At 38.7% G+C, this 237,584-nt stretch overlaps 24 protein-coding genes and 3 long non-coding RNA genes across 37 annotated transcripts; 13 read left to right on the top strand and 14 right to left on the bottom strand.

Moving 5' to 3' along the window:
* Window positions 1-2,180: 2,180 nt before the first annotated feature.
* LOC131308230 (wax ester synthase/diacylglycerol acyltransferase 11-like) lies at window positions 2,181-14,020 on the bottom strand. The gene is made up of 7 exons (XM_058335099.1): window positions 12,856-14,020; window positions 8,395-8,781; window positions 3,865-3,937; window positions 3,707-3,774; window positions 3,371-3,583; window positions 3,004-3,141; window positions 2,181-2,550 (listed from the first exon to the last, which is right to left on the bottom strand). The coding sequence occupies exons 1-7, from the start codon at window positions 13,321-13,323 to the stop codon at window positions 2,404-2,406; spliced, it is 1,494 nt and encodes a 497-aa protein (XP_058191082.1). The 5' UTR covers window positions 13,324-14,020; the 3' UTR covers window positions 2,181-2,403.
* LOC131308236 (uncharacterized) lies at window positions 13,146-41,662 on the top strand. Its single transcript, XR_009194389.1, has 2 exons — window positions 13,146-13,280; window positions 41,626-41,662. It is a non-coding gene; the product is annotated as an uncharacterized LOC131308236 (long non-coding RNA).
* Window positions 18,335-23,206, bottom strand: LOC131308235 (wax ester synthase/diacylglycerol acyltransferase 11-like). 2 transcript variants are annotated; one of them, XM_058335105.1, is made up of 7 exons: window positions 22,758-23,206; window positions 21,653-22,036; window positions 19,926-19,998; window positions 19,742-19,809; window positions 19,404-19,616; window positions 19,125-19,262; window positions 18,335-18,859 (listed from the first exon to the last, which is right to left on the bottom strand). In XM_058335105.1, exons 1-7 carry the CDS (start codon window positions 23,109-23,111, stop codon window positions 18,713-18,715), a joined length of 1,377 nt encoding a protein of 458 aa, XP_058191088.1. In that variant the 5' UTR covers window positions 23,112-23,206; the 3' UTR covers window positions 18,335-18,712. The 2 variants fall into 2 exon arrangements, with proteins under 2 accessions (XP_058191088.1, XP_058191087.1); XM_058335104.1 differs by having other exon boundaries at window positions 18,335-19,262; window positions 22,758-23,164.
* Window positions 33,775-41,639, bottom strand: LOC131308229 (wax ester synthase/diacylglycerol acyltransferase 4-like). The gene is made up of 7 exons (XM_058335098.1): window positions 41,231-41,639; window positions 38,693-39,079; window positions 35,608-35,680; window positions 35,450-35,517; window positions 35,118-35,330; window positions 34,754-34,891; window positions 33,775-34,315 (listed from the first exon to the last, which is right to left on the bottom strand). The coding sequence occupies exons 1-7, from the start codon at window positions 41,591-41,593 to the stop codon at window positions 34,169-34,171; spliced, it is 1,389 nt and encodes a 462-aa protein (XP_058191081.1). The 5' UTR covers window positions 41,594-41,639; the 3' UTR covers window positions 33,775-34,168.
* Window positions 41,663-48,587: 6,925 nt separating the features above from the next.
* On the top strand, window positions 48,588-49,895 carry LOC131308237 (uncharacterized). Its single transcript, XR_009194390.1, has 2 exons — window positions 48,588-49,147; window positions 49,300-49,895. It is a non-coding gene; the product is annotated as an uncharacterized LOC131308237 (long non-coding RNA).
* Window positions 49,896-50,900: 1,005 nt separating this feature from the next.
* LOC131308233 (wax ester synthase/diacylglycerol acyltransferase 11-like) lies at window positions 50,901-58,717 on the bottom strand. 2 transcript variants are annotated; one of them, XM_058335103.1, is made up of 7 exons: window positions 58,325-58,717; window positions 56,562-56,945; window positions 52,619-52,691; window positions 52,436-52,503; window positions 52,098-52,310; window positions 51,864-51,976; window positions 50,901-51,393 (listed from the first exon to the last, which is right to left on the bottom strand). In XM_058335103.1, exons 1-7 carry the CDS (start codon window positions 58,682-58,684, stop codon window positions 51,372-51,374), a joined length of 1,233 nt encoding a protein of 410 aa, XP_058191086.1. In that variant the 5' UTR covers window positions 58,685-58,717; the 3' UTR covers window positions 50,901-51,371. The 2 variants fall into 2 exon arrangements, with proteins under 2 accessions (XP_058191086.1, XP_058191085.1); XM_058335102.1 differs by having other exon boundaries at window positions 51,839-51,976.
* A 7,835-nt stretch (window positions 58,718-66,552) lies between these two features.
* LOC131307578 (small ribosomal subunit protein uS9-like) lies at window positions 66,553-67,285 on the bottom strand. The gene has a single exon (XM_058334171.1). It carries the CDS (start codon window positions 67,182-67,184, stop codon window positions 66,741-66,743), a length of 444 nt encoding a protein of 147 aa, XP_058190154.1. The 5' UTR covers window positions 67,185-67,285; the 3' UTR covers window positions 66,553-66,740.
* A 7,755-nt stretch (window positions 67,286-75,040) lies between these two features.
* On the top strand, window positions 75,041-78,355 carry LOC131308465 (transcription factor bHLH95-like). The gene is made up of 3 exons (XM_058335402.1): window positions 75,041-75,492; window positions 76,112-76,582; window positions 78,076-78,355. Exons 1-3 carry the CDS (start codon window positions 75,136-75,138, stop codon window positions 78,169-78,171), a joined length of 924 nt encoding a protein of 307 aa, XP_058191385.1. The 5' UTR covers window positions 75,041-75,135; the 3' UTR covers window positions 78,172-78,355.
* Window positions 78,356-83,100: 4,745 nt separating this feature from the next.
* Window positions 83,101-84,782, bottom strand: LOC131308433 (U-box domain-containing protein 26-like). The gene has a single exon (XM_058335361.1). It carries the CDS (start codon window positions 84,537-84,539, stop codon window positions 83,292-83,294), a length of 1,248 nt encoding a protein of 415 aa, XP_058191344.1. The 5' UTR covers window positions 84,540-84,782; the 3' UTR covers window positions 83,101-83,291.
* A 10,491-nt stretch (window positions 84,783-95,273) lies between these two features.
* On the bottom strand, window positions 95,274-100,763 carry LOC131307689 (PI-PLC X domain-containing protein At5g67130-like). 2 transcript variants are annotated; one of them, XM_058334331.1, is made up of 10 exons: window positions 100,540-100,763; window positions 100,342-100,422; window positions 100,084-100,206; window positions 99,587-99,724; window positions 97,894-97,992; window positions 96,743-97,046; window positions 96,424-96,647; window positions 96,244-96,330; window positions 95,879-96,024; window positions 95,274-95,687 (listed from the first exon to the last, which is right to left on the bottom strand). In XM_058334331.1, exons 1-9 carry the CDS (start codon window positions 100,543-100,545, stop codon window positions 95,884-95,886), a joined length of 1,203 nt encoding a protein of 400 aa, XP_058190314.1. In that variant the 5' UTR covers window positions 100,546-100,763; the 3' UTR covers window positions 95,274-95,687; window positions 95,879-95,883. The 2 variants fall into 2 exon arrangements, with proteins under 2 accessions (XP_058190314.1, XP_058190315.1); XM_058334332.1 differs by lacking the exon at window positions 99,587-99,724 and having other exon boundaries at window positions 100,540-100,726.
* Window positions 100,764-106,342: 5,579 nt separating this feature from the next.
* On the top strand, window positions 106,343-114,288 carry LOC131308399 (probable receptor-like protein kinase At1g49730). 2 transcript variants are annotated; one of them, XR_009194425.1, is made up of 11 exons: window positions 106,365-106,549; window positions 108,455-109,006; window positions 110,327-110,608; window positions 110,972-111,233; window positions 111,332-111,384; window positions 111,697-111,764; window positions 111,887-111,976; window positions 112,247-112,331; window positions 112,556-113,182; window positions 113,494-113,624; window positions 113,798-114,288. XR_009194425.1 is itself a non-coding variant. In XM_058335325.1 (9 exons), exons 1-9 carry the CDS (start codon window positions 106,468-106,470, stop codon window positions 113,098-113,100), a joined length of 2,019 nt encoding a protein of 672 aa, XP_058191308.1. In that variant the 5' UTR covers window positions 106,343-106,467; the 3' UTR covers window positions 113,101-113,451. The 2 variants fall into 2 exon arrangements, 1 of the variants encoding a protein (XP_058191308.1); XM_058335325.1 differs by lacking the exons at window positions 113,494-113,624; window positions 113,798-114,288 and having other exon boundaries at window positions 106,343-106,549; window positions 112,556-113,451.
* Window positions 114,289-114,982: 694 nt separating this feature from the next.
* LOC131307626 (protein DJ-1 homolog C) lies at window positions 114,983-120,485 on the top strand. Its single transcript, XM_058334244.1, has 8 exons — window positions 114,983-115,420; window positions 116,105-116,305; window positions 117,102-117,251; window positions 117,332-117,511; window positions 118,725-118,802; window positions 118,919-119,119; window positions 119,644-119,781; window positions 119,863-120,485. The coding sequence occupies exons 1-8, from the start codon at window positions 115,109-115,111 to the stop codon at window positions 120,040-120,042; spliced, it is 1,440 nt and encodes a 479-aa protein (XP_058190227.1). The 5' UTR covers window positions 114,983-115,108; the 3' UTR covers window positions 120,043-120,485.
* A 76-nt stretch (window positions 120,486-120,561) lies between these two features.
* LOC131307627 (ABSCISIC ACID-INSENSITIVE 5-like protein 5) lies at window positions 120,562-124,302 on the bottom strand. Of its 2 annotated transcripts, XM_058334246.1 has the most exons (6): window positions 124,093-124,265; window positions 124,040-124,053; window positions 121,754-122,798; window positions 121,537-121,608; window positions 121,416-121,445; window positions 120,562-121,045 (listed from the first exon to the last, which is right to left on the bottom strand). In XM_058334246.1, exons 3-6 carry the CDS (start codon window positions 122,756-122,758, stop codon window positions 120,971-120,973), a joined length of 1,182 nt encoding a protein of 393 aa, XP_058190229.1. In that variant the 5' UTR covers window positions 122,759-122,798; window positions 124,040-124,053; window positions 124,093-124,265; the 3' UTR covers window positions 120,562-120,970. The 2 variants fall into 2 exon arrangements, with proteins under 2 accessions (XP_058190229.1, XP_058190228.1); XM_058334245.1 differs by having other exon boundaries at window positions 124,040-124,302.
* Window positions 124,303-130,393: 6,091 nt separating this feature from the next.
* LOC131307791 (uncharacterized) lies at window positions 130,394-131,263 on the top strand. The gene is made up of 2 exons (XM_058334479.1): window positions 130,394-130,845; window positions 130,953-131,263. The coding sequence occupies exons 1-2, from the start codon at window positions 130,464-130,466 to the stop codon at window positions 131,036-131,038; spliced, it is 468 nt and encodes a 155-aa protein (XP_058190462.1). The 5' UTR covers window positions 130,394-130,463; the 3' UTR covers window positions 131,039-131,263.
* A 5,464-nt stretch (window positions 131,264-136,727) lies between these two features.
* LOC131308452 (cold-regulated protein 28-like) lies at window positions 136,728-140,875 on the top strand. Its single transcript, XM_058335386.1, has 5 exons — window positions 136,728-137,028; window positions 139,038-139,157; window positions 139,301-139,589; window positions 140,192-140,301; window positions 140,385-140,875. Exons 1-5 carry the CDS (start codon window positions 136,882-136,884, stop codon window positions 140,517-140,519), a joined length of 801 nt encoding a protein of 266 aa, XP_058191369.1. The 5' UTR covers window positions 136,728-136,881; the 3' UTR covers window positions 140,520-140,875.
* A 1,699-nt stretch (window positions 140,876-142,574) lies between these two features.
* On the top strand, window positions 142,575-146,199 carry LOC131307784 (ferredoxin--nitrite reductase, chloroplastic). The gene is made up of 5 exons (XM_058334470.1): window positions 142,575-143,139; window positions 144,510-144,655; window positions 144,735-144,943; window positions 145,032-145,320; window positions 145,434-146,199. The coding sequence occupies exons 1-5, from the start codon at window positions 142,761-142,763 to the stop codon at window positions 146,172-146,174; spliced, it is 1,764 nt and encodes a 587-aa protein (XP_058190453.1). The 5' UTR covers window positions 142,575-142,760; the 3' UTR covers window positions 146,175-146,199.
* A 12,183-nt stretch (window positions 146,200-158,382) lies between these two features.
* LOC131308450 (uncharacterized) lies at window positions 158,383-165,315 on the bottom strand. 2 transcript variants are annotated; one of them, XR_009194436.1, is made up of 4 exons: window positions 164,609-165,315; window positions 160,029-160,092; window positions 159,375-159,538; window positions 158,383-158,989 (listed from the first exon to the last, which is right to left on the bottom strand). It is a non-coding gene; the product is annotated as an uncharacterized LOC131308450 (long non-coding RNA). The 2 variants fall into 2 exon arrangements; XR_009194435.1 differs by lacking the exon at window positions 164,609-165,315 and having other exon boundaries at window positions 160,029-160,501.
* Window positions 160,535-163,594, top strand: LOC131308449 (abscisic acid 8'-hydroxylase 4-like). The gene is made up of 9 exons (XM_058335385.1): window positions 160,535-160,837; window positions 160,938-161,259; window positions 161,369-161,518; window positions 161,622-161,870; window positions 161,950-162,039; window positions 162,130-162,208; window positions 162,536-162,642; window positions 162,740-162,858; window positions 163,267-163,594. Exons 1-9 carry the CDS (start codon window positions 160,647-160,649, stop codon window positions 163,388-163,390), a joined length of 1,431 nt encoding a protein of 476 aa, XP_058191368.1. The 5' UTR covers window positions 160,535-160,646; the 3' UTR covers window positions 163,391-163,594.
* Window positions 165,316-167,667: 2,352 nt separating the features above from the next.
* Window positions 167,668-168,462, bottom strand: LOC131307774 (uncharacterized). The gene is made up of 3 exons (XM_058334456.1): window positions 168,295-168,462; window positions 167,942-168,078; window positions 167,668-167,793 (listed from the first exon to the last, which is right to left on the bottom strand). Exons 1-3 carry the CDS (start codon window positions 168,458-168,460, stop codon window positions 167,713-167,715), a joined length of 384 nt encoding a protein of 127 aa, XP_058190439.1. The 5' UTR covers window positions 168,461-168,462; the 3' UTR covers window positions 167,668-167,712.
* Window positions 168,463-168,647: 185 nt separating this feature from the next.
* On the top strand, window positions 168,648-172,202 carry LOC131307773 (uncharacterized). The gene is made up of 5 exons (XM_058334455.1): window positions 168,648-168,749; window positions 168,966-169,102; window positions 169,251-169,327; window positions 171,713-171,782; window positions 171,928-172,202. The coding sequence occupies exons 1-5, from the start codon at window positions 168,692-168,694 to the stop codon at window positions 172,036-172,038; spliced, it is 453 nt and encodes a 150-aa protein (XP_058190438.1). The 5' UTR covers window positions 168,648-168,691; the 3' UTR covers window positions 172,039-172,202.
* A 3,397-nt stretch (window positions 172,203-175,599) lies between these two features.
* LOC131308185 (coatomer subunit gamma-1-like) lies at window positions 175,600-177,379 on the bottom strand. Its single transcript, XM_058335020.1, has 2 exons — window positions 176,773-177,379; window positions 175,600-176,664 (listed from the first exon to the last, which is right to left on the bottom strand). Exons 1-2 carry the CDS (start codon window positions 177,011-177,013, stop codon window positions 176,606-176,608), a joined length of 300 nt encoding a protein of 99 aa, XP_058191003.1. The 5' UTR covers window positions 177,014-177,379; the 3' UTR covers window positions 175,600-176,605.
* Window positions 177,380-184,952: 7,573 nt separating this feature from the next.
* LOC131308475 (ethylene-responsive transcription factor ERF109-like) lies at window positions 184,953-186,017 on the top strand. Its single transcript, XM_058335418.1, has one exon. The coding sequence runs from the start codon at window positions 185,066-185,068 to the stop codon at window positions 185,771-185,773; it is 708 nt and encodes a 235-aa protein (XP_058191401.1). The 5' UTR covers window positions 184,953-185,065; the 3' UTR covers window positions 185,774-186,017.
* Window positions 186,018-191,016: 4,999 nt separating this feature from the next.
* LOC131307634 (protein CYPRO4) lies at window positions 191,017-195,199 on the top strand. The gene is made up of 2 exons (XM_058334253.1): window positions 191,017-192,875; window positions 194,667-195,199. The coding sequence occupies exons 1-2, from the start codon at window positions 191,238-191,240 to the stop codon at window positions 194,949-194,951; spliced, it is 1,923 nt and encodes a 640-aa protein (XP_058190236.1). The 5' UTR covers window positions 191,017-191,237; the 3' UTR covers window positions 194,952-195,199.
* A 4,814-nt stretch (window positions 195,200-200,013) lies between these two features.
* On the top strand, window positions 200,014-202,128 carry LOC131307769 (F-box/kelch-repeat protein At1g57790-like). The gene is made up of 2 exons (XM_058334449.1): window positions 200,014-200,169; window positions 200,942-202,128. Exons 1-2 carry the CDS (start codon window positions 200,045-200,047, stop codon window positions 202,098-202,100), a joined length of 1,284 nt encoding a protein of 427 aa, XP_058190432.1. The 5' UTR covers window positions 200,014-200,044; the 3' UTR covers window positions 202,101-202,128.
* A 3,892-nt stretch (window positions 202,129-206,020) lies between these two features.
* LOC131308436 (F-box/kelch-repeat protein At1g57790-like) lies at window positions 206,021-213,546 on the bottom strand. Of its 4 annotated transcripts, none has more exons than XM_058335365.1 (2): window positions 213,300-213,546; window positions 206,021-207,587 (listed from the first exon to the last, which is right to left on the bottom strand). In XM_058335365.1, the coding sequence occupies exons 1-2, from the start codon at window positions 213,374-213,376 to the stop codon at window positions 206,411-206,413; spliced, it is 1,254 nt and encodes a 417-aa protein (XP_058191348.1). In that variant the 5' UTR covers window positions 213,377-213,546; the 3' UTR covers window positions 206,021-206,410. The 4 variants fall into 4 exon arrangements, with proteins under 4 accessions (XP_058191348.1, XP_058191350.1, XP_058191351.1 ...); XM_058335367.1 differs by having other exon boundaries at window positions 213,047-213,541; XM_058335368.1 differs by lacking the exon at window positions 213,300-213,546 and adding an exon at window positions 213,036-213,184.
* Window positions 213,547-214,663: 1,117 nt separating this feature from the next.
* LOC131308423 (protein disulfide-isomerase SCO2) lies at window positions 214,664-218,683 on the bottom strand. Its single transcript, XM_058335345.1, has 3 exons — window positions 218,169-218,683; window positions 216,990-217,116; window positions 214,664-214,920 (listed from the first exon to the last, which is right to left on the bottom strand). Exons 1-3 carry the CDS (start codon window positions 218,601-218,603, stop codon window positions 214,847-214,849), a joined length of 636 nt encoding a protein of 211 aa, XP_058191328.1. The 5' UTR covers window positions 218,604-218,683; the 3' UTR covers window positions 214,664-214,846.
* A 1,106-nt stretch (window positions 218,684-219,789) lies between these two features.
* On the bottom strand, window positions 219,790-232,752 carry LOC131308669 (autophagy-related protein 2). 2 transcript variants are annotated; one of them, XM_058335639.1, is made up of 15 exons: window positions 232,235-232,752; window positions 229,442-230,526; window positions 228,827-228,975; window positions 228,262-228,437; window positions 224,911-228,141; window positions 224,702-224,814; window positions 224,318-224,525; window positions 223,971-224,084; window positions 223,469-223,576; window positions 223,241-223,373; window positions 221,476-221,672; window positions 220,934-221,130; window positions 220,766-220,845; window positions 220,358-220,501; window positions 219,790-220,129 (listed from the first exon to the last, which is right to left on the bottom strand). In XM_058335639.1, the coding sequence occupies exons 1-14, from the start codon at window positions 232,436-232,438 to the stop codon at window positions 220,494-220,496; spliced, it is 6,003 nt and encodes a 2,000-aa protein (XP_058191622.1). In that variant the 5' UTR covers window positions 232,439-232,752; the 3' UTR covers window positions 219,790-220,129; window positions 220,358-220,493. The 2 variants fall into 2 exon arrangements, with proteins under 2 accessions (XP_058191622.1, XP_058191623.1); XM_058335640.1 differs by having other exon boundaries at window positions 220,772-220,845; window positions 232,235-232,750.
* Window positions 232,753-237,584: the final 4,832 nt, after the last annotated feature.

The following is a 237,584-nucleotide window of genomic DNA, read 5'->3' on the forward strand; positions in this document are numbered from 1 at the left end:
TTGATTAGCTGTGAGCATGGCTTGTGAACAGTTTGGTAAATTGGAGCCTCTGGCTCTTGTATTTGACTTTCGTATCTCAGTGTGAGTGAGATCTTCGAGAGGCTGGCAATGTAGAGATTATAGAGAGAGTGTAGTGAGTTGAGAGAACTCCCTTGTAAACCATGTCTCCATATCAGAGTGTTGCTCCAATTCCTCCGTGGATATACCCGATTTTGGGAAACCACGTAAAACTCTGCGTTGTGTGTGTTTGGTTTTTTTGATCCTTGTGGTAGCACACAGGGTACACCTCATCTCCAACTTGAGAACCGAGATACCAGTGGAGTGCTAAAGCATGGTTTCAATAAACATTTCCGCGGTGTAAACAGCAGGGTTCCTCCATCCAACTCCAGTTACCGCAACAACTACCTGACTATCTATTACTCACGACCCAATGGCGAATCCTCAACCGCTTTCCTGGCAGGGGTACTAAATTTCTAGTAGAAAGCACAACAATATATCTACTTCTTGCACCCGACAAACATACTCGTGTCCAGGTAACAGAGATTCTAAAACGGACAACTTGTAGGGGAGGAGAATGGAGGACATTTGCTTAAAACTCAAGCATACCAGGAATATATAGTTGTTTCACAAACAGTACAGTATTATTACTACTGGTTCAGAACTCCAACTTCACAACAGCCAGCAATCGCAGTAAATTTACCCAAGGGGAAGAGACCATGGTTGTCCCTCGACATCCACTACTCGGGAAAATTACTAGCCCAAAGAATACAATCATGATCCCAGTACCTCTACACAAAATTTACTCAACAAAATAAGAACATACAACCCTGAAACACCAGACACTCCATGCGATCAAAATAACATGAAAAGGGGCTGCCGGGCTATTAAGTTCAGGCTCTTTGGCAGAATTCTAACTATAACAGAACGCTAAACAACCCTGTCAATCTTTGATCTACCTTCTTCCCATTAGAAAAAGCACTACTATGGTAAACGGAAACCAATTTCCTAGATTTCACCTAGTAAGCTTTACAGAATGGCTGTGGCTTTTGCATTAAGCATACTATTTCAACAAGAAAATACAAAACAAATGCCAATTAAGAAACACAAGGCATATTTAGAGAAGCCCTTTAAAAGACATCTTCAAAACATAAAAGTGAACCAATTCAACGCTCTCAATTCCAAGATTCGTAACAGCCCGAATTCCATTATCAAGCTGCAATGTTTGAAATCTATATGTAAACTATTAGAAGACAGGTTTTTCAAGTATGACACAATGCAATAACTAGGGCTGCCAACCATAAGAAGACAGGCTTTTCAAGTATGCCACAATGCAATAACTAGGGCCGCTAAAGATCCAAGCCGAAGTCTTCAAGCTCGGCTTGTTCAAAACTAGTCTACCTCTAGTTCACAACAAAAAATCGAACTCGAGCTGAGCTTGAGTAGTACTGACTACTGAGGTGTTCAAATTCAGTTTGATAACTAAACGAGCAGAGTCACAACTAACTCGAGCTCAGCTCGATAACTAAATGATCTCAAAACTTGAGCTTGAGCATGATATGTTTACAAACGAGGCCAGCAGAGCCCATGACTAGAGCTGCAAACAACTCAATTCGTTTGCAGCCCTAGCAAAAACCATACAAGGCCATTTCCAAAAGTTGATCAATGGCAAAAAATCAGCAAAACACGGAATTCTATAATCAGTCGTTGATCTGTATAACACAATTATTGAACACATAATCGAGATAGAATAATATTGTGGCATCGACACAAATTAGCCGAAGCAATTCACATCCAAAATTAACAACCATAACATCAAAGTCTCAATTCACCAAAACGACATAATCATCCTCCAGAAATAACTCAATTCCACACAAAAAAATAAAATAAAAAACTCCACTAAAATAATAGACTAATATGAAGCATATGGGAAAATGAAGTTTAACGGTACGATTTCTGTAACCTCGCATGTGCACCACGCCCACTGAACTTCTTCGGCTCACACTACCTCTGATCAGCCACGAGCAGCATCCTATCATACACCAAACGAGGATATCCTTAATCTCCTTCTTCGACTGCTTGTAATCTTTTTCCCGCCTTTGTTACATGTATGTAAATCTTGTTACAACAGTGTATTTCTAAAGGTGGTATTCCACATATTCTAATAAATGAGAGTCAAAGGATAGTAAAACCAAAACTTACTTTATGATATTCATGGGAGGAATATATATGCACCAGGAGGTCCATACTTGGATGGATAAGATCTTAACCGAATGGAAAAAGAAAGGGAAAAGAAGATAAAAATAAACTACACTACAAGATAAACTACAACAACACAACAAATTAAACTAATCCAAAAGATAATTATTAAGAGATCAGATTAGGAAATATTGGCTAAGATATTCCTCATTCTTTAGTTGCAGCCTCCTTCATTTGGTGTAGGGCATCTTCAAAGCACTTTGCTAGAACTTGTGGGTCAGGTATGATATCTTTTGCCACTAGTATTTGCATATCAACTCTTCCTGCATAGCTCAACATGTGCATTGTGATTGCCTGCACCATCACCATCAGCAACAAAAACATATAAAAGGCCATATTATTTTGTCTATTCCACCATTGCATGGTTGCGAAATATAGCATTGACAGCAAAACATTCGTTCTTTTTTCTGTAGACTTTATACTCCGTGTCCTGTATGGGTAGACTTAGGCTCCATTTAGACTAGTTTGACGAAAACCACTTGCTGTGGCATAGCTTTGTTTCCACAAAAAAGGGTTTTCTGGTTTGGTTGCAACCCTGAAGCGATGGTGCTGAGGTAGTGGGGTTGATCCAGAAAACGTTTTCCCCACCTTTAAAAACAGAAAACCATTTTTCACCAAAATCGGTTCACTTTTCCATTGGCCCGTTTCAATTCTGTTTTCCTGTTGCACTTTCAACAAAGCAAATGGAGGATTCCTGGCTTCAAGAATGATCGAAAGGAAAATCAGAGTGAGTTTAAGAAGTTTTACATGGGGTAAGCTAGTGTTATTCAACCTCAGATACTTTACAGGATTCCCGGCAATTGTAATCTCCTCTTTTGGGCCTATCACATTTGAGATTAAAAAGGTTGTGTTGCATACAATCCTGTAGTTCAACCAGGTTGCAACCTATATGAAACAAACAACAAAAGCATCAGTGAATGAATCTCTCTCTCTCTCTCTCTCTCTCTCTAACACACGCGCACACACAAATACACATCCAATTGGAAATGCACCTTTGGTCCAAAACAGGACATGACAAGATAACCCCCCCCCCCCCCCCCCCCCCCCTCTTCTCTCTCTCTCTCTCTCTCTCACACACACACACACACACACACACATCTAATTGGAAATGCACCTGTGGTCCAAAATAGATCATGAGAAGCTTTTGCATGTTGTAAGAGAAGTGAGCCTCCAAAGACTTTTTCTTCTGGTCCATCATTTGTTTGGCAATCTTCACATACTGTAGAGGATTAGCTCCGCCTTGACGATAATAAAAAGGTACGAGAAGCATACCAAATTTGTTACCCCACCGATTTCCTGAATTGCCTCTCAACATATCCGAAAGTTCCTGATCATATATAGCCATTCATTTCCAATTCAAGTTGAAATATGGAATGCCCATTATGCATTTATTTCTTCTTTCATGAAAGAAAGAGCTTCAAAAGAAATTAGGAAAGAGAAATGAATAGACCTGTAATCCTGATTGTTTCCTCAAATTAACCATGGCTAGTCCCGTAATTTGGACACCGTCTTGAAGAGCTAGACAAGATCAATGAACTCAAGTTTCTTAAGATGTGATGGAATTTGTTTGGGTTGAAAAGGTTATGAAGATCGTGTACTACAATTTACCTTTTGGGGTTTGCAAATCCAAATATCTCGATAGACCAGATGAAATTACGCCAAAAAGTACGTCGTTAATTGTCTGCATTTGCACAAGATTAGAATTAGAAAGATAAATGATTATGAGTTTTTAAAGCTTTAATTAGAATTCTTGTAACAATGAAGTCTCCACACAGTCCACAGTCTACACACCCATGATATAGAAGTGAGAAAGTTCATAACATCATGCTAGCTACCGGTACTTGAATCACTTGTATATTCCTTGCAAGGATGGAGCCAAGGGAAAGTACTAGCGCCGGTTGCCACTGTCGCGTCCCGATATTTACCGGCGATCGCCTAACCCACTTTTTAGGGCAAAGAGGCAACGCTTCCAAAATCTTGAATTTTAAATGCGATGATTGTGAATTTGAGTTTGATAGCTGTGATTCGGGCTGTTGTTTGAAAAATGGAGTCGCCACCTAACATTGAGTTCGAGTGTGTCAGGTCACCCGTTAAAACTATTATGTGATGAAAAAGGTTTTAAATCTTTTTTTATATTCCCACTTGAGCAAATTCTTCTTTCAAACGTGGCTTGTAATTGACTCACATTCAAGAGTTTGCGAAAATAGAGATGAGTTCGGAGATTTACTGTTACGTGTGTGGAAGGTGTTAGGCACCCCACATCGACCTCTCGATACTTAATTTTCAAAGTTGGCCTTTTCGAGTAATTATCCTTGGAAAGCAAATAAAACATAAAATGGGTGCAATTGAGCTGTTGATTGATTAGAAGACCGTCCGGTCCTCTTTTCATGTTTAAGACATGTGGAATACTGGAATCGCCAGGACCCAAATGTCGATTACGTGATTTCACCGACAATGGACCAGCTACTTTAATTTCAACGCCATCTTTATTGACACGAAAAGAGTACCTCACTTATTATAACAGACTCAATGATTTTCTTTTCATTTATATAGAAATAAGGGTGCAAAATGGTAATTTGAACAATGCAACCTTACTTCCGGTTTTAAGTGAAAAGGACATCGTTGTGATATTAATCTAAGTAAAAAAACATTTGAGTTGAATTGAAAATTGGAATTGATAGGGGGAAATACCCCAGCTTAGGATTACATCAAACTCACCTTGTGCGGTTGATTTTTATAGAGGTGTGCTGAGAAATTAAACTAGACAAAAATATAACTAAAAATAGCACAGAATTCGATCCGTATTTCTTTTTAGTTATATAATCGTTGTTGTGTAATCCTGACTTACAATGAGCTGTGGGATCGAGAATTTTTCCTCGAACCTAGACTAAGAGGGCTTTGGCCTCAAAATTTCAGAGATGTGTGTTTGGTTTTTTGCAGAGGGAAAGGTTTTTATTTTTTTTTTGGGGGAGGCCAAGGTTTTTTCCTTCTTCGATTATTGAATTAGAGATTTGGTTTTTGGTTTTTCTGTGGGAGGAGAGTTGTTCTCGGCCTTTTGGCCTGGGAAGGATAGAGAGGGGAGTTTTATTCAGTGGGCTGAGAGAGAGAGAGAGCGCGCGCTTCGGTCTCTTTTTTTTGGTTTTTTCTCCCCTCCCCTTAGATGCAGCAAATGGGCATGCATTTTATAGGCCAAGAAACAGTCGCATGTGTTGCAATAAAATGGATGTCTCTCCTCATCCGTTTCCCAGCTGAAGGTGGCCACACTGATTGCTCTTGAACGGAGACTTACCAGTAAATGCACCAAAATTCCTGGTAGGAAGCAATTCCACCGTCTGACATGGTAGTCTAATGTTATTCGAAATTTTGCTTGGAAAGGGGGCGTCGGGGATTCAGAGATTTGCGCGTGGCTGTTTAACCAAGCTTTATTAGCTAAGATGGCTTGGAGGATTGTTCAAAATCCTGAGTCGGTTTCAGGCAAGGTTATGCTTTCAAAATACAGTAACAAGTCTCAGTTCCTCAGTGTAAAACCAAAATCAAATTCTTCATGAGGGGGGGAAGAGTATTTTGTGGGGGTAGGGACCTCTTAATTGAGGATTCGAAATAGGAGTCGGGGGATGGGAAGTCGATTGACCCATTTCAGGATCAATGGATTCCGACGGTTGCAAATCCTTCTGTGTCTGTTTCGGCTGCGTATCATATGGGCTCTTAAACAGAGTAATCAAAGGCTTTTTACTCAGAGGGAGCGTTTTGAAACTTTCTTGAAAAAGCTTCGGTCTTTTATTATTCCTGCTTTGTTTATTTAGAAATTGGTGCATCGATCCCGGTGTGCCTTAATTTAAAAAAGAGAGGAATGGATTACCCCCCGCCTCTGTCTCTCTCTCTCTCTCTCTCTCTCCCTCTTTTCTTTCTTTTTTTTTTTACCGTTTCGTTCTTTTTTTTTTTCTCTTCAGTTTCATTTTTTTTTTCTTTCCTTTCTTTCCATTTTGAATTTTTTTTCTCTTTAATAATAGGTTCAAGTCTAATTCTAAGCTTTGTAAAGTAATTGAAAGAAAAAAAAGTGTTTCAATTAATCATGTTTATCCGACTGTTTTATTTTTATTTTTTTGTCCTTTATAGATTAAAAAATATAGTTACTAAAATAAGTGTTTCAATTTTCAATCCGTTTGAACCGGTGCAAAGTTGTTATTTTTCTGATCATTTCATCCTAAATGGTCCTAATAAATTTTTGGCTCCAAGGTCTTTCAATGGACACCCTAAGAGAGTTTTGAAACTAAATAATGAGTCTTAGGGTATTTGTTGAAAGGCCTTAAACCAAAAAATTCATTATGACCATTTAAAATAAAATAATAAAAAAACGATCTTTGCTCTGATTTAACTGAATTGAAAATTAAAGCACTTAATTCTTGAATTATATTTTTAAATATACAAAGGGTGTATTTATAGAAATTAAATAAATAAAGTATAAGTAATTAAATAAAAAAATAAATTAAAAAATAGGGGGACCCGGGGGCTCTGCTGCCCTTATTGGCACAGTAGCCCCTACGAAGCCCCTAAAACGTTTCCGTTTTAGTTAAAAAAAAAATAAAAACCAACCATTTGCAATCCTATGGAGTAGAGACTTGATTTGAAACAACATACTACTGAATCAGTTAAGAGGATTTATGCTAAATAATAGTTAACAAATTTATTAAATTGTACTATAGTTAAAAAAAAGTAATCCTAAATATAACATTTGTATTTTGGATTAGTATGTCTTTTGCAAAATACATTTCGTAATTAGTTCCCGAACACTAATTGTAATCTTAATGAATTTTTTGCTTTACGGCCTTTCAACGAGCACCCTAAGACTCATTATTTAGTTTCAGGACTCTCTTAGGATTTTTATTGAAAGGCCTTTGAGCCAAAAATTTATTATGACCATTTAGGATGAAATGGTCAGAAAAATAACATCTTTGCACTGGTTCAAATGGATTGAAAATTGAAACATTTATTTTCGTAACTATATTTTTTAATCTATAAAGGACAAAAAAAGAAAAATAAAACAGTTGGATAAATATGATCAATTGAAACACTTTTTTTTCTCTCAATTACTTTACGAAGCCTAAAATTAGACTTGATTCAAACTGAAAAGAAAGAAAATAAAATAAAATGAAAAAAAAAAAAACCAAACTGAAAAGAAAATGGAGGAAAAAAAGAGAGAGAACCAAACGGTACGGAAAGAAAGAAAGAAAAGGGAGAGAGAGAGAGAGAGAGAGGCGGGGTAGTATGGAAAAAGAAAGACGGGGGTGTGTGTGTGCGTGTCAGGGGGAATAGCAGGTCTCGAATGGATGTTGCGACCTCTTGTCCGAGGTCTAGTCAAGCTAGCGGAAGAGTCAGTTGAGCAATTTATACGTATTTGACTGTCCTCTCTCTAAACTTGTTTGGAGAGGGTCAAATCTGGGTTTCAACTTCGACATGAGCGTTGTTCCGGTTGGCATGTGGCCGAATGGTTGATTGGGTGGGTTAATCAAGCTCCTTCTGAGGAGCTTATTTTGGAATCTTTTTTGTGTCATATGGGCATATTATGGATCCATAGGATTAAGGCTCAGTTTGATAATGAAATTGCTCACCCTTTAGATGTAATAAATACTTATTTGCTATGGTGCTTCAAAATTTTGTGTAAAAATGACTTCTGGGTAGGGATAGCAACAGCGGAAGCTAAGGCCCGTTTAGATGATAAACAAAGGGAGATTGGCCGCAAAAGGAGGAGAGATGTTATCAGCAACAATGGCGGAAGCTAAGGCCCGTTTAGATGCCATCCAATCCAATGGTGTTTGGAGCCGGGGCTTTCACCGACAATTTGTTGCTTTTAAAATTTCTGCGCGAGGATATCGACCTGTGATGTGTGGATTACTTCTCTAATTTAAGATATTTTGTGTACGGCTGGTAGGTTTGTTTCTTTGTCTGTTGTAAAAATTAAACGATTGGTGGTCCACGTCGCCCATAAGTTGGCGAAAGTCACCCTAATATGGGATGGCTATGTTTGTAATTCGGTTATTACATAAAGGCAATATTCCAGTTTCTCAAAAAAACAAAAACAAAAAGTTTCTGCCTTTAAAATAATGCTACTAGATCACAAGATTTGGTTGTTGAACTTACCGCATTAGTAACGATTTTTTTCACCGCTTTCATGTCATCCAACCAGAACTTCGCTGTGGCAAGCTTCCTCGGCCACAGCTCCACCCCAGCGCCGCCGCTCACGGCAGTCGTCTTGTCTTTCACCCACAAAACCCTCAACACAAACTCCATAATAAATCCCAACCCCATCAGCATTCCCACCACTACCTTCCACAACTGCGTCCATCGCTTCTCTTGGTTTGACGACAAATTAGAATAAGTACCCATTGAATCCATACTCGACCTCCGATCCGGTTCATGATCGGCCCTCCGGCACCACTCCTGAAGCATCGACATCAGCGAAATCCCGTCCCCCAATGCATGGTGGATCCGAAAAACAATATAATTATGAGCCCTCAACAGGTGTACCTGAAGTTTTAAGTTTCAAATGCATTATAGTATTATTCGATCGAAGAAAAGTAATTCCAGAGAAGTAATTTTTGCACTCTACTTTACACAAATATATCTTTGTCAACGATAATGAAAAAAAAAAAAGGGTGAATACCAATACCTATTATTGGTGAAAGAAGACTAAAATTTCATTTTTATCCCTTAAACTATTCATGTTTTGTTTACTCCACCCCTCAACTTCTAATTGCACCAATTTAGTTCTTGAACTTTTTGATTTTCTCCAATTAAATCCAATTGGTAACATCCGCTTAATCAATGGCAGAAAACACTTGTTTTTTTTTTTTTCAGTGTTGGGTCTGGCAATTTTGAAGGCAAGAGGTAAGCCAGGCCATGAATATAGGGCAACCACCAGGACCACATCAACAAATTAAGCTAAACATGCACACACACTCTCTCTCAAGGCCCATGACTCCCACTTGGATAGGGGATCGAGTACAATAATGTTTGACGGGAGTCCCCTACTATTTATTGTAGTTTGTTAAATTATGAAGAGAGTTTAAACATAAAATTAGGTTTTTTTTATTGGACTTTTAAATGAAAGTTCAATTAAAAAAATAAGATGGCTTACTTCAACTCGCTTGTGGTCTTTAAGTCAAAGATATTAGTTTTAGGATATTTTTTGATAAATTTCACTCTCCTCCACTACAACACGAAAGGGCTATAGCGAGGATTTAGTTTCCTCACAAAAGCACCTGATTTCCTTGCAAAATGTATTAGCGAGGAAAAATTTTGTCGCCAGTTTTCCTCGCTAAAACACTGTCGCAAAAAGTATTAGCGAGGAAAATAAATTCCTCGCCTAATTTGATGTGTTGAGAGGAATTTTTTCCTCACTAAATGTTTTCCTCGCAAATTCTATTTGTCGTCAAATAGGCTACGAATTTATCAATAGGCGAGGAAATTTTTTCCTCGCTAAACAAAAAGAATCCCAAAACAAAAGTTCTCTCCGCGCTTTTTGCAACTGCTGGTACTCGAACCTTGGACCTCCCATAAGACGTGAAGCAACTACCAACCACACTACACTATACTTTTTGTGAAGTAGGTGAAACTTTATTTATATATTATCTCTTTCACCACTCCAAATTAATTTTTTCAACATTAATTTTGGCCTTTCTACTTTTTGTAGTTTTATAGTGTCTGAACTTTATTTGAACAAGTTAATTTTTTACTAGCACAACAATTTTATCTAACAACTTTTGAAGAACTAATAATATGTGTTATTATTCTCATTTTTTATGGGATAATCCTAACTTTTATGGAATGAGATTAATTTTGTCGTCATAAGCTTGAGATATATTTCAACGAAAAGTTAGGGACAAAGAAAATTTACCTCAGAGTGCCCCGAAAAGAGCAACTAGTAGTTGAGATTCAATTTGATGTGTGAGACCCTATATATCAAAGTGAATCTCAACCACTAATTGTTATTTTCAGGGTAAATTTTTTTTGTACTTAGTACTAATATTTTAATATCAGATTATGAATAACAAGAAGCATCACCCTCATTTTCTAATTTTAAAAGTGAGTTTGACCTTCTTTTTTGCCAAATACAAAGGGTATTATAGACTTGTAATTTTTTTCATCATCGCTATAATAATATGAACAAAATTTATAAATATTCATATAAGATCATCCTAAAAGCACTAAAGAACATACTTTTTTAATTTTTTAATCTTTAATAAATTTTTTAAAATTTTAAATTGCCCATCTCTCTCTCTCTCTCTCTCTCTCTCTCTCTCTCTCTCTCTCTCTCTCTCTCTCTCTCTCTCTCTCTCTCTCTCTCTCACACACACACACACACACACACACACAATATGTATATGTATAAATAAAATTATCCATGATACTTACAAAATTGCATTTGAAATTAATACTTAACATATTTATCTGGTTATAAAGGAATGCCATTACAATCACCTAAGTTGGTTTAAATAAAAATCAACAAACTATTTACAGGGGAAAAAAAAATTACAGCATGAATGCACAATACATATGAAATAGTGTATTTTTTGTGAAATAGTGCATTTTTATGTAGATGTTCTGAAAATAGAATTTGTGATGATCCAACTTTGAGATATTTTAAATACAACATCAGTAACTTAAGATATTTTTAACTTTATCTTTTGTTGAGTTTTTCACTATTATGAAAAAAATCATCGATACCTACACTTCAAGATATCTTTCATTGCTAATTAGAATAAGAAAAGTGACACATACGAGGTTTCATCACCAATTCAATGCGATTGGTGATGAAAACTATTTGTTCCCTTTTAACACTTTTTTATTTTAATAAATTTCATAATGGTATAGTTTATTATGTCATACCGTCGTGATATTACAATATACATAGGATATAATTAATAATAACTTATATATAAAAAAAATGAATTCTAAAAAAGGTGACGAAATATTTTCTCATCGAAAAGTTACATTTGGCGAGGAAAATCTGTTTTCCTCGCCAAATGTAACCTTTTTGCGAGGAAATTTGTTTCCTCGCTAGAAAAGGCGACGAAATTGAATTTCCTCGCAAATAATATACTTTTAGCAAGGAAATTCATTTTCCTCGCCATATTTCCTCGCTATAGCCCATTCGTGTTGTAGTGCTCCCTTGAGATTTTTGTCAATTGCAAGGAACTTCCCTGTTTTTTTCTAAAATATCATTGACCTCTCTTGTCTTTGAAACTATTATCAAGATTCCTCATTCCGTTAACTTTTTATGCACCCAAAAACCGTTAATTTGACTATGAAAAGACATAAATGCCCTCTCTTTTACCACAATTCTAACCAAGTTTATCACCCTTCCGCATTTTGGTCATTTATTATCTTATGTGATATGTTTTCTGCCCATTAATTTAAATTGTTGTTACAAAATTGGATTTAATGGGAGCAAAATTAAATAGTTGAAGGACTACATGGGTAGAATCAATAGTTGAGGTACGGAGTAAACAAACTTGTATAGTTTACGGGATAAAACTGAAATAAACTTGTGAAAAAATAGAGATCAAACCAAACAATTATCAGAGTCCATAATTAAAAAGTAACATTATAAAAAAGAAGAGTTTGGGACATTAAATAACTTTTATCCATAGAAAATCCGGCTTAACAATAGATAGTAACTAAACAGGAGTTAACATATCATTCCAATTGCCATTACGAAAGTTATTGTAGTTTTTTTTGGCATCATCTTCCAAATCAACAATATACTTCAAAATTTATTTTTTAGTACTTAAAATTGTACACACCACAATTCTCAAAGAACACAAATTTTAAAGTACATTTATAAAATAGTGAATAGCAAAAATCATTTGGAAAATGATTTTAAAACTCTCCTTTTATTGATTGGCACTCTCTTTTTCATCTTTGTTTACTTGAAAGGATAAAAAATGACTCAAGATGTATGGGTGATTTAGTAATTTTATATTGTATGAATATATGACAATTTCATACAAATAAAAGACAAAAATATAAATGCCATTGGATAAAAGAGAAGTATGAAAATCATATTCTTAATCCATATGAATAATAATGCTTTGTTCAAAACACGTGGAAAGGAAGAGAAATGAAAAGAAAGTTTAAAAAATTTCCCTTCCTTGGTTTGGTCTGAGGGGAAAGATGAGAGAAAATGGTAAAATAGTGTTCTAAGAGCATCCACAATGTGGATTCCACACTAATTAATAAATGTGACTTATTATTATTATTATTGTCATTCTCTTTTTTGGCCAATGAATAGCAAAGGTGCCATACTCATTTATGCCAATTTGCATTTATCATTCTCGTACTCTCTCTTTCAAATTTGAGAAAGTAAATGACATTTGCCAAATTTGAAATTTTTTTGAGTTTGTGGGTGTGGGTCCTGTGGGATGCTGTTTGCCATTTTTGGGAAATGGCCACATGTGTTGTTTTGTCAGATTTGTCAACCGGTATGGTTTCCCCCTACTTAATTATTTTCCCTTTTCCTTCCTTGCTTTCCACAAATTTCAAGCAGAGAATAAATAAGTGATTAAGATACGAATGAAACCCCAAAATTAGGAACACGACCTCCCACAGCGGCTTGTCGTAGCTGAGCGGCAACGAGACGGCGAGGTCGGCGACGTAGTCGTTCACCGCTTCTTCGTCGTCGCCGGCATCGGAGACTGGTTCTTCGACGACAACGACGTGGCGGCCGACGTCAACTTGGGTCTGGCGCCAGTGCTCGCGGCCGTGAGAGTCTCGGACCAGGAGGCTGGAGAATCGGGGGAGTCGGACCATGAGGGAGTTGGCGATTTCGGACGTGACGGCCGCGACGTCGATCGGGTTCTCGCAGCCCATGATGCAGTGGACTATCTGGTGCATTTCGGGCGTGAGGAACAGCCGGCCCAGTGGGCTCAGTGGCTCGTCTCTCTCTACTTCTGGTTTGCCCATTGTGTGTGTGTGCGCGTGAGAGAGAGAGAGAGAGAGAGAGAGAGAAAGAGAGAGAGAAGGGGGTGAATAGCGCAATATTGATTTTCCTACACATAGGGAATTCATGGCAAGAGTCAGGCCTTTTTATAGAGTTTTTACTAGCAACATGAAAATCCTGCAGTACTAGAGCTGCAACCAGTCCTTGAATCATGAAAACTGGGGATTTTGGTTGGTCAAATGCATTAAAGCCTAAAAGGCCATTCATTCAATCAGCAAAATTCACCTGCAGGAAACATTGTCCAGTTTTCCTGGATAGCCAAAGGTACTCTTGTTGTTTGGTTTACATCTTAGAAAGTTATTTTTGATGTAATGAGCGGTAATGAGTGAAGAGAGATAGAGAGAAACTTATTGAAAACTGTACAGATAGTAAAAAGTTAATTTAAAAAATGGGGACCAAGCGGAGTGACTGTCTTTCTCAATGGAGTACATTTTTCTCCAACATTAATTATTTACTAGCACCTGTCATTTTCCCTTCTAGTATTTTCTTGTTTCCTGCAACTTTCGAGCTTAGTGCCTACTAGTGTTGTAATGGGAGGTCGGGTGATGTGGAAGTACTGTTTGAAGATTATCAACAAAATCAGCCGCATGATTTGAGGAGAGATCACCAAGATGACCCATGTGACCCCAAGTTTACTCCTAACATCATGCCTTAATTAGTTTCCTATATTATTTTCCTAAGCCGTAATTACGTTTTTGGTTTTGGTTTTGGTTTTGTCTTGTGTATAGATTTGCAGTAACTTGTAAACCAAAGTGTTTTAGTGTTTTCAATACAAAACAAAAAGCATTCATCTCTTACTCAAGTCCCCTAAAAAAGAGTATATTATGATTAACGAATGACAAAAAAAAAAAAAAATACAAAGTCTATGTTACTTGTTTAACTTATTTGTCACAAAAAAAGTGTGCGCTTGAAATTCTTGAAGACACTGGATTCGTTTGAGCAAGACCAATAGAGTTTCCTATGGGACAAAACCTTAAGCCTAATGAGCATGATGGAGAACTCCTGAAAAATCCTTCTACATATCGTAAACTTGTGGGACGACTAATTTATTTGACCATTACAAGACCAGATTTTGTGTATGCAGTGTATATATTGAGTCAATTCATGGACAAGCCACGTATACCTCACGCAGCATACCGAGCATTGAGGTTTATTAAGCAAGCACAGGGCCAAGGGATCTTGTTATTAGCCGATAGTCTGATTCGGTAAGAGGCATTTTGTGCTGCAAATTGGGCGCGTTGTAGAGACATGCGGCGGTCAGTAACTAGATATTGCATTTCACTTGGCTAATTACTTATTTCTTGGAAAACAGAGAAGCAAACAACTGTGTCGCGATCCTCTGCCGAAACAGAATAGAATATAGATCTATGGCTGCAACTTGTTGTGAGGTTACTTGGTTAAAGCAAGTATTGGAAGATTTAAAGATAAACCACTCCTAGCCAGTCCGATTATATTGTGACGATAAAGCTGCCCTCCAAATCCAGTTTTTCATAAACGCACGAAACACATTAAAATTGATTGTCATGTAGTTAGTGAGAGGATCTTAGCATAAATCATCCAAACAGCTCATGTGTCTAGAACTCAACAACCTACTGATCTTTTCACTAAAGCTCTAGATTTAAATCAGTTTCATTTTACATTGGGCAAGTTGGGTGTTAGAAACATACACAGGAACTTGAAGGGGAGTGTTGAAGATCATCAAGCCAATCAGCCGCATGATTTGAGTAGACCAAGTTGACGTACCCATGTGACCCTAAGTTTACTCCTGATCATATATCATGCCTTAGTTTCCTATATTTTCCTAACTGTAATTACGTTTTTGGTTTTGTCTTGTATACTCCTTATTTGCTGTAACTTGTAAAACAAAGTTACTAGTGTTCAATACAAAGTCTATTTTATTAACAGGAAGGAAGAAAAATCAGTGTCAAATCATGAGCCTATTTGGTCGTGTTGGTAGTGTCTGTGTGGAAATACAGAATACCACCATTACAATACTCATTCAATCTCCAAATTTAACACTTTTAACAAATAAATTGTGTCTCACGTTTTACACTTTTTGTCATATACCACAATTTTTTTAGAGAGCCTGGGCCACCAAGGATGCTCTAACGTCTATCATTCCATGTCCACAGGAATAACCTACCAGGCAAAAAGAAAGAAAGAAAGAAAAAACATAGAAATTTCTCATTAAAGATCGATGGAAGTTGAAACCTAAATTGGCACACACATGATTGTCATCTACCAAATATTAGGCAGCTTTCATTCTCATCCAAGGTCGAGATAAACACACAAAGTTTTTGGGCCAGAATTGGCGCACATGATTGTTTGACTCCCAAATATATGGTCCCTTATCTATTGCGTAATGCAAATAAATGTTACTCTCTTCATCTCATTTTTATTGTCAATTATTTTATTTGTCTCTTTTATGTCTTTTGTCTATATCTTTTAGTGTGAATTTTAAAAAATATGCAATATTAATCTTGTTTGATAGATCTCGATTAGTTCTATAATACAAAGTTTTTAAAATTATGAAAAATATTAAAAATTAAAAGATATAACTAATTAACATTAATCCTGTCGGGAGAGGCTAACATCTGACATAGACAATAGGAAGGAGTGCCTGCCATAGGGACAGTGAGGATAGCAATAGCTAGCTTAATTAGGTGGGGTTGGGCTAACTTTCTATGTTTTTTTTGCGATGTCTTTTTGGGTTTTTTTTTGTTTTTTTTAAACTAATCTTTACAACAATCGGATTAAACTTTTACATTATATTTTTCACTTCCCACGAGAAGAATCGAAAATAAAATAAAAAATAGACTCAAGTTGAAAAAAAATCATACAAGACAACGAAAAAGACCTTTTGAGAACTGAGGTATCAAAGGAGTACTAAAAGCATTGTAATTAAACACTTCAAAGGCAAACACTCAAAACTGCATATTGTTGGAAAAATGGGTTTTGTAAACAACATCTTTTGGGCATTTTCGAGCCAAAAATTAAGTGGGACCTGGACACCCCGAGAGGTGGGTCCAAGTGGATTTATAATCTCCTATGCGTAGGGATTAATCCACAAAAGAAATGAGCAAAATTCATTACAGATTGAATGAGAGATTATCAATCAGAACTGGACCACAGACCCGTGGGACGGTGCTCGTGGGCTGCTTGCAGTAGCAAAAACCAAAATGGTTTTGTTGCAAGAGCTGGATCATCTGATATCCAAATTTTCAAACTTCATTCAATGTGCTTTGAATTTGTCGGACCTGTTGAAGAAAAAAAGGAGGTCATGCATGACCATTACTTTTTGTTTCTTTCTATCCCATTTGCCTATAAAAGTAGAGGTGAGCAAAAAATTCGTCAAACCATAAATTCAGTCCAAACCAATCCAAACCGAATGATTTGGTTAGGTTTTTCAATAGCGTGGTTTGGTTCTGGTTTAAAAAATTTAGAAACCGTGTTAAATGGTTTGGTCTGTGGATTTATATTAATAGTTTCAGTTCCAAACCAATCCGATCCATATATAGATATAATATATATATTTATATCTATACTTATAACTCATTTAATTTAGATACACCTAGTATACATGAAAGTTATAATCAACTAATTTTTTAAATTAATAATTTATTCAATCCACCGTCTTATTCATTATTCATTTACTACCAAAATTATTTAGTATAAATTTCTATATATCACAAGATTCACAACCCATTCCTATAATCTCAATAGCACATAGTATAGATATATAATGCTCCATTTAGTGAATATTGATTCAACGGCTCAATTAATTCCTAAATTTTTCTATAAATAAAAACCAATTCTTAGTTTATCTCTGCAATTTTGAATACTTTAAATAGTTTCCGAAGATGATATCTCAATTTCAAGTAAACCGTGGTTTGACACCGAAACCGAACCGTAGTCTAATGGTTTGGATTGGTTTAGTTCTACACTTTTTTTGGGTTGATTTGGTTCTCCAAATACATAATCTTTACTCGAGCTCGGCCCCTATAGTATCGAGGTGTTCAAATTTGGTTTGTTAACTAAACAAAGCAGGAGCCTTGATAGATGAGTCGATTCCACTTACTCAACTGCGGCTACGATTACTAAACTAGCTTTGAGACGTATGTTAACTAACGTGCAGAGCAGAGCCATGACTCCAACAGCAAACAACTTTGCACGCAAGTTTGCAGCCCCAGCAAAAACCACACGAGAGCAAAACACGCAATTCTAGAATCAGTCGCTGCTCCGTATAACAGAATAAGAGAACACATGATCGAGATAGTATAATATTGTGGCATCGACACAAATTAACCGAAGCAGTTCACATCCAAAATTAAAAACCATGACAACAAAGTCTCAATTAAGAAACACAAGGCATGTTTAGAGATGCCCTTTAAAAGACATCTCCAAAACAAACAAGCGAACCAACTCAGTGCCCTCAATTCCCAGATTCATAACAGCCCGAAATACCTTCCATTATCAAGCTGCAATGTATGAAATCTAGATCAAAACTACCAGAAGACAGGTTTTTCAAGTATGCCACAATGCAATAACTTGGGTTGCCAACTATAAGAAGACAGGCTTTTCAGGTATGCCACAATGCAATGCTAACGATCCAAGCCGAGCTGACCCCCTTTGAAGTGTTCAAGCTCAGCTCATTCAAAACTAGTCTACCTCAAGTTGAGCACAAAAAATCAAACTCAAGCTCAGCTCGAGTATATACTGACTAGTGAGGTGTTCAAATTCAGTTTGATAACTAAACAAGCATGCTAGGAGCCTCGATAGATGAGTCAAAGCCTTTTCAAATGACTCGAGCTTTATTAAACGAGCAGAGTCACAACTAACTCGAGCTCAGCTTGATAACTAAACGATCTCAAAACTCGAGCTTGAGTGCGACATGTTTACAAACAAGCTGAGCAGAGCCCATGACTAGAGCTGCGAACAACTCGGTACGTTTGTAGCCCTAGCAAAAACCATACAAGACCATTTCCGAAAGTTGATCAATGGCAAAAAAATCAGCAAAACACGCAATTCTATAATCAGTCACAGATCTGTATAACACAATTATCGAACATATAATCGAGATAGAGTAATATTGTGGCATCGAAACAAATCAACCGAAGCAGTTCACATTCAAAATTAAAAACAATAACATCAAAGTCTCTCAATTCACCAAAACGACATAATCATCCTCTAGGATTAATAACATAATTCCACAAAAAAAAAAAAACTAAAATAACAGAATAATAGGAAGCATATGGGAAAATGAAGTTTAACGGTACAATTTATGGAACTTCTTCGGCGCACTGCCTCGGATCAGCCACAAGCAGCATCCTATCATACCTAACGAGGATATCCTTAAATCTCCTTCTTCGACTACTCATAATCTTTTTCCCGCTTTTGTTACATGAATGTAAATCTTGTTACAACAGTGTATTTCTAAGGTGCTATTCCACGTATTCCTCATTCTTTAGTTGCAGCCTCCTTCATTTGGTGTAGGGCATCTTCAAAGCACTTTGCTAGAACTTGTGGGTCAGGTATGATATCTTTTGCCACTAGTATTTGCATATCAACTCTTCCTGCATAGCTCAACATGTGCATTGTGATTGCCTGCACCATCACCACCAACAACAAAAACATATAAATAGCCATATTATTCAGCCTATTCAGTAGACTTTATACTCCGTTTAGTTTGACAAAAAACACTTGCTGTGGCATAGCTTTAATTCCACCAAAAAGGGTTTTCTGGTTTGGTAGCAACCCTGAAAATAAAGCAAATGGAGGATTCCTGTGGCACTTTCAACAAAGCAAATGGAGGATTCCTGGCTTCAAGAATGATCGGATGGAAAATCAGGGCGAGTTTCAGAAGTTTTACATGGGGTAGGCTAGTGTTATTCAACCTCAGATACTTTACAGTATTGCCGGCAATTGTAATTTCCTCTTTTGGGCCTATCACATTTGAGATAGTAAAGGTTGTGTTGCAAACAATCCTGTAGTTAAGCCAGCTTGCAACCTATATGAAACCAACAACAAAAGCATCAGTAAATGAATCTCTCTCTCTCTCTCTCTCTCTCTCTCTCTCTCTCTCTCTCTCTCTCTCTCTCTCTCTCTCACACACACACACACATGCGTGCACATCTAATTGGAAATGCACCTGTGGTCCAAAATAGATCATGATACACTTTTCCCCGTTGTAAGAGAATTGAGCCTCCAAAGACTGTTTCTTCTGGTCCATCATTTGTTTGGCTATCTTCACATACTGTAGAGGATTAGCTCCACCTTGATGATAATAAACAGGTGCGAGAAGCATACCAAATTTGTTGCCCCACCGAATTCCTGAATCGCCTCTCATCATATCCGAAAGTTCCTGATCATATATAGCCATTCATTTCAAATTGAAGTTGAAATATGGAATGCCCATTATGCATCTATTTCTTCTTTTATGAAAGAGAAAAAGCTCCAAAAGAAATTAGGAAAGAGAAATGAATGGACCTGTAATCCTGATTGTTTCCTCAAATTAACCATGGCTAGTCCCGTAATTTGAACACCGTCTTGAAGAGCTAGAAAAGATCAATGAACTCAAGTTTCTTAAGATGTGATTATTGAACCAATGTGTTTCTTATTTTTGCGGTTTTGTTTGGGTTGAAAATGTTATGGAGATCATACTACAATTTACCTCTTGGGGATCGCAAATCCAAATATCTTGATAGACCAGATGAAATTACGCCAATAAGCACATCGTTAATAGTCTGCATTTGCACAAGAACAGAATTAGAAAGATAAATGAGAATGAGTTTCTAAAGCTTTAATTAGAATGTTTGTAACAATGAAGTCTCCGCACAGTCCACAGTCTGCACACCCATGATATAAAAACGAGAAAGTTCATAACATCATGATACATGTGCTTGAATCACTTGCATACTCCATGCAAGGATGGAGCCGGTGGAAAGTACTAGCGGCAGTCACCACCACAATAGTTTTAAAAAAATTATATTAAAATCAAAAATTTATCCCATAATTATACATGCCCGCCACCTGGGGCAGAGCTAGGATTTATAGGTAGTGGGGTCAAATATAAAGAGGTATACCTGATTTGTTTTTCTTTGGTTAATTTTTCCAATATATGAAGGGCGGTTCTAGCGCAACGGTAAAATTGCTCTATTGTGACCTAGAGGTCACGGGTTCGTGTTGTGGAAACAGTCTCTCTGTTTGCAAGGATAAGACTGCGTACATCAACTCTTTCCCAGACCCCGCAATAGCGGGAGTCTCGTGCGCAGGATTTGCACTTTAATTTTTTCAATATATGTGTAGTCAAATATGCAAAGCATCATGACAAATTAAGCCTGTCCTAGGAAACAAATTCACTCAGTGGGGTCCTGTGACGCCACTTCTCAGTATGCCCCAATTTATTTGCTATCCCTCTTTCGGGCTTCAACTTATCTTATCAATCAGATTCATAGTATTATTCGGAATTTTGTTTGGAAAGGGGGCATCGGGGAAGGGTGATCATTGGAAAAAAAAAATGGTCCTTTTATGTATTCCTAAAGGTTTGGGTGGGTTGGGTTTCAAAGATTTGCGACGGTTTAACTAAGCTAGCTTTATTAGCTAAGATGGCTTGGAGGTTTTGTTCAAAATCCTGAGTCGGTTTTCAGCAAGGTGATGCTTTGTAAAAATATTGTAACAAGTCTCAGTTCCTCGGTGTAAAACCAAAATCCAACTCTTCATGGAGGTGGAAGAGTATTTTTTGGGGTAGGGACCTCTTAATTAAGGGTTTGAAATAGGAGTTGGGGGATGGGAAGTCGGTTGACCCGTTTCAGGATCAATGGATTCCAACGATTGCAAATCCTTAAATGTGTCTGTTTCGGCTGCAAGATGGTTCAACAGTTTCAAAGTCTCAAAGTCTCAATTCAAGATGGTCTGAATTGCCAAACGGTTGAACGGTTTAGGTGTAGTCAAGCGGAAGAGTCTATCGGATGAGCATTTTATATATATTTGACTGTCCTTTCTCTGAACTTTGTTTGGAGAGGATCAAATCTGAGTTTCAACTTTGACATGGGCATTCCAGTTCGTGTGGCCGAATATGGTTGATTGGGTGTCAGCAACAATGGCGGAAGCTAAGGACTGTTTAAATGCTATCCAATGGTGTCTGCAGCAGGGGCTTTCTAATATTGTGGTGTTCATTGACAACTTGTTGCTCGTAAAATTTCTGAGCAAGGATATACCGTCCTTGATGTGTGGCTTACTTCTCTAATTTCAAATATTTTGTGCATGGCTAATAGGGGATGGCTCGATTTGTAATTCTGTTATTATATGAATGCAATATTCCAATTTTTGAAAAAAAAAATTCTGTCTTTAAAATAATGCTACTAGATTACACAAGATTTGTTAATTAGTTGAACTTACCGCTTCGGCAACAGCAATTTTCACCACCTTCATATCATCCAACCAAAACTTCGCTGTGGCAAGCTTCCTCGGCCACAACTCCACCCCAGCACCGCCACTCACAGCGGTCTTCTTGTCTTTAATCCACAAAGCCCTCAACACGAATTGCACAATAAAACACAACCCCATCAGCATTCCCACCACTACCTTCCACAACGCCCTCCTTCGTTTCACCCGGTTTGACGACGAATTAGAATAAGTACCCATTGAACCCATACTCAACCTCCGATCCGGTTCACCGGCCCTCTGACACCACTCCTGAAGGATCGACATTAGCGAAATCCCGTCCCCCAATGCGTGGTGGATCCGAAAAATAATGCAATTGTGAGCCTTCAATAGGTGTACCTGAAGTTTTAAATTGCAAATGCATTATAGTATTATTCAAAGGAAAGTAATTCTTTTTTCAGGGGAGATCTTTGCATATGTCAGAAATATCAGGGGAGGTGAGTGAAAGTTACCCAAATATCATTGACCTCTCTTGTCTTTGAAGCTATTATCAAGATTCCTCATTCCGCTAACTTTTCATACAAAAACAATAAATTGGACTGTGAAAACACAAAAATGCCCTAGCCTCTCTTTTACCACAACTCTAACCACCTTTATCACCCTTCTGCATTTTGGTCATTTATTATCTTATGTGCAGGGCAGCAGGGGTGGAGGCAAAAATAGATCTATTAATTTTTTATCGCAAAAACAACATAATCCTACGAAATGAGGGTATAGTTTTTTGGTATATGTTGATGAGTAATTAAGCAATGAAAATGTGTAATTGTTTTTGGGTATCAATAATTAACCTTAGAACATGTGTGTTTTCTTTAATATTAAGTATGTTGATGGATGATTTACATACAAAAATGTGTCTTTTCGGTTATTATGAATAATTAAACTTAATTAAAATACTTGTACATTTGTTATTCTATTAATTACTCCGTTCCCCCTATAAAGATAGTCCATTACTAAAAAAACGTGATATTTTTGGATAAAAAAATAATAAACTTCTGTGCATAATTTCTAATATTTCTTGAAGTAGTTCTTTAATTTGGAACACCAAAATTAAAAACAGGACCTCCCACAACGGCTTGTCGGAGCTGAGAGGCACCGAGACGGCGAGATCGGCGACGTAGTCGTTCACCGCTTCTTCATCGGCGGCGTCGGAGACGGGGTCTTCGACAACAATGACGTGGCGGGGGACGTCAACTTGGGTTTTGCGCCAGTGTTCGCGACCGTGGGAGTCTCGGACCAAGAGGCTGGAGAATCGGGGGAGCTGGATCATGACGGAGTTGGCGATTTCGAATGTGACGGCCGCGACGTCGATTGGGTTCTCGCAGCCCATGATGCAGTGGACTATTTGGTCGGTTGTGAGGAACAGCCGGCCCAGCGGGCTCAGTGGCTCGTCTCTCTCTACTTCTGAGTAGCCCATTGACAGAGAGAGAAGGGGGGTTTGATAGTCGTCCAATAGAGAGAGAGAGAGAGAGAGAGAGAGAGCGGGGGGGGGGGGGGGGGGTTGAAAAGTCGTCCAATAATAAAGAGAGTGAAGAGAACTGGCTAGTAGTAACATTCGTCGGTTGGTCCAAATGCATTAAATGCCGGTCCTTTCATCATCAAAACTCACTTTTTCTGTTGATTCAAATGCATTAAATAATGATTGAGTAACGAAAATTATAATTCCACATTTATTAACACATCTAATTACACACTTCCTCGTAATAGGGGTGAGTCTCATACACACTGAATGTGTAATGTGTGCGGGCTTCACTCCGATAAAGAGTGTACCTATACAAAAAATCAGCTTGGCCGGATATTAATAGGTATGTCAAAAGTTGAGTTTATACACGAAAAAATGGACCACTGTGATTTATCAACTGTTTTTAAAGTTAAACTATTCACGGTCGTCTATTTTTTTGTGTAAAAACTTAACTTTTGACATACCTATCGATGTCTGGAAAAGCCGATTTTTTTGTGTAGATACATTATTTTTCTGACCCTACAAGATGTAAGGTTCAAATTTTCAAAAAAACACGCGAAGGAGCCCCACACGGGGGCTGTCCGGACAGCCCCTTATCCGGATCAACCGGAAAGAACTTCTTCTCTAAATAAATACTCCATGCGTCCCCTTTTTAAATTTCAGTATTCTATTTTGGACTGTCTCTTAATAAGTGTCCATTTTATAAAATTAGTTGGTACATTTTTTATTTTGCCCCTAAAAATATATTTCATTTTAAAAAGTTAAGTGAGTAAAAGTATAATGATGATGTCTCTGTAGAGGGTAAGTAAAGAAAATAGTGGTAAAAGTTAATGTGAAAGATGTAATGATGATATTTTTTTAATAAGTTAGAGTTACAAAATGAGACACTTAAAAAGGGCCGAAGGGAGTACGAGTTAATATAAGTTCAAAATAAAAGTTACTAATTTGTACTCCCTCCGTCCCAAATTGGATGTCAATTTTTGATATCTGTGTCAATTTCAATTACTTATATCTTTCAATATGGATCTCAAAATATATGCAATATGGATCTTGTTTGATAGTTCTTGATTAGTTCTATTATACAAAGTTTTCAAACTCATGAAAAATATTATAGATTGAAAGATATAAGCGATGAAAAATGACACGAGTTTCAAAAATTGTCATCCATTTTGGGACGGAGTGAGTATTTTAATATTTTATGAAACACTAAAATTACGAACAGAACCTCCCATAGCGGCTTGTTAGAGCTGAGAGGCGAAGAGACGGAGAAATCAGCGACGTAGTCGTTCACAACTTCTTTGTCATTCACTTCATCGCCGTCGCGGGCGTCGGAAACGGGGTCTTCGACGACAATGACGTGGCAGTCGACGTCTACTTGGGTTTTGCGCCAGTGTTCGCAACCGCGAGAGTTTCGGACCACGAGGCTGGAGAATCGGGGGAGTTGGATCATGACGGAATTGGTGATCATTCCAGCTCTGAGGGCCGCATAGTCTATTGGGTTTTCGCAACCGATGATGCAGTGGATTATTTGGTGCATTTCGGGTGTGGGGAACATCCGGCCTGCTGGGGTTAGTGGCTCGTCTCTCTCTACTTCTAAGTTGCCCATTGTGTGTGTGAGTGTTTAATTTGTGTGCGTGTGAGAGAGAGACAGGGGGAGAAAAGGGGTTGAATAATCGAACCATGATTTTCCCTATAAATAGAGACTCTGACTATAGCTAGGGCTTGTTCGTTTGTAGTACTCAAAATTCTTGTGCATGATTTTAATAAATTTTTTCTATTTATTTTTCTCTATTCATTACATTTTAAAATTTCCTTCAAAATTCAAACCGAACAATGTCTGGAGTCTTAAAGTCAACTTTCCAAATTAATAAAGAAGTGATCAAAAGATAAGAAAAAGTTTACCAAAATGCGTACATGTGTATGTACATGAATGTTTCTAGAAGTTCTCGAAATATATCTCCTCCGCAGTTACATTTGCAGCTTTTTTTTTGAAGTACTAGTAACATGATAATTTTCTCGTAATAACAGTACATAGGGGGTTCTTGGAGGTTTTTGGCATTTTACATCTTGTGTTCGTGCATTAGGCAATTCATATTTGTTTTTCGATCAATAATGGAAAAGAGCATAAAGCATACGTCAGACTTTGTTCCAATTTTATCCGATGTTCCCGTTTAATATGCACCTTGATTGTTGTGCTCCCACTGGATAATAGCAAGAGAGTGAAGAATGAATGATCCTTCAAACAAAAAGAGTGATTGACGTCATTTCCTTTTTAGGTGGGACAGTTAATTAGATCCCATCGGCTCCTCCGCTCAACCACTACTTCCGTCCTTTTACTGTGGGACTGGTTTATCATAAAGGCCATTGAAAGCGATGAGTGATTTTTGTATCAAGTATGAATAATAATCTAAAGCGGATCAAAAATAATAATAATAATAATAATAATCTAAAGAACTGAGAAATTGCTCGTTAAGAAGGAAGTTGAAACTAAATTGGCGCCCATGTGATTGTCAACTCCCAAATATTTGGACGCTGTCATTCTCATCCAAGACTGAGATCAACAATGTCCTTGTGCCAGACTTGGCGCACATGATTGTCGGCTGCCAAATATTTGGACGCTTACATTCTCATCTTGGGCCAAGATAACACACCCTTCTTTCTTGGTACTTCGGAATATTAGAAAACTGAACAAACAAAGGGTTTTGCATCAGATGTGCGAGCATAAGTATTACATTATAGACCCAATAAATGAGAGCACTACCTTTATCAAGTAATTGCCTTATTTTAAGCCAATCCCAAATCATGATCTCCCTAATCGAGAGTGGTTAGCACATTGGTTTGCCTTTCTGTAGATAAGGGTTAGCATGGTTTCTGTCCGGCTCAGGATAACATACGCATCTTGATCATAACACTCTGGGGATGGTTCATCGAGTTTCTCTCATTGATCAGACTCACAACAGTGAGAATCAGATTCAATAGTGATGTAGGACACGCTTTTCTCCAGAATAATTGGTAATCCTGTGTATATTTCCCAAATTTCAACTTCCAAGCTAGACTCACCCACAGCCTTTCCATAATATCCAAACATCCATTATCCATTTGAATCTCTGAAAATTCCTCCAAATCGTGCATTCCGATTAGATTGGTACCAATATCCATCCGTATTGAGTTTGATTTTTCCTGCACAAGATGGTACCAAGTGAATTGGTGTGGGCCGTGAGAAGCCGTTAGTAAGAGGAGATTTGAAAGCCTGCACAATCTCATTAGCATAGGAAATTATTACCGTTGAACTAACCGATACCGCAGGACCAGTATTGTCAAAAAAAAAAAATTGTTACGGTCTTCCAAATTTGCCAAGGGGTGACATAAAACACAATGTTCCAAGGCAATTCTTCCCCACTAAACACATTCTTTTTGGATTTTAGAGGAAATGAAATCCAATCACTCTCAGTTGTCGGGCTTTCAACTCTTACTCTCCACCGACGGCTTTTATGAGTGTATCCCCAAAACTCTTTTGACTTGTCACATCATATAAGCCTTCAGAGCTCTTGTTGGCAATTTGTTTTGCAGAATCAACAGCAAAAATGTCTTGAACTTTGCCGGAAATTTTATTTTCCAGAATCAACTCCAGCCTTCCAAATCTGTTTCCTTTCTGTTGTTCAAGTCATACGCAGAAGCAGTGGAGAACATACCACAAGAAGATCCCATCCAGCAGGGATGATCAGGAGATTGAGAAAACATGGGAAGATTAATACCATGAATAATAGAAGTAACTCCATCATCAATAGTGTGAGCTATAGTATCCAAATTCTATCTCCCATTCTCAATAATTCGAGAAACTCTTCGGTTAGAATTCACATGATTTCCGGGGAAACTCTGAGCCAAGGGTTTGCTATCACACCACCAATCTTTCATATATCGGCCGATTTGCCATCCCCTTTAGTCCATTTAATACCAGCATCAAGAATAGGTTGGATATGAGAAGCAGGTCTGTTACTGGGCCAGGAGATTTTCCATCGATCCAAGCTTGGATATAGGAGAGCAAGGTTTTGAACCTGATTCCAATTGACAAGGTGTATTTTTCTTTTCTTTTTTTCGGGGTATTACCCAACAAAAAGTTTCTATTTAAACGATCGAGTTGATTACAAATGCTCATGTGGAGATGCATAGAGTAGCTGAGGATGGTGGGTGAAACAGATTGAACAAGGGTGGCTCTAGGGCCGGCCCAAGGTATTTGGATGCCCTAGGCCAAGTGGTGGAATAGTGCCTACATAAATTTTTTAATTTAAAAACAATAAACAAAAATACTTATCTATATATAATTTTCATTCATACTATTCAATATGGTAAATGTTAATGTAATTGGCAATTTCCGGATGCGACAAACCGTTAAAGTCTGTATTTATTCTTTTTCCATTTGGGTTTGGGAGATGATTTTATTTTGTCTAGATTAGATACTCCGCCCGTTGGTTCAAGAGTTGATAACAAAGGCCGTGCCGTGCATTTTGCTTGGAAAGGTATATGCATCTCATGTGCATTTAGCTTAATATTTTTCCATGCATCATTAAAGGTTTTCAATGTCTTAATCTTTTATGAAATATCATGTATGCACTAACCTTATATTATTGGCCTTGTTTTATTTGAAGGGAAATTTTGTCTAAGGCCTTTTAAGTGCTTGCGCCTTAGTAGCACCTTACCGGACTAAGGCCCTTGCACGCGTGTTAAGAGAGCCTTAGTAGTGCCTTAGCCGAGTAAGGCCCTTGTGCGCGTGCTAAGAGCGCCTTTGTAGGGCTCTCCAGAATTTTTCTTGCTTGGTCATATATAAGCTTGTTTTTCATTATTCTAGGGTATACAAAAGTGATATAGCCCACTTTAGAGAGAAAACATTATCTCTTTTGCTCTTGTGCTTTCATTTGCATTTGGATGATTTGAATCTAGCATTCAATCATCTTTGTTCAATCTAGAGAAATACTTTCTTGATTCATGTATTCTCTCTAGGTTGATTATTTTGCATAAAAATCTTCACTTTACAAAATCCATACTTTCATGCCTATGATACTACTTGGCCGGATGATACCGGAGCCGTGGTGAACGGAGATCGAGGCGTTGGACTCGTGGTGGCTATGGGATCAAGAAGGAGTTCGGGGAGCTACATCAAAGTGGTGGAGTTAGGATAAGCTTTTGGGGTAAAGTTGTTATTCCTCTCTAAGCACTTTGTAAACCTTTTGATCTATAGCAACTTTGGTAGTTAGGCCGTGGTTTTATGCTTAGGGTGTGATTGACCCTAAGTAGTTTCCACGTATATCTCGGTGTTTGAGTTCTTTAGATTAATTGCTCTTAACTTATATTATTAATTTGAATAGCATTGGCATGGAGTTTGGATAGTAGCTTGAATTGTTTAAGTTGGTGGTTGAGTTAATTTTAAATCGGTCATCCCATTCACCCCCCCCTCTGGGACTTTGTAGTGCATTAGATAATTTCAGTAAATATTTCGGCCTTAATGATTTGTGCGGTTGCAATAATATTCAGTGCACTCAGGTTTGAATCACAGCAGCCCTAATTTGTGTGATAAAAGAAATTTTTTTCTGCAAAAAGATACTTCAAAAAATTACCCTACCAAGATTTAAACCCAAGCATCTTATGTGAAAAAACAAACACTTTACCACTTAACCGCCAAAGAAGTTTATATTATAGTTGCACAAAAAAAAAAATATACTCATCTAGGAAGGGGTGCCCCATTTTTTACCCAAAATGTGGAGGCCCAAGGCGGCAGCCTCTTGGGCCTCCCCATTGGGCCGGCCCTGGGTGGCTCTCCCCGCAAGCATAAAAGTGTACGTATTAGACTTCCAACTCGTCGATTTGTTTTTCATTTTCTCTCAACAATATCTCTTTAAAATGTTGTTTACTCATGACTCTATTAGGCAATCGCTGGTGCACCACATAATATATGTACAGGGACCACATATCTAGACGTGGATGATTTCGCCACCTCACAATACGTAGATGGAAGTGAAAACGAACAGTATTTGATTAGAGAAAACACGCATTTTCTCAGCTCTCAAACAAAAGTGTATCCAGAAATTAGCCCATCATTATCGCAGAAATTAGCATATCATACGCATTCAATGGCGTACGTGTTCTCTATCATGAGCTTTAAGTGGTTCCTCATCTACCGGGCAACGTGAATAAATGTTACAGTCAGAGGAAATGTACGAGAACTTAACCAGCGTTCATCATGAGAAGCTAGCAATTGACATAGATTTATTGTTGCTACAAAGACATGTAACCGAACAAGGAGTGACATGGACGAGGGGGCTCTGCTGTGCCATGAAGCACAGTACCCCTACCCACGCCCCAAACGGTACCGTTTTGGAGGAAAAAACATCCTTAGGTTTTCTATTTGCAATCCTATGGAACAGAAACGTGATTATAAGAGCCCAAGATATAAAATTTAATAATGTCTTTTTAGAATAATATGTTCAGAATAATAAGATTTTCGCACTTGTTCAAACGGATTAAAAATTGGAGTACTTAATTTTTTTAAACTGTTTATATATTAAAAATACAGTTAACTTGAATTGTATGGTGGACTTTTTCCATGAAACAGAGCCCTCTGTATCTACCTATTTCAATTGTATTAACTTGAATTGCATAAATTTTCCATGGATCTTGTGTGACCCTTCAATGATCTTAAGATTCGTTCGTCTTGGTCTATTTGAGATTTTTCAATTTTAGTAGTACTCAAAGATGTTTTTATCATCTTTCGTTTCTTTTCTGAACAAATCGAAGAATCTGACGTATCAAACTCATCCTTGGCTGCACGTTTGTTCAAACATTGATATAAGTAGTAATCATCATATTGGAATTCGAGGTATGAATGGAAAACAGCCTTCAAGACATGGGATGGGACTTTTTGAGGCCTATCAAATGCTCCTAGTGCTTTTAAAAGGACAATGAATCTGGTGCTTCAGCTTGATTACGAAGAAGATGCAAATTGTGTTAAAGAGTATATTCATCAGAACATAGTTTTCATGAATGCATTAACAGATTACTGAAATTGAAGATTCTCCTTATTCAAATATCGCAAATTATAGGGTTTTTTTTTTTTAATTCTTTGTATCATGTCTTTTATTTTCTAGTCTATCCTCACTGTTTTCAGTGTCTTTTGGTCGTACTAAGAATTATTGAGTCGTCCAAGGAGCCTAACCATTTTTTCGTAGTCATTGTTTTCATTTGACGCTAGCTTTGAAAATCTAAGTTTATATTTCCTATGTTTGGAGGGATGTTCCAATAAATCCTATATAATCCTTTGATATGAATATATTCGGTAGTTTCTAGTGTTGAGTTTAATGGCTTTTGGCTTGCGAGAGGATGACTCTTGTTTACTCTTATCCTTCGGTGGATTCCGATAGGTTGCGAGTTTCTTTAAGCCCTGTATGGCTGTATCCCTTGTGCAGCTTTCCAAATAAAGACGTGATCAAAATGCTTTCGTGTACGTGTCTATGTACATGACTGTCTAGAAGAAGGCAATCGCTGGTGCACCATATAATATACGTACGTATAGGACCACATATCCAAGACGTGGATGATTTTGCCACTTCACAATATGTAGATGGAAGTGAAAACAGACAGTACTGATTAGAGATAAAAACACATTTTCTCAGCTCTCAAACAAAAAATGTATCCAGAAAATTAGCCTGTCATTATCGCAGAAATTAGCCTATCATACGCATTCAGTGGCGTACGTGTTCTCTCTAACACGAGCTTTAAGTGGTCCCTCGTCTACCGGGCGACACGAATAAATGTTACGGTGAGAGGAATATATGAGAACTTAGACAGTGTTCATCATGATAAGCTAGCAGTTGACATAGACATGTAACTGAACAAGGAGTGACATAGGTAGAGTGAGGATAGCAAGCTTAATTTAGTGTCCATGGTGTTGACTTCTGGGGCTACGGTGGCTCCCATCCTCTTGAATGAGGATTTGGCTTATAGGAAATAAGCAGCCCAAATCTGTTTCGAATCTCTCCTCAACCAAATTCCATCTTCTCAGTCCTCTTCAAAGTCATCTCAAAGCAGCCATGGAGTTGATTAGCTGTGAGCATGGCTTGTGAACAGTTTGGTAAATTGGAGCCTCTGGATCTTGTATTTGACTTACGTATCTCAGTGTGAGTGAGATCTTTGAGAGGCTGGCAATGTAGAGATTATAGAGAGAGTGTAGTGAGTTGAGAGAACTCCCTTGTAAACCTTGTCTCCATATCAGAATATTGGTCTGATTCCTCCATGGATGTACCCGATTTTGGGGAACCACGTAAAACTATGCGTTGTGTGTGTTTGGTTTTTTTATCCTTGGGGTAGCACACAAGGTACACCTCATCTCCAACTTGAGAACCGAGATACCAATGGAGTGCTAAAGCATGGTTTCAATAAACATTTCCGTGGTGTAAACAGCAGGGTTCCCCCATCCAACTCCTGTTACCGCAACAACTACCTGACTATCTATTACTCACGACCCAATGGTGAATCCTCAACCGATTTCCTGGCAGGAATACTAAATTTCTAGTAGAAAGCACAACAATATATCTACTTCTTGCACCCGATACCCATAATCGTGTCCAGGTAACAGAGATTCTAAAATGGACGACTTGTAGGGGAGGAGAATGGAGGACATTTGGTTAAAACGGATTAAAACTCAAGGATACCAGGAATATATAGCAGTTTCACAAACAGCACAGTATTAGTACTACTGGTTCAGAACTCCAATTTCACAATCGCAGTAACTTTACCCAAGGGGAAGTGACCATGGTTGTCCCTCGACATCCACTACTCGGGAAAATTACCAGCCCAAAGAATACAATCATGATCCCAGTACCTCTACACAAAATTTACTCAACAAAATAAGAACATACAACCCTGAAACACCCGACACTCCATGCGATCAAAATAACATGAAAAGGGGCTGCGGGGCTACTAACTGCAGGCTATTTGGCAGAATTCTAACTACAACAGAACGCTAAACAACCCTGTCAATCTTCGATCTACCTTCTTCCCATTAGAAAAAGCACTACTATGGTAAACGGAAACCAATTTCCTAGAGTTCACCGAGTAAGCTTTACAGAATGGCTGTGAATTTTGCATTAAGCATACTATTTCAACAAGAAAATACAAAACAAATGCCAATTAAGAAACACAAGGCATATTTAGAGAAGCCCTTTAAAAGACATCTTCGAAACATAAAAGCGAACCAATTCAAGGCTCTCAATTCCAAGATTCGTAACAGCCCGAATTCCATTATCAGGCTGCAATGTATGAAATCTGGATCAAAACTATCAGAAGACAGGTTTTTCAAGTATGCCACAATGCAATAACTAGAGCTGCTAATGATCCAAGCCGAGCCACCCCCTTCGAAGTGTTCAAGCTCGGGTCATTCAAAACTAGTCTACCTCAAGTTCACAATAAAAAATTGAACTCAAGCTCAGCTTGAGTAGTACTGACTACTGAGGTGTTCAAATTCAGTTTGACAACTAAACAAGCTAAGAGCCTCGAGAGATGATCAAGCCTTTTCAAATGACCCGAGCTTTATTACACGAGTAGAGTCACAACTAACTCGAGCTCAGCTCGATAACTAAACGATCTCAAAACTCAAGCTTGAGCACGACATGTTTACAAACAAGCCGAGCAGAGCCCATGACTAGAGCTGCGAATAACTTTGTACGTTTGCAGCCCTAGCAAAAACCATACAAGACCATTTCCAGAAGTTGATCAATGGCAAAAATCAGCAAAACATGCAATTCTATAATCAATCGCAGATCTGTATAACACAATTATCGAACACATAATCGAGATAGAATAATATTGTGGCATCGACACAAATTAGCCGAAGCAGTTCACATCCAAAATTAACAACCATATCATCAAAGTCTCAATTCACCAAAACGACATAATCATCCTCCGGAAATAATTCAATTCCACCAAAAAAAAAAAAAAAACCCCACTAAAATAACAGACTAATATGAAGCATATGGGAAAATGAAGTTTAACGGTACGATTTCTGTAACCTTGCATGTGCACCGCACTAACTGAGCTTCTTCGGCTCACACTGCCTCGGATCAGCCACGAGCAGCATCCTATCATACCTAACGAGGATGTCCTTAATCTCCTTCTTCGACTGCTCGTAATCTTTTTCCCGCCTTTGTTACATGTATGTAAATCTTGTTACAACAGTGTATTTTTAAAGGTGGTATTCCACATATTCTAATAAATGAGAGTCAAAGGATAGCAAAACCAAAACTTACTTTATGATATTCATGGGAGCAAAATATACACACCAGGAGGTCCTAACGGCGGATTTTTCAGATGGGACGGAAGTAAGGTAAAAAGGGATAAAGAGATAGTCGGATAAAGCTCACCACCAAAGTTAAGAACTAACGGGATAAGATATCACCACCCGAGGATGAACTAGGGATACAGGGCTAGGGAACCGCTCACCACTCAAAGGAATCTACCTAAGAGATACAGAAACGGGGAAACTCGCCACCTATCGGAATCCACCGAAGGATAAGAGTTACAAGAAGAATTATCTTCTCACAAGCCAAAGGCTATTTTAATTCAAACACACTCTCTACTACCATTTCATTCATAACAATAGAATTTATAGACTACTTGGAACAACCCTCCAAGAATAGGAAAAGACACTTGCATTTTCAAGACAAGTTAAAAAGGACTTGACCATAGACTAATAGAAAAATGTGTTTGACTCTTTGAAACTCAAAAACCACTTAGAAACTTAAAAAGACTCTTCGATCGACGCAATGACTTCTTGAATAATTTCAAGGACTTTGACCGGCATCAGGTCCATACTTGGATGGATAAGATCTTAACGGAATTAGAAAAGAAAGGGAAAAGAAGATAAAGATAAACTACACTACAAGATAAACTACAACAACACAACAAACTAATCCAAAAGATAATTATTAAGAGATCAGATGAGGAAATATTGGCTAAGATATTCCTCATTCTTTAGTTGCAGCCTCCTTCATTTGGTGTAGGGCATCTTCAAAGCACTTTGCTAGAACTTGTGGGTCAGGTATGATATCTTTTGCCACTAGTATTTGCATATCAACTCGTCCTGCATAGCTCAACATGTGCATTGTGATTGCCTGCACCATCACCACCAACAACAAAAACATATAAAAAGCCATATTATTCAGCCTATTCAGTATACTTTATACTCCGTTTAGTTTGACGAAAAACACTTGCTGTGGCATAGCTTTGTTTCCACCAAAAAGGTTTTCTGGTTTGGTACCAACCCTGAAAATAATGGTGCTGGTGACTATGGTAGTGGTATGCGAAGATTGCAACAGCGCTAGAGGTGATTGAGGGTGAGTAATAATGATGATGCTGGGTAGTAGTGTTGATCCAAGAAACGTTTTCTCCACCTTTTAAACAGAAAACCATTTTTCACCAAAATCGGCTCATTTTTCCGTTGAACTGTTTCAATTCTGTTTTCCTATGGCACTTTCAACAAAGCAAATGGAGGATTCCTAGCTTCAAGAATGATCGGAGGGAAAATAAGAGCGAGTTTCAGAAGTTTTTACATGGGGTAGGCTAGTGTTATTCAACCTCAGATACTTTACAGGATTTCCGGCAATTGTAATCTCCTCTTTTGGGCCCATCACATTTGAGATTAAAAAGGTTGTGTTGCATACAATCCTGTAGTTCAACCTGGTTGCAACCTATATGAAAAAAACAACAAAAGCATCAGTAAATGAATCTCTCTCATGCGCGGCGCGCGCACACACAGAGACACACAAACACACATCCAATTGGAAATGCACCTTTGGTCCAAAACAGGACATGACAAGATAACCTCTCTCTCTCTCTTCTCTCTCTCTCTCTCTCTCTCTCTCTCTCTCTCTCTCGAGCACGCGCGCACACACACACACGTAATTGGAAATGCACCTGTGGTCCAAAATAGGACATGAGAAGCTTTTCCATGTTGTAAGAGAAGTGAGCCTCCAAAGACTGTTTCTTGTGGTCCATCATTTGTTTGGCTATCTTCACATACTGTAGAGGATTAGCTCCACTTCGACGATAATAAAAAGGTACGAGAAGCATACCAAATTTGTTACCCCACCGATTTCCTGAATTGCCTTTCAACATATCCGAAAGTTCCTGATCATAGCCATTCATTTCCAATTCAAGTTGAAATATGGAATGCCCATTATGCATCTATTTCTTCTTTTATGAATGAAAGATCTTCAAAAGAAATTAGGAAAGGGAAATGAATGGACCTGTAATCCTGATTGTTTCCTCAAATTAACCATGGCTAGTCCCGTAATTTGAACACCGTCTTGAAGAGCTAGACAAGATCAATGAACTCAAGTTTGTTAAGATGTAATGGGAATTGTTTGGGTTGAAAAGGTTTTGGAGATCGTGTACTACAAATTACCTTTTGGGGTTCGCAAATCCAAATATCTCGATAGTCCAGATGAAATTACGCCAAAAAGTACGTCGTTAATTGTCTGCATTTGCACAAGATTAGAATTAGAAAGATAAAGGGATTACAGTAATGATTCCCACATATACTTTTGTGCACATATCATGCACATACGTTTTTGTGGGACCCATATCGGGGACCCACAAAATGATCCAAATCGCTCATCTTTTTTAAAATATTTTTTGGAGGGTTCCTGTAAAAAATCAGCTCCAACGGATATCGGTAAGAGCTTTCTCGGAAATCGTAAGGTGAATCATTCTGTTTTGCCCTACGATTTCTGAGAAAGCTCTTACCGATATCCGTTGGAGCTGATTTTTTACAGGAACCCTTCCAAAAATATTTTAAAAAAGATGAGCGGTTTAGATCATTTGTGAGACCCCAATATGGGTCCCACAAAAATGTATGTGCATTACATGTGCACAAAAGTATGTGCAAGTAGCATTGTTGGAATGATTATGAGTTTAAAGCTTTAATTAGAATTCTTGTAACAATGAAGTCTCCACACGGTCCACAGTCTACACATCCATGATATAGAAGCGAGAAAGTTCACAACATCATGCTAGCTACAGGTACTTGAATCATTTGTATATTCCTTGCAAGGATGGAGCAAGGGAAAGTACTAGCGACAGTTGCCACTGTCGCGTTCCGATTTTTACCGGCGGTCGCCTAACCCACTCTTTAGGGCAAAGAGGTAACGCTTTCAAAATCATGACTTTTAAATGCGACGATTGTGAATTTGAGTTTGATAGCTGTGATTCGGGCTATTGTTTGAAAAATGGAGTCGCTGCCTAACATTGAGTTCAGGTGTGTTAGGTCACCCGTTAAAACTATTTTGCGAAGAAAACGGTTTTAACTCTTTTTTTATTTTCCCGTCTAAGCAAATTCTTCTTTCAAACGTGGCTTGTAATTGACTCCCATTCGAGGGTTTGTGAAAATAGAGATGAGTTCAGAGATTTACTATTACGTGCGGGGAAGGTGTTAGGCACCCCACATCGTCCTCTCGGTATTTAATTTTCAAAGTCGGCCTTTTTCGAGTAATTATCCTTGGAAAATAAATAAAACATAAAATGGGTGCAATTGAGCTGTTGATTGATTAGAAGACAGTCGGTCCTATTTTCGTGTTTAAGGCATGTGGAATCCTAGAATCGTCGGGACCCGAATGTTGATTATGAGATTTCATCGACAACGAACCAACTACTTTAATTTCAACACCATCCTTATTGACACGAAAAGAGTACCTCACTTATTATAACAGACTCAATGATTTTCTTTTCATTTATGTTGAAATAAGGGTGCAAAATGGTAATCCGAACAATGCAACCTTACTTCCGGTTTTAAGTGAAAAGGACATCATTGTGATATTAATCTAAGTAAAAAAAACATTTGAGTTGAATTGAAAGGGGGGAAATACCCCCGCTTAGGATTACATCTTTCTCACCTTGTGCGGTTGATTTTTACAGAGGCGTGGTCAGAAATTAAACCAGACAAAAATATAACTAAAAATAGCACAGAATTCGATCCGTACTTATTTTTAGTTATATAATCGTTGTTGTGTACTCCTGACTTACAATGAGCTATAGGATCGAGAATTTTTGCTCGAACCTAGACTAAAAGGGCTTCGGCCTTAGAATTTCAGAGATGTGTTTTTGGTTTTTTGCAGAGGGAAAGGTTTTTTTTTTTGGAAGAGGCCAAAGTTTTTTCATTCTTCGATTTTTGAAGAGTAGAGATTTGGTTTTTGGTTTTTCTGTGGGAGGAGAGTTGTTCTCGGCCTTTTGGCCTGGGAAGGATAGAGAAGGGAGTTTTATTCTATGGGCTGAGAGAGAGAGAGCGCGCTTCGGTCTCTTTCTTTCTTCTTTCTCCCCTCCCCGTAGATGCAGCAAATGGGCATGCATTTTATAGGCCAAGAAACAGTTGCATGTGTTGCAATACAATGGATGTCTCTTCTCATCCGTTTCCCAGCAGAAGTTGGCCACACTGATTGCTCTTGAACGGAGACTTACCAGTTAATGCACCGAAATTCCTGGTAGGAAGCAATTGCACCGACTGACATGGTAGGCTAATGTTATTCGAAATTTGTTTGGAAAGGGGGCGTCCGGGATTCAGAGATTTGCGCGCTGCTGTTTAACCAAGCTTTATCAGCTAAGATGGCTTGGAGGATTGTTCAAAATCCTGAGTCGGTTTCAGGCAAGGTTATGCTTTCAAAATACTGTAACAAGTCTCAGTTCCTCAGTGTAAAACCAAAATCCAATTCTTCAAGAAGGGGGGAAGAGTATTTTGGGGTTGTAGGACCTCTTAATTGAGGATTCGAAATAGGAGTTGGGGGATGGGAAGTCGATTGACCCGTTTCAGGATCAATGGATTCCGACGGTTGCAAATCCTTCTGTGTTTGTTTCGGTTGCGTATCATATGGCTCTTAAACAGAGTAATCAAAGGCTTTTTACTCAGAGGGAGCGTTTTGAGACTTTCTAGAAAAAGCTTCGGTCTTTTATTATTCCTGCTTTGTTTATTTAGAAGTTGATGCTAATGAAGGATCAGTAAAAGCTTCGTACAGAAGGGGCGTGGCAGAAGGATTGATCCGTGGGGTGCTTTTGCTCGGGTAGCTGTTGATGATAAACAAAGGGAGATCGGCCGCAATGGGAGGAGAGATGTTATCAGCAACAATGGCGGAAGCTAAGGCCCGTTTAGATGCCATCCAATCCAACGGTGTCTGGAGCCGGGGCTTTCACCGACAATTTGTTGCTTTTAAAATTTCTGCGCAAGGATATCGACCCGTGATGTGTGGATTACTTCTCTAATTTAAGATATTAGGTGTACGGCTGATAGGTTTGTTTCTTTGTCTGTTGTAAAAATTAAACGATTAGTGGTCCACTTCGCCCATAAGTTGGTGAAAGTCACCCTAATATGGGATGGCTATATTTGTAATTCGGTTATTACATAAAGGCAATATTCCAGTTTCTCAAAAAAACAAAAAAAAAAAAAAAAGTTTCTGCCTTTAAAATAATGCTACTAGATCACAAGATTTGGTTGTTGAACTTACCGCATTAGTAACGACTTTTTTCACCGCTTTCATGTCATCCAACCAGAACTTCGCTGTGGCAAGCTTCCTCGGCCACAGCTCCACCCCAGCGCCGCCGCTCACGGCGGTTGTCTTGTCTTTCACCCACAAAGCCCTCAACACAAACTCCATAATAAAACCCAACCCCATCAGCATTCCCACCACTACCTTCCACAACTGCGTCCATTGCTTCTCCTGGTTTGACGACGAATTAGAATAAGTACCCATTGAACCCATACTCGACCTCCGATCCAGTTCATGATCGGCCCTCCGGCACCACTCTTGAAGCATCGACATCAGCGAAATCCCGTCCCCCAATGCATGGTGGATCCGAAAAACAATACAATTGTGAGCTCTCAACAGGTGTACCTAAAGTTTTAAGTTTCAAATGCATTATAGTATTATTCGATCGAAGAAAAGTAATTCCTTTTATTTATTAGCAAAGAGAAGTAATTTTTGCACTCTACTTCACATAAATATATCTTTATCAACGATAATGAAAAAAAAAAAAAAAAATAGGGTGAATGCCAATACCTATTATTGGTGAAAGAAGACTAAAATTTCATTTTTATCCCTTAAACTATTCATGTTTTGTTGACTCCGCCCCTCAACTTCTAATTGCACCAATTTAGTTCTTAAACTTTTTGATTTTCTCCAATTAAATCCAATTGGTAACATCCGCTTAATCAATGGCAGAAAACACTTGTTTTTTTGTTTTTTTCCAGTGTTGGGTCTGGCAATTTTGAGGGCAAGAGGTAAGCCATGCCATGAATATAGGACAACCACCAGGACCACATCAACAAATTAAGCCAAACATGCACACACTCTCTCTCTCACGGCCCACGACTCCCACTTGGATAGGGGATCGAGTACAATAATGTTTGACGGGAGTCCCCTACTATTTATTGTAGTTCGTTAAATTATGAAGATAGAGACTTTAAACATAAAATTAGGTTTTTTTATTGGACTTTTAAATGAAAGTTCAATTAAAAAAATAAGATGGCTTAGTTCAACTAGCTTGTGGTCTTTAAGTCAAAGATATTAGTTTTAGGATATTTTTTGATAAATTTCACTCACCTCCTTTGAGATTTCTGTCAATTACAAGGAACTTTCCTGTTTTTTTCTAAAATATCATTGACCTTCTTTGTCTTTGAAACTATTATCAAGATTCCTCATTCCGTTAACTTTTCAAGCACCCAAAAACCGTTAATTTGACTATGAAAAGACATAAATGCCCTCTCTTTTACCACAAATCTAACCACGTTTATTGCCCTTCCGCATTTTGGTCATTTATTACCTTATGTGATCTGTTTTCTGCCCATTAATTTAAATTGTTGTTACAAAATTTGATTTAATGGGAGAAAAATTAAATAGTTGAAGGACTACATAGGTGGAATCAATAGTTGAGGTACAGAGTAAACAAAACTTGTATAGTTTACGGGATAAAACTGAAAAAAACTTGTGAAAAAATAGAGATTAAAACAAACAATTATTAGAGTCTATAATTAAAAAGCAACATTATAAAAAAAAAAGAGTTTGGGACATTAAATAACTTGTATCCATAGAAAATCCGGCTTAACAATAGATAGTAACTAAACAGGAGTTAACATATCATTCCATTTGCCATTACGAAAGTTATTAGTTTTTTTGGCATCATCTTCCAAATCAACAATATACTTCAAAATTTATTTTTTAGTACTTAAAATTGTACACAACACAATTCTCAAAGAACACAAATTTTAAAGTACATTTATAAAATAGTGAATAGAAAAAATCATTTGGAAAAATGATTTTAAAACTCTCCTTTTATTGATTGGCACTCTCTTTTTCGTCTTTATTTACTTGAAAGGATAAAAAATGACTCAAGATGTATGGGTGATTTAGTAATTTTATACTGTATGAATATAAGACAATTTCATACGAATAAAAGGCAAAAATAGGGAATGCCAATGGATAAAAGAGGAGTGTAAAAATCATATTCTCAATCCATATGAATAATAATGCTTTGTTCAATACATATGGAAAGGAAGCAAAATGAAAAGAAAGTTTAAAAAATTTCCCTTCCTTGGTTTGGTTTGAGGGGGAAAGATGAGAGAAAATGGCAAAATAGTGTTCTAAGAGCATCCACACTTATAAATGCGACTTTATTTTATTTTATTTTATTTTATTGTCATTTTCTTTGTTGGCCAATGCATAGCAAGGGTGTCATACTCATGTATGCCAATTTGCATTTATCATTCTCGTTCTCTCTCTCCTTAAATGACATTTGCCCAATTTGAGAAAATTTTGAGTTTGTGGGTGTGGGTCCTGTGGGATGCTGTTTGCCATTTTTGGGAAATGGCCACATGTGTCAGATTTGTCAACCGGTATGGTTTGCTCTAAGGATAGTATGGACTGTGGAGGAAAATTTTCCCCGTCTTAATTATTTTCCCTTTTCCTTCCTTGCTTTCCACAAATTTCAAGCAGAGCATAAATAAGTGATTTAAGATACGAATGAAACACCAAAATTAGGAACAGGACCTCCCACAGCGGCTTGTCGTAGCTGAGCGGCAATGAGACGGCAAGGTCGGCGACATAGTCGTTCACCGCTTCTTCATCGTCGCCGGCGTCAGAGACGGGTTCTTCGACGACAATGACGTGACGGCGGACGTCAACTTGGGTCTGGCGCCAGTGCTCGCGGCCGTGAGAGTCTCGGACCAGGAGGCTGGAGAATCGGGGGAGTCGGACCATGACGGAGTTGGCGATTTCGGACGTGGCAGCCGCGACGTCGATCGGGTTCTCGCAGCCCATGATGCAGTGGACTATCTGGTGCATTTCGGGCGTGAGGAACAGCCGGCCCAGCGGGCTCAGTGGCTCATCTCTCTCTACTTCTTGGTTGCCCATTGTGTGTATGTGTTTGTGTGTGTGCGTGAGAGAGAGAGAGAAGGGGGTGAATAGCGCAATAATGATTTTCCTACACATAGGGAATTCATGGTAAGAGTCAGGCCTTTTTATAGAGTTTTTACTAGTAGTAACGTGAAAATCCTGCCGTACTAGAGCTGCAACCAGTCCTTGAATCATAAAAAGTGGGGGTGTTGGTTGGTCAAATGCGTTAAAGCCTAAAAGGCCATTCATTCAATCAGCAAAATTCACCTGCAAGAAACATTATCCAGTTTTCCTGGATTGCCAAAAGTACTCACTTTGTTTGGTATACATTTTAGAAAGTTATTTTTGATGTAATGAGCGGTAATGAGCAAAGAGAGATAGCGAGAAATTTATTGAAAACTATGTAAAAAGTAAAAAATTAATTTAAAAAATGGAGACCAAGCGGAGTGACTGTCTTTAATTCTCAATGGAGTACATTTTTCTCCAACATTAGGGGGTGTTTCTATTTTTCAAAAAAGTTCTTTTTTGAAAAAGAAGATAATTTCAAATTCAAATATAATGAAAATGAAAAATATTTTTTTAATTTTTTTTGCACCGTTTAAAATATCTTAATGAGATCTATCAAACAAGATCCATATTGGTAGGAAAATTATTTGCGTAAATACGTAATTTTTAAACTTGAAATTACCTTCTTTTTCAAAAAAAAAACTTTTTTGAAAAAAGGGAACACCTCCTAATTATTTACTAGCACCAGTCATTTTCCCTTCTACTATTTTCTTGTTTCCTGTCACTTTTGGTTTTGTCTTGTGAATAGATTTGCAGTAACTTGTAAACCAAAGTGTTTTAAAAGTGTTTTCAATATAAAACAAAAAGCATTGATCTTCCTTTCCAAGTCCGCTAAGATAGAGTACATTATGATTAACTATGTTACTTGTTTAACTTATTTGTGTGTGTGTGAGAGAGCGAGAGAGAAGGGGGTGAATAGCGCAATAATGATTTTCCTACACCCGGGGAATTCGTGTTACAATAATTCTAGTGACACACTCAAACACACACCCACACTCACATGAGTGGTGGGCCACATACACACACTAGAGTATGTAGTGTGTGTGGGACCTGCCACTCATGCGAGTGATGAATGTTTGTTTTGGTGTGAGTTTGGGTGTGGTACTAGCACCATTATTCATGTAGGGTCAGGCCTTTTTATAGAGTTTTTACCAGTAACATGAAAATCCTGCAGTACTAGAGCTGCAACCAGTCCTTGAATCATAAAAACTGGGGGTGCTGGTTGGTCAAGTACATTAAAGCCTAAAAGTGTTGGTGTGAAGGGTGTAGATATTATTCTTTTCCTTATTTAGCTATTTGAATTACTTGTATTCCTTATTTAGCTTTGTGTACTACAAGACGCCCTTCTCTGTCGAATGAATCTTCAAATCAGTTAGCTTGAACGGGGAGTTTGCCCTTCTCTCTCTTGATTCTCTTTCCCAAACAAGCATTTCCACCGGGTACTATTTTTTCACTGGAAGGGAAAACTTAAAGTAATAAAATTCACTCACATTATTTTACTCCAATTTTACAAAGTTATTTTTCTTTCTCAGGTCATGCCATTAATGCACTCTTTTATTCAAATTTGTACTTAAATTTGAGTTTATCCAATGAAGTAAAAAAAAGAGAGTAAACATTTGAGTAAAAACTTTTTTCTAATGAAACATTATAGGATTCAGGGAGCGTGCTGCACAGCTACGTGTTGTGCAGCGTGCTGCGCGGCCTTCAGAGCCGCCTTGCTGGCATCGGCCCGACGATCGAAGACGTCCACTGCGTAGAGCTCGTCGAGTACTACAGGTGTACCAAAAATCAACCCGATCAAATATCGTTAAATGCCTCATCGGAACACATATAATTCGAAAAGAATGGATTCAATAGTTTTGATCCAGTGTTTCGTATCCATTAGGATTCATTTTTTTCCAAATTATATGTATTCCGATGAAGTAGTTAACGATATTTGATCGGGTTGATTTTTGTTATGCTTGTAGTACTCGACGAGCTCTACGCAGTGGACGTCTCTGATCATCGGGCCGATGCCGGCAAGACGGCTCCAGAGGCCGCGCAGCACGCTCCCTGAATCCAACATTACAAGCTTTCTTTACTTTTCTGATTTCTCACGTTAAAATGGATGATTAATTTTGAAATATTATAACGAAAAAGCTAAACAAAAACTTACAAAAAGAAAAAAGTACCAAAAATATTCCAGATCACAAATTTAGGGAGAATGTGGCTCAACTTTATATTCTTATATTCTTATCAGAACACATGATTCAGTGCTTTGATACTATATTAGATTGTTAATCAACTCATCTAAAAATATTCACTTTTAAGCAAAAAAGTACCCTTTTTTTTTTTTTCATTTTTTAGCTTAAAAGTAAATCTTTCCAAAAATATTTGGGTAAAAGTAAAAAAAGAATACTTTAAAGTTTAACACAAAACTAATAAACACGAAATTTTTTTGAGTTTCAAAAAATTTTTGAAAAGTTAAGCTTAACTCAACCTATTACCCCTAAATTTAAGTTATGCGTGAGAATCATATAGATTCTGTTCGGTTTGAATTTTGAGGGAGATTTTTAAGAGTAATGAGTATAGAAAGATAGAAAGAATTACCGGACAGAGGTGTGGACCAGATCATATCCCCAATTCATGGTCTCCACTCTTGAAATCACTAATTCCATGACAAGAGGTAAAATATTCGTGAAGATATGGTGTGCCAAGTTGAAATGTCAATTATACCCTCCTTTATATATCACTTCCAAGCCTTAGCCCCAAATTTTCTCCCAAAATTAGCATTTTCTCCCTCTCTCACCAACCGCACCCACCCCTCTCTCTCTCTCTCTCTCTACGCCATTTCCAGTTCTGATGGAAACCCATCTTTTCCAATCATATATATCCAAAGGAGCAACCCATCTTTGTGTTCTTGAATCAGCCAAACTTTATGAGTTATATAATGGAAACAGTCGAAAACACATCTCCAAGAAGGCAAGAATTGATATTTGAAAATCGTGGGTATTGACTGTGGGTTTGATTTATATGAACTGAATCTTGGGTCTTGTAATTTCAATTAAAATATGTAAATTTGTGTTACCTCCACTGATTTAAGTTTTAGTTGGGAAAAAACGATACTAATTTGGGTTTGATTTGGGAAAAATCGGAACTAATTTGGGTTTGCCTTACAAAAAAATTTGGTGGTGGTTACTATGGGGGTTGAGGGGTGATGGTGCCGGAGATGGGGGATGGTGGTGACGGTAAAGAGATTAAGGGATTTTGTGGTTTGTGAATGACAAAGAATTTGGGGTTTTCAAATTGACGGGGGGGGGGGGGGGGGGGGGGGGGGGGGTTGGGTATGGCTGGGGGTGGTGATTGCTATGAAAGTTGAGGGGTGTCGGTCCTGTCGGAGATGGTGGAATGGTGTTGGGCCTTGTGGCGGTGAAGAGGAACAAGAAAAGGGGAGATGGCATATTTCAATAAAAATGACGTAGTCTTTGACAATAAAAATGATGGTCTATTTCAATATAATAAAACGTCTGTTTCATAAATTGACTTGCCCTTTTCTAGATGAATAAAGTTGGTTGAACTTCAATGGGAGATGTCATTCATTGAACAAGATATGACTTGGTCTTTATCAGTAAAATTGATGGTCTGTTTCAATATAATGAAAAGTTTGTTTCATATATTGACTTGTCCTTTTTTTGTCCAAATAAGGTTGGTTGAGCTTCAATGAGAGATAACATTCATTGAACATAATATGACTTGGTCTTTATCAATAAAAATTATAGTCTATTTCAATATAATAAAACGTCTGTTCCATATATTGACTTGCATTTTTTTGGCCCAAATATGGTTGGGGCTTCTAAGCACAAACGGTGCCGTTTTATATTCAGGGGCAAAATTGTCCCAACTGTTCCACCGGAGTTATGGTTATCATGTATTTGTCATTAAAAGGCTTCCTACCATCTCTGAGTCATTTCAAAAGTGTAGCCCATAAAAGTGGCAATTAAGTCTTTGGTACACCTCTCCCCGGTAATTCTCCCTTGATGGAAATGAGGTACTTTATGCGTTGTCGGGATCCCCAGTGGGCAGTCCCTAGCAAGACCCTTTCTTGTTTCCTGTCACTTTCGAGCTTAGTGCCTACTAGTGTGTTGTAATGGGAGGTTAATTAAGACAATCAGCTGCATGATTTGAGGAGACCAAGGTGACCCATGTTACCCCAAGTTTAGTCTCCCCATATCATGCCTTAGTTTCCTATATTTTCCTAAACCGTAATTACGTTTTTGGTTTTTGCTTTTGTCGATCTTGTGTATAGATTTGCTTGTAACTTGTAAACCAAAGTGTTTTAGTTTTTTCACTACAAAACAAAAAGCATCAACATCCATCCCCTTCCCCAAGTCTCTTAAGATAGAATAAATTAGGATTAACGAATGACAATATATATATATACACACACACACACTTTATATCCAATGAGGGATCCTGCACGGGCTTACCGTGCGGGACTCCCCTTTCCCGGTCGAATTGCAACGATCCGGGCCACTCAATGTGTTCAGAATGTAATTTTAAGGGTACCCGCGAGAAATCATTAAAAAAACAGAGCAGTTTTTTACTGAACCGTTCAATAAAAAACTGTTTGGATCAAGCCCTTCTCGATCATTTTTTTTGCTAATTTCTCTCTCTCTCTCTCTCTCTCTCTCTTAAAATCACGTTCTGATCACTTTGAGCGGCTCGGATCGTCGCAATTTGATCGGGAAAGGGGAGTCCCGCACGGTAAGCCCGTGCGGGATCCCTTAGGGGAACCGGACTCTCTCTCTCTCTCTCTCTCTCTCTCTCTCTCTCTCTCTCTCTCTCTCTCTATATATATATATATATATATATATATATATATACACACACACACACAAAGTCTATGTTACTTGTTTAACTCCTTGTTCGTCCGATCCAAAGGTTGTAGTTTTACTTTTGTTCTTGTTTACATGGATCGATGATGTGATCTTGGCGGGAAATGATCTGGAACAATTCAAGAAATCAAGAGATTTTTGAATTATCATTTCGAACTTAATTAAAGACCTTGGAAATCTCAAATATTTCTTAGGCATAGAGGTTGCACGTTGAATAAAAGGAATTTATTTGTCGCAAAGAAAGTATGCGCTTGAAATTCTTGAAGACACTGGATTCGTTTGAGCAAGACCCGTAGAGTTTCCTATGGAACAAAACCTTAAGCTTAATGAGCATGATGGAGAACTCATGAAAAATCCTTCTACATAGCGTAAACTTGTGGGACGACTAATTTATTTGACCATTATAAGACCAGATTTTGTGTGTGCAATGTATATATTGAGTAAGTTCATGGACAAGCCACGTATACCTCATGTGGATGCAGCAGCACCGAGCATTGAGGTATATTACGCAAGCACAGGGCCAAGGGATCTTGTTATTAGTCGATAGTCTGATTCAGTTAGAGGCATTTTGTGATGCAAATTGGGTGCGTTGTAGAGACATGCGGCGGTCAGTAACTAGATATTGCATTTCACTTGGCTAATTACTTATTTCTTGGAAAACAAAGAAGCAAACAACTATGTCGCGATCCTCTGCTGAAGCAAAATATAGATCTATGGCTGCAACTTGTTGTGAGGTTACTTGGTTAAAGCAAGTATCGGAAGATTTAAAGATAAACCACTCCTAGCCAGTCCGGTTATATTGCGAAGATAAAGCTGCCCTACAAATCCAGTTTTTCATGAACGCACAAAACACATTAAAATTGATTGTCATGTAGTTAGTGAAAGAATCTTAGCAGGAATCATCCAAACAGCTCATGTCTAGAACTCAACAACCAACTGATCTTTTCACTAAAACTCTACGTTTAAATCAGTTTCATTTTTCACTGGACAAGTTGGGTGTTAGGAACATATACCGGAACTTGAGGGGGAGTGTTGAAGATCATCAAGCCAATCAGCCGCTTGATTTGAGTAGACCAAGTTGACCCATGTGACCCTAAGTTTACTCCTGATCATATATCATGCCTTAGTTTCCTATATTTTCCTAACTGTAATTACGTTTTTGGTTTTGTCTTATTTGCTGTAACTTGTAAAACAAAGTTTAGTGTGTTCAATACAAAGTCTATTTTATTAACAGGAAGGAAGAAAAATCAGTGTCAAATCATGAGCCTATTTGATCGTGTTGGTGGTGTCTGTGGAAATACAGAATAGCACCATTACAATACTCATTCAATCTCCAAATAAATTTAACACTTTTAACAAACAAATTATGTCTAGCTTTTTAAACTTTTTGTCATATACCACAATTTTTTTTAGAGAATTCAGGGCACCAAGGATGCTCTAACGTCCATCGTTCCATGTACACAAGAATAACCTACCAGGCAAAAAACTAAAGAAAGGAAAACATAGAAATATTAGGACGCTTTCATTCTCATCCAACGTCGAGATCAACACACAAAGTTTTTGTGCCAGACTTGGTGCACATGATTGTCTGACTCCCAAATATATGGTCCTTCATCTACTGGGTGATGCAAATAAATGTTACTCCCTTCGTCTCATTTTCATTTTCATTGTCCATTATTCTGTTTGTTTCTTTTATGTCTTTTGCGTATATTTTTTAGTATAAATATTGAAAAATATGCAATATTGATATTGTTTGATAGATCTCGATTAGTTCTATAATACAAAGTTTTTAAAATTATGAAAAATATTATAAATTAAAAAATATAAGCAATTAAAAATTACACGCAATTCAAATATAAACCGTAAAAATAGGATGAATAGAGTATATAGTAAAGAGGAATACTCCAGAAGAGAGCATCTACCGTTGGTCCTGTCGGGAGAGAGACTACACGTCTTCATTGTGAGAAGCTAACATCTGACATAGATTTAATTACTTCTACAAAGGGGGAACGAAATCCCCCCAATTTCGGAGAGAGAGAGAGAGAGAGAGAGAGAAGAGAGAGAGAGGGGTGATCGCCACCATTTGAAGCGACTCCCCCTCCACCTCCTCTGGTGAACACCACCAACGGCGATTTTCGCCTCCGGGACCACCGACGGGACCACGCACCACCAAGGTGTTGGTTTTCCACTTAAATGAGAGAGGCCCAAATGAAGGTCCCCCAAGTTTGAGACCCAGCCACCGACAGCAATTTGGGCGCGTTAAATGAGAAGATCTTAAACGCATGATTTAGGAATTAATTAGGAGTAAATATTTCTGTGGTTCTTTCTCTCTTGTGGCTCTATATACTGGTGTTTATATGTATGTGTGTGAAGTGAGGGAAAACAGACAGAGATACAGAGAGTGGTGAGGAACCAGAGTGAGGTTTTGTACGATTGATTTTTTACTAGCTTGATGAATAATTATCTTAAATTTCCTCTCAATGTGGGTTGTGTGTATGTGTTTGTTTGGTTTGACGCATCTCGGCGGTGATTGTCACGCACCAGTTCCAAGGAAGAAGGCGACCTGATGCGGTGGTGGTGGTGTTCGCCAGCTTTCCGCTCAGTTTTTTTTAGAGGTGGTGCCCACTGCCAAGTAGGCAAGCTGTGGGTGGAGCAGTGAACAAGAGCGGCGGGCACTTTCTGATGTAACACAGCTTCTCAAAGTGATGACTTGTAGGGAAGGACAAACGGACAACGTTAAGTTGTACATTAAAACTAAGGACACCTGAAATAGTAGGTTCACAGACAGTATACAACAGCCAGCAATTAGATCTTAACTTTTGAAGAGAAACCATGGTTTTCCCTCCACCACTAGGCCAAATTACCAGCCCATCGAAAACAATCAATGCTCACAGTACCTCTTCGAGTTTCTGGTCCTGACCCCAAGGCAAGAAGGAGAAGTACACAAAATTAACTCAAATAACTGCAAACCATACGACAGAGACACGACTCTCCACCTACAGAATAAGATCATGCATATATAAGATCATACATATATGAGAAGCTTACTAAACAAAGGGACAGCATCCGTGAACCGTATCACTAATGTTATGTTGGGGTACACCCTAGTGTGGTGGGTGTGAGTGTAGGGGATCACTCCCCCTTGTATAAGAGTGCAGTGTGTGTGTGACAGAGAGAGGGTGAGGGAGAGTGTGAGCCAGTTGAGGCTCCCCCAACAGGGGGAGCGGGGCGCCTCGGATATGTCCGGAGAGACTGTCGGAGAGCCACCGGAGTGAGGGAGAGAGAGAGAGGAGTGATGGCAGCCGGGTTGTGGCATGCTAGAGAGGTTTTTTCATTTAAATTGTATTTGTTTTGTGAATAATACAATTACCGAGTTTTTCCTCGGATATCTCTCGTTTTGTGCTTGGTTTGGTTGCGTGCATGTGCTTGGGGTGCAGATTTGGGGGTCAGGGTCTCGACCCAACATGTTATAGATTATTACATACTCCTACTAATACTTATGCTAGAACAACCCTGAAACGCCTACAACTCCATGCGATCATAATAACATGGAAAGGGGCAGCCGGGCTACTAGCTTCAACCCACAAGGGAAAGCCACAAGGCTCTTTGGCAGAATTCTAACTACAACCGAACACTAAACAACTCTGTCAACAGAAACAGATTTGGTTGATTTCACCGAGTAAGCCTAATAGAATGTCTGCGGCTTTTGCTTTAAGCATACACTTTCAACAAATAAACATCTCCACAAAGTGAACCATTTCAATGCTATGATCAATTAATAACAGCCCGAAATACCTTCCAATATCAAGCTGCACTGTACGAAACCTATATCAAAACTATCAGAAGACAGGTTTTTCAAGTATATGCCACAATGCAATATCAGAAAGGTTTTTCAAGTATATATGCCACAGTGCAATAACTCTGGCTGCAAACTATCAGAAGAAAGGCTTTTCAAAATTTCAAGTATGCCATAATGCAATAGGTAGGGTTGAAGCTCGGCTCGTTCAAAACTACTCTACCTCAAGTCGAGCACAAAAAACCGAACTCGAGCTCGGCTCCTATAGTATCGAGGTGTTCAATTTCGGTTTGTTAACTAAACAAAGCAGGAGCCTTGATAGATAGTCGAACCGAGCTCTTATGAAGGAGCAGAATTTCCACTTACTCAACTGTGGCTGCGATTACTAAACGAGCTTTGAGACGTATGTTAACTAACGAGCCAGGTAGAGCCATGACTCGAGCGGCAAACAACATTGCATGCAAGTTTGCAGCCCAAGCAAAATCCACACAAGAGCAAAACATGCAATTCTAGAATCAGTCGCAGCTCCGTATAATAGAATTAGAGAACACATGATCGAGATAGTATAATATTGTGGCATCGACAAAAATTAACCGAAGCAGTTCACATCCAAAATTAAAAACCATAACATCAAAGTCTTTCAATTCACCAAAACAACATAATCATCCTCCAGGATTAATAACATAATTCCACAAAAAAACCACTAAAATAACAGACTAATAGGAAGCATGTGGGAAAATAAAGTTTAACGGGACAATTTATGGAACTTCTTCGGCGCACTGCCTCGGATCAGCCACAAGCAGCATCCTATCATACCTAATGAGGAAATCCTTAATCTCCTTCTTCGACTGCTCATAATCTTTTTCCCGCTTTTGTTACATGAATGTAAATCTTGTTACAACAGTGTATTTATAAGGTGCTATTCCACGTATTCCTCATTCTTTAATTGCAGCCTCCTTCATTTGGAGTAGGGCATCTTCAAAGCACTTTGCTAGAACTTGTGGGTCAGGTATGATATCTTTTGCCACTAGTATTTGCATATCAACTCTTCCTGCATAGCTCAACATGTGCATTGTGATTGCCTGCAACATCACCACCAACAACAAAAACATATAAATAGCCATATTATTCAGCCTATTCAGTAGACTTTATACTCCGTTTAGTTTGACGAAAAACACTTGCTGTGGCATAGCTTTGTTTCCACCAAAAAGGGTTTTCTAGTTTGGTTGCAACCCTGAAAATAATGGTGCTAGTGACTATGGTAGTGGTGGTGGTATGCGAAGATTGCAACAGCGCTAGAGGTGATTGTGGGTGAGTAATAGTGATGGTGCTGGGGTAGTAGTGTTGATCCAGGAAACGTTTTCTCCACCTTTAAAACAGAAAACCATTTTTCACCAAAATCGGCTCATTTTTCCGTTGAACTGTTTCAATTCTATTTTCTTGTGGCACTTTCAACAAAGCAAATGGAGGATTCCTGGCTTCAAGAATGATCGGATGGAAAATCAGAGTGAGTTTCAGAAGTTTTACATGGGGTAGGCTAGTGTTATTCAACCTCAGATACTTTACAGGATTGCCAGCAATTGTAATCTCGTCTTTTGGGCCTATCACATTTGAGATTAAAAAGGTTGTGTTGCATACAATCCTGTATTTCAACCAGCTTGCAACCTATATGAAACCAACAACAAAAGCATCAATAAATGAATCTCTCTCTCTCTCTCTCTCTCTCTCTCTCTCTCTCTCACTCACACACACACACACACACACACACATCTAATTGGAAATGCACCTGTGGTCCAAAATAGACCATGAGAAACTTTTCCAAGTTGTAAGAGAATTGAGCCTCGAAAGACTGTTTCTTCTGGTCCATCATTTGTTTGGCAATTTTCACATACTGTAGAGGATTAGCTCCACCTTGATGATAATAAACTGGTGCGAGAAACGCACCAAATTTGTTACCCCAGCGAATTCCTGAATTGCCCTTCATCATATCCGAAAGTTCCTGATCATAGCTAGCCATTCATTTCCAATTCAAGTTGAAATATGGAATGCCCATTATGCATCTATTTCTTCTTTTATGAAAGAGAAAAAGCTCCAAAAGAAATTAGGAAAGAGAAATGAATGGACCTGTAATCCTGATTGTTTCCTCAAATTAACCATGGCTAGTCCCGTAATTTGAACACCGTCTTGAAGAGCTAGACAAGATCAATGAACTCAAGTTTCTTAAGATGTGATTATTGAACCAATGTGTTTCTTATTTTGCGGTTTTGTTTGGGTTGAAAATGTTATGGAGATCGTACTACAATTTACCTCTTGGGGATCGCAAATCCAAATATCTAGATAGACCAGATGAAATTACGCCAATAAGCACATCGTTAATAGTCTGCATTTGCACAAGAATAGAATTAGAAAGATAAATGAGAATGAGTTTCTAAAGCTTTAATTAGAATGTTTGTAACAATGAAGTCTCCACAGGATCGACAATCTGCACACCCATGATATAAAAACAAGAAAGTTCATAACATCATGATACCTGTGCTTGAATCACTTGTATACTCCATGCAAGGATGGAGCCGGAGGAAAGTACTAGCGGCGGTCACCACCAAAATAATTTTAAAAAAATTATATTAAAATCGAAAAATTTATCCCATAATTATACATGCCCGCCACCTAGGGCGGAGTCAGGATTTATAGATAGTGGGGTCAAATAGAAAGAGGTATACCTGATTTGTCTTTCTTTGGTTAATTTTTCCAATGTATGAAAGGCGGGCCTGGCACAATAGTAAAATTGTTGTATTGTGACTTAGAGGTCATGGATTCGAGTCGCGAAAACAGTCTTTCTGTTTGCAGGAGTAAGGCTGCGTACATCAACCCTTTCCCAGACCCCGCAATGGTGGGAGTCTCGTGCGTTGGATTTGACCTATAATTTTTTCAATATATGTGTAGTCAAATAGGTAAAGCATCATGACAAATTAAGCCTATCCTATGAAACAATTTCACTCATCGGGGTCCTGTGACCCCACTTCTCAGTATGCCCCAATTTATTTGCTATCTTGCTTTCGGGCTTCAGCTTATCTTATCAACCAGATTCATCGTGTTATTCGGAATTTTGTTTGGAAAGGGGGCATCGGGGAAGGGTACGTGTTCATTGGGGAAAAAAAATGATCCTTTTATGTATTCCTAATGGTTTGGGTGGGTTTGGATTCAGAGATTTGTGGCTGTTTAACCAAGCTAGCTTTATTAGCTAAGATGGCTTGGAGGATTTGTTCAAAATACTGAGTTCGGTTTTCAGCAAGGTGATGCTCTCAAAAAATATTGTAACAAGTCTCAATTCCTCGGTGTAAAACCAAAATCCAATCTTTCAAAAAATATTGTAACAAGTCTCAGTTCCTCGGTGTAAAACCAAAATCCAATTCTTCATGGGGGTGGAAGAGTATTTTGTGGGGGCAGGGACCTCTTAATTAACAGCCCCTTTGGCTGCCCAGGTGAGAAAGGGAAAGAAAGGGGGGTGGTCTCCCTTATTAGTGAGGGAAGAAAAGAAAAGGATATGGTTTCTCACCAACCCATCCAAATACACGTGAGAAATCAAACTCTCACTCCCATCTCCGGCGACTGGTCTCTTCTCCGGCGACCTGAAACTCTCCTCTCTCTTCTCCGGCGACCTGAAACTCTCTTCTCTCTTCTCCGGCGACCGCACAGCCGCTAGTCCGATGATGAAAAGACGTCATCGTAGCCCGCACACGTTGCTGGAAGTTGAGCGAATGAGATCCACTCTCACCCACACTCTCCACTTGCCTCTCTCTTTTCCTTTCTCACTAAATTGCACCAAAAGTGGCAAAAAACAAAAACGGGCTTTGAGGGGGCTCTCGTCTCCTGCCCTTCCTCACCCTTTCTCGCCTTGTGGATCATCCAAACGGAGGAGAGATTGAATTCTCCCTCCTTCCCCTTTCTTTTCTCCCGAAATCGCTCAATCCAAATGAGCTGTAAGGGTTTGAAATAGGAGTTGGGGGATGGGAAGTCGATTGACCCGTTTCTGGATCAATGGATTCCAACGGTTGCAAATCCTTAAATGTGTCTGTTTCAGCTGCAAGATGGTTCAACAGTTTCAAAGTCTCATTTCAAGATGGTCCAAATTGCCAAACGGTTGGATGGTTGAGGTGTTGTCAAGCGGAAGAGTCGGTTGAGCATTTTATATTTGACTGTTCTTTCTCTAAACTTGTTTGGAGAGGATCAAATCTGGGTTTCAACTTTGACATATATGGACGTTCCAGTTCGTGTGGCCGAATATGGTTGATTGGGTGGCTGGGTTAAACAAGCTCCTTTTGAGGAGCCTATTTTGGAATCTTTTTGCGTCATATGGGCATTATGGATCCATAGGAATAAGGTTCTGTTTGATTATGAAATTGCTAATACTTTAAAATGTTGGAAAAATTAGCCATAAAGACCGTAAAATAGTTCTCATTTAAATGAAGGATGCCAGCAAAATAATTTTTAGTGGATGTCATTCAACTTTTTGAGTCTTTTAGCCATAAAACCAAAACATGTTTAGCCACTTTCATAGGATTTTAGGTTACACTTTCTTATTATAGGGTTTTAGCGATTTAGGCAATTTTATAAGGTATCCTAGGATTTTAGGCACTTTTATAGTTAACTAACTTTCCTTCCACACAAAATTATTCAACAACTATTTTTCGTTAAAAAAATAAAATTAATAAAATGACCGCCAAGCCAAACGAGAACTTTTTTAAAAAATTTGAAAGATTTTTTTATCTTCCGCCCCAAATTTTTTTTTTTTTTATGGAGTGTTTTTTTAACTTCCGTTTCCAACTTGACTCTCTCTCTCCCCTCCCTCCAGCAAGGTTGAAACTCTTGTCGCGATCCCTCTCTAGCTCGACTAGTTTTTTTGAATTTTTGATTTCCGATGGGTTCAAGTTTTCCGGCTATTTTTCGGCAACTTTCAGGTATATCCGGTCGTCCACTTTATGGTATAAGGAGTTGGTTTTGGTGAGCTGTCAATTACCCATCTTTGCAATATCTAAGGATGGATATATTCATTCCCATATCCATCATTCTCATTTTTCATCTCCTTTTCTATCCTCATTGGTAGGAATGGCAATGGGGCGGGGCGGGTTTTGGCATAACCCAATCCCGACTCGAAAATTATGGCCAGACCGCGACCCAATCTCGCCCGGGTTATTCGTGGGTGTTCCCGTTCCTGCCCCGTTCAGGGGTCGGGTTTACCCGCCCCACCCTGTGAAAAATAAGAAAAAATAAATAAAACTAAAGGCAAAAAAGAAGAAAATGGTTATATATATAAGGTGTTATCATATTATAATGATGAAATATAAAGGAAAAAATAGGGTTTTTTTTTTAAATAATGAGAAAAATAGTGGGGTATAAATATATATTTTTAAGTTTAATGATAAAAGTATTAGATTAAAAATATAATTTTGTATGGAAAAATATTTCGAGGCGGGTTCGGAGCGGGGTAACATCAACCGGAACCCTCCGGTACCCGAAAATTTGATGAAAACCTGCCCCGTTCTAGGCCGAGTAGGAGCGGGTTCGGGGTGGGGCAGGGTGAATTGCCATCCCTACAGTCATTTGGAGCCTTCACTTTTTGCATTTGGGGATAGAAAATGAGTATCCAAATTGGACTTGCTTTTAAATGTTTTGGAGAGTTATAAATCCTTATTTGCTCCCGTGCTTATCTGTCACAAAATTTTGTATAAAAATGGCCTCTCTTTTTTCTCCAGTGGAGAATTCAGATATGAGGGGCGGGGATAGCAATGGTTGTTTCGGCCATCGTTTTTGCTATTCTAATGGGTGTGTTGATGCAAAGATTAGTAAAGCTTTGTATAGATGGGGCGTGGCAGAAGGATGATCCGTAGGGCGCTTTTGCTTGGGTAGCTGTTGATGATAGAGAAAGGGAGGAGAGATGTCCTGTTGTCAGCAACAATGGCGGAAGCTAAGGCCTGTTTAGATGCTATCCAATGGTGTTTGGAGCAGGGGCTTTCTAATATTGCGGTGTTCATCGACAACTTGTTGCTCGTAAAATTTCTGAGCAAGGATACTGTCCTTGATGTGTGGCTTACTTCTCTAATTTCAGATATTTTGCGTATGGTTAATAGGGGATGGCTAGATTTGTAATTCAGTTATTATATGAATGCAATATTTCCAATTTTTGAAAGAAAAAAAATCTGTCTTTAAAATAATGCTACTAGATTACACAAGATTTGTTAGTTCAACTTACTGCTTCAGCAACAACATTTTTCACCACCTTCATGTCATCCAACCAAAACTTCGCTGTGGCAAGCTTCCTCGGCCACAACTCCACCCCAGCACCGCCACTCACAGCGGTCCTCTTGTCTTTCACCCACAAGGCCCTCAACACGAATTGCATAATAAAACGCAAGCCCATCACCATTCCCACCACTACCTTCCACAACGCCCTCGTTCGTTTCACCCGGTTTGATGACGAATTAGAATGAGTACCCATTGAACCCATACTCAACCTCCGATCCGGTTCACCGGCCCTCCGACACCACTCCTGAAGCATCGACATTAGCGAAATCCCATCCCCCAACGCGTGGTGGATCCGAAAAATAATGCAATTGTGAGCCCTCAACAGATGTACCTGAAGTTTTAAGTTTCAAATGCATTATATTATAATTCGAAGGAAAGTAATTCTTTTTTCAAGGGAGGTCTTTGCATTTATTAGAAACATCTGGGGAGGTCAGTGAAAGTTATCCTAATATTATTGACCTCTCTTGTATTTGAAGCTATTATATATTAAGATTCCTCATTCCGTTAACTTTTTATCCAAAAACAATAAATTGAAATGTGAAAAGACAAAAATGCCCTCTATTTTACCACAACTCTAACCACCTTTATCGCCCTTCTGCATTTTGGTCATTTATTATCTTATTATGTGCAAGGGCGGAGGCAATATGGGGGCGTGCCACCCTGGTCCAAAAATAGATCTATTAGACTTTGGTGTCTCCGGTCATTTTGGGGACACCGTAATTTTTGGTATAATAAAACTATTATGAATATAACCAAAACTCATTACAAGCATAATAAAACCATAACAAGGCATACTTTGTTTGTTATGTTTTGATTGGGTTTGGTTATGCTTTGGTTGATTTTTTTGATATTCTTTGGTTATGCATTGTTTGAGTTCTGTTATGTTTGTAATGAGTTTTAGTTATGCTTATAATGGTGAAGTTATGCCAAAAATTACGGTGTCCCCAAATGACCGGAGACACCATAGCATCATCCAAAAACTATACCCTCATTTCGTAGGATTATGTTGTTTTTGCAATACAAAAATAGATGATGCTATGGTGTCCCCGGTCATTTTGGAGACACCGTAATTTTTAGCATAACTTTACCATTAGGAGCATAATTAAAATCAATTACAAGCATAACAGAACACAAATAAGGCATAACCAAGGAATGTTCAAAAAACCAATCAAGGCGTAACTAAACCCAACCAAGGTATAACAAATAAGTTATACCTTGCTATGATTTTGGTTATGCTTTGCTATGATTCTGTTATGCTTGTAATGGGTTTTGGTTATACTCATGATAGTTTTGTTATGCCAAAAGTTACGGTATCCCCAAAATGACCGGGAACACCGAAGTCATTCCCATAGTTTTTTTGGTATATATATGTTGATGAGTAATTAAACGATGAAAATGTGTAATTGTTTTTGGGTATTATCAATAATTAGCCTTAGAACATGTGTGTTTTCTTTAACATTAAGTACGTTGATGGATGGATTACATACGAAAATGTGTCTATTCGGATATTACGAATAATTAAACTTAATTAAAATACTTGTACATTTGTTATACTATTAAGTACTCCCTTCCCCCTATAAAAAGATAGTCCATTACTAAAAAAAACATGTTACTTTTGGATTAAAAAAATACTAAAAAACTTCTGTGCATAATTTCTAACATTTCTTGAAGTAATTCTTTAATTTGGAACACCAAAATTAAAAACAGGACCTCCCACAGCGGCTTGTCGGAGCTCAGAGGCACCGAGACTGCGAGATCGGCGATGTAGTCGTTCACCGCTTCTTCGTCGGCGGCGTCGCCGACGGGGTCTTCGACAACAATGATGTGGCGGGGGACGTCGACTTGGGTTTTGCGCCAGTGTTCGAGACCGTGGGAGTCTCGGACCAAGAGGCTGGAGAATCGGGGGAGTTGTATCATGACGGAGTTGGCGATTTCGGATGTGACGGCGGCGACGTCGATTGGGTTCTCGCAGCCCATGATGCAGTGGACTATTTGGTGCAGGTCGGTTGTGAGGAACAGCCGGCCCAGCGGGCTCAGTGGCTCGTCTCTCTCTACTTCTGAGTAGCCCATTGAGAGAGAGAGAGAGAGAGCGGGGGGGGGGGGGGGGGGGTGGGGTTCGGTTTGAATAGTCGTCCAATAATGGATTTTCCTATACATGGGGAACTCATGCTATAAACTCCGTTCGGACAAATAAGTAACAGTGGCTTATTTTTTGTCTTTATTCAAATTTTTTCGTATTATTTGGCTTATTATCATTTTTTTGGGGATTATTGCATCCTCACGATAAGAAGAATCTAAAAAGTAAAAAAATTTGACCGAAATTTAATTTTTTTTGAATAAAGACGAAAAAATTGGCTTACTGATTTACTTTCGTCTTTATTCAAAAAAAATTGGATTTCGGTCAAATTTTTTTACTTTTTAGATTCCTCTTGTCATGAGAATGCAATAATCTCCAAAAAAAATGATAATAAGCCAAGTGATACGAAAAAAATTTGAATAAGGACAAAAAATAAGTCAAAATGGCTTATTTGTCCGAATACCCCCTAAGTAAGCTTTATTTATACAGAGAGAAGAGAACTAGTAAGAGCATCTCCAACCTATCTCTCACTCTTTCTCCATTTTGGAAACTCAAAAAAATATATTCTATTTAAAAATTAATTTTGGAGAATCAAAAACTCCAATCCAATTCTTCATTTTTCATCTCCAAAACTCCCTCCATTTCTTCCTCCATTTATTGTTCGATATTATTTTTTTTTCTCCTTTCATTAGATGCATGTTTTTTTTTCTCATTTCAACTCATTATTCAGACCAATACAATGATAGGATAATGTAAATGAGAAAAAAATAATATTACAAGTTCAAATGGTTTAAATTTACATTTGATTCTAAATGCATTTACATATACTTAATTTTAGACTCATTTTGAAGGTATTATTATTGTCTTTCCAATAATGCCAATTTTGTAGAAAAATGATGCATAGTGCAAAAATATATGTAATTGATGAAATTCTAGCAAAAAAGTAAATAGAATATTAATGAATGAGAGAAATGGAGATGAGTCTCCATTTGGGAGGTGATTCTCCAAATCTGGAGAATAAAAATTGAGTCTCCAAAATGGAGACTCCAAATAGAGATGTATTGAAGGACATGAATTCTCCAAAATAAAATTTTAGTGCCCAAATGAAGATGGATCGAAGATACTCTAACATTCGTCGGTTGGTCCAAATGCATTAAATGCCAGTGCTTCCATCATCAAAACTCACTTGCAGGACAGAATATTGCAGAAGTACTACTGCTATTTTTTAGTCCCATTGAACTAACAATTTTTTTCATTTTTTTTAATTTTTATTTAAATTTTTTTCGCGTTTGTTAATTTTGCGCCTCACTTTTTCGGTTTTTCGATCGTCTCATCAAGACGAATTGCAAAAGTAAAATTTTTTTTACTTTTACCCAAATATTTTGGGTAATAACTACTTTATAGCCAAAAAAAAGTCAATTTTTTTTTGAATTTTTTTACTTAAAAGTGGTTATTTCTCAAAATATTTGGATAAAAGTAAATTTTTTTAACTTTTCCTTGACATGGGACAACATGAGTATTATCCCCATCCGAGCTATCCATGCTCTGCAATAGACGACTCAAATTTCATCTGGGTGAACGGCTGAGATCTGTTTGGCAGAGATGAAGTCTAAACTGTCCATTACTAAACATGCAAAATAGTACTCCCTCCGTCCTGATTTGTTTGTTCCCTTTTTGACTTTTTGAGAGCGCTTGACCTCTCAAAGAATTTACTATAATTTTCAATTCGTAATGTTTTTAATATGCAATATAGATCTTGTTTGATAAATCTCAATTAGTTTTATTATACAAAATCTTCAAAAAAATATATATATAAAATGTAAGATATAAGTATATTTTTGAAAGACACGTGTTTCGACAATTGGACAAACAAATTGGGACGGAGGGAGTATTTATTTCACATTTTCAAACTAAAAAATATTGTAAATGAAAATAATTTTTCAATTTTTTTGCACTGTATTAAAGATCTCAATGAAATCTATCAAACAAAATCCATATTGATAGAAAAATTATTTACGTTAGCACATGTTTTTTAAACTTGAAATTGCCTTCTTAAAAAATAAGTACTCCCTCCGTCCCTTTTTAAGTGTCCTACTTCGTAACTCCAACTTATTAAAAAGACATCATCATTACACCTTTCACATCAATTTTTTTCTCTACTTTCCCTACTTACCCATCATCATTACACTTTTACTCATTAACTTTTCAAAATAAAATATACTTTTAGGGGCAAAATAGACAATACACCAACTTTTACTCCCCTAACTTTACAAAATGGACACTTATTAAGGGACAGCCCAAAATGGAATACTGGACACAAAAAAAGGGACGGAGGGAGTATTTATTTCTCTTTTGTGGAACATGCCTTATTATTAGACAAAAAAATAAGTACGTAAACCCGTTCTGGAACGGGGCCTAAGAGCATCTCCAACAACCTAAGCAAACCTTGAAAATTAGCTAAATTGGCTAGGTTACACCCTAAATAGCATACCGAGCAACCTCAGCACTTGCCTCACCATTTTCTCCCACGCTACATTACCTCGCCAAGGCTGGTGAGTTTTTTTAAGCCTCGACAGCCACTTCCCTTGTCGACGTCGTCTACAGTCATCGCGTCTAGCAGCATTGTTGTCTACAGCGCCTACCTTGTTCGTCATCATCTTCGATTGACATCGTCGTCTACCAAAGTCATCTACCTCGTCGACCGTCACCTACGATCGTCATCGGCGAACATATATCTACCTTGTCAGAGTCATCGTCGGCATCGTTGTCATGGTCGCCATCTTCTCATCGTCATGGTCCCAAAACCTAATGTCAGTCTCTCCTCTACCTTTACCCTCTCTATAATGTCTTATTCGTAAAGAATTGGGGATTTTTGATTGATTGCAAACCCTAATTTTACTAATGGCTAGACTGTTAGGGAATTACATTCATTTGGTGGCAAGCTATTGGAGGAAATGCACTTTCCTAAGCATTTTAGCTAGAATTTGCATAGGCTATTGAAGATGCTCTAAGTCTAGAAAAGGCATGTGTACGTAATTCCCATTAAGGACAGATCAGTTTTTTAATTACCGCTAAATCTAGGCAGAAGTACAATGACCGTTATGCCCTTAGACTTTAAATAACACATATTTTGCGCGCATTCTTTAGTCTTCATTTACTTTTATGCTCTTTGTGATTGCGTTCCAAAAATAAATGAGGATTGATTTTATTAGGTTTTTATTGATATCAATACGTTTTTACAAAACAGATCAAAACGGCACAATTTTAATGCCCTACACACCTATAGTGCGAGACTACACTACAGCACCGGCCCCCAAATCTGGGAAGGCACCTCATGTACTTTTAACAAAATTATATCTATCTTTTTTATCCTTGTCACGAATTCAATAGCACAATTACAATACTCTTTCAATCGTGTCTCACATATTACACTTTTTGCCATATATACCACAATTTTTTAAGAAAGCCAACCAAGGAAAGATGCTCTAATGTCCATCGGTCCATATCCACAGGTATGACCTACCATGCAAAAAAAAAGAAAAAAGAACATTGAAATCGCGCATTAAAGATGGAAGTTGAAAACTACATATTTGGACTCTGTCATTCTCATCCAAGGCCGATATATCAACAGAAAAAGTTTGCTGCCAAATACCCCTATTTATTTGCATCACCCAGTAGATGAGGGACCAAAGAGCACATCTACCATTGTCCTGTTGGGAGTAGAGCTGTAAATGAACTGAGCCATTCGCGAACTGTTCGAGGCTCGGTTCGGTAAGAGCTCGCTCGAGTTCGATTCGTCTGCTAAACGAACTGAACCTGAACCTCAATTTTAGGCTCGTTCCGTAAATGAGCCGTACCTGAGCCTAACGGTATTGGGCTTGGTTAAGTTCGCGAACCTATACTTAAATTTAATTAATAATTCAATAGGGATCTATTTGTAAATGTAAAAAATTTTAAGGTTGTATATATAATTCAATACTTATTTTTCTCCCAAATTCTATACGATCAATGAGAGAGTTTGGGTTCGCTTGAGTTTAATGAGCTGAACCGAATCAAACCTGAGTCTTGACGAGCTCAATTCGAGCTTAGATTCGGCTCAGCTCGATTCATTTGAGTTTAACGAGCCAAACTCAAGCCAAGATGTTCAAGTTCGAATCGAACCCGAGCCGAATCCGAGCCGAACTCGAGCCAGACTAGTATCTTAACGAACCCAACCGAGCCGAACTCGAGCCAAGTTGTTCAGGCTCGAATCGAACTCGAGCCGAACTCTAGCCGAACTCATACTTTAACGAACCCGAGCCGAACTTAACAGGGATCGGCTCGATTCGGTTCGTTTACAGCCCTAGTTGGGAGAGACTGACCGTCTCCGCATTGAGAAGCTAACATCTCACATAGATTTATTATATTACTTCACAAATTAAAGAGTGGCTGCCATAGGGACAGTGAAGATAGCAAGCTTAATTAGGGTGAGTTTAGCCCGCCTAACTTTCAAGGGCAAACGCCTCACATAGATTTATTACTTCTACAAAGGCGTGCCATAGGGACAAATTGAGCTTGAGTTTGGCCCGCCTAACTTTCAATGGCAAACGTCTCAACATAGATTTATTACTACTTTTACAAAGGAGTGCCATAGGGACAGCGAGAATAGCAAAGCTTAATTAGGGTGAGTTAATTTGGCCCGCCTAACTTTCCATGGTTTTTTCGCACTGTCTTTTTTAGTATTTGTTTGGAGCAAAATGGAGAAGTTGACTAGTGTAGCGCTTGGGTGGATGTGGGTTGTTGGATCTTTGGGGGTGAATCCCAGCCATTAACTGATCAATACCGGTTCATGAATTGCCTACTTCATGTTGGTCAAAAGGGCACCGAAAACAATCCCAGTTTTACAATTTTTCTAACACCACACCCAATCACACACTCATATTCACAATAAAGGTGGGGTTCACACACACTGGGTGTGTAGTGTGTGCAGGCTCCACCCCTATTATGAGTGTGGGTATGTATTTGGGTGTGGTTGTAGAATGACTCTTATGAATTGATTAGTTATTTGGAAGTACTCTCTCTCTCTCTCTCTCTCTCTCTCTCTCTCTCTCTCTCGATCGACCTGCACTATCTGCATTAAAATTTTGACTTGTCTGTAATCCAAGTGATCATAGCCGTTAGATGAAGTTTTTAAGGGTCTAAATTTGTTTTCAATTTATGACTGGTAATAAATTTAACAAATCTGAACCATTAATTTTCACGAAGAGAAGCCGAGTTCCTGCGTTTAATTTCAAACGAAAAATGGTTTCTTGAAGCAACCTGAATGGCTGGAATGGCACGAACGGATAACCAAGTCAGTTCGAGTCGGTGCAAAAACAATACCGGACGAAATCAACAGTTAAGCCATCTTGCACGAGATTGGCCGGAATCAACGGTACTTTCCGGTAACCGGCGGTATTAGAACCGTATTTGGAGTGCAAGTCGCTGGTTTCACACAAATCTGGGCCGTACGGAACGAGGTTCACAACCTTGATCCGTATTCACTAATGGAGTACTATCTTTTTGGAGTAATAGATTGAGATAAACTTGTTTGCCTCTTCTGTAAACAAAAGGGTTGCAGACAACTAATGAGAAGCTGCCACGACTGAGCCCACCTTAACCCCCCCCTCTTTCTCATCCACTAATCTTGACCTCTCAGTCTCTCACCAAGACCCTTTCACACCCAATAACTTTCCCTCTCCCCTATTCTTCTGTGTCTGCAGCAGTATGCCGGTACCTCCCCTTCCTCTCTCTCTACGGCTCTAGGACCTTCAGGTCAACCAGTGAACAGCGCCACCGTCACCTCCCAATCCTTCCCTCTCCTCCCATAACCCACCACCAATCACCACAGCATCTCTCTTCCGTCCGCCTGCACTTGCTTGGCCAAACCACTTCCACACAGACCCAAATAACAGGTTTTATTTGATCGGAGAGACCCAAATTACAGGTTGTAACTTTTCATACATCAATGATCAAAATTGGGTACAGGTGATGTTGATTTGGGGTGTTATGGTGGTGCTAGAATGAGAGTAAAAGTTGCCATAAATTAATTTTGTAATAGGTGCTCGATTTGTGAGTTTGCACAGTAATGGGGCTTAGATGGCTTGACGCTGGCAATGGCTGCAATTAGAGAGGGGGGAGATAGGACTCGTAGGAGTTGATAGTGAGTAGAGAGAGGGAAGAGAAACCGCAGTCGGAATGATACAGCATCAGCGGTGCTGCCGGTGAGAAGCGGTGGGGGTGGGCATTGCACGAAAATGGGTAGACTGGAGAGAGAGAGAGAGAGAGAGAGAGAGAGAGGTGTTAAGGTGGGTCAGTCTGGCAGCTTCTCATAGATTGTCTGCATGCAATCTTTTTGTTTACGGAAGCTCCATAAACAAGTTTATCTTTAATAGATAGATTATACTGCTCTTAGATATACAGAACCCTGAAACGCCTAAAACATGCAATCTCAATAACATGAAAAGGGGCAGCCGGGCTACTAACTTCAATCCACAAGGAAAAGCCACATAAGGCTCTTTGGCAGAATTCTAACTAGAACCAAACGCTAAACAACCCTGTCAATCTTTGATCTATCTTCCCCTCTCCCTCCCTTTAGACAAAGCACTACTATGGTCAAAAGAAACCAATTGGTCCAATTTGGTTGATTTCACCTAGTAAGCCTAAAAGAATGTCTGGGGCTTTTGCTTTAAGCATACTATTTCAACCAACCATACACAAACAAATGCCAAATAAGAAACACAAGGCATGTTCTGAGATGCTCTTTAAAAGACATCTCCGCAAAGTGAACCATTTCAATGCTATCTATCAATTCCAAGATTCATAAAAGCCCGAAATACGTTGCTGCAATGTACGAAACCTATATCAAACTATCAGAAGACAGGTTTTTCAAGTATATGCCACAATGCAATATCAGAATTCAGAAGACAAGTTTTGCAAATCTACATAATAAGGGAGAACGATTTTTGAATCTTATCTCTCTATAAATCGTAATCATTTATTTGCTCCATAAATCCTACGGCTCTCCCTCTCTCTATCAAACAATAGTAATTGTACGATTGCCACTAATTAAATCTCACGTTCAAAATTCATATCTCTCTCTCTCTCTCTCTCTCTCTCTCTCTCTCTCTCTCTCTCTCTCTCTCTCTCTCTCTCTCTCTCTCTCTCTCTCTCTCTCATTTCAATCACGAAGCAAGTCGATTTCAGGCACTCTCTCTTGACTCCATTTTTCTGATTATTCGATCTGCGTCTTCGGGCACGAGCATGCACTAAAGAACTCTTTTTGAACCTAATTTCCATATAAATCAGTTTCGTTGGCGGGGTTGGTCAATAGTTTCGTAATTCATTTTAATTGCGTTCAAAATGCATTGCGCCGTGCCTGAACCCTAGTATATAGTTATGCCACAATGCAATAACTAACTATCAGAAGAAAGGCTTTGGAAGTATGCCATAATGCAATAACTGGGGTTGAAGCTCAGCTCGTTCAAAACTAGTCTACCTCAAGTCGAGCACAAAAAACCTAACTCGAGCTCGGCTCCAATAGTATCGAGGTGTACAAATTGGGTTTGTTAACTAAACGAAGCAGGAGCCTTGATAGCTAAGTCGAGCCTTTCAAACGAGCCAAGCCCTTATAAACGAGCAGAATTTCCAGTTAATCAGGTGCGGCTTCGATTACTAAATGAGCTTAAAACTCGAGTTTGAGCCGGTATGTTAACTAACGAGCCGAGCAGGCCAAAACTCAGAGCTGCAAACAACTTTGCACGCAAGTTTGCAGCCCTAGCAAAAAACCACACGAGAGCAAAACAGGCAATTCTAGAATCAGTCGCAGCTCCGTATAACAGAATTATAGAACACATGATCGAGATAGTATAATATTGTGGCATCGACACAAATTAACCGAAGCAGTTCACATCCAAAATGAAAAACCATGACAACAAAAGTCTCAATTCCAATTCCTCCATAACAAACTTAATTCAACAAAAAGCACTAACCAAAACCAGACTAATACGAACCATACTGGCGAACGAAGTCTTAACGGTACGACTTCTGGAACCTCGCACGTGCACCGCGCCCACCGAACTTCTTCGGCTCGCATCGCCTCGGATCCGCCACGAGCAAGGTCCTATCATACCTCACAAGGATATCCTTAATCTCCTTCTTCGACTGCTCGTCGACGTACTTCTGGTAGAAGGCGACGAGAGCCTTGGCGATGCTCTGGCGTATGGCGTAGATCTGAGATGTGTGGCCCCCGCCCTTGACGCGTATGCGCATGTCGACGCCGGAGAAGCGCTGGCGGCCGAGGAGGAGGATGGGCTCGTAGGCCTTGTAGCGGAGGATCTCGGGCTCGATGAGCTCGATGGGGCAGCCGTTGATCTTGATCAAGCCGCGGCCGCGCTTGCAGTAGGTGACGGCAACGGCGGTCTTCTTGCGGCCGAAGCACTGGACGGACTCGACAGGGGGGGCGGCGGCTGCCATTGTCGTTTCCCTAACCCTAGAATGGTTTGCTTGGGGGAAATGTGTTGGAGGCGTTGGGAAGGAGGTGTAAGAAGAAGGTACTCCGTATTTATTTGGTTCAGGTTAGGGTTTTGAGGTGAAGTTGGAAGTGGTGTTCCCGTGAATTACAAAACTGCCATCTGTGCACGTAAGCCGGGCTTAAATTTTATTTTTCGTCAATAAAAAAAATATTCATTTGTTCGTTTTTGGTCAATTTTTTTATAATAAATTATTATTTCATCATGATGAGAGAAATTTAAAAAATTACAAAATTATACTTGAAATCCATTTTTTAAATGAAGTAAAAAATAAGTTATTAAATTAATTTTTTTCGTTATTATTCAAAAAAAGATTGAATCATAATAAAAGAATAAAGACAAAAAAATAAGTCAATTAACTTATTTAGCCAAAAAGGCTCAAAGTTTGCGTTTATGTGAAATAGTTTGCGTCCATTCATACAAAGTTTGTGGCCATGTACAAGAGTTTGCGGTTGAAAATATCCAGATAGTTCGGCTGAATAACAAAACTGCCATCTTGTTGCTGGAGGGTGGGACGGGCTTCGAAATTGAACCATACGTTTCTTGTGGGCCGTTATTTGGATGTGAGGAGCCCAATAAATATGAAGCCCAAAAGTCCGTTTGCCCAAGCTAAAAAACCAATTAATCAAAGCCCAAACCCAATCAGGATAAATAAATAACCCAATCTTTTGCCACCTTGCCCGAGTAAATGTGTGAGTTTTTTTTTTCATCGGCTAAATGTATAATTTTGTTGATCTATGTTGGAGTATTCTAAAAATTTAGGGAATTGATATTCACTCCCTTTTTTTTGGTTTTTTGAAGTGTTGAAAGTGTATGCATTTTTTTTTGCTAAAAGACAAAAAAGGAAGTGTGAATAATAAAAAAATAGAGTGTGAATATCAATTTACAAAATTTACCTTTTGTTTTCTTCTAAAACCTAGCACTCCGAATCACTCAACAAACTAATTCTAATACCTAACCAAAAACTCGAGTTTAAAGGGTCCTTAGGAATGAGTTAGAGGTGATCGTTGCTGGGATCAGGGGATCGTATGTACGCAATGCATGTGGATTCAAACTTAAAAACAGTAACCAAAAACTTGAGTTTAAAGAGTCCTTAATTAGGAATGAGTTAGAGGTGATCGTTGCTGGGATCAGAGGATCGTATGTACGGGATGCATGTGAATTCAAACTTAAAAACGGTAACCAAAAACTCGAGTTTATAGAGTCCTTAGGAATGAGTTAGAGGTGATCGTTGTTGGGATCAGAAGATCGTATGTACGCGATGCATGTGAATTCAAACTTTAAAACAGTAGTAAAAATCTATGTAGGGTCGATTATGACACAATAACTATTCCTTCCAAATTTTACTAACGACAAGATTGAAACTAAGATACATCACGGACGAATTGGGGATAGTGTTGTGCAGTAAATTGTGCAGCATCATGCTACGGACCTCTAAGTCGTCGGATCGTGCATTCGACGGCTTAGATCTCATCTCAGCAATGAACGACTCTCAATCGTTGGTTGTCGAAATGAGATCTGAGCAGTCGGATGCACGATCTGACAGCTCAGAGGTGCACAGTACGAACCTCACTGCACAACACCAACCCGAAGTCCCGTAAGGACTACTGCTGCTCAAATCATTCCAATTTGATCAATGCAAAAAGCTAAAGAAAACGACTCCGTCCTAGAATGCATATATGAAAATGTTAATCTCAACCCAGGTAGTAATTTCACGGCTCCCTTTGAGATTTAGGCTGTGTTCCACAACCCAAATAAGATCTTATTTTTTGTTGAATAAGAAGGCTTGTTCTCTAAAAAATAAGAAGGAGGTGCTTATTTTTCAAAATTTATATAGGAACCAATGGGCGCCGGAGAGGGAAATCGTATCAGCGGCCGCGCCGGGCCATCTCCGGCCACCGGACGGCCGATCCGAGCCGTCCAAAAATTCTATAAAAAAAAACCAAGGGGGCCGTCGCGGGAATCAACGGCATCCGAAGTGTGTAGGGTGCTTGATCCAAGCACCCCTTTTCCGTGTATATATGATCATCACATATACACGGAAAATGGGTGCTCGGATCAAGCACCCTACACACCTCGGATGCCGTTGATTCCCGCATTGGCCCCTTGGTTTTTTTTTTTAGAATTTTTGGACAGCTCGGATCGGCCGTCCGGTAGCCGGAGACGGCCCGACGCGGCTGCCGGTACGATTTCCCTCCGCCGGCGCCCATTATCATAGCAACAGTCTTATTTTTGTATAAGGCAACTTCAAGCTCAAAAATCATGTGTTTACACAAATAATTTTCCTATCACTATGGATCTTGTTTGATAGGTCTCATTGAAATCTTTAATACGGTGCAAAAAAAAATTGATTTTTTTTTTCATTTACATGATTTTTGAGTTTGAAAATGTGAAAGGAACTTTTTATTTGGGTTTTGTGGAATGACCCTTCTTATTTTTGAATGAGAAGTGGCAAAATAAGTACTTATTTTTTAAGAAGGTTTCCGGAACGGGGCCTTAAATTACCGGGTAGTAATTTCATGGGATTAGTTTTTCATAAATTATTCCGGATGTATTAATGTATTGTAGTACACTCTCCACTCACGCACCCTTACATTTAGGGACAGTACCAGAATTTCGTAAACGGATGGCTGAAATATGAAAATGCTAATCTCAACCCAGCGAGCAACATTAATGTGCATAAAATTGCATCGATGTCTGTGAAAAGTGTATAAATATTCGGAAAAGTGCATTGATAGTTGTAGAAAGCACCGTGAAACTCTAACTTTTTTTCGCATTAAATATGGATTATCCACCGCCCATAGGGCTCAGATTTGCAAAGTTGAAAAAATTAGGTCTTGTGAAGTTGAAAAAGTGTCCAATTCTTTTATTTCAAGGGCCACTCATGTGAATTATTAATATTAAAATTTAAGGAAAAAAAACCCAAATTGCGGGGGGCCTTGGCCTCCATATGCCCATGTCTCGTTCCGTCTCTGATTACACTTGCGATCAAGTATCGATTTAATTAATGTGTTTGTTTTTGTTGCTTAATGTGTTTGTTTTTCCTGCACTAATTAATCCATTTTTGTTACCTAAGTTATCGGTGCATGTATAATTAAATTTATTTATTTCAATGGATGAGAATCTGGACTAAATCTACAAATTGACAACTTCGATATTTATTTCAACTGAACGATAGCTTTATTCTCACTTTGTCGTACGTGGTATTGAGTTTGAGGATATATGAGGGGAACAATGATTTTCAGGATATAAATGTCATAACTATATTGGGCCCACTGAAATTAAAGTGAACACATTAATATATCCATGCTGTTATATGTTTTGAATTCTATTTTAGCACATGCCTCAAATAAAATTGAAATAAAAAAATAAATATCACATGGCGACAAAGATTATTTATAACAGATTTTTTTTTTTTTTTTGTCAATCAATAGAAGAGCATCAGATATGAAGTATATAATTACAAATTCGGGACACTACATTAATTGTGAGAGATCACGAGACAACCAAATTGAACAACTCAACCAGTACAAGAAAATAAGGCCATCATAGGATAGAAAAAAAGAAAGAAAAAAAGAGAAAGCCCTCTAAGATAATAACACTCACACGGAGATGAAGAGACTCAAACTCTTGATTGCCTAGTGAGATGCAAGTGTCATAACCAACTGAGCTAGTCCCAATTGATTTTAATAATAGACATATATCATACCCCATTTGAAGAGGCCAGGGGAAATCATAGGAGAGGAATAGGGTCGTTGTAGTGCATCGAATGCACTATCGGATCGTAGTGCACTTCGGTAGTATCATTGGAAATTTCATCCCAATGATTCGAACAATTCATCTATAGAGTTCATTGAGCATTAATTTTAATTGGATCCAAACAAATTTGTCTTACCGTTCGTTTTCTAAATTGCAATGTCCATTTAGTGAGAAAGACTACAATACACTCCTTAAAAGAGTGTACCATATGTACCTATTTTTTGGTTCATTCATAACATTTTAGTGTGTTTCGTAACTTTTGTTCTAAAATTCATAACCTTTCAACAGTACGATTCGTAATATTTTCATAATGATTCATAACATTTTAGTATATCTCGTAACCTTTATACCTGATTCGTAACTTTCTAACAATACGATTCAAAACGTTTTCTCTATAATTCATAACATTTTGGAGATGCATATGATACACACCCAAATAAATAGTGTGTATTGTAAATTTTCCCATATTCAGTTTGCAAAAACAATATCTGTCCGATCATGTGGCTATCACTATCCAATCAATTTCGTTTTTTTGTGAAAACAAAATGCATGCTCAATAACCAAACTCTTTCTAATGAATGGTTGAGATAACGTAAGATGATGAGACTTGAAGCGTCAGATCGAAGTAGAATACAATCCGGTAGTGAATTTAGTGCAGTGTACAAAAAACAACTAGCTAGTCCAATCCAAGAAAAGAAAAGGGACCGACCAGCCAGCCGCAAATTAAGAACCAGAACCAGATTCTGAAATGATAAAAATAACGGCCATTTCCTGACTTGTACTGCTCTCTATAAGTTGGTGACGTTCCCCCATGATCTTTGCCTTTTTCTCTTTACCAAGAAATCTTCTCTATCGCCAGCAAGCAGCCGCTGATATGTTTCGTGCAATACACTTGTTTTCAAAACTTCAATGGATTAGCAGTCTTAATAGGTTAATTCACACGAGAAAAAAGAAAACAATTAAAGGAATAGTACCATAGTACTTGATTATTTAAATTTTAAGGTAGCAAATTACTACATGTGTGTTATCCTAAGGCAACGAAGAGTGTTCTGATATCTGTGGGTGTGGATCATTGTCATGAACTCGTTGGCTTTCTCGTATGTGATGGTTTCCGTATTATATGGTTATGCCATAGACGTCTGTCAATTTTATCGCATCACGTTCTAAAATTTAACAAGCCAAACATAATGATCATTTCTTTATCCTCTAGAGTCCTGGAGAGTCGTCGTAGAATATAAGAGTACAATTCGTAACCTTTACATTAATATATAATGGAAACGCCTTGTACAATGAGTGGGCATAAAATACTTTAATTTTATTGTATATGCAATTCATTTAACTTATTGGACATTACATTCTTTGGAGTCAAATCACCTATGCCAAAATCTTTTTGTACATATATTTTTGTGCAATTTCAATCGCAGGATCGGAGTATAACATCTTCACTATTATTTGGCTAAAGGAAATTGAGGTAAGGAAAACATTTCATTTATAGGTGACTTGGTCCTTATGCAATTGGAGCAAGCAGTACTTCTACGGCCTAATTGATAACGGCAAAAATATCTTACAAGATTGTGATTTTGCAATTAAAAGCTGAACTTCTCTAATATCTTACGTAGAAGATAGTGATCCTGCCATTAAAAGGTGATTAACTGGATACTTTTTTTTGATCCGCAATTACGTGGATACTGAGGCTCCGTTCCGAAAATCTTCTTAAAAAATAAGTACTTATTTTGTCACTTCTCATTAAAAAATAAAACGGGTCATTCCACAAAACCCAAATAAAAAGTTCCTTTCACATTTTCAAACTCAAAAATAATGTAAATGAAAAAAAAATTCAATTTTTTTTGCACCGTATTAAAGATCTCAATGAGATCTATTAAACAAGGTCCATAGTGGTAGGAAAATTATTTGCGTAAACACATGATTTTTGAGCTTGAAGTTGCCTAATACAAAAAATAAGACTGTTGCTATGATAATGGGCGCCGACGGAGGGAAATCGTACTAGCGGCCGCGCCGGGCCGTCTCCGGCCACCGGACGGCCGATTCGAGCCGTCCAAAAATTCTTTAAAAAAAAAACAAGGGGGCTTGCGCAAGAATCAACGGCATCCGAGATGTGTAGGGTGCTTGATCCGAGCACCCCTTTTCCGTGTATATATGATCAAGCACCCTACACAGAAAATGGGTGCTCGGATCAAGCACCCTACACACCTCGGATGTCGTTGATTCCCGCAGAGGCCCCCTCGATTTTTTTTTATAGAATTTTTGAACGGCTCGGATTGGCCGTCCGGTGGCCGGAGAAGGCCCGGCGCGGCCGTCGGTATGATTTCCCTCCCCGGCGCCCATTGGTACCTATGTAAATTTTGAAAAAATAAGTACCACCTTCTTATTTTTTTGGAACAACCCTTATTATTGGACAAAAAATAAGTTCTTATTTGTTTTCTGGAACAGGCTCTGAGTTATAAAAAAATCCTTAAATGTGAGTATGCATAGTTGTGAAATATTTTTACCATTGTGTGTTTGTATCTTAGTGACTTTTTTTTTTTTTTTTTGCAATATTGTTTGCATCAGTAGGAGTTAGCGAGGTGTCAGTAGATTAATCTACAAAGAATTTTAGAGTCCATATATTCATAGCCCTGAATTCCAAATGCCAACGATAGGACTCAAACCCTGACCTTTCATACGAGGAGGAGATGCAAGAGTTACCAACTTGGACAGGAGTCCTTTGGTATCTTAGGCTCCGCTTGTTTCGATGTAAAATATTTTTCGATGTTTGGTTGGCACTTAAAAAATATTTTCAGAAATCGACAAAATAGTATAAAGAGAGAGGAGGGGGCTTAAACGATTGAGAGATTTGAGAGTATTGGAATTAAACGTGGGTCAGGACAGATGATCGAGGAAACTGAGCAGTGAAAATTGAAGAAGAATGTAGCGGGTTCATTTCGGAAAATAACTTACGAAAAATTTAAGGGTAAGTCATTTTCATCCAATTAATAGAAAAAATTTTACACGTAAAATGTTTTCATCATTTTTTATACAACTAAATACTGAAAAATAGATAAAACATTTTACGCCTAAACAAACGGAGGGTTAGTGAATAATTTGAGGTGTCAATAAAGCGGATACTGCTTCACGGTAATGATTAGCAACAGAGCTAACGCTGTCATTAATGTGTAAAGTGCATCATGCATTAATAATAGTACAAAGGCTTGCATGGCGACAAAACACATTTGCGACAATATATCATCACTGCACATTCACGTAACGCTCGAATTTCGTAATAATTAGACAGTTGGATCACCACTGATCGATCACATGATAATTAAGAACCCCTGTTAATTGCACCCAAATTACACTTTCATTTTAATAAATCAATTAAGAAACCAATTAGTCCCGGAAAATGAATATCAAGATAGCTCTCATGTAATGATCCCTCGTAAATGAATAAGTACTGTTGTCTAATTCTCCCCCAAGGGAGTCTTGTTAAATGTGACTGACCAATTATCGATCGCTTCGGCCAATTAGTGTTAAAAAAACTTGCACCTTATTTTCAACTAAATTCAATCTAAACTCTCGACTCACGCGATAAACGTGCCAAACTACTCGAGTTCAAGATCATATTCAACTCGTTCAATTTGTAAACCTGGTCAATAATTCAGCTCCTACCCGACTATATGGTCATGACATAAGGTGTGTTTGGCTCTTCCGATCTACGCCAGAGAGAGAGAGTGTGTGTGTGTGTGTTTTGGGGATGCGGTGAATGTCATGGCTGTGGCCAGGTGGGCCAACACCATCGCAGTGGGACCCTAAAATGGAGGGAGAAAAGAAAATATTGTACAAGGCGCTAGGTAGGCTAGCTTTAGCTAATCCGTCTTTTTGTTTTGAAGCCAGTAACGGCATTTTGGCTTATGATTGTATTTTGGGATCTTCCTAACCCCAAAGCGAATCACCTCATCTCTTCTCTTCTCTTCTTCCACACCTTAGACAACCTTCCCTTTTGCCACCCTTTTTTAAACCCCTCCCACCTTCCCTTCTTCCCTCATAAGACTCTCTCTCTCTCTCTCTCTCTCTCTCTCTCTCTCTCTATAAACAATTTGTTCTCTTAATTGTTTTCCTTTTCTTCTAACTAGCTAGCCATGTCTGAGGTAGGCGAACATGAGAACTTTGTATGGGAATCCCAATCGTGGGCTTTTGCGAATTCAGATAATTCTGGATCCGGTGGGAAGCCACCGGATTTGGAGTCTAATACTCAGACCCCGACGGGGAAGGAAGTGGAGGCGGTGCAGGCGGCGACGGGTGGGAAGAAAAGGAGTGTGGGTGGGAAGAAGAAAGGAAAGGGGAGTGGTGGCGGCGGCGACGAGGAGGGGAATGAAGGAAAAAGTGGCGGCGAGTCAGATCATGAGATACATATATGGACAGAGAGAGAAAGGAGGAAGAAGATGAGGAACATGTTTTCTAATCTTCATGCTTTGCTTCCTCAACTCCCTCCTAAGGTAAAGAAATTCATTTCTTCTTCGAGTTCAATTTTCAATGAGTATGTAGATTTCATTTATGTTATATATCTTTAATTATATGGTTGGTTTGTTTAGTTTTTTGAAAGGCAATTATATTATATTATATTCAAGAGATTTTTTTTTTTTTAATTATATATGGTTTGTTAAGTACTTGTTCTTGCTAGGGTATTTTCCACATCCACGCCTTTCCTTCCCCCTCCTTTTTCTTGGAGGGCAATCTCTCTCTCTCTCTCTCTCTCTCTCTCTCTCTCTCTCTCTCTCTCTCTCTCTCTCTCTCTCTCTCTCTCTCTCGTTCATATGTTGTGTAGTTAACCAAGTTCCTTGAGGTTAAGTGGTGATTTGTGGCTGGGTCATTAGTAGATTAAATTGGTTTTATTAGCTAACTAGGCATTCACATTAATTACAATTCTCTTATTTAATCCTATGATCATTTGAGTATCTTTTGTTCAAGTTCTTTAAAACCTAATTAATGTGTAATTTAACAGAAACCTAATTAATGTACAATACTTGTCGTGTATGACATAACTGGTGTTCCAAATAACCCATTTTATTATTCGTAACCATCCTTTATAATTAATTCACGATGAATTACGTACAGGCAGACAAGTCTACAATAGTTGATGAAGCCGTGAACTACATAAGAACCCTGCAACAAACTCTTCAAAAGCTTCAAAGAAAAAAGCTCGAAAGGCTCCACGGAGTTACACCCATCAATTACGAACCATCTGTAGTCACCCCGCAGAAGCTAGCTATTGACTCGAGGGAAGCGTTCATAGCCGATCAAGTTTCTTCAAGTAATTTGGCCAATACTAGTACTCCCGCAAACTCAAACTCTTCCAACTCAGTTCTACCGTTGGTCTCCCGGTTTCCTCCTATCTTTCAAACATGGACTTCCCAAAATGTCGTTCTGAATGTGTGCGGTGAGCAAGCACAGATCAACATTTGCGCGCCAAAGAAACCAGGGCTTTTCACAGCCATATGTTATGTGCTGGAGAAGCACAAAATAGATGTGGTATCTGCTCATGTTTCCTCGGATCAGAACTGGACCATGCTCATGATACAAGCTCGTGTAAGTCCCAAAAATTCCTTTTTTCCATTTATCAAAAACTTCAATCTCTCATTATTGCACTTGTATAGGTGGGTGAATATGATTTTCTTTTCTATTAAGGTAATGACATCACTCTCTAATTCTTTGGCCTAGGTCATGTCATTGAGTAAGTTTCGAAAATTAGGCCTGTGGAATCACCGGAATTGAAGGTCTAGGTTCATTGATTGTGTTTGCTAGTATTGGCCAATGGCGGAGCCAGAATTTTAGTCCGATCGAGGGAGACCAACTTAAGAGAAGTATTTTCACGTAAATTTACTTGAAATGTTGTGTAATGTTGGTATAACATTAATAGCTTTTCTATTAAAGTAATGATTATGTATCACTCTCTAATATTTTCGCCTAGTTCATGTCATTGAGTAAGTTTCTAAAACTAGGCCAGTGATTGAATCACTGGAATTGGAGGTCTAGGCTCATCTATTGTGTTTTCTAGTAAGTATTAGCCAGTGACGAAGCTAGAATTTTGGTCCGAGGGAGGCCAACTTAAGAGAAGTATATTTTCATGTAAATTTACTTAATACATGGTGTAATATTTATACGCAGTACATAAATTAATTGATATTTCTTTGTGGTTTAGTCGACCATTCCAATACATAGGCGTGATTTTTTTTTTTTCTATGAAGGAAATTGAGAAACATGACGATGTAAACACACACTTTAATTTTTCACTAGATTAAACCAAAATTATTTAAAATTTCAGAAATCGCAATACTAGTGATATAGTTAATCATCATATTACATCTCATTGTATTCGTACGTAAAATATTTTAAATGGCGGAGCGGGGCCGCTCGGTTTCCTATATAGCTCCACCAATGTTTTGAAACCTCATATGAAGCCCTAAAGTGACTCTTCTTGATGAACTAGGGTTTTTAATATGCTCGTTAATTAGGGCTAGTGTATAACCTGGATTTGACCATCTCAATACAAGTAGAACTTGCTCATTTAAAACATCAAAGTGGTCATGAATATATATATCCATATCGACACAGATGAAGGCCAAATCAGGATCTCACTCCACCTATTGGCAAATGAGCTAGCATTGAACAACTAAGATAAATGAGAAAAGAAAGAGGAAGTATTAGTGCGTGTGCATAGTTGTGTTTACATGATTTTAAACAGCTATAGATGTCGATAAATAAATTAGTCCTGTATCTGTTACAATGATGAAGACCGGACCCCTTTTTAGTATGTTTCCCACCTCATAACTGTTCAAAGGAGAAAGTAACCCGAGTTTTGGAGTACTACTCCCAAACCTAGGTTACACGAGAGTGAAAATAATAACCACTTCAAATGTGGATGCACGAGAGCGAGAGCGTAAGCATGGGCTATCGTGCTTGTAAGGTATCAGAAGATACAGTTTTACTGTCAACCTTTACATACACATATATCGATCATAAGTTATTAATTATGTATGATTTGGTTTCTTAACTGGTCGCGATCGAATTTTATTGAACAGGCTAGGATAGCTCATGATCAGCTTCCTGAGGCATTCCCAGTGGAAGAAATATACAAGCAAGCAGCAGGAGAGATAATGCAGTGGCTCTCCTCCTGAAAAATTCAACTCACAAGATAATGCTAGCTAGCTGGTTCTTTTTCCTTTTCCCCAAAAGTTTGTCCCAAATTTGTAAGATATATATATATATATAGTCAAATCAGCATTCTAGCTGGCTAGGTAGTTTGTGTCTTTGACAATTTCCTCATCAATGTGTTACAAGCTGGCTTCAGTGGTTCAAATATACTCCTAAGTTTCCAAAATATATCAATCTGCTTTTCATATTTTGCATTCCTCCGATGTACAGAAATCTCTCTTTCTGAATTCGGTGTGTACGTTCATCTACTTGATTCAATGGAGGTTAAAAGAGGTAAATGGCTAGGTTTCCGAATAAGTCAATTAACCTTTAGAACTTCTGCTAAAACTGTAGATAGGCAAACATATATAATAAGTGCTCCTGGACACAGCGACGTGGTCCCCAGGCCCCTCCTCCTCCTTTAATTTGTAGATTACATTTATAATTTGTTCACGTCGCAAAGTCAAAATAGAGAAAATCCTCCAACATTTTCCACAGATTCACAAATATTTTTCCAGTTGTTCAATGGGAAAATTATAACACCAATCGACACTAATGAACTCAATTCAGTCGCCTCTCTCTCTCTCCCTCTCTGTCTCTCTCAAGCACATGCATAGTTGAGCTTGAGCTCGCCTTGAGTTTGCTTAAAAAATTAATGAACAAACATGAACATTCTAAAATTTGGCTCGTTTGCAACCCTAGCCCAAAGTAAACCTTGCACGTACAGGATTGATCTATGACATATTCCATTGAGGATATGAGCCCATTTCCTTAAGCTGTTTGTGGGTGGCCCAAAGTAATCTTTGCACCTGCCACAAGATTGATAGCATAAAAAACCCATTGAGGATATGAGCCCATTTACTTGAGCTTTTTTATGGGCCTTGAGACGAAATCCACACTGCATCCCTGGCCATTGAGCAACTGTCACTCTCTATAAACGCACATACACACGATCTTTAATTGGGCCCGTTCTGTTAAGGGTTTTTTTTTAAGTACTTATTCTCCGATTTAAGAGATAGATTTTTTTTTTTTTGTTAATGCAGGGTGGCCTGGGCCAGCTTGCGCCCACCTCAGACTAATCCCTACAGCCCCACCCGTTTCACACAATAACGCGTAGGAATGAGGTGGCCCCAAGAGTTGTTGGCAAGAAGAATCGAACCTGAGACCCTAGAATGGAACTAAATCCCATGCAAGACAGGTTATTCTCTCATAATATATCAACTTGAATTAAAATAAATAAATACTAGTATTTATTTCCTTTAGCAAAACGGAGCCTTAGTAAAAAAAACAACACACACCAAAAGAAGAAGAAAAAAAGGTAATGTAATCAAGCCACCATTGATTGCGTGAAGCATGGCTTCTCGTGGACAATCAAAACTCATAAGTGTTCAAAAGAGTGGTTAGCCACACGCAAGGGAATTCAACCCAAATCCCCAAAATTCAAAAAGTTGAGCAGAGAGTGGGACGCAAATTATTGTTTTTCTTTTGTCCAAATTGCTTAGATCATGATTCTTGGGGCTTCAATCAATGCATGAATTTTCATGAACCCAATAAGAACCAGTAGACTATGGATCCTCGAAATTTAGCTGAGGTGTGCATAAGTTGAGCTAATTAAACACCTTAATTAGTTCGTTATTAGAAAAAAAGATTGATCCCGACAAAAATGATGGATCAAAACTTGGTTGGGCATTTGACAATGCTAGAAAGAGAACACCAGCCCCATCGCAAAAATGGAAAACCAACCTAAAAACATTAGTAGATGTGGATTATCTGCAGTAGAAGGGGTTGGACTTCATCTCACATGCATTTGCTTTAATGTGAGTATTTTCCAGGATCACTTGATGATTAGGTTTTCTAATTTTGCAGGAATTGTCAAATTATTCAACAGCACGCCTTATATATATATGTAAGGCTGGTTAAACGATTCTGAAGAGCAAATTCATCAATCTATCTGTATTTTGACTATTCATTAAAACAAATGTTGACTGGGCAGATGCGAGTATTCTGCGTTTTCAATCTGCACTTCTTGTTCTCTCTTCTTCTTCTTTTTTTTGTCTTGATTCCCCTCTATTCGATTTTTCTTTTGTATGGATGGATGGGAGCCATGGTGAACCCATGTGCAGTCTAGAATCTGAATCAAAAACAATTGAGATACCAAGTAATCACCTTAGTTATATATCACCTACATTTGTTGTCTTACATTATCTTTGAGCATCACATGAACATTATATTATATATATATATATATATATAACTATTTCATATGATAGATATAGTATATAAGACTCGTGAAGTAACAGTAGTTACCTTCGTATAATATAGTATGACTTCCAAATAACACATGCACTATTTGCTATTAGAATAAAATCACGATAGCATCTTACGACCCGTTTGCCGACGAAATATAAAAGATGGATATAATATGACTCTTGAATAGTACCTAATGTTTATCACCTTACAGACGAGAATACAATATCCCCATGTTTTATATCCGCATGAAGCCGGATATGATAGCACTACCTCTCCATTATTGGCTGTCCTCTGAACATTGATCACCAATTTTTTTCCACCTTGACGAACCTACCTTGGTTGCTAACTAGCAGTAATGCCATTATTCCCACTACAGCAATATTCTTGGCACCCCACCCCCCAAGTCAAAGGAAATTTAGCTATCAATCACTTCCGATCAATATGATGATGGCATGGGAAGGCCCCTCTTTCACATCTCCCTTTTCTCTCCACCACACAAGGGGTGTGTGGGAGCAGTATAATTAGCCTAGTGGACAAGGACATAGATGCCTCAATTAAATCACAGGATCCTGTGTTTGGCACATTGGCAGTACTGTTCCCCTACGTATGAAAATGTTTACATCATCCGTAGCTAGTGTAAAGCAAATTACTCACTCTGTTATTCTTTAAAGAAACACATTCTTTTTTCCCCCGAGAGTCAGGATGTCCGAACCAACTTATACATATATCGGTTATTTTTCTTTCCGATCCAATCAAATATAGGCCATTACGCTAGGATTATCAGAGAATCTCTTTTACAGTTTGTTCTCAAGAGATTGTCTAATTTCGAACTCATAATGACTGAAGTTAAAATTACTGTTGGGGTTAGATACACATCTCTCTCACAAGAATTCACGGCATATATATGCAAAGAAGCCTTATGGGTTAGATGGAATTTTTCGATTTCATTTTTCAAAATTGATCATCTCATTTCAAATTATTTGTATTTCTAATAACAGTCCTCCACAATAATAGAGAAGTAAATGGTCGAATGACCCCAAGCATATTAGTACCCACAGAAAAAGACATCCATCAAACAAAGTTGTTGCCCAGAACGGAGACATCTGAAATGAAATTTTGAAATGAATTTATCCGTCCACAAAGCCAAAATGTAACAGAAAAAATTACTGTAGTAGCAAATATGATGGGCGCTGCTATTCGCAGCCCTTTATTTTCTCCCATAGTCCGTTAAAAATTTCTAATTATACTCGACAGTTAGTTACCGAAATTGAGATATATTTTCAACATCCAATTACCGAAATATAATATTTTTTTCAACAGCTATTTACTGAAAATTTATGTTCAGCAGTTGTTTACCGAAAGTTGAACATATTTTCGACATGTAGTTACCGGAATATAATATTGTTTTCAACAGCTATTTACCGAAATGTTATGTATGATTTTCAACAACCATTTACCGAAATGTAATGAGCTATGGGAGAAAATAAAGGACTGCGAATAGCAGCGCCCAATATGATTTGTAAAATAATCTTTAAAAAAAATTGGTACATGCGAAGATAAGTCACAAATGACTCCAAAGATATTCCGAAGTACCAAAAAAAAATAGAAATGACTCCATAGCATTGTATACAAATATTTGTATTGAGATGAATTTTATAAAATGAGGTCGAAAAATCCCATACAAATATTTGTATTTCTAACAACAATGCTCCAGGCCAAAAGCCAAAAGCCACGGCAGCCTCCTCCTTCCCAATGGATTTTACACTCATTTTTGGTGGCAGGAGGGGAGGGATTGCTCCCTCCGTGGGTTTTTCTCTCCCAATCTTTCGATTTGAAGCTTTTTTGGGTGTTTTTATGCACAGATTCTTCCTACCTCCTCTGTTCTGGTTATTCAAAGCTACTTCTTTCCATTTTTTTCCTAGATCCGAAGTTCCTGCTATGCGTGTGGTGGTGGATGGGTTCGGTGGTGGCTATGGTGGTGAGGCTGCGACGGTCTTTAGTCGGGGTAGAGATAGATGTTTTTGGGTTCTTTGGTTCCGTTTGGAGCTCGATCTGGCGTTAACAAGGTGCAAGACAAGTTGATCCAAAGTCGGTTCGGCTCCTTTGACGTTTCTCATATTTCGACGCGGGGGGGCAGAGCGTCTGCAAATTGTAGATAGCACCAATGTTGCTCGGCGTTTCTGTGGAGTGGTGTCTTGTTTTCTGTTAGGGTTGGATTTTTGTTGGTTTTTCTTTTTCGTCTTTTGGTTCTTCTCTTTGGTGTCCCCAGGTTCCTCCCCCGTTTGTGAGGCTTCTCTCACCCCTGCGTGGGTGCGTGGGTAGTTCTGTTACTTTCTGCTGTGCTCCGCCTGTTTGGAGTTAAGGGTTTAGTTGGAGTTGGATGTAGTCTTTGGACGGAGTCTCCTCCTTTTGATTTCTTGATCATTGTTTAGGGATTGAGTTTTCTCTTGATGTTCTGTTCTCTTGATTTATAATATTACTTGGTATCGTTGTGGCAAAAAAACAAAAAACAACAATGCTCCATTATAACCAGGCTTATGGCAAGGCAAAAATAAAAAAAAATTGGCTGCCGGATGAGATTAATTTAGATCGGAATCCTGTGAGATAAAATTTCGGATAGACATTTTCAGCAACACAAAACTCTCACCGGTAAAGATGTACAGTAACAGAAAATTAGTTACTTTAATTTTTTTTTTAAATAATCTTTGACAAAATTTCGTACATACGAAAATACATACACGAATACATTTCTCTATGTACCAATCCAGTACCTCATTTTTTCCATATTTTCCTTTCCCTTAATTTTGAAAATACGAAAACAAAGAAGTTTGGGGACTCCAAAAAAAAAAAACACTCAATACGGAACGACGTCGCTGCAAGCAAAATCGTCAGAATTTCCAACAGAATCCTCCGGCCACGAATCCCGGAGCAGTTTCAACAACATCTGCGCCTTCCGCTTGGCTCTCTCCGTGCACTCGCTCTGGACCAGCAGAAGCAACTGGGTCAACACGCCCGCCGCCACCGCCTCCCTCTGGCACCCCTCCGCCGCCGAGCACAGCGACAGCAGCGCCCCGGCCGCGTACTCCGTCGCCCGGTCCGACACCTTCAGTATGATCTTTACCAGCAGCGGAACCGTCAGCGCGTGTCCCGCGAACGCCGCGCACCCCGTCGGGATCCGGCAGAGGAGCTCCACCGTGGCCAGCGCTCTCTCCGTGTCGCACTTCTCGAAATCCGCCAGCTTGTCGATCAGCGCCTCCACCGCCCCCGCAGCCACCGCCCTGTGGCGGTGCTGCTTCACCAGGCATAGAGCGAACAGCGCCTTGATTCCGACCTTCAACGCGCGCGGATACGCGATTGGGCAGTTGAAAACGCCGATGATTCCTTCGTAGATTCCTTCGGCATTACAGATTTCCGATCGGAGCTCAGTCGATCTGGTTCCGGTCACGACGATTTCGATCAGTGCGGCCGAGTTGACTCGGACTTCCATCAAGGAATGAAACAGGAGAGACACGAGATAGTTGACTCGGTCCGAATCGGAGCCAACGAAAACGCACTCCGATTCGGTTAGCGGAAACAAGCACAGAATCGCGAGTGCCTCGTGATTCAACTCGGTCGAGTCGAGATTTGTATTGGAAAACAGAACAGAAAGCAGGAGTTCACGTGGATTATGCGCGGAGATGACGGACCGGTTTTTTTCGGAGTCACGAGCGAGGCCTCTGAGCCGTCGAAGCGCGGAGATACGCAATTGAATCGGAGTGGACTCCGAACCGGCCTGGTGAAGGAGCGTCCGGACCGTTGCCGGGTCGGCGGGCTGTTTCGGGGTGGGGATGCGCTCGACGCCGAAAGACCGGTTCGCGACGCACCACTCCTGGATGAGCCGGCGGAGGGTGTGGTTGGGGATGAGGGTGAAGTCGGTGAGCGGGACCCGGGTGACCGGGCACGTGGTGTTTCCGGTGGCCACCCAGGACTCGATGCTGTGCCGGTCGTACGTCTGGCCGGTGCTGACGGTGACTGGGTCCCGCATCAGCTCGAGCGAGATCGGACACCTGAAGTGGTACGGGATCTGAACCCCCACGTCCAAGGGCTCCAAGCTTCCAGGCATGTCTCTCTCTCTCTCTCTTATATTTGTGAGTGTGGGTATATATATATCTCTGTGTGAGTTTGTGGTATGGGTGAGGCACTAGAATACTAGCAGTACAATATCTGAGGGCTCTGCAAATTCTCTTCCAATTTGGTCCGCTTTGATGTCTCTTATACGAAACTGAGAAATGGGGGAACACAGACAGCGCAGGGGCCGTAGGACTCTTTTCTGACGATTATCCCCCACACGTGTGTGTCCAAATTTACACATAACCATGGTTGGGGGGGTTTGGGACCGAGGTAGGTTTTTCTTTTCGTTGGTCAAAATGAAATCTGAGACTGGTTGGGCCCCACTTTTTTGCTAGGGTTAATTGCCTGATTGTTTTCTTGTGTTTTGGAATTGGGATTGATTGATTGTGCATTTTCATAACTGTTGAGTAATTAGCTGAACAGTGACGTTCTATTACTAATTACGGCATGCGTTTGACCGGGATGTGGAGGTGAAAGATGAGGTACGTGTAAGTTGATTTAGACATTTTTGACCGTTAGAAAAAAATTGAAATTAGGGCATACTTTAAAATCTTGTATGAACAAGGGAGATGAAGCGAAAGATAAAGTGTAATGTTATAGACATGGAGAGAGAGAGAGAGGACAAATGGGCCAATCTTGCCTCTCCATTTGGTGAGGTGTATTCCAATTTCATCATTCATGTCAACTCAGTAAAAACTTTTTGTTTTTACAAAAGCTATATGGACTCCTTTAAAAAGTTACCTTTTGTGAAGAAATCTTTTAGCAGTGTTGTGGTATTTTGGATGTGTTTTAACTATTTGGCATTCTATGCGTTTTTTGCTCCATAAACCTCAAGATATTATTGCATTTTTAGTCTTGCACATCGGAAAAGCTTGAAAGAATTTGTATAAGAGACCAGAATAATTGGGCCCGAATTAATTTAAACCTTGTTTCGTTAAAAAAAATGAGTGCTGCTACAGGTACAGAAAATTGGGGACCGAATCCGGACCGACGGCCGCCGGCGAGCCATCTCCGGCCACCGGACGGCCGATCCGAGCCGTCCAAAAATTCTAAAAAAAAAAACCGAGGGGCCCCACGCGGGAATCAACGTCATCCGAGGTGTGTAGGGTGCTTGATCGGAGCACCCCTTTTCGTGTGTATATGTATTATTGGCCGGAGATGGCTCGCCGGCGGCCGTCGGTCCGGATTCGGTCCCCAATTTTCTGTACCTCTATCATTTTTGAAAAAAAATAAGTACCTAGCAAACATAGTAGCCGTTATTTTTTGTTTCCCAGCAATTTGATAGCCGTTACCAGCGTTACCCAGCAATTTGATTTCTTCATCGTAGTTTTGAAGATGATGTATTTATGAGAGAATAACTTATTTTTTAAAACGGGAGATAAGTATTTTAAAAATAAGTAGCTTAGTTGGAAACTTTTATGGTCTTTTAAAACTCTAAATAAATCAGATAGAAGTAGTAATTCGATACCTCTAGTTCGTTCTCCCTCCGTCCCAAATTCTTTGTCCGGTCGGTAAAACGGAGTGTTAAAAATAATAAAAAAATTTCAAAAAAAAATTCAAACTTTTTTCAAAAATTAAAAATACTCATTGATATTTAATAAGTTGTTGAAAAACTTTTGATTTTTTCTTGAAAAATTATATTATTTTTAACACTCCATCTTGCGGACTGAATTAAGAATTTGAGACGGAGGGGAATAGTTATCTTGTTATTAATTCGAAACAATGGTGGCCACCTAATCAAGGATTCAAACATAGGGAGGATGGGGGTGTTGTACTTTTTGTAAGGCTCGCTGATAATTACTGTGAGTCTTTCTACTACCACATCCATTCACACACCCAATCACACACCCACACTCACAACAAGGGTGGAGCCCGCACACACTACACATTCAGTGTGTGTGGGCCCCACCATTATTGTGAGTGTGGGTGTGTGATTGGGTGTGTAAATGGGTGTGGTGTTAGAATTATTGAATTACTGTAGGGATGGGTGGGTGGTCAAAGGTCAAAGATGAACAGAGGAATATGCGGGGTCGGGGGGGGTGTCCAGGTTGTCTCTTTCTCTCTCTTCCCAATCTCTTTATTCGAGCCAGAGAAATTTTCTGTGTGTTGGATAAACTTTTTATAGGAGTAGTAAAATTTGACAGCTTGGACAAATACAAAAAAACAGGAAAATTATTAAAATTGGCAGTAAGTGCTGGACTATTGACGGGTGGGCCCTCCCAGAATTTGGACGATTTCGATTAAAAAGGTCCTACAAATATTGTCTGTGTTGAGTCATGACAAACGAAGTTCATCTACTCCACACAATTTGGTGGTAGGAGTAAAATATAGAGAATCCATCACAAGCCCGCCTCTCATTAAAATTGGAAAAGGAGAAAAATCCCAACGGCTTGCCGGCGGGTCATTCGCTCGGCAATTTAATGATCTAAATTTTATTTTTACCGTGTAGCATTTGAGCCATTAATTATTGAAATAAAATCTAAATTGTTGGATAGCCGAACAGACAATACGACGTGTTGTGCAACACCTGCACAACACCATCACCGGTACCTAGTCCAAATAGCACTTCCTTGACCCTCCTCCTACAACAAGAAGGTTTTGCTTTTCAATTTAAATCTTCCTATGGGCGAGGTAGTGATGTAGTGGTAGTTTCTACTCCACGTTTCCTTTCCCATCCGCCCCATTTCCTTCTAGATATAAAGTAATGTAAATTCTCCCAATATTTGACCCAAAAAAAAAACCCCCAAAGAGTGGGTTCTGCTCATGTCCATTTGACTATCAACCAGCTTAGTCTAGTTTTAAGCCATTTAGGCATGTTTGGTACCAATTCCAGTGATACAAACTGTCAATTTCACAAGTTCCATATGGTAATTTAAATATCCTGCTATGAAGTCCACATCAATCGAATATTAGTAATAAACTAGTACCTGGAAAATCCACATCAATCGAATATTAGCAACTAGTACTTGTAAATTGAAGGTAAGCTTAATACTCCATTAGTACTTGTAAGTACTATCTTGATGACGCGATAACATGTATCCCATCACTCCGGTTTTCGTTATGGAGTAATAAATCCTTTCCATCAAGCTTTCGAAATGAACAATTTCGATAGTAAGTACGAGATCGGCATATAATTAGCTATTGACAAGCTAGTTTGTTTGGGCGACTCAAAATCTTTAGATAAAATCACCAATAAATTTTCTCTATCTATCTCTTTTCATTCTATCACTCTAAAAAACTTCTCTTAAAACTCGAAATGAACCAAGTGTGAACTAAACTGAGATAATAGTACTTGGGGAGAAGAGGAGGATAATTAGGCGGTGTCGTTTAGGGGCAGGTGCACGCTTGTGAGGCGGGTGCTGGGACAGTGCGCCCCACGAGCCACGCCCCGAAGGGACCTCGTTTGTCTGCAGTCAACCGGGCAAGGGTACCCACGTACAGCTTATACCACCCCCCCTTTGGGCCTTGATTCCCCCATGCACGTGCTGAAAACCCCCTCTCGCACGTGTTCCCAGCTAAGCTACAAATTCTTCCATTACTGGAGTTCTTGTCTTTGACTGTGCCTCTTTCCAAACAAAACACTTCTTCACTCTTCTGTCTCTATATACTCTCCTCCTGCTGTACTATTTCTATTTCCCTCCCGCCTTTGTTAATTGAGTACGGAATTCCAGAATTTCAAACCCCTCCCCCCTCCCCCTCCCCCCCCAACACATTATACATTTCATTGTTCTTTCTAGGATACTTTTGTCTTTATCTTAAACAGAGAAAATATAAGGATCCGGATCCTTTCCAGTCCAATATTTGGATTGGACGAGACAGTTTACATTGCGACCATCCATTGGTATAATCAATCGTTCAGATTTGTTAATAAACTCTTCCATAAGAGAGTTTTTGAGCCAATCTCAACCATTCATTGCAGCGATTGAACGATTGCGATGCGGACTTGTCTCATTTGAACGGATGAGGATACAGATCCAAAAGATAGCAGAGACTAGAGAGTACTTGTTTTGCCTACCCATTAATTGAGCACCTATGACAAGTGTGTTCGAAAATTAAGAAAAGATAAAAAGCGTAAAATTATGGGTACACCGTTTGGTATACGCCACGTTTTATGGGATCCACTTCGGATTCTTAAAAAAAAAAAAATGGGACAAACGATCAGAGTAGCTCTATTTGTTTAAAATACGCTTTTAACAAACGCCGTAAAAAATTAGTCCAGTCGGACATCGATAAAAGCTTAATCGATTATATGCCCAATTTTACAAATAGATAGCAAAAATCAAACTTTTCTTCTTGCTTTTTCTCTTAGTTACAAAATCATTAATCCTGCCAGTATGTGGGTTAGGCTCTTGGGCCTGTGATTTGAGTTGGCTCTCACATCGAAAGTTTGGGTTAAGTGTGTGTATGTGTTTAAGTGGGTCCTCATACCTCTACTTAGTCAGCAATTGCCTAGTGGAGGTGGTAAGTGGAATTACTCTCTTACCCTTCCGTGTTAAAAAAAAACATTGCCAAACTATCTTATTGCAACCACTTTCATGTAGGAGTAAATTGTATCACAATTAGTTCTGTCTTCGGTCCTCATCCCCCTTCTTCAATTGGGGATTACACGGGCACTTTTGTTATTGTCTCACATGCATTGATCTTCTAAGTTTCTCTTACTTTTCTGCAAGATCCAAACACACACCATTGTTGTCATCTTATATATACTCGGAAAAGTACCGAGTTTCTAGCAGAAGCTAATAGCTATGGAGTTATAAATTGGAATTGATTCCTGGACTCTCCTTTACCATCCACTCTCTTTTTCTTGTTTTAGTTCATGTGAATTTACTACATCACCCTTTGATGTGTGAAAAAATTGAACTTATAGAAGGGTACGTAACATGGTAATAAAAACAAAAAAAGGAGTGCGAATGGTAGAATGAGAATTCAGAAATCACAATCCACTAATCAGATACCGATACTGCTGTATAAGCATCTCGAAGGGTACGTACATAAGAATATTATCAAAACATTTTTTCAAATCCTCAAATATAGTATATGATACGATACGAAACTAAACCACCAAATTAAGCTACGTGCATTGCTCCTATTTCCTTTTCGATCCCTTTCCACATCGTCACGATGTTGTACATGATCTGGGGGTGCTGTAGTGCAACCCCGCACTACATGTGTCGTGCGATCAATCCGGCCGTCTACCTCAACAATGGACGGCTCGGATTTTCATCGAGATGGATAGTCGGATCGGCCGCACTACACGGTGCAGTGCGGCGGGTGCACTACAGCCCCTCCCATTCCACATATATATAGGTCAACTATGCAAAAGTTTGGTTTGGTTAAAGTGGATTAAAAGGAGAGTATAGCTCGAAAGTTACTTTGGCTAAGGGGATTTCTTAGGTCATCTTTTAGTTCGTATGTCGTGCCTTTTATAGTCTTTTTTCTTAGTAGTATTATTCTCTACTGACGTGCAACCCACCCACCCATCATGTATGTCAATTTGATTTAATGGATTATTTAGCATCTCTCGGATGCAAATTTTAGTTCTGTTGTTCGTTTACGACTTTATGAATGCGTAGGGAATTTCACTTTATGAATGCGTAGGGAATTTCAACAGATGTATCGAGCATGCATTTATATCGTTAGGCCTCTGAATCACTTTATAACTACACGTTCCTATAGAATCTATTATACTCTTTGTACGTAGTAGATCCACTGTATGGTTGAAAAATGATCCGGAGTACCACGTGGCGGTATTTCCAGACTATTGTATGATTTCACATTATAAGAACTGTAAGACCGATAGTCCGAGAAACCAAAAAAATACTCCGTACATTGCAAGTGTTAGAGCATCCGCAGTGGAATAAGCAACAAATAATCCGAGTATTATAATTTTGGATGGGGTTTGTGTACTATTCATTTCTTTTTGTTTTTGGTTAGAATGTATACTACTCTTATTGCTCATGACCTTAAAAAATCAAGCAAAATAACTAACCAATGGAAATCAAGAGCAACTGGACAGCAACAAATCTAATACATAATCCTATCACAAGAGGGATTAGATGCTGAAGAGTAGTTTATTTACTTATTCTCTCAACCTTTAAAATTCAATTTTTGTGGGTGGTTTTGTTTTTTTTAACATTTTCCATGGGGTACATGCACTGGGGTGGTAGTTCAAGTGGCGGATTAAAACACTCCCCTCCACTTGTTCTGAGTTCTAGTCGACGTAGGATCAGATGGTAGAGTTGTTATGGTCTCCACTTGCATTTCGATGGAGTTTTGGTGACAAATCCTGTATGATATGTGGTGATGGACGAATATTTTTTTCTCCGGCCAGGTCAGCTGTAGCCCAAATTCATACATTTTAGGATGGGTGGGTTCAGCTACGCTGATCACCCCCCCTTTCTTTTTTCATTAAAAAAAAAAACCAACATATTTTTTTGTGGGCGGGAGTGGGGGGTTAGGAATTTATTCTTTTGGAATTTAATGGCACTGTTAGGGTGTAAAGGAGCAAAGGCTAGTTGGCTTTCTGATTAGACCTAGGACAGAATCAGGTGGTCCTATATATACTCCTTTTAAAAAATAAAAAATAAAAACTGGCTATATATATACACTCCTATTTGATCAAATTATTTTACTATTTCCACGTGGGTTGTCCTGGAAACAAACACGTGTGCACCAACATTCTGATGTGGACCATTCATAACAAAGTTCCAATTTCCAATTAGAGCCCTCTCTATGTGTTAAAGAGATCTCCACGTGGTCCTTTCGCTTAATGCTTCTGTTGGCAAATTGGTTCAAACTAATTTACAATTTTCGATGGGATAAATAGAGTTTTCTTCTCCTAAAGACCACGTTAATTTAATAAAATAAAGACCTCTCTTTCCCGATAGAATTTCGATGATCCAAGCCGCTCAATGTGTTCAAAACGTGATTTTAAGGGTACACGCGAAAAATCAGAAAAAAAAAATGACTGGAAAGGCTTCATCCGAGCAGTTTGTTTGTTTTTTATCGAACGGTTCAAATAAAAACTGCTCGGATGAAGCCCTTTCCGGTCATTTTTTTTGCTGATTCCTCGCGGGTACTTTTTTAGATCACGTTCTGAACACATTGAGCGGCTCGGATCATCGAAATTCGAATGAGGAATGGGAGGAATGGAGAGGTAAGGACCTCCTTATTTGAAAATGACTGTGTATATATATATATATATAAACTTGACAAGTTTGATTAGATGGATTGGTAATACACACTAGTGGATGGGATGAGATTATAAAGCTAGGACGAAAATCCTCCCTTGAAGTAGTGATATAAGAGAGTCCGGCCAAGGGAGTCCAGGAGAATTAATGGTTTAGTATAGCGCCACTCTTGTACGTACATAGCATCGCTAATTGTCCTACTAGTAAGGAGTAAAGATGATCCTCTTAGATTATAGTCCACTCGTTCATTTCAAAACAAACATGATAATGGAAGACTAATAAAAATCTCAGTCAATTTTCATGACCTGTACTGTAAAGGTTATCAAACGTGGCTTAAATTGGAAGATTACTATGAATAATTACTGATATATGAGTTATTAATTGGAGAAGCTTTCTTTTGTTTGACTGAGGAATTTATATTATGACTTGGTTGGGCAATGATGTTTTCATGGATTTAAGATTGAATTGGATTGCTAAGTACTCCATGCAGTCAAACTTATGGAAGGCTCAACCAATGAACATTCAAAACAAAATTACAACAAAATAGATCTCCTAGTTGTTGGAGCGTTCTGACTAAGCAACCATTAAGAGTTTTCAAAATCCCACTTGATCCAATTAAGTTAAGATGAGTGCCACAAGAGCATGCGCAACACAAAGCAACCAAAATGAATCAAACCCTAATCACATATTCTATGAATGAATTATTCTTTTGTAAGGCCAAAGAAACATGATTAACAATGGAACTTAGTTGGTTGGCTATGGGTGAATGCGCCAGAATCCTAGGTTTCTCTGCAATTGTTTTTTTTTTTTTTTTTTCTCTTTTTAGAGGAAACTCAAGAAATTCATTCATAGAATATGTTATACCATCTGCTAGAGAGTTAGTGAGGTTACTGATGGGCGAGACTTGAACTCTTGACCATTGATGAACTTAGCCGAGCACCCGATTGATGGGGCCAACTTGCAAGTTCTCCCCCCCCAAGTGTATTGATGCGCTCAAAATTTCAAACTACACAAGTCTCAAGAAATCGTGACGTGACTACTACTCCCTCCGTCCCTAAATAAGTGTCTGGCGCGCAAAATTAGGCCCTCAAAAAAATGCATTTGTTTCGTTAAAAAAATTAAATTTTTTTCACAAATTAATAGATAGCAATGAGTTCTATTAAATTGTGAAAAAAAATTAAATTTTTTAATGAAAAATATGCATGTTTTGTAAAGCCTAGTTTTGCGCGCCGGACACTTATTTAGGGACGGAGGGAGTAATAAATTATGAAAAAAATAGCGAGTCTTTTAGGAGTAATTAACAACAATTATTATTTTTTTCTTTTGATGGGAAATTGACAACATACTAAATTCTAACAAAAAAGAAGTGGATACAATGGCCTTTACACAATTACCCACGAAAGCAAATATTAAGGAAAAAGAAACATGCAAATTCATTGTTATAAAAGGTCATACACAGCGCTCAAAACTCTTGGATTTGAGCAACCATAGTCAATACAATTTCATGGCGCCTTTCAATTCTGTGGAGAGCATGACCTTCTAACCAAAATAAGTGGCACGACACTGGAGAGAGCCGCAAATAACATTTGTTGTCACGCTAGATCGCAATCCTTAAAACTGATTGTATCATGAATTGTGCAATGAAATATTCAACAACATGTAACTATAAAATACAACTCTTACCAGGGTAGATTTTTTTTTATTTCTTATTTTTACTTAGTTTGGATGCTAAATATGGAATGTGCAATGTCCTCAACGGACGTCCCGATGTTAAACTTTATGTTAATTAAGTTTATATTTATGTAATGAAAATACAACATCGAGACATGCTATTCTGTCTCCAATTAGTGGAGCACTTGGCATCCTCCTTTCTCAAGAAAACTTCCAATAAAACTCACTAATTAATTACTACCACAATTATCCACTAATCTCAAAAACAAAACAAAAAAAATGCTTGGAATATGCTTTCTTCAGTTTGTAGTGTTTGTCACAAGCCACAGGACACATGCTTTTTTTGATTTGATCAAAAAATAAGACACATGCTTTTGCTAGATTCCCCTACCACCCTTCGAGCTAGCTATATCCACTTGATATTTTATTAAGCACGAATTAGCTAAATTAAGAGCGTAATTAGGTTCGGTCCGCGTGCCAGGTCAGAAAGTTTTGACTTTTTGAGTCGCTTGCCGCAGGTTAATTGTAAAATTAAAGGTGAACGAGTACTAAATCTGAAGAACTAAACCATGTCTTGAGCTGTGTGCAACCTAAATCCAAGCGCAACTATAACTTCGGAGTGAACTTGGAAATTTGGGTGGAGGGCACCATCACGTGGTTCCGAATTCCCCCTCCACAATGACATAGTATATTCATGTTGAATCTCAAATTACGATATAGATCTAACAAGAATGCGTGATCCTAAAAGGTATTAAGGTGTCACGTAATGGTGTCTCAAGACCTAAGTCGCATAATTTCCATGCAGGTGCGTAAGCGTGAAAGGGTTGAGATCGAGGATTGATATCGGGAGTGCAGAGAATTTTAAGAGATTATGTGACTAAGCTCTGGACGATACATTTTGAAAGATTAGTTTCCCTAACTCTTCTGTTTTCCTTAATATATCCTCCGTAAATTCATCACCCAAAAGGGCCGAAACCACATGACTATCTTGGCCCTTATTTCCATGGTTACGTTATAGATACAGATATAGATCCATATATCCCAGTTCTTGGCCCATAAAAGTCGTCCCATAGTGATGCAGTGAAGCGTATGAGAAATTGAAAACGGAACAGCAAGGACAATCACAAACGCAATAATTTAAAGAAAACTCTTTCTGACTCTTTTCTTTATCAATAATCAACTGCCTCAACCCAAAGGCGAACAACTCAATAAATAGGGCGCAACCCTAATCCTAGAAAACGTAAAGCCACCATACTAATATTATTACAAACCCATAAAATATAGCGACAAATAAGAATTATGGAAAAAGAACGGGCTGAAACGGACGCTCCTACGAAAAGTTATAAGAGAAATAAAAAATAGCCCAAAAACAGTTGAAGGCCCATTTGGAGGCCTAAACTGCCTCAGAAGGCTAAAAAACACGCGGCACAGGACCAGAGGCCTTGTGTACTGACCATTGAGCCATTTCGGATCAAGCCCAAGCGGGCCCAAAGCCAAATTCCTCGGTCAGTTATTTATGAAAAAACCGACTAGTGGAAATAGACTCTGGAATGCCTAAGGTGGTACTCCTCCTCTTTGGCTACTGCATCACATAGTCTGATGGGTTTGGGCTAGTTCAACTTAGCAACATAATCTACTTCTTTGACCCGGCCCATCATGTCCCTCCCAGCCCCTTTCACATTGGGCATCACTCTATTTCTCTCTTTTTTTTGTTCAACTATCAGGACGTCTGGGTCAATTTACGCGCACCTTAACTAATTTCTCCCCAATCAAGTCAAAAGCAGGTCACCCACTCAAAATTCATTTAGCTATTTTGTTTATAGCTCAATATCCAGTCTAACGGACTAACTAATACGGGAGAGAGATTAATTCCACCGTCCACTAGCGGGTGGGTGACCAAATCATATTAAGTGGGAAGAACAACATTAAAATTCATAATCTCCTGCCCAAAATACTTGCCTAAATGTAATCAGTTGAACAGGAGTTGGGAAGCTAAGATTCACAGCCGTAAGACTCAAACCCAGAAACGAAGCCCAGTTTTATCTCGGGTAAGAATCAAGAAGGCATTTTAATGCCCTAGAGTATAAAATCTTTCCAGTTAAGAGCACAGAGCAAAGCTGGCAGATTGGACAACTTATGTTGAAAGCCTGAAATCATTATATTGGTTAACTTGCACCTCTTTTCTTTGGTCTTTTCATTGCAGTTTTGTTGCGAAGAAAACTGAGGAAACCGGCAAGAAGATACTGTCCCAGATAACCACCACAGGCACTCAGTTGAACCTGCCCACATTATCAAAAAAAGTGGATATGATTTACAAACAGAATGCGTCGAGAATTAGGAAAGCAAGTAAGGGTTCTTTTGTTTTAAAAACACTCAATATGAAAAACTGTTCGTACAGCATGATCTTCATGTTAGCCGTAGATCCTTTCTAACGTGTTTCTAATTCTAACGAAGAGATGTGGAAACTTACGTGGATTATAAGTTCCATGTTGTGAGAGCCATCAAAACCATCCCAAAGAACCGCTGCAAACCAACTTGTCTGCTATCTGAACTAGTGGGGCTGAAGGGGGCTACAGCAGCCTCAGGTAGGCTACACGTTCCAAACGTAACATTTTCCTGGAAAATAATTTTTCAGCATAAAATAATTTACAGAACAAATATTAATCAGTTATCCAATCTATCTTTGGATGAGTTGGTTTATGTCTTAATACCTATGGAGTCGCCGAACAGAACTTCTCATTTCATGACATGCTAAGTTTGTCTTTGCTCGTAATATATGATTAGAGTAGTGTCTTACAAAAAGAGGAAAAAGGGTAAATTGTAGCTGTTGCATACCTTGCAGTTGGCAACACTATCACAGCCACAAACTAGATGCCCATTGGCGATATCAACAGCTTGAGGTGCTCCTCCTCCATCGCTTCTCTGCAACATTTAATTTGAGAGAGAGATTATTTCTACTCCCCACAGCAGGACTTTTTCAAAACCACAAAGTTTTAGCGTGTAAATAAACGATACCTTGTAGAAATCAACAGCAATAAAATTGGGCCACCGTTTACCAGATGCCTCGTAACAAGTGTTCATCATGCTTATTAAAGGAGCTGAATTATGCATGCAAGCTTGGGTAAAATCTGGATTGTCGGGAAAATAGTTCATTAGGACTAGAGACCTTGTTTTTGTGCTCATGGGAGATGACTCCGCACGGTTTGGACAAGAACCAGCTGTCAGTCCACCATTCCCATCTGCAATTCGAAATAAAGAAAAAATGTCTCTTCATGATTTTACTTGTTCTTTGAGTGTGCCTCAAATTTTCAAAAGGGGCACAAGCAAAACTCACATTGGTTCTCTACCAGGTATCTCCATTCATATGCAATCCCTTCAGAAGCCTCCTTGGCAGATTTCGAAGTGAAAACTACTAAACGCTGATTTTGCTGAACCATGTCATCAACTGTTGGCCAATTTTCGCCATTCTTTGGCATCCGAGAAACAGGAAACCAATATTTCCTTAGGCCAGCAGCATCAAACACCTTTGTCAGGCCTTTTGGAGATGAAACGTAGTCTTCAATCATTATGGTGATGATTTCAGACGGGTTTGCCTCCAGAAACACTTGAATCTCTTTCAAAACTTTACTCACAGGTTGCTGGTGAATTACATTTGCATATATTAGGTATATATATCACAAGTAGCAACTTCATCAAGTAGTCATGCGTCAAGAATACAACTTCCTAGGATCTGAATTAGTCATGAATCAAGCATACAGTTTCCAATCATCTGGAAGAGAGTACATGAAGTACTCGATTTTATGTTGTAGTCCTACAAATTAAAATGGTTCTACCAAACAGAGTCAACCTTCAAAGGTAAGCATCGGTATCAGACTTGACTTTGGATGCTCCATTGCCACTAACCCTTTTTTTATTTATTAAAACTAAAAAAAACCAAGCAACCAACCGGAAGGAGCGAACATCAAGATTTCATTTCATGTTTTAGGCATATATATTCACATGTTTCGGCAAAACAGGTTCAATCCTCCAAGGAAAGCTTTGGTATCAGACTTGACTTTGGCTGCTGTATAGAATTAACAAGTTTCCAAAAAAAAAAGCAACCAATTGGAAGGAGAGACCACGAAGTACTCCATTTTTTTCTTTTAGGCATGCTTAGATATACAAATATGTTCCCGCAAAACAAAGTCAATCTTCAAAGGAAAGTTTGGGTACCGGACTTGACTTTGGCTGCCTCCATTGCCATTAAAATTTGTTTAAAAGCAACCAAACATCTGGGATTGACGTTTGCCTTATCTTCTTTATCAGTGGAGCATAAACTAAAACAAAGATCAAACTATGCTTATGTCCCAATCAATTAGGCTTCACTACACAATTTTGGAATTTTCTAAAATCCTGTAATAGTGCCAACACAAAATCAAATGCTAAAAAGAATAAACAGAATGTTGTCAATTCCTTGCCATATCTGAATTTAGTTAAAACACTCACAAAAGCTGTGTAGTTGTAGCAGGTGCCGCCAAAGGAGTGGCATAACCATATGTCGTTGTTGAAGTCATACATATCTAGCATCAACCCTCTAACACCATTCTGCAAGATGAGGATTTCAAAACCATGAAATTCTTACACCATAAATAATGCATAAGTTCCACTTGAATAATGCAAGATTCGCTAATCAATGCAGAATGCTATTGTATAAGAACATACAATCAGGTCAAATTGCAACATTGTGATAACATACTAGCATGCCTACTGCCCAGCAAATAGTGACAAAATTTGCTCGTCCAAAATTAATTCTGTTAGTATTTACTAAATGGTGGCATGGCCGATGGCAAACTTCCATTGTCAGCAGGTATTCCATTACACCCTAACCCAAGTAGTTTCACTCTAAGCCTGACGGTTTCAGGTTGCAAATGCACCACTATGGGACTTGTAATTGTTCCCTAGGTTATTTTACTGTCCTTGTTGGTTGGGTTTTTAAATTAAGGTGATCCACTCCTTAGTTGCTGCGGGGGCCATCCGCAAGTCTTAGTTGATAGTAGTATTTTAGAAGTCAAGAGAAGTCTGCTTGTTTCAATGTATAGACGTTAAGAAATCCCCTTATTTAGAATACACAACAGGATCACGAGTATACTCCCTCCGTCCCAAAATATTTGGTATTTTTCGATATTCGCGTCGTTCTTTAAACTCTTATATCTCTCAATTTATGATATTTTTTATAATTTTGAAAACTTTGTATTATAGATCTAATCGAGAACTATCAAACAAGATCCATATTGCATATTGTTGGAGATTCATATTGAAAGATACAAACGATTAAAAACTGACACAAACATCGAAAAAGTCCAAATAATATGGGACGGAGGGAGTACATTATTACTCTACTAGTATGGTTTGTAGCTGATAGCTCAGTTGGCACTGAACGTAAAATGGAAGTGGGAACACGTCTTTTAAGTTCGTAATCTATATTTAGTATATATCAACCTTCATCCTGTAATTTCAACAACAGATTCTAATCTAAATTCATGACTTTATGCATGAATTGAGATGTTCTGTTGAATAAAAACCAATCTAACAAAAGGGAAAAAAAAAATTTGTTGACTATGGAGATTTTGGAAATGTTTTACTGATGTAGGAGTAGTAAACTTCATTTACTATTTCGTACAACTATTACTAAAGCCTTTATGATGCTATAAGAGGAGTCTTGACCAATAGCTTTTTCCAGTTTGCTCAACCGTTAAGCTTTTAAAACAGCAATTGCAATTGTCCTCTTGTTCTGTTTTCCTTCTTGTTGTGGTTTTTGTTACTTTGCGCTTTTCCCAACCCAGTCAAAAAGAAAATTAAAAAAACCCTAATAGTAGCCCTAATGGTTAGCCCGGTGACTTAATAGATTTGCTTTTCACACAATAAATCATGGTTCAATTTTTGAGGTCATGTCGCAAGATAGTAATTTTTTATGAATTTCTTGGTCCTCGCGTTAAGGTGTGAGTAAGTTAACCCGAATAATTTGACTTCCGAACCAAATTTAAAAAAACAGCAATAGTACTGCTTTTCCAAAAGTCAAAAAGAAACCTTTATTTATCGTGAAGGAAAAAACAACAAAAGGACAAAACATACAGTCGTCACCGCCAAACGACTGTCGAAGCCCTAACTTTACGGCTGAGAGAGAGAGAGAGAGACTTACATTGAGCTGATCGGTAATGCAGTCCTGCTGGTTCGTCGGAGCAAGAATCACAGACCCCGTATCCGACTTCTCCCCGAAACGAGCAAATGAATTGTGCGTCGTTAGCCACGAATACCTATTAAACGGTAGTCCTTTCACCTATTCGAAATTCAACCAAAATTTTCTCAAACACTTGCGTCTATTATCTGCACATACGCATATTGCACGTATCTAAGGTTTTTTAACAACGGTATCAAGACTTGTAACGGTAATAATTGTGGGGGAACAATATCCGGAGTATCCAACCATACGTAACGGAATTAGTTGAACGGTCGTGGATTTTCAAAAATCATACTCCGAAAAAATAATCATAAGTGCCAAATCACTTCAAGCTTGACGGCCGTGAACGATTCTTGTGAATCAAGAATGGATTACTGCATGGAAATGGGGCGATACACATACGACTTTTTATCACAAAAAAATCACGGCCGACATTTAAAACGCGAACGTATACATACCATTGAGGTTGGAATCGAAGGCCGGATGCGAGTGCAACGCGGGCGTATGTGTCCATTAGCAGGGCACGTTTCGCAATGTAGCCCCGAGTCGCAGTTACGGTCTAACGCGCATGTCTGTCCCTCCTGTTATCCAGTAGTAAATTAACTGATTCAAGACATGTACGCAGATATATATATATACATTTATACGAACACGTAAATTGATCTAGAAAGGATAAAGTGATGTTGATGAGAAGTACTAATTAAGAAGAAGATCACCTTGAGAGCTGAAGAGAAACCTGAGAGAATGACTTGGAATAGCCCAGCGGCAATGCAGAGATTAAGCAGGAATTTGATTGTCTGAAAATAGAATTAACGACCGACGATTTAGTGCGTGAAAGAAAGTAGGAAGTGATCAAGAAACGGTTTGGAGAAAAGGAAATGATGACGTGATGAGAGAGAATACTAATTACTTGCCTTCATTGCTGATCTTCGGTTGTCTTCGGAGAGAGAGAGAGAGAGAATTTAGGTTAGAATCGTTTCTCTTAGCTAGAATCTGAAGGAGTTGAGGGTTCGATTTTAGTAGCGTTTTCTTTCTGGAGGGAAAATGGAGACGGATGAGAGAGAGAGAGAGAGAGAGAGAGAGAAGAGATAGACAGTCGGTACAGAAAGCTGTTGTGTAAATCTAATTATCTGTAGGGGTTTTTCATTCGGTGGTAACGCTCTGTTAAATGATGAATGAATGGACGATAGCGGCCGGTGCTGGTTCGTTAAGCATTCGCGCACTTTTTTGTTGGGTTGGGCCAGTTTCTATGGTGTATACTAGCCCAATGCGGCCCATTAGGCCTGTTACTTTTTTTTGGTACATTAGGCCTAGGACTGCAAACGAGTCTAATCAAGCCAAGCTTTACAGTGCTCAAACTTATTTATTAAGTTTTTAACGAATTTGAGCTCGAGCTTGAGCTCAGTGAAAACTTAACAAGTCGAGCTTGAGCTGAGCGGGTCTTGGCTTGACTCGAGCTCGAGCTCGAGCTCGTTCACGAGCCTCAACGGACCAACAAAAAATGTATATATATCCTCGCATAGGCCTAATACAATCAAAAATATTTTGATTGTGAAGGTATATATCTTTCATTTTCCTATGAAACGGGGGTGTACTGGTGCGCGTGTGCTCTCGCCTCCCTTAGTTGACTGAAAAGTGAAAACGGAAAGAACAGTATGAAATAACAATAAAAATCCTAAACTTAAGTATATATACCCCGGCTCGCGAGTCGACTTAAGCCGAGCTTATCCTTGCTCGAGCTCAGCTCTTTTACAAAATGAATTGAAAAAATCAGCTCAAGCTTGTTCGTTTAACTTCCGAGCCGAGCTGCGAGCCGCTCGCAAGCAGCTCAGTTCGTTTGCAGCCCTAATTAGGCCCATCAGATATGTTCGAGCAACCACACCGGTTGCCAAATTTGACAAGATTTGTTGGTCATTTCTCAAAAAATGGAGTATTGCCAAAAATTTCTCAAATTTGGAAAATGCCATTTCTTTTGTCATAAACAACAAAATTTATGGCAAAGTTGTCATTTGTGATTGAGAGAGGGAAAAATAGCAAAACAGGTGCAACACCCTTGCCTAGAAAAAATGACACTATTCATTGCTCAGAAATGACAAAGAAAAAATAGCAAACATTGGTGTGGATGCTCCTACATATGCATATTCACCACCAATACATGGTGGAACCTTAGCATGGATCTCGACATAGATGTGGTAGTGTCTTTTACATATAGTGGTGAGGTGTGACGAGGCAATACCTCTTAATGGAGTAGCATACCTGTACTTTCATTTTGTTCACACACAAAAAACGTCATTGTTATATATTTATGAAAGAAAAATAAACAATTTAAGTTTATATTTATATGGTTTTCCATGTTCATAAACCCCGACGTGTTTTTTATTAATGTAATAAAAATGATTATATTGTGCTGAATTTCTCATAAAGGTTGCTAGAGTTCAATTGCATGAAGGCTAGTGATGCCCCTCTCTTAATTTTTTCAAAAAGTTTATTATTGCTTGTTATGTGAGGGTTGATCTTAAATGTATATCACCCAATATACAATTTCCTTCTCCAATTAGAACCTTGGATCCATTCATGCCACTCAGATCATATCCGAGAATACAGTGATGATTACTGGAGTATTACTTTCCCTCCCTCGCTTCTCAAATTTTTTTTTTTTTGCAGCGCGTTACAAACGTACCTAGCTAAAGGTCTTTTCTAAGTACCTTCACCTTTTTCCGGCATTTTGTTCAAAACGTGTAATTCTATCGAGGGAAAAAAGAGTAGTTTGGTGAATGTTGAGGGCTATAGCTTAAACAAGAATGCCTTGACAATGCATCCAACACAACCGAAACCTGCTTTCTTCTACTTTCAAAAGAAGCAATTTAACGCTTTCAAGCCTTGTTGCTTGAACGCTGGGATGAAGAGTCTTCTCGTCATAGTGATACTGCAACTTTAATATTTCCCAAAGACTCATTTGAAACCATGCCGTGACGCAATACCTCCTTCGATCGGCTCCATAGCTCTTTACATTTCTTCGTTCGTTCTATGGGAAATTGATTTTGTGTGTTTTGTTAAGTCATTGTTCAAGCTCTCTTAATGAAGTTGGGAAAAAAATAATATTCACACTCCTCCTTCGCTGCTTTTTTTTTTTTTCGTAACTTTATTATGAAGTAATGAGTTAGTTTTTTTTTTTATTCTCTAATGAGTTAGTTGACACACAAGGACTTTTTGGAAGCAATCCGAATTTGACACTTTGACCCCTTCACTTTTTTGTGGTTACAAATTTTATCCCAAGCTTTGAAAATTTATGTTTTGAATTCTAAAACTTGGAAAAAAAATTGACACTTTTGACAATTAAAATTGTTGGATTGAGATAAACTTTCACACCTTTTGGTACACCACAGGCTCACTGCGTTAAAATTCGTTTGTTCATTCAATTATTACTATTAGATCAAGTTAACTTTTTTTTATTTTTATATAGATACCATATCTCTATGTGGGCAGCAAAATTAGGTACTCAGGCTTAGTTGAGATTAAAATAAAAGTTGTAAAATAGCCAAAAGAAGTGGAAATTCGAAGTACTTTGGGGCAGGTCCAACAATGCTTTGGGCTAAATATTTCTATGAAAAAAAAACATACACTTGTTTCTTAACTTCGTTAAAACCAACAAACCAAAAGAATATCAAACTATAAACAGACGGATCAAAAAAAAAACTATAAACAGATGTAAAGTTGCAGCACTGTCATATTCTCTTGGGTTTGTCCACACACACAAACAAATTCACAAGGTTCCAAAATAGTTCCAAAATAATTCGTGAGACAAGCCCATCTCAGGTTCCTCTTTTGGCCGTTGCGCCTCCTCCTTTCTTTTTATTATTATTCCCTTTTGGGGTTCGACTGTAGGATATCCCACAGTCAGAACGTTTGGACCAGTTTATTCGCACTTCATTTAATTTTCTTTCTTTTTTTTTTTATTCCTTTTTGGGGTTCGACAGTGGGACATTCCACGGTTAGGGTATTCGGATCAACTTGCTCTCTTTTCAACTAATTTCCTCCCGGATATGGTTAAAGACTGGGCATAGTGGCGGAGCCAGAATTTTCAATAAGTGGGGTCGAAAATTTGAACTGATTCATTTTTTGTTTTTGCTAATTGAAAGAAGTTAATCAAAAAGTAAATATATATATCAATAACAAAATGTAACTTAGATCCACAATTGACCTCGATGACTTTTCATACTTTGGAAATGATGGTTGATAGCCTCATTTGTAATGATTTCAAAAATACCTTTCCCTATATACACAACCAAAGTATCAAGAAGAGAAATACCTGTAAACGATCAAGAAGAGAAATATTTGTAGACGATGAAGAATCTCTAGAAAGGCAGAAGCGAAGGAAACCTAGTTTTTCTCTTAAGAACAAATGAAACCGATGTTTGGGGATTTTGTGGATGGTGATTCTATTTTGATCCCTCTTTTCCTCAAGTACAAAACCCTTATGTGGGGGGTTGAAGCAAAAATAAATTTTAAAGTGGGGTTAAATGAGTAAAAATGGGATAAAAATTATCTAAGAAAATTTGGGAGGCAGTGGAGTCAGTTGCCTCCTCTTGTCTCTCACTGCCTCCGCGTCTGGTCATCAAGTCCGGAACTAAAGAATTAACAAGAAATTAATGCATTGCGGCCGAACTCCAAGAATCAATTCTGATCAATTATGTTAAAAACAAACCCACTAGTCAAACCGAGCTAATAACACTATTTCTATTCGGCCTCCTTCCAGCCACTACACAGCCAGTCCCTTTGAGGCTGTTCTGGGGGGTCCCTTCACGAGGCATCAGCAGAGAATTGGACTTACAAGTTTTTTTTTTTTGATCCGCAATTGGACTTACAAGTTGAAGGGTTACTTTGGCATACTTTATTCACCGAACCTGATCTGGTTTCTATGACCACTTTTTTTAGGTCAAAATGGGTCACAGAAGAGAAGTTTTACTTTACCCAAGCTTCTTGTATTTTTGGCCTAGGTGAGTGGAGAGAGATAGAGAGAGAAATATTGGAAGTAAGGGAAATCTAGGGGGAATTTTTTGAAAAATGTTTTTTGAATTGTAAAGAGAACAAGGCACTATGTATGTGAAATTACCCTCTTACCCTTCTCCAAAACTTTTCGTATTTTGAGAATTTGCTTAATTTCATATATGACCTGTTTTTCAAGGCCCTACTTATTCATATGGATGCTTAATGTTCGTTGAGTACTCATATGACTCTTGAAATAACTTTCCGATAACACTTGTTTGCGCGAAACTCTCGACTCATAGCCAAAACGAGGCCTTTGATGAAAAAAAATGATAAGGGGCTTTTTTAAAACGATATAATTGCAGTAGCAAATAGAGCACACCGTAAAAGAAAAAATATCATTTACTTCATAAAATAATGAGATTATTCGATTATTGTACATGCAAAAGATAAGAGTAGTGATTTTTCCTTTTTCTTCTCCCATGTGTGTAAGCACAATGCAAGGTGTAGTCATGTAGTATATCTTGTATTGTTGTATTTATTTTTGTTATTTTTCCTTCGTTAGTGGAAGAGATAGTTTTCTCTTGTGATATTTTGCATAACAAGAAGTCCTATAAAAAGAATAGATAAAAAACAAAGTCATGTGAAAAGGAGCCGTGCTATTTAGTACCAAAACAAAGCTGTACAGCGTTATGTGGGGCTCGCTTCTGGGTCCCACACAAATAACTCAATCCGTTCATTTATTTTAAAATAATTTTTCGAGTGGCTTTGCAAAAAATCATCTCTATTGCATATGCGTAAGTGGTTGATTCAACTTTCCAAGTTTCACTAAGAATTCAGTTTCTAAATTTTTTTCAAATAAAACTTGGAAAGCTTGATCGGCCATTAACACATATTCAATTAAGAGCTAATTTTTCATAAAACTACTCGAAATGTTATTTTAAAATTAATAAATGGGTCTAATTATTTGTGTGGATCCAAAAATGGACCCCATATGCCGCTGTACATTTTTGTACAACTTTGTTTCGGTACCTCTATCATTTTCCTATAAAAATATGATGCGTCAACAAACCAATAGTATGAGTGAAATTGCATCTATTTTTTCCTTCAATAATTTTAAAATCATATTCAAACACGTACTAATTACACATTCACTTACATAAAAGGTGGGTGCCGCACATACACCTCTCATGTCAGTATGGGTATGAGTGTGGTGCTAACAAAGTTATTTTTTCTTACAACGAATCTGAGTCATAACCTAACGCAGTCCCTAAATGCCAAAAAATTATCTAGCGCCACAAGTGACCAGACCCCTTTCACCACACCATCGCGTATGACCAAGGGTAAGCGCGGGAGCCCAAGCTTGTTCGGTTTGACTTTTGAGAAAAGTTTTTAAAAATAATGAGTGCAGATAGATAGATAGAGAAAATTCATTAGGAACGGTGCGCAAAGAAATACTAAAATTTAAGTCCAAGAATTAGTATAGTTGATTGATGAGTTTGCTTTTTACAAAATTGGTCAATGTTTGACTATTGAGATTAGACGGTAAAAAAAGTAATTTTTTGTGAATGACTTTTCTGTCGTGAATAGTCTGTCTCTCACTAGATGAAAAAAATTAAGGTGCACGTAAACTATAGCTTGTCTCTCACTAGATCAAAAAAAATTAAGGTGCTAACACCTTGATCATCGATGAAAAAATGCAAGTTATTGTACTTTATTCACATAAAGACTCTCTCAAAAGCCGCACTGACTTCGCTAAGTTCACACCTTTTCATTCCGTTCCTAGAGTAGTTCCCAGAAGAAGATTCTCTCTCTCTCGTTGTCTCTCTGGGGCACTTTCCTTCTTCGTCGCGACCATGGTTGTCTACAGAACGGCCGCCTTGCTGGGTTTACTGTTTTTTCTTGAAATGCATTTTTCACTGATAGTGTCAGCTACAGGTGAGGCCTTCTTTCTCCATAATTCCTCGCATTGCTCATTTCTTGCTGGCTTCACTTTACCCTTTGTTCTAATTGCACATTTTAATCTCATTTTCACCGTTCCCTCTATCTAATGTGCCTTTCTGGACTCATTTTTGGGCTAGATTTGCTCATTATGTTTGTGGGTTTGGCTGTGAACTTGAAGCTATTCGAAAGGTCAATCTGTTATGCATTTTTTTTGCTTCTTATTTTTTCAATTTAAGGTTTGGGGCTTCCAATTGGCGGGGTCGGTGAATCCTGACACACGACATTACTTGACCAAATGTTAGTTTGGGAGCCATAGTCGCTTTTATCTCAGAGAAAATTTGAGGTCTCTTGTTAGTTGTTTCATTTATTTTCTTCGGTCTTCATTTTGAAATCACCCAAGTACTGATGGCTCTGCATCTTTTATGTGTGTTTCTTGTTTGTCTATAAATGTTCCCTAAATGTTTTGGTGGATGGGTATGAACATATTGTCGCAGTACGCTTCTCTCCTTTATGCACTTGTGTTAGCAATGCCCCAGGATTTGTTTCATGCATCGAATTTGGTAACAGCTTTCTCATATAGCACTGCAATTTTAGGCACTAAATGAAGGAACTTGAGGAATATGGATACCGTTACTTAAGGATTGACATTTTGAGACGACAAAACCCTTTTAAATATTTTTTCTCACCTGATTTTGAGCAATTTATGTCTATATCATTAATTTATCCTTATAATCGGTTCTATTTGTGCTCTAAAAGAAATTTATTGTATGGTTGTTGGTAAGCTTTATATGTGTTCCATTTGTTGGTTACGGTGCTTATGACCTGCTTTTTCTTAAACATAACATACTGTCGAGCTTGTTAGAGGCTAGGGCTGCTATAACTTGCATCAGAAAATAGTTTCCATAACAGAGAAGCCAAAATTGTTGGCATAGTGGAGAGGCCCATGAAACACATGTTTAGTGACTGATGGGAAAAACTATAGTTTTGTCTTCATCCTCAACTTCGAGTCCATTATGATCATGAAAAGAAAGGTCTTCATTCTTCCGAAGGATGCACAACTGCTTTTATACTTATGACGATGATCATTTGATGCAGGATTTGTAGTTGTTATGACGAATTCAGGCACAAAGCGTCTTCATCATTGTTATAAACAACTTTTGTCTCGGAGTGAGATGAAATTTTACTTGGTTGGGAGATGACCATTTACAATGTTTTAAACTTCACCTAGAGCTTAGTGATACACTGATATTTTTTGGCAGTATAAAGGTGCACTTCTTATTGGTACATTTTGAACACAAATGTAGAAGCTTCTGACAATATCAATAGCTTCTGACCATGTCAATGCTAATAGACGAGAGATCTGTAATTCGTATCTGTAATGCTTGCTTTTCCTCCTTACATTTACTATTCTTCTTACTAATTTGGCTCAGCACTGTACGCAGAGATATTTGTATCTAGTTCTTCGTGGTACTTTTATTTTAATTAGAATAATATTGACGCTGAATACTAAACTGGTGGTCCAGACAAACATTTCGAGTAAGGCTGTAACTGAATTGATATGCTTCTTGACAGTTAACTGCACCCATCGATATGCTTCTTGATGCTTTTCCTTTGAAAACTGACATATGAGTTATGTTATGGAGATCCATATGCATATACACCAATCATACTGACTGTAGATTGGGGATTATAGTTGACATGGATATAAGTACTCAGCCATCTTTGATATGAATATCCTGGAGTTTTACATGGCAAAATGCAATAAATATGTGATTGTTATTGAAACAAAAATAAACTAAAAAATTTCTTGGTCACAGCCTTTTTTGTTCTTTACCGGGCGTCTTTTGCAATATTCTCATTTGGCAGGTTCAGAAAATTTTGTTCTTTTCTAAATTGCAGATTGCCCCTTAGATTTGAGTGGGTCGAACTTTACACTGGCTGCCTCCATCTGCTCCAATGATGAAGACAGAGGAACGTGTTGCCGGTACCTCAATGCCCTTATTGCAGTTTCTATTGCTCAATATGCAAATCTCACTGGTGACCTTGGGGTCTCTTCAGATCTATCTCAGATTTGCCTTGATTCTATATCAGAAACCTTGGAACTTTATGGAGTAACAACAAATGCTACAGCGTTCTGTGGATTTGGAACCAAAATACCTGTTAACTATGAGTGTCAGGGTAGAACAACTGTTACACAGATGCTGGAGTCTCCGAAATTTGCGAATGTCACTGCAAATTGCGAACTGCCCCTGTCGGCAGATACCGATTGCAGAACATGTCTAAATGCTGGCATTCTGTATCTTCGCAATCTAATAGGGGCAGTAGATAACATGACATTGAGTACTTGTAGGGATGCAACTTTTGTTGCCCTTGCAAGCCAAGTTGATAATGGGTCAGCTGTTGACATTGCAAGCTGCTTCTTTGGGGTTCAAGGGCTAATGACTCCCTCAGGTACTACTAGATGTTTGAAAATAGTTGGATTAAACAGGTTCATGTCCTGTGCTAAAATCTCTTATTGTATAGGATTTTCTTTCATGTATGCTTGTTTTACGCCATTTCTCTAGATGTTCATTTTCCTTGAGGAAAGATATGTGCAACTTTTTGCTTAATTTATGTTTTGAACATGGGAAATAGACCATTCAAAGATTACATAACTATGTTGTTTTAGATTCCAATCCTTGACATTTCGGTTCAGAATAAGTAATTTCAGAATCTGCTGGCCTCTACCTGAGTTGTTAAAAGTTGGCATTATGATTCATATACTTGTGGTCTCTTTTTGATAGGTAAGCTAAGGAGACCTGAACTTAAGTCTGTTTGTTTGCAGAATGCAACCTTAGCCATGGGGGCATTCCCTTGGGGAAACGTATATTCTTGGTTATTTTATGAAGTTTTGGGGTACTATTGATGAGATCTGACCTAGGTCCCTAAATTCTCCCCACCTTTTCTTAGAATCTCCTTATAGGTCATTAGCAAGGTTACATGGACTTGGCTATGGGTGTCAAGCAAAGTTTAAGTGTTCGATTCAGCTAGTTGTGTGTCCAAGGTCAGACGACACATCCAAAAGTCCTACTTTCTAGATACGTATATGATTAATATCAGGTACAATGGTGTTTACAAACTAACGTCTTACCTTTTTTTATGCATGGTGTAGATGTCTTATGCCTAGTTTCATGCCAAATGATTCTACTTAAACATATTTGTTGGGTGCATGTCCAACTGGACATGTTGGATGCCTATCCAATACCGTAGCCTCTGTCAAGTGTCTAACATGGGTACTTCACTGACATAGAAGAGTTCATGTAACATTGGTTGCTAGAGTTTTGGGCCTTTTTGGCTTATGATGTAATGAGAATTGGTCAAATCCAATCCATATTTCATTTCTAGACATGGTAACTATCTATCGGACCAATCCAAGATGCCAATTTGGTCATGCCAAGGAACAAAGACCTTCTGAAAGGTCAGTCCATTCAGCTTGCTCCTCTTTTTCCATCCCCACTTGTAATGTGTGGAATTGCAGCCATATGAATTCAAACAAGTACATAATTTTCAGCAGCTATGTGGACCTAAATATAGATGATGGAGCATGTCTAATTTACTTTATTCTCCAATGTTTAATCTTATCCCAGATATTCATGCATGAAATGTTCACATGACATACAAAAACAATAGTCATCTTAGATTTCTTTTGATAATGTAGGTTTTATTCCATTTTCCACGTGTCAAGCTTTAATGTTAGTTATATCTGAACTTTCCTTTTTGTGTTTGCTTTAGATCAAACCCCATCTTTGAGTTCACCACAGGCATCTCCAAGTCCATTGGTTGCCTCTAGCCCTAGCCAGGTCTCTTTGACTGTGCCTCTTAAACAAAAGCACCACGTCTACCATCTCACATTAATTCCAGGTCTGGGCATAGCAGTTACAGCGGTTGCTGTTATGATGCTGGTAGTTTTGATATTCCTGATTCAGAGGAAGAGTAGAGAGCTAGAGAATTCCGATGCCATTGATAAGGCTTCTTCAAAAGCATTTGGTCAGCTTCCCAGAAGATTCCAAGGAGGTAGAATTCTCGTTACTTGTCACATGGTCTCGATTTATAGACATGGGTGTTTAGGTAACAGTTATAAACGGATATGGTGGTGGGGGTTGGGTGGATGTTGGTGGTGGTGTGGTACTGTTGATCACAATAACATTTTCACCTTTTAGACAGTGGAAAACATTTCCTTACAAATCAAGTCATTCCCTGTTGAGCATGCAAAATATTCTGTTGACTTCTGGTTTCCATAAACCAAATACCAGAAGTTAAAATGTTTTGCGGAATATGTTTTCTGCTGAAACAAACAGTTAAGAGTGTCCTCTTTTTTTCGTCCCTCGCCTCGCCTCTCATTCATATTCTTGTTTTTTCCCCCCTTCCTTTACGCAGGTCCGACATCAATGTTTCGGAAATTCACTCATAAGGAGATGAAGAAGGCAACCGATAACTTCAACACTGTAATTGGACAAGGGGGATTTGGAACTGTTTTCAAAGCTCAGTTCAGTGATGGTTCAGTGGTAGCTGTGAAGCGGATGGACAAAGTTTCTGAGCAAGCTGAGGATGAGTTCTGCAGAGAAATAGAGCTTCTTGCTAGGCTGCATCATCGTCATCTTGTAGCTCTCAGAGGCTTTTGCGTTGCAAGACGTGAGAGGTAGTGTATGCACTTTTGCATATTTTATATTGCCATATGTGCGTGTAGTTAACTTATCACTGTAAGACATGATAGATATTTTATTTTCTTCATGGCAGGTTTCTTGTATATGAGTTTATGGCAAACGGTAGCTTAAAGGACCATCTTCACAGTATGTCTTCCAGTTTCTTCTGTTGCCCTTTTTTGTTGATGCTTAATCATTTAACAGAGGAATAATAAGGGTTCATGGCCAATGAGGGACAGGGGTTGGAACTCATCGTATGCAGATGGAATACTACCTTTTTTTATTTTCATGGATTTCAAAAACCCCTGGGCCTCTATTCATGTATTTATTTGCTAAGCATGACATAAATGTGTTTTTTTTTTTTGTGACATGGGACATAAATGTGTTCAGACACAACAGAAACTAAATGCTATGAATGGCTTGTTGATATTTTTGAAATGCAATGCTTCTTATGTTCAGATCCAGGCAGAAATCCTCTGAGTTGGCAGAATAGAATTCAAATTGCCATTGATGTGGCAAATGCTCTGGTAATGCACAGAATAATGCTCACCTATGCCATTATGCTTTAGTTGCAAACGTGCTAGATTCATTGATGATTTAATCATCGTATTGTGACATTCTCCGATCTTGTTTGATACTTGGCATGCAGGAGTACCTCCATTTCTATTGTGATCCTCCATTGTGCCATAGAGACATCAAGTCCAGCAATATTTTGCTGGATGAGAATTTTGTTGCAAAGGTAAAGTACAATGTTAGATACCCTTGTGGAATTTTGTTTTCCCAATTCTGAACTCATTTTCAGTGGTTGTGGTATACAAAATTTCATTATGATGGTCTTCCAACTCTCTGTTTTAACTAAATAACATCACCAATCCAGTTCTTTTTCTTCTTACTGCTGCTGCTATTTTGAATCTTTGATTTGTATCATTTTGTGGTCTTGGAATGGTCTATGTGATGTAATGCACATGCACATGGTTCTTTGGATTCTGACCTTCAATTTGTTGTAAAGGTTGCTGATTTTGGCCTTGCACATGCTTCAAAAGATGGCTCAATTTGCTTTGAACCAGTCAACACTGACATCAGAGGCACTCCAGGTAAGGAAAACATGTTAAACTTTCTAACAAATGGGCTCTTTTTCAAGAAAGTCTGAAAAGAATGTTCTGAAAAATGTGAATGTAACAAGTTTCTGGAAAAAAAAAACTCCAAAACTGATTCAGAAAATTCTAACAAAAGTTTTTTTTTTTTTTTATCCAAAAAACCCTATGTACTTGTTCTGACAGACTATGAATCAGCAATGAGATGTCATGGCAACTTTCAGGTTACATGGATCCAGAGTATGTGGTCACCCAAGAACTCACCGAAAAAAGTGACGTGTACAGTTATGGTGTGGTACTGTTAGAGTTGCTTACGGCAAGAAGAGCAATACAGGACAGCAAGAATTTGGTGGAGTGGTCCCAAGTCTTCATGAATTCAGATTCAAGGCTTCCCGAGCTTGTGGACCCGACTATTGCTGATTCTTTCGACTTCGATCAACTTCAAACATTTGTGACAATCATAAGATGGTGCATCCAGAGGGAAGGAAGGGCAAGACCCTCTATTAAACAAGTCCTACGGCTTCTGTACGAGTGTTCAGACCCAATGCATAGTGGGTTTGTTGAAGCTGTGGAAGAAGGAGAGTATGAAGGAACTGAGGCAAAAGGAAGAACAACTAGAGGGAAAATGCGCGGGGGTGAGTTGATTTTTCACAGCGGAGATGGTAGGTTTCTTGCTTCTTCTTCGAGTACATCTAAGTCGTATTGTAGTAGGCACTTTCTTCTTGAAAATGGTTCTCCTCAATCTCCTTCTGCTATACCCTCCATTTGATTGGAATCATTCAGGGCAACCCTCAGAGAAATCCACGCTCCGATTCGTAAAGCACAGGATCACAGTCCCTTGGTTAATTCAGGTATTGGGTATGCATGGCTTTCCATCTCATTAAATTTTGAAGCTTTACTTCTATCGAGCAGTTTAACGAATTTGGGAGGATTAGACATTTTACGCGGAAAAAAGAAATTGTGCTACAATTTTGGTGGAGGTAAAATACGTAATTCCATTCAGAGGATATAGAGATGTATCAAGATTGTACCGTTTCAGTATACCGAAAATGTATCAACATTGTACCTTTTCAGTATACCGAAGAATCTTTAACGTTGGAATGATAGCTAGTGTGTAAAACTTTAGTGCTTCGATTATGGTTGTGATAACATGCATGTATAGGGAGAGAGAGCGTGTGACCATCATACAAGGTGTCCTCTTGGCAGACTTGCTCTTATGTGTGTCTAGGTCAAATACAAACTCACAAGCAAGTTCAAATCAGCAGCATAAGAGGACTTCTCACTACAACTAAGGTGCGTAACGACAAGAAGGGGACTTCTCACTGCTTGCGTTCCATTAACCTGTCTGGCTTAAATATCTATTGTTCACAAGGTATTATGTAATCACTTCGTGCGCTCTAGGTATTATGTAATCACTTCGTGCGCTCTAGGTATTTTGTATTATGTAATCACTTCGTGCGCTCTAGGTATTTTGTAATCACTTCGTGCGCTCTAGGTATTTTGTAATCACTTCGTGCGCTGGAATCTCCTACGTCAGCCTCCATTGCTATCTGGAACTCGGCTCTGCTATATTTTCTGGCAAACCTAAATGTTGGCGGGTGCACGACTACTTTCCCTCCCGGTATTATGTAATCATTTAATCACTTCCTGGCTATAACCCTAATCTGTTTGCTTGTGTAGTTCATTCCAAGCGCGTACTTGATGAAGTCCTGAACCTCTATGCCAGGAGAAAAAGGCAGTGTTGCAAAAAGCATATGTCACTTACAAATATTCCAAAAAAGTTTAAAAAGTGACATTTCGAAATATGTTCTAGTTCTGCAAGAGGAACCAGAGCTGCAATATTCTCCTAGCCCCTAGCAGCAAGCAGAAATTTTGTCACCTTTTTTTCTGGGCAATTTGATCCATAAGAACCAAACAACCAAAAGAGAAATTATGCGAGAAATCCTCCAAATCCTTGCATACCTCTCTAGTCTCTATTCTTAAGTGAAAAAAGACATCTTCCTCCTGCCCAATATGGCAATATGATTCACGATCAGCAGCTTGTAACTCTACAGAAAATCACATTTTTAGTAGAGAGTTAGCTGCAAAAACCAATCTGCAAATCGAGGGTAACATCTCTCACCTTGTGTCATAACGGATGAGAGACAACTAACATATTAGCATGTGCCTCATTTTGGTGCCAGATCGGCACTGCCGTCAACAAATTTAGACGTCTCTGTTGGCTATTGAACCATTTTACTAGGGGTGCTAAACGAGCTAAAAGAGCCGAGCAGGTGGTTGATCATGCTTGATTTGAAAACTCAACGTGCTTTAAAAATATGTTTGAGCTCAGCTTGTTTATGAGATGAGTTAATCTTAAACGAGCTTTACTCAAGCCAAACACGAGCCCATCTTGAGTAGCTTGAATTTTTTTATACATCATTAGTCGAACAAGTTGAGTAGTAGTTTGTTCGAACTTGGCTTGGAATCTTAACGAGTTTCAAAAACATGTTTAAGCTTGGTTTGTTTATGTAACAAACAAATCTTGAACAAGCTTTTAATGAACGAACATGAACTCAAATTCGAACTCAAGTAGCTTGGTTTGTTTAGCAACCATACCTTTTACACACCAAGTATATCTTTTAGGGATGTGATTGAACAAATTACTAACAATGCGGACGAAATTGATACAGAACTCACATGTCAAGAACCATTTACGTATTTTACCATTTTATCATTAGACCCGGATAGAGCCGAAATCAAAATCGGGTCATTAGATATCTTCTTCTTCACCCGACATGCTCGAGCTGTCTGCACTTCTTCTCTCTCCTCCGCCAATTGCAACTCACTTTATCTCATACACGCATACATACAGAAACATGGCATCTTTGATGTCGTTTCTCTCTCTACCTCCTCTCAGGCTCTCTCCTCCACAGCAACCCCCAAGAATCGTCTCTTCGACCACTTATCACACCTCTCCACTTGCGTCCATGGCCGTCCAACAGCCAGATAAACCCACTTCAAAACCCACCAAGACTCTCTCTCCTCCGCCAACTTCAGAAACTACCCCACCCACAACCACGACATCGAACACCCTTCCTCCCAAAAAGGTACGTTCTCGCACTTGATTGTATTTTCTGAAGAGGAAATAACTTATCAGAGGAAGTCCATCGGTTTGTGCCAAAATATATTTGTCAATGCCATTTTTTTAGCTTGTTATAGTGGCACAAGTTCAAAAAATAGCAATTGTACTGCACCCGTTTGGTGCTATTCCAATATAGTCTCACAATGAGACCATTGGATTAAACTCATATCATTTTTTGATGCAAATCAAGGAGTTTGGGTGACGTGGCAAATTGGGCAATTGAGAAAGTTGATGCCCAATTTGGTACCAAGAATGGCATTGCCAAAATTGGGCATTGAATTTGGCACAAGGGTAGAGATGGTTTTGCCATTCTTGATGCCAAATTGTAGCTTTGACGCAGGATTTTGAAGAGAATCCAAGAACTGAAAATGATTATTATTCACTTCACGCAATTACAAGAGTAGTACATGACTACTTATATACATAGCACTAAGACTCAATTACATATGCGTACACCTCACTACAACTATCACTCGACTCTAACTAACTAACTAACTCACTCTAACAGAAATATACTAATTCAGTGCGGGTCGTGTAGGACTGGAGCACTATGGCTAACAGATTTGTCTTGCTCTAAGTAGGTCTCTTGATTTGGTTTTTTTGGGCATTGATTGATTGTTTTTTTTTTTTTTTTTTTGAGTGGGTGTAGGTTCTAATTCCAATTGGGTTTGGTACGGAGGAAATGGAAGCCGTGATAATGATTGATGTCCTGCGCCGAGCTGGTGCTGATGTCACTGTGGCCTCGGTTGATCCTCAGCTTGAAATCAAAGCTTCTGGCGGTACTAAGCTGATTGCTGATGCATCCATCTCGGCTTGTTGGAATGAAACTTATGATCTTGTTGCTTTGCCTGTGAGATATGCGCAACCTTGAAAATTTGAGTTTGATTTGGTTCATTATTAGCTAGTTTGATTGTTGCAACTATGAGAAATTCATAATTTCTTTGTCAATTATTCTACCTAATTAGAGCCAGTCCATCCGTTGGTACCAAAATGGCATTGTCAAAGCCATTTTTTAGCTCGTAACAGTGTCAAAAAGTCAAAAAAATAGCAACGCGAGTGCACCCGTTTGGTGCCATTTTGGCACAAACTCAAAATTGGACCATTTGATTAAACCCATATCATTGTTTGATGCAAATCAAGTGGCTTGGATGATGTGGCAAGTTTGGCATTGCCAAAGTTGATGCCAAATTTCCCAGGAATGGCATTGAATTTGCCACAAAGGAGGAGAAGGTTTTGCTACTCTTGATCCAAAAAAACTACTTTTGGCTTTGTGTGGAAATTCATACATTTTGAGTTTATATGACTAATTAAGAATCGTTTCCTGGTACTCTGAGGATTAAGTTGATCCTGGCCTATTTAGTAGCCGATAGACAATAGTTGACCTCTAAATCGAACCTTTTGCAGTAATGTGGTGGCCCGGAATTGTAAGTTAAGAGGTATGCTATATTTGTAAAACGCTATCAGGCAGCAAAAGAACTCTGGGAAACAAACCTCATATGGTTCGATCTCGTTTGGAACAGAAGTCACTTGTTTAATCTGCAGAATGTTTGCGCTTTTGTGCCTACTTTGCAATCCATCCTCTTGGTCAACAAATATAGGAGTTCTTCTGGGTTAAGTTGTGTTTTCATTTGTTTGGATGCATATAGGGTGGAATGCCTGGCTCTGTAACCTTGAGAGATTGTGAGGTACTCCATAAAATTACATGCAAACAAGCTGAGGAGAAAAGATTATACGGTGCTATTTCTGCTGCTCCAGCAGTCACACTTCTGCCATGGGGTCTCCTCAAAAGAAAAGAGGTACGGAGTTTTGATATGGAGCCTTTTTAAGCTTTCGACATGTTAACGTTGGCTAACTGGAATTTAGTGTGTTTTGCAAGATGACTGGTCACCCGCAATTTATGGGCAAGCTCCCAACCCTCTGGAAAGTAGAATCAAAAATCCAAGTTTCAGATGAGCTAACTACAAGCCGGGGCCCGGGTACTTGTTTTGAGTTTGCTATATCATTGGTGGAGCAGCTGTTTGGGGAGTCTGTTGCTGTGGAAGTCGCAAAATTGTTGGTAAGATATATCTAGAATTCCGTCTGTTTTGCGACTCTGTTGCCCTCTTCATTATGTATGGCTGATGGCTTATATAATGTACCTGAAGCCCTGAGGTGATGTACCACGACCACTATATCCTCCATTGGGTATAACAATAACCCATTGTTCTCATTGAAATATCACTGTTACTTCTAATGATTGAACAATTGTCTTGGACTCTTACGATCATATACCTAGCAGGTAAATATGTTTGCATTACAAAATTACACTCTCCTGACACTTGAGATCCACCCCTTGTTCATTATCTCATTCATGTTCCAATACTGACCATAAAGATTGGCATTTTGAGACTCATGAAAGTCTGAAACCCGTATGTAGCCTCATTAAGTTGCCTATTTTTGTATAAATGATAAATCTCGTTCCAATACTGACCATAAAGATTGGCATTTTGAGACTCATGAAAGTCTGAAACCCGTATGTAGCCTCATTAAGTTGCCTATTTTTGTATAAATGATAAATCTCTTGAAGTTTTTTTTATATCTCAAATGACTAAATCCATTTTCCTACAATTTGGTTTAAATTTCATGGATTCCGTTTTGCCACTCTACTGTGTCAAGGACCATGAGTTTAACCAGGCCATACGTTGATTTTTGGCTATGCTTTTTTTGGTCTCTTCCCCTCCATATGATCCTCAAGGTTGATTGCATAACTTTTCCTCATGCGTGCGACTTATTAGCGTTCATTGCTCAGGGAAAACCATATTCTTTTTTTGATAACTCAGGTGTCCAGGTCAGCTTACGTGCACCTCGACAAAACCTTGGGGTCCAATCCCATGGCCCACTTACGGGGGCCCAATTAAAGCTGGAGCTATGCTCTGTATGGATGGCCCCAAAGAAGTTGATAGCACCTTAGAGGTATTGAACCATCTTTAGTCATAATTTCTTTTTCATTTGTTTAATCAGTGCTACTTTGAGTGACTGTCCCAATATATTTTTATATCCATAATTAATCTTTACTTTGCGTTTGACAGTATAGAACCGATTTATATTAAGGTAATGGATTGCTTATTAGTAATTCAAGGATTTCTCAAGAAGAAATATCTTTCATGGCAGTCATCTATTTCGAAAATCCCCTGCTATTTCGAAATTGATGCTGCAATTACTTGCTATTTTCTTGCAATATTTTTAATGTTTTACCCTCATTTTTTTCTGTGGCTAATCAATTTTATTAGCTAATGGATGCTACCAAGGAAGATCCTAGAAAGGAAGAATTCAATGGAGTTGAGTGGACAGTTGGCCACACCCCTCATGTAAGTCTTTCCTTTAGCTTAAGAGATTACCTATTGTGGCTAATCTCTAATTTCTTTTTTATTATATATGGGAATTGGGAACCATGAAATCTTCACTAGTCACACACGTGCAACAGGTGCTTATCCCAGTTGCAAATGGATCTGAAGCAGCTGAAATAGTTACAATTGCTGACATTCTACGTCGAGCAAAGGTGGATGTTGTGATTGCTTCGGTCGAAAAATCTGTGAAGATTTTGGCGTCGCAAGGCACAAAGATCGTTGCAGACAAGTTGATTGGAAAAGCTGCAGAATCAATATATGACTTGATCATCCTACCGGTAAGTCAAATAAAGTAACTTATTAGGGTTAATTCAGGTTATGAATATTCTCGTTACCAATTTGAACCTGTGTGTTGCGCTATAAGCAGTGGCTTGCTACTGATTTCATCTCATGCTCAATCATGTATATTTTTTCGATAGTGTAGTTTAATAATCCTTTAATTTCTGAAACAACACATATTCTTTTGGTGCTTGAGAGCTGATGTGTTTCATTTCTAATCAACTCATTTTGAGCTTATTGATGCTTATTCTAGGAAAATGCTAATAACTGCCCTACACGATATTTAAAATGTACATTGTTGTTGGTGAGAAGTGTATTAAAATTTGCGAATGTCTATAAATATATTTGGAATATATGTGCTGAAATTCTCTGTTTGGCATTTTAAGAGTATTATCGGTAAGCAAAACTGTATCAGTATCTTTAGTTGTCTTGCACTGATAAAGTCAACAAGCTTATGCGCCTAGCAAGAAATGTTTTGTTCCACTGTGCATCTCTTAACATTCAGCTGATCTTTAATGCTTAGGGAGGATTTGTGGGGACAGAGAGGCTGCACAAATCGAGGGTTCTAAAGAAGCTGCTAAAAGAACAAGAATCATCCGGCAGGATATATGGAGCAATCTGTTCTTCATCTGAAATCCTGCATAGACAAGGGTTACTGAAGGTTAGTTGTAAATAACTTGATGTCTTCCAAGTTTATAAGCCATTATATGTTAAATATAAATGCTTCCTGTAACAAAACCAGGGTAAGAGAGCAATGGACAGTGCAAGAGTGGTTATTGATGGGAAAGTGATCACAAGCAGGGGACTTTCCACCACTACTGAGATGGCCTTGGCTATCGTGAGCAAGCTTTTTGGCCATACAAGAGCTTGGAGTGTAGCAGAAAGTCTTGTTTTTGAGTATCCGAGGGAGCGAAAAGATTAGCGTAAACTTTGAAGTTGCTGAGATTCTAAATGCCCACATCCAAGAAACGTGGAGGGATTTTCATATTCCCAAGTCAGTCAACCATGGAATGAAAGAAAGCTGTCATTTTTGTGGTTGGTTATACGAGAAGTAAGTCACTCTCCATTCACCGGAAAGATTGCATGGAGAATACAGAATGTTCACGAGTAAGGGTTCAATTGTATTGTGCTGGTCAGACGACCTGGAAGTTCTGCACATATCCCAAGATGAGATCTACTGTGACTGGTTACTAAACCTTTGCTCCTTGTTAGAAAGCAATGCAGAGTTTTGTATGTGATACCCATCTGCTAAACAGATCTTGACCTTTAAGGTACCATTGTATTTGCTACTACCCCGTGCAATCATTTAAATGCACCCCTTTCCTTGATGATGATGATGATGATGCAGTTTCCATTTATCAACAACTCTAAGTCCAGTAGTCAGATTCGTGCTTTTCTTAATTCCTTGGACGATTTTCACTTGTTTGCCTTTCTGGTAATGTGTGGGAATACGACATTTATAAGTTCCATTGCAATTAGTTTTTACAGAATCAACAAAGATTTCAATGACAATAACATAACCTGATGCTTATAGTGATCATAGTTCCAAGTAGTTCAGAAGTGAACATGGCAGATCAGAATATTGTCTCACTAGACTTCAGCAAACACAGATCACACATCTGGGTAAGCATAATCTAGAATGCCAACAAATACCACTTCCTTTTTTTACAACGTACACACATTTGGCTTTTGTATACACATCTCATTATCATTCCCGGACACTGGTGGTTTCCTTTTCTCCGAGGAAGGGCCAAATCCAATCCGCAACAGAAATTTGTGTGAAGCCCTTTATATAGCTTTGTTCTGCTATTTCAAGGATGCCCTCCAAAGTTGCCTCCATTCCATCTACTCTACCAGGGGCCGGTCAGTGTCCTCCTCAAGCATCGCCTTTTGCTTCCCCATGGCATATTCATCGTCTCCAAGACCTGTCAACCGACAAAAAACCACACAATATTAGACCAATCGAGAAGCAAGCAGCATCCTCTATCAGAGGAAACCCTGTTAATTGGACCCCAAACAACTTGGTCAACTGGTTTTCAACTCTTTTTCTTGATTCCATTTGGTTTTTGAATGCCTTTAGCAAGTTCAGAGACAACCAACTTATGGTTGCTTGCTTGCTTGCTTGCTTGCTATACATTTGATAAACTTTTCACTTATTGTATGTGTAAATTCCAACAATAGCTTTTTCCATCATTGTGTAAGACAGAAGTCCATCTCAAAACTGCTCTCAAAATAGCCCTTTTGTGGTTGAAAAGCTAAGACAACACCAATAGTAAAATTAAAAGGGGCATGTACCTGATTTTTCTGCATCTTCATGATTTCTTCCTGCGGCAACGGCATTATAGCAACAAAAGTTCGCCAAAACCATTAAATTATTTTAGAAAGGAAAAAAATTGGATACAGTTTCTAAATATACCTGTTTTCTCTGCAACTCTTGATTAATTTCTTTAAGTTTTGCAACTTCTTCCTCCAATTCTAAGGTATAAGCCTATCAGAAAGCCAAAGAGAGAACCAACATCAGTGGACATTACTGTACCAACCAACCAGTCATTTTCGTATGTCTCATTATATATTTCTCACATGATACTTGTTTATGTTTCTAGAAAATAGCTACACTGTGTTGTTATATTCACCTGCTTCCGAGCTCTTGACCGTGCAGCAGACTCTCTATTCTTAATCATCCTCCGATGCCTTCTCTCCATTGCCTTCTCCAAAGTCCCGCCACTTCTCCTTCCCCTTGCACCCGCACTAAACACATACGGAGATGGTGAAACCGACGATGTATCTACAGTACTCTTCCCATTCCCATCCGAAGATAACTGGCTCCCGGGAGATTCACTCTGTATCACACTACTTTGAACTAAACCGTTGTTTCTAGAAGCATCCCCCGTTCTACCAATAGGATCCCTCGCTCCTGAGTTAGCCAAATAAGCGTTGTTCGATTGGGGAAAATTAGAAGAGGTGAAAGTCACCGCAGCTTGCTTGGGGAAAATTGGAGGCATCGAGTTTTTCGTCTCTCTAATCTGATTACCCATTACCACATTGTTCTGCTCTGGTTGCTGGTACCCAAGAATCATACCGTGGTTTTGATTATTCGGTTGTGATATTTCACCGAAAAATGCACCATTATTAGGCGTCGCGATTGGCTGCGCATCTTCTCTTACAACTCCTGCTCTAGACAAGAACTCCTCCAAAGTCATCTCACCCAAAGTAGGCTCCCTCTGCTGCAAATGGGATCCACTAATGCCACTCCCATTTTTTGCACCATCAATACCACTTTCTTTAAGCAAGTCTTTCCAGACTTCATCTACAGTTTTCTGACTGAGTGTCCGAGGTAATGTGATGGAGCCTTGTCTCTGCAAATTGAAATTTTCACTAGGGGCACCCTCTTGTCCTAACCCACAAACAGAAGCCATGGCTTGAGTCTCTTCAGCTGTCCAAATGCTCTTTAACAGCTCGTCCATGTTCATCGACCCAAAATCCTTTCCCAAACTGTTTTGGAACTCATCAAGGGTCAAGGAGTATATGGAAGATTGTCGAGTCAATGGAAAACTAAAACTTCCCAGTGGTTTTAGGCCATTCCCTTCTGGCTGCGGCGTCTTGACGAAGCTTTTGAAGTTCAGATCATAGGATCCCATTGTTTGAAAACTGCTGAACCAAAACTGCCTAAATGTTTATCTGTTCAAATTCCAAAAGTTTATCAAAAATTGATGGTGAAAAAATCTCAGTTCCCTCTAGGTTGACATCTCATTTTCTTTTTTCTTTTTTTCGACGGTTAGAGTGTCCGGACTTCATTTTCAAGACACATGAATTTAACAAAATTAAGAACAGAGAGTTAGATGGACCAATTATTGACTTCATACGTATTGAACAAGCCTAACAAAGTAACAATCAAATCCAAGGGCCCACAATATGGAAGTGTATACATTATCTTCACTTATCCATGAAATCTTCCACTGCCAAACAGATCGAACCCACAACCAATAATAGTGAGAAAAACACCACTGATGGTACTAAAAAATTCCCCATCATGTGAAAGCCAAGCAATCATTCAAGATCTTAACAGTACTATACCTTCCAGCTTGAAACAACTTTAGAGATGAATTAAATACAAATCTAAATGAATACCGACAAGACGTCTTTGGTCTAACAGCATCAGCGTGCACTTTAGAGCTCGAAAAAAATGAGGTCAGAAGTTAAATTACTCCTCCACAACATGTTTAAAAAAAATCTATTTGAAAACCCACAAAGAATTCCAAGAAATATAAACGAAAACAGACATAAAAAAAAATTTATCTGGCCTCCTGAAACCCAACCAATTTACGCGGATCAGACTTGTGAGTTCCAGTGATTTGACGGCAGTTTTCTTCTTGAACCTCAGATCCGTAATCTAACCAAATCCCACTAACGATAAGCGAAACATACGTAAATCTCCAGTAATTAGTTTGAGCTTCATAGCAGAGTACTCAAACATCCACAGCACGTACATATATTTACTAATATCCATTTCCATGATTTAAACAATTAACTTCAAAGAAAATCAACTTAGAATTCCAGATCATTTTCCACCAAAACCACCTCAAATCTTTTATCTCTCATTAAGGCACAAAAAAAGAAAAAAAAAAAAAAAAAAAAAGAGCTCAAAAAAGGCCGTAATTTCCTGTACTCGATCTCCATGAAGGTTATAACAGAAGTCGTCCAAGAAAGTTGGAAAATAGTAGTACTAACTAGTACAATTTGCCAGTGAATTTATTATCCTCATGCTTATTGGAAGAGCAAGACTGAATTTCGACATGCAAAAGAAAAAGAAAATATCTCAGCAAAAAGCAAAATATCTAGCAAATACTAATTTTATCTCTCGCAAAAAAAAGAAAGAATTTATAGTGTGTGTGTGAGAGAGAGAGAGAGAGTTTAATTACCTTATATATTTTCTTTTTTGATGGCTAAAAGTAGAAACTGCAGGAGAGAGAGATTTTTGATGGCTAAAAATAGAAACTGCAGGAGAGAGAGAGAGAGCGAGTGATGGGGTGTGAGACAGAGAGAGAGAGTGATGGGGTGTCGTTTCCTTCTTCTTCGTCTCCGGTAAAGGGAGGCGGTGGAGGCGACAAGTGTCTTCGAGCTCGACTATTTAAGCTCCGCCCACTGCCTCTTTTTTTTTTCTGCCAATATTTTCAGTGCCATTACGAAAATAGAAAAATCGGAGTATTTTAATTACTGCAGCTACTAGAATCGCGCGACGTGGACCAATTGCCGTGAAGTGGACTTACCGATGTGACGTTTAGCCAATTGGGGAATGCGAGGTGGGGCAATCTGGACCGCTCGTTTTACCCTTTCCCGACAACCTATTAGATGCCGATTCTTGATTTGTCCTTTTTTTTTTTTTAAATTGTTTCGTGGTTTTAATATTATTCAATCACAAACGCTTATATACCAAGTTCCAATTGACCCACAAAAAACAAGGAAAATAATTTTCACATTCCTTCTTTAACCATTCACACTCTTTTTTTTTATCCATATGAAATTTCAATATTGTCCTTCATTGTGTGAAAATGCATATTGAATAAAAAGGTAAAATAGTAAATTCAAGTAGATAAAGACAAAAAAGAGTGTGAATAAAAAAATAAGAGTGTGAAAATCAATTCCAAAAAAAAAAACACTTAAGCACATTTTACACACACACTGGAGGTGTAGTGTGTGTGTGCTCTAATATAAATGTGAGCGAATTTGTGTAAATATTTGTGTAAGTGTTTGTGGTTATAGAATGATTGTCATGTTTTTTTTTACTCCCTACACAATTGATTAAGGTTCGATTTTGGGAGTTGGACCGCAAGAAAGTAGGAGTAATTTCTTGCGAATTTTCTGGTCCTCTAGTGTGGATGTTCAGTTTTTTATCGAACTAGAGAAGAAATTAGTTGAGGTGAGCTTAAGCTAGTCTAAACACCTTTAGGAAAAAAAAAAGTATATGGCAAGCCAATAATGCTACGGACACGTCTATCGGCTACTTTCCGACCACTCATCTCTCACATATGTGTGAAGCCAATTCTACCATTAAATGCGTGGGGCCGATATTTATAAAAGAGAGGAATAGTCGGTCAGAGCATGTATGCAGCATTGTTGATGGCAGGTTTTCTATTTGGAAAATTATACGATGCTTCTAGATATCAAGATGATGTACTCATATTTGATCATCTTCAACGGATACTTGTCGACGATGATGGAAAGATTTAAGCTAATACTTTTTAATTAAGGCGTCCTGATTAGCTTACACGTAGAACGATTAATATCTTAATGATTGTTCACGGTCTATTGCGGGGCCTTTAAAGTGAGAGCAAAGTTTTGTATTACATGAAAAGAACGTAAACTAAGTTTTTTACAATCAATTTAACGGTTCACGAACGGCCAGGCTCACTTAAAGCAAAAACAAAGTTTCATTTGAAGTGACAAGAGGCAGGGCCAATTAAGGCCCAGGGGTCACGTGTACCCCCGGAATTTATCACCAGTATTTTTTTTTTTACACCTATTCAAAAGATTTGGAAGAATTGGTAGTTTAGGGTATTAGGTTAATTGTTTATTGTGCTGTCGTGGGTTTTCAACTAAATCAATGGACCTCTTCAAGCATTAAATGCTCATTTCACCGAGGCAAATATCGAATTGCTACTTTTTGTGACATGTTTGAATCCATCCAACTAATTATTTAGCTTTTTGAAGAAAAAATATTTAAATTGTTGTGCTCAATAATATTTCTTCGTTATGTTTTACCGTGAATTTTTTTAATTTGTTGTGAAATGGTGTCCCTCTGAACAGAATTTCTGGCTCCGCCACCGAAAGCAACCATATAAGAGTCAAGAGCACCGATAAAGTTTAGAACTTTTACACATGGAAAAACGCAAACTCACATGGGAGATGAAAATGAAAGTGTTGGAACGAGAAGTATCAGAAAGAACCTCTACTGTTTTCTTTTTTTCTCCGCTTTCTTATGCCTTTGGCCCCCCATGTGCAAGCATGGTGTTCTTTGGGTTCTTAAGTGGTTGGGTACATATGATGTTGCATATAATAAGAAAGATGATAGACATTAGTTAACAAAAAGAAGGCATGAACTAATTAATATGCGCGTAAGCTGCTTTGGACACTTGATTATTTAAAAACGAAAAGAAAACTCTCTTGTAATTGAGCTATATCGTAAAATGCTTCGCATCATAATGAAAAAAGTATATGGTGGGTGGTAGGAGTAGGTTAGGCTAATGACGCTCTAAATCACACGAGGTTATGAGATGTATTTTATGTCGTTTTTCGTTATTATAAGTAAGGGAGTTGTTAGCGCATCAATTTCCACATTAATTAATTTAGAGGTTTAGAAGCTCGAAAATTGATTAAAGGAACTGATCAGCAAACCAAAAGAAGAAAACAAGGGTGCAATACTTCTAATTTTTCAGCATTTGCAATTTTCTTCAAGGTAAACTCCAATTGAAAAGGTGAAAGTTTTCTGCGGAAGCTCTTGAAGTTACAATTTTGTTGGATCTTATCCTTCTCGATCGATCCCGAGTTTGCCGCGGACCTTTTTACGCGGAGACGTAACAATACTCCAGCAACATTAATTTAGTAGGAATTCTAGAATTTTACGACGGAGCCAACTGTTGTACGACAGACAAGACTTCTACTTATGAAGTCAATACAATGTACACGTGATATCACCGTCTACTACATATTACCATGCTCGCATAGCGAATCTTATTTGTAAGTTGCCATTTTTAATGAAAATGACTTGAACCAATTAACAATTCTTGTTATAGTTAACCAATTTATCACTACCTCTTATAGTAGTTGGTAATACCAATTCTTTTGGTCATACCAACTCAGTGACGTTATAATCCTCCAAAAGGAGGATAGACCCGGAATCTCATAATCGAAAAACAGGACGTCTACCCTCACCGTTCTGTTTCATTGCTCCCCTACCGTTCTCAATCTCACTGTCTAAAAATATTTTGGACGATCCGGATTTTAAAAGACTCTTCCAGGGAAGAGTCATTTTAAAATTCGGATCATTGATTGTCGAGACGGACAGTAAAATTGAGCGCTACAGTGCATGGGGAGAGCAGGTGAAACAGAACGGTGAGGATAGCACGGCTGATAAAAAACACTAATGGAGACAGTGGGGGGTTGTCCTTTGCAACACGTTTCGAGCCATGATTCGTCTTATCACTAAACAACAATTAAAAGGGAAACTTAATTTACCAAAAACAAAAAAATACACAAAAGGAACTTGTGAAAGTGGTGGCCTCCCACTTCATGAGGAAAGCACGCTTTCAACATCCAATTTTAGGTTATATTTGACGAGAAATTACTGAGAAATGAATTTCCCACGTACCAAAAAATAAGAAAAGAGGAAATAGACTGGACCAAAATCAGTAAGAAGATATCAAACAAGGCCCATCCCGATTGTTCACGGATTGTGCAGCAGCCCATGACATGACCTTCTAAGGGGAGTCCATTCCGGTCCGATAGATCGATTGATGATCCGGAATTGATTCTACTGTCTACTAGCAAGAGTTAATTAAAGTCATAAACAAACTTCCATAAAAACTAATTTCAAGGTAGCAAGCGATTCATGTTTCTAATCTAAAGTAATTACTACGTTTCTTGCGGTCTGGTCCTAAAAAGTGTCTCTAATCTAAATTAATTATCTTTTCAATACCCATTTCCTGACCTATCTCCATGTGAGATGAGATTTCTCAAATTTCTTGTATTTTTTGATTGACCACCACCAATTTATAGTGGATCGGAGTTTCACTACGTCAGTTCTGATATTCTCAACAACGGTGGAGGCGACAACGGTGATGACCATGCCAGGTTTTTCCCACACCACTTCCATGAGAGGAATGGTGTTTCCAACACCAGAGTTTCCTTTTCCGACAGTTTTGTTTTTCGACAGAATTTTTATTCAGATCTTGAGACTTTTCTTTGTGTGTTGTAAATTTATTTTTATTATATATATTGAAGTTCTTACTCTTCTAGCACCTAAAAAAACATTACCCATTTCATGGATGTTTTTTGGATAAAATAACCTTTACCTTCCGTTCGGTGTAATTCTGGATGTGGGATTATAGTTTATGTGAATTCCATGCAAGGAGAAATGGGACCTAAAACAATTCTTTCTTTGTTTTGACGAACAAAATTATCTCAATTATATTTATACGAAAATAAAGTACAATTAAAAAATCAAACAAAATAGAAAGAAAAACCGCGTGAAATAGATGCCGGACTGGCACGCTTTCGTAGAAAAGACACACGAAAAGGGAAAAATAAAACTTTAGGGAGAGGAAATAAAATAGGTATTGGGCCGAACTTAATTTCTGTAAAAAGAATTAAAGTGAATTGGGCCAAGCCCATTCTATCTTTTGACCCAACCCGATCCAATACCCACTTTATTCATGCCCTTAAAACTCGGTTGCACCAAGGGCCCAACACTCCCTATTCATGCCCCAAAGAGATTGAAGTGTCCGAATTGTAAGAAGTTTGTAAGAAGACTATCTTTTGACCCAACCCGGCCCAATTCAGACAGACAACGATGCGTGTGTGGTAAATGGGGGGGGGGGGCGAAAGCCTAAGCCTACTTTATCCATGTCCTCTCCCCTATAAAATTTGGGTGCCCCAAGGGCCCAAGCCCTTATGAACCCTAGAATTATCCAAGTATTCTTAGTTTCCACACCAATGTGATTTTTCCCATCTCGTACTACCAATGTGAAGGCACTTTTATAGTCAATTTCTCACTCACTATTAATTGATGTTAGCCAACTAAATGTTCGATGTTAATGTCTATGCGAAGATGAACACAACGGAATGTGGATCCGACCACATGAACACGTGGGAACCATGAAAACAAAGCTCAAATTTAGCTAAAACTCAATTTTCCAACCAAAAGAAACAAGTGACTAAACCAAATATTTTCGATTACCACTGGGTTTTTTTTTTTTGTGAAAACAAGAAGTTTTTTTTTTTTTTGATCGGCGAAAACAAGAAGTTCATAAATGATAAAACAGTTTACAAGGGAATACAACACAAGAGAAAGCTGTAAAGAGATAGAGGAAATTCAACGCTAAATTCTATTCGAAAAGGATATATCCCCTATAGATGTGAAAAGCATGAAAGTCGTCAGCACCCGCCTAGTAAGATATTTGTCTTTATGAGCATGTTTGCGTTCAACCTTGATATTTCTGTAGAATGATAGTTCCAAAATCTCTTGGACCAGATTGCGCAACAAAAATTTGTCAAGCAAAATGATATTCAGTTCTCCCTTCTATCTACCACCGGTTATATTGCATCAAGCGAACACTTAACCAAAACTTCATACTGATGGTAGAAGTCAAATGCACAAAAAAAGTTAGGCAGAAGGCTAAGTTCTACTAAGATTTTAGTGGGGGTATTTTTTTTTTCTTTCTGTTGTCTCCTTAATTTTATTCTTTTTGCGTTCGTAAGTTTGTCACCTATCTTTTGTGAACTATTGATTCGTCAATAAAATTGTAAATGAACTAGGTTATTCGTGAATTGTTCGAAGCTCAGCTTAGTAAAGGTACGTTCGAATTCGATTCGTCTATTAAAAGAACCAAACCTGAACCTCAATGTTAGGCTTGTTTGATAAATGAGTTAAGCCGGAACCTTATAGTATTCGGCTTGATTAGGCTCGCGAACCTGTAATTAAATATAATTAATAATTCTTTAGGGGTCTATTTGCAAATATAAAAAATTTCAAGGTTATATATATAATCTAATTCTTATTTTTCTTTCAAATTCTACACGATCAATGAGAGAGTTTGGATTCAATTGAGTTTAATGAGCCGAGCCGAATCATACTCGAGCCTTAACAAGCTCAATTCAAGCCGAGATTCGGCTCGGCTTAGTTCATTTGAGTTTAACGAGCCTAACCTAAGCTTTGAAAAATTTTAACGAGCCGAATTTGAGTCAGAGTGGTACCTTAACGATCTCCACCGAGCCAAACCCGAGTTTTAAAAAATTTTAACGAGCTGAATTCGAGCCAAATCGTTCAGGCTCAAATCAAACCCAAACCGAATTCGAACCAAATTAGTACCGTAACGAACTTGAATCGAACTTAACAGGGTTCAGCTCGTTTACGGCTCTATTCGTCGCGGAATAGCTTGGCCCCACCGCATGCCCTTCTCCTCCACGACACCTAACCACGGGCCCACCGCCTTCAACTTTTGTGCAAGCAAACAGTCCCCATTCCAATTCCAATTCCTCCTCGTACTATAAAAAACCCCTACCCTTGTAGTAAAACCCTCCCTCTTCCCGCCTCGACTAGCCGAGAAAAAACTCCCCACCACCACCACCATGTTCCAATCCACCGCGCCGCCGCCGCCGCCTCTTTTCAAGCAACGTTCGTGGTCCCCGGACATGCTCCGCGACCAGGCCTGGTCGCGGCGGAAGGGCCGGCACCACAAGCTGCGGCGGAGTGGCCGTCTCTCCAGGAGCGTCACCGACGACGACTTGGACGAGCTCAAGGCCTGCTTCGAGTTGGGCTTCGGGTTCGATTTGCCCGTTATCGACCCGAAGCTATTCGATGCCTTTCCTGCGCTCGAGTTCTACCATACCGTTAATAAGCAGTACAGCCAGAGCTTATCCAGAACGACCTCGTCCTCGTCGACGGTTGTTTCGGATTCGGATACGTCGTCGTTCTCTGTCGATAGCCCTAGCAGCACTATATTTGGCCCAGGTACGTACGTACATGTAATACAGATTGATCGGACGGTTGTGGTTTTATTGATTTTCTTTCCTCCTTAAATTGAATTAATAAGTACTTATTTTGGGAAATTTTTGTAGGTGATGATCCGGAGATGGTGAAGACGAGATTAAGGCAGTGGGCCCAGGTGGTTGCTTGTGTGGTGCGACAGCCTCTACCAAACTAAAATCATGTTAATTGGTGCGCGCAAGCTGGTTCGAATCGGTTTTTTTTTTTTTAAAAAGAAACCTTGAATTATGCTAATTGATGCTTTTGAAATCAATATTTTTGTGGACCAGCAGAGAGAAAAGAAGATCATGGAGTGTACAAATTGAATTCTTTTTTTAGTCGAATATATGGTGGGATTTATTAAAAACTTTGGCCAAATAAATAAGAAAATAATTCGTGTTAATTGGCTTTAAAATTTTTGAGACGGCTGACAGGCTGTATGGACAGTTGGCCACTTGGCATAATTAATTTGCTAATTATTTAGTACTCTGTGTTAATAACTGTTTAGATAACAGACCAATTGAATGAATTTAATCACTTTCTAAGTTTGTATCCCTCTTGGACTTGTATGGAATTGAAAAAAGATTGTGACGTTTATATGCCGGACCCGGGGATGCTGCCAAGTACCCCTACCAAGCGGGGTACCGAGCGATATCTGGCCGGTCATTCATCTCGGCACGGACTGCTCGAATTGAATATGAGTGTATACAGTTCTGATCTGTCCATTGCTCAGTCAAAATCGAAACTGTCTTTTGCTCAGTCAAGATCTGAGCCGTCGATTTTTGAGATGAACGGCCGGATCGATTGATCGACATCTCTTCCAAGCACCCCCACTTGGTGGGAGCCCGACGGCTGACACAGACATATTAAGTTGCATGCATGATTGGACTCAATTCAGTTTATTAAGTAAATGGGATGGATTCAAAAATAGCTCTACAAGCCCGGTCTGACCACTTAGTCATACACATTTTGTGCATGTTACATTATAAGGTCATATTTGGTATGCTGTCTTATTAGTTTATTTGCTTTAAATCCATATGAGCCTGTGTTGAAGATGGTTTATATAGGGCCTATGATATACTAATGGTTAAACAATAAACTTTTGTTATGTCAACCCCGGATTGAGGGTGCCGTGCCTTTTTTTTTTTTCCTTCTTAAAATCCATAAACGGGTAAACACGTATAGATTTTAATTATTAGTTAGGCGACGAGGTTCAAACACATAATCTATTGCCCTGTTTTAATATCATGTTATACTATTAACCACCAACTTATTTAAAAGTTTAATACTTTGTTTGGTTTGTGTTTTGAATTTTTTTTTGAAAAATAGTAGGGGTAATAAGTGAAGAGAGAAATGTTAGAAGTAGGGAGAATCTAAGGAGAATTTTTAAAAAATAATAATTTTGAAAAGTGAAGAGAACAAGACATAAGTTGTTAAAGAAATGAGCAATTGTATTATCCACGTGCAAAGGACTTTGATTATATGCAAATGACCTGTGCTATCTTTAAGGCTTTAATATAAGAAATTGATTTTCGCAACTTACTTTTGTACGCAGATGCTCTACTTTGTTAAAAAAAAAAAAAAAAGGGCCAAAATCAACGTTCTTAATATAAGAGTATTCTCCTACGTACTCTTTCTATCTCTCCAAGATAAGCCGCCGCCAAAGAGGATGGATATTCCACAAGGAAACGATTCCATGTCCAAGTTCATTGCTTTTTTTAACTTTCATGTTGAGCCGTCGCCGTCGCGGTCGCCATTGCCATTGGCAATATATTTATTCTTGAGTAAGGATTACTATTCTGTTAGGCTTATTTTTAACCCAATTGAAATATGAAAACAATTCCTTTTCTTCCGCTCCATTTCCTTGTCCTTTTTCTTTCGGGTAATCCTATGATACACATCCCTTATTAGAAGGTGTACCATACGCATTATGATTTTAAATTATTGGATTTAAAAGTAAATAATTCGAGCCACTCATTTATTAAATCAATTAATAAAATGAAAAAATGGCTTAGCAGGTAATAGGTTATTCTCTCTTCCTTGACTCTCTCTCCCTCTCCCTCTCCCTCATTTGTAAAATATTGCAAATTATATAACATAGCCATAATTGTTATGACAACACAAAAAATTAGCATTTTTTTACCACAATGTGTCGTACCAAAAGAACATTTAAAATTATGCATTCAATATACTTGATATAAAACCAATTTCTCTGTTGTAACTAAATGTACAATTGACTTGCAACCGCGACACATTAATGACGATCAAAACCATTGATTTCGTTATATTTGTTGATTAAATAATCCACATTTTTTTTTTTGCTCGATAGGGTTTAGAAAGCCCTTTCATCAGCATCCGAATTCAATAGTAAAAAGATTTTTTTGTTTAATTAAGGGTCTAATGATAAGCAATCAACTTCATTGTTGTATCTAGATACATTAAATTTTTTCGATTACGCAGTTGTCGATATCTAGTTTTGGTGACAATGCTGAATATCATATGACTTGATATTCTAACAATTATGATCGATCATTCTAAAAATATACTCGCTAACGACGTTTAGTTATGATATGGTATTTTGCCGATTATAACTATCATTAACTGAATATTCTGATTGAATTTTTTTATACGACACGTTATGGGTATAAAAATGTTAATTTATGGTGTTGTCATAGCAAATTTGGTTATATTACTGAATTTATGGTTTGATATTTTGTTGGTTATAACTATCGTTAACTGAACATTCCGATTGAATTTTTTCATACGACACGTTATAGGTATGAAAACGTCAATTTATGGTATTGTCATAACAAATTTGGTTATATTACCGAATTGTGGTATGGTATTTTGCTAATTATAATTATCGTTAATTGAACATTTCGATTGAATTTTTTTATACGACATGTTGTGGGTATGAAAATGTCAATTTATGATGTTGTCATAACAAATTTGGTTATATTACTGAATTTGTGATATTTTGGTCTTGTTACAGAATATTTTAATCAATTTCCTTTGCTATAACAGTCGTGGGCATGAAAATGCCAAATTATGGTATTGTCATAACAATTATGATTTGTTATATAATTTGTAGTATTTAAATATATTTTCTTTTGATACAATACGTTGTGGTAAGAAAATGACAATTTTAGGTGTCGTAATAACAAATTTGGTTATTTTACTGAATTTGTAGTATTTTACACACGTATTTTGTTTGGGTATAACAATTGTTGATTCTGGTATGACTTATTTTGATTTTGTTACGGAATATCATACGTGTCAAAAAAAATTTGGTACGACTCATTGTGGTAAGATAATGCCAATTTATGGTGTTGTCATAACATTTGTGGGTAACATTATTAAATTTGTGATATTGTACACATATATTTGGTTGGGGTACAAGTATTATGGTTTCTGGTACGAATAATTATGGTTACATAATAACAATATTTTTTAACTATGTGTAACCTGCTAATGACCTGTTCAACAGGTAAATTTTAAAATAAAAGTCGTAACTAGCATAAAAATATGCATTAGAAAATCAAAAATCGTCATAATAAAAATCACAAATTATCATAATTTAGACATACAGTATACCCTGTGTATTATAGCTTTGTCTTTTTCTCTTTTGATTTTCAGTCAAGGAACTCTATATCCCAACTAAGCATAAGCATAAAAGGTTGTTCTAATGTGATACTAAGTTCTCTTTGCAACCACCGGGTGCTACGCATCTCCAACCAAGAAGGTCAAATGTGACATATCATGCCAAGTGAAATATTGAATCGGCATTTGAATCAACTCCAACCTTTATGTCAATTGCTTAGGTATAATTTGACACATCTTCTCTCATGTCAAATTTGACATGTGATGTCGAATTTTTTCTTTCATTATTTTGAAAACATACCTAAATAAGAAAATTTGGCGTTTTAGTTGGAGTGGCTATTGTAGAGATGTCAAAGTGCCACATAAGCCTTCAAAATGATTTGACATCTCCACTTTTGATCTCCTTTGGTTGGAGAAGCTCAAGGCAGGCAGCCATGTTAAAACATTCCCCCTCTCATTATTCTTGAGTTTGAGTTGACTTAGGATCAGATGGTTGGGTTGTGCGGGCCTCGTGTCCACTTGCATTTGGGTGGGGTTCTGGTGACAAATCTTGCGACGTGGTGATCAATGGACAAAAATTTCCTCCCTGGTCGGGTCAGCTATTTCTCAAATCCGAATATCCCAGTGCGGGTGAGTTCCCCTATGCAGTTATGCGAGGTTCACGGCCCCGTTCGATTGTTTTTGGCTGGACCTTCAAGCTAAATATGTAAACAGTTAATAAAGTGATGATCATCTTTACGGATTATGCTACCAGTGGAATAATTTTGACATTTGCAAGGCAAATTTATGCTCCAAGTCTAGCTCACGGTTCAATTTTGGGCAGTACTTGGCAATTGGTTTTTGCTCACCATAAATTACTATTTGCACTCCAAAAGTGGAGTGCAACAATCATCTTTATATGGAATTGATTTTTGGTTTCCACTTGTAGAGAGAGCAGATAGTCATTTATGGAGTGGACATATCATTGTCCTTCATCTTATTGTTTACCTATGTTTTCATATTTGCTTGGGCACCAATGAAGGAGAGGTTATTGAGTGTTTTTGGAACGATGCTCCACACCACTCACAATACATCACTCACAATACATCAACATGTTATTTTTCTCTTAAAGTACATACACCAAACTACCGAAGTCAAAGTCTCGCAACATCTATCAATCACAACACTCGAAAGGGGCACATGACTTTGCTCCAAAAGTATTGAATAAAATTTTCCCATGAAAGCCGCCCTAGCAATAGCGTACCCAGATTTTTTTAATGATACAATAGAATTGATTATAGATCGGGCTGATATTTTTGTTGAAAAGGAATCAAAATTGACGTTGATGGAAGTGAAGCAATTCAAGCAAAAATTTAACTTTTTCTATGAGATTTTTTTTTTTTGTCAAGGGACTTCCATGAATAGTGAAAGTGTTTATCTACTTGAACCGAATTTATATATTTTCAGATCCATTTTAGGAGAATACAACTGGTAAATCTCAAGGAGGTGGCCTGATAGTCAAGACCCGTGACTTAACGATTTGCTCTTTTCTAAGTTTTCAAGTCTTAGGTTTGAATCTTTTAAGTGCAGTCAACACTTTTGATGGTGCATGTAAATTAAATTGGACACCTAAGATATTTAAAAAAGAAGAAGGGAGAACCGAAGCAGCAGTTGGAGGGCAATAATGGTGGAATGGTGATATTATTCAGGGTCTCCATTATAAACATGTGCCAATTACTCGAATTTGGTACTAAAAAGGTTTATGGACACCTTTTATCTCAGCTTAAAACTTCCATTCTTCAATTTTCGCAAACTTTCACTGTGAGCTCATGATAAAAATCTAAATCGTTCATTCAATACGTCTAGCAGAGACTAATATGTACGGAAAAAAAATCAACTTAAACAAACATCGAGAAATTCGAGACCAAATCGCATAAAATGGACGATTAACTCTAAAATCACAAGGCCGTCCAATTTGAAGGAAAAATACTACTAATTGAAAGTAGAAACGGAGTAACAAATTACAAAGACAACAAGAAGTCAAAAATGAATAACCAAAGGAGTGATTGGTGTTGATTAACCTACAGTGGACCCTACCACACATAAACTAAACCCAATATCCACGTGGCGAGCGAAACACACTCCGATCCATCCGAGATTATCCAAGTCGTCCTAACGGTAACGGTTAAGTCCGTCAGAGAAAAATATCTGGCGGACAAATGGATCACCCAGATGACGTGGCGCCCAGCCGATATTAATAACACGTGTAAAAAAGCGCCTCTATGTGGAGCCTCTCTTCGCACCGCCTCTCTCTCTCTCTCTCTCTCTCATCACCGCTCTCTCTCTCTCATCACCGCCGAGCACGAGCCGAGGGTTCCGCCGCTTAATTTACGGACGGTTTCTTACAGACTCAGACCAACTCTTGCATTGTCTGGAAAGGACATGGAGGAGGATTCAAGGCCGGCGCCGCCGGATCTCGCCGCGGGGGAGGCTTGCAGGAACGAGTTGACTCGGACGGACTCTGGCTCGTCGTCCGTCACCGTCCATATTTCGAAGAATTTCGTTCGGACAAAAAATGTCGCAAGACCGGTACTTGATTCGTCTTTTGTTTTCCTTGTTTCTTTTGCGATCTGTTTATGAGTCGGTTGTTGTTATGGTTGAATTACTGTGTCTGTGGTTGGATATTTTCGGGAGAATCGATTTTGCTTTTGGGATCGTTAGATAGTTCTTCGATTAAGGGTGTAAATTGTAGGCGTTGATTCTTACGGGGTTATGGTATTTAAGTCGGTTCTGTCGCACACCCTCCGTCTAAATTTGTTATTTCAATTTGGGAAATGAACTTTTTAAGAGAACATAATCATTACGCCTATAAATGCTTTAACTTTCCAAAAGTTAGCATTTTTACTTTTAAAAAAGATAACTTTGACACCAACAATAATGCAAAGAAAGGGAATTGTGTAGCTTCTTGTCCATTTTAGTCTTTGAAAATAGACAAGGATTTTGGCACAAGGAAGAGGCAAAAAATGGACAAACAAATTGAGAACAGGATTGTAATCTATAGAAGTATTGAGTATCGTTTTGAGTGTGTGCATGTCTATCTGGTCTCGTATGGTCATTGGTATTAAGGAAACTCCTGTGATTAGTCCTGGTTTGTTAGGAAATGGAGCAGCAAAGGAGGGGGAAACTAAGAAGGGACGGGATCCAAAACACTGGGCTTTAGTTGGCACCTCTAATGAGATTATTTAAAAAGAAACAGGATTACTGTTCCCAGTAGGAAATTGAACATGTGTCCCTTTGAGTGGGTTGGAGCTCCTAGTTGGTGTTTGGAGCTGAAAGAAAAATAGGAGAATGTGTGACTTTAGAAACACAAACATCTAAAGACTATAATCAGTCCTCTCGTAACTTACTTTTATACGTTTTTATTGTCACAGTTACAAGTGGTTTTTAGTCTCTCGTCTCCCTAAGCTGTCTTCATGGGCTAATCTTTTGTTTGAATGGCAGTCTCTATGGGTCAATCAACCCTACTTTATAGATACTTGAGTTGCTTGTTTTGCTTGTTTTTTCTAGTTGTCCCTATGAGAGCTTTAATGAAACGGACCACAAAGTATTATTAAGTGATTCATGATTTCCACAATTCCTTATTCACAAAAGATTACCATGGTGGCATGTGAGTTGTATGATTTGAAAAAGCTAGATTAGATGTTACTGGACCACTTTGTCACCTACTGAGTTCAGTATTTTTTAGGACAATTCAAGTTAGCATGGGGCTTTATCATATTGGTTTTAAACATGATCTTGTGGTTCAGGTTTGGCATTGCTACAACTATGAAGAATTACAAATATAGTTAGAATTGTTTTGACTAAACTAGGGAGGATGGTTTCGTTTGGAAATCATCTTGTTTCATCCAATCAACTCGTTCGTCAATAGCTCCAGACAGCGGGTTTGTTAAAATGGCTGGATAGGAAGTATTACCCTGACCAAAAGGATGGCGGCATTTGGTTTGGTGGTTGCGTTTAGGCTGTGCGTTTGATCCTAGTGGGCCATAGAATGACATAAGGTGAAACTTGTTGTGAGCAGTCAAGACCAGTTGATGGTGATGATTATGATGAGCATATAGTATGTAGTTTGTAGATTCAGGCTCTTGACATTGCAGGAGTACAATATCAGGTGACTCTAAAGGCAATTATGAGATTTGAATGTATGGCACTCAACTATATCTGAGTTAACATGCAAATAAGAAATTCTATTGGGATCTCCCCAGTACTTCACTTTCTTTTGAGTTACTCCTAGTCATAGATGTTTGCTGATACCTTTAGAGTCGTCCCCTCTCTCTTCGGGGGAAGGAGAGAATATTGTAAACTTAATTTAAAATACTATGCATTTAAATTCTCTGAATTGCAGGCCCCATAATCCATTTAAGACTTGTTATTACATAGTCTTATCCTATGTCTATCATGCATTTCTTTTATTAATTAATCTTTCCGATGGCTGTTCAAGACTTTTTTGCTCATGTTACAAAAATTGTAAATCACACCTTCTTTCTTTATTTTCTGTGGAAGTTTGAACTTATTACGGTTGTGGATTTTATTGAGGTCAGAGCATGGCATGGACGAATGCGAAGCACAATTCGTATCTAGCTTCTTTGGAAGCATCATTTGTTAAGGAGTTGCATCAGTCCTTGGGTTTACTCTCCTCGCACTCAGAATATTCTGACCAGGTTAGTCACCTAATTGACTTCATTCAATATGTTGTGTATCTTTTCATTTTACAATCCCATATATTGTGTGCCTGCCAAATTCAATTCTTAAACATGACATCTATGATTCCTATTTTCTCTTTATCGTTGTTTCTTTTTTCCAGTTCACAGTTTTACAAGATGGCTTTTCACGGAGAATCAATTTTGAGAGAAACCAGCCTTTACCATATAATGCAGCTGGTTCTCATTTTGTAAAAGAAAGGTCATGGATGCAACGGTTTAGATGTTCAGGTAAACACAACAACATATCAGTTAATTTGCAAGAATGCAGCTCATTCTGTAGTGAGGAAATGCTGTCTGGGAGGAAGAGGATTTTCACCCACCGATTATCAATTTCTGGACGGCCATGCGTATGCCGTGAAAGCCAACTGGATGCAGTTGGCAATATTGCAGGTAATTATGAACTTTAGCTTTCTTTCTCTGAAAAGATTCTCACTTAGTGGTTCAAGCTTTCAGTTGCTTGCTTCCTTTTCATGTCCATGTTGGTTTGGTGCATGCCTGCACATGCATTTGTTTTATGATAGAACTGTGCGGGAAGATTAGCGGTACTCATGATTTGATAATTCAGTCACTCTACATTCCTGGAGGACACCAAGTGTCTCTACCTCTATCTGGCCCATAGCCATAAGATAACCGCTCTTTCCCTTTCTTGTACTGCCAGTTGGCTAGGTAATTGCCTGAGTAATCTCTATTACACGTAGGATGTGTAGGAGGTTATGAGATTCTTCAACTATTGGAAAATAATGCTATTTTGAAAGTTTAACAATTGGTAACTCATGGAAGATTAGTCACCTGTAAAGTGTCTACGGATATCATGGTACAACTGATGTTTTAGCCAATAAATTTTCAGCTTTTCTTTTGGGTGCTATTGCATTTTGGTTAGGAAAATGTGAGATATACTTCTTTTTAGGACTTGCTTGAGCTTGATTATATCAGGTAATGATAACTGAATCAAACATATATTGCCTCTGGTATTTTAACTTGGGTTTCTGCAGAGGTTTCGGACCAGAACTTTGTGGATGAAGACCAAGAAGAGAAGTCACTCAGTTTGTCCAAGCCAAAAAGGTTGAAGATGGATGCAGCTGACTCTTCAACCAACGATCAAGTAAATACTTGAGTTGATATACTAGCACTTGTTCATCCATACCGCATCACAAAATGACACCCCACCTTTTTCCTATCTTTCAGATAGTGCCCTCTGGGGATATGTTTTCTGTGGAAATTGCAACAGCTGGTAACAATTTATTAGAAAGAAAAGAGCAGGTGGATCGTAAATGTCATTCAGATAACATCGACAGCTTATTCGCCCAGGATGTGATGTGAAATCCTTTGTACGAGAGCTGAGCTGTGACTTAAAGTTTGATAGGTTATTGCAAATTGCAAATAGATGCACCTAACTTATGAAGGATGAAGCTTTTGGGTGTCCCATGGATGACATATGTGTAGTTGGATAAAAACTAAAAAGAGTCAGATATGCTAGGTTTATTGCTCTAGCGTAGTCAAACTGCTGCCATAAATTCTTTGATTCAGTATTTACCAATAAGATCGATCACTCGTCTGTTTATAATGGTAGGAATACATTCGCGCAGAGATGAAGTCGATTACATTTCAGGTGCTTGTAGCATTATGGAAGGAATTTTAAACAGAGAACTGTCATTATGTGTCGTAATTTTTCTGCAGTGGCTTTATTGGTTTTGTTTTTCTGCTAACATAGGCAGGAAATTTGGCATGGTTGAAAGTGGCTTGAAAGGCGTTGCCTAAAAGCTGTTTCCGTATTGCTGTTAAACATTAGCAACTGAATTCCATTCACAACTTTACTACTACCTTTTTTTCCAAATGGCTGTTTCGCTTATTTGCGGTTTGGATTCGCTTCTAACAGGAAAATGAGCACGAGTTACTTTCTTGAGTGCCAAAAATTCTGGTTTTCGAGTCTGAACCATCGATGTTTTTCATTTGGAATAGTATAAATGGAGTGTATTTTAGAAGTTCTTTGAAACAGGTTTTTGTCCCCAGCTTATTTCCCCATACTACTATTTTCCTTCTCTGACATGAAGAACGAAACTCACATAAACGAAATCCATATATTTTAGCTCTGAATTACACTTGTTTTCCTTCTATTTTCCCCAAGAATCACATGAACAACCTTCCCCACCTTTGTGCACTAATTTTCCTGGCATTTTCGTAAAATCTCAATCAATCAATCAATCTCTCTCTCTCTCTCTCTCTCTCTCTCTCTCTCTCTCTCTCTCTCTCTCTCTCTCTCTCTCTCTCTCTCTCTCTCTAGATAGATAGATAGATAGATATAATGATATGTCACCACAACCAGGGGCTAGTAGAACCTTTGCCACTTGTCTGGAATTTGGTCTAATAATTTGGGCCCTTGGACATTGTGAATGGCCAATGATCTTTTTACCCTTTTATAAGATAAGGCTCTTGAAAAGGTCGTATAACTCTTGGCTGTTTGAATGGTCTTATTAAGTGATGCATTTGCCTTGACCGAAAGGGCTAATGAACTGCAACTCCTCCATTAAAAACACATCCCAAAAGGCTATGAAGTTGACCTAATTATTTCCTTAGAGTCGAGTTTTTTTTTTTTTCCTCATAAAGTGGAATATTACTCGGCCTGCATTGTGTTTAAGGGTCTCAATCAATTTTTTTTCCACTGAAATACGACCCTTGTCCTTTTGTATCAAAACGGTGCTTTTCCTGTATCATGAATCGACAACTGCCCTAATGCTGTTTTGGCTAATGCTACAATAATAGATTTTTGGCATAAAACACTCATAAAGAATGATGTGATTTTTTCCTCAAAAAGTAACATGTTATTGGTATTTCGAGAGTAGTTTGATGTACATAACATCAAACTAATTGGCCACAATGATGGATGCAATCTTTTGTTATTATATTTCGTGACTGGTTAATGGTTTATTGACCATTTCTCTTACGTTAAGACCAAAATGCACATTACTATTTTCTATCAAGTTGGGTTTTGAGGTTCTTATGGTTTAACCCTAATTAATCTTTTGATTATCAGTCCCTCTTACACTTTGAGTTAACGGGAGAGCTAATTAATTAGTCTACAGAAAGTCCATAATCCTAAATCCCAAACCCTTCTGCCGAGACTTCAAACCCTGACCTCCCTTGTAGGAATACCAAGAGATAACCGTTGGACTACAAGCCCTTTGTTTGCCGGGCTAAAGATTAAAGAAGATTAACTAAATTATCATACGGACTACCACGTGGCAAAAGTCTATACGGTAATCTATGTTGAGGAAGGAAAGGAAACTAACGGCAACGGGGGTATTTTGGTAAAAATAAAACAAACGGTTTGGTCCTAAGCAGTACAAAAAAAAAGAGACAAAATGACTCTTGAGACCTACCAAGAGTCGTCGACTCGTCGGTTCATGAATCCTGGGCGTACCCCCAAAGGTCCCAACTTCTAAGTTCTAACCACCACCCACTACAAAATGATCTCAGCCCCCTCTTACCTTCCTCCGCCTCTCACCACCATCACCGTCGCCACCACTAGTAGTCTTTTTCTTGAACGGTTGAACCACTACCACCATGTCATCATCACTTTCTGTTAGATTTCTGGCACCTTCGCTAAGCAATTCAAGAAATTCCAAAACAATAGTACTGTCTGCCACTGCTCCTCGGGCGGTGGTGCCACCGCGGGCGGAGGCGGGATTCGACGACTCCCGGCTGGAGCCGAGGGTGGAGGAGAGAGATGGGTATTGGGTGTTGAAGGAGAAGTTCAGGGGAGGGATAAATCCTTCGGAAAAGCTGAAGATTGAGAAAGAGCCAATGAAGCTGTTCATGGAGAAGGGTGTTGAAGAACTTGCTAATATGTCACTCGAAGAGATTGAGAAGTCTAAGCTCACAAAGGATGATATTGATACGCGGCTCAAGTGGCTTGGCTTGTTCCATAGGAGGAAGCATCAATGTAAGCCCAAAAAAAAAAAAAAAATTTTGGTCAATTTGATTCCTTTTTAGTGTTTTGTCATTTCTGTACCACTTTTATTGTTTTCTCTTTTGTTCTTCGTGATTTGGTTGTTGTTTTGTCTAGACACAATTGCTAGATGCATGTGCTCAGATCCACAAAATAAAATAGAATCACGCACATCGAATGACATAGGACACATTTATAATCGAATTTGTGACCGGACATCTGTGTCCTAATTAAGCATTTCCCATTGACAACATCAATATTGGCTTTTTAGAGACGAAGTCTATTGTGTGATGCGCTAAAAACACAAATGTTGTGTTTGGTTTGGATTTTTAAATTTTTTTTGAAAAATTATAGGGGTATTAAGTGGAGAGAGATAGAGAGAGAACTATTGAAAATAGAGGGAATCTGCTTTTTAGAGACGAAGTCTATTGTGTGAAGCGCTAAAAACACTCTCAGTATATGCTCGTAATTAAATCTTTTCTCACCAGAAAGGAAAAAAAAAGTATAGATTAAGTGTTCATGATGTAGGTGGGATATTCACATCACTTGTTCACACGGTGACTCTTGGTTGGGATAATACTCCCTTCATCACATTTTGTTTTGTCTATTTTGTTGTTCGTATTGTTCTTTAAAGCTTATATGTCCCAATTTCTAATATTTTTCATAATTTTGAAAATTTTATATTATAGATCTAATCGAGACTATTAAACAAAATCCATATTGCATGTTTTTGGAGATTCATATTGGAAGATATAAGTGATAGAAAAATTTGCACGAACACCAAAAAAAGACAAACAAAATGGGACGAACGGAGTATAATTTAACTCTGTCAACGTCATGCATAGAATCCCATGCATAGAATCCCAAGTCAGCAGACGGTTGTGTGTTAGGTAACAGCCGGCATGGAAAAGACCATCAGCCGTCCTTATGATTCATCATGAACATGAATCCAAAGAGAAAGCATTAGTACATGCTTCAACTGGAATCTCACAAATATAGACTAAGAGATTCGTCAACGCTGCTAATCTCAAGTGTTATTAGAACAACAAGAGTGTAATCGAGACTAAAGTTTTTTGTGTTTTTGAACGGCGTAATCGAGACTAAAGTTGGTTTGGTTTGATTACAAGATAATTGACTCTTGATTGTCTTTTTTTGTCATATAGAAATTAACAGGGCCAGTTGACAAATATTGTGTCCTTCTTGACTTGAATTCCTATGTGTTGTGTCTGCTCTCAAAATTCCAAATGGAGCATATACAATTCCTATATTCAATGGCCTTAGCACTAATCACCTAAAATAAGCCTTCTTCAGATGAACACCCCATATGTTCTTTTTTGTAATTTGCTTTTCTTGGTGATGATCAGATGGTAGGTTTATGATGAGACTGAAGCTACCAAATGGCGTAACGACAAGCGCGCAGACACGGTACCTAGCCAGTGTAATAAGGCAGTACGGAAAGGAAGGATGCGCAGACGTGACTACGAGGCAAAACTGGCAAATTCGTGGCGTGGTAATGTGTAAACATCAACTCATCTTCGAAGCTTAGACCTCGGAGACACTGTTAAACCTATTACTTGTGTCCTCAACAGGTGTTGCCTGATGTACCAGAAATATTGAAGGGTCTTGCCGAAGTTGGCTTGACTAGCTTGCAGAGTGGGATGGACAATGTCAGGAACCCCGTTGGGAATTCTTTGGCAGGGATTGATCCCCACGAGATTGTCGATACACGGCCTTACGCAGATTTGTTGTCTCAATTCATCACCGCCAATTCGCTCGGCAATCCGGCCATAACCAACTTGTAAGTCATCCGCCACTATATCATTAGTCATATGGAAGAGACATCGACGAATTTCTAATGGATTTTAGTCCTCTGTCGTCTTGAGCAGGCCAAGGAAGTGGAATGTGTGCGTAGTTGGATCTCATGATCTATATGAGCATCCTCACATCAATGATCTTGCTTACATGCCTGCCACGAACAATGGACGGTTCGGATTCAACCTTCTAGTTGGCGGGTTTTTTAGCCCCAAAAGATGTGCAGAGGCAGTTCCTCTCGACGCCTGGGTCCCAGCCGATGACCTGATCCCGGTGTGCAAAGCCGTGTTGGAAGCTTACAGAGACCTCGGCGCCAGAGGAAACCGGCAGAAGACTAGGATGATGTGGTTGATTGATGAACTTGTGAGTAGCCCTTCTCCTCTCTTCTTCCTTTTTTCGGACCCAGCAAAAAAGAAAAATTTCAGTCCATCAGAGACAAATTCTTTCTTAATTTGATTTGCAATGTGAAAATGCAGGGAATTGAAGGATTCAGGTCAGAGGTAGTGAAGAGAATGCCTCAACAAGAACTAGAAAGAGCATCTTCCCAAGACTTGGTTCAAAAGCAATGGGAGAGGAGAGATTACCTTGGTGTCCACCCACAGAAACAGGAGGGCTACAGCTTTGTGGGCCTCCACGTGCCCGTGGGCCGGGTTCAAGCCGACGACATGGACGAGCTGGCCCGCTTAGCCGACAAATACGGCTCAGGCGAGCTCCGGCTCACAGTAGAGCAAAACATTATAATCCCAAATGTTGAGGATTCAAATATTGAATCCTTGCTAAGAGAGCCTCTTTTGAAGGAAAAATTTCAACCGGCCCCGCCTGTTCTAATGAAAGGACTCGTGGCATGCACGGGCAACCAGTTCTGCGGGCAAGCCATAATCGAGACGAAGGCTCGGGCGGTTAAGGTGACCGAGGAGGTGGGGAGGCGCGTGTCCGTGACTAGGGCAGTGAGGATGCACTGGACGGGCTGCCCGAATAGTTGCGGGCAGGTCCAGGTGGCCGATATCGGGTTCATGGGGTGCATGACTAGGGATAGAAATGGAAAGATTGTTGAAGGTGTTGATGTTTTCTTGGGAGGGAGAATTGGGAGTGACTCACATTTGGGAGATGTTTACAAGAAGGGTGTCCCTTGTGATGATGAATTGGTGAATGTGGTTGTGGACATTTTGGTCAATTACTTTGGAGCTGTAACTAGGGAGAGGGAAGAATTATTATAGGACAAACGTTTTGCTTTGGTTCAAATTTGGTAGCATTTAGGAGGAAGAAAATATTTATAAGCATTTTTTTTTTTTCATCAAAGAAAAACATCATATATATATATATATATATATATATATATATATATATATATATATAAAAAGAGTACAAGGGTTTAATCAAACATAAAACAACAACTGTGTTATCGCTTAAGATAAATGGCATCGGCGACAGACGAAACCTATGAAGCCTAAGAAACAATACGCAACTATTCTATTGCCTAAGATAAAGGGCACCGGCGACATCCAAAGGCTATGAAGCCTAAGAAACATAGTGTGAAAGCGTGAATGGAATTCACGGAATACAACAGAAAAATAAAAACAGAACCGCAATCGTGCTCCACCGCCATGAGCAAGGAACTTGAACCCTCCTTAGCCCAGAATGACCAAACCGCTGGCTGGATCGCGCCCATTCATAACGGGGGCCGGCACAGATCAGTGAGCTGAAGACCCCATCAACAACCACAGCAGCAGCTCTCCTGCATCAACGGCACCGCAGCAAAACAGACCACAAGGATCCTGACAAAACCAAGCACCCTTCAATAGCACCTGTAGAAAACCAAACAAACCATATGCATGCACGCCCCACGATTGGATCGGACGGGGAAGTGCGGAAAGGAGCGGGAACCCGATCCAATCGGAGGAAAGAAAAATAGAGAGAGAGAGAGAGAGAGAGAGAGAGAGAGAGAGAGAGAGAGAGAAATCACTCGGGGGAAGGGGGAAACAGGAAGGGGGGGGCCGAGCGATTGGGAAAACAGGGGGAAAAAAAAAAAATTGCATGCGTGAATGGCAGCGAGGAACAGGGCCGCCGGGAACATCGCCGGAGAAAGTGGCCGCAAGCGCCGGAGAAACGAACGCTGGAGCAGGAAACATAGCTCGCCGGAGGTAGAGAGCGGCAGCGGGAACGGGGGTGGGGGGGGGACGGGGGGGCCGTCGGCCGGCGCCGCCTCCCAGACAGAACTCTGGGCGGAGCCCTAAGTTGGGGGAGAAAGGGGCTGGATTTTTGTAGAGTGATGTTAATATATACAGTATATTTTATTTATAAGCATTGAAGAGCTCCTCTAGGATTGGAATTTATGGAAGTTAGAAAAGAGGATCTTTGAAGGTTTTCTAAATTTTAACCATTTTTTTCCCACAACCTCTACCAGAGTTTGTTTATCAAAAAATACAAGGGTTGTCATAACAACGTAAATGAACTTTCTCAAAGTTTTTGAAAGTTGAGAAATTTATTATGTATTTTTTTTGAAGATATTTGATTCGTCTTAATTTATGTTAAAGATCATTTACCTACGTAGGTACTGGAATAGAATCAGGCGAATGGATGGTGTTGTAGTAAGAAATGACTTTTTGCCAAATTTGATGAAAGAAATGGTAAAACCATTTTTGGCTCAACAAATAGCTACCAATTAGAGCTGAGAATTTAGGCAATTTTGCCTTTGTCTGGGTATTTGGCCGAGTGTTGGATGATCAACACAACAATTTCAAACACAGAAACCCACCCATACCGCATGTGATTAATGCATGCATCAACCATATGTAATAAGTTATGGGTTGTGGCTGAAACCAACCCATACTCTTCTTCCTCTTTTTTGATCATCAAACCGACCCATACTTGAAGGCCAGCCCACCGAACCCAAACCACCCTTTACCCATTATATATAAGTGTTACTGTTTCCAGCCCAAGAATGTGATTGAAAATGTGATACAAATGCAATGACTAGTCACTAGTCCAAGTCTTAAAGCACTCATTTTTCCCCCCCAAAGTTTAGGATAGAATAGTTCTATTGATAGGAAAAAAAGGGGGAAAAAAAAAAAACTATACATATGGAAGATAACTCAAGCCAAGTACGCATTCCACTGTATTCTGAGCTACACCATTTTCCACAGAATCGTCACCACTCTAAAACTCACTTCCATGATCTCAAGACAATACACAGCCCCCAAAGGGATGAGAAAGTCTTGCGAAGGGGAAGAAAAACCCGCACAGGGTTAGGATAAACCAAAAAACAACAACCTCCCAATAGAGGCCCCACAAAATAATAAGAACAATCCTCCAAACGGAGGCAAGAAGCTACGATATCAAAAAGAAAAAAGAAATAACCAGTCAACAACTGGTAACGAGTCACCCGAGTAGTCCACTGAGTCACCTCGAGTCACACCGAGTTACACAGAGTCAAGGACGAGTTGCACCATCACAGACCATCCCGAGGCCAAGGCTCTATTTCCATCAAGACCCTAGCGACCTCGACCGCAAAGCCGCAACTTCCAGCGACCACAGCGGCGAAAACCGGTGACCAACTGCCGTACAACGCAATAGAATCATTGGAGAAGGAGCGGCAGAGAGGCGACTGATGCTGGTGGTACGAGGAGGAGGAGGATGGGGAGTGATAGAGGAAAAGAGAAAAAACTTTCAGATCTAGAATTGAGAGAGGGAGATCACCCACAAAAGATACTCCTCGCCTCCCGCCGCCGTAAAAGGGTTTAAAAATTAAAAAAAAATTGACAAATGTCTTTGGGAAATGGATCATCTCCGGTTGTACTTTTAGACCGGAGGGGACCATCCATTTGCTGCAATGATTAATGGTTAAGATTTGTTTAAAAATTCTTTCATGAAAGAGTTTTTAACAAATTCAAACCATTGATTATACCAATGACCGGTCACGATATAAACTATCCTCTCCAACCTAAAAGTACGATCGGAGAGGAGCCGGATCCATGTCTTTAACATTTGACTTAAGGCTTTCAAACCAGAAGAGCGCGGCACTGTCCCAAGTCAAGATATTTATGGTGAATCTCGCAGACACCACAAACCCAGATCTCATTTTATTCAAAAGGATATTTGGCAGATTCCCCCCTTGGCCTACTCTCACTAGCAAATTAAACCAAAAGACCATTGCCGGGAGAACACATGCCACACTCTCTCCATCTCAAAAATCACCATCAGACAGCCTCAAGGGTTAATTCGTTTGGTTGGTAAATTTGCTCCTCACACAATTGACTAGGATTCGTCTTTGGGGTCAAACAGCAAGAAAGTACTTCTTTGAGAATTTTCTAGTCCTGGCGTGGATGGTTCTTTGACCGGATCAAAGAGGAGATTAGTCGAAGTGCGCATAAACTGATCCGAACACCCCTTACCGTTTGGGGAAAAAAATTCACTATCACTATTCATGACTCATGAGAGGTTTGGGTGAAAATGATGATCTCCGCCGTACGTTCCAAAATTGGAATCAAATGGGGCCATATATGCTTTTATAGTAGGAATAGGTCTTGTTTGGTGAATTTAGGCAGATATGGGCGTCACTCATCTCATCTGGCGGTGGGGGGAAGCGGGGGGAGGGGGAGGGGGGGGCACCCCCTGGGATGGTACTGTACTACTAGATCTACTGTGTTTGCTTGTTTGTTTTGACTACTCCAGATCTTGTGGGATTTTGCATTGCCACTTTTCGTGTTTTCTTCCCTTCCATATAGTATTTGGAACTACACTTAATTTGCTGCCACCCCTTTTGAGTTTGGCATTTTTGAAACAAACACACCTCATCTAAAGTTGGTTGACTTTGTAGTCACAAGAGGAAGATGTGGAAAAATTAACTTGCAACTTCAAATCAAAGAACTATCTTCAAGAGCTTTCTTTTTTCTTTTTTATCGGGCAAATTAAGAAGAAATATATCCTTCATCTTCAAGAGCAATGTTGTGGAGGTCGGTACCCGAAGTGATGGCAAACACTATCCAATCTAAATAGAATGGCAGATGTTTTTTTCTGTTTTTTGGCGGAATCTTACAAAGTAACAATGTATTTGACAAGTGTTATTAGAACCACTTACCCCAAAAAAAGTGCTCTTAGAACCACATAGGTCGCAATGTGAAAACATGCATGGGTGATGATGGCTTATAATATTTTGGTATATGCCCTCCTGCTAGTCATCTGTTTATCTTTTTGCGAAAAACTTTTGAGATCCTACAAAATATCAAATTTGTTAAAGTTTTTTGCAACAGAACCATACCTTCATGACAACCATCAGACATTCAATATAAGTATATCATGCATTAATTATGTTACGAACTTCAGAAAATAGCCGCACTTTAATCTGTGATTATCGATCCACAAAAAGATTTTATGGGTCATCTGTTTATCTTTTTGCACGAGATAAATAATAGTATATTCTAGTGAGAGACACAATTTATTTTATGAAAGCGTTGACATAAATTCCATGGGTGTACAACTGTGCAGAGCCAGTTTGCTGGCTATATAGTCCCAAAGTTGTGGATAAAAAAATTTGACTTTTGGGTTATATGCTTTTTATATCAGAGATTGAGAGAATCCCATGTGGATTCTAAAAGCGATTGTGGATCGGCTGTTAATTGATGGAAGCCATGAATTCAAAATGTTCTTATCTGAACATATCTCTAGCTAGCTGTGTGTGGAGATTAGATAGTGTGTGTAAGTCAAATGATGAGACACCATTTGCTTGTATGGATCGAGAAAGAGGAACCAAACTTGTGGTAGCTTGTTTCAGCACAAACAAGGAGAGGCGGGACCACCCGGGTGGTAGCCTAGATGGCAATGGGTTACTCCCATTGAGACATGTGGTCACGAGTTCGAGACGTGGCCATGGCCTCTTGTTCCTGTTTGAATCCCATAATCCGTCTATTGTTTTGCTCTGCCTTAGGTGGGGCGGTACCTATGGGTTTCGGATCATCTTCGGAGACTTCCGCCGTTGTTCAGGAATTCCTATGGTCACGTCCAATAATTGCTATGCCTGGTTGTCCATACCTCCGTCCTTTACTGAGTAAAAAAGAAAGAAAAGGAGAGGCATGTGAGATAGCTATATTTTTTAGTGTTTTTAAATCGAGATCGAACACACCATTAGTGAGAACCCAACAAAGATCAAATTAAGGCTCTATTTGTTTCCATGTAAAGTGTCTTTTCTGAATATAAATTTCAAACTTTTATTTTTTGGTATTTTGTTGGCACTTGAAAATATTTTGAGAAGTTGACAAAATAGTGTAGAAAGAGAGGGAGGGCTTAAACAGTTGAGAGATCTGAGAATATTGGAATTGAACGTGGGGTCAGGACTGACGATCGATGAAACTGAGCAGTGAGAATTGCAGTAAATGGCAGCGGGTTCATTTCGAAAAATAACTTACGGAATATTTAAGGGTAAATCATTTTCATCAAATTAATATTTTCCTTAGTTTTTACACAACCAAACACTGAAAAATAAGTAAAATATTTTACCGAAAAATATTTTACGCCCAAACAAACAAAGCCTTAAATGATAAAACGCTAGTAAAAAATGTTTGTGTTTCTATGCCAAGAAGATAAAAGGAAAAAAATAAGAGGACTAAAATGTGGCATTCGTCAATTGCTCATTTGGAAGAGATAGATACACATGACATGAGAGGAATCAAAACTTCTACAGTGAGAAACTGTTTCCCAGCCTATCTCGAAGAATCCTTTGGAATTTTTCTCATGACATGAGGTGAAATTCCCAGTTCCGTAGTCCATTGGCTCTTTCTCTAGGTATATCTTTTTCTTTTTTTTTAATTAGCACAGTATTTTTTTTGTTTTTTTTGTTTTTCTCTGTGAATATCTTTTTGTTTTTTTGCTCGGCTTCTCTGTGAATATCTTCTTGAATGTTTACCCCTTATTCTGTGGGCCATTGCCACGCATGTATGGTTGAATGAGAAGTGAGGAAAAGCCCCCGAAGTGATTCTTTTTCGGTTTTGAGTAAGTGAAAGTGTTGATCAAAAAAAAAAAAGTAAGTGAAAGTGCTAGCTAGGTTTAGGAGAACCCGGGAAGGGTGTTGTGCGGCTGTCGGTACGGCCTTGCCGGCATCAGTCCGACGATCAAAGATGTCCACTGCGTAGTGCTCGTCGAGTACTGCAAATGTACCAATAATTAACTTGATCAACTATCGTTAAGTGCCTCATCGGAATACATATAGCTGCTTAAGCTTCGAACCTCGTCTTCTAATAAGGTTGAAACACCCCAAGCGTAGGGCTAGGTCGTCGATAGCATAATATCCGGAAGTCCGGGATCGTACCCACAGAGAATCGAAATATAGCTAGTTTGGATTGTATGTTTATATGGTAGAGCGAGGCGTTTAAGACGGCCAACTTGATTTTGCTTTAAAAGTGAAAACTAAGGAAAAGACTAGAAATGAGCTTAATTAACGTAAAAGAGGCAAGTCTAGGGATCGTCCATCCCTTGACAAAGGTCGCTACCGGTTCTCGATTATAACTCAAGCGAGAGTCACGACCGCGTGCTCATGCCCGGAAGATTTAACTTTAATGACTACGTTTATCAAAAGATGTGATTAAACGGAACTAAACAAACCTATTTTTTGCTAATGTATCTAACACGTAGGAGGCCACGAGCCCTCAAAATGTCGCTTGCCAAGACCGCTTGACTAAACTTCATATCAAGGAGTTAACACCCATCGCTTAGACCAAAATGGCTAGGTTAATCCAATTCTGAAAACCATGATTTTAAGCTCGAAGTTTCGAGAACCAAATAACAACCTAAGTCATTGGGAAAGATTAGCCCAAGACTTAACCGAAAAACTACTCACACATAATAAAAAGACTAGAAAACATGCTTAAGAAAGAAAACATGATTAACCGATAAAAACGAAAATAAACTTGATATTAGTAAAGATCTAGTCCGTACAAGCAACTTTAATAAACGAGAAATTAACAAACGAGAAAGACTTATGTTTTTGAAGGAAATAACTAAGAAAGCTTGAAGCTTTAATGGAGTTCCTAGAAAATGAAAAAGACTTCAAATGATAAAAGACTACTTACAACTTAAAGGAAGGAGAGGGATATTTGTACTAATACACCTTTCTCTCTCAAAAAATATCTAAAAACATGCCAAAAGTGGCAAGTATGCTATAAAAGGAAAGTTGAAAAAGGAGGTAAAAACGTAGATATTTCTCCAGGATGAACCGGTACTGGGCAACCCCCAGTACCGGTACAAGGCCTTCAAACGGGCTGAAAAACACCAACTCTGGACAGCATGAACCGGTACTGGGCAATCCTCAGTACCGGTACAAGATTGACAGATTTTTTGGGCAACTTCGCAGGCTCGCTCCGGACACTCCCGAACTCGGATTTAGGAGTTCTTTAAACCGTTGGAAAGCTCGTCGAGCCTACTTTCTAACCCAAGTGGTTTGGATCAAAAGTAATTTGTACATCAAAAGTTATGACAATTCTACCCTCAGCACGTCGGAAGATGAGTAGCTTTAATAAAATCCTCACTTCTTCTTCAATTCCCTCGACTCTTGAGCGACCCGAGCAACCTCCAAACCATCTTTCGAGCACCACAATGGGGTGGCACATAGCCTTGAGTACTTAGGTGCACCTGGAGCATTCCTTGATGAACAAACGCACCTTATTTATACAAATTGCCTGAAATACACAAAAACATACCTTACGTGTAATATCGCATAAAAACGACAACATATATGTACAAACACAATATACTAGAGGACTTAAGCACCAAGAATATGCATTATTGGGTGCTTATCAATAGCTTGAAAAGAAATGAATCCTAATGGATACGAAACACTGGATAAAAACCACTGAATCCATTTTTTTCAAGTTATGTGTGTTCCGATAAGGCGCTTAATGATATCTGATCGAGTTGATTTTTGATACACTTGTAGTACTCGACGAGCTCTACGCAATGGATGTCTCCGATCGTCGGACTGATGCCGACAAGGTCGCGCAGCACATTACGCAGCACCCTCCCCGGTCCGTTTTAGGAGCTTGTGGAACGATATGGAATTTGCAGTGACCAAAATTTAACCTGACTCAAACTCGTTTTACGTACTTAACACTGCCATAGAAAATACTTGTCATGCATTGGTCTTGAAGAATTCATCGTTTTGGTGCCCTACACAGCTATAGTGCAGAGCGCACTACACCACCACCCCCGTTTACGGTCTTGAAGCAGTACTTCTTCTGTCCCTTTTTAAGAGTTTAATAGTTTATTTTGGTATGGTTATTAATAAGTGTTCATTTTATAAAGTTAGTAGGTAAAAGTTGGCGGCGCATATTCCATTTTGTCACTCAAAGTAGATATTTCATTTTGAGAAAAGTTAATGAGTAAAAGTGTAATGATGATGTCTCCATAAAGAGTAATAGGGAATGTAGAGGTAAAAAATTGATGTGAAAAATGTAATGATGATGTCTTTTTAATAAATTGGAGTTACGAAGCTGGACACTTAAAAAGAGACAAAGAGAATAGTATTTTCTTTACGTCATGTTGTCAGAAATTTTTCATAACCATGATATTTATTTCTCATTTTCTGAAGTAAAATCAATACTCCTTTTAAACTATTCTTTCCGTCCCGATTTGTTTATCTAATCTCAGGTTTTTAACTTATTAAGGAAACCAAATATAATCTATTAATTTGAAAATCTACATAATTTGATCTATTGATTTGAAACATGTATAAATTAAAAAAGAAACAAACACATCGGGACGGAGGGAGCACTTTAATTTATCTCCAGTGCCCTGAGACAGACTACACCCACGTAGCTAGGGATATGAGGTATACCTTCCTTTCTTGAGAGTGATGATGGACTGAGCTAATTGAGCAATAATGCTTAAGGTGCAATGAATTTTACGCTAGATTTTGAGGGGAAGGATCCAGTTAATTTGGCTTTTAACTAGTTTGGTCCATTTAGTTCATTCGAGCCATTTGAAAGTATTTCGGATGGCTCAAATTTAAAAGGGTGTTTTTCTAAAAGAAAATAAATAAAAACACCCCATTTAAATTTGACCCTTTCAAAACATTTTTAGATGATTCTGATGCACTAAATGGACCAAATCGACCCGAAACAAATTGATGGGATCCGGTCTCAGATTTTGATCCCTAGCTTCTGCAGTAGTACTCTCCCTGCATGTACAATTATTATTAGACCACATTATTTGTACGTTGACAGTGAAATCAAATTCATGCATGATCACCAATGTTAGTTCAAGGGAAACATGTCCTGATTCAATGGAGCAAACTAGAATCTCATGATTAAATACTATTTTTGTTTGACCATATAGTATACGGTAGTACGTATCATTCGTCCATAAGTGAAAGAAACATTTGTGCACATGGGCGCGAGTGCTTGGGAGAGGGAGGGAGAGGGAGGGGCACACCCTGGGACAGATGGATAGGGGACACGTGCCTCCGATCGAAATTAAAATAATTTTGTTATATTTTTGTATATTTATAATAATTATGAAATTACTTGTGTTATTATACATACACACTTACATATAGAATTAGTTTTATATTTCAATTTCGTCATATAGTGCATTTATGCTTGTTGGTTTCCGAACGGTTTATCTATTTGGATTGATTATTTTTGGGAATTGATATTCGCGCTCCAAGATTTACTGCAGGCGCCTCATCTTTTTGTTTTTACACTGTGATGTTGCCAGCAACATCACAGTGTAAAAACAAAATATACACTGATGTTGCCAGCAACATCACAGTATAAAAACAAAAAGGTGGAGCGCCTGCAGTAAATCTTGGAGCGCGAAAATCAGTTCCCTTATTTTTAATTGTAGTTATTTTTAACCGTTTAAGAATAATATTTTAAAATAATATCTCTATATAAAACTATCTCGATCATTCTAATGTTCACGTAAAACATACTATAAAAAAATTCTTTGAGATTTTGTGCTCATTTTAAATAATTTAATTGCAAGTATGTGTTATATACTTTTCGCAATGGTAATAATCAAAACCAATAATCAAAATATATCACGTCAGCATTTGATTATTCATTTAGTTCATAATCAAACTTAACAACCTCTACCGCCACATTAGTTATTTTTGCATCATTAACCAAAAAAACCCCCCACAAAATACAATGCACATTTATCCAATCGAAAACAAGTTTCAATCACGCACCTGACCACACCAAATTATTCGTCTCATCAATGTGGGGTGTTTTTGAGTTATTGAGTTTGGTTATTGGTAAAAGTTATTAAGTTTAGTTATGGAATTGGTGAAATTTGGTTATTTGCTAAAAGACTTGTAACTTTGCTTATTACAATATGGGGTATTTTTTGAGCATTGTTGTTAAATTTAATTATCCACACCCATTTACTTATTAGGACATCCACAGTGATATAATCAAAAGTCAATTGTTGTTAAAGTTAACAATATTGGTGTAAAAAATGGCTCACAATGATATAATCAAACTTAACAATATCTTTAGAAATAATCAAATTTTAGGCTTTGGATAGCCAAAACTAGCAACCTTTTTCAATAATCAAAATTTGTGAACCCCACACTACATAAGTTAATTGGTTCCAAAATTTATACACGCGTATTTCAACTAGTATTTTCTTCTTCTCTTCTTCACCTGCTCCATATCTTTTTCACTTCAACCACAAACTGTTTCTCTTTCTTTTCTTCCAAAAGTGAAACTCATATTTCTCGATTATCTACAATTTAACCCATCGTTGCCGGATTACGGTATTTCACTTTTCTTTCCTGTTTCTATTTTAGGCTGCATTCTTATGAACTCAACTTAAATCTGAAAATTGTCTTTATTTGATTTTTTTTCACATTTGTTAATTTTGCGCCAAACTTTTATGCGTTATTGATTCGACTCAACGAGAGAAATCGGAAAAATATTTCTTTTTACTTTTACCCAAGTATTTTGAGAAATAATTACTTTTTAGCAAAATAAATAAATTTTTTGACTAAAAAGTGGTTATTCTTTTTTGTTCCTCTCCTTATAGTTGAGTAAATGAAGAACCTTGCAAAAAGAAAGAAGAAGGAAGAACCTTGCATTATTTTCCAATTTCAAGAACACACCTGATTTTTTTTGAAAGATTAAGAGAGTGGTGGATTTGTGATATAGGCTACTGGAATAGGAAGAAGAAAAAAGTTTCGGTGTTGTTTTGATAGATAACACTTGGAAGAACACCATATGTTTGATATATTTTTGCCCAAAAAAAAATATCATAATGGAAGGAAGTGAATGGCGGGAAACAGAGGGGGAGAGATAGATTGTGTGAAATTGTAGTGGACTTCTTATTTTGGTTATGAACTAGAAGTGACCATTGTAAACCTCAACGTTGTTAAGCTTAGTAATCTCTTAAGTGAATAATCAAAAGCTGATGTGTCAACTTTTGGTTATCCATTTTTGATTATACCACTATGGATGACCTTACAACGGGGATGCTCTTATGCATGGCTTAATTGTGTACGATCTTATTATGGTTAACTAGAAAAATAAATTTTCACTATAAGGTACTCCTATATGAGTGCTTTAAAGAAATAGTATATCACTATGGAAACTTTTTTCCCGTTTTTAATTTTGTGTGTTTTGTTCGTCTTTTCTGAATTTTTGTTAGATTCATATCATATTTCTTGCACTAATTATCTATCTCGATGAGAGAAGTCTAAAAAATAAAATTATGACCCAAAAACAAAAAAAAAAGTTCACTAAAGTATCATTTTATATGAACTTTTTTCAACATCGATCCCACTTTTATTTTTTCTAATTCTTCTTGTCGAGAAGAATGATTAATTTTAAAAATTACGACGAAAAGCTCAACAAAAAGTTGCGAAAAATAAAAAATACCGAAAACGTTTTAGACCAAAAAAAAGAGTAGAACACAGCCTAATGTAACACAGACCAAAAAAAATACTTTATGCATTGTTTTGCATTGAACGTACTGCCGGTGTTTTTTTTTTTTCTTTTTTTGTGGTTTTTTGTTTCTGGAGTCGCGCACACTGTACTAGTGACTTCTCGTCCCGGATCGCGACATGGACCACCAGGATTTCAACACATGTGAGGTTGAGGGGGCCCGTACTTGCAAAGGTTCCGCGTTTGATGAGAATTCCATCCGCACACGCCGACCTGGGTCCACCGGATTGTAGCACTGCACCGCATGTGAAGTCCCGTCCACTAACGCCGTTATCAAAGATTCTCAAGATCATGACGAAATCTACCCCCTTAATACTCCATTTTTTTACTTTCAAACCACCTTATACTTTCAATTATGCTGAAATTGTACATATTTTTGGCACAAACACTTACAAAAATACTCGCATTAATTCGAGTGGCCCTCACAAAGCCTAAAGTATGAATGCCAAGTACTGTTGTGAGCTTCCCGACGTATTTTTGAGATGGAAAAACTTTACTTCTTTATATGATGAGTCAAATAAAAAACAGGTATTCGAGTTTGAGTCAATCTCTAGTAGTTTGGCTCATTCTATATTATCCTCATCTTTTTTCTCAAAGGAGCTTTTCTAAGCCAAGTTCAAGTAGATCTCCATTAGCTTAGTTTTGTAAAACCCTCTTATCTAAACATTATTGGGTGCTCTTGGGAGAACCACTACGTGGTGTCCCCAAAACTCATCTTGACTGCACATTGATAAAAGCCCGAGACTAAGTTTGTGAAACTTGCATGAATTTGTAGTGAAAGATACTAATATACCACGTGGCAATATCCCAAGACCACAGATGAATCACTCCTCTTTTCCTCTTGTATCCTCTTTTCCTCTTGTATGTTGTGCATGAAAAGTAAAATCCAGCTGTGCGTTGGACTCTTTTGCTCTTCAAACTCAAAGCCCCTATTCTTCTTGCCTTATTGAGACGTGATTGAAATCAACACCTAAATGTCCTACTTGTTGAGGGAAATGGTTTCCCAATATGAAATACCAAGGACCCCCAAATCAACCCAACCTGCCAAACCAACATGAGGCCTAATATTTGTCCTTTTGATCCATGTGTGGCCACCTATTAGTCTATAAACAAAGGAAAGTTAGGTACACAAAAATCGTAGGAAAGTTCACCTGTAATACTCATACGTCCATGGACTCTGTTTTGTGTCTGTGTACGTGTTTATCCATTCTTAGTAGGCGAAGAACCTTTTTTTTTTTTGATAACCTAATATCCAAGCCCCAGCTTGCGAGCAATTCGAGTAATTATGGGGCCCTGAAGTTGACGACCGGACAACCCGCCAATAGCTCCAAGGTTTTGAATGTTTGGCCTCCGTGGGATTCGAACATGCTAAAACAAACATTTATTGATTTTTTTGTTCCCACTGGGCCAAACCCCTCGGGGTTGGCAAAGCTTTAACAGTTAACACATGGGAAAAACGACGTAGACGAAAGAGAGATAAAAACATACCTGACCAAATTGCCTGTCAGGAGCCCTGATCTCCTAGTCGATTTTCTGTTGTCCCCTAGTCTCAAACCCCATCTCTACCACACGGTTAAAGTACCAGAGACGCATTATGTGGTAGAACGGGGTGTAGTAGCGTCTCATTCCATTTTCGGCATAAGCACCTTCTTCTACTTTCGGCATAAGCACCTTCTTCTACAGGTGAATGTGGTTTAGGAAACAATTCTCATACAAGCACATATATAAGATAAATATAAGAACTTCCCTGTTTCTAAACAATATTGAATTTTCATTATGGGTGGTAGAAAGGGGTGCTGGGATACAGCGACTTGGAAAATATTGAACATAAGTCCCCGTTTCTGAAGAATCTTGAAATTTCATGCGTTCACGAATCTTACTCCAAGCTATAAATACCGAAGAATACCGAAGAGCTCTGCTAAGGTAGAGTAGAAATTGGAAAGACTAACCTTTGTTACGAAAGTATAAACAAAAAGCATGCAAGTGTGCAATAGTTTTCCGATAATAATGTGAATGTTTGTACCGTACAATTCTATCAATATCAAGTGCATATCTGAGCAACTGATTCCCTTCCTATTGCACAAAGGACTTGCCGTGAAGGTCATCCCAACTTAATAAACAGTACGTAAATCAATTCCAAACCTTTTTCTCCATTATTAGGATGCACATGCCAGAGCTAATCCCACCACCGTCACACCGATTCCATCTGCAGATCAATAATTTACAGGTTTGAATCAAAAGAAACGCATCAAGAAATCGCACGTTTTTTGAACCAACCGAACAATATCAATGCTAAATGTAGCAAACTCTCACGTCAACCATGGTCCATGCAGTCTAAGGTGTTCCGTTTATCTACTTCAGATACTGACAAGTACCGTTCAATTTTTTAACTTCCGTCTGCTGAAAGAAATTTGAAAGGTGTTTTGGCATCTACGAAACATGCGCAGTAGTCTCTCTCCTTGTAACATCCTTATTTTTCCTTCTACTTCCAGCTCATCTTACGTGTAAGTGAACCTTACCAAATACAGGACCACCCCAGAAAACCATTTGGCAAACTTCTTTTCAACACAAGTTGTCCCTATCCACATCCCAAGCTCTTCACTCTATATAAACACCTCATCACTCTATATAAACACCTCATCACTCACCTCCCTTCCCATTGACTTAGCATTCTTGAGCAGCATTTTCACCATCCACTGTCCTCAACCCATTTATAACTGCAAAATTAAAGGCTCAGGCATAGACATAGAAACAAAAATTATGCCTACTTTCATATTAATATTGCTCTTTATCCTTACCGTCCTCTCTTTTTTTTCATCAAAGAAGCAAAAGAGGAAACCAAAACAAAAGGCTAAGCTTCCCCCAGGATCAATGGGGTGGCCTTACATAGGAGAGACTCTCCAACTCTACTCTCAAGACCCAAATGACTTCTTTGCTAAAAAGCAAAAAAGGTAAAAGGCCATCTTTAGGTACTATAATATCGTATTCCTCTCTCCCAGCCTTTTATTTGCTTAAAGATTAACGTGTTTAATGCGGTCTTATGTTATTCAGATACGGTGAGATATTCAAAACCCACGTACTTGGGTGCCCTTGTGTCATGCTGGCTAGCCCTGAGGCCGCACGGTTTGTGCTGGCGAGTCATGCTCACTTGTTTAAGCCCACATACCCCAAAAGTAAAGAGAAGATGATTGGCCCTTCGGCGCTGTTTTTCCACCAAGGAGACTACCATACTGACCTGAGGAAGCTGGTTCAGAGCTCTTTATCACCTGAAGCGATTAGGAAATTGATTCCTGATATCGAAGCCGTAGCCATTTCTGCCTTAGAGTCATGGGCCAGTGACCAGGTCATTAACACCTTCCATGAGATGAAAAGGGTAAGTGAGAGTCTATTCTTTTTGTCATTTTTCCATTCGAATTAGTCTTACTGTTTCTAGTTTTCAAATATGCTTTTCCAAGACATATGAACTTAATAATCATCCACAGTTCGCTTTCGAAGTTGGAATCCTCTTCGTGTTTGGCCATTTGGACGGAAAATATAGAGAAAAGCTGAAGGAGAACTACTGCATAGTGGACAAAGGGTACAATTCTTTCCCAAGCAATCTTCCGGGAACTGCATATAACAAAGCAATCATGGTAAGAGCAGAGTTCTAGTCTCTCCCATTAGTAGTTTGTGATATCAGTTGAAATCCTTTAAACTGACTATTCCCTGAAACTTCTGTCTCATGAATTCTTGAAGGCAAGGAAAAGGCTTGCTCACGTAATAAGTGAGATAATATGTGACAGGAAGGAGAAAAGACTACTGGACAAGGATTTGTTGGGTCATTTGCTGAACTTCAAAGATAAAAGAGGGCATGCATTGGCTGAAGATCAAATTGCCGATAACATCATAGGGGTTCTATTTGCTGCCCAAGATACAACAGCCAGTGTCCTAACATGGATTGTTAAATACCTCCATGATGACCATAACCTTCTGGAAGCTGTCAAGGTAACTATTCCATGGAAGTTCTAAAAACACGATTCCTAGCAATGTTATGTACTCGAAAGTCATGATTTTGGTGTGGCAGGCAGAGCAAAACGTGATATATGAGTCAAATGAAGGAGAAAACAGGCCCTTGACATGGGCTCAGACTAGAAATATGCCACTAACGCACAGGGTAAGTGCCCCACCTTTATGCCTATTTTAAGAACCACATTCTTGGAAGAATGCCTACCAGGTATTATGTCATATGTACAAACAATTTCAGGTTATATTGGAGAGCTTGAGGATGGCAAGCGTCATATCATTCACCTTCCGAGAAGCAGTGGTTGATGTAGAATACGGAGGTAAGGGCTTGAAGAAGATTGAACACCATAGACCATATGACATTAGATTTAAAAAGAGGTTTAAGCATACAAGATTTGATAAGCAGCCGAGAAAATATTAGTGACATTAGTGACAGAAAGAGAGGAGAAAGTACAACAAAGTGGACAACAAACCCACACAAAAAAAAGGGAAACAAAAACAGAAAATTTTATATCTCGCATTTCCTATCGATAGATGTAAAAGAATAAAGGAGTCGTCTTAAAGGAGGGTGATATTCAATCCCGAAAAGAGAAGCGATAGCCACAGTTTTACAGATACTTATGATGTCTTGTTGTCCTAATATGCAGGATACCTTATTCCAAAAGGTTGGAAGGTGATGCCGTTGTTCAGGAACATTCACCACAACCCTGAATTCTTCCCTGATCCTAAACATTTTGATCCATCAAGGTTTGAGGTATGTGGCAAGAAGCTCTATAGATAGAGGCTATGAAAACAACTTAAGGGTTTCTTTAATACTCGTAGTATAATATTTCTGGTTTTTTTGGATTCAGGTTGCTCCAAAACCGAACACATTTGTGCCATTTGGCAATGGAGTGCACGCTTGTCCAGGGAATGAACTTGTGAACTTGGAGATGCTTATTTTAGTCCACCATCTGGTAACCAAGTTCAGGTATGAAAATGATAGTCAAAGTTCTCTTCTCCAGGAAAAAAGAAAAAGGATAATTGAATATCCCAAAAAATTTCTTTACAGCAAGACTCAAGGAAAAAAGATGCCAAACACCATCTGTTTTTTGCATTTGGACTTTGTGTTGATTAACAAAACAAAATTCTAACAGATAGATACCACTTAAGGAATATGGAATTTACCAATAGTTTGAGCTTTCTGGACCTCAATTTAGTTGTCTATACTTGAATATATGTAAATATACATTTTGCGCATCCAAGATAAGTGAGAGGTCGAAAGAGAAAACAAGTGGAAGAAGTTAATTGACTTACGGAGGTTACATTTGTCTGAGAGTGCAAAATAAATATTCTGACAAGGCTCTTTCTGTTTTTAACTGGTGATTTCTGATTGCAGGTGGGACGTGGTGGGTTCCCAAAGTGGGATTGAGTATAGTCCATTCCCAGTCCCTCAGCAAGGACTACCAGCCAAGTTTTGGAAACTTCCAGCACCCAAGAATTGTGCATCAAACGGAAGTTGACTCCCGAAAGAGAAATCTGATTCTCGACGTCATCTTATGAACTAATCTTGTTTACGAGGCATCATAGCAGAACATTCTTATTTATTAATGAATTGCATTTCATGTCTTCTAAGAAGAAATTTGCATGCAAGATTTTGTAAGTGAGATTAGGAGTACTCAGTTGTGCTAATAATTTTTCCATTACTAATCAAACCATGTTATTCATGGATCTTGTTGCTTCCTATTTCCTTGATGTCCCTGATATTACTGTCCAATATAAGATTCAAACTATTATCCTACGGAGATTATGGATTAGCATAAACATAAGAGTAAGCAAAATTCTCTCTCCTTTTTCCCATGAATGTACTTGTAACTAGTATTTATCCAAGTTTGAGTCAGGTCTCCTTCCGCTCATCCATTTATACGGGAGGGAGCAATACTAAAGGACACCAAAATTTTAGCTTAGCTAGCCATTGCTCAGCAACAGCTTATGGGATGTTTTCAGGGCCCATACGTATATGTATAAGTAAGGGTCTGTGTGGTGGTGAACGTGATACACAGTGGCGGACACAGAATTTGTACAAAGCACGGGCCCAAGTCACATGTATTTTTACATTGAAAACAGAAAAAACTATAGTCTCTAATATAAATATTACTACTTACAAGTTCTCAGAAGAAGACAAGATTTTCTACATATACATAATCGCATAAACCACGACTCGAAAATTGTTCGATAACTTGGAATTTTTGGGATTTTTTTCAAACATACATAGAAATTTTATCGACTTTTTTTCACTCAAGAGAATTGCAGGGGCCAATTCTATAGAACTTTTCCAAATTAACCTGAATATACGGTATAGTTAGTGGGATAATTGGGGGATGTGCAGGGGCCCGGGCCCCCGCTTGCATCCACCTCAGTCTGCCTCTGGTGATACAACGGGTGGAGAAGCACAAGAAACTCAGTAGTCCCAAACGAAATGCAACAGACATCATCATCATCATAGTTAGGAAGGCATCATTGTCTTACATAGAGATTTGTTGAAGAAATGGAAGGCATCATGAAAAAAAAATGCTACTCTATACATACATAGAGGAAGCCAAAGCTTAGAAGGCTAGGGATCCGCTCAATTCAAGCCTCAAAATACTCTACAAAAATCGTCAACTGTTGCAAATTAATGGGTGCAAGCAAGAACAATGAAGCAAGAATACAAAATCAAACAATGGAAGATTAGAAGAGACCTGCCTGTTACTGTCAATGAGATCGATCCCATCAATTCCTTCCTTCCATAGCTTCCTCTGAATTCTGATGAACGAACCACCAAATTCACTCCTTTTCCCTCGGAGGAGCGAATTTGTATTCCGTAATGAAGTGGGTATGATCAAGTGTGGCCAAGTCTTTTTTCAGAAAAATAAATTTAACAAAATCATCTCCGATTATGTATCAATCGATATCAAATTAACTTGATCTTCACCAAAGTTTATCTTCTTTACAAGATCTACGACTTGAAAAGTCTCGATCAAGAAATAAACCCTGTATGAGTTCGCAATTTTACCAATTAGACGTCGTAGGTTCTATAATGCGACCTTAAAAGGACACGCCGTCGTTTTAACGGACTTCATGGGTTCAAAATGCAAATTGGGTTTTATCAAGTGTGACCAAATCTATTTTCACAAAAATAAATTCGTCAAAATCATCTCCGATTTCGTATCAATTGACATCCTACTAACATGATCTTCATCAAGGTTTTTCCTTTTGTCAATCTCTACCACTTGGACACTTTCGATCAAGAAACAAACCCAGAATTAGTTTGCAATTTACCAATTATACACCTTGAAACACTTCTCAAGTTGAAGATGCGATGTCTGAGTGGAATTCGACCGGCTTCATTTTGGTGGACCTCCAGTGTTTGAAGTGGCGAGGTCTCAAGAAAACCCGGTCGACGTCGTTTCAGTCGCCCCCAAATATCGACTCACCCAGCGTGAGTTTATTTGAGCTCTCTCTCCCTCTGTGTATTGCATATTTTATCTTACATCTACGGTCACAAACAACCGTCAATTCTCCGTAAATTGATTCTGGCCTCGCATCTCAAGTATGCAAAGTCTCGATTTTTATCCAAATTGTACGTGATTCAAATTAGGCTATGGGTTTCATCATTTTATGTTACCTAATTTAATTCAACTCGATCTTCTTTGTGGGTGGTTGGATTATTATTATTTTGTGTGTGCGTAGCTATTCTTGTCTTTATCACCAAAACTTTCAATTTTCATTTCTTTACTTCCATGGATTCTCTCAGAACAGAGCGCTTTGGTTTTTCTTATCAGGAGAAAAACCACTTGCCAATTTGAGCCGTGTGAATTGAGATGGTTTTAACTGTCGGGCTAAATATTGTGTGCCTAAAATTGTTTGCCTGGTTTACATTGTAGTTCATTAGAGTTTCGTTCTCCTCTATGTATCCCTAAAAATCCAATATCCAAACACCGCCTCAAGCAAAAGACTAGAGGTACAAGCAGGAAAAAAATTATGAGATGATATGGATACTTTCATTTCGAAGCAGAGAACTTGGTAAAAGATGATTCCTTCACTTTTTTGTGTGTGTTTTTACTTCCCTAAGATCAATATCCTCCTTTGTAACTACCAATATATTTTTAAAAAATTGGTCGAGGGTCCTTTTAGAAACATGCTATATATTTTTGTAAGCAGGAATTAGGAAAGCTGGAGCTGGCATTCCTTATTTTGGTTTGGAAAGCTGTAACTATATGGATTTGGGTTTGGAATTTTTTTTTCAAACCCACAACCGAACAAGGGCTAAGAGTATGCGGGGAAATGGGTCTCATAATATGCTCGTGTTACATGTTATTCCTGTATAATCGACAATTGGTGGGGGATTTCCATTGTACAGAATTTTTATCTATGTTTTTTTCCATATGACGAAAACCCTTTATGGGGAAAGCTGAAACAAGATTTAATATTGCAGTATTGTATACTCCGACAGGCTTTAAACACTCTTTCTTGTGAAAACAGATGTTTCAAATTTTAATTTATTTCAAATTTTATCAAAGATGAGATCTCTCAGATCTTTGGCTTCTGCATGCTTCCGCAATGCTCTTAATGTTCGTCTTCAAAATTGACTATGTTGTTATTTTGACACTATCCCTCGTACAGGTAGTCTCTAAACCATTGAGCTACGGGTACAGAGTCGCAAGGATATGTAATTGTTAGGAGGTGCCAATGGTAGGTGTTTCTTGGTTTATAAGCCAGGGTCATTTTTGGACCGAATGTGATCCAGATTAAACGTTTGGGCTCTTCGGGGTCAAAAGCTCAGGGTAATACACCACCCGTTGTATCACGTTCACCACCACAGGGACCTTAGTTATACATATACCTATGGGCCCTGAAAATATGCCATAAGCTGTTGCTGAGCAATGGCTAGCTAAGCTACGATGTTGGTGTCCTTTGGTATTACTCCGTCCCATAGAAATGGAAGAGTGAAAGGAGACCTGACTCAAACTCATATAAATACACTAGTTACAAGTACATTCATTGGAAAAAGGAGAGATAATTTGCTTACTCTTATATTTATGCTAATCCAATAATCTCGTAGGATAATATTTCGAATCTTAAGGACATGAAGGAAATAGGAAGCAACATGATCCATGAACAACATGGTTTGATTAGTGATGGAAAAATTATTAGCACAACAGAGTAGTCACATTCTCACTCACAAAATCTTTCGTGCAAATTTCCCTTAGAAGACATGAAATGTAATTCATTACTAATAAATAAGAATGTTCTGATATAAGGCATCGTAAACAGGATTAGTTCGTAAGATGAAGTCGAGAATCAGATTTCTCTTTAGGGAGTCAACTTCCGCTTGATGCACAATTCTTGGGTGCTGGAAGTTTCCAAAACTTGGTCGGTAGTCCTTGCTGAGGGATTGGGAATGGGCCATACTCAATCCCACTTTGGGAACCCACCACTTCCCACCTGCAACCAGAAATCACCAGTTAAAAACAGAAAGAGCCTTTGTCAGAATATTTTTTTGCACTCTCAGACAAACGTATCCTCCGTAAGTCAATTAACTTCTTCCACTTGTTTTCTCTTTCAACCTCTCAATTATCTTGGATGCGCAAAGTGTTTATATGAACATATATTCAAGTATAGACAACTAAATTGAGGTCCAGAAAGCTAGAACTATTGACGAAACTATTGACGAATTCCACGCATGTTCCTTGAGTGATACTTGAAGCAAGATATAGTTTTGACACACCAGTGTGCAGTAGATAAGTAATCATTCTATCCCGGTTAACAGCAAAGTAAACCTTGCAGCAAGACTTAGTTCAACTTACTTGAGGATCAAATTAGCATAAGACACTTGCACATTCTTATTTGGAGATGAACAACAACTTGAAAATGCATCAAGAATCTACAAAGGTCAATAAACGGACAAATCAACAAGACTTTAGATTCAATAGGAAAACGACTACAACAGCACATGCCAGCCCAGAGGCTAAAAGTGCTCCATACAACTTATTCCTAGTTACAGGAATAACAGGCAAAAGGAACATACTAACCTCACTGCGATGCTTTTGCAACCATGGATAGTAGCATGAATTCTTGAAGACGTTAGTAACAGCACGAATACTGGTCAAAAGATTTGCTGGAAGGGGAGGACTTGAAGTAACATTGTTAATCATCTCTATCAGCACATCTGGTTAAGAGGAGAAAAAAGGTATCCGATAAATGCCAAACTTGAACGAAAACATAACAGAGGGGCATATGCACCACAATATTCCAAACGAATCACAACAGATTAAGCATGTGTTTAGGGCCTGTTCTTCAGCCTGAACAGCTTAAGGCCCTGTTCTGGGGTAGCCCACCTAATAGCACGCGGGAGTCCTACTAAAAGAGGTCCATCAAAAGATACCACTTTTATCCACATGCTTGAGTAGTCTAGTAGCCCCATCCGGGTGCAGAATGTTCATCCTCAAAATGTCGATCACTGCAAAATGATCATCCTCAATACGTCTACCACCAGACATGAGAGATAATAGAGAGGATCGGATCTGCATGGCAAGCCACGTCTTGTTCATGTTAAACTAGACCTGTTCACCAAATGTCCAGCTGAGGTGAAGTATAGCTTAGACCGAATTTCAACAGTTTTACATTAATATACTTCACCTCAGCTGGACATTTGGTGAACAGGTCTAGTTTAACATGAACAAGACGTGGCTTGCCATGGAGATCCGATCCTCTCTATTATCTCTCATGTCTGGTGGTAGACATATTGAGGATGATCATTTGCAGTGATCAACATATTGAGGATGATCATTCTGCACCCGGATGGGGCTACTAGACTACTCAAGCATGTGGATAAAAGTGGTATCTTTTGATGGACCTCTTTTAGTAGGACTCCCGCGTGCTATTAGGTGGGCTACCCCAGAACGGGGCCTTAAGCTGTTCAGGCTGAAGAACAGGCCCTAAACACATGCTTAATCTGTTGTGATTCGTTTGGAATATTGTGGTGCATATGCCCCTCTGTTATGTTTTCGTTCAAGTTTGGCATTTATCGGATACCTTTTTTCTCCTCTTAACCAGATGTGCTGATAGAGATGATTAACAATGTTACTTCAAGTCCTCCCCTTCCAGCAAATCTTTTGACCAGTATTCGTGCTGTTACTAACGTCTTCAAGAATTCATGCTACTATCCATGGTTGCAAAAGCATCGCAGTGAGGTTAGTATGTTCCTTTTGCCTGTTATTCCTGTAACTAGGAATAAGTTGTATGGAGCACTTTTAGCCTCTGGGCTGGCATGTGCTGTTGTAGTCGTTTTCCTATTGAATCTAAAGTCTTGTTGATTTGTCTGTTTATTGACCTTTGTAGATTCTTGATGCATTTTCAAGTTGTTGTTCATCTCCAAATAAGAATGTGCAAGTGTCTTATGCTAATTTGATCCTCAAGTAAGTTGAACTAAGTCTTGCTGCAAGGTTTACTTTGCTGTTAACCGGGATAGAATGATTACTTTGGTGCACACTGGTGTGTCAAAACTATACCTTGCTTCAATTATCAGTTTTAAATTGTGGGTTGGGACATGTTCCTTTTCCATCTTTGATCTTGTGTGTCACGACCCAAAACCGACCCTAGAAGTCGTGACCGGCCAAGCGGGTGTTAAGCCGCCAAAGGCCTGCTCATAATCTAGTTTAGGGATTTCTAACATCGTCGTCTTTTTAAACCATAGAATTCCAAGTGTGCGGAAGCGTAGAATAAATAAGATAATCCCAGAACTTCTAAGTGTACAAGTATAATAAATACAAACCATTTGACACCACTTGATTCTCCATGGTTATTCTAGAAACTCATTCAGTCCACAACTTGCTATCTACCTTAACCTGAAAAATTGGAAAAGGTTTTTCATAAGCCGAAGCTCGGGTGAGAAACGTATACAAAAGTTACAAGTTTGACCATGGAAATACCCCACATTATAAAACAGTTCAAAGCAACAATTCAAATATTTCGTTGACCATCCAGTTCAAGCATTTTTGTCCGAAAGCTCATTTCTTTGGTCCAAGAGATGGACCCTTTTCATTCCATTTATTTTTCAACTTTTGCACTTTTGAGCGATAATAGCATTCAACGGTATTTTTGCCAGTCTGTTGGGGAGCGACCCCATTGAAGAGTGGTAAGATATCATTACCCGGTGATGCCTGGCCGCATCTCCTACCTTATTACTTCACGCCACTAGTATCTTTGCCCGTCCCCTAGCGCTCGGGACACCGTTCGAATGAATCATATTATCACGAGCATGTACTAGCAACCAGTAACATTCAAATTTCCAAAACATACTGCCAAGGTCTACTTTAACTGAACTTAAAAGATTTATAAACCAGCCATCGCATGCATTAACATCAATTAAACCAAGTAGGAAGTTCAAATCCTATATTTTCCAGCAAAATCAAGCAATAGCATCTCATTCCAAAATTTTAGAAAATACATGTAACTGAGGTATGCGCAACTCACCAAAAAGAAGTAGCGGTCACTTTACACACGTCACCTCACTTCACAGTTCTTGCACCTAAACACGTAATGTTCTGATGTTAGCTAAGATTCCTATATCCGAAATTTAACTAATTACTTTGGGTGGTAATGTCCATAACTGGGGTAGTGTCATATTTATTTAAAAAGTCAGAATACTCCTTTAGACAATTTAGGGTCAATTAGAGTCTAATTTCTCTGCTAATTTTAGGTATTCTATTTCTTTCACGTAAATTTTAGAAATCCAGGTGAATACCTCAATTTTTCCAATATTCCCTGAACTTTAGTCTAAAATCAATCAATAACAATCAAGAAATTTCAAATTAGGCTTTTAAGATCCTATTTTTAGGGCTGATTTCATTACGACGGCGAGTCTCAAATTCGAACTCTTTGCCAAAAGGAGTTTTGCTTGTGTGAAAATATTAGAGGTTTGGGTGCGGTGAACGCGTGAAGAGAAAGAGATACAGTGGAGAGGTGAGAGGAAGTAGCACAACGTGGCCGGCAGCGGGGGCTGCCAATTTGTGGTGGCGTGCGTGTATTATGTGTGATTTGGATGTCTTGTATTTTTTTCACTCTACTTTCCAATATAGATACGTGAAATACCTATTTTAATATAAATTCATAGAGTGGGAAGGTGAAATTACCAGAAGAGAGGGAAAAGGAAGCTCGGCAATGGAGTCTTCCGGCGAACGGCGCGTCCGTCAGTGTGGAGGACCAGTACAGAAGTTCCGTTCTCTTTTTATTTTAGTTCCTAATTTCTTCCTTTGCTTTGTATGGTTAAATAAGGCTTTATTCCCTTTTGTCTTCTAATATATGAAACGGTGAACGGTGAAACAGGTTAAAGTAATGACACCTGTTTCCTTCCCCAATTGACACAGGGTGTTACGTGTTCCGCTAGCACGAGTTCAATCCGTACGCGTTCAGATTTTAGTCTCCGAAAAATCTCAAAAATTCAACATAGACTAATAAAAGTATGGGGATTATCATGGCGGTGTCCGATTTTAAAGGAATGATTCCAACGTCGCGTAACTCATGCCGTATATAAGATATAACTCCATTGCCCCATAGTATTTACAAAATTGAATCAGAATTCACACATTCATTCGGATCATGATACATTTCGCGTAGCCTAACATACTATTAGAATTAAATTAGAGTGTCGAGCATCTATTCGGATCACGTGACTAGAATTTTAAAAGTTTGGATTTTACATTGTGTTTGGTCGAATTTGGCTTCAAATTTTTATTTCATTGTGGTTTAAGTCATGCTCCTTTTCCATCTTTGATTCTCGAGCTGTTTGATAAGCGTTACAGTTATTCTGTGCTATTGATTGGAAGTAAGGACCTAGAAGGCCAATCCCAAGTTCACTCAGCAGCTCTTGAGGTAGGGCTTTACATTCCAACCATTTTTTAGTTGAAATTGAATCACATAATCGAGCAGTATAACACCTCACTCAACTCTAGCTTTTAGGCAGAATTTGTTCGTATTCAGAAGGAAGTTTGACAAAAAGTTTCCATATTTTAGACAGATTGCGGAAGCGGAAAACCTCGAAGTTGACTCAAAATACCAGGCTTCAAAACCTCGCTGGTACTTACAAATTTCACTGAACTTCTTGTTGTGCACTGTGATTACTGCTTAGCATAGTAATTACCTCGTAACAGAATAATGTTGGGGTAGAATATGACCTATCTGAGTTCACGTAGAAAATAATTGTTTCTCACATGATGTCCTCTTGAATTCCTCGCTATGTCAAGGTTGAACATTAAAAACCTTCAAGTGCGACGCATTTAGTTATTTTGTTTGACTTGCACTGGGTTTCTGAACAGCAAGTTCAGTTCCGACCTCATTTTGTTTCCTTCATATGTACGTGATTGGGCGAGTTTTCCCCTCATCGCTAGTAAGGCCTTCTTTGTTGTACCTGGCCAGGACATTTTGGAAGTCAGCATTACTAGTACGACTACTCTGCTAAGTAGTCGTAGTCGTAGTAGTCCACAACAAAAACAAAAAGTATTAGTCCATGTCCGAAGTCCCTCGATGTGCTGTAGGAAATCAAGTATAATACAACAACAATAACAGAACTCATCTAGTTCCCAATTATTAGGAGTATGGGCGGGGGAGGATTGGAAAAAGACCTAACCTTTGGCAATATACGAACAAAATAGTTGCTCTCATAATACCACCGAAACAATGGCCCCCTATACCTCCAAGAACCAAGGAGCTAAAGGGACGTTTTGCTGCGGAACCATGCCCTCAAATCAAAGCCCAAAGGCATCAGAGAGGACAGGCCAAGAGGCAAAATCAATTTCTATGCACATTACCAAAATCAAGTATAATAGTTTCCAAAAATAAAAACTTTGGAGATTGGTTTCTTAGGGCCTATGCAGTATCATGTTCTGAAAGCTGCTTGCTATCTGTTCGTAAAATTGAAGGGGAAAAACAAGAAAAAGGAAGAAGATTTGCCTCAGTCTTTTAGAGCTTTTTAATAGTAGCAACTTTCCTGAAACAATTGGTTTTGGGGGAACAGTTTGAAACTGTTTCTGTGTTTCTTTTATGCTCATTAGACAATAAAACTTGGTCGAGAAGGATTATGTTTCGTAGTATAAATTGTTTTCTTTTGTGGGTTCCCAAAGTGGGATTGAGTATGGTCCATTCCCAGTCCCTCAGCAAGGAATACCAGCCAAGTTTTGGAAACTTCCAGCACCCAAGAATTGTGCATCAAGCGGAAGTCGACTCCCTAAAGAGAAATCTGATTCTCGACTTCATCTTACGAACTAATCCTGTTTACGACTCATTATATCAGAACATTCTTATTTATTAATGAATTGCATTTCATGTCTTCTAAGGGGAAATTTGCGCGAAAGATTTTGTAAGTGAGAATGTGACTACTCTGTCGGTGCTAATAATTTTTCCATCACTAATCAAACCATGTTATTCATGGATCATGTTGCTTCCTATTTCCTTCATGTCCTTAAGAGATTCGAAATATTATCCTACGAGATAATTGGATTAGCATAAATATAACAGTACGCAAATTATCTCTCCTTTTTCCCATAAATGTACTTGTAACTAGTGTATTTATATGAGTTTGAGTCAGGTCTCCTTTCACTCATCCATTTCTATGGGAGGGAGTAATACCAAAGGACACCAACATTGTAGCTTAGCTAGCCATTGCTCAGCAACAGCGAGCATCTCCAACAATGTAGCCATAATTCTAGCCATTTACCATACAATTTCCCTTTTGGCTAGCCACAAAACATGTCTATTACCCAACAGCCTCAATAAAAACCTCAACAAAGTAAAAAAAATAAAAAATAAATTGAAGCAAAATCACAAAAACAGGGCAGTCCGGAGTACCTCTCGTTGGAATGGCGGTGGGACAGGCGATCGACCGGCCTTTGATCTGGATGAAGCACAGAAACAGAGCAGTCCTGAAAAATCGACCAACGACAAGTCAATAATCCACTGGAAATCGAAAAACCTACCAGAAATCGTGAAATCGAAAACCCCACCAGAAGAACCCTCCAATGACGGCGGCGAGATCTAACTCGCCGGAGTACCTCAGCTCTTTTTCCCGACCGTTCGTTTGTAGTGTGATATAATCCTATTTTGTTTTCCGGCGCCGGAATCCAGTGAAAGCAAGGAGAGATAAGCGAAGCGAGGGTTAGTACCTCGCTCACTGTGGCGAGGAGTTGGAGCGAGGGGGAAAAATGGCTATCTTCCGGCAAGGCTGCTGGAACAGGTTTTGTGCACTTTGGCTCGCCTCTTTGATGTCGCCCGAGGAGAAGGCGAGTCTCCTGGAGATGCTCTAAATGGGATATTTTCAGGGCCCATAGGTATATGTATAACTAAGGTCCCTGTGGTGGTGAAAGTGATACAATGGGTGGTGTATTACCCCGAGCTTTTGATCCCAAAGGGCCCAAACGTTTAATCTGGATCACATTGGGTCCAAAAATGACCCTTGCTTATAAACCAAGAAACACCTACCATTGGCACCTCCTAACAAATACATATCCTCGTGACTCTGTACCCTTAGCTCAATGGTTTAGAGACTACATGTATGAGGGATAGTGTCAAAATGACAACATAGTCAAGTTTGAAGACTAACATTAAGAGCATTGCGGAAGCATGTAGAAGCCAAAGATCTGAGAGATCTCATCTTTAATAAAATTTGAAATAAATTAAAATTTGAAATATCTGTTTTCACAAGAAAGAGTGTTTAAAGCCTGTCGGAGTATACAATACTGCAATATTAAATCTTGTTTCAGCTTTCCCCATAAAGGGTTTTCGTCATATGGAAAAAAACATAGATAAAAATTCTGTACAATGGAAATCCCCCACCAATTGTCGATTATACAGGAATAACATGTAACACGCGAGCATATTATGAGACCCATTTCCCCGCATACTCTTACTGTTTGCGTAAAAGTATATATTCACCATGCTTTAATGAGGGATTTTGTGGTATAATTTAAGTTCAACGTAACAAATCCAGGAAGAAAAAAAACGGTGCGTAGAGAGTGACAAGAGCATGCCGCAGAAGTTATCACAAAAATCAGAACCATGGAGGTACAGGCTGTAGGTATTGAAGAATAAAAGAAATCCATGTACATTCACAGAATGATCGTTGTATGCTAAAAAATTTCACATTTAAATCGGTAAAAAGAGGAGGCCAGAAGATTAGACCTCTGATTTTGCCAGCATTGGACCGAATATAATCACTTAAGTATTGGAGCTAATGGTACTGCATGTGCGGCCTAGTGCCTTCCAGTCCTGGACGTTCGAATGTCGCTGCCACAGTTTGAGGCAGAAAAAAGTGGGTCATAGAGTCACAAAGCTAGCTAGAAACATTATCTCCCTGGTCATGCCACTAAAAAAGCTATCAATGCCTGCGTGTGAGTACTGTTCGCTACACTTTAGGAAAGAGATTCTTGAAAATCCACAGTCCAAAAAATAAATGAGTTGTTCAGCTTGAACTCTTTGCAAAATTTCACAAGAAATTCACTGGATTGTTGTACAATAGGTTGCCTTCCCGATGGAAAGTGGCCATTTCATCCGTCTGATATCATCTAATTAAGCTAGGCATCGTCTTTTGTCTGATACCATAGTCTCTCTCTTTTTCGTTACACACAAAAAAAAACTTGCAATGGCGGCGCCACATTGACATCTTCATAGCTATCAGGATATGCATGATATTGCTATTTTTAATACCTTTCTTGAAAATAAGATATCCTTTTGAACACCCACAGAAATTGTCACTTGTGTATTTGCTTTTCACCTGGTCTCTTTTTGAGAGTTTTGTTAATCATTTTGAAGGTTAAGCTTAATTTCCAAAGAAAAATTAATATTTAGAACCTTTCTAGATAGGCATATGACTAAAAGCAGCATTCGACATTGATCATCCATTTTGATAAAATTATATATTGGGCTCTACAAAAAAATTTGCGGTTTTCACCACGACGAACACCCTCATATAAAATCCCGGAGCCACCACTGCACACTTGGATTATGATGCCAGTCAATCGAGCCAATGGATTCCAATGCCAAAAGAAAATGATTTTTCTCCACTATTTGATGGTCAAGGATCTCTGAGTTCACCAGACCATGCATTTGTATATATTATCACAAAAAATTTGAATTGGTTAGCACTCAACCACTTCTCCTGAATTACTAAAAAGACCCATACCAGGAAAAAGAATGGCAGAGCGGATAGATGTTCCAGGCAAGTTAATTTTCCCACCGCCAAAGCCATGCCATCATAAAAAAAAACAATCAATAAACCCCAATTGGCTCTTACTAAAATATCGTATGAATTCCAAATGTGCTTATTAACACAACAACAATAACAGAACATATCTAGTCCCCAATCATTAGGGGTATGAGCGGGGAGGATTTGGAGACAGACCTAATTTTCCAAAAGCAGGGACTCCATTTGGCTTCTCAAATGCTACAAATGTCTGTCCTGGTGAATCATATTGAAGAGATCTTAAAGGTTTTGATGATACTTCAGTAAATTCCTCCGCTTCAGAGGCATCCACTATCACGGAGACCTGTCACATTGCACAATAAAATTGAGAGATTGTTACAAGCTAACTGTAGAATAAAGGAAACTAGTGCTCGGTAAAGTTGGCATTATATTTTCCGGTAACTGCTCAGGATTTGAATTTGTGCAGTTGTACTGGAACACCACATGCCTACCGAAAATGTGCTCAACAACATTGACTCCATATTCTGCTTCGGCCTCTGTAAGCTCCAGGGGTGGTAAAGACTGGTTCAAGAAACAGAACATATAAATAAATAAATAACCTGAATCAGGATCATGTCAACAATAATGAAAACCAGAATGTCCAATGGAGGAAGCATCGAGTGAAAGAACCTTGAAAAGCTTCCCAAAGCTTTGAGAACTCTGGGATAGAGGAGAGCATCCCAGTTGGCTTTTTACCAGGGGCTTTCTTCTCAGCAAGTGGTTGAGATTTAACCTCATTAGGTACAGAATCAATATCAAAAGGCTCTTCTGAAGGCTCCTGAACCTGTGTTGAAACAATATACAGGAGGATAATGTAACTGTGCATGAAGCATACAATCAGTTTCAACAACTCAACCCTCACCCCAAGCATATTCAGATACGGCGAAGCCCTATCACGAACCTGCGTACATATTGTCAAGCAGAAGTTCCATTGAAAAGTATAATTAATGCATACACGACGTGTTAGTTACTGCCCAATCCTAGACTAAAATGATGATAGAGTTGAAAATTTTGCTCTTTTTCATCTGCAGTACTTCTCTTGTGGCCACAAAAGTTCGAAAATCAACCTGAAGGCACCAAAGTTGAAAAAGTTGTCTTCCAAACTTAGGGGAATATGGACACACTCAGCCGGCATGCCAATGGATAGTTCTTAAACGTTAAGAGTACCTAAACAGTAAAATGACAAAGGCAACAGTACCATCAGATAATAATACATTGAAAAACAAGGACTTTCGTCCAATTTTCAGAGCAAAGGAAAATGGAACATTTTTTCTCATAAGTAACGGTGTAGGTGTCATTGATAGAGCTAGCTACCTATCCACTAAATGAGAAAGATTAAATGTGTCGTTGACAGAGCTTTCAAGAGGATCCTACTCATTGCCGATCAAAAAAGAAGAAAGAGGATGCTACTCATGTACAAAAGAAGGGCCACTGCCGCCACACCACAAAAAGGTCGAACGAACGGAGAGAGTGGGGAATCTACAAAACCATCAAAGAAACCAGAGTGGGGCCACCTTTCCCGACACCAAACTGTACAGAATAAAGGGGGAAATGGCTCTCAAGCCAATGAACTGTACAGGATATTGTTGTGTCCGGAGTGGATCAAACAGAGCCAAAACACATGAACACGAACACAAGAGAGATACGTGGTTCTCTAAAATCGGGTACATCCACGGAGAAAAACGGAGCAATTAATGGTCACCGGAATACAAGAGCTTTACAGGTGGGTTTCCCTCAAACTCACCACTCACCTGACCTCTACATTGCTTACAAAACAAACCTCACAGAAACCTCTCTAGTCTCTCACTCAAGAGAGATACTTCTGATGGAACCAAAAGGTCCCATTTATAACCAAATATGGAACTCCCTGCTTCCAATCACGCCAGACAAAGCCTTCACTCTTGGAGGCTGGCTGTGACAGCCTACTCGCCGGTTGAGGGGGGCAGGTCACAATTTATAAGGAATGATCCATCCTACTTGTACAAGGTCTTTTAAAGCAGTGAGGGCGGGCCGAAGAACGTAGGGACTTCACAGTTAAGCGTGCTCATCCTGGAGTAGTTCAGGGATGGGTGACCTACTGGGAAGTCTACGGTCTTTGGGCACCTAAAACGGACAATATTGTACAAAGATGGATGGAATCATCGTGGGCACGTGGCTGCACCGGTTCGGGCCCGCATAGGGCGCCGTGCGCCGGGCAGGGCGTGACACTGGCACAGTGCAAGGTAGTTGGTTGTCCACACCAATTAGCAGCTTTGGTGTGCTTGGCAACAGTGAGGATGGAGCCAAAAATGCCCCAAAAGTCAACAGATATCATACCTCTTCATCTAGAAAGCAACTTTTTGTTCTCTGCCAACCCAGCCATGACACAATCAAATGTGAGAGGCTCCTACACCTTCGGGGAACGATATGTATCCTAGGATACGATCGGGTATTCCATAATTTATACGCGTATCATAATTCACATATCCTACGATTACTTATTCAAAAAAAGTCGGATCTTATTTCAAAAAATGGAATCCCGAATGCATTAATCTAAGTTGTGTGATCTAATTATGGCATCTTTCAAACCCTTTAATAGAAATTTAACCTCAATGTAGGTCTTGTATAAAAAAAAGAACTATACTTCAATTGTATTTTGTCTTGCTTTTCTTTTCCTAACAAAGAGAACATAAAACCTTAATGTAATATGTCCTAATTGAGAGACTTGAAATTTTGCATCTTAATTTTTTTTAAATGTAAGCATAGTTTATTGGTGTTATTAGGTGTATCTACTTTTTAATTATATTTTAATTATAATTAACATTGTTGAAACATAAACTAAATTTAGCATTTTGACAAAACTCCTATTGACAAAATTCAAATATGATAGATATTATCGAAAAAAATATAAATATCTAATTTTTAGAAACTCTAACATATCTAGTCTAAAAGCTCTAGAATATCCTTGTGAAATATCTAGAGTTTTTTTGTGAGAATTAGTCTCATGTGTATCTTGTATGAAAATATCTTTGTACTATAGTCTTCCATAGAGTAGTATAAATAGAGATGAGTTCTAACCATTTTGTATCAAGCCAAAAAAAGTTTGAGTTCAAGTACAATATAAATACTCTCCTTCTCCACTCTTGTCTTTAGTATTCTCCCTCTTTCAAAAATATTGTCCCAACTACATAATAGAAATTTCTACTCTTCCAGCAAACGTATCTCAAGATACACGATACGTATCTCGAAATGAACTATTCAGGTGAAAAAATGATACAAGATACATATCCCGAGTTGGTTGGTTGCTCTGTCCACGAAATCGCTGCGTGGTTTAAAGACCCACTGTCGTCTGTCGTGCTGCAGTGGGAAACCGCCAGTGTTGGCATTCAAACAAAATTATAGAGAATCCTACCAAATATTATACGCTACTGATATAGTGACGAGATTTATATAATTTAGATTCAATACTTACTCGGAAAGAAGAAGAAGAGCCAATGTCGGCACTGGAGAGAGAGGGAGAGCTGTCTTCAACTTTGAAGCTTATTCCCTCAGATCTAATTGAAAAAAACAAAAAAAATTACAAAGAATCCTACCGAGGAATATACACGATCTATATAATATATGATGAGAGATTTATATAATTTAGATTCAATACTTTTTGATGCAGAAGCCGGAGAGAGGGAGAGTTGTCTTCAACTTTGAAGCAGACACCATTGTCGATCGAGATAGATTGAGAGAGAGGGGGGGCTGGACAGAAGTGGAAGAAGCCGTGACTTCAGAGGGAAGCCAAGGGGTTATATAGGGACCTAGGGCATAGGGGAGTAATGCCCGGGTTACTTATGCATTAGACTTTTTTAATTTTGTTCTTGTTCAAAAAAAATTTCGAATGTTAATTTTAAGCTAAATTTTTATGTGATTTAGTTTTGTCTCGACGAAAGGAACTGAAGAAGTAAATAAAAAATTACAACTTTTGTGAGCTTTCCAATTCTGTTACATCCCGATATATGGGCGAGATGAAAAAACGCTTGTGTATCGACCGATTTCCTTTGTTGTCAGTCTGTTTCCAATTCACGGCCCTTACTGTCATACTCGACCATTATTGAGTGATTTAGAAAAATTTTAAAAAATTTGGTAAAAAATGATTTTCTTAAAATTCATGACCACTACAACCAATTCCCATTAAGTATCGGTCGATACTTTCGAAACTATTACACAACGATTGTAAGAAATTTGGTCAAAATGATTTCCTTAAAATTCATGACCGCTACAACCAATTTAGGGTTTCAAGCAAGCGAAAACCTAGAGGTCCTCACTTCAAGTTGGTTGCTCTGTCCACCAAATCGTGGCATGGTTTAAAGACCCATCGTTGTGCTGCAGTGGGAAACCGCCAGCGTTGGCATTCAAAGTGGTGGACGACGGCCCCAAATGCATGGCAGTGAAACTGGACGAAATCCAAAACCTAAACAGAAATCCCAAACGCTAGGGGTTTAGGACAAAAGAAAAGGAAGAAAAGGTGCAGAAAAGAAAGGGAATAACGTTTACCTGTGAATGCAGAAGTTGAACGATGGCGAGAAAGAATGAATTGGAGCTTGAGAACGGGAGCTTGGGAAGCTAGAAAGCTGAAGTTGTATAGCGAGAGCGGAGTGAGAAGATGTAAAGAGTGAGGCGCCGCCTCTCCCCCCCTTGCCTTTTATATAGTGGATGAAGGTTTTTTTTTTTTAAGAGGGGGGGGGGGGGGGGGGGGGGGGTTGGGGGGAAAGAAAGGGGCCGGGGGAAAGTGTACCGTCGAAGCTCTAGGGGGTCGTGCGCATGAAATCAAGCAACACGACCCCGGCCACTCTCATCGTGCCACATGGCATCTTTGCGCTTTGTACTCACAACGCTCCCATTTGCTGCCACGTGGCGCCCCACGCCGCTTCGGATGCGCATCCACTGTTCAATCTCTGCGCCAAAATGTCCCATTAGCTGCCTCAGCTGCAACACTTATCATTATCCTACGAGATTCAAAATGTCCCTCCTCGTTTTGTTCAAACAAGGGAGGGCTCGGTGGAGTCTCCCCAACGGATCATGTATATGAAGCAGCCGAAGGAAGAAAATGGATTGACTATGGAGCTTGAATCCTTGTGTTTGATCGGCCTCATCACCGGTTAACTCTTTCCATCGCCGAGCAACGTTGGAAGAAGTTGATGGGCTATTGTAGTAGCCGAGTTTGGATAAGGACCTGTTAGGAGTGCAGACAACCTTTAGTAGTGGTTTAGCCCAGGAGTGTGGGGTTACACCCCGAACTATAGCGAAAACGATATTTTCAAGGACTTAGGGTGTAATTTCGGCCATAGGACTGACCTAATTATATTGCAGTTTGTATGTAATTAGGGTTTACGTTTTTTAGAGAAAAATGGAGAGAGGCGAGAGAAAACGCAGATCTCAGAGAGATTGTGATAAGACTTGTACTTTGATTCGATTTCATAGTGGATTGTGTGGCTCCTATGGTTTTTGCTCGCTTTGAGGTTTTCCACTTATATTTTGTGTTCTTTTCTCTTCTTGTTCATTACGCACTATATTTCTGTTTGCTTGCAATTTCTGTGATCTTAATTTTCAATATCCGTAGGGGTGTTATAAGGCCATCCACAGTGGTATAATCAAATGCCAATTGTTTTTAAAGTTAACAATGCTGGTGCAAAAGATCGCTCACAATGGTATAATCAAACTTAGCAACATCCTTAGAAATAATCAAATTTTGGGCTTTAGATAACCAAAACTAGCAACTTTTTTCAATAATCAAAATTTATGAACCCTACACCACATATCCAAAATTTGTATTCACACACGTTTCAATTGGTATTTTCTCATTCTCTTCTTCGCCTACTTTTTTTTTTGGTAAAAAAAATAAAATTGAAGAATTAAATTTTTATGTAGCCAAGTTTCTTCGCCTACTCTATATCTTCTTCACTTCACCCACAAATTATTTCTCTTTCTTTTCCTTCAAAAGTGAAACTCATATCTCTCGATCATCTACAATTCAACTCATCGTCGCCGGATTAAAGTATTTCACTCTTCTTTCTTGTTTCTATTCCCCCCACACCCCACCAAAGAAAAAAAAAATTATAATAGGAGGGAAGGAAGTCACCGATTTTTTTTCCAAAATTAAGAGAGAGAATCAATATATTTTAACTCATAAAAAACGTAAATAGAGAGAAGTGAATGACGGAAAACAAAGGGGGACAGAGAGTGAAATCGTAGTGGACCCCATATTTTGGTTATGGACTAGAAGTGACCATAGTGAAGCTTAATATTGTTAAGCTTAGAAACCTCTTAAGTGAATAATCAAAAGCTGATGTGTCAACTTTTGATTATCCTTTTTTGATTATACCACTGTGGATGGCCTAAGTTGAACAAGTAGTTTGATTTCTAACAGGACCAAAGCGTTCACTGCCACATAACCTTGGCAATTGGCCAACCCCATGGGACCACGGGTTGACCGGCGACACGTGCAGTCCACTTGCTTGGATCATCTGCCGAACACTCTCTGCTAAGATGCTTTGCCGAACCGGATTCGTTCGGTGGGCACGGAGAACCAGTGGTCCATGTTACTAACTTGGCCAAGTTTTCCTTAGCTGCTCGTATATTTGGCGAAATTCCGAACATAACTTGACCGATAATTTGTAAAGGTACCATTAACTTCGGAAACACATTTATAAGCATTGTCTAAGAATACTTGAGCGAATCGACCAATAAGCACATAGCTTAACATAAATGTATGATCTTAATTAGGCAGGAATTTTCAAACACTTCACAATGCAAGCTCCATTAGAGAAATTAATGTATGATCTTAAGCAGGAATTTACAAACACTTCACAATGCAAGCTCTATTAGATGTTTTTTTTTTTTTGTACCACAAAAGATAGCAGGCCCTGACTTTGTAACTTACAGCAAAGCACGGCCAAAGTTCTAATTAATATTCACAATAGATACCTGCGTCATTAGTAGCATTTTTTTTTTCAAATTCCTGAACCATGCATACAATAATCCCCAAAACAAAATATGCACAAACAAGTTCTACATGAGCCAGCATTGTTGGACGATTGGTCGAAGCATGTACCACAACTCGAACATTCTCTGTACACAGAGTATACATAACATGAGCAGATTCTATGTGCAAAGTACATGCAAAATCATGACAGTTTTACTTACACTTCGTTGAACATACATTTTTTCTCCTACATAAATACATATGAAGATCAATAGTTCACCTAGAGAAGAATACTTATTTATGATCAGTTGTAAAAAGTAATTAATGATGCTTTTATAAAAGGTACCGTAATCGTGAAAAGTTATATTGTGTAAAGTATAATGATAATAAGTCTTTATAAAAATTAAACTTGTAAAGTTAGACAAACAAGAAGTCTAGGATCACCGCATGTCGTCCACCGCACGCCATATGGGGCCCACTCTGGACCCCACAAAATACGGAAAAATTAAATTGAGATTCACTTTGGTATGTAGGATTCAAACATCCAAGTAAATCTAAACCGTTGATTTCTCCTTTTAGGAAAACCCTAGCATTTCTTGTCCATACTCTCTCTCCGTCTCTTTTTTACGAAAAGTTAGTGGAAAAATTAGTGTTGATGATGTTTTCCTCGAGTATAATGGTGAAAAGTTATATAGTTTGAAGTATAACGATGATTTCTTTATAAAAATTAAAATTAATTTTTTAAGGCTTTGTTTGGTTGGAAGTTTAGTTTAGTTTAATTTTGGTAATTGGTAGAGAGAGAAATAAAGTAATGATTGGAGAGAGGGATAATGATTTGAGAGAAATAGAGAAATAAATGAAATTAATAATTGGAGATATAGAGTAATGATTGAAGAAAGATATAGGGTAATAATTGAAAAACTAAACTAAAACTAAAGAAAAATGGCAACCGAATGCAACGTTTATTATTCAAGTTGAACACTTAAAAATGAGGAATGCTACATACACTACACACTTTCACTACATCATTTACTACATTCTTTATGGGACTCATTTCGGGTCTACCAAAAAATACAGAAAAATATCCATAAATTTTAAAATAATATTTTAGGGGGCCCTGCAAAAAATCAGCTTTAACCGGTATCGGTAAGTATTATTTCTAAATTTATAGGAGTGAAAATGTTCAACTATTCAGTTTCGAACATAAGAACCCATAAATAATATTTATCGATACCCGTTAGAGCTGATTATTTACGGGGCCCCCTAAAATATTATTTTAAAATTTATGAATATTTTTCTATATTTTTTGTTGGACCCAAAATAAGTCCCATAAAAAATGTAATGAATGATGTAGTAAAAATATATAGTGTATATAGCATTCCTGCTTAAAAAATGGATGAGAGAGGAATTTGGGAGGAATTTGGAAGGCAGCTGGAAGACAGAAGTTAGGTTTTTCCGGTTGGAGCAAGCCAACTGATTTTCTAGAACCACGCGACGAAGTAAAACGGGGAGCAAGCCAACTGATTTTCTAGAACCACGCGACGAAGTAAAACGCCACTCTAGCGAGAGACAACCCAGAAACAACCCAAAGCCGCGTGTGAACTCGACACTCCTCTAGTAGCAACCCGCCAACGTCAGCAAATTCCACGCTTTCTGTCCCCCTGGCATCACAACACGTGGAACCCAGTCGGGACATTACGTCATCGCTTCTGTAATAATCCCCCGAAATCCCACGTGCCACCAAATTTTCCATTATAATAAATCCCATCCCATCCCGTGTGTGAAAGGCGTATACTGTTTGGAGTACCCTTTGACCGCCAAAATCCCATCCATATATAAACCCCCCTCACTCTCTCTCTCCTCTCCAAAAGTCCAACCCCCAAAAACCATCTGAGAGAGAGAGAGAGAGAGAGAGAGAGAGACTCCCGTCTAAAAACAGTCAAACACCAGCTGGCGAAAACAAAACCACCACAGATGCCACCCAACAATTTCAACCACGGCGACGGAGCTTCCACTTCTCAGCCGCAACCTCCGCCTCGCCTCACCCGCGACCAGGAGTTCTCCGTCATGGTCTCCGCCCTCGTCAACGTCATCAACGGCACCACCACCACCACCGCCTCCCCGTACCAGGGGAATCAAATCGTGCCCATTTCGGACCCCGACACGTGTCAGCAATGCGAGATCAAGGGTTGTTTGGGATGCAACTTTTTCGGACCGACTCAAGATAGCAAAACGAAGGGCAGTGGCAGGAAAGCGAAAAGTTCTATAGCGGTCGTGAAGAAGAAGAAGAAGAATTACAGGGGAGTGAGGCAGAGGCCGTGGGGGAAGTGGGCGGCGGAGATCAGGGACCCGCGGCGGGCGGCGCGGGTGTGGCTGGGGACGTTCGAGACGGCGGAGGCCGCGGCGCGGGCCTACGACAAGGCGGCGATCGAGTTCCGCGGGGCCCGGGCGAAGCTCAATTTCCCTTTCCCTGATGAACAGAGCACGTCGGTGGGTCAGGGTCAGGTGTCGAATTCGGAGCAGAATCAAGAAAATCCGTCGATGGAGATGGGAAGGAACGACGAGAAAGAGTTCTGGGAAGGGATCGGGGAGGAGAAGATTGAAGAGTGGATGGCGATGTTGATGGATTTCAACGGTGGTCCCTCGGATCACTCTGCTTTTGGAAATGGGCACCGTTTTTAGCTAGAGCTAGTCTTAATCATGTCTAAAAATTGATCTCAAAACATTCTTTCAATCTTTGATTGTTATTTTTTGGGTTTGGAAGCTAGTTATGATTTTAGATTACTAGCTACAAATCGCTTATGACATAGAAAATAAAATATTTATAAATGGATGAAGAAGAAGAATGAGAATGGAGTGATTTTTTGTACCCAATGGCTAGAGTTTTGTAGAGAGAGAAAATGAAGTGATTACTTTGTGTACCCAATTGCTATTGTTTTACTGACATTCTACTTTTGTTCATTTATAGGTAATTTGTATGTTCACTTCGATGAATGAAAGTGATCATATTTTTGAACTCGTTGAGACCATTAAAAATTTATCAGAATTCATGTTGACCAGATATAAATAAACACAAGAAGTAAACTTGTTTTTTTTATAATTTTGGGTGAAGAGAAATACGTTTTGTAATCATATTAATCTCGTAGTGGGCGTTTGGGGTTCGAAGTTATAGATAGCTTCTGAAATTTTTCGTGGACATTCCTTCTAACTCTCTACCAAAGTTCTGAATACCGTTTTGGACAGAGTACCGGTTTTCTTATTGGTACGGTACGTACCAGTACCGGTCAGGTACCGGGTACCGTTTCGGATTTACCGCAACTATAATTATATATAATTATAACTCAAATTTGTTTTCGATACCATGCAATTTCTTCTATAATAAATCAATAAATTTCAAGTAATTGACTTTTCCTCTTCCCAACAAACCCATTTCTTCTCTTCCTTTTTTTTAAATCGGAAAATTACTGCACTTGGCCACTTCCATTCCCAAACCATGTGCTAAAACCACTGGTTTTGTACACATAAAAAAATCCACAGCTTTTTTAACTTTCCCCAATCCAACTAAACACTCACTCTCTCTACTTTCTCTCTCTCTCTCTCTCTCTCCCCTCAGACAAACGAAAAACCAGATGAAGACCCGCTTGAGTCTTCCTCTCTCTCATACTTACAGTCTTACACGGTTACACCACTCCATTTTCCTTAACCAGTGGGAAGATCTAATTTCATCACCCTTCTCTTTTATTCTAATTTCTCTAAGTGGGTTGTATTATGTATTGTTGAGAGGGATTCCAATGGGAAGATCTATGTAAGTAATCACTTCCAGCCACGGTCGGATAAGCTGGAGAAGACCACGAGGAGCCACTTTTTTTTCCGATTTCCTCTTTTCTCTTTTTTTTTCCTTCTATTTCTCCATTTTCTCCACTGCCTGGTGTGAAATGGCCCTGTTTTGCAAAATTCCGGCCGGAATCTCCGGTACCTCCATCTCGTCCGAGATCGTCCAGAATCGCCGGTACTCGCAGGTAATATCCGAGATTAGAGCCGGAACGATATTTGAGGTATAAGTTACCAGTTTTACGCAAATTCGGTACGTACCAGCCGGTACGGTACGGTACGGGATTAACAACATTGCTCTCTACTAACCTCCCATGATTTATACAATACTGGCAAAAAATAAACATCAATCCCCTTTCAGCAATCAAAGACCATGATCATTTTGGAATTTTGGATTTGAAATTCTCTTTCTGTGCAGAGTCTCTAATAAATTTGCTCTCAATTGTTATTTTCATTTTTCTATCTATTTTTCTCTGCTCGTCACCCAAAATTCCAAAATCAAAACTCAAAATTAACATGGTCAAAATGATCAAAAAAATTCCTTTTGCTTCTTCAAACTGATGCATGTGGGCCATGGGCATATCTAATGTTTATGAGTTGACGATGGTACTAGGGCTCTGAAATCAGAGCTGCCTGTCATTCTTCAATGGATTCTGAAAAGGAGATCACATATTGTAATAGGGAGAATGATGCGGCCCACCGAACAACCCACTGCACGCACGTCGGGCCCACTTCGGCCACCGGACGGCCTATCCGATTCGTCCAAAAATTCTATAAAAAAAAACCGAGTGGGTCCAAGCGAAAATCAATGGCATCCGACATGTATAAGTGCTCGATCCGAACTTCCAAAAACCAGAGATCCGAGCCGTTAAAAGATGGAAGATTGGTTCAAGCACTTAAGCATGTCGGATGCCGTTGATTCCCGCGTAAACCCACTCGGTTTTTTTTTTTAAATTTTTGGACGGATCGGATCGGCCGTCTGGTGGCCGGAGTGGGCCCGGCGTGCGTGCGGTGGGCTGTTCGGTGGGGGAACTGCGGTGGGGGTATCATTCTCCATGTAATAGAAAGGAAATTGATATTCTTGCTCCCTTTTTTGACGCAAGCGTTTTTTTTTTATATTCATAAAGTTACTGGTAATTTTACATTGAACATAAAGTGTCTGCATCAAAAAATGAAACGCGAATATCAATTTCTTGGTAGAAAAGGTACAGTAGCAACATGTGCTTTTAATTTCGGCTAGACCAAATAAGCAGTGTTTTGCAAAGAATAAACATCTAAAACCGTCCTTGTTTAACATGCGCAGAGCTGTCCCCAGCAACACAAACAACGCGCATATGGATTTCCGTGTCTGTATTATTAATGTTACCCACTTGCCAAAACTAAATAGTGGAATATACTCTTATTGGTAAGTGACCTCATGCACTCGATTAAAATTAGAACCAATAAAAGGCCAAAAAAGAACATTTGGTCGCCCATCACGCTGACGTGTAGACGGGAATGGCTGACAAAAGTTTTAAGGCGTTCCACTTTTAGAAAAAAAGAAGAAAATAATTTCAAGGTCAAAAATCATATATTGACGTAAATGATTTTACTACCAATATGAATCTTGTTTGATAGATTTCATTGAGATCTTGTAAACGGTGCAAAAAAAATTTAAAAAATTATTTTTCATTTTCGTTATATTTGAATTTAAAATTACCTTCTTTTTGAAAAAAAAAATTTTAGGAGAATGCGAAACGGAACCTAATAAGTCCCGTTTTACAAATATTTTTATTTTTTAAGTACTTATATTTTTCTTAACAGAATAGGATCTTACTGTAACGGTGACATTATGTCATCACCGCAATCACAAAATACCACGGAATGATGATGTTAGAATGAAACATTTGGAAGTCTAGACTACATCAACTCTAGTGACAAGTGCGACCACCACAACTAGAGGGGAGCATTTTAAGGGACCTGACAAAAACCACCGCTGCCTTGGCACCTTTTTACTTAATGTCATTTTTTTTTTTTACTTCTCTAAACTCATTTTTATTTGTTTGATTTTACAATTGATTTGGCTATTTTATTTGTCTCAACAATATAACCTAAAAAACTAAAAATATATTTACTGACAAATAAGCTGAAAAGGATAACTCAAAACTTGACTTTTTTAGTTTTTTTTTAACAAAATAATAGCAAAACAAAGCTTAACTTTTTGAAATAGATACTTATCAATTGACAACTCAAAATAAAATATTGGACCATAAAAAATGGACAGAAATAGTATATATAACCTTATAAGAACATTGTTTAGGCTAAGTCGCTTACTTGCTTTTGTATGTTATCATTTGACTTATTTTTTGGTTCATATAATTCTACTTTCTAAATTTATATAGTTGAGACGAGTAGAAGAGGCCAATAGTTGTACAAAAAATTTCAAAGGAATTCACTGAAAAGAAGAAATTGATCAACAAAAAACTATACTACGAAAATCAAGACAAAGCATAATTAGTTTAAGCATATTGCTTAGAGAGGTAAAAAACAAAGTGAGATGGGCAGCTTTAGGGTGCCAAGGCAAATACGAATGATTGGGCTTCATAAATGGGAGCGGTGGTTTTTGACTTGCATAGGACGTTGCCGTTTCAGGGCACTGCCTTTGGCAGCGCTGCAGGGACTTGAAGTCTAGTTTTTGAGGGGGAGGGATGTTGTATAGGGATAGGGAAAGTTAAAAAAACAAACTTTACGCCTCACTATTATTTTGATCATCACTTGTGTTTTGAAACTGTGAAATTATACAATAGTCCAAACCACTTTACAACCATACATTCATGTGGAGTCTACTACTAAGTGTATAAACTCTACAAAAATGTGTGATTGTAAAGTGGTTCGGAGTACCATGTGGGGATCCGGATCCTCTGTGAGGATTTCCAATATCTTGTGAGGGTTTTGATGAGAGGATGCCAACACATTAATGAGGAGATCCAACTCACAATTGGTACACCTCCTTTTGAAACCAAACGATACCGTTTTATGGGATAATTATCTAACGGTGGGAAAACCCTATCTTTTTCTCCCTTCCTATTCTACACTTTTGTTATCACCCAATAGAGAGAAAAAAAACTCACAACTGCTTTGATTTTCTTCTTCTCCTCAACCAACTATCTTCCTTTCTTTTTCCACCTAGGTTCTGATTTTCATCCAATTAACACCCTCCATTTTTCTTTCAATTCTTGCCAAATTAAAATTAGAGCCGTTGTTGTTACTCCTTTTCTTGTTCACTTTTCAATCTACGAATCAAAAATTTCAAATCGTTTGACCAAATCAAAAGTGGAAATTGAAAACAAGGGGAAGACTAAGATTTTTTGAAATTTTTGGTGGATGGACAAAGCTGTCCTAGTTGAGAATATGTTTTGGGCTGAAACGGAAACTGAAAACAAAGGAGAAGACGGAGAATTTATGGCCGTTTGGGTTCCATCGTTTAAATGGCAACGTTTAAGCATAAAATTACAAGCACCCCACATTTTCATGTTTTGCACTGTTGGATATCTTGGCATAATAGGTGGCACCCTCTCATCAAAACCCTCACAAGATCATCATAAGTAAATCCTCACAGACAATCCGGCCAATTCACCACGTGATGGTACTCTCAGACTACTGAATAATTACTCTTCGAAACTTTGGTAAAGTTGACTATGAAATAAATATAAGTTGGCCCATTTGTTATTGATGACTCTGTGTTCTTATATATGCCTTTCAAACTTTGTTTGTATAAATTGTATAGATTGTTGTAGCATCACAGTTCCCTTATTTATGCTATAAAATCTTTCATTCTAAAGATGCAAAAAATGAGGGATTTATTTTTTTTGGAAACTACTCCTATGTAGTATTTATGTTATAGCATGCATGACGGTATAAGTCGGTCCATTTTTCATTGTTTGGGCAATGTACGCGCAGTTCAAATAAATTACTCGATCGGTGCACGTTTTCCAAAGATGAATGTCTATGAGGCATTTTTTACCTACAGCTGTCTCGTAAAATGGGCCCGTGTTCCTTCGTTTGTTTTTCTTTATCTTTAAACTGGGAAAAAAGTAGTACGTGTTACTTCGTTATTAAGCAAATCCGGCGTTATATCAACGCGACTCGGCCTCGACCGGTAAAAGCGGTTGATCCCACACCCCATATTTAAACGGAAAAACCCCACCTGAATTCAACTCCGAATCTTTCTCCAATCTTCAAAATTTCTCCCAATTCCTCACGATCTGCAATTCAAACCCTCATTTCCAATTTCCAAATCAACCCAACTCTCTCTCTCTCTCTCTCTCTCTAAGAAATGGGAGCCTCACAGAGTCGCGAGGGCCTAGACCTTTCAGACTCGGAGTACTCCGACGACGGCGAAGAAACCAGCGAAGAACAACAATACGACGACGCGGTGGACCACGGCGACGATCCACAGCACCACCAACAACAACGACCAGCTTCTTCCAAACCCGCAACCCTAGACGAGCTCGACGAGAGGCTGAAGGCCCTCAAGCTCAAATACCCTCCCCATCATCAAAACCCTAATTCCAGAAACGCCGTCAAGCTCTACCTCCACATCGGCGGCAACACCCCCAGGGCCAAGTGGATCGTCTCCGACAAACTCACCCACTACGAATTCCTCAAAAACGACGCCGACGACGACGATGACAAGGGTAATGATCACTGGGTTTTGAAAGTGGGGTCCAAGATTAGAGCTAGGGTTTCGACCGACATGCAATTGAAGATGTTCGGGGACCAGAGGCGCGTCGATTTCGTCTCGAACGGGGTGTGGGCGTTGAGGTTTTTTACGGATGAGGAGTATCGGAGGTTTGTAACCGAGTTTCAGGACTGTTTGTTTGAGAACGTTTATGGGTTGGTTGCTAGCGATGAGAACAAGCTTAAGGTTTACGGGAAGGAGTTTCTGGGGTGGGTTAAGCCGGAGGCTGCCGACGATTCGATGTGGGAGGATGCAGAGGCGGGAGAGTGGAAGAGTCCTCCGGCAAAGAGCTCGGTGAGGACTGGGAATCAGGATGCTTTGTTGGAGGAGTTTGAGGAGGCGGCGACGGGGGGAGGGATACAGAGCTTGGCATTAGGGGCGTTGGATAATAGTTTCTTCGTGAATGATATGGGTGTTCAGGTTGTGAAGAATTTCAGCCATGGGATACATGGGAAAGGGGTGTACGTGAAGTTCGATAGTGGCGGGCAAAAGGGTAGTCGTATTAGTTCTAGCGAGGGAAGATCGACGCCTAAGAAGGCTGTTTTGATGAGAGGTGAGACTAATATGATGCTAATGAGTCCATTAAAGGAAGGGAAGCCTCGTTCGACTGGACTCCACCAGTTGGATATTGAGACAGGGAAGATTGTTACGGAATGGAAGTTTGAAAAAGATGGGACCGATGTTACAATGAGAGATATTACTAATGATACAAAAGGGTCTCAGTTGGATCCTTCAGAGAGTACATTCTTGGGTTTGGATGATAATAGGCTGTGCCAGTGGGATATGAGAGATAAGCACGGAATGGTTCAGAATATAGCGAGTTCAAATTCGCCAGTATTGAATTGGACACAGGGGCATCAATTCTCTAGGGGGACGAATTTCCAGTGCTTTGCGACAGCCGGGGATGGGTCCATCGTTGTTGGTTCGGTTGATGGGAAGATAAGGCTGTATTCGAAGACTTCAATGAGGCAGGCCAAGACTGCTTTTCCAGGGCTTGGCTCGCCCATTACTCATGTCGATGTGACGTACGATGGGAAATGGGTATTGGGCACCACTGACACTTATTTGGTTCTCATTTGCACTCTGTTTACTGACAAAGATGGGAAGACGAAGACTGGTTTCTGTGGTCGAATGGGAAATAAAATCCCAGCTCCGAGATTATTGAAGCTGACTCCCGTGGATTCGCATATGGCTGGGACAGACAATAGGTTCCAAAGAGGCCAGTTCTCGTGGGTGAGTTACTAACTTTCAAGTGTTCTCTGTCTTACCTGTTTTAGTTCTCTTGTGAGTTCATTCCTATTATTTCTTGTGTTGCTCTTGACTGAAGCATGATTTGATATTCTACTTGTTCTTTGCGTGTTTTAGCACTTTATTGTAGCCAGTTTGGGTTGATGTCTAACATATTTTTTATCATACTTATTAGTGAACGTTGGCAAATGGGCTGTGTCCTATACCTCATATATTCTTTGTTTTGCTTTGCGTTCAGTGATTGAGACGATTGTTGCATATCGTACCTTATACAAACACTCATATCTGTTTTACTACTTTGGTTCGTATAGTAAGTAGGAAGTCTATCAAACTTGAACATGAACTTATCTGATGATCCGTGTATGTTACATTTGTTTCGTACGATTTTTTATGTGTTTTTTCCTTTGCCTTTATTGGACCGGGAATTATTGCATGTTTGACGTCATCGCTCATATATGTTTGGTGATTCTAACTAATTTGAACGTTATATACTCTTCCTTCGCCTTTATTGGACCGGGAATTGTTGCATGTTTGACGTCATCACTCATATATGTTTGGTGATTCTAACTAATTTGAATGTTATATACTCTTGGGGGAAATTCTAAGCGGGAGACTTTTGTCATATCAGATTTGTTTAACCAGAAGTAGAACTTATAGGTAGGTACAAGTGAATATAGAGAAGTAACTTGGGTAGAAGTTCTGAAAATGATATTAGTCTTCGCTCATATATGTTTATACCCACTAGAAGCCTACTTTTTTGGAGAGCTACGTTATCTGAAGAACGTCCCTGACCGGGAGGTACACTTGGCCCCTGTCACATTGCTTTTAGCATTCTTTATGGCCTGAATTCTGAAACATCAAGTTGGAATGGTTCGTCAATTCAACCATTGTGCACCTCGTCATCTATTTTCTTGAAGTTTGAAATTTGTCAAATGATCAATTTGTGTGGAAAGGACTTCCAGAACTTTACTTATCACTCAAATAATCTTAAAGGAAAATGAGAATTAGTTAAGTCAAAGAAAGACCTGCCCTTCAAAAAAAAAAAAAAAGTCAAAGAAAGACCTAGGAAATTGGAGATTGTGGTGATGTATACGTTTTTCCAAAACTGTAATGAGGCCTGTGACCCAGTAAACCATTTACCATTAACATGTCATTGATCCTGGTGCATATTCTTCCCCCATTTGACTTTGGGACTTCGAGTCTAATCATAATCATTTGTATAAATTATATTTTCTCGTCCCTAGGAACTTTTTGTGTGCGAAATGCGAAGGTCTTGGTGAAGGAACTTAAAAATTCATCTACCCTTTCTCCTTTTCCCCTTTCCTGTCCTCTTCGTGCCTATAATCATCTAAAAGATTTGGTGCTATTGATAGCAACTGCATCCACCACTTTCAGCTCTTAGAAATTTGAAGTCATTAAAGTTGTGTATTGCTCGTAACAAATATACAGCTCCTAGGGACACATTGTGAGCAATGATGTAAACTTGGATGCGTGCCTATCATTTTTGCTTGGTTTTTGGCTTTTTCTCATTGAAGTTGTCAAAGGGTTGAGATAAGGGTTTATAGGAGAGAGGTCTTACTAAAAGTAAGCAACCAGTTCCGTTCCAAGTGACATGGCTTTTCACTATTCCTTTCCAATTTCCAGTATGCAATGGGTTTGCTTTAAATTAAAACGGTATCTTTATCTTGGAATTGCTAGTTTGTTTTTTGCAGCTTGTACTCTTTCTCTTGGACTATAAGGTTCAATGTTACTGAGAGATTTTTCTATATCTTGCAGGTCACTGAGAATGGGAAGCAAGAGCGCCACCTGGTCGCAACAGTGGGCAAATTCAGCGTGATATGGAATTTCCAGCAGGTGAAGAACAGTGCCCACGAATGTTACATGAATCAGCAGGGCCTCAAGAGCTGCTATTGCTACAAGATTGTGTTAAAAGATGAATCCATTATTGATAGTCGGTTCATGCACGATAGATTTGCTGTTAGTGACTCCCCGGAAGCTCCCCTCGTCGTAGCTACTCCCATGAAAGTTACTTCTTTCAGCATATCTGGAAGCAAGCGGTGAACACCAAGAAAAGCGTTTTCTCGTCTCCGTTCAATAGTTCTCGTTATATCCTTCCAATTTGTTTGTTTCTTTTGATTGATTTGGGTTTCTTTCCTACTGATGTAGTTTGTGTATTGTGCAAATTTAGGTTTGTTTGCAGTTTGCCATAACTGGATTTGCTTTCAGCCTGATGTAACTCTTCCATGTTGTTAGTATCTTTGAGTTGATATCAATGGTAGCAGAGATTAATTCGTAGTTTGACCTTCAAACGGAGTACAGAGCGCCCATCCCAAACTCGTCAAAGTTTCCATTGTTCTTTTCTTTTTCTACATCAGTGTCAGAAAGTAATTAATCCAGTAAAATCAGCAAAATTGAAAACCTTGAAACCAGAACCACACCATAAAGGAAAAACACACAAGAAAACTTACCCGATTAAATTTCATCCGAAAAACAATACTAGAAACTACATAAAACTAAAATCCCAGATGTAATACGAATTATCGCTGTGGTGATCCTTCGCATTCCCATAAGCGGAATTTGTTGAATAATCCCAACACCATATTGCGGGGTACCAATTAGCGCAAGGTTGGAATTAGTCCAGGTTGAATCCAGGTACAATTAGACAAGATTTTGAAATCTTTGCTATCATGGAAATCCAAATAGGAATTTTGCGCTCTTGAAGCTATGAAATCTGCCTGACTCCAGAGAATAGAAGATGATGCTGCTGTTGCCGTCCGCCTTTTTGAAGGATGGACGGTCGGATCGGCCGCACTACAGCCCCTCCTATTCCCTTTTTGAATACAGGGGGAAAAAATCTTGTTCCTCAGTCGTTCCTCCTCTGCCTCTCGACCGCAATGGATGTTCGACCAACAAACAAAACTAGATTTTCCAAGCTATCAACTTGCTCCCATTCGTGTGACGAAAAGTTGAATTTCAATACGTGAACCCATCCATATATCCTCCAGAATTTCCCACAAATACTGACATCAACTTATCCTTGGAAGGAAACCAAAAAGTTCTGCCATACTTTTGAAAGATTCCCAGCCTTCCAACTTGGTCCCAACAAGTAGTACGTCCACGGAAGATGACGAGGTTATTCCATGATGCCAGGAATGATTCATCGTCGATAGAATAGTATAGTTGGCCCAATTTCCTCGTTTACTAGTACATAACTCCAAAAACTTCAGCTGTTACATATAAAAATTACTAGTTTCATCGCATATTGGTATGCATATGAGCAAAACAGACTTGTAGAAAGAAAATGAGATGAAGAATACACGAGAGAGATATAAAATATATAGAGTTCTGGAAAACCCTCCCTCTCTTCTACAGTTCTCTCTCTGCCATTAAAGAGCTTTTGCACCATGGAATTAAGGATGATACTCGATCCTCGTAGTACCACTCCATCGCAGGAGATACTTGTTGTTCTAGTACGTGATTTGAAACACGTAATCCATCCATCAAGTTCCGGTTCCAGATAAAGTTCACGAGAGGTAATCCGAACCACCCACTCCTGCATTCGTTATATATTGTTTAACATACCCTTCCGTATTCAATCGGTACCCATAGTAATTTTGGAAACTTTCCCTAAAATCTCTCCGAACTTGTACTGACTATAAATACTCTCTATGCAGCAGAAAGAAGTTCGTTTACGGAAGAAAGAGGGAGCTATGCTATGAAGGCCTCCGCTATTGATCATGGAAGCAGACGCTCTTTGTCTCCCGCTTCATAGACGTTACTAACGCCAAGTAATCTCTCTCTCTCTTTCTCTCCTCTCTCTCTTTCTCTCCTCTCTCTCTCTCTCAAAAAAGAGGGTAGGAGTTTAATTCGTGTAAGAACTGAAGGTTCCCATTCATGTGCATGCTGTTTCATTGAATGCTGGGGAAATAGAATATCTAGCTATTACGGGACACATGCGCGCTTTTGATAACGTAAATCACGCATGCACAAGCGATTCACATACTCTAGATTTGTACCACGAACGTCCTCTATTTTTTTTTTCCTCAGGCTACTTGACAACCAAGGAGGTGATGAGATAACATCAATGAAGGAGGAAGAGAAGGAAAGTGACCCAGATAATAACAGAGCTGAATTAGAGAATGAGAACGTAGAGGAGGAAGAATATTGGATTTGGTCAAAACTTCCAACCAATGGATCTTCAAATATCCATAATGCAACGCATCTCGCCCAAAGGAAGGGACTATGGTAATCTTCGAGTTGTCTGAAGGAGGTGGAAAGAGCTGGCCACTCCATTGCGTTGGATTTCTGGTTCGGCAGCTATTCGATACCCTTGGCTTGTGTCCTTTCAGAAAGCGAAACCTGTCTATGACTTCTATGATCCAGAATCTGACTTTACCTATCACCTGAGTAGCACAGTATCACCATCATATCCTGTAATTTTTGCCTCCTACAAAGGTTGGTTGCTACTTTCTCAGGGTCCACAATCCACTTTCATGCTTGAACCATTCATGAAAAAGAGAATCGATCTTCCGAAGATGCCACACCCATTCAACCTGTTAGCCCAAAGGTTTCTCTAAAATACCTTATAGATTTTGATGATAACAAAACATAATTTATTGAAATTGAAATATAATTATTTTCATGATATAAGACAAATATTTATTGTGTAGGAATTTGACTGAGCAACACAAGAAAATATTCTATATCAAAATCTTGTCTCCAATAAAGAGCAAAGAAAAAGAAGGAGAAAGATTAAGGTCCAATCTTTCCCTTGATAATTCAAAAGGCTATTTTTAAATATGGGAACATGCATCTTGCTTTGAAGCAAACAAGAATGGAAAGAATCATTAAACCAAGATTGTGGAGCTGATTGTCTCTAACAGCTAGAAGGAAAATCCAACGTTCAATTGAGTCTTCATGGTTAATAAGAGAAGTCGATAGAGGAAGCAATATTTGACAGAACTCTTGAAGAAAATTGCACTGAGCTGAAAATCTGATTTTTATCTCTAAGCGTTCATCTTGATATCTATACACTTGTGTGTGTGAAAGTTCGTATTTTGATCTTCATTGTAAAAGAGATTATACATCCTTATTCGTACTCTTATGAGTGTTTATCTTTTTGTGAGTGGTTTTGGAGAGAAAATCACTTGAGAGTTAAGTGTTATTAGCACCAGAGTCAAAATTAGTCAGAGCGATTGGGGATAGATTGCTCGTTATAAAGGTTGTCTAGCACCCGCGAAGCTAGAAGATTGTAACTATTGGAGATAGTGCAGCAAATTCCGAGTTGGACAATTGGGGAGTGGATTAAACCGTTGAAGTTGCAGACTGAACCACTATAAATCCTTGCGTTTGATTCTCTCTTTCCTACCCTCTTTATTTTCAGTTTTGCATATCAATATTGCATGAGTAGAATAATATATCATTGAAATTGGAATTGTGGTTGAATAGATTGCAATTAGTTTTTAAAATTTTGTGTTATATTTGAGATACCCAATTCACACCCCCACAACCCACCCCCCCCCCCGCTTGGGTTGCTATTTGAACCAACAATTGGCATCAGAGTGGGGCTCTAATTATTTTTGACTTAATCGTCTTAGGGTAAGATCTATGGCAACCCTCTATGGCACCTTCCTTCCCGAGGGCCAATCGAGCAATAGACCTCCTTTATTTAGTGGGCCTAACTATAATTATTGGAAGGCTAGAATGCACATTTATATTCAAACTGACTACAAGTTGTGGAAAGTTATTGTTGATGGGCCACATCGTCCTACCAAAACCGTTAATGGAGTAGTAAGTGCCTAAAGATGAAAAAAAATGGAATGCGAAGGATATTACAGGAATTGAACTGAATGCTAAGGCTATGAATCTTTTATATTGTGCATTAGATCCCACTGAGTTTTATAGAGTCTCTGCATGTGAATCAGCTAAGGATATCTGGGATAAGCTAGAAGTTACACATGAAGGTACTAGTCAGATTAAAGAATGTAAAATTGACATGCTTGTTCACAAGTATGAGTTATTTAAAATGATGTCTGATGAATCTATTTCTAGCATGTTTACTCGTTTTACTGATATTGTTAATGGCTTAAAATCTCTTGAAAAATCTTACTCTAATGTTGAACTTGTGAGGAAGATTCTCAGGCGATCCTTGCAGCGGAGGTGACGGCATTTCGGATTCAGCTGTAGGGTTTTGGATGGCAGGAGACAATGGGGTTGTTTTAGGGTCTTGTTGGTCTTTGACCAACGATTGGGTCTAGGGTAGTTGTGAAGATTAAGTAATTTTCATTTTCATTTGTCCTTATCCTTTTAATATTTGTAATTTTTGAATCATGAGATTAATAAAAAAAATATTGCTGATAAAAAAAAAAAAAAGAAATACTGGTAAAATGATGCCATTGATACCCCTTTGAATTTGTGCTCAATTAACTAATTTACACCCCGGGGAATTAGTGGATTCGACCACATTAACCTATCGTAATTGAATAAGAACACCACCTAATGATGATTCATGAATATTAGATGATTTTCCAAATGTTTTACACGGGATGCACGTTAGTGGCAAGCTTGCTCTCGGAATCAAAATTGTAATTGCATGCGCAAAGTCTTCCGTTCGAATTTGGGGCCGGGGCGAGGACCAAATCGGGCCGTCCATACAAGCGTGACCCGATGATTCATTCATTAGAGAGCCGTCCATACAAGCTTGACCCGATGATTCATTCATTTGAGAGTCCTATCTTATCTTAGACATAAAATAGAAGATGCTGAAACAGTCCTCATCTCTTTAGGATTAGAAAACTTCTAAAGCATCAAGGATGCAATCTCTCTATATACAATTCCTGCAGCATATTCACAAGATAATACACGAGAGATATACAAAATATATAGAGTTCTAGGAAACACACACTCTCTCTCTGGGTCGGTTTGGTTAAAGTTCGCAAGAGGTAATCCGAACCACTCGCTTCCGCACTCGTAATATATATAGTTTTTTTTTTTTGCCAAGCCTTATATATTTTTAACATACCCTTTGGTTGGTACCCATAGTAATTCTGGGAACTTTCCTTAAAATCTCTCCGAACTTTTATTGGTAACTAATTTATTTTTTTGGTAAGTAATCTCTCCAAGCTTGTACTTAGGGAGATTGGAAATACCTATAAATGCTCTCCATGCAGCAGGAAGAAGTTCGTTCACCGAAAACAGAGGGAGCTATGAGGCCCTTCGCTATTGATAATGGAAGCAGACGCTCTTTCGTCTCCCTCTTCAAAGACGTTACTCACGCCAAGTATTCTCTCTCTCTCTCTCTCTCTCTCTCTCTCTCTCTCTCTCTCTCTCTCTCTCTCTCTCTCTCTCTCTCTCTCTCTCTCTCTCTCTCTCTCTCTCTCTCTCACGAACTAACGAACGAATGAGGGTAGGAGTTTAATTCGTGTAAGAACTGAAGGTTCCCATTCATGCGCATGCTGTTTCATTGAATGTTTGGGAAATAGAATATCTAGTTAGTATTACGGGATACATGCTTTTGGTAACGTAAATCACGCATCCACAAGCGATTCAGATACGCGTAGATTAATTTGTAGTTGAGGGTTTTAAGCTCATTCAGACTGTTTCAACTTTCACCAGTGACTCTTCAGCATTCACATGTTGCTTATTTGTGTTACAGAATTCTTTTGCATCAAAAAAAATCCTGTATTTGACAAAAAACTCAAGCAACCAAACGAAGAAGTTGATGCTGAAATCGCAATTGCAAATTAATCCTAGTTACTTTTTGTGCACATCTACATGCATACGCTTCATATAACAATTAGCCATTCACTGTTTTAGAGATTGTATAGATCTATGCATGATTTCGACTTGATAATCTAACTATTGCCAAGTACCACGAACATCGTCTGTTATTGTTAGCTTGTAAATGTTCTTGAAAATAAATGGTTCCCTTCATGAAGTGATCAAAACCACCTTGATGTGAACTGCACAATCTTAAAATAATTCAACAATAGCTTAAACAAAAAAGGACCATATGAGTTAAGATATTTCGGTTTTTTTTCTTTTTTCCTCAGGTTACTTGACAACCAAGGAGGTGATCATGAGATAACGCCAATGAATGAGGAAAAGAAGAAAAGTGACCCAGAGATTGAGAATGTGGAGGAGGAAGTTTGGGCAAAACTTCCAATGGATCTTCAAATGTCCATAATACAATGCATCCCACCCAATGAAAGGGACTATCGGAATCTTCGTGTTGTCTGTAGAAGGTGGAAAGCGATGGCCCCTCCATTGCGTTGGATTTCTGGTTCGGCAGCCATTGAATACCCTTGGCTTGTGTCCTTTCAGAAAGAGAAAGGTGTCTATGACTTCTATGATCCAACATCTGACTTGACCTATCACATGAGCACAGAATCAACATCATATCTTGCAATTTTTGCCTCCTACAAAGGTTGGTTGCTTCTTTCTGAGGGTCCACAATCTATTTATATGCTTGAACCGTTCACGAAAATGAGAATCGATCTTCCGAAGATGCCACAACAATTCAACCTCGTTGGTGGACAATATTGGTTTGGTGTAAATCCAACTTCCGGAAGATATCGTGTTAACCAAATCTTTCGTCGCTCTCCTGAGCAGCTGATGATTTTGGAGTTCACTAGTAAAATGACTTCTTGTGCTTGCCTTCCTGTCAAGAACAAATCATTCACACCATCATGGAATAACCTTATTTTTTGCGATGGGAGTTTATTTGGTTTGGATCAAAATGGGAAGTTCGGAATCTTCGCAACTGTAGGGAATGAAAGACAATGGCATGTTTTGAATGATTCCCAGATATTATGTTTTCCTTCAAGAGTAGAACAAAGCTTTCTGGTTGTGTTGAACTTGAGGATAATGTCGGTGTTTGTTGGAAGTTCAGAAAAATGGGTTAAAGTATTTAACTTCAATTTTTCGGCACTTAAATGGGAGCAAGTTGATAGCTTGGGAAATCTAGTTTTGTTTGTTGGTCGAACATCCATAGCTGTGGAGTCAAAGGAGGAAAGAATGAGGAACAAGATTTTCTTCCCCATCTTCAAAGAAGCTGATGGTAGCATCATGTTTTATTGTCTAGAGACTTGCAGATTCCGCAGCTTCAGCAGTGAAAATTCCAATTTGGATCTTCATGGAGAGAGAGGATTTAAAAAATTAGTATCTAATTGTACCTGGATTCGACCTAATTTGGTTCCGTCCTTCAGCTGAACGACTTGTATTTTGGCTCTATAGATGGATGGTACATTGGATTTATTCAACAATTCGATCTGTTCGTTTGGATGAGAACGATCACATTATGGAAAATGCCTATTGGATCTGAGAGCGAGAACATTATTTTATGTAGTTTTTTTTTTTAATTTGTTTTCTAGGTTAGTATTATCTAGCTCTTTTATATTGTGGTTTCTATTTTTACAGTTTGTTGACTGGATTATTTAGTTTTCACAAATGGAGAATTTTATTATTTATTTATTTATTTTTGTATCCTTGCGGATGCGTGAGGTTCTCTTCTCCTATTGTACGATTCGAAATGGTTTCTGTTTTCTGTAAGTGGGTGATGGATAATTTGGTTGGACAGTAATTGTCTCAGGCAAGCAGTAGAGAATTTGAACAAACTGCAAAGTCGTTCTTAAGATATGGAAGATTTATCAAAAAGTATGGATGGACGATTTGTATCGAGTTTACAGTAACGATAATGCTACTGCAGCCATTGCAGCCCGTATATTTATAAAGAAATTAATAATCATTTGATTGTAACTTGCGTGAAGATTGGCCGGATTATGATGCGTACCATACTTGTTCCTCTATCCATCCCCTATCTCTGTAGTACTGAGGACTGAATTCTATCTTTTGGTAATTTCCGTGCCACAGATCTCTTTGCAAAAAGCACAATGGAGACTCCGTAAGACAACATTTGAGCTGTGCTTTCCGCATAGGTTGCTAGCATGGTAGTTATAGATCTCCAGTAATTCATCAACAATTTGTGTCACCTGATTTCCTTGAGTAACCAAACTACTTATTACAGGTACATGGATCCAAGTGTCTAGTTCGGGCACCGTTGGTGGACACATATCCCACATCCTTCGTGAAGTTTTTGAGTGTCGGACATAAACACTTAAATACATTCAGTCTTAGATGAGTTGATGTTCCGTATCTTAAGATTCTACGTTGAAACCTTATGGGTGTTTGAAACATATACCATTGAGACTGAGTTTGCATTGGACATTTTTGGAGAGTTTTGAAAGATTTTTCCCATGGTAGGAGTTCAGACCACAAAAACCAGATCCTAATTAAGTCTTCTACCTCTATGTGTGTGTGTGTGTCTTTGGTAGGGGTGAGTGTGCTTCTTGTTTCAGTGGATATACCAGGAACTTGGATGCTTAAGTGAATCAATTGGAACTTTTACCGTCTAATAGGAACAAATCAATTGGGAAAATTTTAAAGTTCTAATTCCGTGTCATAGTTTTGTGTTTTGAGGTATATATTGCATCTAACATGTAAGTTGGTAACGGAAAGGGGAATCTGATAGATGAGTGGCACCGCACGTGATGCATCAGTGCATTTTGATGATTAAAACCAAATGGATGTACAGTGTCCCTCGTGCCTTCTCTTCCGATTTTATATCAGAGTCTCAGACTCAATCGGTCTGTGTATGTTCTATTCCTATCTTCTGGTATCAGATTCAATCGATTTTATGTTCAATCGGTCTGTGTATCATATTCTATTCCTATCTTCTGGTGCACGATGCTTTTATGAGAATGCAGTGTGATTCTGGCCTTCCTTTCTGATTTGAACCAGATTTTACCTTTTTGTTATGTATCCTATCTTCAGGTGAACTGTAGTTTCATTCGAGGTGGTGGTGCAGAGATTACTTCAAAAAAATATGTGGAGAAGTGTAGTTTTGTGGTTGCATCTGGCATTTTATATTGATATGATTTGCCCCATCAGCAGTCGAATGTCAGCCCACATTCTCAGAAGCTCATCTGTAATCTTATAGGGTCAACGAAGTCTAAGTCAATTTCATCAAGAAAAAATGCAACTGTCGAAGAGGACAATGTATTGGTATTTGGCATCTAGTTCTGCTGAAACACCCACCCCAACGATGAACCCAGGAGGAATGGAAAGGTTCCCAAGCACGGTACAGGTATAGCATCTGGATTATTGGTACAATGGATCGAGCTAATTGCCAATCCGTTGCTCATTCTAGAAAGGTCTGGTCTACTATACTTGGTTTATAGGAACAAGTATGTACACTTACATTTTCCATGCCCAATCATATTTTCTCTCCATTGCCATAACCAAAGGAAATTACTAGAAAACAATACATATGCATTATACACCTAGTTGGTTGAGGACTGAGGAATATCTAATGCCCTAGAAAGTTTCAACATTTGATGTTACGCAAAAAAAAAAAAACTGCAACAATTCACTGGCTATTGAGATGATCTAATCATGAGATGATCAAAAGAAGCTGACTTGTGACTAATTTTGAAGAGCATTCCGTTGCATTAAGCAGGTACTTGTGGTGGGGGAAGAACACATTTGGCATTGCTCAACATAAGCAGCATCATAGTATCTATGAGGAGGCAGATGCGAATAAACGGAGAAAGCCATAAGCTTGACCCTCATTGATCTTCACATAAAAATTTACCGTTGTGAAGGAATCGAGCCATGGAGTCCTAAGAAAAATACCATTAGTGGTAAGATGGGAAAGAGTCCCATGCTTTTTTCTTTGCGTTTGTTCTTTTATCTGGCCGGTTCTTAAGCAAGGCCATGGCTTTTTGAAGGTTGAAATGTGGGGTACCTCAAAATAAATGTCCATGATCCCTTATATTTTTTGTTATAGGAGAGAGTTTGAGATGGGGTTTGCTTTAAATTAAAACGGTATCTCCATCTTGGAATTGCTAATATTTTTTCACAGCTTGTACTCTTCTCTTGGACTTTTAATTAAGTTAAATGTTACTCATCAGAGCTTTATCTATATCTTGCAGAGTTGTAGGTCAATGAGAATGGGAAGCGCCACCTGGTCGCAACAGTGGGCAAATTCAGCGTGATATGGAATTTCCAGCAGGTGAAGAACAGTGCTCATGAACAGTGGTGGAGCCAGGATTTTGTTACCGGGGAGCCGATTTAATAGACATATTTTTTTTATCGGAACGTATAAGGTTTTTACTTTTTAGTTCATTACATTTGTACATTGAATTGATTCTTTAGGCTATTTCAGCTCACGTACTTATTTTTTTATTTACAAAAGAAATTGAGAATGTAAAAGAACCAGTTTTTTTATCAAATCGAAGCAAAATTATTAAGATTATAAGTAACTATACACGAATAATTATCAATAATATTTAAAATCAAGTATATATAACATAAAAATTTTAAAACTCGGACACTCGGGGAGCCGGGACCGGGGCCCCCGGGGCCCTGCACACCTCCGCCCCTGCTCATGAATGTTACACGAATCAGTAGGGCCTCAAGAGTTGCTATTGCTGCAAGATGATATTGAAAGATGAGTCCAGTATCGATAGTCGGTTCATGTACAATAGATTTGTTGTTAGCGACTCCCCGGATGCTCCCCTCGTCGTGGCTACCCCCATGATTCAGCATGTCTGAAAGAAAGCAGTGAACATTGTGAAAAGCAAGCTTTTTCTGTCTCTGGCGTTGGATGGTTCTTGTTATATCATGCCAATTTGTTTGACTTGTTTCTTTTGATTTTAAATGTAATGATGTTTCGTTGTTAGAAGAAGAAAGAATGGAAGGGGGAAAAAAGGTTCCATATTTTTCCTTGATAGCAGAGAAAAGAGCTTTTTTTCAGTTTATCTGATGGGAAAATGACGGCCAAGGTATTTTGATAATTAATACCTGCCAAGAACATTTTCAGCATTAATAAATGTTCTTAGCATGTCCTTGGAGGATATTAATTATCAAAACACGTCCTGGCAGGTATTCATGTCTTTACTCCATTTGAATTTTTTTGACCTATTGACTAAGTCGGTACGATTTCGGGATAGTACCCGTCGGTACCAATAGTGGAACTGATTTGAATTAGTATCAGCTCTGATCTATGTTAGATTTCCTTTTGGAAACCCAGACGAATGAAAAATAATCAAAACAAGAGAAAAATAACCAAAGACGAGCAAGTTCAACAAGAAAGAACATTTAAGAAGACCAACCAACCTCCAAGCGAAAAAAATTCGTCACTTGTCAGAAAGTAATTAATCCAGTAAAAGCAGTCGAAAAACTTAAAACTAACACCATAAAACACATCTTGGTGAGAATGCATTTGATCGGCACGTATAATTATCTAAACTCCAATTGTATTATCCCTAAATCGATAGCCTAGCGGGCAAAGATAACTTAACCAATTGAACTTGATCCCCAAAAAAAAATAAAAAAACTACATAAACTAACATCCCAAATACGAATTTTCACTGGAGGTGATGTTGCCGTCAGCCTTTTTCTCATGCCCACAAGCAGACTTTGTTGAATAAGTCCCACTCCCTATTGCCAGAGGATACCAATTAGCGGAAGGTTGAAATTAGTCCAGGTTGTATCCAGGTACAGTTGGACAAAATCTTGAAATCTTCGGTTCCATGAAAATCCGCACAGGAATTTTCGCTGCTGAAGCTATGAAATCTGCCAGAATCTAGAGAATAGAAGATGATGTTGCCGTCCGCCTTTTTGAATACAGGGAAAAAAATCTTGTTCCTTAGTCGTTCCTCCTCTGCCTCGACAGCAATGGATGTTCGACCAACAAACAAAACTAGATTTCCCAAGCTATCAACTTGCTCCCATCTGTGTGTCGAAAAGTTGAACTCTAGTACGTGAACCCATCCTCCAGAATTTCCCACAAATACTGACGTTAACTTATCCTTGAAGGAAACCAAAAAGTTCTGCCAAACTTTTGAAGGAAAACTTAATTGTTGGGACTCATTCAAAACCAACCAGTTTGGTGTATTTCCTACTGTTCGCAAGCGTCCCAACCTTCCAACTTGGTCCAAACAATGAACACATCCACGGAAGATGACGAGATTATTCCATGATGACAGGAATGATACACCATTGACAGAATATTGGGCCCAAGCTGCTCTTTTACTAGAAAACTCCAAATCCCTCAGCTGTCCAGAAGAGGTACAATAAATTCTGGTAAAATGGTAGCATGTGGTAGTTTTATCTATAGCACAGACAAGTCCGTTAAGGTTGTCGAAGGGTTCTGGGACAAGTGGAAGATCGATTGTTATTTTCCTGAATGGTTCAAGCATATAAATAGATCGTTCACCCTCAGCAAGGAGCAACCAACCTTCGCAGGACGAGAGAATTCCAGGGTTCGATGCTCCTGTATTCATTTCATAGGTAAAGTCAGATGTTGGATCATAAAAGTTAAATATACTGTCTTCTATCCGAAAGGACACAAGCCAAGGGTATCGAATGGCTTCGGAATCAGGAATCCATCGCAATGGAGGGGCCAGCGATCTCCACCTTCTACAGACAGCACGAATATTCCGATAGTCCCTGTCAATAGATGAGATGCTCCGCATAATTGATATTTGAAGATCCCTTGGAAGTTTTGACCAAATCCCATATTCTTCCTCTTCTCCAACCTTATTCTCTGCTCTCCTTCTTTTATTATTTGCATCACTTTTCTTATTTTCCTCTTTCGTTGATGTTATCTCATCACCTCCTTGGTTATCAAGCAACCTGGGAAAAAAAAAGTCTCTTTAACCCAAAAAAAGGAACAATCAATTATCAAGAATGATGCTCGTGGCACTTGACAATAGTAAGATTATCAACTATGTAACTTAGGTGCATGGAACTGCCGAGTGAAAATCATGCATCTATAAAATCTCTAAATCTGACCAGTTGGTTGTATTTAAGAAGTGTTATCACAAAGTAACTGACTTATTGCAATTGAGATTTCACCTTCAACTTATCTTCTTTCAGTTGTTTGAGGTTTTTCAATAAAGGATTTTAACAGCCGGAACCAATGTTTTTTTTTTTTTATCGGCCAGCCTGAACCAATGCTGTGTCAAGAGCATGTATGGGTAATTATGCGATATTTTATTCCCCGAACATACTTAAATCAAGACCATTCTATTTCCAAATGTTACGAGTGCAAAATTGAATTCTAAACACAAAACCGAATCCACGGATGAGCACATGAATAAATGGCACTGATGCAGCGTAAAAGCGAGTAATAAACTCACTTAATAAAGAAAAACCAAAAGAATAAGAGAGTATCCCTTCTCAAGCAAAGCTAGAATTTTTATTAACCAACTGTTTGCACCAAGTCTACTAGGACACAAACATACTAGGAAATAAAAATAAAGAAAAGAAGGTAATACTTGGGACAAACATACTAGGAAATAAAAACATACTAGATGTTGTGCGCAAAGATATGAGTATAATGGGTTTGTGTGAACAAGTAGCCTTTGACATAGCTCAATGGAGGAAACGGATTCATGTAGCCGACCCCAAGTGATTAGGACATAAGGCTCGGTTTGGTTTGGTTAAAAGAAGGTAATACTTGCTAACCAATCATAATCCTTACCAGAAAAGAAGAAACTTTCCTAATTAAAAGATACTAGTAAATCAATTCCTTCATATCATGGAACATATATGAAGATTTGGAGGATTTCAAGAATATTCCGATTCTAGAAAAATCCACCCAAATCTTATTGCTACTTTGCCCTTTGTCTCTCATACTGATCCATGTATGCACAAGCAATAAAGTCTACATCATCCTCCCCGGGTTAGAGAGAATTCGCCCTCAAATTTGCAGACTCCTCATCGGAACTATCACCGGGATATGGAATAAGATGTTTGACATTAAACGTGTCAGAAGTGTGGATGTGACTTGGAAGCTTCAACTTGTATGCATTGGGGTTAATTTTCTCAAGGGGTCTCCAACGGTCCAATCTTCCAAGCTGCGAACTTGCTGTACTCACCCACTGGGAAGTGATCCTTCATCAAAACAGCCCACACAAAGTCACCCACTTCGAATTCCACAGCACGACGCTTTTTGTCGGCAGCTTGCTTATACTTTGCAAAAGATTCTACCAAGTGTTGCTCAGTCATCTTGTGAACCGCTTGCAAACTTAAAATCAGATTGTGCACTCTACCACTAGGACACTTCAGGTCCGGGACAGGAGCCAAGTCAAGAGACGCTTGAGGATTAAACCAATATCTCACAAAAAAGGGACTAACCCAGAGTTGCAATTGACCGAACGATTGTAGGCGAACTCAGCTTGATACAACCGCTGATCCCAAGACTTGAGATGATCACCCACAAGGCTATGAAGCAGATTACCCACAGACCGATTAACCACGTCGGTCTACTGTCAGTTTGCGGATGATGTGCAGTGCACCGTCAGTTTGCAGATGATATGCAGTGCTAAAATCAAGTTTTCAACTTCCACACACAGCGCCAAAAGTGACTTAAGGAATCGTGTGTCCCTATCGAAGACGAGAGATTGGGGCGGGCAGCCCATGCAAACGATTAACTTCACAGAAATAGAGTTGGGGGGCTATTAACAGCATTTGAAGTCTTCTTGCAGGCAATAAAGTGTGTCATCTTTGAGAATGGGTCCATCACCACAAAGATAGAATTGTTTTCTGCGTTCTTGGCAATCCCAGGATAAAATCCATACTAACATTGGCCCATGGCTGATTCGGTATACGTGTTGTATAAGCCTGCATTGGTTGCCATTCCCTTTGAAACTTGACAAACCCAGCAACCCTCAACAAATCTTGTAATCTCCTTGCGCATTGTAGGCCAATAGTAAGAGTCTCCTACAAGCTGAACCATCTTGTCTCTCCCCACGTGTCCCTCCTCATGCAGCTCCTTTATGATTTTGAGGCGTAAACTACTCGCCGGCACACAAAGCTGATTTCCTTTGAATAGAACCTCATAATGCATCTGATAATCTGCTCGATTTCCAACCTCCACATCTTTCATAATCTGCCCAAAATAAGGATCACTAGGCAATAATTCACGAAACAAATCAAAGCCCAATACCTTGGCATGCATGGTGACCAAGAGATGTGTTTGCCGACTAAGAGCATCGGCTACCTTGTTTAAAGCACCAGATTTATGCTTTATAACAAAGGTGAATTGCTAAATATACGCGGCCAATGTAGCATGCCTCGAAGAAAGCTTTTCCTGACTATTAATATGCTTCAAAGCATCATGGTAAGAATATAGGATAAACTCATTGTATGCCAAGTATGAACTCCAATGCTTAAGAGCTCGAACAATTGCGAAGAACTCGATATCAGACCTGCTGTAATTTAACTTTGATTCACCTACCTTCTCATTGAAGTAAGCTACCGGTTTACCATGTTGGCTCAATACAGCTCCTATCCCCACTTTAGATGCATCACAATGCAGCTCGAATGGCTTGGAGAAATCCAGTAAAGTAAGCACCGGGGCTGTAATCAATTTATACTTAATCCTCTCGTAAGGCTAGTGATGTTGCATCTGTCCATTCGAACCTTCCTAATTTCATGCAATCAGTTATCAAGGCCATATGGGGCCATAATAGTACTAAAATTTTGAATAAAACGGCGGTAAAAGGGTACATGTGAAAACTCTGAACTTCATGAACATCAGTTGGGATGGGCCAATTCTTGACAGCTCTATTTTGGACTCATCCACAGACAACCCATCTTTTGACACCACATGCCCCAAAAATAAGACACTCTTAGTCATGAAAGAGCATTTAGGGATGGCAACAAAGAACTTATCTCCGCACAATATTGCAAAGACTCTTGCAAGTAATGCAGGTGCTCTTCCATGTTAGGGCTATAGACCAGGATATCATCGAAATAGACCACAACAAACCGACCCACGAGGGCCTGAAAATCTGGTTCATAACCCTCATGAAAGTGCTAGGGGCATTGGACAATCCGAATGGCATGACCAGCCACTCATATAAACCCTCACGAGTCTTTAAAGCTGTCTTCCACTCGTCGCCTGCTCGATTTCGAATCTGATGTTGCATGTCACGCAGAGGTGGCAACTCTTCAGGCAAATCATCAGGAATCACATCACGAAACTCCTCAACCAACGGCCTAACTGACTCTGGAATCGGACTATCTGTTGCACACTCCTTGGCCAATCAGAACATAGACCAAGTCCTGAATCAACTGCATCTTCCATAAACTTCCTCACCAAAAGGTTGGAACCCTCCCCTTTAGTAGGTTTAGGATCAACCTCTTTGCTTGGAACAAGCACTATCTTTGTACTACCAAACATAAAGCTGTATGCGTTCTTCTTTCCCTCGTGCAGAGCATTCCGGTCATACTGTGAGGGCATTCCCAAAAGGTGACAAGCATCCATTGCAATAACATCACACCATGCATTATCCTTGTACTTGGAGCCAATTGAAAAGGAAACCAAACAACACTTAGAAACAGTTACCTCATTTCCTTTCACAATCCACAACAACTTATAAGGGCTTGAATGCTTCTCCGTTGCTAGCCCCAATTTGCGAAGAGCCTCTTCCAAAACCACATTCTCACAACTTCCAGAGTCGATGACAAGGCGACATACCTTACCGCCAATTGTACTAGTCGATTGGAAGATGTTATTTTGAAGCCAATCATCCCCACCAGCCTTTCGAGGGGTGAAACATGCCCTTCGAACGACCAGTAAAGGCCCATAATCTCTTTGCACAAACTCTTCTTCGACCCCATCCTCATCGTACTGTGCTGCTTTTTCCTCACTAGATTGCTCAATTCCATTATCTTTGGCATCCACAAACAGTCCCTTTCTTCCCTTTCTGAACTGTTCGTTTCTTTTGCAATTTGCCATCCTATGACCCAGTTCACCGCACTTAAAACAGCGTGTTGTGTTGCTATTTATTGGTGCATGGTTTGCTTGGCCAGCCGCAAGAGGCTTCCCAATATTGGTCTGATTGTTCACTAGAGGGATGGGACGGCTATCGATAATGTTGCCAAGCTGGAATCTGCTCTTCCGGTCAGCTTGCTTCTCCAATGTCAAGGCCTTTTGATGTGCTTCTGAAACAAAAAAGGGTTCATCAAAATTCAAAGCATCTAGAAACTGTTCTCTCATTCCCCCAATATACCATGAAACCAACTGATCATGCAATTCTAATAGGTCAATGCGGACCAGGAGTCGGTAAAACTCTCCGGTATAATCATCCAATGACTTTGAACCCTGCCGCAAGTTCTACAATTGCTGGTACAACAACCTTGTGTAGTTATGGGGCAAGAACGATGCCCGCATATGATTCGGCAACTACTCCAAGAACGAATCTTCTCTTTTCCCTGTTGCTGCCACCATGCAGCAGCACACCCTCGAAATTTTGTTGCTGCCAAAGAAACTCGTTTGTCCAAAGGTACCTCTTTGAACTCCAAAATTCCTCCACAGCCGCAACCCAATCCAGAAACTCATCGGGCAGCAAGCAACCCTTGAATTCTGGTACGTCCAGCTTGAAGCCCGACTCCCAATGCATGAAAGTACCCGAAACCACAGCAAGGTCTCTCCTTTGTGGCCCGAGCACGGCAAACGGGTTGTGGCCATCTTCATACTCTGACATCGTCACCGCTCTCCGCATCCACTCGACGTGAATGGGGATTCTGGTGTTCAGGTGCTCCTAAAGAGGCAATTTGCTCTATCAAGGCATTGAACTTGTCATCAATAAGTTGCTAAGCGGGCCTCGTTGAGCTTCACCCGTGGCATTATCGCGCTCATACGCATCGTAAGCAACGCCATGTTGACAACCAACACCTCGACCTCCTCCTTTTGGCAGCATTGGTGATGGATCAGGAAGCGAGTCTAAGCTCGCAGCGTAAAAGTGAAGAATAAACTAACTCACGCGATAAAGAACAACCAAAAGAATAAGAGATACTCTCTCTTCTCAAGCAAAGCTCGAGTTTTTATTAATCAACTGATTTGCGCTAAGGCTTACAGTGCTTATTTATAGGCTACTAGGACCCAAACATATTAGGAAATAAAAATAAAGAAAAGGTAATACTCCGTACTTGCTAACCAAGCATAACCATTACCAGAAAAGAAGAAAACTTTCTAATTAGAAGATACTAGCAAATCAAATCCTTCCTATCATGAAAAATATATGAAGATTTGGAGGATTTTAAAAATATTCCGATTCTAGAAAAATTCACCAAAATCTTACTCCTACTCTGCCCTTTGTCTCTCATGCTAATCCATGTATGCACAAAGTCTACACCAGGCACGCAGCCCCCAACTTGGGGTTGCTCCGGAACCTTCAGTTCTTAAACGGGGAGAGAGAAGCTATGGATCGAACCGGACGTCCCACACATTCCACAGCGGGTCGGGAGCCCTTATGGTCACGCCCAAGGGGTTTGCTATACCGGTCGCCCCCTCCTTACCTTTTTGTTTAATCGAGTGAGAGAGAGAGAGAGTACTTGGCATAATAAGTAACGTCTTTGAAGAGGTAATCGAAAGAGGGTGTGCTTCCATGATCGACATTGAAGACCTCCATAGCTCCCTTTGTTTTCTGGAAACGAAAGCCTGTTTTTTTTTTCCCCTGCGCTGCCCAACAAAAAGAGAAACGAAACCCACGCTTTTCTGCTGCTTGGCGAGAATTTTATAGGTACTTTCTCTTCCTTAAATTAGTTCGGAGAGACTTTAGGAAAAATTACTTTCCCAACTTGGCTCGGGGTTGGGCTCCGGTTCTGTACGTTAATGTCTGGTCCATTGAATGGCTGGAATCAACTCTATTGCATCAAAAGGTCCACAGCATGTCATGTCATATTCTTACATTTGCCTCTCGAAGAAACGGAGAATGGTTAACGTAAAGTCTTGCAAAATCCAAACCAAACTCCACCCCATATTCTTACATTTGCCTCTCAAAGAAACGGAGAATGGTTAACGGAAAGTCCTGCAAAATCCAAACCAAACTCCACTCCAGTTTAGATGAAAAGTTGGTCCACTTCAAGAACCCTTTTTTTCTTTTTCCATACGTCCAGCTAAGCACTTAATTTTAATTTTTTCGAATGTTCATAAATTAAAAATATGGTAAAAAATTAAGTGATCTAATTTTTAATCGGTTTAAATCAATGCAAAGATTTTATTTTTTTAATCATTTTATTCTAAACATTCATAATTAATTTTCGTCTCTAGATCTCTTATAATTAAGTATTTGCTCATTATTTGGGACCATACTTGATTATGCGAGTCCTACAAAAAAAAAAGAAATTATTACATTTTAGGATAAAATCTCCGCACAGGTTCAAACGGATTGAAAATTGAAGCATTTAATTTTTTTAGACTGTATATATATTACTAAAAAATATGATCAAAAAATTAAGTGCCATTACCTATAAATAAAAAGAATGGATTTCTGATTCTCTGTGCAACTTACAACATAATAGGGGTGATTTTGGTTCAGTTCGGGGTGAAATTTCCAAAAACCAATTCGGTTCGGTCCAAATATATCCAAGACCGATCCCGGCCGAAGTTGAATTCGGTTCCATTCCGTTCGGGGTGAGTTTGGTTCAGCCGGAATTTTGGTCCGCCCGAAATATTAAATTTTTATTTAATTTAAAGTGTATATGTGTAAAAAATATATAGTTGGTCGGTTTGGTTCAGTCCAGTGAAAATCATAGGAAACCGAGACCGAACCGATTTCGGTTCGGTTCGGTCCGGAAAAATTCTGCCATCACCCCGACCGAAAACCAAACCGATCGGTCGGTTTTTTCGGTCCGTCAGAATTTGTAACACCCCTACAACATAACCTTCACTGAGAGATTTCCTCAACCATCCAAAATGATCACCAAGAATCAATATCTTATTCTAATCTTTTGTAATGCTTTTGTGGTGAACAAAGATCCTTAAAATTTCACCAATGCTACAAGGATTTGGTTAGGAGATGGACTCATCCAATTTTGTACCAAAAAATCCCAAGATGGAAAAAAAAAAAATTCAAAAGGAAATTCTATATCTATTTAGCTCAAGGTGGTTTTCCGTTGTCCAAGTCCTCCATCACTTCAATATCTTTGCGTGCTGTTATCTTCTGCACATAACCTGCAATTTCGGAATACAAAGTATAATTTCGTGCTTTTTAAAACTAACAAGTCAACGAAGGTTAAACCACTTAATGCAAATTTGCAAGTCAACAAAGCCTTGTCATTGCACCAGCAAAAGCCCCTTAAAAGCAATTCGAGGAACTCAAAGAAAATCAAGGTTCAGAGCCTTTGTAAGGTCCACGAGGCAACCAACATGTAAGTGTCGAACTCATGCCTGAATGCGATCGGTTGGTGTGGATCTATCTCCTGAAGTCATATGCTCATTTAAAGTTTGCATTTTAGGGGAACACTTGTAATGTAAACCAAGTTTAAAACCTTGACTCCGATAGTGAACTCTTAGAGCTAACAAATGTGCCAAACCTCTAAAACCTTTATTCTACAACTACCATTTGCTGGACTTTTCATAGCACCAAAACATACCACTAAATGCTAGGAAATCTAAAAGCTCCACATGATAAACAAGATTGATGTGTTGGCTTTAGAGAAGAAAAACATATTAGATTCCCCCGCATCAGCATGCAGGCAGATGTTACCAACCTTACTTTGTTGCCCTAGAATACAGGGCTAGGATTCTCCATCATTGAGTATCTAAAATGTCTTCTTGTAACGGGAAGCAATAGTGCTGAAAGGGGAGCTATCAAGACCCCGTCTACTTGGTGCATGGAGAGGTGTACTCCTGTATCAATCTTTTCTTGTTGTTCGTAATCTTTCTTTTTCTTCTTTTAATTAGTTGTACGAGTGTAAGAACTTGAGATCCTACTTGCAATTATAAAATGAACCATTTGCCATTAAGATATTTTGGTGGTCTAGCAAATAATAAGAGATGGATCAACGAGCAAGGATCACACAGATTCATGACATCATTCTAGCTGAAAGAGCAGCTTGGATAACATTCGCCGTTGTGCAGAAAAATATGAGAAGATCGAAACAAATTGAAGACAAACAAGAATGCAACCTGCTCAGAGCCACAGTAGAAACTCATCAATATACCTACATTGGACGTGATCATCCAATTCCTTGTACAAGGCTTTTTTTAAACTAATTATGCTGGTATGCTAGATAATCCCATGAATGAAGCAGGAATTACTCATCGACTTGGAAGAGTATATTGAACAATGACAAGAAAGAGAAAGTGAAGGAATCCAGCAAAAATGTCCCTGAAATTTGTCATTCCTCTTCTGAAATTGCTAATGGGATTCATGAGTACCTCCATCGTTTGATAAGCTAGGGTTTGCAGTGGGATGATGGGAAAAGGTGCCACTACTATATTTTGCAGCTTGATGTTCAGGTAAGGGGTCATGTGCCCAAAAATAGGTGTTTTTTTCCCAAGAAGCACCTAGAAAGGAGATTAAGGCCATTGTCAATGCCTGTGAAGCTCAAAAATCAGTTAGCACGCAAACTCTATCGCAAAAGCTCCAATTGATAGATTTTTTCTAGAACCCAGGTTGTGAACACAAGGCAGCATACTAAAATAGGAATACTATGAGGACACTAAAACGAGGGGCCAACAATTGACAAGGTGAGGGTACTGCTTCTCAATGCAATCTGATTATAGAAAACATGTCGACTATACGGAAGCAAAAATTTCTTCATTTTACTGAGAGAGAGAGAGAGAGAGAGAGAGAGAGAGAGAGAGAGAGAGTGGAATACAAAAGGGGTTCATGTATAGGTCAGATAATAAAGTAAAAGCATAAAACCCAGATGTAACGAAGGTGACGTGAACCAAGTCACTGAAATGACAACATCTGTTTACCCATTTCTGTAACAACTAACGGGAGAACTTAATCCACAAAACACTTTTTAAAAAGTATGTAACCACACTGCCCTGCCCTTTCCTGCATATGCTAGATGTGAGATGAGATCATAGGATGTAAGCCTATGCCATATGCACATTGACAAACATTAGTTGTGTATCGTACACATGGCATATGCTTGAAAACATGGGCATGATCTTATGTTCAATGTTTTCAGACAAAGAATGCACTTGAGAATTGAACACAAAATTTGCAGCAGGAAGAGTCAAAGAAGGAACAAGAAGTAAGAGACAAAGAAGGAACAAGAAAGTACCAACTCCAAAGCAAGGTATGCACTTGCAGATTGTCTCTTTCCCCCTTTTATTATAATAACTGACAAGTCCTGACCCTTGGCAACTCCGACACTTCCCAGTCCATTCATATACCACTTCCTTACAATCCTGCAGCTCCAAAATTAAAAGTTACCATCATCAGGTGCCCATGGAGACCTCTAATAAGATTTGATGTCCAAAAATGATTCGGACGCATACGCGAAACCTGTCATTAAAAACCTTTGCAAGAAAAATTCGAAGATCCAACATTTTCCTTTTGGGTGGACAATTTACTTGTGTTGCTTATCCATAAAGCCGGATAAGGAGGTAAATACTACTATTATAACTTACATAAGTTGCATTAGGCAGAGTCACAACGTGGTAAACATTATTTGATTGTTTAGATAACCAAATTTTTTGTTGATCAAACAAGTCTGATTAAAATCAAACCAAGTGAGTACGAAGACTTGACTTGGACTAACAATGACCTTTGTACTAGTCTCAATCAATTTATTTCACACATTCCTACCTTTTACAAACAATTTCTCAGCGACCACAGAGACGGAATTAGGGCTGATAAACATACCAAACCGCTCGAAGTTCGAGCTCGTGTCCACTCGTTAAAAGCTCGCTTGAGGTCAGTTTAAAACATAAACAAACCAAGCTTGAACATTAATTGAAGCTCGTTAAGCTTCCAGACCAAGCTCAAACAAGCTACTGTTCGGCTTATCTGACTTATCAAGTTAAAAACAATCAAGTTTCTCGAGATCAGCTCATAGTATGCACGATTAAAGCCCGTTGGAGTTCAGTTCGTCCCATAATCAAGCTTGAACATATTCTGAAAGCTCGTTATGATTGATCAACTGTTCTGCCTGTTCGGTTGGTTTATCAAGCCCTAGACGGAATTGAATTTGTTTATCAAGCTCATTCTTTATTTGGCATACGATGCGAAATAAGTTGGAATTGCAATACCCATTCATGAACATCAATACACATTCACAGGTATCAATAACTGGTCTCGGATATCCATATACTTCTTACACATTAACCACCGCCGCCCATTAGTGCGCATTTTCGTATAAAATTTGCTAATACTATTCATTTCGCACATTCTTAACTTTTTTCCTACAATATCTCAGCGACCAAAGAGAAGGAATTGAACAGCGAAACAGAAATCAAACCTCGACTTGGGGATCGCAACGCAACCGGCGATCAATCTCCTCGGGCGAAACCGGCGACGTGTCAGGATACGTCATGGGGAGAGGGAGAGCGTCGCCGTCGTCGGCCAAGTAGCTCTCCCCGGGCCGCGACCACCGCTTCTCCCTCGCATTGACCTTGGTGTTGTTGTTCTTGTTGTTAGCAACTCGCCTCTCTGCAGGGCCGGAGTCGGGGGTGAGTCGGGGGATACCACTGCTGACGGCGTCGACGGCGGCGGCGGGGAAATTGAACAACCACCGCGGAAATGAAGGGCCCGCGGGGGGATCGGCGGCGCGGCAACGGACGGTGGAGGGAGAGGAAGGAGAGGGGAGGGAGAGGAAGGAGGATTTTATGAAGGGGGAGAAGATTAAGCTAGGGTTTATGACAGGCAACATTGGACGAAGAAGCCTGCAATACATCTACTACATGTATATACGCACGTTTTGTAGAGATATTTCAGTAGCTGAGGTTTGGAACTTTGGACAGCAGAGCCGGCTTCGAAGAGAAGATGAAGATTACTACTACTACTACAGGCCTGTGGTGACAGAATTAATAATTTACAAAAATTCGGGATAAAATTAATAAATGCGAAGAAAATTTGGTTAGGAATTAAACGTGCAATTTTTTTAAAAGTAAAAAAAAAATTGTTAGCAGAACTGGCCTAAATAAGCTGCTCGGATTGCCTTCATAAAGATTAGCACAGCCAAGGTTGCATGTACCCAAATGTGCACACAACTTTGTTCTCGTGATACTTAAGCCACATGATTGAACAAAAAATTCTTTGAAATTACACGGAAACAGAGATATAGACACAATTTCGATACAGAAGATTTGGGTTCCTTTTAGCGCCTATCCCTTCCCAAATCTCTGGTACATTTTTACTATTCTGGACATCGTAGAGAAATTGCTTACAATTTTAAATGTATAATATCTTTCAAATGCAGCATAGAATAGATCTTCATTATTTTTATTAAACAAAATTCTTAAAACCATAAGAAGTCTTAAATAAAGGGTCCATCTTTTATCCCTAGAGAGTACTGGGGGGGAAATGCAAAATAAATAAATAAAATAAGTAAATTTTGAAGAGCGGTTTGGATTGCTGTATAGGAAAATTACAAAATGGATTTTCATAACTCCACTGAAAGTTCTGTGGTCGCGGTCGAACATGAATTTTTTCGGTTCTACATTTGTATAAAATATGGATTGCATTATGAATGAGGGCCAACCGATTTTCAAATTTGAACTTGTGTTTATTTCAAACTTGAACTTATGTTTATTTCGGCATCGTTCCGAATTTCTCTTTCATTTTCACATTCGTCTGTAATTTGTTCCAGACCAGACCACGGAACTCGGGCCCACGACCCAAGCTCCAGCCCTGGCCCGAGTCCAAGCGGCAACAACCCGCGCGTCCATGCAACACAACCCACTACTGTGGATCGAAACACTTTATTGATGGATTTTTCCAACCTTCGCATTTCTATTTTGGATGTATGGATTAATTTCTAAAAACTAGATACCGGCATACCATTGGACTAGTCAATGAGACATAAGGAAATAAAAAAACCCCAGAATTTGAGGTTAAATTCGGGTAACAGAAATTATCTACATGGAAAGACTATATTCACATGTTAACTTGCGCCGATCCGATTTGAATGTTCACAATAACATGTATCGGCTTCAGGTTTTTTTTTTTTTTTGAGGTAACCATTACAAACATATTGCAGCAGAATGTGGGTCAAATAATGAGCTTTCTTGGATAAGAACGGAGTAATTACCGATATTGAGAGTGAGCAACATTACTGCTGGGATTCTTAGTAGCCTGATTATCGGCTTCGTGGTTAAACCTTAATATAAACATATAAACCTATGTACACTTTCTAGACGACTATCATCTTCTTGTCCACCAAACAAAGAATTTGTTCCAATGACTTCTCTATCTGTACATCTGCAATGAAAGAAACAACCAAATCAGATCTGAATCAAATAAGACGAAACAGATATGGAAATCCTAAAATAAGCAGGTGACAAGAGACAATAGATAAGTTTCTGTAGTATTTTTTATCTTTCCCCAAAAGTGGAAAACAAGAAAAACTTGCCCAAAGGGTTGCTTAGACTGTAGCGCAGTTGGGATTAAACAACCAATTGATTATTTCTTCGCGAGGGATGTGCTTACCCCTAAAGAAAGAAGAATTTCGACGAGTCACGTTGAGCTTCTAAAATCTTTAAGAGATTCAGCTCACAATTACACAGCCTCCACAATAACGGAAGGTAGCTTCAAAATGACGTGATGAAAAGATCTACTTGTGCTTTTAACCCTCTGCAAAATGCAACATTATAAATCAAATGACAATATTTTAAATCGATAATGGCTAACTCCAACAATGGAAAAAATTATGTGCCAACTTTGAAGTGCAATTTTGCTTACTTTGCATTTACTGGACTTCTTCAAATATCTGCTAATATTTTTTAAAAAAAAAATTTCCAAGTCTTCTAGTCCCAATGAAGGGACTCGAGACAATTTTTTTACCCAGATCAGAAAAAGTTCACACAAAGAACAAAAAAGCAAAAGCCAAGCCGTAACTGATACCAGTTATACTCTCCCTTAGCTGAGCAGCACCAAGATACTTTTTAATTGACTCCTTCTTGTGCTCAGGATCAAGACTGAAAGTATGGTACCATAATCTAGGTTAGTTCACAAGACTCAGAAAATATGATTTGTGAACAAACACAAATACTCACAGGACCTAACCTGTTTCTGACACCAAGAAGAGCATAATGAAGGGCACATGCAGCAGCAGAAGCTGGAGCTATGGCGGCTGCTGGAGCTGCCTGAATGGCAGAAACAAATGCAGATCCTGCGCCATCACCACGCTGGTATCTTTTCAATGGAGTTCGAACTAAAGCAGAAGCACTTTTGCCGAGGCCATCACTGATACTCTCATAAGCCTGCGAAATTAAGAACATTCCAAATGAGGGTAAGCTGTATAAGTCGCTTCCCCACGAGGGAGGCGAGGCATGGAGTTTGAACAAACCGCAAAAGAAAAACCAAATTCGATAGAAGAAGAAGAAGAATAGAGGCCCTTCGTGTTCAAAATCCAACAAGGTTGTGGTAAGAGCAATTGCAGACATCATATTTTCTTTCCAACAGAGAAACAGGCAAAATATATGACATTGACCAGAACAAGCGACATTCGAAAACTGGCAATATTTGCAAAAACTCGCAAACAAAGAACAAGCAACATTCTAAAATGCCGTTTTCCAAGCTCAGTCGCATAAAGATAGGAAAGTCACCTGTCGAATTCCTTGTTTGGCATTTTTTGGCTGATTAGATCTCACGTTTGTTTTTGTCCTGCTTTGTAACGGTACAGATGGTGGAGTGCTTTTAAGAATGTATTCTGCTTGGAGCAGGATGTCATGGGCCCCTGCTGCCAAATGTACTCCCAGCCCAACAGCTTCAACTGAAATACTTCTAAGGAATGCAATTGTACCTGGAAAAAATAAAGCTGGTTCATTCAGTTCTTTACAAAAAAATAATAATAATACAGTAGGTTAGGAATCCGAACACCAGATGGGCTAGCCAGTGGTTGGGTTCTTACAACGCCCAGTTAATCAAAAGGGGTTCAATCCCTACCCCACCCTGTCTTCATAATTTGTTTCATGAACAATTGTATCCCTAAAGCTATGTCACGTCAACCCAGTTACGCGTGCAGGGGAAGTATTTGTGTGTTGGATTCACCTAATTCTCATGCTAGATACTTAAGTATATTTCTAGAGTGAAATGGTGTTTACATAGCACCGAGTACATATGCATAAAAGGCAGTCATAAATATTATTATGATTTCCACCCAACCTCATTGTTTCATCAACAAATAATTGTATGAGCGCTAATGGAAGTATGAGCATGTCGGAATAATTGACTTATACTCTAATAAACATATGTTGTTTTAAATTTCTCACAAAGAACGATTTTCGAAAGATAAGACTTTATCGTTTGGTAAAAGTATTCATATTTTGATCTTTAGGATGGTTATGAACATGTATACATAAATTGCTTGCATTACTTGTCTTGTTGTAAAGCATAAGTGATTTTCACTCAAGAGGCGTCCATACATGTGGCGTTATGCTTTAAGTGGTGATTTGAGCATGATTAGTAATATAGAGTTAGATGATCTTGCTAAGTTTAGTTTCAAGATTACAATGAATGATTTATGTTCACATTTGTGAAAAGTCCTACCGAGGAGTTTATCCATGAAAACATGACAGGGAAATCGAGAAAGGATAAACATGACACCTAGGGTGTGGTTAATGAAAGACGTATTTTGAAAAGGTAAAATGTTTGGAAACCGCAATGTGGCCGGACGTGGTAGCCTATTGTATGGTGTGTGTTTTGTGTGCCAATGGGAACCCGGTGCGGCGGAACCATTGTAAGGATATACTCGGGAGACCGGAACGGCGGAACCGAGGTTGGGTGTGTGGCTTGGTTATCCGCGGAGATGAGCCAATACAAAATGTGCCAATGGGAACCCGGTGCGGCGGAACCATTGTCAGAATACTCGGGAGACCGGAACAGCGGAACCGAGGTTGGGTGTGTAAAATGACGATTTTGAAAATGTCGATTGGTTAATGAAAGGTGAAACCAGTGACACGGTCTACGAATCATGCGTAGAAGATATGTTGTAGTCCAGCATGCCTACCCCAAGGCTATACAGGCATACTATTGGCTAAGATAGGTTACATTTAACTGAGTAGATAAACAACTGATCTTTCTATGTACTCCGCCAATTTAAATTAAGAGGGCTGCACATTCAGATAAGTTCAATTCCAATAGATAACTTAGAGGATTATTTATGTTCCTTTAATGCCTTGAATATCACGATTCTCACTAGCTTGACCATACATGTTTCCAAAGCAGTAATTTTGCACTGCGTACTTCCAACAATGCAATGTTGTGAAGGAATATTAATCCCTGAAGGGTTCAGAAAGTATTGGCTCGTACGCAAGGAACCTATTGTACTCCAAAGAGAATTAAATAAATTCCCCTGCCCAAACCAGTTACCTCTTTGCATTCCTTTCACTAATCTGTGATCCTTCTTGTAATTCTTCACAGGCAAGGAAACCAACTTTGCAGCGCCAGAACCAACAGCAACTAGTGATTTAATGGGAGGAAGGCCGCGCAATAGTTTATGAACCTACATTGTTGATATGGAAGATGTAAATATGAATACACGCTATTGCTTAAAAACCCAAAAGAAACATTCGCAAGATGTACTGAGTAAAATAAAACCTGATTTTGAGAAATATCTTCCAACCACTCCCCAATTATTGTTTCGCACACGCTGCCCCAGCCATAGACACCAACAGCATGCACATGCTTAAGTTGTAGTTCAACTCCCTGCATCAAAACTCAGACAAATAGCAGCCCAAATTATTCCATCGCCGCCCATTTGCATTTAAATGTGAGCTCCAAAAGCAGTGGGGAAGCACTTAGATATTTTCTACTTTGTCAAGGCCGACAAAAAGTTGTTGCATAATTCTCATCACAGACATGCATAGAATCTAATTTGAAAAGAGCACAAGTAAATGCATGTAAAGTAACGAAAAAGATAAATGTGCAGATAATAAAATCCTTGTGAAAATTGGGCACAAAACTCTGAAGAAAAGAAGACCATATGTTAAGGTAGAACACATAAGCAATGCTTTTTGCTTGATGAAAACCATAATTTCTGGAGTCGCATACTTTCTAAACTTCTAATAGTTACTTAGAAACCAAAAGACTGGAAATTTACCTTCCAAGGAACAAGGTTAACAAGTTCCACATACTTCCCACCCCTTAATGCAGCTAGATCAACACGGCACGGCATGTAGTCAACACGAACTAGCCCGGGCCATACATCAAACTTCTGGGGAAATAGCAAAAAGGTATTGATCTTTTTAGTAACCAGAATACAAGCTATGATAATGTAACTAATCAGTTGAACGGAGCCAAAGTGAAATGTAGACGGACCAAAAATCACTACAGATAATTTGTCATCATCACTCCTGAGAGAAATTATGGGAATATTTCTTCTCAAAAACTATTCAAAGAAAACACAGCACGTTCAGAGATTATAAACAAGATAATAAAATTGCATGCCTGAAAAAAAGGAAGCAGTGCCTCCTCGCTGATGGTATGGCCCCCAAGATTACTACTCTTCTCTGGAAACACTTCTGGTTCACTCAAATCCTGGTGAGCATTTGGAGACTGGTCAACTGAAGAGTTTTTTCCCCCAAAGAAGCTGATGAGAAAATCAAGTTGGCTCTGATGAAGATGCAAAAGCAAAGGAAGGAAAGCAACCCGTAACCTGAAGGAGAAAAGCATTCTATAAGTTCATTTACTTCATTGTTTTGTCCCTTGAAAAAATAACTAAGAATCATAAAACCTATTTCTGAAGACCGACAAATGAGAGAGAGAGAAAGGTGTGTGTGTGTGTGTGTGGGGGGGGGGGGGGGGGGGGGGGGGGATAAGCAGGACACTTACCGATACTCCTCAAGAGGGGTCAAAGGATCTGGTCTAACAGTTTCCAATTTCAGCTTCAATGCTTTTGAGGAAGATTTTCTAGGATGATCCTTTGATTGATAATATCCAACCACCTTCCGGACAAAGGAAACAAGTGTTCAGCTGTATTACAGACAAAAGTAAGACAAGAAAGGTACAAGTCATTTCACTTTGCAAAGTTTTACATTTACCAGTTTCCATGGTGCATCCTGGCTGTTATCACTGAGATGAAAATCTTGGACCGAGAGAGAAAGCCTGGATACAAATGTTACACCCTCGGGATAAACTTCATACTGAAACTCCATTCCAGACAATGCAAGCTCAAGACAAACAGTCCTATCCCTCCCACGGATAAGTGGGGAATTCTGGACATTTTTCTGAAAGTTGTGCCAATCAGATCCAGCATACATTCTCCAGAAGACATTGATCTTCTTAAAAAGAACACGGCCCCTCACTTTTCCATAATCACAAAATTTGTCGCGATTGCTGGTAGTAGCTTCCTCTACTACAAGTTGTTGATCACTTCGAATGCTGACATCTGATACGTGATCTTCCAGAATTTTTAACGGGGCATCACCATACCAACCAATGTTTACTCTGTCAACATCTCCTTTTCCATTATTCCTGGATTCGTATCTAGGAATCTCATTTGCTGATTTCTTCTCTTGAGATAGCTTAGACATAGAATGTGACTCAGTTAAGAAATAGCCTTCTATAAACTGAGGAGAGCTCTCTTGAAACAAAGAAGGGTGACTGCTTTCCAAAGAAATATTAAGTGGGATACTCTCAGGATTTCTGGCAATTAAGTTGAATGTCTCTTCAAGAAGCCGATCATCAACTGAGATACTAAGTTGTGATTCAAAAGAATCAGATAGGCCATCCCAACGTCCATCGCAATGAAATGCATCTTCACAAATCTCGTCCATCAAGTTGACAACACCGGACTGGCTCGTCATATCTAGACGTGAAGTATTCACTTGAGAAGTTGATGGTGCAGCATCACTAGTAAAGACCCTCATTCCATCACTCTCTTGTGCTTTCTGCACATTATTCCACCTAGTTTGCAAGTGAATGATCGATTCCTCCATATCAGGGGCAAAAATCTGTTGAAGTTGAGCAGCTAGATGAATCAGGCCAGAAGTGGTGTCATGGCAAGTATCCAGAAAAGCTTGAGATTCAGAACATTCCAATTCCCAATGAAGGCCATTCTCAAAATTCATTCTCAAATTTGCTTCAAAATGTGGGTCTTGAGCAACTTTAACATAGCCAACTTTGTGAAGATGTTCCACACTATATGTGCCAACAACATTCTCAGGCCCCGATACTAAACACAGAAGTAGCCCAAGATCTTGCACCGTAATTTTGTAACCACTGTTTATACAATCTGCTGCTTCGGTGTTAGAAAGCTTCAATGAAGAAGCTGCTAGGAGGCAAGCAACATAATTATCCCGAATTCCTCCTTTGAGATTCAATGAGCTGGACTCAGAATTCAACACTTCAGTATTGATCAAACCCTGTAAGTATGGCTCATAACTCAAACCAACATCCAACAAATTAAGAACAAAAGAAGATTCACAATGTACACTTTCCGCAGAATTCCCATTCTTCAAACTATTGTCAACTGCTTGTTCATTTTCAGGAGAGGGCAAACTAAAGAAGGAGACAATTGCAGCCAACCAATCCATGCGACCACCTACTGCAACAAGGGTGCTGCATCTGACCGTTGTGGACATATAACTGCAAGGAGTCTCTGGATCCCATAAGTGTATAATATCAGAACCTGAAAATTTAGAAGACAAAACATTGGAACCTTCACCATCACCACGTCCCATTGTAGAGTTGGTACATGATATCAGAAGAAACTCCTTGCCAGGAGCTCCAGTAATGGAGCCCAACAAACAGCCTTCACCGTGGGCAACCCAAATAAAATTGCTACCACAAATTCCACCGACGTTTGACATTGATAGGAACTGAAATTTCTCAATTTGTAGTTTGAAATGATGCCATGATCCAGGAAGTTCCCTCTGAATTGAGCCTTTGTCACTCTCTACCATTTCCAAACTAACAGAAATTTCAACTGAATCACATTCTACAAGGATTGATGTTTGAGTCACGGCAGAATCACTCTTAACACTAATTGGATCATGCACTGCACTCGAAAATTCTTCAGTTGTCTGTTGTAGAAGACAATGTAAGCCCCTATACTGAGAACTGCTTAGATTGATCTTAACAGGAGACAGATGAACATGCAGGAAAAACGCAGAGCTCAAAATCATATCTTTCCGTGCAAGATCACTCTGGTCTTCCATATCTTTGGCAGTAGTAACAGAGGCAAACTCGTAACCTTTTCCCACAAAGCTATTCCTTCCCCTAGAATCCTTTGAAGTAGCTAGAAGCTTTGCTCTCTTTGCTATCCAAGGACCAGTCAAAGAACCCTCATCCCAAAACATACTAATATGAGAAAGGCGACCTCTTCTATTTCTGGAACAAAGAATGTTCTCAGCTGAAAATATCTGTCTCTGCAAGCCATCACGGCTACTTCCAACATTACTACTCGAAGAAGCAGTGATTAAGTAGATGTCAATGTTGCCCATATTCAAATGGAGCGAACATGAGGTTGTTGAAGAATATTTCTTGTGAGAAGTTATATTTGGAATTGGAGGAGTGACTTGAACACTTTCTTCGCTCTCCTTCAAACGTGAGGTAAATTCAAGAGCAATAAACTGATCCCAGGAAGAGTAGCTTCTAAAAACTCCATTCTCAGAGGGGAAACACAATATTACCCTCGCTTCAGGAAGAAATATATTACCTCTCAACAGTTCTTCTGGGGACGATTTCATCAAATTACGGCAAGAACCCCTTTTCACTTCCCCAACAGATGAAGAGCAATTCCTACTGTTGAGGCCTTTGGATGCCGAACCATCTCTACCCACAGCAAAGGAACTTCCAATTTCTTTCAGAAGACCCAAAACTATCTCAATCAAATGGAAATTCACCCAGAGCACTAATCGTGGCAGATTTAATGAAAAAGAAGTTGGCCCGCTGAAATTACTATCAGAAGAACTATAATTTACCGTGAACTGGCAAAGGGTGCCGCCTAAAGTTCTGAACAAGGTAACCTTGACTACATCATCCCTATATATACCTTTACGGCCTGTTCTCCTAATGCATCTATCCACACTGGAGTTGTTGAATGGAAAATCTGCAGTGAATTCCTCTGAATCATCATCCATGGAAGAGCAAGAAAATGTAGGGAGAGCAACTTGAACTGCAGCTTGCATTTGTTGTATCATAAGCATCTGTCTTTCAACATCATTACAACCATGCAAACTTAACTCTCTGGCATCATCCGCATTAGTGAAGTGATCGTTAAGCTCAATATACTCCACTGTTCCTTTAAAATTCATTTCTTGAGGACATACCTGTTGACCTTAAAGAATTTTCGAAGTTAGCATCAAAGAACCGTGCGAAGCCAACAAATGGAGTGCAGAGATAGTAAAGTTCAGAACTGACAAGAAAAAACTTGAAAGTGTAACCAGTACCTGCAAGACAAGAACCATGTCTTCGAATTTTGCACCAAGATAATGAGCACGTGAACCAACATTTGTCCCAACGCTCTCTACATCACATGAATGCTCATGATCTCCGTCAAGGAGGGAAAAGAGAACAGAAATTCCAGCAAGAGTTGCCTTAAGATTGGTTTCAACAAGTTGTTGTTCTGTCCAAGTGGAACAAATGATATTGTCAACAGTCATACAGATGGAGAATCCAACAGAATCTATTAAGTTGATACAACAAGACTTCCAACATATCATATCAATAATGTGCCAGTACAGTTAATACTATTTGTTAATTGATACACGGAGTAACAACTTGTGCACCACTCTCAGTGCTCAAATTTTCTCCGCTCATAATTCACATTGTTTCATGTTTCATGTTTGGCAATCATAAATGCAAGAAATTTAAAAGCTAAGAAAGAAGATTCGTAGTTTAACATGTATTCGTATAAAACAGAGCAACATAAGAATTAAATGAAGCTGATATACAACAATAGAATGAGGTTAGATTTTCTGCATTAAATGATACAACCAAGATTAACGTGCATACCAGAGGGGACATGCAAAGATCCAGAGGCAAGGTTGGTTGCTGCAGTTATTGCACTGAAAACAGAACAAGTCCAGTTCCACATCCCACTGTTTCCTAATGCTGATTGGGAGTTTCTCATTCCATCAAAACATTCAAAAAACTGCTCTACACTGCAAATACATCCATGTCATGGAATATCATAGACACTAGTGTAAATTGAAAAATTGCTAGTTGAACTGCATGAAATATTGTATCACCAATATAATACAGACAAACAATTGAAAAATAATGCTTTCCGTTATCAGTCAAAACTAAAAGCCCATTAAAAACAATATTTGATATAATAACATACCAACTGGGAAGAGCTATTGCTCCTGATGAATTACTTCAAAAGTCAAAACTATATTTTGAAAAAAAAATAGAGTAGCATAGAAATACTTGATAAGGTATCTTCAGAATATTATCTGCATTTATTCATCATAAAGTTAAAACAAAATCATGAAGATATGTAGCATATGTGATACATTAAACTTACATCTGACTAAACCACCTATCATTTTAACACACAATGATGGGATCATTCACATTCACTTTTCTTAAGATTTACCAAACGATAGCACAAGAAAGGATACCAACCTGGCTCCAAAATCTGGTTCTTCTTCAGTCCAGTCTTTCGGGTTTTTACTAATAGAGCATGGCACCCAATCTGATATAAGTCGCGACTCTGGTAACAGAACATCTGCTACTGTTTGTTTGCCCATTGGAGAACAGAAATCTGAGGGAGAACTTTCTTTACAAGGCATGGCCTTATCATTTGAAGTTACAGAAGAGCTTAGATGAGAAGCAGCATTGAAATAAACAGATTCCTTAGTCGTGTAGATTGCATGCTCCCTGCTATTCTTACCTGAATCTTTAACAATTTCCCACAAATCCAAGAACCATTTGATGGAGCTAGGTTGAAATCTTAATTCCAGAGGATCAATATAAGCATCCGCATCCACTTTGTGGATATCCAATGAACCATTCTTCCAAGGGATACTCAATTTCAGGGTCCCAGAAAATCCACCTTTTCCCCCTGTCACAACTGGAGTCCTAGCATTAGATGCAGAAAACCATTCACCAAAAGTTGTTCCAGAAGCACATTGAAGGGGGGTTTGATTATCAACACCATCAATCTGAAGAAACTCTAGTACTGCACCTTGAAATTTTATGAAGTTTGTTAAACGATTCAACCCAAGAAAGTTATCAACTGTCATATCAGATTTTGAAGAGACCTCTTCGGAGATGCGTGCTCCACATTCTACATCGGTTATTCGAAGAACCAAGGTTCTGCAAAACTTCATATTTTTTTCATTTCCTACTAAAGAGGAATCAAATGCAACAATCAGTTTTTTCACTTTCAAATGAAAGCTAGTGAGCAACCATTTCACCATTTTAGCAACGGTTTTAACTCCTTCATGAACATCCACGGAAGCAGACATCGGAGAATTCTCCACCTTTTCATTATCAAGCTTTCCCAATTCATTGCTGAGACAGTTGTTATCATCTTGTCTAGCAATACTAGTCTGGGATCCATATTGGTATTTAAGGTCCTCACGAGGCCCAAGAACAAGCTCAAGCTCCTCCACCTCAATCTCACACCCCGTACCCTTCCAAGGCATTGTGACCAATAAAGACCCAATTGATCCTTCTTTCACTATGATTGATGATGCAGCACCGACCTGAAACCAAAGGTGTAAGTGGGAATTACAACTATTAGAAGACAAAGACGCACGGATAGAGGGAGGCAGAGTGTTCCTTTATTGTGGACCCTGCTATGTATTTTATCACAAAAACGCCAGTACTATCCCAAGCACAACAGGTAAATGGCATCTGATTGTTAGAAACTCTTAGGGTCTCCGAATCAACATACAGCAATCTGTCTACCGGGCATGACATAGTCCTAATATTATTGAAAACCGTTAAATGTTCTATTCAATTTCCAGGACTACATGCCAGAATTCATGATCAATCTAGCACAAAAGCCCTAAATAGACATTATGGAGGATCATTCTTGTACATTTAACATAAGCATATCAGTTTTTAGTGTTAGCCTCGCTGCCTTGGAGCAATATGTAACTAATAATTTGAGTTTGCTGAGCACAATCAGACAACAAGCATGACATCATTCTCGTACAAATGCAAATTACGTTGGAATGTCAAGCCTTTGAACAAGGTAACTTTAATGAACTGAAAAAAATCAAATCCCTTCACGGATCTCTTACCGTATTAATTTAACAAAAGTATCCTTTGCAACCTAGTTTCCCTTTTCTCTTGGTGAGCCCAATAAAACAGACTGGTCAATTCAAGGGCAAAGAACCAAAATAATCAACATCCAACTGCTGAACTTAGTTCCAATAACCCACCTTGGCAAAGCTATATTTGGGGACGGAAATTTTCCTTAAACAAGAAGAATTTGAGTGGCATCATACCATATGGAATCATTGCGTTTGTAATATGAGATAGCTTCAAAGAAATACTAGTGATAATAACCACAGCTCCACCAAGGCAAATCACTCACATGCATATGAAGCCCACCTTAAGCAACAGTGCAACACCATAAACTAGATTTGCCTTGGGTCCAACCCTCACTTAATTACAATTAACAATACTGAGTCACTGACTTTCACCGAGATTAAAAAAAAAAAAGAAAAGCTACACCATAAACTAAACAAAGTGATACTTATCTATAAATATATCAAAAGCATCTATTTATTCATCTCCCTAACCTGCTGGCCTGACAAGTGATAACCTCTTGCATTAGCTTTGTGCATGTGTCCTCTGCAACCTTACCGGTAAACCTTAAATCTCTCAAACAAGTGTCTAACACGCTATGGCACACGCATGGCATCTATGCCTACACATGACCTCATCAAATTCGAAATCTACGAAAGGGAAGCCAAGCAAATAAGTATTTATTCCACACAAATTTAGACTAATTTGAAGTTTGAAGCAAAATAAAAAATTCTACTCCTCTTCCTAGGCTGTCTTATACTTCCAACCTAAGTTGCATATAGGGAATGGCTTGCCCGAGCGAGAGCGTTAATGCTCATGATTGAGAGCTAGAGCAGAGGGTCCTACTCTAAGTCACATAATGCGCGTGCTCGTGCGTGAAAGCGTCTTTCAAAAATATTTTAAAGTACTAAAATTCACGAGAGCGTTGATTGAAAGCACGAGCAGAGCAAGTATTGCAAAGGGAGCGGAAGCGGAAGCTCCACTGAAGGATTATGTGACTAAGGTCCTACGGAACGATTAAGTGTCCACCACTAATTGAATTCTAGATCAACAGTAAACAAAAGGTGCCAAAAAGCAATGGAATTTCAGATTTCAACAACTCATAAAATCGAATTACTATCAAATAGCACAATCAGTGAACATAAATAAGCAGACCTTCTGGTTGAGATAGTCGACGTTGAGAGCGAGATCGGAGAGCTGTATAGTGCCGGCTCTGAGCTGGACATCGAGCTGGTTAATATCGATTTCGCCCAGGATGAATTGCCCTAATTTCTTCTTCAACAAGAACTTGCAAACCCTCTTTATGGCCCACCGGGAGAACATCGCCTCCGCCGATTTGGCGATGTTCCACGGAAACATCTTCGCCGTTTCCTTCCTCTCTTCAGTTCCCAGGCGTCTGAATTCTAGGGCTTTTCTGTTTCTGATATGGGAATTACGGTTCTCCGCACAGTAACTTCGACTTGCTCGTTATGGAAGCTCGAACTTCCATCCAAAAGGACAGGAGAGAGAGAAAGAGAGAGAGAGGGAATGATTATTGGATTCTTATGTAGCTGAATTTCGGGAGGGAGACGACTCGGAGTCTTGTTTGGATTGTGAAATTGCGATTGCGTGTTTGAGTTGGTTTGGGTTTCATATAGGTATTTATGGGTCGTTTAAAGGGGTAATTAAATCACTAATCCCACGTTAATCATCAGGTGGGAAATACTAATAAACAGAAGAAGGTGCGCTTCGAGTTGGTTGTACCTGGTAATTTCGGCTTTCTGCGGGGGAGAAGGTTGTACTTGTACGTACCTTTATTTATGGAGTTGGATTCTTGTAATGATTGCTTAATCCCACTTGGTGGAGAGCTCGTGTTGCGGTTGTCTTTCCTTTCATGAGTTCAAACCCCACATGTAAATGTTGATTCTTTCATTCTCAATGTGAGTCCGGTCCATTCGGAAACTCTACAGCCGCCGCACGGCCCGCCACTGCACATCGTGTGGGGCTTTGGATCGAAAAGTCTACAGTCACCACACCCAAGATACGGTAGTCAGTTACTGCATGTCGTGTGGAGCTCACTCGGAGTCCCGTATGGATGATTTGAATTGTTCAATAATTTTTTTTTTAAAAACCGAGTGGGCATCGTAAAACATCAGCTCCGTATGATATATGTAAGTACTTAGATCAAACTTCTCATCTTTCTATATACTAGAAAACCAATCTTTCCATTTTTTTCGATTTTTCAAAGATAAGAAGTTTGATCCGAGTACCTACACATAATGAGAAGAATTTGAAAAGTAGAAAATTACGATCAAAACCCAATTTTTTTAATAAGGATGGAAAATTTTGACTTATTGACTTATTTTTGTCTTTATTCAAAATTGAGATTTGATCGTAATTTTTTACCTTTTAAATTCCTCTCGTCGTGACGAAAAAATAATCCAAAAAAAATTAACAAAAAACTAACAGATACGAAATTTTTTGAATAAGAATAAAAAAAAAAACATATGACTTGTTACGCCATAATATGCCGATGTAAATATCCCATGTAATTGTAGAACCTACTGCCATTTAATTATCAGATTGGGCCGTGTTTGGATCCCTTTTTTGTCAACCTTATAGCTTTTTTTTTCCTTTTTGAACGGCAAAAACTTTTCATTACTCAACAGAACATTACAAATGGAAGAAATATGTGATGGAAGAAAGATACTGCCAAAACTATTTTTGTTGATATCAAAATTTTAGTACATAAAAGGCTTGTACTATGTACCCGCTTTAAGAATTGGGTTGCTACCTAATGCACAGGCCTATAAGAGGGCGTTTCAGTTTCTTAAAAAAGAATTTTTAGAAAATGAATGTAATTTCAAGCTCAAAAATCATGTATTTGCGCAAATAATTTTTCTATCAATATGGATCTTGTTTAATAGATCTCATTGAGATCTTTTAAAGGGTAAAAAAAATTAAAATATTATTTTTCATTTTCATTATATTTGAGTTTGAAATTACATATTTGGAAAGAAAGCGGAACGGGCCTAATACATTCACTAGGAATCCAAGAAAAAGAACTGTGAATATATACAATTAATGAGTCAACAATCTAATTTTTATGTCGTCTATTATGGTAGAGCAGACACCCAAGGTGGGACATTCTTTGTTGAGCAAAGCTTGAGTACCGTTTTATTGTCGCTTTCGATTGTGGCATGAGAAATCTGGTTAACTTGTAGAAATAATTGCCCCGCCATTTGAATCGCTAAAAGCTTCCCTCGAAGAAAAGAAGATATGTCAACTATATAGATATTGTTATGTGTGGAAATTTGAATGTTGTTGTTCGTTGTTTATAGGTTTCGAATGGAGGGTTTTCTTTTTTTTCGATGGAGTGTCTAAACTAAAAACCGGTAAAATGTCTATGAGTAAAACCCTAGCTAGGTGGACGTCAAAAAATATTTTAATATATATCCTTAATGAGGTCGCATATTCAAATTTCACAATGACTGAATATTCCGAACCTTGGGGGTGAAATTAATGCTCCGGTGTAATGCAAGATTTATGGAGTTTGAATTCAAAATTGCAGAAAGAATATACTATTGCGCAATATGTTTGACTTGAGTCACTTGATAAAAATATGCCTCCTATAAGAACAGTCTAAAAAATTGTACTACTTTTTTCCCACTCCGTGAGGCACATATATTCCATTTTACTTTGTGGAAACTTTGCCATCCAATAAGAGGAAGTGGTTGTATATTTCCTTTTGAAATATGCAATTAACCTCCACAAAAAATATGGGGTCGATTACGTAGTAAGATTTTCCTTTTGAAATAATATTCTTAAAATATAAATAAATAAGTAAAATGGATATATAGCCATCGGCCAACAGACTGTTTTTTTTTTGTCTATATCGAGTTGATATTTTTCATAACATTTTATTATTGTCCCGCATAGAAATCAGCGTGATGGTACAAAACATGAAAACATATATGCTCACTTGTTGTATATTGTTTTGCTTGGGTTTCCTTTACACGTTCCGTTCTTATTTTTTAAGTATTTATTTCTCGCTTTACGAGACATGTCATTCTCTCAATACATTATATATCTTTAATTCAAAAAATAAGTACTTATTTGAAGAATAAATACTTGTTTTAATTAGTGAAGGAAAAACTCAATTAAGCCAACGTGTAGAATCTTTCTTTTATAAAAGCGCAAAAAGAAAGTAACATATCATCAATGCAGTTTTAAAATATCAATTATTTTGTCTAACATCATAGCGTGCTGATAAAAAATAAATAAACAACACGGTGTTAACTTTGGAGAAATCATGTCGATAAAATCAAGCAAGATGTATCAAGTTTCGACTCCAAGGGGGTGCCTGGTAAAACCCTGAGAGTTAAAGGTTTGCTCCCTCATAGGATCTCAGGTTGAAAATCTTTCAGGAGCTACAAACTCTTTTGGAGCTTGTAGCAATTGCTCCACCCCCGACTTTGTTTGGGCCGCAAGATAATTAGGTGCGCGCGCGTAAGTTAACCAAACACCATGAGTTATATATATCATGAAAGAAAATGTCTCAAGATTCTGTATACATTTATAAAAATAAAAAAAAACAAAGAGAGCATTTTTACTTGGTCAAACCGAGTTCAAACTTGTCCATTGATTACTTGTGATGTTAAGACAAAGCAACAACCGGATATATATATATAACAAAGACTACATTAGAAAAATTGCAATCCAGTGCATTCAAAGTCTATTTTGAGATTAGTTTCTTCCATACGCTTATCTCTCCATACTCTTCAAACTTACGGTTTAATTGTGCTATCCAATAAAAGGATCCATACCATAATCCGAATATAGTGTATCATTATGTTTTTCTCGCTTGGATGAATGTGTTCAAAAAAAAATCAACTTGACCCAACACTGAGAGATGCATTAGTGGAAGGTAAACACAATTTTAAACTTAAACCGCCTATTACGTCCTCATAACTTGTTTATTCGAATATCTATTGATTTTTTTTATCAAGCTAGCTTTCTTTGGAAGAATGGCACGCTAAACTGTTTGGATTATCATAGTAGCTAGAGCGGAGGTAAGACTCAAAAATTGCAGAAATTCGATACGAAGGAGAACTCGTCCCGTTTAAATTTATATTTTATGGATTGTGAGAATTTTGCTTGCTTTGATCATTTGCTTTTAGTGACTTACCTACACAACTTTTTCCTCAGACTTCCCCAAGGTTGAAAGTAAACTTGGGATTGTGCAACATGTTAAACACTGGTTGACATGACCCACATGGAATTGAGCCACTAAACATTTATTTTAAGTTACAAAACATGATAGAGCCACGGAGTTTTACTTTTAGATTTACTAAACAGTTAATTTACTTTTAGATTTCTTCTGTCAAGATATACAAAAATTAGGTCCCGTTCGGCTAAAGTTTTTATTTTTTAAGTAATTTTTTTTCGTTTTTACGAGATATGTCATTACCTCATAATACATCACTTTTAATTTGAAAAATAAATACTTATTTTAATTAGCATAATGGGGCCTTATTAATAAAATTCGACGTACATTAATAAAGTCACACCAAACTTGCCCTAAAATTAAAGTAAATCCTGACAAACTGAAAAATTCACCCTGAACCCCATTTAAAGTTAATTTTTTAAAATTCTGAAAATGAAAATAAAATGGCTACCCTAGCCAAGGGGTGAAAAAAAAACAGAGCCTAAACAAATATAGTACTACTACTAAAATATACTGGAAGAAAGAGCGGAGAATAGTAGTCCTATTAAAGATGCGGGGCTAATTGTGGCTTCTCGATTGCTCAGGGGGGTCATTGTGATTTTGTAACGGCGGGAGAAACACGGATATCCCGCCGGATTCGGTTTTACTTGACAATAAAGTACGGGCGCTGCTATTCGCAGCCCTCTATTTACTCCCGTAACCCACTACATTTCGGTAAATGATTGTTGAAAATCATAAATAACATTTCGGTAAATTGCTGTTGAAAACAAGATTATATTTCGGTAACTACATGTCGAAAATATGTTCAACTTTCGGTAAACAACTGCCGAACATGCATTTTCGGTAAACATCTGTTGAAAAAAATATTATATTTCGGTAATTGGACGCTGAAAATATATCTCAATTTCGGTAACTAACTGTCGAGTATAATTGAAAATTTTTAATGGGCTATGGGAGTAAATAGAGGGCTGCGAATAGCAGCGCCCTAAAGTACTCCGAAGATCTGATTCGATAAAAGAGAAAAAAGGAGTATTAGATGTAAAGAAAATATATCCGAAAGTTATCCTGAATGGACAAATCAACGATACATACACTGTTTAAAATGAATCTTTACCATTAATTTACACTTTCGGAATAGTTTCCGAATAAAATTTCTTTACGCTAAAAACTACAGGTTGAAGATAGATACCTCATACAGTATTTAGGGGCGATTATTCGTAACCCCGTATTTTCTCCCTTAGCCCACTACATTTCGGTAAATAGTTGTTAAAAATCATACACAACATTTTGGTAAATAGC

Source organism: Rhododendron vialii, chromosome 11a (assembly GCF_030253575.1).
Source record: "Rhododendron vialii isolate Sample 1 chromosome 11a, ASM3025357v1".
NCBI lineage: Eukaryota > Viridiplantae > Streptophyta > Magnoliopsida > Ericales > Ericaceae > Rhododendron > Rhododendron vialii.

Excerpts from the sequence above, each read along its gene's own strand:
- LOC131308230 (XM_058335099.1), bottom strand. The coding sequence starts at position 13,323 with ATGAATTCCCTATGTGTAGGAAAATCAATATTGCGCTATTCACCCCCT. Across the intron at positions 3,584-3,706 it reads GGAAACAATCAGGATTACAG|GAACTTTCGGATATGTTGAG; the intron begins GTCTATTCATTT and ends ATATATGATCAG. Across the intron at positions 2,551-3,003 it reads ATAACACTAGCTTACCCCAT|GCAATCACAATGCACATGTT; the intron begins GTAAAACTTCTT and ends GTGATGGTGCAG.
- LOC131308235 (XM_058335104.1), bottom strand. The coding sequence starts at position 23,111 with ATGGGCTACTCAGAAGTAGAGAGAGACGAGCCACTGAGCCCGCTGGGC. Across the intron at positions 19,810-19,925 it reads GGATTTGCGATCCCCAAGAG|CTCTTCAAGACGGTGTTCAA; the intron begins GTAAATTGTAGT and ends GATCTTTTCTAG. Across the intron at positions 19,263-19,403 it reads TGATCTATTTTGGACCACAG|GTTGCAAGCTGGCTTAACTA; the intron begins GTGCATTTCCAA and ends GGTTTCATATAG.
- LOC131308229 (XM_058335098.1), bottom strand. The coding sequence starts at position 41,593 with ATGGGCAACCAAGAAGTAGAGAGAGATGAGCCACTGAGCCCGCTGGGC. Across the intron at positions 39,080-41,230 it reads ACGACAAGCCGCTGTGGGAG|GTACACCTGTTGAGAGCTCA; the intron begins GTCCTGTTCCTA and ends TTAAAACTTTAG. Across the intron at positions 34,316-34,753 it reads ATAACACTAGCCTACCCCAT|GCAATCACAATGCACATGTT; the intron begins GTAAAAACTTCT and ends GTGATGGTGCAG.
- LOC131308233 (XM_058335102.1), bottom strand. The coding sequence starts at position 58,684 with ATGGGCTACTCAGAAGTAGAGAGAGACGAGCCACTGAGCCCGCTGGGC. Across the intron at positions 56,946-58,324 it reads CCGACAAGCCGCTGTGGGAG|GTACATCTGTTGAGGGCTCA; the intron begins GTCCTGTTTTTA and ends TTAAAACTTCAG. Across the intron at positions 51,977-52,097 it reads TGGTCTATTTTGGACCACAG|GTTGCAAGCTGGTTGAAATA; the intron begins GTGCATTTCCAA and ends GGTTTCATATAG.
- LOC131307578 (XM_058334171.1), bottom strand. The coding sequence starts at position 67,184 with ATGGCAGCCGCCGCCCCCCCTGTCGAGTCCGTCCAGTGCTTCGGCCGC.
- LOC131308465 (XM_058335402.1), top strand. The coding sequence starts at position 75,136 with ATGTCTGAGGTAGGCGAACATGAGAACTTTGTATGGGAATCCCAATCG. Across the intron at positions 75,493-76,111 it reads TTCCTCAACTCCCTCCTAAG|GCAGACAAGTCTACAATAGT; the intron begins GTAAAGAAATTC and ends AATTACGTACAG. Across the intron at positions 76,583-78,075 it reads TGCTCATGATACAAGCTCGT|GCTAGGATAGCTCATGATCA; the intron begins GTAAGTCCCAAA and ends TTTATTGAACAG.
- LOC131308433 (XM_058335361.1), bottom strand. The coding sequence starts at position 84,539 with ATGCCTGGAAGCTTGGAGCCCTTGGACGTGGGGGTTCAGATCCCGTAC.
- LOC131307689 (XM_058334331.1), bottom strand. Across the intron at positions 96,331-96,423 it reads TTGCTGTTGATTTCTACAAG|AGAAGCGATGGAGGAGGAGC; the intron begins GTATCGTTTATT and ends TAAATGTTGCAG. Across the intron at positions 96,025-96,243 it reads ATAGTGTTGCCAACTGCAAG|GAAAATGTTACGTTTGGAAC; the intron begins GTATGCAACAGC and ends ATTATTTTCCAG.
- LOC131308399 (XM_058335325.1), top strand. The coding sequence starts at position 106,468 with ATGGTTGTCTACAGAACGGCCGCCTTGCTGGGTTTACTGTTTTTTCTT. Across the intron at positions 109,007-110,326 it reads AGGGCTAATGACTCCCTCAG|ATCAAACCCCATCTTTGAGT; the intron begins GTACTACTAGAT and ends TGTTTGCTTTAG. Across the intron at positions 111,385-111,696 it reads CTTAAAGGACCATCTTCACA|ATCCAGGCAGAAATCCTCTG; the intron begins GTATGTCTTCCA and ends TCTTATGTTCAG.
- LOC131307626 (XM_058334244.1), top strand. The coding sequence starts at position 115,109 with ATGCTCGAGCTGTCTGCACTTCTTCTCTCTCCTCCGCCAATTGCAACT. Across the intron at positions 117,512-118,724 it reads TGGAAGTCGCAAAATTGTTG|CTAATGGATGCTACCAAGGA; the intron begins GTAAGATATATC and ends CAATTTTATTAG. Across the intron at positions 118,803-118,918 it reads CAGTTGGCCACACCCCTCAT|GTGCTTATCCCAGTTGCAAA; the intron begins GTAAGTCTTTCC and ends CACGTGCAACAG.
- LOC131307627 (XM_058334245.1), bottom strand. The coding sequence starts at position 122,758 with ATGGGATCCTATGATCTGAACTTCAAAAGCTTCGTCAAGACGCCGCAG. Across the intron at positions 121,609-121,753 it reads GGTCAAGAGCTCGGAAGCAG|GCTTATACCTTAGAATTGGA; the intron begins GTGAATATAACA and ends GCTTTCTGATAG. Across the intron at positions 121,046-121,415 it reads TGAAGATGCAGAAAAATCAG|GTCTTGGAGACGATGAATAT; the intron begins GTACATGCCCCT and ends GTCGGTTGACAG.
- LOC131307791 (XM_058334479.1), top strand. The coding sequence starts at position 130,464 with ATGTTCCAATCCACCGCGCCGCCGCCGCCGCCTCTTTTCAAGCAACGT. Across the intron at positions 130,846-130,952 it reads CAGCACTATATTTGGCCCAG|GTGATGATCCGGAGATGGTG; the intron begins GTACGTACGTAC and ends AAATTTTTGTAG.
- LOC131308452 (XM_058335386.1), top strand. The coding sequence starts at position 136,882 with ATGGAGGAGGATTCAAGGCCGGCGCCGCCGGATCTCGCCGCGGGGGAG. Across the intron at positions 137,029-139,037 it reads CAAAAAATGTCGCAAGACCG|AGCATGGCATGGACGAATGC; the intron begins GTACTTGATTCG and ends TATTGAGGTCAG. Across the intron at positions 140,302-140,384 it reads ACTCTTCAACCAACGATCAA|ATAGTGCCCTCTGGGGATAT; the intron begins GTAAATACTTGA and ends CCTATCTTTCAG.
- LOC131307784 (XM_058334470.1), top strand. The coding sequence starts at position 142,761 with ATGTCATCATCACTTTCTGTTAGATTTCTGGCACCTTCGCTAAGCAAT. Across the intron at positions 143,140-144,509 it reads CCATAGGAGGAAGCATCAAT|ATGGTAGGTTTATGATGAGA; the intron begins GTAAGCCCAAAA and ends GGTGATGATCAG. Across the intron at positions 145,321-145,433 it reads TGTGGTTGATTGATGAACTT|GGAATTGAAGGATTCAGGTC; the intron begins GTGAGTAGCCCT and ends GTGAAAATGCAG.
- LOC131308449 (XM_058335385.1), top strand. The coding sequence starts at position 160,647 with ATGCCTACTTTCATATTAATATTGCTCTTTATCCTTACCGTCCTCTCT. Across the intron at positions 162,040-162,129 it reads ATATGCCACTAACGCACAGG|GTTATATTGGAGAGCTTGAG; the intron begins GTAAGTGCCCCA and ends AAACAATTTCAG. Across the intron at positions 162,643-162,739 it reads TTGATCCATCAAGGTTTGAG|GTTGCTCCAAAACCGAACAC; the intron begins GTATGTGGCAAG and ends TTTTGGATTCAG.
- LOC131307774 (XM_058334456.1), bottom strand. The coding sequence starts at position 168,460 with ATGAACAAGACGTGGCTTGCCATGCAGATCCGATCCTCTCTATTATCT. Across the intron at positions 168,079-168,294 it reads CAAGCATGTGGATAAAAGTG|ATGTGCTGATAGAGATGATT; the intron begins GTATCTTTTGAT and ends CCTCTTAACCAG. Across the intron at positions 167,794-167,941 it reads TGCAAAAGCATCGCAGTGAG|ATTCTTGATGCATTTTCAAG; the intron begins GTTAGTATGTTC and ends TGACCTTTGTAG.
- LOC131307773 (XM_058334455.1), top strand. The coding sequence starts at position 168,692 with ATGATCATTCTGCACCCGGATGGGGCTACTAGACTACTCAAGCATGTG. Across the intron at positions 168,750-168,965 it reads CAAGCATGTGGATAAAAGTG|ATGTGCTGATAGAGATGATT; the intron begins GTATCTTTTGAT and ends CCTCTTAACCAG. Across the intron at positions 171,783-171,927 it reads TTCACTCAGCAGCTCTTGAG|ATTGCGGAAGCGGAAAACCT; the intron begins GTAGGGCTTTAC and ends TATTTTAGACAG.
- LOC131308185 (XM_058335020.1), bottom strand. The coding sequence starts at position 177,013 with ATGCTTGGGGTGAGGGTTGAGTTGTTGAAACTGATTGTATGCTTCATG. Across the intron at positions 176,665-176,772 it reads GCTTTGGGAAGCTTTTCAAG|TCTTTACCACCCCTGGAGCT; the intron begins GTTCTTTCACTC and ends TTCTTGAACCAG.
- LOC131308475 (XM_058335418.1), top strand. The coding sequence starts at position 185,066 with ATGCCACCCAACAATTTCAACCACGGCGACGGAGCTTCCACTTCTCAG.
- LOC131307634 (XM_058334253.1), top strand. The coding sequence starts at position 191,238 with ATGGGAGCCTCACAGAGTCGCGAGGGCCTAGACCTTTCAGACTCGGAG. Across the intron at positions 192,876-194,666 it reads AAAGAGGCCAGTTCTCGTGG|GTCACTGAGAATGGGAAGCA; the intron begins GTGAGTTACTAA and ends TATATCTTGCAG.
- LOC131307769 (XM_058334449.1), top strand. The coding sequence starts at position 200,045 with ATGCTCTCCATGCAGCAGGAAGAAGTTCGTTCACCGAAAACAGAGGGA. Across the intron at positions 200,170-200,941 it reads AAAGACGTTACTCACGCCAA|GTTACTTGACAACCAAGGAG; the intron begins GTATTCTCTCTC and ends TTTTTTCCTCAG.
- LOC131308436 (XM_058335365.1), bottom strand. The coding sequence starts at position 213,376 with ATGGAGGTCTTCAATGTCGATCATGGAAGCACACCCTCTTTCGATTAC. Across the intron at positions 207,588-213,299 it reads GACGTTACTTATTATGCCAA|GTTGCTTGATAACCAAGGAG; the intron begins GTACTCTCTCTC and ends TTTTTTTCCCAG.
- LOC131308423 (XM_058335345.1), bottom strand. The coding sequence starts at position 218,603 with ATGTATTGCAGGCTTCTTCGTCCAATGTTGCCTGTCATAAACCCTAGC. Across the intron at positions 217,117-218,168 it reads GTTGCGATCCCCAAGTCGAG|GATTGTAAGGAAGTGGTATA; the intron begins GTTTGATTTCTG and ends TTGGAGCTGCAG. Across the intron at positions 214,921-216,989 it reads CATACCTTGCTTTGGAGTTG|GTTATGTGCAGAAGATAACA; the intron begins GTACTTTCTTGT and ends CCGAAATTGCAG.
- LOC131308669 (XM_058335639.1), bottom strand. The coding sequence starts at position 232,438 with ATGTTTCCGTGGAACATCGCCAAATCGGCGGAGGCGATGTTCTCCCGG. Across the intron at positions 224,815-224,910 it reads AGGATGCACCATGGAAACTG|GTGGTTGGATATTATCAATC; the intron begins GTAAATGTAAAA and ends TTTGTCCGGAAG. Across the intron at positions 220,846-220,933 it reads CTTCTTGGTGTCAGAAACAG|TCTTGATCCTGAGCACAAGA; the intron begins GTTAGGTCCTGT and ends CCATACTTTCAG.